Source organism: Heteronotia binoei, chromosome 3 (genome assembly GCF_032191835.1).
Source record: "Heteronotia binoei isolate CCM8104 ecotype False Entrance Well chromosome 3, APGP_CSIRO_Hbin_v1, whole genome shotgun sequence".
NCBI classification, from domain to species: domain Eukaryota; kingdom Metazoa; phylum Chordata; class Lepidosauria; order Squamata; family Gekkonidae; genus Heteronotia; species Heteronotia binoei.
The window spans coordinates 164,485,058-164,765,135 of record NC_083225.1 but is presented as its reverse complement, the minus strand read 5'-3'; the positions used below and the strand labels follow the sequence as shown (position 1 = coordinate 164,765,135).

The 280,078-nt window shown below is 41.0% G+C and overlaps 6 protein-coding genes across 7 annotated transcripts; 2 read left to right on the top strand and 4 right to left on the bottom strand.

Annotated features, from left to right (window-relative positions):
- Positions 1 to 9,132: 9,132 nt before the first annotated feature.
- Positions 9,133 to 56,626, top strand: IFT88 (intraflagellar transport 88). Of its 2 annotated transcripts, XM_060234815.1 has the most exons (26): positions 9,133 to 9,412; positions 10,679 to 10,774; positions 11,058 to 11,120; positions 12,180 to 12,236; positions 13,135 to 13,188; positions 15,696 to 15,759; positions 15,847 to 15,916; positions 17,317 to 17,407; positions 18,941 to 19,045; positions 19,160 to 19,262; positions 20,584 to 20,698; positions 21,284 to 21,515; positions 22,226 to 22,296; positions 22,774 to 22,860; positions 23,272 to 23,371; positions 32,175 to 32,261; positions 32,961 to 33,147; positions 33,853 to 33,961; positions 34,107 to 34,257; positions 37,061 to 37,176; positions 39,848 to 39,900; positions 40,629 to 40,694; positions 41,512 to 41,618; positions 47,204 to 47,264; positions 53,881 to 53,982; positions 56,354 to 56,626. In XM_060234815.1, exons 2-26 carry the CDS (start codon positions 10,685 to 10,687, stop codon positions 56,473 to 56,475), a joined length of 2,463 nt encoding a protein of 820 aa, XP_060090798.1. In that variant the 5' UTR covers positions 9,133 to 9,412; positions 10,679 to 10,684; the 3' UTR covers positions 56,476 to 56,626. The 2 variants fall into 2 exon arrangements, with proteins under 2 accessions (XP_060090798.1, XP_060090799.1); XM_060234816.1 differs by lacking the exons at positions 53,881 to 53,982; positions 56,354 to 56,626 and adding an exon at positions 51,321 to 51,432.
- A 4,525-nt stretch (positions 56,627 to 61,151) lies between these two features.
- IL17D (interleukin 17D) lies at positions 61,152 to 72,857 on the top strand. The gene is made up of 3 exons (XM_060234814.1): positions 61,152 to 61,218; positions 62,662 to 62,957; positions 72,516 to 72,857. Exons 1-3 carry the CDS (start codon positions 61,204 to 61,206, stop codon positions 72,835 to 72,837), a joined length of 633 nt encoding a protein of 210 aa, XP_060090797.1. The 5' UTR covers positions 61,152 to 61,203; the 3' UTR covers positions 72,838 to 72,857.
- An 888-nt stretch (positions 72,858 to 73,745) lies between these two features.
- On the bottom strand, positions 73,746 to 93,412 carry EEF1AKMT1 (EEF1A lysine methyltransferase 1). The gene is made up of 6 exons (XM_060234813.1): positions 93,390 to 93,412; positions 90,218 to 90,376; positions 89,175 to 89,257; positions 85,154 to 85,434; positions 83,186 to 83,340; positions 73,746 to 73,895 (listed from the first exon to the last, which is right to left on the bottom strand). Exons 1-5 carry the CDS (start codon positions 93,399 to 93,401, stop codon positions 83,198 to 83,200), a joined length of 678 nt encoding a protein of 225 aa, XP_060090796.1. The 5' UTR covers positions 93,402 to 93,412; the 3' UTR covers positions 73,746 to 73,895; positions 83,186 to 83,197.
- A 10,960-nt stretch (positions 93,413 to 104,372) lies between these two features.
- On the bottom strand, positions 104,373 to 190,008 carry XPO4 (exportin 4). Its single transcript, XM_060234812.1, has 23 exons — positions 189,887 to 190,008; positions 173,987 to 174,092; positions 172,328 to 172,469; positions 166,113 to 166,251; positions 149,711 to 149,827; positions 145,599 to 145,752; positions 139,246 to 139,358; positions 136,033 to 136,190; positions 135,665 to 135,839; positions 132,314 to 132,490; positions 129,486 to 129,628; positions 129,220 to 129,365; positions 124,349 to 124,526; positions 121,202 to 121,361; positions 119,593 to 119,762; positions 118,285 to 118,459; positions 117,395 to 117,688; positions 116,013 to 116,193; positions 113,077 to 113,195; positions 112,058 to 112,188; positions 110,730 to 110,847; positions 108,729 to 108,821; positions 104,373 to 107,708 (listed from the first exon to the last, which is right to left on the bottom strand). Exons 1-23 carry the CDS (start codon positions 189,962 to 189,964, stop codon positions 107,511 to 107,513), a joined length of 3,465 nt encoding a protein of 1,154 aa, XP_060090795.1. The 5' UTR covers positions 189,965 to 190,008; the 3' UTR covers positions 104,373 to 107,510.
- Positions 190,009 to 209,277: 19,269 nt separating this feature from the next.
- Positions 209,278 to 272,312, bottom strand: LATS2 (large tumor suppressor kinase 2). Its single transcript, XM_060234809.1, has 7 exons — positions 271,626 to 272,312; positions 220,035 to 220,167; positions 217,352 to 218,907; positions 216,047 to 216,629; positions 215,424 to 215,606; positions 214,146 to 214,252; positions 209,278 to 213,109 (listed from the first exon to the last, which is right to left on the bottom strand). The coding sequence occupies exons 1-7, from the start codon at positions 271,965 to 271,967 to the stop codon at positions 212,615 to 212,617; spliced, it is 3,399 nt and encodes a 1,132-aa protein (XP_060090792.1). The 5' UTR covers positions 271,968 to 272,312; the 3' UTR covers positions 209,278 to 212,614.
- Positions 239,968 to 240,504, bottom strand: LOC132568718 (anti-apoptotic protein NR13-like). The gene has a single exon (XM_060234810.1). The coding sequence runs from the start codon at positions 240,502 to 240,504 to the stop codon at positions 239,968 to 239,970; it is 537 nt and encodes a 178-aa protein (XP_060090793.1).
- Positions 272,313 to 280,078: the final 7,766 nt, after the last annotated feature.

The window sequence follows — 280,078 nt, the reverse complement described above, 5'->3', positions numbered from 1 at the left end:
ATATTCCATTACCATATACCAGTAACTTCCAGTTGTGTGTTGCAGAGCAATTACTAGTGTGCTATAAGAAATAAACATTAAGAGGTGTCTGTGAGCACGCTAAAACCACAGGGAATGAACTTCTCTGAGGGGAGATTACTAGTCCAAAAGAGATGGATGCTCGCTGCACTGACTTTGCATGCTTAAATCTCCATCTCCTGGGGGTGGGATATTCTGCCCTACATATAAGAGTGGAGCACTCCAGCATTCCCACTGTAGATAGCTAACATGTTTCTTTTCTCAGAGAAGCTGCCTGTTACATCTCTGTATGATTTACTACTCTGGGCTTTCATCTTTGATTCACTGTTCTGACTTTGCCTACCGTCAACCAAGAATATACCTGGGTAAAACTTTTTTTAAAAAATCAAAGGCACAAGTATAGGATGTGGGAGACATGGTTTGGTAGCAGTACATGTGGAAAGGATCTAGGGATCTTACACTGCAATCCTGAAATCAACCAGTTTAGACTGGAATAATCCTACATAGGATTGTACTCTTAGTTGATCACAAGCTAAACATGAACTAGCAGCGTGATATGGCTACTACAAATGCAGTTTGGGGTTGCATTGACAGAAGCATAGTGTCCAGATCATAGTAATGGTTTTATTACATTCTGCACTGGTCAGATCTCATCTAGAACACTTTTGGGTATAGGGTTACCAGGCATAGTTTGCCAGAGGGCAGGATAAATGAGTGGAAATTATGCAAAGAAGTAGGTTTTGGCTAAATGGTGGGAGAAACCTTCGAATGGTAAGAGCTATTCAGCACCTCGGGGAGTGATGGGCTGTTTTTCACTGGAGGTCTTTAAACAGAGTCACTTTAAACAGAGCCGCCCTGAGCCACTTGTGGGAAGGGCGGGATATAAATCCTAAATAAATAAATAAAGAGTCTGAATGGCTACCTGTTGAAGATACTGTTATGCTGTAGTCAACTTGCATAACTTGCAGTGGGGTTTGGATTAGATTACTGCCTAAGTCATTTCTAACTAACAGTCTATGACTCTAACATAGAGAACCACAGGGGAGGAATTTCTCTGAGGGGAGGTTACTAGTCAATGTCATTTTTTATGTTTTTAAACTGTTTTGTGGCTTTTATGTCATACTATATGTCTATACTCATGCACAGAACAAAACAGAAGCCATGTTGGATCAGGCCAATGGCCCACCCAGTCCAAGACTCTGTATCACACAGTGGCCAAAATATATATCTATACACACACACACTGTGGCTAATAGCAACTAATGGACCTCTGCTCCATATTTTTATCCAATCCCCTCTTGAAGCAGGCTATGCTTGTAGCCGCCACCACCTCCTGTGGCGGTGAATTCCACATGTTAATCACCCTTTGGGTGAAGAAGTACTTCCTTTTATCCATTTTAACCTGACTGCTCAGCAATTTCATTGAATGCCCACGAGTTCTTGTATTGTGAGAAAAGGAGAAAAGGACTTCCCTACTTTCTCCATCCCATGCATAATCTTGTAAACCTCTATCATGTCACCCCGCAGTCAACGTTTCTCCAAGCTAAAGAGCCCCAAGCATTTTAACCTTTCTTCATAGGAAAAGTGTTCCAAACCTTTAATCATTCTAGTTGCCCTTTTCTGAACTTTTTCCAATGCTATAATATCCTTTTTGAGGTGCGGTGACCAGAATTGCACACAGTACTCCAAATGAGACCGCACCATCGATTTATACAGGGGCATTATGATACTGGCTGATTTGTTTTCAATTCCCTTCCTAATAATTCCCAGCATGGTGTTGGCCTTTTTTATTGCAATCTCACACTGTCTTGACATTTTCAGTGAGTTATCTACAACGACCCCAAGATCTCTCTCTTGGTCAGTCTCTGCCAGTTCGCAACCCATCAACTTGTATTTGTAACTGGGATTCTTGGCCCCAATGTGCATTACTTTGCACTTGGCCACACTGAACCTCATCTGCCATGTTGACGCCCACTCACCCAGCCTCAACAGATCCCTTTGGAGTGCCTCATAATCCTCTCTGGTTCTCACCACCCTGAACAATTTAGTGTCATCTGCAAACTTGGCCACTTCACTGCTTACTCCCAACTCCAGATCATTAATGAACAAGTTAAAGAGCATTGGACCCGGTACTGAGCCCTGCGGCACCCCACTGCTTGCCATCCTCCACTGTGAAGACTGCTTCCTATTAATTAGCCAGTTTTTGATCCACAAGAGGACCTGTCCTTTTACTCCATGACTCTCGAGCTTTCTAAGGAGCCTTTGATGAGGAACTTTATCAAAAGCTTTCTGGAAGTCAAGGTAAACAACATCTATTGGGTCTCCTTTGTCCACATGTTTGTTCACCCCCTCAAAGAACTGTAACAGGTTAGTGAGGCAAGATCTTCCCTTACAGAACCCATGCTGAGTCTTCCTCAATAACGTGTTCATTTGCATGACCATGTAAGCCGCCCTGAGCCCGCCTAGGCAGGGAGGGCAGGATAAAAATTGAATTAAATAAATAGTCCAAAATGTTTCCAGGCTTAACAGTGAAGTGTACTTTCAATTTTAATTAAGAAAACAAAGTCCTTCCTCAGCTATTAGAAATGTTGGGAATATTTACACACAAAGTCCCAAATGCTGCTATTGGCAGCTGCTGTTAGCAAGCAAAATTTTAACTGTGAGAGGAAGAGCTAGAACCCAGTAAGAGGACAGACATGAGGTAACAACAAGCTGCCACTATGAAGAAGAAGAAAAAAACAAACCAGGAATGTGACTTTTTTGAGTCATAGAGTAGAGGCCCTGTTTAAAAAGTTTATATTACTAAAACTTTAACAGAAGCAGAAACGAAGCCATAGTTCACCGCTGTTAACCATTAGATTTATTTAATGAGTTACTTTGTGATGACATCTCCAATCTGTCAGTTGGCCACTCATATCCCATTCATTACACAAGTCCTGGGCTGCATGCATGATAGTCTGCATGTAATCAGAACAAGTCAAAGTCACCCCCCCCCCTTGTACTTAATGCATTGCCAGCATGACAGACCAGGAAGTCTTCAATAAACTGCAATTTGTTGTGATGTCTGATGGCAGGTTAACAAACCATAGGTTGACTCTTGCTTGCAACTCAGGATTCTAAAACCATGAAAAGCAGAAGCGGAAGAGAGACATACCTACTCAAGGCTCTGAGAGATTACAGGAGGACATGATGTTTGTCAGTGGTGTCAAACTCATTTGTTATGATGACCAGATCTGACATAAATGAGTCCTTGTTGGGCCCGTCATGTGTGTCATAAAATGTAATGCCAGGTAGTAGAGATACAAACGTTATAAAGGACACAAACGCAATTAAAGATTGTTTCAAAACTTAAAATATGCTTAAAACATTAGCATTCTTGCAATATTTTGTTTATTTAACAGTTTCTGATAACTGACACCTCTTGCTCTGAATTATTGTATCAAAAACTGGAGACAATATCTGTACTGTAGCAATCTTGAGTATGCTTGAGTATTAGGGGCGAGAGAGGGTGGCTCAGGGGAGGGATGGTGGCTCAGTAGTAGAGCATCTGCTTGGTAAGGTCCCAGGGTTCAATCCTCGGCATCTCCAACTAAAAAGGACAAACAGAAGAAGAAGAAGATGAAGATACTGGATTTATATCCTGCCCTCCACTCTGAAGAATCTCAGAGCGGCTCACAATCTCTTTTCCCTTCCTCCCCGACAACAGACACCCTGTGAGGTGAGTGGGGCTGCAGAGGGCTCTCACAGCAGCTCCCCTTTCAAGGACAACCTCTGCCAGAGCTATGGCTGACCCAAGGCCATGCTAGCAAGTGCTAGTGGAGGAGTGGGGTATCAAACCTGGTTCTCCCAGATAAGAGTCTGCACACTTAAACACTACATCAAATTGGCTGAGAAAAACATCAGCTTGAGACCCTGGAGAGCTGCTGCCAGTCTAAGTAGACAATACTGACTTTGATGGACCAAGGGGCTGAAGTGTTTAAGTGTGCAACCCTACTAAAACACCATAACAATGGTATTAAAAATCAGCCAATTCATTAAAAGCTTGGGTAAACAGAAGTGTTTGGGCCTGGTCACAAAAAAAGAGTAGTACAGGCACCAGACAGGCCTCACAGGGGAAGGCATTCTGAAAGCAAGATGCCACTACTGAAAAAGCCCTGTCTCCATTTGCCAACCACCTCACCGCTGAAGGTGAATACATTGAGGAGAATAGGACTTATGAGACAGGTCTTAACTAGCAGGCTGGACAGTATGGAAGGAAGCAGTCCTTTATCTACTCTGGCCCCAGCCTTTTAGAGATTTAAAAGTAAGAAACAAAACTTTAAATTTAGCCAGAAATAAAGGGATAGCCAATGCAGATCTTTCAGGAAATGGGATGAGACAGTCCTTGTATCCTGCCCCTGACAATAGTTTGGTTTCTGCATTTTGGACAAACTGAACAGTTTACGAAGACAGGCACATAAAGAGCACATTATAATAAGCTAACTTGGATGTAATCTGAGCATGGATCACTGTGATCAGATCATGCTTTCTGAGGAATGGCTGCAGCTAGCATAAATAATAAAATGGTACATTTGCAGAATTGTTAACCAAATAATTGAATAAAATCCTTTACCTTCTACAAAGTTTCAGGTAGGCAGCCATGTTAGTCTGCAGCAGAAAAGCAAGATTCAAGTCCAGTAGCACCTGAACAGCATTGCCAGGTCTGTGATGGAAAATAACGAGGGTTTGTGGATGGATCCAGGAGAGGGATCCAGTTGTTTGTTGAACAGGAGCTTGTTCACAAGTCATAGATGAATGTACCACTAGATCCTTGATGCTCCTAGTGCACCTAAAACCTTTTACTAGAATTTGCAGAGGGAGAAAAATCAAAAGCACAACTAATGCCTCCTTGCTGTCCTTCCTGTCCATCCTTTGCAACAACTCCCCATTTCTAGCATCTGGCCTCTCCCACTCTGAATCACATACCTAGAGAACCCATGTTGTTTAAAATCCCTAGCTATACTATCACATTCCTATATGTAATGAATTACAGGAATTCAAATTACAGTTGACCCTTAGAAACAGGCTAAATGGGAGATGTCTTCTCTTTTCAGATGGGAGGGGTGGAACGACTGATGGTGTAAGAAAGAACTTTTGTCAGTGTCTTTCTTAAAGAGCCTGACAGCTAATGTATCCTCCATGATCCTGTACCATCATGTCCAAGAAAGCAATACATTTGTTATACACATGTCCAGAAAACTTAATGGATCCATGCACATTGTTCAGCCAATCAATCATTTCCGGGACACGTGTATCATTTTTAAGCAGGGCTTTTTTTGAGCAGGAATGCACAGGAACACAGTTCCGGTTGGCTTGGCATCAGGGGTGTGGCCTAATATGGAAATGAGTTCCTGTTGGGCTTTTTCTACAAAAAAACCTGTGTGAAACAACGGTGATGTCAGGGGTATGTAGCCTAATATGCAAATAAGTTCGTGCTGGGCTTTTCTACAAAAAAAGCCCTGTTTTTAAGTAGAAAAAACAGGTCATCAATAAAATGTTTGTATGTCAAAATAGTATTACAAAAAGGATTCTCATTGGGGTTGCAAATTTAATCACACACAAATTTGTTCATAAACAAATTTGCCACACTCAGGGCCATACTGCTTCTCATGGCTACCACATGAATTTCCAAGAAGAAATTCCAAGGATACCACAGTCATTAAAATTCTGAGTCTTCAGCTAAATAGAAAATAAAATTACTAGAAATGCTGGCTTTTACTAGAACATTACTGGAAATTACTAGAAAATAAAATTACTGACATGGATTTGAGGTTCCTTCAGGGCCTTCCTGTTCCTCAAAGGATCATGCAAAACTGGTGTTTGACATGGCTTCTAAATTAATTACACCTCAAATATCCATTCTACTACTTGTCTCCAGCCGGAACAAAACCGAAGCATCACAATGAAGTCACACCCATGTTTATTGCATGGAAGGAATTACGGGATCTGAGAAAAGTAAGCAGGTTGCTGTGTAGATTATATCATAAATAAGATTGCTACCTCTCCTGAGAAAAAAGTGTCTTGTCCCTTTGATAGAGGTGTATATGATCTGGGAGGCCCAGGTTCAAGCCCCCATCTTGCCATATATGCTGGGTGACCCTTGGCCAGTCACATACTTTCAGCCTATCTCACAGGGTTGTTGAAAGGATATACTGGAAGAGAAGAGAATGTTGTAAGTTACTTTGGATGAGCCCTAACCTGGCTAGCCCAACCTCACCAGATCTTGGAAGCTAAGAAAGATCAGTCCTGGTCAGTATTTAGATGGGAGACCACCTAGGAATACCAGGTTTGCTACATAGAGGCAGAGAAGGCAAACCACCTCTTAATGTCTTTCACCTTGATAACCCTTTGGGATCACCATTAGTCAGCTGAGACTTAATGGGGGGTGGAGATGGGAAACACTTTGGATGAGGTTAATAAATGGACCTCTATACCATGAAAAACTTCAGCTTCCCCTTTTCACACACAAAATCTGTGTTAAAGGCCAGTTGGCAACCCTGACCACAAAGCATTTACATGCTGGTCATCCTTGCTGTATTTCTAGCACCTGGATCACCTCAGTGCAGCCAACAAAGTTTACAACTGAACAGTGAATGTATTGTTAGAGAGTCATAAGAATCACAATAAAACACAGGGATCTGTCCATCTGCAGTCTACATTAGGCAAACTTGGCTGTGGTTGAGAAACGGATTGAATAGGTATAGTGAAAATTATTTTTAAAAACCCTTCTGGTGGGTATACTGACCTACCTGGCCATTCCATCAGAGACCTCAGAGTAGCCATCCTCGAACTACTGTATTTGGATGGATTTGGATGGTTTTAAGGCCTGAACAGGTAGGCAATGATGAGCCAAGTGAAGCAATAAGACCACTTGGGAGGGGCTTTTTTTAGATGAGGAGGAGCGCTGAAGGAGACACTCAAAGTCAACCTTTGTAGATGAGTAAATTTTGCCCAAACTACCTGATCTTTTTGGATCTCAGCAGGGTCAGTCCTGGTTAGTATTTGGATGGGACACCACCAAGGAAGTCCAGGATTGCTAGATAGAGGCAGGCAATGGCAAACTTGCTTTGAAAACCTCAAGGTGTTGCCATAAGTCACTTACAGCTTCATGGCACAGCAAACAAATAGATTTAATTATCTGATGGGATTGTAGTGGTGATAAAAATGCTGTCGAGTCACAGTTGACATGGTTTTCAAGGCAAGAGACAAACAGAGGTGGGTTGCCATTGCCTGCTTCTATGTAGCAACCCTGGACTTCCTTGGTTATTCTTCCAAATACCAACTAGGACCAGTTCTGCTTACCAACAGGAATCTGATAAGATCAAGCTACCCTCAGTCATGACCGCTACACCTGCAAGAAAGAGAGGTGTGGGGTCAGTATTCAAGCAAAAGGATTCTGGAGCTTGGGTTTGCTAGAGAAACCTGACATCTGCCATGCAAGCCCAGCTTCCTTCATCCAAGGATGTGTGGAGACAGGTGTGGAAAATGCACTCAGGCTATGCTCAGAAACACAGATTCAAATATTCCGACTCCAGAACATAAAAAGGTTCCAAGTTTGCATCCTGGTGCAAAAACAGAAACCCGTCAAGCTCTTTTCTCTATAGCTTGGGAAGTGTTTGTGGGGCTAAATTTTATGTATAGTCCACCTTTCTCACTGAGGCTTAAGGCAGATTACACAATGTAAGTCAGTAATAGGATCAGAAAACATTTAATACTGTAGTATTAGGATTGCCAGGTCTGTGTTGGAAAATACCTGGAGACTTTGTGGGGAGGTCTGGGAGAGAGTCAGATTTAGGGAGGGGAGGAGAGTTACTGCCCTGTGTTATCCTATGGTCATTTATAAGCACAGCCTTGTGCATGCTGGCACTAGGAAGTTATTGCAATCTTCGCAAGTGCTGAGCCAGCAGAACTAGCTTGTTATACATCTTACATTCTACTGCTCTGTAAATGTGTTACTGCAGGCGTGCACGTGGTCCTTGTTACTGTAGGTCCCCTTGAGGAAATGGCAGCTTGGGAAGGAAGCCTCTTTGGTACTACACCCCAGCTGAGCCTTCCTGTACAAAACACTTCTATATGCTCTACTGCAAACCAACATACCCACCATATGAAAGTAAGACAATTAAGCTGTACCTTTAAGGAGAGTGTACACTTATGTAGACTGTTACCTACTTCATCAGAAATCTGTTGTTCGCTGCTGTACACGGAACTCAGTTACTGGAGTGCTTATATGCGAAGAAATCATGATATATATTTTTTACACAAAGCAACTACAGTTGTCTTTTCTTGTGCAAGGAAAAACTATACTTTGCCAGCAGTATGAATTTCCTGCTCTGTGCCGTGGGTTGGACTAAATTACACTGGAGGTCCCTTCCAGTTCTGTGATTTGTAGGCCTCTTTTTGTGTATTTGTTTAATTCTCTCTATTGTTTGCCAACCTGGCAGGAGGCCCTTTTTGGAAGCATATACTTCCAAAAAGGGCCTGCCAGGCTGGCAAACAACAGAGAGGATTAAACCAATTAACAACTTCTAATTAATTGCTTCATGTTAAAAAAAAGAAAAGTATCATGATTTCTCCACATATAAACACTCCAGTAATTGAGTTCCGTCTACAGCAGCAAATAACAATCCCACAGGCTTCTGATGAAGTAGGTAACAGTCTACCTAAGTGTACACTCTCCTTAAAGGTACAGCTTAATTTTTCTCACTTTCATACGGTGGCTATATTGGTTCGCAGTAGAGCAGATCCTTCAAGTTGCCCTCCCGCAACTTTTCTCCCTTTTAGCATGAGAAGCTGAAGAAAGCCTGTGAGCTAGTCAAAAGACAGTCTCTGTTATGTTATGACAGTCCTAAAAACCAATCCTCCCTCTTTCAGCCTTTTTACAGTCTTTTCTTGCACGCGAAACCTCCTTTAACATCCCCCTTCCTTGCCTCCAGTCCATCCTCCCTTGTTGAGCTCAAAGCATGATTTCTACTGTCTTATATCGAGCACAGCAACTACAGGATATGACGACACAAACTAAGGGCAGTGACTTCGGCGCGTGCGGCTATGCATACTCCTCCTTTTCCGGAGTGAAGCGTCCTCGTCTCCAAGCAACCCGAAGAAGTGCATCATGGGCTTCGTTGTGTTGGGCCCTGCCGCTTACAACTCCGTGTTGCTCCGTTGGGCGACCTGCTCGGAGAAAGCTGACCAAGAGAAGCCATGTTAAAGGAAGGGAAGGCTATCCTTGACGCGTTATTTATTAATTTTTAAATAGATGTCCAGAAGGTTTTCATCAGCTTAACTTCCACTCTTCACGCGTGGTAGATGATTCGGGTCACTGGCCGCAGCTTCAGGGAACAACTCGCCCTTCGCTGAAGTAAGCACTGAACCCAAAAGAGCCGAAACATCAGCAATCGTGGGGGTTGCTTGTTTTGCTTTGCTCGACAGGAGAAAAGCGCTTCAAGTGCCTTAATGGGTATACCTTTGTGAGGGGTCGTTTTGTAGAAAAATAGGTGGTGGAGCTCATCCAGGGATTGTTATGCAGCTGCACCTACTATTCAGTGGACAAGGTGGGAAGGAGGAGGTGGAACTGTCCCTTAGTAAATTCAAGTAGGGGTTGGCTGGCTGCTTTGAACAACTGCAGTAGTTTTGGAAAAATAATAATTCCTGAGAGAGTCTGTTATCAAGATTTGTTTAAAGCATGCAAGAAATCGGTAGTCTTAATGATATAGCAGCTGTTATACAGTGGAACTGTTAAGTGCCAAGCAATGCTCCCTCTAAACTGTGGAGCCTTGTGAGCAAAACATTCTACTTTGTGAGCTACTGGTATTAAAGTTGTGAACTTCTGCATAAATTACTTTGCTCTGAGGCCATTTTTCCTGAGATAAGACAAAAATATGTGAGCCAGAGGCTAAAAAACTGTGAGCTAGCTCACACCAACTCAGCCAAGGCACTTGCTTACTGTCTGTGGTGATATGTTCAGGCAGATTTCTCTGGTTCCTGTGCTGGAAATACACAAGTGATTATTGAGGGGAAAAAGACAACAATGCTATTTCCTTACTGTTGGTAATACTTGGCCACTGGCATGGAGATATTTTCTATTTAGGCATTTGTAGCTTGCTTTTCTGGTGGAGACTCAAAGCAGCCTACAAAATACAGATTTAAATAATCAGATGGGGAAAACAAACATACAGGATAGCTGAACACAGCAGAAGTGCCCATGCCTATTACCGATCTCAAGGATTCCCCCTTCCACTTTCCCTTATCTAACAAATTGTTAGCACTTTCTTTGGTAACCTTGGTGGGGAAAAGAAAAGAATGGCTGTTCCTTAGATCCCAAAGATGATCAGTGCTGCTAATATAATTGATCCACCAGGTGAAGGAAGGAAAAAGCACTGTGCAGCTGTGGATCTTTTTAGCATTCTTCTGCACTCAAACATCTGAATTGTGGTATTTTTGTTTATGAATACTCTTCAAAGCCATATATTTTCTGAAAGGACCATTCAGTCAGAGTGAATATTTTCATCCTGATAGCCAGGATAGATGTAATGAGAACAGTCACACAACATATTCACTATTAATTGAGTTAAACTGACACATTTACTAGTTGCTGTAGTTAAAGAGTTCTAATTTTAATTCATAGGTTACAATGATGAAAAATGTCCATCTGGCACCTGAAGTAGATGAAGATGATCTTTATTCTGGCTACAACGACTATAACCCTACCTTTGACACAGAGGTAAACATATGATTCACAGTTTGTATTGGAATATCTTCCACCTTTGTTGGAATAAGAAAGGGAGTCTGACATATAAAATAAAAATAGAACAACTGGAATGTGTGCTGTCTTTTTAAAAAGAAGGTATATAAGTAATGTCACAATGCAAATGGACAAATATGAAAAATAAAAATTCCTTTAAAATATTTTTAAGAGTTAATGAATTGCTTGACCATAGCTGTGTAGGCAAATGGTAAGAACTTCAAAGTTAATTATCTCAATTTTGTTTCCTGTTTACTTTTAGGATTTAGAGAATGATCCAGCTTTTCAACGGGCTGTGAAAACTAGCCATGGTAGAAGGCCTCCAGTAAGTACAATTAAAATAAATAAATGCAATCAAATTTCAGTTGAGGGAGGCATAAGTCTAAGTTCATTGCAACACTTTCAGTTCTATGTTAAATGCTTCACATGAATGCATGAAACTGGCTTATCTTGAATCAGACCTTTGGCATGTCAAGGTCAGTGTTGTCTACTCGGACTGGCAGCAGCTCTTCAAGGTCTCAGGCAGAGGTCTTTCATATCATCTACTGCCTGGTCCTTTTAACTGGCGATGCTGAGGATTGAACCTGAGGCCTTCTGCATGCCAAGCAGCTGCTCTAATGCTGAGTCACAGCCCCCCCCCCCCAAAGTCTATCATTTATTCATATGTAATGTCATTTAGTTTAATGAAACTTATTTTTCAGGCTTTGGACATGAAACCTTTGCTTTTTATTTAATCAACAGGAGAATTAAATGTGATGTAACATCTCTCAAAATATATGCTGTTCCCATGTAGTTCATTGTAGTCCTGCATTAGGATCTTTATATTTTTCTCTTCTACGTTCATATCCTGAGATGATCCAGAATTTTCTCCCCTAAACTGACTGTCATTCTCAGTTATGCCACAATATATGCTGCTCAGAAATTCATTCAAAATTTCTAGAAGATCAGCAAGGACAATGACAGCTATATTTACTAATCAGAAATCAAGAGATGTACCTATGAAAGAAAATCCTGGTAACTACACAGTGTGAGGCACCTGAATGTCCATCTAACTGTAACAAGCATTGCCAACACTGAATAGATGCAGTTTAGGCTGAAGTTGAAGTCTTTCTCAGGCGTGGACATGTGAGAGTACAATACTGGAGATTTTGGAGTTAAAACCTGTGACCTGATACATTGTTTGAACTCTGGGAGGCTGATGGAGGCAGCTCTTGTTGCTCCCAGAAGAGGTTTGGGCAAATAAGAAAGGTGATAACTACATCCATTTTGAATGTGGTAATTAATAAAGTAAAAATGTGATATTATAAGTCAGCATACAGTTCAGTGTAGTTTTATATAGTGATTAATGCTAGTAATTATTGACACAAAATACTTTTCTTACAAGCTTACAGCTAAAGTTCCAGGCACATCAATTTCACGACCATTAGCTACTGGATATGGGGTAGGTTTTTATTACATGCTTAACTTTAAAAGCTTTCCTTAATCCTATACAAATTAATAAATTAGGATATTTCTTTAACTCAATGTTTTTTCTAGTGTTGCTTGATATAGAATTTTGTGGCCCCAACGATGCATTTATGTAGCAAAGTAGATTAGATCTCCTACCAGACAAGTGTTGAGAGCACTACTAGACATGGATACCTAACAAAGACACAAGAAGTTCAGTAGCTGGCAAATCTCAGTGTGGCTTGCAGGTTGAATAATGCATCTGAAAGGCCACAATCTTGTTCTTATTGACATTTGTTCTAATTATAATTTGGTTTTCCTTGCTATTCTTTGATTGAGATAGCTTTTTTACCTGAGATATGAATATGCAGCTCAGGTGGATGGCATAAGGTATAAAGTGAAGAAATTACACTTAATTTTAGGTGGTTGGAAGGAGGAGGAGAAAATGGAGTTCAAGGTGGTGAGGGGAGACAGAATGTTAAAGTCAAATTTATTTGGCTTTAAAAATTCTAAGAAAAGAGCCGCAAGATAAGAGTAGGATTGGGGCCTGCACAGTTACTTCAGGAAGGGCAACAGAAATACTGATGGTGTGAAGACAAACAGAGCAGATGCAGCCCTTCCTATATTGCAAGAGTTGCTGTTCTGTCTCTGGTGCCATTTTAATATTCATAACAGGTGGTGAATCCAAGGTATTCCTTTGTCCACTATATTTAGAAACCTGATCTCTGAAGTCAGAGTTTCCACCTTTATTTCTGTAGATGCCAGAAAAATACAGGAGTCTATAGATGGTTTTAGGTCTGTGATGTTTGCTTAGCTCTCTAGCCCTCTACCTTCCTGAGAAACAGAACTTGCAGTGATCACTGACTTCAGATATTTTTGTTATATTGTAATAGTCAAAGACAGGACTATCTTCATCAATGGGCAGACCACTGACAGCTGCTGTACAGGTAATCTTGCTACATTTCCTTACACTTTATAAAAAGCAATCAGTATGAATAGTAATATATCTAGTATTCAGTACCAATAGTGGGAATGCATTGTTTAAACTTTCTCTCAAACTATCATTTAGTAAATATGTTTATTTAGAAAATTGATCTGGTACATTTCTGAAGACCTGGTCAGGGTAGAACACAACATGGACAATACAATTAAACCAAATATTAGGTAATTCTGGTAGCCTTTGCAATGGAAATATCTGTAAAATTACAATTTTTAAAATAAGCACTTAGGTTCTGCTTATGATGACTGGGGAAAACCTCATTCTGTTTTTTTTTCTTTTCCTTCCTGTCATCTTCCATTTATCTGAGAGCCAGTTTGGTGTAGTGGTTAAGTGCACAAACTCTTATCTGGGAGAACCAGGTTTGATTCCCCTCTCCTCCATTTGCAGCTGCTGGAATGGCCTTGGGTCAGCCATAGCTCTCATAGGAGTTTCCTTGAAAGGGCACCTGCTGTAAGAGCTCTCTTAGCCCCACCTACCTCACAGGGTGTCTGTTGTGGGAGGGGGGAAGTAAAGGAGATTGTGACCGCTCTGAGACTCTAAGATTCAGAGTATAGGGCAGGATATAAATCCAATATCATCTTCATCATCATCATCCAATTTCTATACTCTGAAATGATTTTTTAAAAAGGAAATAAGTAATTAGGCTTGATTTGGAGCAGTTACTATATTAATGTGAAGAAATCTTTAGATAATAGAATATATCAGTGCAATCATTAGTTTCCTGGGAGTAAGTCCCATTTAAGAAACCTGAGTAGACCTATTCTCTGTCTTCCCTTCAAAGATAAAGGGATGTTGTAGATGTAACACTCTTGATCTCTTAACCATAGTTCACTAGCGTCGCAGTTGCAAGCCATCATGTAGAAGCAGCTTACTGAAAATCAATGTTTCCTAGAAAGCTCCTCTTCCAGAGAAACATTGGAACATATATATTGTATGTTACGTGCTTCATTTATACCTTGCCTTAAGAACATAAGAACATAAGAGAAGCCATGTTGGATCAGGCCAACGGCCCATCCAGTCCAACACTCTGTGTCACACAGTGGCAAAAAATTTTATATATACACACACACACTGTGGCTAATAGCCACTGATGGACCTGTGCTCCATATTTTTATTTAAACCCCTCTTGAAGGTGGCTATACTTGTGGCTGCCACCACCTCCTGTGGCAGTGAATTCCACATGTTAATCACCCTTTGGGTGAAGAAGTACTTCCTTTTATCCGTTTTAACCTATCTGCTCAGCAATTTCATCGAATGCCCACGAGTTCTTGTATTGTGAGAAAGGGAGAAAAGTACTTCTTTCTCTACTTTCTCCATCCCATGCATGTCACCATATCATGTCACCCCGCAGTCGACGTTTCTCCAAGCTAAAGAGTCCCAAGCGTTTCAACCTTTCTTCATAGGGAAAGTGCTCCAGCCCTTTAATCATTCTAGTTGCCCTTTTCTGGACTTTCTCCAATGCTATAATATCCTTTTTGAGGTGCGGCAACCAGAACTGCACACAGTACTCCAAATGAGACCGCACCATCGATTTATACAGGGGCATTATGATACTGGCTGATTTGTTTTCAGTTCCCTTCCTAATAATTCCCAGCATGGCATTGGCCTTTTTTATTGCAAACGCACACTGTCTTGACATTTTCAGTGAGTTATCTACCACGACCCCAAGATCTCTCTCTTGGTCAGTCTCTGCCAGTTCACACCCCATCAACTTGTATTTGTAGCTGGGATTCTTGGCCCCAATGTGCATTACTTTGCACTTGGCCACATTGAACTGCATCTGCCACGTTGACGCCCACTCACCCAGCCTCAACAGATCCCTTTGGAGTTCTTCACAATCCTCTCTGGTTCTCACCACCATGAACAATTTAGTGTCATCCGCAAACTTGGCCACTTCACTGCTCACTCCCAACTCTAAATCATTTATGAACAAGTTAAAGAGCATGGGACCCAGTACCGAGCCCTGCGGCACCCCAATGAGGACTCAGCTCAGCTTACATCATTTTCCTTGCCTCCATTTTATCCTTATAAAATCCATTTTATCCTTATAACATTTTATCCTTATAACAAGTCTGTGTGGTAGGTTAGGCTGGGAGAGTGACACAAGTGGGGATTCGAACCTGGATTTCCCAGATACTAGTTTAACTCTGTTAACCACTGTGCCACACTGGGGTGTGTGTGTGTGTATAGTTTCACTCTGTATACTCTTATCACCATCAAAATGTTGGTAACGATCAGATTGCTTATATTAACCGTTTTCCCAAAAGCCTATCCAGTGTATGTGTACATTTCATGCATTTTAGTATGGTTTATTAATAACTTAATTTTCAGTGAATATTTATGCATTACATACATTACAGATGTATGTCTTTGTTAAAGAACTTTGATATCAGCATTATGATTTGTTTAAGTTCTTGGTTTTCCCATGAATGTTGTCTTCCTTTTTTTTTTAAGGATGGTGTTGCTCGACCTATGACAGCAGTGCAGGCAGCAGGCTACACTAAAGCCACTTCAAGAGGTACAGGTGTTTTTTTAAAAAAAAAATCCTTTACTATAACAGGGAATCATTTTGGTACAGTTTGTAATGCAGTTTACTAATTTGCAGGTTCTACCTTTGATCCTCTTGGTCAAGCAAGGGGTCCAGCTCCTGCATTAGAAATGAAAAATGAAGATAGGTACGTGGCTGTTTTGTTGCCATTTCCTTTGTGAGGAAAGTTTTTGAAACCTTTTTTAGGGGGAGGGGAGAGAGCTTTTTCTTATGCAGCAATCCTAAGTAGGTCTACTCAACATTTTACTCAAACCTACCATCATACTAAAATATGCATCAGGTTTTCTGAGTCTCCAGCTTTTATTTTTTGTAAAAAGTTAATCTCTGTTTTGTTTTGGCAATGTGCTTTTCTCCATTCATCCCCGTAAGTAAAAGGGATAGAGACTTGCTTTAAAAAAGGGGGGGGAAAGGTGGGAATTCAGAGAACCTGGTGCATATTTTGGTATAACAATATAAAATGCAGATGTAAAAAAGAAAAACCCTCCGCAATGGGGAGAGGAAATGGTTGCTTTGTGGGCAGGCACAGGAAAATCCAAACTTTTGCACCACTGTGACAGCCACCCAGGCTTTACTGTAATCTTTCACAAAGCTTTAGAGCAAAGCAGGTTTGAGAAAGATCAGACAAAATCCATGGAAATACCTAGAGGTGCCTAGAAATGCATGATACTTAAGAGAAGCGGCCGGGGCGGGCCAACTTCCCAACAAAACTGAACTCTTGGCAAGCAACGTGTGAGAAAATAGCCTCTGTGTTTCTCATGTTGCTACAATGCTTTTAAACAATCCCTTTAAACCAGAGGTCCCCAGTGCAGTGCCCATGGGCACCGTGACATCCACTGACAACTTTTCTGGCACCCACCAAGTGTTTTTTTTAATAAGTGGGTGTGGCCAAATGGAGCTTTTGCTGAGCAAGCTTCTGACTGACTATTGGAGATTTGATTGGCTGTACAGATTTTTTAAAATATTGCTTGGACAGCAACTGCCACCCCAGCATAAGAATTTACACTGTGTTACTGAAGTTAAGGTGTGGCAGTCATTTGCAGCTGGCTCTGCCTCCTATGGCAGTTGTTTTGTTGCTGCAGCCACCATGCTGTGTCAGAATTCCAAATGTGCCCGCAGGCTCAAAAAGGTTGGATCTTTAAAATATCTGTGGTCTTTTTTTTCTCCATAATGTAGAATACCGTACAATCTTCTGCTGGGTTTGCTGAAACCTGTATTCTAGCCTGGCTGGCTTCTTTGTATTGATTTTTAATCTTTGTGAGATCCACCCTTGGCTGTGGCATATAAGAAAGTGATGTAACTATAGATCATGCTTCTCAGTAAACAATTAAGTAGATGCAGTAACAAAATGATAACATCTGGAACTGTTTTCACAAAAATAATTCTCCACTGAGTTACCATTTACAGTTTTCATATTGCTTGTTACCTAAAGTTGGCATGGAAAATACAGTTGCAACAGAGTTGATATTTTTCTTTTGCTTTCCTGTTTGTGAAACTATATGATGATTCCATTATGTTCCCTAACTTTAGTCCAGAAGGCAAGATTAAACAACTAGAAAAAAAGGTGAATGAATTGGTCGAAGAAAGTTGCATTGCTCACAGCTGTGGAGATTTAAAGCTGGTAGGTCATAAGTTTCCATTTATATTTTGTCTTTGCAATTCAGAGCACAGCTCCTGCTGTAGTAGTTTTAACAATTTCATACTCAGTTTGCATACTAAGGGTAAAATCAGACAGGTTGGTGACCACAGTAAAACACTTGGCCTGTGAAAATATTCTGCATGTGCCCTGTCAGTTGTCAATGTTTTAACCATGTGTCTCTGCCCAGTAGCAGCACATCCACTGGTTGGTGTGTGAAAGGGCTGATTTGCATGGTATGCACTTATATACATAACAGAATGTATGTGGAACTTGGAATGCTAAGGAGATCAGGGAAGGCTCTGAGTTCAGTGGCCATTAGAAATACGGCAGGTGAGTGGATCCCATGACAGGTCCTTCTTGGTGGTAATATTCAACTCTGGAAATCTGTCTTCAAAGACACATTTAGTTCAGTCCTTATGACCATCAGAAAATGCTGATTTTTTTTCAGCAGACATGTGAACTGAGCTTGCTGATAACATATGTCAATGCTAAAGTTTTGGTATGATTTCTGGTATATATACTTCTGCAGGTTCTTGCTTGTTATCACTTAAAATTAGGTATTTTAAATTATTGTTTATTATTTTGAATACTGTGATTTTAAATTATGATTTTACAAAAAGCTGCTTTGGGGATTTTTTTTTAAAGATCCAAAAGTGCTGTAACAATGCTTAGATACACAGGTGAGCACTTTTCTTGGTGGCACTATTGTGTTGGTTTTTACTCCAACATATTTCTTTAGAAAACTACAAAACTTTTCTATTCTCAGGATGCAAGTGTAGTAGTGTTAATGCAATCTGGCAACCGCAAATGCCGTGTACTAGAGCTGTGTGGATGTTGTAATTATGTGGGAGTATTTTTTAAGAAGTTAAGAATGTAGTTTTAAGTGATGAACTCAGATTCCTGCAAATCTCATCAAATTGCCAGTTCTTATGCCTGCAAAAGTGTGTTGAAAGTGTACAGACAGCTCCCTTGAAATCTCAGAAATTAGAAAGAAAGTTTCATATGATTTATAGTACCTGGGTACAGGAGTACACTGATATCTGTAGTGCCTTGTTGTTTTCCAACAAAGCCAACAAAATTATGCAAAATGAGAGCAATTATGTAACTGTGCAATTTGGATGGTTTATCACATAATCCAGTTTTGTTGTTGCAAAATATTGGGGTGCAGCATTTTTTACTCCCATATAGGCCTCTCCATAATCTCTATCCCATTACCTTATGACTGATATGGGAACAGTACTCAGTGGGCTGTTTCCAGACTACCATGTGTTAAAAAATAAACTGGTAACTCTCTAATGTTGGTTCATTTGTTGCAGTACTACAAACAGTTGCCTGAGAGCCAGTCCCATTGGATAAAATGGAACTTACTTCTGAGCAGATGCACTAAGGATTGTGCTCTTATTTAGATTTTTATCTTCAAGTTGGTTCTGGCTTTCTGAAATAATTTGTTTTTATGCAGTGTTCTCTAAAGAAGAACAGGAGGCAGCACTGAATTGTAATTTCCTTTCTTTACAGGCTCTTGAAAAGGCAAAAGATGCTGGGAGAAAGGAAAGAGCACTGGTCAGACAACGTGAACAGACTATGTCTCCTGCAAACATCAACCTAGATCTTACATATACTGTAAGTGATTATTTATTTTATGAATTCAATTTTATCACAGTACAGTGAAGACAGCATTCTAGAATGGCTTGTTTTTGTCAGAGGATCAAAATAGTCTCACTTCTGTTCTTGTAGGTACTATTCAATTTGGCCAGCCAGTATTCTGCTAATGAGATGTACGCAGAAGCACTAAATACCTATCAAGTCATAGTGAAAAATAAGATGTTTGTCAATGGAGGTAAGTTGCATTCACAAAGCCAAAGCATTTTAAACAGTTATTGGTAATGTCATGGAAGTGTTTCTTCTGTGTCCTCAGTGTCTATTAAAACAATGAAAGTTGAGAATGATTCCCATCTAATTACTGAAACTTGGACTCTGTTCTTTGAGATTTATAGACTAAAGTCATACACATTTGAAAAGGTGGAAATGCCAGGCAACCACATTTGTTAAAGAAGACTTCATCAAACACAGTTGCTTCTATCTGTTCAATGGTGCCTTTTGCCAATGGTGGAGATTTTATTCTGTTCTAATCATTTAGTTCATCTGCAAAAGTAATACACAACTTTCCCCCTCTTCAAAGTAAGCTGTATTCCAAGTACAGATATATTCATTGATCATATTTTTGAGCCAGTTCAGACACCATTTAATATAACAGCTATATTTGAGTCCAGTTAGCACCTTAGAGACGAAGATTTTTGGGGTATGAGCTTTCAGGAGTCAAAGCTCTCTTCGGCAGATACAAAGGGAGCTTTGACTCTTGGAAGCTCAAACTCTGAAACTCTTGTTAATCTCTAAAGTGCTACTGGACTTGAATCTAGCTTTTTGCTCTACACTAACATGGCTACCCTCTGAAATGATTTAATATAAGGAGTAGACATCAGGATCACCTTCCTTAAGGCAGAAACATTTGTTCCAGTGCAGGTGCCACTGAAGTTAAATTTGCCTTCACCTACTATCAGTTGTGGTAGAAACCTAGGCCATGTTCAGACTAAACCTGGTTCCAGAATTTTGGTAGATCGGCTGTTATTTTCTACTCTGGGAGGGTATGCACAACCCGTAGGCCTGCACTGGTGTTTTCTAACTTTACCTGGTAGAAAGTATGGTCTGAACTGAACCATAATGATGCAGGCATTGATGACACCACAAGCATTTTCTCACTTATGTAATCATTTTGCCCAGAGATATCAATGTATATTAGTTGATCAAGAAAAAATGATTGCTTTTTTATACTGTGATGTGGCTATATAATTACCAGTGAAATCTCTGCATCTGACAAAGTGGGCTTGACAGATTACACTACAAGTCTTTAAGGTGGTCCGAGTCTCCTTTGTTGTTTTGGCTCCAACACACAAGCTCAGCTACCTTTTTGGACCTTAACAGAACACCACCACCCCCGTCTCAAGCCTCTTCCTCACTCGGAGTGTTTCCCTTCTCCAGTTTCCTCTGGACCTGTGGTCTAAATTTCCTACATGGAAGTGTTCAAAATTTGTAATCCAAATAAAATTACATGAGGTGCGCAGGGTCTTGTCGAAATCTCATTCAGATTATTGTCTCCATAGGCATGCTGAAGGTGAACATGGCAAATATTTATTTGAAACAGAGAAACTATTCGAAAGCTATCAAATTTTATCGGATGGCTCTAGATCAGATTCCCAGTGTCCATAAAGAGATGAGGTAAGTTCCAGCAGAAATGACTTGGCTGTTTTGTGACAGAATTCCTTAACTTCAGAAGGTTTACTTGCTTACTGAATCCAGAGGCTGTGAACTTCTTGTGTAGACAAACTTTTGAGTGTTTTTGCTGTTGTTTTGTGACCAAACCAGATATGAGGGAGTCAGCCACAGTTGCTGTCCACATGCCTGTCTGTTCATGTATAAAACAGGAGGAAGGGGCCTAACAACACCAAAAGAGGTGTTAGATGAGAGGAGCCCAGCCTTACTTAAGTTCACCGTCAAAGCTGGGTCAGGAGAAGTGCTTCAAACAACTGAGCATGGGGGAGAAAGACAAGAGAGAGTTTAGCTTCCTTCATATGTGTGTCCCTTAAGGTGGAATGTTAGATCTCTTCCTCTTGCTTATTTTATGTGAGAATGGGGAAGGCACATGAATGGTAGTGCTTAGTGCTGGTTCTGTTGTTAGAAAATAGTTTGGTTTTATTGCATTTAGTATTGTGTTTCAGCTTCATTATAAACATGGCTATTAACAATATAAGTGTTAAGTGTAATGCATCACAATAAGATTCTAATAATGGTTTGCTTAATTAGGATTAAAATAATGCAGAACATTGGAGTTGCGTTTATTAAAACTGGCCAATATACCGATGCCATTAGCTCCTTTGAGCACATCATGAGCACGTTGCCAAACCTTAAAGCGGGCTTCAACTTGATCCTTTGCTATTTTGCTACTGGAGACAGAGAACAAATGAAAAAATCCTTCCATAAATTGATTTCAGTTCCACTGGAGATTGACGATGATGACAAATATATATCGCCAGGTGTAAGTATGAGCAAAGCAAAGTTTGTTGTAGGTGCAAAAGTTTGAAATGTTGAAGACAACAAGGTTTTGATGGTAAGCCATAAGGATAGTTCACAGGTGTGGGTTCATGACAGCAGACATGCTCTCTAAAGAGTGCCATCCTTAAGCTGAGATCTTGAAGTCAGAAGGGTATGGCTCTGCTTAGGATGGTGCCATAAAAGACAGAACTTGCAAATGCATTTTTGAACCAGAGATACTGATAGATGTGAAATATGCAATAGCGAGGCAGCTGTTTCTACTGGCTTTGATTTAGATGTGCACTTCCAATTCATTGTTTTGTGTATGATGAAATGAGCGCAATGTCACCACTGTAATTTTACAGATATCATATGTGCACATGCCTGAGCTGAAGTAGTTGGAAATGCTCAAGTACAAAATGAGGAAGGCCATCTCCTGTGAGCAACGTGAGGGTACAGCAGTTGTCAGTCAGGAATAAGTGTCAAGTGTTATTTTTGTAGGGGAGATGGGACATGATCACAGCCTAGTGTAGCACTAGCTTCTTTTGATGGTTTGGAAGAGATCCTACTCAAATGTATTTGGGCATCTCATAAAAGGACTATATTTTAAGAGGTCTTTTGCAAGTACAATGTATAACGTACTATCTGGGTGTTTGTGCCTGCAAATGGACAGCTTTCTGTAATTTTAGTGAATATCTTTCTGTACTTTTTTAGGATGATCCACATACAAACCTACTGATAGAAGCTATTAAGAACGATAGTTTAAGGCAAATGGAGCGTGAGAGGTAAATCATCCCATCTCAAACTACGTGATGTCAAAAAAGTCTTGTTTTCTTTTTCTTGGTGTTTATTCAATGAACTGAACCATCTGTTTTGAAATGATCAGTTAAGTTAATGTTGAACAAGGCTTCCTCCCTTTATAGTTACGCTACAGATCCTAGTTAGAATCTATCAGCCAAGGCAGGCTTGCTAATTGACATGTTACAACCAGGCTATGTTTGCATGCTATCTTCCCTTTGTTTATGTTTCTGTGGCTCTTCTGGCAGATAAACTCACTGCCGCTTCTTTTTAAAGCCTCTGTATTGATTTAACATTTACTTCACTTCTTTTTCTCTAGATTAAGATCTTTAGAAAAGTGTTCACATGGAAAGGTGGAATTTTTAAAAAGTAGATGCTATTAATATTATTTCTTTAGCCTCACCCATAAATTGGCTACTAGGGTGTAGTTTTCTTTCTGACATAGTCTCTCTCTTTTTATTAAGGAAGTCTACAGCAGAAAGGTATATAATGACAGCTGCTAAACTAATTGCACCAGCAATTGAAACATCATTTGCTGTAGGCTATGACTGGTAGGTGGCATTTTTTTTCCTCTTGAGTTGCTGTTCTCAGATCATTTTCTTCTATGGGATTGTTCTGGAGTAAGTGGTTAGAAAACTGAAGTTTGGGCAAGTCCATATCTACTTACATTACAGCACAAACTGTGCCCTGTTGTTGGACTTCCAGCTGTACTCCTTAGCTGCTGTGAGACAGGATGCTGGACTGGATGGACCACTGTTCTGATCCAGCAGTGATCTTCCTACGTTCTTTTGTTTTTCTAAGGGCATATATGGAAAATGTGCTGTAGACCTGAAAGCCATTCTATAGTATTTAACTGTCACTATAGTATTTAACTGTCATTGATGGAAGTAAATGGTTGCTTTCTTAACATGGAAAGGATAGCTGAAACAGAGAATTTCAGTTTCTTTTTCTGATTCTTGTAGGTGTGTAGAAGTAGTAAAAGCTTCACAGTATGTGGAATTAGCTAATGACCTGGAGATAAATAAGGCAATTACATATCTGAGGCAAAAGGACTTCAACCAGGTATGGTGCTTTTTATCTTTTAAAAAAATCATATTAGTAGAGTTACACATGGAAGTGGTCAAAATGTGGTCTCAAGCACATCCATCCATCCATCATTTTGTATGATAAGCATAGAGAATCTGTTCTGTAATAGCTCAGATTCTCTGTGCTTATAATAAAAAATAACAAATTTCTGCTGACATCTCACTGGGGGATATAGACAGAGATTAAGGAGGATTATGCTTGAGACTGTATTTTGAACAAAAAAGAGAGAGAAGACCGAGTTATTTCTACTTTTCATGTCATTAACAAAAGGACTGTAGAGTACTGCTTTCTGGGATAGGGTGACATTGATTGATATGGTTTTGTCCAGATGACAAAACAATAATGGCCTGAGGGAAGAGTTAGTTGCATAGTCCTGGTAGGTAACATCCAGTGCCATCATAAGTAGAGTTAAACCCTTATGAGTTCATTGACTGCTCAGGATGACACTGGGTGTTAGCTACCCATGACTGGGACTATACCATTAAGTTTGCTTACTTCAGTGGATTTTGAAGGGTGTAGCTATGCTCAGGGTAGCACTGACAGTGTCCTGTTTGCATTGGCTGGCCGCTTTGCTGGAAGGATAGATGGGTGTGTTATAGAGAGAGTTTAAAAGTAGCATATAGCTGGTATGCACTTTACTAATGGAAATAGGAGAGAAAAGTATCCTATAAATGTTGGGTGTTGGGTAGACCTGCTTGCCTAGGGAATATGAGCCCTTCCATTAAACCAAGGAACATTCAGCCTATGCAGAAGCAAAAGCTGAATGATGAACAAAGAATCCTCTTCTTTTTAAAGTTCATGATATGGCACAGGTATGGGGGATGTTACTTCTCAGTTGAGTTTATCATCACACTGCCAATATTTCACGTTTCATTCCAAGCTATGATGCCTGTTATCTGGTGGAAGGACTGCATTTTCCCAGTAACAAAATGTGGTTGGAGTACTGGGTGACATGACTTGTTCCTTTTTCATGCAAAAAAGTGATCATCTAGAAAGGCCTTTGTGCTAATATAAATGCAACGCAAGCAAACAAACACAACATTAAAACTTATTCCATTTCTTTTGTTCTGAAAAATAATGGTTATTAGAGTTGGTTTATGTAATTTGTCTGTCCTAAATGTCACTCTTCCATTCATATATTTGCGTTCTTGCCATTCTGATTGGTTTAACTGCATGTTTAAAAATGTTCCTTTCCCTTTCCTTTTATTATTGCTTCTTTCATACTGTCATTCCCATTTTGTTTGATGCTGTAAGTATGAAGAGGTAGGTACAAATGGCAACATCTATTTCACTGTGCAGCTTTTCTAAGCTAACGCAGGGTATAGTGCATACAGATGTGCCCAAAAATTAAGATTTGCTGCATTTAAGTCCTGCTTTTTCTATTATCACAATACATCTGGCAGACATATTGGCCAGTTTTGCAGTGCACTACTGTGCAGAATTGCTCCAGCCTACAGCCTTAGAAGGGCATTTGTCTGTTTAAGATCACACTGCAAATTTGCTGTTCATATACTGTGTTGTCCTTTCCTCCCATGCTTCAGGCAGATTGTTTTGCCTTGTTCTAGCTTTTGATTTTTAAATGGCTACATGAAAACTCATTCCCATTTTATTTTTTGGAAGTAGAACTACTTTTAAAGTGTTGAAAATCTGCTTTGGGGAGGAGAAGCGTTTTAGTGTCTTCATCTGCTTCTTCTGTACACATGCAGACCTTTTCTGCTGAGCCCAATCCAAGAGAGACAGTTGTCTAAAGAAAACAGAATAAATGTGCTTCAGCAATGGGCTCGCTGATCAGTTTATGCATGTCTGCATATTCCTAAATAGTCCTACTAAATAAAAAGATCCTTGATTATATAAAGTACACTTGGGGTCTGTGCGCATCAATTTTGGTGATTTTATTTGATTTTTATAAATCGTGTGCAGCCTGTATTTTGATTCTGAGATGCATTGCGCTTGTGGAAGATCTAAGGCAGAGATTGAATAGCCCTTTGACTTTCCAATAGGTTTGTTCTTTCTTGTGGCTTGCCATGATAAATTGTCTCTCTCACACACCTTTTTCCTCCCTCACATGACTATTTTACTCAATAAATGTGTGTCTAAAAAGCCAGCGTGAATTATTCCTGAACAACATCTGCCACTCAGCTTTAGGGCAGCTTCTCACAAGATTTTTAAAAAATATGTAGATACCACTTCAGTATAGGACAGCTATAAGAACATAACAAAGTGCAGTAATACCCACATACATTTTTATTTGCCATATATGCACAAAGTTTTCCATAACATCAAAGATTTAGTCTTAATTTAGTCTTAATTGTAGAAATAAGAAGTGTAAAATATGAGCCCCCACTAGGCAGATATCTCATCACCTTCCCATCTTGTGTTTAAAAGTTGCTTAACCTGGGGAAAAAACCCTGTATCCTGGAAAATTTATCAAGATCAGATAAGAGAATACTGAGATTAAGTGCCCAGCAAGGTTTATTATCTTCTCTTTTTTATCTTTTTGTTAAACCAATTTTCGCTCTCCTAGCCTTAGAGAGAGAAGGATCTTTTATATATATGCCTCAAGGTATCTAAGGGGGGGAGGCACAATTGAGATATTTTTCTGAATTCTCATCTTCTCTTGATTTTGGGTTTAAAGATACAAATTCAAACTTTTGAAATTCTGCAAGAATGTCTCCATAAACAAAATGAGTAGTTTTAGATGACCACTCCCAGCTTGGAGGGAAGATGTGCATATGTTGAAAGAAGCAAGCCAGTTTGAAAGCTCCTTGGCTTGCTCAAAACACTACTGTGTTTTGCAAGGGTGCCAGTCTCCAGGTGGAACCTGGAGATCACTCCCAAAAATATAATGTAATGCCCAGAACATTAAGGCCAGTGCCTCTGGGAGAGAAAGTGTCCAAGAAAATAGACTGCATGCCTTGTAATCTTCAAATTTAATTCAAATATTCAGAAATCTCCAGCCTGGAGCTGGCATCCCAAAGTTCCACTTACAGCTAATCCTTTTCTGCTAGAAAAAAGGCCCTGCCTGTAAACTGTCCTGAGGCTGAGTTCTCCTAGATTAGAAGCTTTTCCTCTGATTATTTATTTTTTTTGCTTTATCTTTTGAGTCTGAAAATATTTCTCTAGTGGCTGTTATCAGTTTCCCTCGTACTTAGATTTTGTAGCTTTCATTTTAAGGGGAACACTTTTAAGATATTCAGCTTGTGATCCCCTTTATTTTAAATAAATGGTGCACCTAACAGATCTTTTGTTAAGTTTTTTTTTAATCTGAGGCAATGGGTTAAAAGTTTATATTTGCAATTTTGGGTTCATATGGAACATCTTTTTCTGCTAAAGCAATACAGTATCAAACCTTTTGGAAATTTTATTTCTCTTGTGATTTTTGTTAAGTACATCTCATACCAGGAGCATGTGGTCTTCAAGTGTTACATCTAAAACAGTTTTCTATCTTACTTTGAACTGCTTCCCAATTTTTCATTCATTTAAATCTGAAAATTCCTTTTGTTGTTGGTACTGAATTTTTATTTTCTGAAAAGAACAGTGTTTTAAAATTCTACCTCACAAATTTTGGTTTCTACAAGACCTCTTTTCATTTGAAGTTATAGCATGTGTTATAGAAGCACATCTGTACCCTTCCTTGGGTAAAACTACCCTCTCACTGTGCATCTTCTCTCTTAAGTCTTGAGAAACTAATACTTTGTTTTACCAGTGATCCAGTTATTCTCAGTGTCATGTTTCCCATAGAAATACCCTTTGTTGGTAATTCACTATGCAGAATTCCTGAACTCTTGGTCTTCATTAGAAATCTGGACTTTAATAATGTTCTGCATTTCTCAAATGTATATCTTCATTTGCTCTCTTAATGTCATTTATAGTTATGTTCCATCTATGAACTGTGCATATCAATCTTCCTATTTAGCTATTTGGTGGAAAGAGGCATCTATATGCTTATCTATCTTATTTTATGTCTCCATCTAAAGTATCTTGTTAGAGCTTGACCTTTTCTGAGTGTTTTGTTTAGAAAATCCTTTCTATGTTTCATGTTCTTAGCATGGTAGGACTCCAATTCTGCTTGATTTTGTGTTTCATTCCAGTCTCCAGTCCTGGCCAGGCTTGCTACTGGATAACACATTTCCATTTGCTTGTTTTAAGTTTCTGCCTCTCCGTTATTTCAGCCTTCTTTGTCAAGGTGTATTAACCAGAATTTGCTTTCCAGGATTGTTTGTTATATATGAAGGAAACCTGGACCAGCAATTCAAGTTTAGTGCATGCTCATTATTAGTTTTAAGAATTGCTGGTATGTCTGCTAAGAATTGTTTAAGGATTAACTATTATTTGCTTTTAGGATTTTTGTTGTTAAAAGTTTGTTGAAACCCACTCTCACACCTATGTGAGACCCACAGAACAAATTTTGGATGAGCTGGCACAGAGGAAAATGGGGTTCAGTGGGACTTGAACACCCCACTGATTTCCAGTGGTTTAAATTCTCTGATCCAGTTCTCTAATCATTTTGGGTCTGATCCCTCTCATGCATGTATGTTAAAACTGGCATTGTTCTATTGAGGCCTCAGTTTTGTTTTGTGTGTTTGTTTTTGAAGTTTCTCTTGTTTTTGACAATTTCATATATTCCATACCTATAGCAAAAGTTTTTCTTCCCTTTTTGTGGCCATTTTCATAATCCAGGGGTAACCCCAACTCTGGTAATCTCTTTTTGGAGCTCCAGTTTTGTGCTCAATTTCATGTTTCTTTTTTTTAAGATTCATATCTGTTGCAACAAAGTAAAAAGCCTCTCATGAACCTTTCTATAGCCTGAATCATGAGAAGTGATGCATAGGTTTATATTGTGGATTTGTGTTCTGCATAATGTATGGTGTATGAAATCTGCCCTTTAACATTGGAAGGGTAAAGACCTTGTCAAACTGAAACTCCATGTGAGGAGGAAGACTCCAGTCCAAAGCAAGTGTGGTAGTTTAGCTAATGTGTGCAACCCTATCTCAACAGAGTTGGACTCAAGTTATGGCAATTTGTGGACAGCCAAGGAAAGCTTTAAAGGGGAAAAGCACCTACTATTGTTGTTTTGTTTGTTTGTTTCTCCAAGTATGTTTTCCAGGCTTTTCCATATCTACCCAGAGGTCCTGAAATTTGCCTGGCCATGCCTCATTGATGTTGGAAGGAAGGCTTCCCCCAGAACCCCATCCAAACTGAGTTGTGGAGAAAACTCATTTCCATGGAAATTCCTCTGCCTAGCAAAAGGCTAGTTGCCCCAGCTGTTCACAACAGCAGCCCCACTGCCACTTCCAAGTTGTGCTTCCAGAAAAAAGAATTCCTTTTGGCTGCAATAAAAACAGATTTCCTTGTGAAAAGATAGTCATGCATAGAGCACTCAAACTCTCCATGAACTCAAGAAAGAAGACCTTTTGTTAGACTAAGGGAGAAGGGGAACAAGGAATTAGTCAGGAAATGGTTTTTCTATTGTAAATAATGTGGCCAAATGTGGACTCCCCACAACTGGCAATGTCTCCAAGTATGTCTGAATGTATATATCTTAATCACCCAGGCTACAAAATCTTTGTTATGACTCACCAGGTTCCATTTGCCATAAAGGCACATGAGTTGATCCAGTTTATAGCATGTCACTTGCTTGTGTCCCTTATTGCTTATGCGTTTTACAAATTGAGATGTATTCTTGCATCATAGCTAGTAATGTTTTATTGATAAAGAAATAAGTTCCGTAGGATCATTCCAAGATCTATGTTCACAAATTTAGACTGGACATATGTAATTATTCAATGCATATATCATGAATGGATTTACCTGTTCAAGTGATTGATTATCTCAAAAATGAAATGTATCTCTAGTCTCCTCTTTCCTCTACCACCTCCTCAAGATTGTCCCAAATTTCAGTGACACATAGTCCCCTTTTTCCTGATTGGATTGTTTTTTATACTTTTAACGCATGTATCTCCTATTTTTTTGTAGTTGACGTTCCTAAGCCCTTCCCCTTTAACCCAACTGTGTCTCAACCCTGGTTGTTTGAAGTCTGATCGGCAGTGCACCATGAAATGTGGCACACACCCTTGGGCAATGCCAAAGGGGGGAATTGATACTAGAGTGCCAAATAAAGAGGGTAGCCTTAAAAGACACGGGGGGCCTTCTCAAGCTAGCCTGTGTGCCCAGAAAGGCCCCATAATGGAGACCAGGAAAACTCCATATTGGAAGGCTGGGCTGAATAGCCAAGGCATGCCTCTGAGTGACCTCCCCCCCCCCCACATACATCTTCTCTAGATTGAAAAATACTGGGATGTGCCAGAGTGAATGGGTAATCCCATCACTGTCTCTCTTCTTCCCTTGACCCATCTTTACCCCATCTCTGTCAATATACTTTTTTGTTACCCCATTGTAGTGTCATTTCAGTCTTTTGGGGGAATGTCAAAACCAAATTGTCACCTAGCTGCCCTTCCTAAGTGGTCATACAGAATTAATTTGTTTGATGATGATGATGGTCAGTCTCCTTCAGATTTAAATAAGCTTGCAGAAGACTGAAAGGGGGGGATGAAGGGGGACCCCTGAATAATTAATGAATACCCCTATGATAATGAATAAAAGCATGCTTCTGCCTTCAGAACTAGGATGTCTGATGCAACTCTTCGTTAGAAGCACAGACAGCCCCAAGTGGGTGTGAATTCAAGGTTTTATATTAGATAAGAGACAGTGACCTCATTGAGGCCTCTGGATGTGTATTAGATAACAAAGGGGCCTCAGAGAAGCTTCTTGCTGGAGCTGATAAAGGAATGGAAAAGTACTAGAAAGAGTTACAAGGGGGTGGGGAATATTGAATCAGATAAGCCTGTGTGCCTGCGCCTGTTGGGTTCCTGTGTGAATAAAACGGTCTGTATGTAGAATGATTTTAACTTGGTCATTTTGGGGGCCCATGCCCGACTAAATTCTGCTCTTGGTACCAAAAGTAAACCTCGCTTCATACCAGTAATGTGTGCGGACTTCGTTATTTCTCTGCTTCATCCTTTGTTGTTGAAGTGCAGATTAATTTACCTCAGGTAGCCAGCCAAAGGAATACATAGTGGAAAGGAGAAAGACTGTTACAGCTCAGAGAAAAGGCTGCCCTGAAACAAATGTTTTGATTCATCATTTAGATAGCATTCTTGTGAACTTTATAATTCTTGTTTTATTAGGCAATATATTGTGAGAAAGTTCACTATTATACTTTTTTGCTTGAGATAGTGAAGTGACAGCTATGGTTGAACTGGAATTTGAACCACAGTTTTGCCTGTTGGCATACAACCCAGTCCACTAACTTGATACAATGATTTTAAAATGTTCTCTAAGAAGTCTTCAATACTTATTTATTGTGCTTTATCCTGCCTTGCAACCAAAAAAGATTAGTGCCTACAGCAGCCATGTTTATTCAAAAAGTAAGTCTCATGGTTTGAACAGAACTTATCTGAAGCAACGGTGCATTCCTAAGCACTGCTATAAGTCTGTTCAATGGGTTTAGAAGTGTATAACTCTGCTTAGGTGAGCGATGTGAGTGTGCGTAGAACTGCAACCATAAATTCCTAGTGATAAACAAAAAAAACCCCCTGTAGTCTTGAGCTTCTGAGTCCATAAAACCTAAATACTTTTTTGTATCTTTCTGAAATGATTCTTCATGCCTCCGAATTTTTTTGTAGGCAGTTTAATATAATTAGAAAAATGTTATACCTTAGTGCTGGTGTGGTGCTTCTTAAGCAGTTTGCTGGGGAGCAATAAACATGTGCTTGCTCCATGTGTGTTGCATATGCCTTCTCTTGCACCTCATAAATTAAGACAGTAATGCACTTTGTGCTGGAAACTGTAAAACTAAAACGCACTTCAGAATTCTTGGCTTACTACTTTTAAGGTGCATTCACTTTATAATAAATAACTGAAATTTTGTGACTTCATACTTTCTGCGAAGGAGAAAATGTAGCCTGGTGAGTCATTTTTGTGACACAGAAAAAGCAGGTCAAATTGAAGTTCTTGTTAAAAAAAAAAAAACACCAAGGGCAAAGTTTCACTTGCAATAGGTAAAATGTAATAGCATCTTAAAATATGATGAGTGTTTTTTCACAGCATAAGAGAAACATTGCAATTTATTGTACAGAATAATTAATTGTATTCCTTTAATTCTCTTCATACACCAGCAGTCTTTCTTTGGGAGGTGTCTTCCCTTCATGGTAGGGCTGCTACATACCATCCATAAGAGCTTTGTTGGAGAAAAATGGAAAGTTCCAAGATGTTCTTCTGCACATACAGCGGCTTGTGTGTTTGTGCTGGTGACCCCAGCTGGGGACTTTCAAGCCAAATGAGAAGCAGAGGTGGCTTGCCATTGCCTTTAGGCTAGACCATGCTGCCTTCCCTCCTGGATAATAGCTGTAGTAACTACAAATTGTGCAGTGTGTGAATTCTTGCATTGACAGAAGCAGATGCAGAACATCACTAGCAGCTATTCTACCTTCCATTCCCTGCCTCTAGCCTGCTGGTTATTAATGACTGTAGAGTAGATATTCCCCTAAAAGCATTCTGATTTCCGTGGAAGCTTCTGCCAGAGGAATATTCACAGGACTACAGGATGAAATTCTGTTTCGTACTTTGATTCTGCATCTACTAAGTCGTTATTTGTGATGTTGCACTGTTAGAGTGGTCAGTGCATTCCATTCTGTAATTTTATTTGGTGTTCTTTCACAAGTCCATCAGCCTGTATGTGTTTGAATAGTTTTACAAGGTAACCATTACTTCCTTCTAGGCTGTGGAGACTTTGAAAATGTTTGAAAAAAAGGACAGCAGAGTTAAAAGTGCGGCTGCAACAAATCTTTCATTCCTTTACTTCTTGGTGAGTTACTGTTTTACAGATGTTTTATTTTAAATTTAATATGTTGCAAATGGAGGAGAGGAAGATTATGTAAGCCACTTTGGTACTTACTGGGGAGAAAGGTGGGGTATAGATAAATATGGTACACACCCTGCCTACTATAGATTTATCTAATGGAGAAGTGCAAGAGTAGGAGGACATTTTGGAATGTAGCTGTTAAGCCTTCTTCACTGATCAGTACTTTTCAACAGAACTCAGTGTATTTATTCTTAAAGCAATAAAAATCCCACCCTTGTGCTTGACTCTAGAAGGACCAAGCTTAGATTAAAAAGGGATTTTAGAAGAGATTTCTTTCCTCTTCTAAGCGTTTGATAAATGTAGTGATCTGTTAAATAATTATTTAGGGCAGAATATGTGCTGTGTCGTTGTAGAGGGCCCATGGCTCAGTTGTAGAGCATCAGCTTGGCATTCAGAAATGTCCCAGGTTCAGTCCCCAGCATCTCCATTTAAAAGGATCAGGTAGTAGATGATGTGAAAGATTCTAATTAAGACCCCGGAGAGCTGCTGGCAGTTTGAGTAGACGGTGCTGTCCTTGCTGGACAAGTGGTCTAATTCAGTATAATAAAAATAGTATATTGCAAACATGTAATCATTTGTGGTATTTTTTTATTCAGCTGTCAGTGGTGTTTCCAAAGCTATTTGTGTTCTAAATTTATCCAGGAAAATGAATTTATACAGGCAAACAACTATGCTGATTTAGCAGTAAATGTGGATAGATACAACCCATCTGCTCTTACAAATAAAGGAAATACTGTTTTTGCAAATAGAGATTATGAAAAGGCAGCAGAATTCTATAAGGAGGCTCTTCGAAATGATTCTTCATGCACTGAGGCACTTTATAATATTGGTATGTCAAAGAGACTTAAGTTCTGTTGTGTGGCATTCTGGTTATGGCACTTGCCGTTCTTTAGAATTATAAATTGATTTACAGTTTTCATGATTCAATAATTCCTGTTATTAAAAGTAGCAGTTTTGTGATAATGTGGTACTGTGAGCATAGCTGTCCTTTTCCAGATTCCTATATCCCCTGCCCAGCTAAGACAGAACACCAGTCTAAGGAGACTTCCTCATGCATTTCAGTAGGAAGTGCTCTGCTCTGTGCATGCCTTTTGTTCTTTACAGAGTACCCCTTCAATAATTGCTTCAATAATTATTTGCTTTGATGAAGAAGATGATGATGATATTGGATTCATATCCCACCCTTCACTCTGAATCTCAGAGTGGCTCAGTACCTTGATAATGATCCTTGTAGAAAACTTTTCTGTAATGGAAAGCAAAACATGAAAAGGCAACCTCAAGAAACATGTGGCCAGTTCTGGTGGTGTTAATCAGTGTTGTGCGTCATCTGAAACTGTGCATAGATCATTCCTGTATTTGTCACATTGCTTAATTGTGTTTAATATACATGGAAAATGAACTGTCAGAAAAATACATTCTGATTTTTTGGGGGGAGGGAACCTATTTCTGATTGGCACCAAAAATATGGTCTTAAACTCTTACTTTTTGGAAAACCTACTGAGACTTTCCAAATGTTGTGACCTTCTGTTTTTAGGCTTAACATACAAGAAGCTGAACAGGTTGGATGAGGCATTGGATTCTTTTCTGAAACTTCACGCCATCCTTCGCAATAGTGCTCAAGTTCTCTTCCAAATAGCAAATATGTATCTTTTTGACAAATATAAATTCAAACTATTGAAATACTATGAATGTATTCCCAGTACATGCTCTGTAAAGCTTGGGTTTGAATTTCTATAATATATATTTTCAAAATTAAAATGTGAAATCCCTTAACTGAAGATACTGCAGGTATGAACTAATGGAGGATCCTAATCAAGCTATTGAGTGGCTTATGCAGCTCATAAGTGTTGTTCCAACTGATTCTCATGCATTAGCAAAACTTGGAGAGCTCTATGATAAAGAAGGAGATAAGTCTCAGGCTTTCCAGTACTACTATGAGGTATGACATGCTTACTCAATTACAATGAAAAATGCATTTTCTACTGATATCTGGTAGGTGCACTGTATATATAGTAAAGCATGATTAAATCAACACTAAAAATGCCAACTTCATAACGTTTGACCATTGATCTTTCCTTAAGCATAACACTTGGTAAATCTGCCTTATTGTTGACTATTTCAGAGGAAAAGTGAAGAAATTGGATATGAAGATGTTTTTACAAGGAACTGAGGAGCTAAATCCATTTTGATAGGAACTTAGGAATCTTTTAAAAATGGCAACAAACGGCATTGTTCACACAGTGAAGATGCAAGGTGTCAGTGTTTAGAGGGTCCCAAAAGAGTTCAGTGAAGGCTGTTTACCCTACCTATTCTCAGCTGTATTTGCAAATGGACATATGTTGGGATGTTGAAGATTACTGTGCATGCCTTCTGTATCTCAGTTCAGTCTTATCTCTTTGGGCCTTGCTTTGATTACAAGGGATTTGCATTGGTCAGAGATAGATGCATATATATCCCTCTTGATTATAGGGCTTTACTTCACACTAGGGATCCATTCCTGTTTTAGGCAGATAATGTCAGAATAAGTTGGTTAGCTGTAATTAAATGAACACATGGTATATTCATTGGAACCTCTTGTCAGGGTGTTTCGTGTGATCATAGCATTACATTCAACAAACAGTGAGGGGAACCTTGTATCCACACAGTCCACATCTTCCTAAAGTTTTTACAATTAAGAGGGATTGTACTGTATTGGGGGAGGGTCTGTGGCTCAGTGATAGAACTTCTGGTCTGCATGCAGAAGGCTGCAGGTTCAATCCTTGGCATCTCCTATTCAAGGGATAAGGTGGTAGGTGATGTGAAAGACCTCTGCCTGAGACTCTGCAGCCTCTGCCTGCCAGAGAAGACAGTGTTGACCTTGATAGACCAGTAGTGTGTCTCAGTATAAAACAGCTTCATGTGTTTATTTGTCTAGTTAGATGGGGCCCTATAAGCAGAGCTTCACCTGGTCAGCCATGTCTGTGAATGTAAGTCCAGGAGCAAAAGATCAACAACATTTTCCAGGGCATAAGCTTTAGTGAATTAAAGCTCACTTTGTCAGATACAAATAAGAATTTGTATCTGACAAAGTGAGCTTTGACTCAGGACTCTTACGCCCTGGAAAAAATGGTTGAGATGCTACTGCACTCAAATTTCCTTCTACAGACTAACATAGCTACTCAGTTGAAACTACTCCTGACTTGGGCACTTTTCATTGTTCTTATTATGATCTATTGACCACCTACATGACAGGTTGCGCATATTAATCGGATACAAATCTCTACCAATATTTAAATTACATTATTTAAATTACAAGGTTACTTCACATCCATTCCATGATAAATTACCCCTGCTTCAGCGCCCTGCGGTGCATCTTGTGTGCTCTTCCATTAAAACATACATAGAAGGCCACACTTTCCCAAGTCTGTGGCTCAGTGATAGAACTTCTGGTCTGCATGCAGAAGGCTGCAGGTTCAATCCTTGGCATCTCCTATTCAAGGGATAAGGTGATAGGTGATGTGAAAGACCTCTGCCTGAGACTCTGCAGCCTCTGCCTGCCAGAGAAGACAGTGTTGACCTTGATAGACCAGTAGTGTGTCTCAGTATAAAACAGCTTCATGTGTTTATTTGTCTAGTTAGATGGGGCCCTATAAGCAGAGCTTCACCTGGTCAGCCATGTCTGTGAATGTAAGTCCAGGAGCAAAAGATCAACAACATTTTCCAGGGCATAAGCTTTAGTGAATTAAAGCTCACTTTGTCAGATACAAATAAGAATTTGTATCTGACAAAGTGAGCTTTGACTCAGGACTCTTACGCCCTGGAAAAAATGGTTGAGATGCTACTGCACTCAAATTTTCTTCCACAGACTAACATAGCTACTCAGTTGAAACTACTCCTGACTTGGGCACTTTTCATTGTTCTTATTATGATCTATTGACCACCTACATGACAGGTTGCGCATATTAATCGGATACAAATCTCTACCAATATTTAAATTACATTATTTAAATTACAAGGTTACTTCACATCCATTCCATGATAAATTACCCCTGCTTCAGCGCCCTGCGGTGCATCTTGTGTGCTCTTCCATTAAAACATACATAGAAGGCCACACTTTCCCAAGTCATAAAATGCTCCAGGAAATGACTTTCCTTTCCATGTTTCTTTCTTTTGGTTGCAGTATTCCTAGTCCTAGCAACTTCCCTGGGTTTGTGTGTGTTTTGAACAATGGCCCTTTCAATCTCCATTCTCATTCTATCCTTGTTTCCTTAACTCCAGCATAAGCAGAATGAGTTTGATTTGTTATTTTAGTTTTCCAGAAGTACCTTTTAAAGATTCCAAACAACTAAATGATCTTTAAAATATGTATCCCCCTTTTACTAATATGGTATACACTGCCAATAAACTAGCAGAAAATTGTTGTCCCGAGACGAAGAGGTCTGAGAACTATAACATATTTTAATATATTGATTGCCTACAGAAAGTAAATTATTTTCTGTGTTAAAATGTTTGAAAATAGGACATGTGGAAAATATGGCTATCGTCTCAGCTAAATCTTCTGAAACGTTTTCTGTTAATTGCAAAACCTGCCACATTCTCAGTAGGGAATAGTTAGTGTATTAGCACACTGCTCTCATTCATGTATTAAATATTTTTGGCATCTGGAGAATTAAACACGTAAATGAGTAAGATATTCCAAAAGCAAAATAAAGATGCTGTTTATCACTAACGTTGCATTTCTTTCACCTTCTTTATTTTGTCAGTCCTATCGGTATTTCCCTTCAAACATTGAGGTCATTGAATGGCTCGGAGCCTATTACATTGACACACAATTTTGTGAAAAAGCCATTCACTACTTCGAAAGAGCAGCGCTTATTCAGTAAGTAATGGTTGTTATTGTGTGTTTAGACAAGTATTATTGGTAAGGGAACTTTCAGTGCTGCAGTTACACTGGAGACAGGAGAATTGAATTGGCATATATTTATGCAGTAAACTCCATGACCGCTAAAGGCGGGTACGCTTTCACACCTTTTATTTGGAGCTTTTAAAGCTGTAATGTTTAAATAAAAATACATCACTGAACAACAGCATCTGCTTAGGTGGTCTGAGAAACACCCTTCAGGTAATCAGAACTCTGGAATACATTTTTCCAAGGATTGCATTGGTACGAGATAGATCCTTTGTATAATCTCAGGTAATGGAGTATTTGGTGACTTTTGATTTACATGCTTAATCAGAAGATGCTCTACCAAAAAAGGAGTATTAAAATAGATTGCAAAGGAGATCCTTAGCACATTTATTAGATACTTGATGAAACATTTCCAAATCGTATGTTATGGTAAGATGCTAGGTTGTTATACTACCTGCCTTCGTTCTTTGGACAAAATGAATTCAGTCTCCCTTCTAATGTGGTGGGAGAGGACTATACTGTTCTACAATAATTTACATTCCTTATCCAAATTGGGCAACAAAGAATTGTGTTCTTAATATACTTTTTTACATTGTGATAGTTTTTCCTGTCCTGCAGATATCTCAGTGGTTTATCCCCACAATCTTGAGTGATTGAGTGATTCTGGATACCTGATTGGCCACCTAATTCTGTGAGCCATGTTGCCACAATAGCAAGATGTGAGATTGAATATGAGGCTCCTGCAAAGGGACATAATGAAGCTGCAGTAGGAACCTGGCCCAGCTACGTATGTGGCTGTCCCTGCCAAATATGAAATGCCTTTTAATTTTATGCTGTGAAAAGCAATTGTGTCATTGTAAAACTTAGCCAAGGGGTAAAAAGGGTACAGAATCCCTTAGACAGCAGCATGTAATTTTCTTTACATTTTTCACAGCTGAAAGTTTACGCTTTCTTACCTCCCTAGCTTCCCAGACAGGGTCCAAATCCCTTGACTACAGTTGTACAAGGGAGAAAATGATTGGTTTTGAAATGGCTGCAGAGCAATTAAAATGTTTTGAAAACAGTACTTGTAGATTAGTGTTGCTGACCACTTCCAGGCTCAACTGTCACTTCTCTCTAGGCCCATTGGATTTTTTTAATGCTGTCTGCAGACCATGGCAGTGTGTTTGCAGCCTGGGTTGGAGCTCCTCCTGAAACCCCAGGCCCCTGTTTCTTGGAGGGTGTTATGCTGGGGCCACAACCATTTCAGAAGCCTGAAATACACTCTTAACATCGGATCTTTCAGGCTGGCAGCCTGCGCCCACAAAAAATGCAATCATTTTATTTTTAAAATTATTTTTATTTACATTATTTATAATCCATCTTTCTAACTGGGATGCAAGACAGATTGCACGGTGTGTAATGCACTGAATTTCCTGATGACATTTTTTCATAGATCCTCTGGATATTTGAGAAGCAAGGCTGCAAGAGTACTCACATGCACAGTCCTGTGTGTAGAAAGCTCCCTTGGCCTTTTACACACACAGGGGCTTTTTTGTAGAAAAAAACCCAGCAGGAACTCATTTGCATATTAGGCCACACCCCTGATGCTAAGCCAGCCAGAACTGCGTTCCTGCTATATATAAAAAAAACTCCTGCATACATATTTCCAAAGCAGATGATAAATTATAGATAATAGACCATAATGTAAGTGCTTATTAAATTTTTACCTTTGCATGTGATATTATATTTTATTAATGCTGCATTAATAACAGTAATGACAAATGAAAGAGTGCTATTATTTTCAATAAATAAAATAATAGTCTAGCTTAGTGATTGTCAGCCCTTCTTTCTGGTTCAGGCAAAATGACAGTCATTTTGTTATTCTGAAACAACCAATAACTTACAGTACATCTATACATTGATAGAATCATCTTATTTCAGCCTTTATTAATCAGAGGTGGTGAGATTCACTTTTTGAACTGAAACATTGTGGATGGGATCCAGACAAAGTAACCCCCTTTAAGTCTAGCTCTTTTTAGTGGGAGAGCGAAGGCTATGTGTAATTTTCTCCCTCTGTCCTTTGTATAGTTAAGTGTTGTGCTCTCTGCTGCTCCTGCAGAATCTTCAGTATTATTCCTATCAGATTAAAAACTAACATGGAGATGCAGTTCCACTGCACAATGGATTTCACCCTCATCCCAGGAAAATAATATTTTATCTTTTTATTCAAGAAATGTTTCCTTTTCAGTACAGTGGCAGGTAGAAAAGATAAGCTGACTTGATGGTAGATTTCATAGAATCACAGAATCGGAAGGGACCATACAGGTCATCTAGTCCAACCCCCTGCTCAATGCAGGATCAGCCTAGAGTATCCCTGACAAGTGTTCAGCCAGCCACTGCTTAAAGACTGCCAGTGAGGGGGAGCTCACCACCTCCTTAGGTAGCTGATTCCACTGTTGAACAACTTTTACTGTTAAAAAGTTTTTTCCTAATACCCAGCTGGTACCTTCTCAACCTTAATTTAAAGCCATAATTGCGAGTCCTCTCCTCTGCTGCCAACAGGAACAGCTCCCTGCCCTCCCACGTCATTTCCTTCCACATCATTGCTGTTCAGAAAAGTTCTCTCCATTCCATAACATGCTGGTATGTTTATCTGCAGGCCAACTCAGGTAAAGTGGCAGTTGATGGTTGCTAGTTGCTACCGAAGAAGTGGTAAGTCATCTTGCAGCTCTTACTCTGACTTTGGGTATTTTGCTCTTTTTGTCTTAACCCCTCACCCCCAGAATTAAACAGTCTAATTGAACAGCAAAAAAAAATTGTTAATACTTTGTCCTCAACGTTTAAAGAATTTAGAAGTGCCTTTTTTCAGTCTGATCCTGTGTCTGCTGATTTAGAAGCAAGTCCCTTTGATTTCAGTGGGTGTTTACTGCCAGGTGAGTCAGATTGTAGTCTTAGGGTTGGATCCAACCTGCTTTCCCAATGGTGAAAAGAAGAGGAACCCTTTGATTATCACAAAGGCTATGCTGGGAAGTGTGGAACTGCCATGGGCCAAAGGCATGTGCAGAGGGAGCTGGAGTATGGAGGCATATCAGGATGAGGTTGAGTGGAACAGCTGGAGGGATTTAGATTCTGCAAGTGGCAGTTGCTTTGAACTGCTTATAAAATTGTTCTGTTAATCAGTTGGTCTGACTTGCCAGTCCCTCCACCCCCTTATCTGAATCTCTCTCTTTCAATTCTGCTTTTGGAATACTAACATCTTCTAAAAATCAGCTCTTTCTTCTTTTAGTTAATTTTTATAAAGACAATGAAAAAAGTGACATGCCTGACTGCTAGAATTCCAGTTCCTTTAAAAAAGAAAATAAAACCAGTATAAAAAGCTTGGATAGCTCAATTTCTGATATGGCATATCTCTTTGTGTGTAACATTGTTTATGTTAACAGGTAACTATCCAAAAGCTCTAGATACCTACAAGGCAATTCACAGAAAATTTCCAGAGAATGCTGAATGTGAGTGTTTTCATAAGGCACACTGATAGATTTAAGAGCGCCTGGTATTAAAAATGAAAAATATGAACCCTTTCCCTGGTCATTATTATGATCTGTCTGTGCCACAGAAAAGCAATGCCAGTGATGGCGCTGCTTAAAATAGACAGGTATGATCCAGAGTCTCAGCGTGTCCTGTATACATGCAGCTAGTGCATGAGGCGGCATCCTGATTCAGTTCAGTGGAGGGAGTCTCTCTGTGAGGGCATCTGTATGCATGCACAGAGTTATTCCCTGCTTGGAAATAAATGGGAAAGACCTTGTAGAGAGGCGATCTCCTTACTGGGTAGAAATATATTTCAAATAATAAAGCACAATCTTCAAACAGGTTCCCTAGAGTGGTGATGTAGAATTCCAAATAAACTTCAGTTCTAGGAGATTATTTTTTTAAGTGTTCCAAGATACTAAAATAATCTCATTCCTAGGCCATCGCTATGAGAGACACCTTCATGTGCCTCTTCTCTGACTTTTCATCTTCCATTAAAAAATAACTATGTAATTTTTACTTATGAAGGCACAAATGTTTTCAGATGATATTTTATCTGGACCTACTGGGATGACTGACAAGCATCTGGCAGTTACTTTTTTAAATTACATGAAAGAACTTTAAGTCTCCCTAAATATTTAGGTGTTTACCTTTTCTCATTGAATTACCTGTTCTTCTGTCCACTACATAACCTAGTGCATACATAATGTCTGATTTTAAGCAGCAGTTTACTTTTGCTGAATGTTTTGCCTGCTGTTACGTCAATTCCTGAGATGACGATTGTTCTTCTGCCAGGTCTTCGTTTCTTGGTCCGCCTCTGCACAGACATGGGGCTGAAAGAAGTCCAAGACTATGCAACAAAGCTCAAGAGATTGGAGAAACTGAAAGAAATAAGGGAACAGGTGTGTGGATTCCTTTAAAAAAACATTACAAAGATCCGAAGGTTTTTATTTTCAACTTCAGAAGAGTGGGTTCAGTACTATGATCTCACCCAATGGCCACTGCTATATTGCTCTGCAGCAGTAAAAATTCTAAAACCAGTTTGGTTTATCCATCAGATAAGAGTATCAAAATTTCAATGTTGGATTGGATCCAGACTAAATGTTCCATGAACTGAAGGGGTGGAGTAATTTCTACCAGTTTGCTCTTCTTGCTGTAGAACCCTGATTTGCCTCAGTCTCAATACTCTTCCTGAGTGTCTCCCAGGAGCAGCATTTTAGGGAGGTCATTGGGCTGTGTTGGGGCAGGGAGAAAAAGGTAAAAGTGAGCTGAAAAGTTAGTCTGGTCCAAACCCATACAGTTCAGCAGTAGATTAAAAACACAAGCTGTTTAATTGAAATGAAAAAGCAAAGCCAGACAGAAAAATCCAGCAACATGAACCGAGGCCAGATCCTGCTATTTCAAGGAGCTGGGGAACCAACTAGTGAAAAGAACTCTACACTTCTAGCAGTGGTTCTAGAAGTATAGTGCAAGATGTGAACATGCTCTTCCAGGGCAAGTGCAGCCTCATCCAAAACAGCTGGAACTCCTCATTGTTTGATTAGCACTTTTATCAACCAACAGCCACTCAGTCTTGCATGGACTGAGGTTCAGTTTAGCTCACTGTACAGGAGTTGCTAGATAGGAGCCATCCAGATGCTGTTGTCTGGGTGCTAGACAACCAAGTGAGAAAACATGGATAAGGTTGAAAGGAAAAGCAAACAGCTACTGTGTCAACAAAGCCTCTTTTTTTTACTAGCCGCAAAGTAAACGTATTTTACTAACCACAAAGTAAAAGTATTTTACTAGCCACAAAGTAAACAGAATTATACTATTATACAAATTATTCAGAATTATTTACAAAATAGTCACAAAATATATCAATAATATACATTACATATACCAAAATTGTGGAAACTGGGAAATAAATCACACAAAGAACAGAACAGATAATCCAACAGTCTCCACATAGGCAAGTCTTTCACAGTTGCACCAAATCAACTTTCTTTAAGATGGATATTTATTATATTTATGGAATTTCTATCCTGCTCATCGCACCAAAGCAGGCTCAGGAGGGTTACAAACAGCTACTGTGTCAACAAAGCCTCAATCACAAAGTTTTGTTCCTGGAAATGTAATGTAGAGAAATCCCAAGTAGAAAAAGTCCACCAGACTTGGCTTCAGTTAAGCTTGGTTTCAGCCTCAGCTAACAGGCAAACTGGTATTCCACACCTCATTTAACCAAAGCTTTTTCCAAGCTACATCCAAGTTGAAACTTCAGTGAACAAGAATGATTCCTTAATAGAATGCTCAAGACACTGTATACTTCCCAATGTTTATAAACTTCAGGTTGATTGAAGTTTATAACTGTTGAGAAGTATACAGTGTCAGTTCACACAATTTTGGTATATGTAATCCATATTATTGATATATTTTATGAATAATTCTGAATAATTTGTATAATAGAGTGCTAACCTTGTTTACTTTGTGGTTGCGGCTTTGTTGTCATGGTAGCTGTTTGCTTTTCCTTTCAAGCTGTCTGGGTGCTGTGGTGCTTCTGCTTCAGGTCTTGCTGGGCTGTGAGACTGGGGGTGTGGTGTGCTGGCCTCAGCCCAAGGCTCTCCCTCTTCTGCATCCAACAAAGTCTCCTCTTTGTCCAGTGGATCTTCCAGCAACATCCAAGGGCTGGGGGGGGGCAGCTTCCTCTGTGTCTTCTTTATCTGAGGAGGTGTTGGTAGGCTGGACACCCATCTCCTGTTATGTGCTCATGCCTCTAGGAAGGACTCTATCAGACTTTCAGAACTGTTCCTTTCTGTGGTTGTTGAAAACACAACTTTAAAAATTGTGCACTTGAAGATTTTGTAGACCTGTTCAGACTTCCAGTTAAAAGTACTTCAAACTAGCCACACAACACTTGGCCGTTACATAGGATTTACTTGCCTGTTTTTACAGTACCACCGTCCAGCTGACTTACTAATTTCTTAGCAGTTTCTTACTGTGTTACAAGATATTGCTGAAGAACGTAATTTTTTCTGCTGCACATTTTGTGATTTTAAATTATCACATGCCAAGACTTAAGTGTTTGGGAAAATATAGAGGAAGGTAGTGTGAGGTGTTTTTAAGGTTAAAACCTTTAGACTGATGTGACTGTTGATGAAAAGAAAACAGGTTTTGAGGTCAATTGTATAGGGTGGACAAGATCAACATTGCCCTAGTGAGACTGCAGTCCTTCAGAGATACTTCTTGGAGAGAATTAGTGATCTTAAAAATAACGCAACTGGAAGAAATCATATCACTGTCCTTGTTTTCAGAACGTTTACTTTCCAAACAAACATTTAACAGCCTGTATTATAGTATTTACACTTTACAACCATTAATTAAAGAATTTCAGTACAGTGCCAAGTATATTAGTAACATAAAACTTGTAGGATGGTTATTTCTTTTTATGTGTCCCCTACTAATATTTGAGTGTTTACAATAATAAAACAGTTTTTGGATTTACAGCATTTTAATATGCAGAAGTTACTTTGAAGTCTTGTAGAGGAATACTTCTAATATTTGTTCAGCTGTAAACTTCTAGCTGTAATGTAAGGGGGTAGGGTATTCATCCGTCTTTTAGCAACCTGATCTAAAAGAACATAATTTTACTTAAATCCTTTTGCTGAAATCTATGTGATCATTGTGTTAGATTCTATATTTTTACGATGTGCCATTTTTTACACTATCTTTGAAATTATACCATATGGTGATAAAATGCAAAGTTCACGTTAATGCTGTTTTTAATTGCATTTGGAGGTAAATGACATTTTCAGTTTTCAGCAAACTTGTAACTGGAATGAAAACTTTTATGGATGCATATATTTATTAAAATCTGTGGGTGAAAAGATTTCTATCCTGCCTTTCAGCCAATGTCTTCTAAAGCAGTTTAGGAGTAAGCCTGAATCACACATGTATGTTCATCACCCAGTGAGTGAAACACCCAGGCATGTGGCCACTGGGCATTGAGAGCTAGCATGGCTAAGAGCTTCAGCCTCTAATATGGAGAGCTGGGTTTGATTCCTCACTCTTCCACATGAAGCTTGCTGGGTGACCTGAGGCTAGTCACCGTTCTCTCAGAACTCTCAGTCTCATCTACCTCACAAGATGGCTGTTGTGGGATGAGGAAGGAAAGGCAATTGTAAGCCACTTTGAGAATCCTTAAGCTAGAGAAAAATGGCGTATAAAAAACCTACTGTTCTTCATCATCTTGGATCAACTACCAACTGGTAGAACTTTCACAGGAAAAGTTCATCATTAGCAAGGCATTTTTGGGGGGGGGGGGGATGAGAATTTTGTTTCCACGGAGAGTTTCCAGAACTCCATTCTGCTTTGTTCCCCCAGAAAAAAGCCCTGAAGTGAAAACTCATCAAGCAGAATCATAGATTACATAAATTTCCTTGATTCTTTAAAGGAGGGGTTGTTTGTATATTTTACAAAGGGCAACCAGTGAGACTGCAGTTTTAAGGGGAAGGTCTGCAGGTAGAGAAATGGAAAGCTATATTGAGCCACTTGCTTTGCAAAAACTGCTCTCTACAAGTTTGTTTTTATTTATATTTTTTATAATTCTTCAGCATCTTGGGAGATAGGTACTCTCTACCCCTTTGAAGGAAATGTTATGTGTACCTATAATTTACCCTATTGGGGGTAAAAACACAGGTTGCTGGGGGGGGGGGGAACAAAGCAGCTCAACAAGAAAAAATTAAAAATCCCATTTCTCATTGCATTGGTTTCCCTCCCCAAATTTCAGGCTCACCAGCAGTGTGCTATTAAAATAAAAATCAGTTTTGCCATTCCTCCTGGAGAAATCAGGTGATGTACATAGAGATGCAAATGTCCCATGAGTTCTGTTGGCTTCAACTAAATTTACATTTACTTAGGACAGCCATCTCAAGGTATTTTTACAATGTATAGATGATGATTAAAAGGAAGCCAAAGAAATCCATTTTAAAATGGGGATTCAGGGGTCTGCCCTCCATTGGCTTACCTCTTTTCTCTAAGGTCAAGGACAGAGGGTGGCAGTGGGGGAGAACTCGTCTCAGAAACACCCACTAGTGTGTGGGGTGCCTCAGGGAGCGGTTCTCTCCCCAACACTATTTAACATCTACATGTGTCCCATTGCCCAGAATGTCTGGAGCTATGGGCTGGGATGTCATCAATATGCAGATGACACTCAGCTCTACCTCCTGATGAGCGGCCAGGCTGACTACGTTTCAGAAAATCTGGATCGGACATTACAAGCAACTGTGAAATGGCTCAGACAAAGTCGACAGAAATTGAATCCAGCAAAGTCGGAGGTTTTGTACCGAAGCCAAGGCGGCCTGGGAAGAGAGATCCCTTTACAACCTTCGATGGGGCGCCTTTAGTGCCAGCTTTGAGGGTCAAGAGTTTAGGGGTTCTCCTGGAGCCTTCATTAATTATGGTGGCCCAGGTGGCAACCACTGCCAGATCTGCATTCTATCATCTTAGGCAGATAAGACAGTTGGCTCCATACCTGGAATGCAGCAACTTGGCTCCAGTAATCCATGCAACGGTCACCTCAAGAATAGACTACTGTAACACCCTCTACATGGGGCTGCCTTTGACTCGGACCCGGAAGCTGCAACTAGTGCAGAATGCTGCAGCCAGGTTGGTATTGGAGCTGCCTTTACGGGGGCACTTCCAATCTGTACTGGAGACGTTGCACTGGTTGCCTGTAGTGTTCCAAGCCCGGTTCAAAGTGCCGGTTATGACCTTTAAAGCCCTATATGGCTTGGGACCTGTCTACCTTTGGGACCGCCTTTCCCCACTCGAGCCCCAGAGAGCACTATGATCAAGCTCATTAAATCTGTTAAAGATCTTGGGCTAAAGGATGCCCGTTTGACCACTACAAGGGCAACAGCCTTTTCTGTGGCTGCGCCTGCCCTCTGGAATGCCCTCCCTGAGGAGACTAGGGTCTTGTGGGATTTTTCACAATTTAACAGGGCCTGTAAGACATATCTGTTCAGGCAGGCTTTTAATAACTAAATGGAGATACTTTTAACATCTATGGGGGTGTACTATCTACCCCACAATATCATCGCAAATTAATTCAAAACAGACAGAATGCCATCTGAACTGTATTGAAACTGTTTTAATATTTCAGTGTTTTAATAATGTTTTATTGTTATAATGTGAATCTCTCATCAAATTGTGACTGTTGTTAGCTGCCCTGAGCCCGTTTGGGGAGGGCGGGATACAAGTGCAATAAATAAATAAAATTAAATCTTTATTCTAGTCAAGGTGGATTTTCCAATCACTTACAGGTCAAATCCAGACAGTGGTATTGGGGAGCTATTAAAATTATCCTGTATTAAACTCTGAACCAAATTTAAAATCTCTATTTAACCAGCTCTGAGTGGTCTCATTATTTATTTAGATGCACACTGAAAAACTGTGATAGAAATTGTTGTGACTAGCGCTAAATAGCACTCTGGTCTGTTCCTTCCACTAGCGGGTCAAGTCTGGCCGAGATGGCAGTGCCCGTGCCCGCAGAGAAGGAAGTGCTGGTGGTGGTAAGTACCGGTGAAATGTTGACAGACTCAAATGAAAGCCTGTCCAGCCATCTGTCCGCTCCATAACCTTTGTCTGCAAGTTAAGTATGGGGGATATGCTGAATCCTAGGAATCTAAAACCTTTTCCTTTAATGGGGAAAATGGTTAGGATTAAGAAAACGGTGATCATCTACCTTGGTGACATAAAACAATCAGAATGTTAGCTGTCCAAGAAACAGCTAGAGGGCATTGGGATCTAATTTAAATTTATGGGTTTCAGGAAGAATACAAAATTTTTGTCTCTCCAATATAGTCAAATCAGGAATTGGAGAAAGCACTTCAGATACTTAAGGGTGACTGGATAACGAAAAAAAGAGGAGGTGCATGCTACTTTGCTACCAGGCAACAGGCACAGATATAAGAAGGAAGACAAATTCACTTTGCTGCATTTGAAAGTGGAGGTTTCCTCATTTAAAACGGAAGCAGTAGTGATGTCAGTCTGGCCAGGGCTGAAAAACATGTACCAGGCTCAGCATATTTTCCAGCCTCCTTCTTGGTTGAATGTGCCATTGGCTAGTAAGCCTGAGGGCTGAATTGTTTTATTGTTGTCCTTTATTGATCACGTAGCTGCACCCAGTTGTGCTACTTATTATTATTAGAAACGGAAACCAAAACTTCACAGCTGCTCCTTCGTCAGACAGTAAATGTCTATATCAAACAGATATTTAAAGTATAAGGTAACAGAATTCCTTAGAAATGTTAACCACAGACTAAGATGCTGCTGTTTTTTGCCAACCCACTATATTTCTGCTGGAGACCACATGAAAAACAATCTTATGGGCAGCTGGGTTCCACATAGGCAAGATCAGCTCTCACGAGAATTCTGGGGTCAGCACGGAGGTAGCACTGTGAAAGATTCCTGTTATAAATCTGTTAGTCTTCAGAGGTGCCACAAGACTCCTATTCTGTTTTTACTGCAGCATACCACTGTTGCTGGAATCAAGGATAGCTGTAGTTGTACATGAAATATGGCTTTTAGAACATGTGAAATTCTGTGGGAGCTATAAATCCTGAACTAAGATGCCTCTATTACATTGTGTAAGACAGTGATGATGCTGAACATTATTAGAACATTGTAGAATACCACTATGGAACTTGTTGCAGCAGTAGGGTCTCAAGTATTGTGTTCTGTGGGACTGTGATGCAGTAGAGCAGGCTCACATAATCTGTGACCAACCCAAATGCAATCTGCCAGTCATGTCTGCCAGGCACTTCAGATGTATATTCTTCCCCTTATTTTTGCAGTTCTAGATAGGCTGTCAAAATAGGTTTTTCAAACCTGCTGTGGGCTACCATAGATTTCTGGTGGGCTGAAACTGACTTTTGGGTCATATGGTTCTGGCCTGTTCTAGGACAAGGCATTCTTCTTAGACTGGTAAAACGTGGTCTAATAAAACCTGCGATTTTCTAAAAAAAAAATCTGTGTGTTAATAAAAGTGTAAGCCCTGACTTTTTGTACCAGACAGGGGTTTTTTTTCTTAAGCAGTTTTTTATAACTATTACAAAGCTCAAAAAAGGCTGTGGGGAGATATTTATTTGACGTATGTTTACATCTAAGAATGTATCTAAGTTTTCTTTTCATATTCAGATATTCCTTATCATACCAGGAATTATTCATCCTCTTCTTGTTTTGAACTATTTTAATAGTCTTAATTAGGAGTGGTCTCAAAAATTTAATCAATTTATCATACAAGACCACAGCATCATCAGCATTTTAAACAAGTTTTTAATGCCTAAATTCTAGGAATTATTCACTGGCAATAAGATTCTCTCTGATTCATTATTTAGAATTTTATCAAATTGAGTTTACTGGAGAATAAGTGACTGATGGTCACTTTCTGCGGAAGAACCCCCAGAAAAACATTGAATTATCACCCAAGAGGTTTGGTGTTGTTAAAACATAATCAATAACATTTGCTCTCCTAATAGCAAAATAAATAAATTCACCAAATTTATTACCATCCCCATTAAGTAATGGTAAATCAAAATTTGATATAAATATTATTTGTATTTTGTTTCTGTTTTGCATCTTTTGTTGATTGCTATGACCAAGCTGAAGCAAGGAAGTACAATGTGTGTGTGTATATATGCAATAGTGTAAATAGAGATGGTTTGGAAGTACAATTAATATGACTGGTTCAGTGCAGAATGTCATTTTGCTCCGGCCAAAATATTTGCTTACAGGTTTTGTGCTCTTCTATGCATGTAACAGTAGGCTGACTTCACAGGATGGAACATAATCACAAGTGCTGTATCCAGTTACAGTTAGGTAAACAAGATAAAGGGTTGGATCCAGACTACACTGGCACTGTTTCCCCTGCAGACCTCTCATTCCTCAGGGCTCCCTGTCCTCTGGGAATAGCATTTTGTGGAGATCTGTGGTCTGCGGGGGAGGGGGGGGCCAGGAAAATTCCATTCCATTAATGGAAATTTTAGTCTGGATCCAACCTGGTGTCATCTATTAAGAGTTTCCAAGCTTTAATGTTCTGTCTCCACTCCAAGTTTGGTGCAAAAGGGGATGGGTAAATACAACAAGGCAGGCCAACTGTCAGAGCAGGGGTGTCAAAATCATTTATTACAAGGGCCAGATCTGACACAAATGGGACTTTGTGGGGCCGGGCCATGAGTGTCATAAAATGTCAGGTAGTGGAGATATAAACTTTATAATAGACACAGACAAACCCAATTAAATATTTTTTTAAAACTTAAAATACAAACATGCTTAAAACTCTTACAATGGTTTAAGTTGGAAAGGTAGGGGACTAGTGGAATTTGGCAATGCAATTTTTAAAATAAAACATCAAGAAAAAGCACAAGGCTCTGACTCTGTGGAAATAATGAAATGGCATTGTAAACTTCTCCCCACCAGTCTACTCAGATTGGCAAAGCCTTTCCAGTATAATATCTCCCTTTGGCTGTGGGTTTCCACATTAGAGTACTCACTAGGTTAGGAGAGATAAGCTGGCTGAAAGCATCAACCCTTGTTTGCAAGGTCACAACTCCAGGAAGCATGAGTTTCAGCTAGCTACAGGAAAACTGAAAATATAACCATTTCCACTCCATTTGAAACCATTGCAGAGAACAGACAATGCTGCAAGGAAAATGTGGAATGGATCTTAAAATTCACCCCACGTTTTCCTTGTAGCAGCCAGCAAAGAAAGGCAGGAAGAGCCTGGGACTCAGCCTGCAAGTTTCAAAGGGTGCAGGCTGAAACTGAAAGAGTCTCAGCCTGAAAGCTTCAAAGAGCCTGGGAGCTTCAAAGGGTAAGAACAGGAGGGGGAGGAGGGGGGAGAAAAGAGCCCCATGGGCCTGATCAAAGCCTTGGGCGGGCCAGATCCAGCCCATGGGCCAGGTGTTTGACACCCCTGGTCTAGAGGCTTCCTGAACTTGCCACAGAGCTTTTGCTTTCATGGCCTGCTGAAGGAGCTGTCCAAGATCTCATTCTTTCTCTTTCCTCATTCTTTCATTCTTTCCTAATCTGGCTACATGAAGCCACAAAACCCCTATGCTATACTTAATCTATCAACAGTGTTATTGACAGCTTGCAAGTCATTTCAGTTTGGTGAGAACTATGTCATACTGCCTTTTTGAAGGTCAGTTTCTCTGTGTGTTCACTGAAGGATGGACACCTGAGGCCAGTTTAGTTCAGTGGTGTGAATCCAATTGTGTTCAAAATTTTAGGAGCTTTATTGCCTTTGCATACCAGACTGCAAGTCTAGGGAGACAGCATGACAGAAGAACTGGTTTGCAATATTACTAGTCATCACTTCACATGTGGGAAAATATTTTCTTTTCCAAGTTATAGAAATGCTGGTGTTTCAGATGGCACATTATTTGGCATGTTAAAATCAACAGCGAGTGCTTTTCACAGATTGCCCACTCTTATTCTTTGCTGTTTATCATCTACTCTGTTCTGTTTGTCATGCTGTATGTTTTCTTCTCATCTTGCATTTGACTGTATGCTCTTCTTTATTTCCTTGTATTCTTTCTTTCAATCTTGCTCTCTCCATTTTCTAGCAACCCCCTCTCCTGAACATAAGCATAGTTTGACCTCAGAAGTGGTAACAGGTCAGTGTAACTTCTCAAATGGACCATTAGAAAGATGTAGTAGAATAAATTTAGAATAATATGGCTGTTCTATAAATATTAAATTCTGATCTTCATTTTAAGTTATTAAGTAATCCTCTCCCTCCCTCTCCTTCCCTCTTCTCTCTCTTTTTGTTCCAACAATCAGTATTTGAAAATATGCGTTCTTGATCTAGTAGTACAGATTTGGAAACAAAATATTAAGATCAGCATTCTGAAACCAGATGTATATTGCTCTGTGACAAATTGGAATACAAGTAACTTAGTTCCACATAAGAGAAAACAGACATTTTGAAAGCTTTTTACCAAATGCCTAGCAGGATGGGAGGTCTGCCTACCTGCCTTCCTTTTTCCTTTCTGAGCTGCCCAGAAAAGATGAGATGGGCAGAGAAGAAGTGGGACTCCTTGACAGACTCCTGTAGAACAAAGTCTGAGTTCAATGGCAGCTTTAAGACCAACTAAGTTTTATTCAAGGTATAAGCTTCTGTGTGCATGCACATCCGTCTGAGGAAGTGTGCAAACTTTGATGGTCTTCACGAACCCCACACCAAGATTCAAGGAAGGAGGTACTACTGAACTCAAATTTTGTTCTATTTCTTTAGGCCAACATTGCTGCCCACCTGGATCCTGTGTTCTAGGTCTTTGTTCCATGTATGGTCAAAGATTGGTACAAACAAAAGACAGCTAGGAAGAAGAAGAAGAATTGCAGATTTATACCCCGCCCTTCTCCCTGAATCAGAGACTCAGAGCGGCTTACAATCTCCTGTGTCTTCTCCCCCCACAACAGACACCCTGCGAGGTGGGTGGGGCTAAGAGAGCTCTCACAGCAGCTGCCCTTTTGAGGACAACTCCTGCGATAGCTATGGTTGACCCAAGGCCATTCCAGCAGGTGCAAGTGGAGGAGTGGGGAATCAAACCCGGTTCTCCCAGATAACAGTCCACACACTTAACCCCTACACCAAATTGGCTCTCAGCTGGAGTGTAGGAGTGTAGCAGGAGCCTCAATGATACAAAAGCTGCTCAAGAGAGCCATGATAAATCCCATTCACTCATACGACTTAAACATATAATCTATCTAGTTTATACTCACTGAAGTCACTTTTCTAAAAAGTCTTAATGAAATTAACGTACAATAAAACCATCACAGAACTGGCTTTGCAGTTAGAACACATTCTTCCCTGAGAATCTGTATAAAGGACAGGGTACAAAGTTTTTAAATAGCCACCATCCATTAAACAATAAAATCATTACAACAGCATGAAAACCACAAGACAACAGAAACACCAATACAAAACCCTCAAGGAAATTAATATCAAATTTAATAAGAAAATTAGCAGCTTGAAATGCTATCAAAATTGTTTTAAAATGGTATTCACCTAGCAGTAACATAAAACAAGAAGGGAGGAACTCGTTTCAAAAAACCCTTGCTGTATGCCCTCAACCACAAAGCTCACTAAGGAAAAGGAGGATATGCATCAGATGACTGCAAGGTAGAAAGATGAACGTATGGGAAGAAATGCTCCCCATTAGCTTTTGTATCAGTGAGGCTCCTGCTACACTCCTCCCCTCCATCCCTGATATGGAGACAAATATTGGTTTATGATTTTTTAAAATAATCCCCATAGCATACTAGGAAGTATGGAATGCTGAGGCCAGTTAAACCCTTATTAAAACATGACAGAATAACAGAGTGGGGAAGATCAACTGGGTTGCTTGGGCCCTTAACACTTTATAGTATTCTGAAGGGGGGGGACTAGGAAATGGAGGATTAACATTTTGAGGCCCATCTTCCCCCAGCCCTAATTATTTCCATACTGTTAGTCCAGGACACTGCAGACTTCTCAGAACTCAGGCTACTTTGAAAGAATCAAAGTAAAAGGATTTAATAGGATCATTCTCCAGTCCTAATTAATTCCAAAAGTATGTAAAAACCCTAAGAAGTCAAATTATTCTGAAATGGGATGTGTGAAAATAAAAGTAGGAGAAAGCATAGGGAGAATGAAATTAAACTTGAGCAGTTCAGTAAGGCACAGACCCAAACCTGAGCCAAAGTTCAGACCAAACTTTGGCTGGTTCACGAACCCCACACCAAGGTTCATGGAAGGAGCTTCTGCTTGGTTTGGTTCAGGTGTTCGACCCCCCAACATGTGCGTATCACTTCTGGGTGGGGTTGGGCACCACCTCTGGCACATGTATGTCATCCAAAAGTGATGTGGGCATGTTGCCCAATGGGGAAATTGTCTTGTTATAGATGGGGAAAATGTCCCAGTTCTTCATGCATCCCACAATATCTTGCACATCATCCCTCCTTTATGTGAGATAATACCAATTTGCCTCACAGAGTGACTGTGAATTCTTCAGTGATGCTGTAGGTGAAAATGCTCTGAGCCTTCCGAAGCAATAAATAAACACCTAGTGAAATGCTGTGGGGAAAAAAGACAATAATATGCATTTTCCGGTAGTTTATGGAACATTTTCTCTTCTCTGCCAGATCCTGGTAGCACTACTGTTAAAGGGGAGCGATTGAGTGCAAAACTAAAGTCCTTGCCAGGTACAAATGAGCCTTATGAAAGCAGCATGAATAAAGAAATTGGTAAGTGATACATTAATGTCTAAGTAGCTTGGTTTCACATAGATGGAAAGGATTGGAAAATGGGTGTTTCATATAATTACATACTGTATTTTTCGCACCATAAGGCGCTCCGGAGGATAGGACGCACCTTCCTCCTGGGGGGCGATCCGCTGCCTCTTCCTCCGATCCGGCGCTTCCCCTGCGCCTGCTTGCCTGGCTCCATCTTCTTCAGGCAAGCGCTAGGATCGCTCCACGTGGCCCCAGCGCTTCGCAAGCGCCGGCTGCGGAGGGGGCAGCGTGCTTCCTCCTTGCCTGTGTGCCTGGCTTCAGCTGTGATGTTTAAAGCAAGCGCTGGGATCGGAGGGGGGAGGGAATGATCCCAGCGCTTGCTTTAAACATCACAGCTGAAGGCAGGAACACAGGCAAGTAGGAAGCACCTGCCCCCTTCACAAACGCAGCGCTTCGCTCCCTCCCCCCTCCGATCCCAGCGCTTGCTTTAAACATCACAGCTGAAGGCAGGAACACAGGCAAGTAGGAAGCACCTGCCCCCTTCACAAACGCAGCGCTTCGCTCCCTCCCCCCTCCGATCCCAGCGCTTGCTTTAAACATCACAGCTGAAGCCAGGCACACAGGCAAGGAGGAAGCACGCTGCCCCCTCCGCAGCCGGCGCTTGCGAAGCGTGGGGGCCACGTGGAGTGATCCCAGTGCTTGCCTGAAGAAGATGGAGCCAGGCAGGCAGGCGCGGGGGAAGCGCCAGATCGGAGGAAGAGGCAGCAGATCGCCCCCTTGCCCCCTGAAGGCACGTACCTTCGAACCATAAGACGCACACACTTTTCCCCCCACTTTTTTTTTGGGGGGGGGAAGTGCGTCTTATGGTCCGAAAAATACGGTAATTCCTTTGAATCATAAAAGAAGGAGGAGGACTACTATACCAGTGCAAATTCATTGCAGAGGATCAAACATATCTGGGGAAATGATCTAGAGATACTATACTTTCCCACTACATCTCTTTGATCCAGTATTTTGATTTTGTTGCCGCATTTAAGATTGGCATGGTCAAACAAGTACTTTAAAAGGATGCATATAGCTCAGTTCAGACATAATGCAAAGTCAGTTTAAATAATCCAGCTATGGGTTCTGTAATTAGAACAGAGGCCAAGCCACTAACTATGATGAGTTACGTTCCATCAAACTGGGATTTAAAAAAAACCATGGTTTGAATTTAGTTTATTAACCACTGTTAGATCATATATATGGTTTTTCAGGATGTACAAATGCAACCATCCCAGCTTGTTCCCCGTGGGTACCCTCATTTGCTCCCCACCTACAGAGTGAAGGCAATGAAACCAGCATTCATGATCATTTGCAAGCTGCATTCTGACTTTATGAACCGACCATAAAATAAACCATGTTTTGTCTGAATACTTCCAAGGACATTGTGTGTTCGGCTCTCACTGTGTTTTCAAGGCAGTCTTATGAACCATGCCATTAAAAACATCAGCTCCACTCACGGTCTATATGCCAATCCCACATACATGCAAAATATTAGCAATCTAACAGAATATTATCTGTTCTATTTGTTTATAAAGATGAACTCTTTTAGCAATGTGTATATCAACTGTGCAAGAGCCCCGTGGTGCAGAGTGGTAAAGTTGCAGTATTGCAGTCAGAGGCTCTCTGCTCACAACCTGAGTTCGATCCCGGTGGAAGCTGGGTTCAGGTAGCCTGCTCAGGTTTACTGAGCTTTCCATCCTTCCAAGGTCAGTAAAATGAGTACCCAGCTTGCTGGGGGGAAAGTGTAGATGACTGGGGAAGGCATGGGCAAACCACCCCGTAAAAAGTCTGCCGTGAAAATGTTGTGAAAGCAACGTCACCCCAGAATCGGAAACGACTGGTGCTTGCACAGGGGGCTACCTTTACCTTTTTTATATCAACTGTGTATTTCCATTAAAACATTTAAATAGGTTTTGATTTATTTAATCTGTATAATTCTGAATCCTGTATAAAGATTTCTAACCATGCAGTTTTACAGGTGATTCAAGGCAACATCCTGGTCGCCTTGAAAGCCCTATTGGGTCACCATAAGTTGGCTGTGAAATCTTTATAAATAACAGAAATAAAACAGGATCATCAATAGAGCATCTGAGGGTTATTACTAGAGCTGGAGCCAATAGGCAGGATACAGTTGGGATTCCATAATTCATACACATGAGGAGTTGAGGTATTACTGGCTGAAAGGCTTCTTCAATTTGCCACAGACTTTAAATATTTGATAGAGAATATCAATATAAATCTTTATTGTAATTTTTGATAGCACTTCAGAGTTACAGGAATTCCTGCAGTTGTTTGAAATAAAATAACTTTCTTTTCTTTCTTCCTTTGTAAAACATAGATGCTTCCTATGTAGACCCTCTTGGACCACAAATAGAGAGACCAAAAACTGCCCTAAGGAAAAAAATGGATGAAGATGAATTTGCTGATGAAGAATTAGGAGACGATTTGCTTCCAGAATGATCTAGTAAAGTGGAATAATTTTAAGTTTTGAAAGTGAGGAGGGGAATTTTTTTCTACAGGTTTTGAAAAAATGTTTGTTAAAATTCTTATTTATTTTAGCAATGTGTATATCAATTGTGTATTTTCATTAAAATATTTAAATAGGTTTTCATCCTGTGTAATTCTGGGTCCTGTATGAGGATTTCTAACCATGCAGTTATACAGGATACCAACAGTAGTAATCTGAATTCATACTTTATTTCACACTTTTGCCGTACCTGATCTAGAATGACTCCAGGTATCACTGAATAGCCTAATGCAAAAATGCTGGGCATCATTACAGTTAGGGAAAATAGATTCCCACATGTACTCTGAAGGGCTAAGCTCCATTATTTACTCTGTTTTTTCTGTGGGGATGAGGGTGGAAATACACGCTACTGTATATGCAGAAATCCTGTTTGCAGTCACATGTCAAAAGGAGTGCCCCTGAAATGCCTGTTTTCATTGCTATATTATTAAATAGCCCAGGCTAGCCTAATCTTGGAAGCTAAGCAGTGTCAGCCCTGGTTAATGTTTGGAAGGGACAACCAACAAATACCAGACAATGGCAAACCACCTCTGAACATCTAAGTTGCCTTGAAAGCCCTATGGCAACACTGTAAGTTGGCTGAGTTTAATGGCACTTTACAGACACGTGCACATTATTGGACATGGGCATGTGTTAGGGGAAGAACTTTGTGTATCAGAAACCACAGGATTTGGGATGGAACATTAGTGTGTAAAGTTGTCTTCAAAGCAGGAAAAGAGAAATATCTAAATGAGTGAAACAATTACAGTTTTGTTGATAATCCAGACCAGCCCATGAAGGATGAGTATCTAGGAAAGAGGATTTAGGTGAAGATCTGGCAGAACAGGAACTTGACAGTGACTGACACTCAAGGGGGACTTCCAAAGTTATGTCAACTGGACATCTGAAAGTTGTCTCAACATGCCAAGCTCCGAAGTTCTACTGCATTGTCAGAATATTTAATGTTCTATCATCACTTCCAGGAGAGCTGGCTTGCTGTAGTCGTTAAGCAGGCCTCAGATTCAGTGGGAGCTCACAGGAGCGCAGCTCCTGAACCTTTCTGAGAGTTCCACCTCCTCCTGAGAGTTCCACCTCCTTGTCCATTGAATAGTATGTGCAGCTGCATAACAATCCCTGGATGAGCTCCACCACCTATTTTTCTACAAAATGATCTCTGTCATTAAGTGCCGTTGACTCTAATCTGGAGAACTGGGTTTGATTTCCTTCACACGGATGACCGTAGGCCGGTCACAAGTTTTTTCAAGATCAGTTCTCTCAGAGCTGTCTCAGTCCCACCTACCTCACAGGGTGTCTGTTGTGAGGAGAGGAATGGAAGGAGATTTAAAGCTGCTCTGAGACTCCAAGTGGAGGATAGGGTATAAATCCATTCTTCTTCCTCTTCCTCCTTACTTCTTCTCCATTATCTTTATAGCTAAAATTGTGTCTCTCTTTTTTTTTTAATTAGCATTTCTTGGTATAGTAGGCACAAAGTATCAGAGAGGACCAATTCATGCTGTGTTTGGAATTCTCTGGGCTTTCTCTCCATTCCTCCTGAACAAAGAATAGGAATGCAACAAGTACTCTACGGATCGGCAAACTAGATGTGACACTAGCCAGTGTTTACAACAACAAACCAGCATGATAAACTTTGTAGGTCTGACTTTAAACTGCTCTTAAACTTTTTAATAAAGGTGTAGGGCAACTCACTCCTGTAATGTGGTCTAGGTAGGCCTTAGTGCGCTTATTTGTAACAATCCTGTTTGGCATGCAAGACAAGCACCAAAAAAACTTCATCGTGTCTACACAAGACCACATGCATCAATATTTATTTGTGCCTTGCTGACTTCAACAAAGTGCCTTTCCACCTCTGAGCGCAAAAGGTTTGCTCCGCATGGTTGCTGGCACAGTTTTGCATTTACTTCTCCTGCTTCTGCAAACCTCCTTCAAGTGGTCTTTGTTTCACAGCTCTTTTCACGCCTAGGAGAGAGCTATAGCATTTTGCATACCTCAAGTGTTTAGCTAAAAGTGTGTGTGTGTGAGGGAGAGATTCAGTGGGTGAGGTGAACCTTCACCTGGCAGAAGTTTCACCATTCTTTCTGCAGCACCTGTGCTAACATCATTGGAATGATTCTAGTCAAGCTAATTGTACCAAGTTATGTGTGTGGGTCACATTGTTGACCATGACAAAACTGGGCAGTGGGTGTCTTCAGCTCTTCTCTTTTTGCAATTAGCTAGATCATGTCTTTGACTTTGTATGGGAAGCCCCCTTTATGTTTTCTCTGCTGTGCTTACTAGAGCAGCCCTTTGGCTACAGCAGAAAAATGCACAAGAGTCAGATCCAACTCAACAGACCTTTAGGGAACCATAAATTATGCATTCGTTTCTCCTGTAAGTTAACAAAAACCCTTTCAGTTTGTGGAGGCCCCTTGTTTTCCTTTCTGTGCTTCTATCATCTTTATTTTAAAAGTCAGCATGCTCAAAAGAAGCAACACGGTGGAAAGTCTAAATACTATCCGTTTGTTTAAATAATCCTTGTTTTATTACTAACTGGAGCTTACTTACGCATAATGAGTGAAATTAAGAATGAAATGAAGTTTCTGTTTTTGGAGCCATCTATCCTCCTCAATTCATGAATTAATTAGATGTTTCAAAGGGAGAGGGAAGCCCAACCCACTGGCAATAATTCTCTTCTAGGTTTTGTTTCCAATTAGTGCTTTGGGGGCGGGGGGCAGTTTCGATTAGTCTGCCAGAACTTTACTTAGTATTTTAAAAAAGGATGATTTTTCAGTCAGAAAGAGTAAAGCGGAAATTACTAACGCTTGGTAGTTGTCAGTATTCGCCTTATCCTCCCTAATTAAATTAATTAAGGGGAAGGGCCATAATTCAGTGGTAACATCTGGCCAGTTCTAGTTCAAGGTCTCAGGCAGGAATGCTGGAAAACGTTTGTCTGAGATATTGGAGGGGCCGCTGTCTATGGAGAATTTGCACTCTTGGGCTATATGGACCAATGCTGAACTGGCGTGAAGCAACTTACATTGGCCAGTTCTAAGAAAAGTTACCTCAATATGAAGTATTCATAAAAATTAAGGTACTACAGACTGAATAGTCGAAATGCTTTTTTTTTAAAAAAGTAAAGTGCCCACTAGGAGCTGGTTTCAGAGTTCACATTGAGACTTCAGTGATTTTGAACTGGGGCTGAAATACTGTAACCTCACTCAAATTAAGGGGGGAGGGGGACTTCCCTGATACGCTTTAGGGACCTGCTTTGGATTTGGTCTCTTGAAGATTTCTTCAGGGATCTGATTATTATCTGAAGTGAGGTGCAACATCAAGGAGTCTGAGTAAATGATGATTCTAGCAGAATATAAACAGGTCCCGTTGGATCTTTTGTATGAAGGCCACACAGAAAGGTCACATGACAAAAAATCTGTGTTCTAGCACTTGGTAGTGCTCTTGTGATGCAAAAACATGGTTAGGGGAAGGGATGCTCATTAATGTTACATGGAACTCCCCCCACCCCTGCAACCTCCAGCTAAACATTCGGTCATCATAATGAACATATAGAGTTCCCATCTTTGGCTTGGAAAATTCCTAAAGACTGAAGGGTGCCTGGGGAAGGTGGAGTTTGGAGAGGGAGTTCAGTGAAGATGTGATGTCACTCTAGGATTTCTGCAAAATTTGTCATCTGAAGGTGCCGTTTCATCCAGCAGAGCTGATTTCTGTATTCTGGTCCTCAGCTGGGAGAACTCTAGGTCCCGCCTTGAGGTTGATAGTCCTATAACATATCCTGCATCATAAATTCATGGAGTCAGCACTTCATATCGCTGTTGGCTTCATGGCAGAAAAACCATGGAGCCAAGGCACAGTTCCTCAGTGTGTGTTTACGGAGATTCTTCTCAAAATGCATTCTCAGATCATGACTTGCATGCCTTATGGGCTGCACTGTAAAAATGGTATATCCTGTGATTTCTTTGTGTCACTGTGACATCGGTACACAGATCCAAGTCTCAGCACCTTGCATGGTTTTTACATGGCACTCATATCCAGATCCACCAGTAAAGCAACTAAATGGAGGATCTGTCATTTTATGGCATCTGTATGGCATAAAAACAGATCCAAGGCATGGATGTGCATGGTTTTAGCATGGTCACCCCTGTCAAATTGCAGCTGACATCCTCCATACATTGGGAACAGATGTGATGATGGTTCGGGGGAGGGACCCTCATGATCTCTGTATAGACCTGACGTTTATTTGTTCCATCTGGAACCAGCTAAGGAAGTAACACGTTTTCAAGGCCACAGTGGAATCCTTGGTTGGTTCCTCTGCTAAAGGTCAGGAGGCTTCAGGCCTGCTCCGTTTTCTTTTTCACCACCCAATCTGTCAATCTCTGAGGGAGCGCGCCTGCACACACACACACACACAAAGCAGCCCCCACACCCCAGCTATGGCAAGGCGCTGAAAAGCCGCTCCCCCCCCGCCCCCTTCCCTCCGCTAGGGCTGAAAATGCTTTTGGCACCGGCAGGCAGGGGCGACGCAGCGAAGCGCGGGGCAGGCTTCCAACATTCCCGCCCGCTCCCCCGCCGCGAGAGTCAAGGAGGACAGCGGCCGATTAATGAGCCACCGCGCTTCCCAGCTGCTGCTTGCAGCCGGCCGGCCGCCGGAGTCCGGAAGCCTCCCCACCATGCAGCAGGTCAAGGTAAGGGGGACCAGCGGTGGCGCTTTGGAGAGGGGACGCGGCAGGGGGGGGCGGGGGGGATCCGCGCTCTCTCGCCCTTTCCCCTCCTGGTTGCAGTCGCTGGGCTTGTTCGCTGCTCCCGGCTGCCTTCGGCGAGGATTTCTTGGGATTTGCACATTCTCGGCGGACGGCTGGGGCCAAAGGAGCTTGTTTTGAGGCGCAAAAGAGCCGCAGAAGTGGAGGGGCCGCGCACTTGCTCATCAGCCATCCTCCGCGGTGGAGCGTTTTAAAGAGCTCCATTCTGACGCATCAAAGGGCTGACGAGCCCTCTGTCCAGGAAAGCGCCCGGGGGTGGCGGACTTGGGGGAAAGAGGACTCTGGTCCGCTTGTCAAGCTGACGCGGAGGTTCTCTTGCTCGGGGAAATTCCCCCAGTGATAATAATGCAGAGGCGCGCCAAAAGCAGCACCTTAAGGATGTTCAGAAGTGGAGCCTATAAGGGAAGGGGGAAGCAAGATGCAGAAGTCCTCCAGTTGCCGCCGCCGCCGCCGTTGTGAAAAAATTGCCTCCCAGCTGGACTTATTGAATAGATGCCTAAGCTGCTCACCTTACCTATAAGTTATTGACCTATCAGTTATTGTACCCAGGACTAGAACTGACCCTGAAACAATCCACTTAGTTATTAAAATACACCTGCCAGGTCCTGCAGATTAACAAATTTTAAATTCCACACCATCAGTATGCAGGTAAAAGATCCATACTGGATTAAGTCCTGTGTGCATTTTGGGGGGAATGCTTAAATGAATGCAAAAGATTAGTGCTGTTAATGCTGGATGTGTGCTCCCTTGGTTGAGTTAATATACACAGATCCTCTTGCACAGCAAAAATGACTGCATATAACAGGTGAACATATGAACATATGAAGCCGCCTTATACTGAATCAGACCCTGGTCCATCAAAGTCAGTATTGTCTTCTCAGACTGGCAGCGGCTCTCCAGGGTCTCAAGCTGAGGTTTTTCACACCTATTTGCCTGGACCTTTTTTAGTTGGAGATGCCAGGGATTGAACCTGGGACGGTGGTTTTCTTTCTTTCTTTGAGACTACAGAGTGCTTTTACACACACTAAATAACACACTTTCAATGCACTTTGCAACTGGATTTTGCTGTGTGAAATTGTAAGATCCACTCGCAAACTGCCATTGAAGTGGATTGAAGCTGCATCACTTAGCATGTGTCAAAGCGCCCTAAGATCTAATAGGACTTCTCAGTATCAGAGTGCCCTTTCTACATCATAGAGAACATATATTCTGAGGTCAATCCTAAAACAATAAAAGGCTGCTTTGGCTATGACAGTCCTGTAATATGGGGGCCGGAAGAATGTTCTTCTGAACTATCTTGAAATATTGCAGAACATTGAAGCGCGTACTCCAAAGCATCCTTTCTTGCTTCCTTCTCTGCTCTTACAGGTGTGGGTGCTTGCTGGGATGCTCTTATGCGGACTGCATTTCCTTGAGTTAGAGGCTTTCAAAGTGAGCAAACGTCCAATGCGGACTCGAGCCTGTGCCGACAGGCCAGAGGAGCTTCTCGAGCAGCTGTATGGGAGACTTACAGCGGGCATGCTCAGCGCCTTCCACCACACCTTGCAGCTGGAGCCGCTGGAAAAAGAGCACAACATCACTTGCCCGACGGGAAGCAGGTCTCCTGTGGATAAGAAGTACCGTCTCCCCATCAATCTGAACAGTGTGTCCCCTTGGTCATACAGGTAATCTGAACTCATGATCATTTCCCCCCCCCCCATATGATATAGAGAGATGGGTGAATAGTACACACACACACTGCTCCACAGCTGCCTGCTCTATAGCTAGAAAAAAGAATGAACCCCCCCCACCACCACCACCATGCAGCCATTTGTTGGTGGTGGTGAAAAATGCTGTCAAGGAACAGCTGTCTCATGGCTTCCCCATAGGATTTTAAAAGCAAGAGACAAACATAGGGTCACCTTGAGGTGAACAGTGGTAGTTTGCTATTGCCTGCCTCTGCATAGCAACCCTGGATTTCTTTGGTGGTCTCCCATCCAGTTACTAATCTGGGCTGGTCCTACTTGGTTTCTGAGATCTGATGAGATTGGGCAAGCCTGAGTCATCCAGGTCAGGGCAGCCCTTTGCAAAGGACTAACAATATTGAGGTTATGATAAAGGCTCTCTTCCTTTACCTTTTGGATTGAGATTGACTGGCCTTTCAGCTAAGGGGGCTGTGCATACTGTTTGCACAGTGCTGCCTCTGTTAATTAGGGCAGCACTATGAGAAATGCAATTGGAGCTGACTCACTTTATCCTTTCTGATTTAATAACCTGTAATCCAAAAATGAGCAAATAGATTAACATTGCAATCTTAAACACAGCTGTAACCTTCAAAAACCATTGGATTTAAATAAATTCCTAAGGGTATAACTTGACTTCAGAGAGGAATTTAGAGAAGAGAGTAGGGGGTGGGTGTTCTGGCCCACCTCTAGCCCTTATTTACAAGGCTGTTGTATTTTTAACCCAACCTTAAAATCTGGGGAATTGCTATTTTAGTGGTACATAAATGTGTCACAAAACCAGTGGTTACAAACCCAGAATAATTGCTAGCTTTAAAAATAAGAGTTCACGTTACAATGCATCCATTTTTATGAATGAACAGTAACACTTGTGCTCTGTAGGAAATAAAAACATCAGTTTTTAAAGGACTATCAATAAACATTTGCTTTGTGGCTTGTCTTCTGCCTGGCTCAGTTTAAAAAATAACTGTAAGATAAAAAGAGCTGTGTTCTTAACATGGCCTTTTAACCAAGTTAATCTATTTTGAAATTATGTTTACAAGAAAGAAAAATCAGATGCTAAACCTGCATGCCAAGTTGTGTGTTGGATAGTGGCTTGTACATTTCTCATTATTCAAATGACAGAGAACCTAAGGACCTTTGCTGTCCAAATTCTGCAGTAGGAAAGGAAGGCAAAATACACAAAAATACACATGGGCAATTGTTTCCACATACAAGCAGTCATGCTTTGATTCAGAAGGGGATGAAGGTTGTAAATCCTAAAACATCCAAGAAGAGATTAGCATTGAGCTGAGATTGACTGTGGCTCAGTGGCAGAGCATCTGCCTTACATGCAGAAAGTCCCAGGTTTAGTCTGACATCTCCAGTTAAAAGGATTAAGCAGTACGTAACTCCAGGAATTACATGAAGATTTTAAAAAGTGTTAGGGGATTTAGCTGAAGATGCCTCATCTTACTTAAAGCCTCTCAAGGGAGGGACACAAGTATTTGGCAAGGTTAACCTTCTGGAGACCCTGAAAAGCCTCTGACAGTAAGATACTGATTTGATGGATTGTCTGACTCAGTATGAGGCAGCCATATGAAACACAGAGGACATCACCAGTAAAGGTGTCCCAGGAAGAAAGGAGTTCCAGGCAGAAGGGGGAGCCAGGCATATGGGGTTCCGTCTTAAGAGAGAAGCCACCTTTTGTGTATTTTATACAGTGATGATGCGGACTGGTCCTCAGAGCCCTACTTCAGTGTCTTTTTGCCTGGCACATTTCTTTTTGTGGGCCTCTGCACTACTTTTGGCCTCCTCATTGCTATGTTTGCCAGCTCCCCTGTATGATATCATCTCCAGCTGTCATTAACCTACCTTTTTAAAGGTTTCCAAATTATAAATAATAATGGCAGTAAACAAATCCAGTGCTAAGTGCTTCCACTGCAGTTCCTCCCTGAACAGCTAACCCCAGTCTGATACGCTGTCACTGTTACAGCCTTCCGGTCCATATGGCTGCATTTCTAGCCCAGGTAATTGGAGTAGTTCACAAGAAGGGTTCAAGGCATGCAGTTAAAGTGTTGGACTAAGATTTGAGGCTCTGATCCCCACTTGGATACTCTGTGGATGACCTTGGACCAGTTCCATCTTCTCAACCTAACCTACTTCATAGGGTTGTTTTGAGAATAAAACAGGAGAGAATGATGTTGTAAGCCATGGGGGGGTGGGGGGTGGGAATCCCCACTGGGGAGCAAAGATATAAATTTATATTTGAAGCTCTTGATCTAGTGGAGGTTCCAGGCCTATCCATAGGTTGCCTGACTTCATCTTTGGATCCCAAGTGTGTCATTAAAAAAAAAGAAGGCAGGCATATGGTCCAGGGGTGTCAAGCATGCGACCTGTGGGCCAAACTGGCCTGCCCAGGGCTTCAATCAGGTCCATAGGTCTCTCTTCTCTCCCCTCCTGCCCTCACCCTGCGAAACTCCGAAGGCTGCAAGGAGAGGATGTTCCTAGCTCCTTCTGCCTTCTCTTTGCAGAGGTTAAAGCTGCAAGCAAAGCGGCAAAGACAATGCGGAATGGATTTCCCACTCTGGCTTCTGGACATAGCAAAGGTGAACACAAAATCCACTCCATGTTTTCTTTGCAACTTTGTCTATGTGTTTCAATGGAGAGGAACTTCCCAAAGTTCCTATGGCCAGCTGAAGCTTCCTGGGGTTGTGTCTTTGCAAACCAAGCGTTGCTGCCTTGAGCCAGCTTTGTCTCTTCTCATTGGAGTAAAAACTAGTGCCTAGTGAGTTCTCTAACTTGGGAACCCACAGCCAAAGGGGATATGACACTGGAGAGCCATTGCTAACCTGAGTAGACGGGAGCGGTGTGTGTGTGGAAAAGCTTGCAATGCCTTGCCATTTCGTGTTTGCCCAGGCTGAGAGCATTTTATTTTTTAACGTTTCTGTTGTGATCTTTGTGCTTTTTCTTGATGTTTTATTTTTAAAATTGCATTGCAAAATCCCACTATCCTCCCTTTCCATTTTAAACAAAATATTGCAAGAGTTTTAAGCTTGTTTGTATTTTAAGTTAAAAATTGATATATTTAATTGCGTTGGCTTGTGTCCTCTATATCTCTGCTATCTGGCATTACATTTTAGGACATGCATGGCTCAGCCCCACCAAGAGCTCTTTATGTCAGATCTGGCCCTCCTAACAAATGAGTTTGACACCCAGGTATAGTCTTTTCGCAGGTGTAACATATAGGGGATTGATGAAACCACATCTCTATGGGAAATGCTGCCCAAAGGTGAAAGGTACCTCTGCAAGAAAAAGGCTAAGCTAGAAGCTCTCAATCTTGGTGAATGAACAGGATCACTCAGAGCCATTTTGTTGCTGAAATCACACTCCCTCACAAGACGTAATCTGGGACACCCACCTCCATCTTGCATTCACAAAGATCTGTAGCCATGGGCACCAGCTTGTGCATATGTGCTCCTTCCCTATCTCCTTTACAAGTGGAGCTCAATGGAATATTTCCTGGTTTCAGAAATCTTCAGTTACACCCCAGTTTCTTATGATGTCCAAATGAAGTTGCTTGAATAAATTAAGAGTTTGCTTCTTTCTCACAAACTGAAACTCTGGATCTGGATCAAAATGTAAATGTTGGAGCATACTAGGGTTGCCAGGCAAGTGCCAAGGAATCAGTAGCAGGTATGTAAGCAGGGACATGGGGGGTGCCTATCATGTGGTATGTGCCTCAACATTACTTCCGGTGAAAACCTGGAGATTAGGTAGGTAGCTCTAGGAATTGCTGGAAGCACTATGGTTTTACCATAGTTTTCAGAGATTTCTAGAGTTATCCCATGTTACTTCCATGTTTTCACCAAAAGTGAAGTACTGGTACGCATGCCACTGCTGTTTATATAACATTTTTCTCTTGCTGAGATTCTAAGGAGTGGTGGGCAATAGGAACTAGGGGGCAGGGGATCCTCTGTCCCTACCAGGGGAATGATAACCCTAGAAACAGCATGTGAAAAATAGGATTGCCACCATAACCCTTTAATTCTCTGGGCTGACAAATCCCTCCTTCCCTAACTGAACTGGCAACCTGTGCTTTTGATGTAAGTTGTTTCAATGTGAATTAGAGTGCATAAGATGCAGCCTCTACTATTTTTCCATTCTCTGTAAGTTGAACCTGTACTTGCCTGTATAAAAGATATCAATGGTACAGGCGACTTCATCTGAGAAACAGTTTATAAATCGATCTACATAGCTCAAATAAATTAGCCAAGGCACATTAGCACAAAACACACATAGCTGCCAGAGTATGGAGACTTAGGTTGGTGGGAGAAGACTATTTTGTTGTTCCAACTGAGTTAACTCCATATGGAATTAGAAGCAGCTTTGCAAGATCTAGTGCAGCACTGGACTCCAGGAATTACATGATGATTTTCAAAAGTGTTAGGGGATTTAGCTGAAGATGTCTCATCTTACTTAAAGCCTCTCAAGGGAGGGACACAAGTATTTGGCAACATTAACCTTCTGCATCTTGTTAACACTGTCATAGTTGCAGTCTCCATCGTCTGGTTGTACACAAACCAGAGGCTTTTTTCCATTCTAGAGCACACAGGCTACTGCTGCTTTTGCTTTCTTCTTCTACAATAAGTTTTCTTTTAAAAAACCATTAATTCCAGACATCCTGAACAGATTCCAAGTTGTAGGAAGCCTTTGCAGACTGCAGTCATCTTGAATCACTGTTAATTCACTTCTGACACTCTGAGAAACAAGGCATTTGTGGTATGAATCAGGTATAATTTTGTTAACAGCAATGAGCAATTGTAACTGGATGGCCTCTTGGGCCCCATACACATACTATAAAGACTATTTATAGTTCACTATGCAGTTTATACACGCAGAAATCTGAAAGGCAGTCAGGTCTATTTACTTTCTAGACCTTTGGGTACATACACCGTCACCCCAATCCAAAATTCTGGGTGCACAAAGAAATGTGTGTATTGAACAGCTCTCTCCATTGCAATGAATGAAGAAACCATTGGGCACTGGGAAGGTTTTGATTGCTGTGCAATAGTATATGTTCCAGAGAAGCTCAGGCATTCTAATGTCCCACTGAATGTAATGAGCCATGTAGTGCTATCTTATGAATATATTCTCAGAAGCCCAGTTGTGCCCACTGAGGCTTATTCCAAGATAAACATATGTAGGGCTTAACTGGGCATTTTCCCCCTTCATTTCAATGGCATTTGAATTGCTTGGGTCTAGGCTGAATCCAGCCCAAATACTTGTAGTCCTGTTAGAATACGTGAAAAAGCACATGCAGGAGACTGAAATCCAGACTGAAGGGTAAGGGGGCATTTTACTATTTTCCTGCCAAGCAATTTGTCCATCAGAAGGCCCATTCCCCCCCCCCCACATGTGAATGCATATATGTCCACAACCTTACAGACAGACCACTCTTCTAACTGCAGAGATCCCCTTCATTTTTTTTCCCTTGCAAGGAGCAAAAGCGGTTTACAAAGAGTAGTTTTAAGCATGGAAATTGACAAGGGGAACTGTCCGCACACCCCTATTTAATCTGGTTGCCTCTTTAAGATTTCTGCTTCCACTGCATTCTTTTGCTTGTGATAAAAACTCATGGGAAGGCATAGAATCTTGAGGCTACATTTACCACAACTACCTTGAGCTGGTTTTGGGGGCAGAAGAATTAACTTCCAAATACTGTCTGGGCTCATCAAATCTAGCCAGCTGCTCAGTGCTGACAGTTTTTAGCTACGTCACCTCTGAATAAGCTGTTGAGAGCAAAAAACCCCCCCAAAACTTATTCAAACTGTTATGGTCCAGCTGCAGAGGACAATAACTCTCCTTAAAGGCCTGAAACTTGGCATTTGGTTTGGCTCATTGTCCATATTTTGCTTAAGTGTGTTAGTTTATATGTTGACCAAGCACCTACTTTTTGAATGACAACAGCTGGGTTTGCTAAAGCATCCAAAATGAGTTTGCCTCTAAGCCAAGTTATGCTCCAGTGGTGAAAGCCAAAAAGGCCTTTCACTTTATTAAAAAATACTGTTGTGTTGTGGGTGAATGCTGTATGAGTTACAGCCCAACCAAAATCAACTGGCTGCTCCAGTAGGGTACTTCAGCATGGATTCCACCCAACATCACACCATGGGAATACAGTTAAAGGGATACTGTGCTACAAATACAATCTAAAAGCAAAACAACAAAAGTACCAAAGGATAGAGAGATTTGCTTTTGGACACAACATCACACCAGCAGATGTCCTGCCACTCTCCCTACTGCTAAGAGGCCACTGGGTCTCTGAGGATGGCTATGGTGACATCAGGACAAGAGGCTATGGAAAGGGTTTTAGGAGACCATTTTGTGACATTCTTTTAAGCAGTAGGTATTAAAAGCTCTTGTTGTTTACATACACCTGAGGCAAACCATTAATGTAAACCATCTCTGCTTTGGCTTGATGTGTTGACCTGCATGCACTTGAATGTCTGAGATGTAAATGCACTTCTTAGTTGCATTGGGTGGAAAAATTTAGAAAAATGGGGAACGTTTTGATCTATTCAAGCAATGAATAAATGTATACAGGGGAAGGAAATTTCTGTGAGAACAAAGCCTGTTGGATGGAAGGATGGAGAGATGCCAACTTGTGTCCTTGAATGGTGCTCCTGTGCAGGAGAAATCCAGCAGGTACAGCTTTCCTTTTGACACCTGCATAGTTTAGTTGTCCAGCAAAACTTTAGTCAGGAAAAAAGCTAGTAGGATCTAAAACATAACTTTCCTGGTTTCTAACCACAGAAGCGCTGGAGACTCTAGCAGTGTCTCTTCCTTTTGATACCTGAACAGACACTCCAGTCTTTTTGGAGTTGACCACAGTGCAGCAATAAGTGTGCACTGATGTTCAGGTTAACAATGGTTAGTTTGAAATCTGAATTTACAATCCTGATTAGGCAGGTTTGTAAGTATCAGTGCAGATGGCATCATGCTCAACTCTGAAAGGGACAAAAGCCGAGAATTAATGTGGGGAAAAAACAAATATTACCCATGCACCCTAAAGGTCACCTCACTTCTCTTCAGTCAGAAGCTGGTCATTTTATGCATGTGAAACATCTAATAATTTTGGATGCAGTTCTGGGGGAAAGGAGTTCCTGTGGAATTTCTGCCTGAGTTGAAGATATAGCAGCACTTCTAGCAAAAAAACAACAACCCAACCTTGTTTAAATTAGAAGATAAAGCTCTGCCCCTCCTTTCCTTTTAATCAGTTCATCTTCCTTTCCTTGTAATCTATTTATGACAATTTTTGGCCTCCTTTGAAGCTCTGTTGAGGAGATAATAAAATTATTATTACCAGCTGAGGAGCCCTGAAACATGGAATGGCTGGGAAGCAAGCCCCACCTAGTTTAGGAACCATCTGCATGAAGGTGCTACGATATTTGCTTTCAAAACAACACATTTTGGTGCCTAGGCAGTGAAGTTTGAGTGTACAAAGAATAGCTGTTTTTTTCAGGCAAGCGTCTTCCTACTTCACCATATGGCCATAAGCTGCAGAAAGTTGGATTCAGTTTCCCACTGCAGGGGCAGAGGTCAGTTTCAGCCACTTTTCAGTGCACCCAGCCATGAAGTGTTGGGTCTCCATGCCAAACCAGTCCCAAAGCACAGATCAACAACTTGGCTTTGAGTCACTCCTATTGTTTTACATTCTGCTATTACTCATGAACTTACCAGCATCAACAGTTCTGGAAAAGAAAGTTTTTCACAACCCTTCCCCATATAAACCTGTTTTTCCAACTTCCACAAACACAAAAATATAACTATAATCTACAGTTTGGAAACATCATGTCTTAGTATCGAATTAAACCATCTGTCCGCTGCTATAATATGTACATCCACAGCCTCTCAACCAGCTGGGTGTTATATACATATCTCAGCTGGGCTTTTTTTTAAAGAAAAAGCCCAGCAGGAATTCATTTACATATTAGGCCACACACCCTGATGCCAAGCCAGCCAGAACTGCGTTCCTGTGCGTTCCTGCTCAAAAAAAAAAAAAAAAAAGCCCTGTATCTCAGTGTGGTCAAAAACATGGCAGTCTGGATTTTCAAATGCTGACCTCTCTCTTCCATGCCATGTTCCTTGTTAGTTCAGAATGCTTCTGCAAAACAGCTGCCATAAAACCAACAGAGACCTTTGAAATGGAAAGAATGAATTCACTTTTATCATTGGAAGTGAATTCTTTAAGAGCTATGTAGTGTTAGCTCCCTGGGCTACTGTTTAATAAACGAATTGCTGCTGTGATTAAAAGTGCCTTTTTCTCCAGTGGTCCAGGCAGTGGGGCAGTCAGTTACCTCTGGGAAGGCTCCTCCTCCTCCTCCTAAAACAGGGTTGGCTCCTTGAATTGATCTATGAGGGGAAGTGGCCTTCTTGCCTGGAACCATGTCAGCTTTTATGCTAACTTGACAGAATGGATCTTGCCATGGTGATCTATGCATCAGTCATCTCCACATCTTACTGCAGTATGCAGCATGTGGGGCTTATCCCTGAAGATCAACTCTGAAGATTCAGGAAGGACAGTTCAGACTGGAAGATGCTTGGCCAGAGATGGTTAACAATATGGGTGAACAAGGAAACACAGGAGGCATTCTTCTCCTTAGAGCTCTTAATAGTGTAGTTCTTGGGGTTTTTTTTGCTAGGCCAGTGTTCAGCCGAAGCTGGAACAGGCTTGCAGTAGCTACATTGAATACATCTGGGAATCAGAACTGGAAACAGCAGAAGATGTAGGTCTATAGGTCTAGCTAGACAGGTTTAAAGAAGGGCAGATGATCCCATCATAATATAAAAATGTGCAGAGATGGGATACCATTTTGATGGCTTCTACATGTAGGCCAAGCTGGTCTGTCCTTCTCTATTGCCTTTCCCTTTGCTTTGTTTGGTCACTGCACCTGCTACAAAAGTTAATGTCCAAACACAAATTAAACAATTTTTCAATATAGATTTTTTTCATTGTCCCTTGCAAAATGGGGCATATTATAAGAAACAGAAAGGCCATCTAGTCCAACAGCAGGACTATTTTATCTCCAACCCCACACAGATTGCCCTGGGGGGGTGTCAGAAAGAGGGATTGTCTACAGCAGAGAATATCAGGGAGGGTGCATGCACTTCTGCAACACTCAAGCAAACACTTGAACTGCGTCAAGTGTGAGGACTGAGCTTAAAGTCTTACAATTTGATAAACAAGAGAACTAAACTGGTGTTTATTTGACAGCCTGTCCCATTCCGGGAGCTGTCCAATTATTTTTTCTACCCAGTTTCCAAATAAGTGGCAAGACACTGAGAGAGCTGCAGCTGTATTCCCCCCACCCACTGGCATAATAACAAAAACGTCATATAATGCAAAGCAACTGTCAACATTTGCGTATAATTTTTTCCAGCTGGGGTTAAAATGAGATGTTGGGGAGGGGAAGGATGGGAAGGAGGCACAAACTGAGTCTTTATTCTTCTGCTTTGGCACAGAATTTCCTATGATCCCACAAGGTATCCAAAGTACATTCCTGAAGCGTACTGTCTGTGTAAAGGCTGCCTTACTGGAGTTTATGGGGAAGAGAATTTCCACTTTCGGAGCACCCCAGTGTACATGCCAACGGTAATCTTGCGCCGCACCACATCCTGCACCGGAGGCCGCTATGTTTACACTGAGGATTATGTCACTATCCCTGTGGGCTGCACCTGCATACCAGAACATGAAAAAGAAACAGACGGTGTCAATTCCAGTATAGACAAGCAAGTGGCAAAACTGCTGGTGAATCATCATGACAACAAGCCAGCATCAGAATGACGATGACAAGTGAAACCTGCTGCTGAGGGTTTGTTGTGTGAGCTTTTTTACCTTCAGGGAATCAGAAATGACCTGCATGTGTGAATTCACAGTCACAAAACTGTCAGCACCACTTCAAATGCAAGTGTAGGATCACATACTCAGCCTCGAGTCATGACGCTTGTTGAAAAATTAAGTTGCGTGCAGGCAGGTATGAACGAATAGACAATGTGTTAAAAAAATCTGAAATATAAATGTCAAAGATAAAATGTGCAAGAGTAACAAGACTATTACATTTTGAAGATTAAAGAGACTAGAACATTTACCATGAAGACACATCACACAAAGAGAGAAACGTCTGGATGGTAGTTCTGGAGATATGGGGAAATGAGATTATGCAGTTCAGAAATCAACATTTGGGGTTGCTTCAGTAGCCAATAGTTGTGGTTGCCAATGCAGGCAAAAGACTAGGGGGGAAGTATATGTTTATGTTGCACTTAGACTTGGAGCAGGCAGAAGCAGAGAGGGGAAGGGGTGACAGAGCTGTGTCTTCAAAAACTAAGCACAAGACATCTCCCCGAGTCCCCTCAAATGTTTTGCAAACTGTGGAGAATTTGAGGGAGGGGACTGTCACCTAGGTATTCTGCTATCTTGACCAAAACAGGGGCTGACCAGAGTGTCTGCGGTCTGGTCTTATAGTGCTAAGAATGTTATTTTTTTTAAAATGATAGTGTCACTTTTAAAAAGTTTTTAAAATCTATTTTTATAAAGGAATATAATCAGGGTTATGCTTATTTCATGTACACGCTTGAACATTTGGCTTCCTAAGAATTTCCAACTGTTGTATTAAGCTCAAAAGAAGTGAGGCTTCCCAGTAAAAGTGAGGCTTGACAGTGGCCCATGGGCAATCCTGGAAATGCAGCACAGAGTTAAATGGTTATGTTCATTTCTTTCAGAAATTGAACGCAGCAAGCGTTCACTTTCCAGAGTTCTTCCTCTTTTCCTCACTGTGGATAACAGTGTCTGGTCTCCTCTTGCTTCCTATCTCAGGTACTGCTTGGTTCATCTCAGTCTGTGGACTAATCAGAGAGGAATATGTGAGTTGTTCACTGAAGTGACAGTGCAAAATAATACAGAAGCAATATTTTACTGCTGCAATTAATGTTGGAGGAAATAAGTGAAAATTCAGATGCAAAAGCATCTCTGTTTTAGGCATATACATATTTTGACTTGCTAAAGCAAAATACTTGGATTTTTCTGTGCAGTTCTAAGTAGACAACACGTCTGTTCTACGGGTGTTTAGCTACAATCTCTGAGATCATCTGTTCACATACTATTGTGGAAAGGAGATGTGTTTCTTTAAAATATACTCCGTTTCTGAAAGTGTGGACTTTGCCAATTTGCCTTTGAAAGTCATTCTCTAGCTTTTGGATAACACAAGCAGTGTTATCAGTTTCAGATTTATCTGGCAGCCTTAGTGCCTTTGGGAATAAGATGAACAAAGATCAGATAAAAGAATCCAAACTGCATTGCCAATTCAAACTAGGGGGAGAAATGAATATGCTTTGACTTTCACTGGTGAGAGGACAGCTGCCAAATTAGCAGAAAGTATGAGCCAAAAGTTCTAATACCAAGGGTTCAATTAACTGTATAAGCTGGAGCTGTCCATATCTTTCTACTCCAAGACGTAAAAAATTGCTGGCTCCAATTATAGGTTCACTCATACAGAACTCTCTCTTAATTTCATGCATCATCTTATGTAATTTCATGCATCATCTTATGTAATTTCTTGATGAGGCTAATATCCCAAGTCAACCATCCAGCTTGGTGTCTGGAACCTGGAACTCTTTTCAAACGATTAACATTAATAAACACTAAGTGATTTAAGAACGTGAGACAGATGCTGTGGGTGAAACCAGTGGATCCATCTAGTCCAGCATTCTGTATGACGCAAGGGTCAACTTGTTACCCTGGACAGTCAAAATATGGGCATAGAATCTAAGGCCTTCCCCAATGCTGAGGCCTAGAACGGGTATTCAGAAATATATTTCCTGAGTGTGGAGATTTAAGAGTACTGAACAACTCATATATCTAATAGAGATACAGCTATTCATTTTCTCCATTTCCTTATTATTATTATTATTGTTTATTTATATTCTGCCCATTCCCCCATTGGGGGCTCAGAGCAGACTACAGCAAATAGAAATAAAATCACAATAAAACCAATTACAACGTTCATGAAAGTGCAGCAAGATGATTCAGCAAAATGACATGACAGCAAGGTGGTATAGCACAAAATAGTACCGCAGTACAGCATCACAATACAGTAGTGCAGTAGAGCAGCAGAACAGTATTTATTTATTTATTATTTATTTATTACATTTGATTTATATCCCGCCCTCTCCGCAAGCGGAATCAGGGCAGCTCACAGTATCTAGACAATTAAACAAATAAAATATATAAAACCATAATTTACATTTTCAGTTTAAAAACGTATTACAATTCGAGATTATTAAAACCATTATATAGTGCTGAATACATTATAGCGGCATTAGAATTCCAAGCCGTGAACACCGGCGTGAACAGCCGTGAACAGTAGGGGGGAGGCCAACTGATCGATAAATAGATGCCCACTGCCTTATCCAAAGACCTGGCGGAACAGCTCCATTTTGCAGGCCCTACAAAAGGCCAGCAAGCCAAGTAGGGCCCAGATCTCCATAGGAAGCTGATTCCACCAGATTGGGGCCAGGACCGAGAAAGTCCTGGCCCTGGTAGAGACAAGACGGGCATCTCTTGGGCCAGGGACTATCAGAAGATCTTGGGGGGCCGAACAAAGCGACCTCCAGGGTATATATGGGAGGAGATTCACAGAGGGATGACCAGATGCTAAGAGGCTCCTATACCTACAAAAACTGTATCAAAAGAAGGGGCAAATTTCAGGTGCTTCTGCCTTTGAGACCCCCTGCATGACAAGCTTTTCCTGCCAAACACACAAAGTGCTGGAGCCCGTCTGCTTTGGCATTTATTCTTATGGCTCAGTCCTAATAGTAACACATTTCACATGTCCTTTTTAAAAATATTATCTGATTATGGATTTTGTTTATGCCTGTCCATCACTGTGATGGGAGGCTCTTTCAACCAAACATTCCTTTTAGATGAAATCCCAGCTCCAAACGCAGGGCCCCCACAGCAACCCTGCATGCCATACATTAATACAGAGAAGGAAAAGGTTACAAAGAATTGAGCTGAAGGCTTTCAGATGGTTGTCAAATGAAAACAAGAAATGCTTCACTGAACCCGGTCCAGGCAATTCAGCTGAGAACAATTCAAAGTGAAAACGGTATGTAATTTGAAGGAAGTTCCTTACTGCCGGGGGTGGGAGGGGGAGTTTCCTTTCACTCTGGAATATACTAGGAGGTGCAAAATGTAGAGATTGCTGCCCACAGGATTGTCAGCAATCTGAAACAGGGGATGTTATAATTGTCACACTGTAGTGCGTTACAACAACACAGCTAGTGTTATACCATAATGGCAGCTTCAAGCATTTGGACATCTGTAGTTAATGGCTACAAACAGGGTTCATCAACTGGAGAACATCAGTCTTTCATTTGTCCACTTGGAACATGATTAATACATGCAGCCCTGCATGTAGTTATTTATCTATGTATTTGCGAGACAGGTGTATAAACATGAACATTTCTAATCAGTGGTTTTCAAAAACTTTTGCCCTAAGAAACACTGTGTGCGTATCCATAGTGCACAAAGGATGCTGGGCAGGCCTTTCAGGTCTTCCAGTTGTTCTTGCGAACTTGGGCACATAAAAATAGCTCCAGTGTTTGCACATCTTAGGGAATGATGAGAAATAATGTGACATTTGTATTTTAAGAAAGCTTTTCTACCATCTTCTCATTGTGGACCCTTCTGGGTTAGGTGGCAATTTTAAAATTGTTGCTTTATGGGGAAAGTTTGAATTTTAGGCTATGTCTGTTTGACAGGATGCACACACACGGATGTATCTTACAAGAATCTGCATTTCTGCCACTAGCACCACTGCCCTCCAATATCCATGCCCTGCCCCAGTTCCATTATCTTCCCTTTATGCCTTCCGTCTTCATCTTGGAAAACATGTCATTATGATCTTGCAAATCGCTGCCGACATTTACAGTAACCTAAGCTCATGTTTTTGTCCACCTATGCATATGCCTCAGGGACATCAGGAGGGTACAAAATGAACGAATTACAAAACAGTTAAGATGAAAAATAATTTTAATGCTCAATGCATATTCATCTTGGGGGCAAAGAAAAATTTGAACTGTGAGCTGATTAACTATGAATAGAAACCTGTTCCATTTGAACATAAGAACATAAGAGAAGCCATGTTGGATCAGGCCAACGGCCCATCAAATCCAACACTCTGTGTCACACAGTGGCAAAAAATTTTATATACACACATACACTGTGGCTAATAGCCACTAATGGACCTGTGCTCCATATTTTTATCTAAACCCCTCTTGAAGGTGGCTATACTTGTGGCCGCCACCACCTCCTGTGGCAGTGAATTCCACATGTTAATCACCCTTTGGGTGAAGAAGTACTTCCTTTTATCCGTTTTAACCTTTCTGCTCAGCAATTTCATCGAATGCCCACGAGTTCTTGTATTGTGAGAAAGGGAGAAAAGTACTTCTTTCTCTACTTTCTCCATCCCATGCATTATCTTGTAAACCTCTATCATGTCACCCCGCAGTCGACGTTTCTCCAAGCTAAAGAGTCCCAAGCGTTTCAACCTTTCTTCATAGGGAAAGTGCTCCAGCCCTTTAATCATTCTAGTTGCCCTTCTCTGGACTTTCTCCAATGCTATAATATCCTTTTTGAGGTGCGGCGACCAGAACTGCACACAGTACTCCAAATGAGACCGCACCATCGATTTATACAGGGGCATTATGATACTGGCTGAAGAACAGACTATTTGGCTGCTTAGCTGAGGGCAAGATTTCAAAGACTAGGCATTATATGGTTTTAGTCTGGAGTTCTGAGATAATGAATACAAAACAGACAACTATTTAAGGTTTTGTGCCAAGGCATATGCATTTAATGTCCTCTTGTACTCTCTTCTTTCATAACAGTCCATATTCAAATAAGCTTAAAACCTTTGGTAGATAACATGAATCACAGATGAGTTTCACCTGCAGAATGAATCTACAGTTATGAGGACTGCAGTGGTATGTGGCTGGTCAGAGATCCAGGGCTTTCAGCCGATGGAAGTATCCTTTCTCTTGTTTTCCTTACTCACAAATGATGGAAAAGGTAACAGGTATCTAACTATGCAGTATCCAGCAAGGTCAAAAAACATCTGGGAAATGTTAGGTTGCACTTTGATGAAAAGCAGAAGATTTGCCTGTGAGCTGCAGCAATGGAAGAACAGGAAAGAGGGATAGGAATACAGTGCTTTAAAAATCATCCAGCCAGAGTAGGATGGGACCTAAGTAACCTCTTCCTTTAGTCCCCTGGACAGATGAGAAGAGGGATGGCTCAGCTCCCATCCTGTTCTGTTAAAAAAAACAAAAACTCCCACTTCCTTTTTCATAAGGAAGCACTGCATATTAAAATCATTTCATTCCTGAACCGAAGAAGCACAGGCCTTGGAACAAGAATCTATTTTGCTATTGGACAAGAAAACACCAGTGTCAGCTAGAAATATAGAATGTAAAGGAGGGGGCTGTTTGTCAGGCAGTTATGGGGCAGCTGTCAGTCAAAACCTAAAGCAAAGATGGACTGCATTTTCCCTCCCCTTAGATAAGGGGTATAAGCAAGATGTGTTTAGCTAGCAAGAAGCTGTACTTTATTTTTGTTTCTAAGAGGTTTGCCTCTTAGAAATGTGGATGAACTCTCAGTCACACATGCCTGCTGACATCACTTTGGGGGCAGCCTGGCAGATTCTCCCACATTTCTTAAGGTATCCCCCAGTGGTAACAGCACTACCCTATTGCAGGATTAATTTCCCTCTCCTGGTCCTCCATCCCACCCTTCCCAGGACAAGCATGTTTTCTAAATCACCTCTATTGTGACTCTAGGTGCTTGGTAATATATTCCACACTGCTGCCCAGGAAGCGATTTCATGTGGACTCCATGTGTTTGTGCACATCAGGCTGGGCTGTATAGAATGTTTCTACCTATAGTCATTCACATGAACTTCAAGCTTCCTGGTTTTATCCCACTAAAAGCTCAGAATTTAATATTTTTAACTCTATATGGTGTAAATGACTAGGTACATGAAGAATGTAAGACTCTTCAGGGTTTCATGTAGAAACTGTTTTCCAGCATCTGCCACCTGAAATCCTTCAACTGGAATAGCAAGGGATTGAACCTAGGCCCTCTGGTAAGCAAAGCATAGCAACTTTCAGATGTGATGGCACACAGGTAAAAGTGCATTTCTACTGTGCACAAAATTTCTGCTTTCATATAAGCATGGATGAATGGATATTGTGTTGAATGGACAGTGCCCTGCAAAAGTTATTACTTTGTACGTTAAAATTCTATGAGACAAATGCTGAGGTTTGCATGAGGATCATGCTCTTCCTAACAGGAAAAATAGCATTTTGCCACCCAACTACAGAAGAAAGTCAGGTTTTCAATACATCTGGAAAATTACTATGCTGACTTAATTACTAAAAATATGTTTCTTAAAAACACAGAACTTCTGCCATACCATTTCCACAGTACAGTTTCTAATTTCTGCACAACACTTTAACAAGTTAATAAAATGGTTATTTCTCTCTCTCTAAGCACTACAGTAGTTTATCACAGACCAAGTTACAAGGTGGCAATTAATAATGAAAAATGCATATTTTGTTACAAAAAGGAAACAGAAGCTTGTTTGAAAACCAGAACATTTCTAAATGAGTAAAATTAAAGAAGCCTTGCTGGCATGCAAAGATACATATTTAGTCTGAAAAAATGTTAACAAGAATTTACCATAGAAGTTCCTTCTACATGAAGCTAGGAAGACATCCTTTGACAACTGGTAACTTTTTACCATCATACCTTGTAATTTCTGTCCCACTTCTGGTTGGTGACCTCCTCCTTCAATTCAAGAGACTTCCACAGCTGTCGAGGTACATCTATGGTATCTGACTATTACTCTTATTTTTAAAAAGGCACTAGAGCCTGAGAATGTAAAGAACCACATGCAATATAGAACTAGATAAAAAGAAAACAAAACTGATAGCTTTGAACATGGAGGGAATAGTTTACGATAGAACTTAATGGCTCCAAACAGTTTGGATTTAGTTCGATTTAGCTGACACCTAGTCCAATAATAGTTAGAAAATACCACTTATGTACCCTTAATCTCAGGGTAGGACATTCTCCAAGTTTCCTCCAAGAAGGAAAATTATGAAGGGATGGGGGATGAGACAGACACTCCCATGATGAAATGCTTCACGTGAGGATGTCTTGAAGCTGCACCTGCAACCTGTCTGCATAAGATGCTAGCTAGGGTGTAACTTCTGGGTTCTGGGTGTAACTTCTATAAGAAAAAAGGAGCATTCAAGCTTTTTGTTTGAATTCCATCCATTCTGCTCCATTTGTACAAGTTCATCCAAGTGCAGTCACACTTGGGTGGTGGAAGATCTTCTGGAATTAGGCGAGTGACTTCTTGGAAGATTCCTTCAGACAAGAATGTCTCCCTTTTAATCACCACACATCTAATTGAAACCATTCTGAATACCTATGTAGAATGAGGCCCTACACTGGCATATCTGTTGAGATCAGAATCTTCAAGGTGGTTGCACTGGTAACCCGTATTCCCTCTAAGCTGAGTTACTGTGAGCTAGCTTAGTTTTTTAGCCTCTGGCTCACACATTTTTGTCTTAGCTCAAGAATGATCACCCCAGAGCAAACTAATTTATGCAGCAGCTCACAACTTTAATGCTAGTAGGCTACAAAGCAGACTTTTTGCTCACAAGACTCCATAGCTTAGAGGGAGTGTTGCTGGTAACTCTACCAAACTAAAAAACTAAGGTCTCTGTCCAGTGGAGTATCACCCACATCAGGTCTGCCTCCTTCCATCTGAGTTTACTGTCCATGTGTGGTAGGAAAAAATGGCAAAATGCATAGAGTAAACTTGGTGGCCATGGGACCCTCTGGGCATTTGTCAGTTCTGCTTTCAGACAACTGAAGCCAGCGATTAACCTGGTTAACTGTTCCAGACACAATGAGATCCACCTGAAGATGTCTGAACCAGAGTAAAATCTCCTGGAGGATAAAGCACAGCTTTTGGCGAGTGCATTAGAAGCACGATTCTGCTGCTAGGGCCTTCTGCTTGAATAAGGTGACTCAGCTGCTTGCTAGAAGGGCCTTCTGCTTGAGTGGGGTGAGTCAGCTGTCTGCTGGGAGGGGCTTTTGAGTAGGAATCCAGAGGGAACCTCTCTAGTCCAAGTTTCCTGAGAAGGGATGTACAAGTGCCACATCAGCAAGGAGAGTGGTGTGTTGCTGCACTTCCTGCTGTGGAAATCTGCACATGTTCAGGTAAGCACCCCGTTTCACCTTTAAAGGACTAACCAGTTATGAAGAAGCCAGCAGGGGAGTAGTGTGAAGGGGAGCCAACTTTCTTTTTTGGAGCATTTTTAAATTTGTGTGTGCATGTGTGAGCATGCATATGCACCTGGAAGTCATGGTGACCTCTGGTTACTGACCCCTACTGGGGGCCTGGAGGATATTCAGAGAGGTGGCTGAATAAAGCCTGCCCCCACCTCCCAACTCCTGGTATTCCAAGGCAGTTTCCCATCCAAGTACTTGCCAAAGTCAACCTTGGTTAGCTTTTGAGGATTCGCCTCACCTGGGCTATCCAGATCAGGGCAGGAGCCAGCATTACCAGTTCCACACACAAGGCCAGATAGATAGGCATAGATCTTGATGTGTGGATAGGTCTTGATGTGTGGATGAAAAAAATGGTGCTGGGAGGATTTAGATTTGTTAGGCACTGGGGAACTTTCAGAGACAAGCTGAACCTGTACAAAAGAGATGGGCTTCTTGAACCAAAAGAGAACCAGGCTGCTGGCAATTAATATCAAAAAGGTAGCAGAGCAGAACCTCTGGTTTGGGACAAGTCAGTCCAAAGGGATGATTTCTGGGTGTAAGCTTTATAGGCAGGACAGGGAGGGTCAGGTTGGTGGAGGTATTGGGCTGTACATCAAAGAGGGCATAGAATTCAGTAAGTTGGAAAACATTAGAGGAATTAACTCCCCAATAGAATATGGGCACTAGGAGTTACTTGAAAGTGGGTGTGTATTATCATCCACCTGATCTGTTCTAGTCACCTTCCTGAAGCTAATCTTGAGATGAAGAAGGAACTAAGCGAGGTGACTAATACAGACAATGTTATTATACAGGGCTACTTCAGCTGTCCTCACATTATCTAGCTAAACATGTGCGCGAGTCATGCTGTAGAAATGAGATTCCTAGACATAATGACTGTGAACTGGATCAACTGGTCACAGAGCCAACTAGAGAAGTAGTGATCCTGGACTTCGTTCTGTGCAGGTTTTGAGACCTGGTGAGAGATGCAGAGGATGCTGCACCAATTGGGAATAGTGACCACAATATGATTAAGTTCAGCATTCAGCTTAATGGAAAGTTACCCCTAAAGTCCAAAACTGTTAACATTTGATTTCAAAAGAGGGAACTTTACAAAAATGAGAACAGTTAAATAGTTAGCTTTATATGCTGATAGGCAGCTGCCTAGCTGGGTACCGCATCAACAAATTTGGCTGAGGGGTTGGGGGGGGGGGGTCTGTGGTGGGATGGTCGAGGCAGAGCCTGCTGAGACTGAATCTTTCCAAGATGGAGGTTTCATGGCTTGGGCGTGGAGACTTAGATTTGGGGTACCAACCCCCAAAGTCTTGACAGTGTGCCTTTGAGACCGGCACCAACAGCCAAGAGTTTGGGTGTGATCCCGGATCCCTACTTAATAATGGAGGCCCAGGTCACAAATGGTGCCAGCTTCCAATTCCTGCTTGCAGAACTTCTGGGGGCATCCATCTGGCCATGGTATGCTGAATGCTGAACTACGTGGACCACTGGTCTGATCCAACAGCTGTTCTTACATTTTTATGAACAGTAGGTTGCGATAACTAAGTACTCAGAGTAAAAAAACAACACTTTAGACAAGAATATATATGATACTCTGAGCTATCTTAGCTCAATTCTTTTTAAATGATACAAAAAACAAATATGTTCCAAATATTTGCCAGATTACATGTAAGGAGAATCTGCCATATACAGCTAACACAAAAACTGTTGACTAGCACACTAACAGGAAAAAAGTGACACATGTTCATATCAAAGAAGGAAGCTCAGCACTAAAATTTACTCATTCTGTATGTCAACACACAGAATCAGAATCTAGTCCAGAATCATAATTCACATAACATCGAAATTCATTAGCTAAGTTGCGAGTATGTTTTGGAATAAACTTGCACATCTTCACACCGAGATATTTTGCAGCTTGTTCCTCCATGATTGCACCTGAAGCAGAAATAAAAAAATGTTTTTGCTGAGAATAAAGCACAACACAAGAAGAGTCCTGGCATATGGGACCAAGAATCTACTCACATATCGTATTTCTAGCATGGATCAGCTATATGTTTCAGGGAAACCCACAATAAAGGTATAAAAAGATTAGAGAGATCTCCTGTAACAAACAGCATTTAGGGATAAGCTGCCTCTGAATATGGAGGTTTCATTTAGCCATCATTGCCAAGCTATTAGAATATTTCATGTCTCTTTCTTAACCGCTTCAGGGCTCTTGGGTTTTCCCAGTATCCCTCCCTGATACTTAAAATAAATTAGAAACAGATCTGCAACTTCCATTCCAGGTCAAAAAAAATAAGCACAAAAAGAAAATGTGTAAAGAAAAAAATAATTCTCCAGCCCACATTCTGAGACATGGTGACACTTCGCACAGTATGCCCTCAAATAAAATAAATCTGACACCTGACTCAAGACTTGACAGATTAATGAAAGCTGTCTCTCTTGTGATGTGATCTCATGCACATCTGGCCTTTGGAAATCACATGGTACTCATTTGAAGACTGAACTGATCTTGCCACCTGCCTGCCAAGCCTTTGCAGGCAACTGTAAACATTGCAGGAGTAGTGAAACATAGTAAATGTAGCAAAGGAGTAAAACTCTGTCCTGATTCTTTGGGGAGGGGGGTACTGCCTTCCCCCACTTGTTGCTTTTCTGCTTGTTGTTAAAGCTACCTGAACATAATGCTAGAAAGCTTTTCTGTGATGCTGCAAATGACTGATGTCACTTCTTTTCAAAAATCATCTTTAAATGAACTGGTAAATGTTTTCCACTAACAATGCATCTAGAATCACTATTTCTGTCTGTTACATATGAACATATGAAGCTGCCTTATACTGAATCAGACCTTTGGTCCATCAAAGTCAGTATTGTCTTCTCAGACTGGCAGCGGCTCTCCAGGGTCTCAAGCTGAGGTTTTTCACACCTATTTGCCTGGACCCTTTTTTGGAGATGCCAGGGATTGAACCCGGGACCTTCTGCTTCCCAAGCAGATGCTCTACCACTGAGCCACCGTCCCTCCCCTTTGAACTTTGCATCTTTTCCAATAATTCCTCTATTAGACATTAGACTCTATTTCAGGGGTGGCCAACGGTAGTTCTCCAGATTTTTTTTGCCTACAACTCCCATCAGCCCCAGCCAGAATGGCCAATGGCTGGGGCTGATGGGAGTTGTAGGTAAAAAAAATCTGGAGAGCTACCGTTGGCCACCCCTGCGTCTCTTTCATTATCTTTTTTGTGCTATCATATATTCCTACAAATTTCTATGATAAAGACATTTTTGTGCTGTCCTTCTACCCAACTTAGTGCCCCTAAGGTGGAGAACCACAAAAAATTAAAATGAGTTTTAACACATGCACACACACAAAACAAGTAAATCAACAATGAAACAAAAGCACATTCTGTAAGGGTATGCCAAACCAAGAATCATAGGATGTATTCCCCTCCCACTTTGCTGCTTTTGGAGTCCAAAATCCTTCCATTTATAGGCTAAACTGGGGGGAGGAGAAAGAGATTGTAGAATGTTGTTGTTACCACAAAACCAGACAGTGATGGTCACATTCAGCACAGCAAATAATACAGAATTGATTCCAAGGCTTCATAGTGTGGTCCATTCTATTGAAAACCACAACCTCTGGAAACTTTATTTAAAATGGATATTATAATAAATTATTACTCAGATATAACTTGTGATCACCCGCATTTTAAAGGGAAAAAAAATCAGTGCTTGAGTGTTTAAACAGATGTGATACCTGTACAAAGCAGAATCTTTCCTTTAGTTAAATGTTTGATGGTATCTGCTGTTTTTCTGAGGCATTCTTCAGATAAATAGGGTGGATCTGCTAGAACTATGTCAAAACTGTGTGCTGTGAGATTTTCTGGAAGTTCCAAAGGATTGTTGTAGTCATAAAAAACATATTCATCTCCATACACGGAAAATCTTTGGTCATATTCCAGTATACACGTAGAAAAATCTTTGCTATCTAGCTCTTTCAGTTTTTGATAAATGCTGGGTGCGCTGACACATGCTATCCTATGAAGATAAAAATAATTACAGAAAGAGCTTTAGAAGGGTATTACAATTAATGGATTAAAAACCAGAATTTGCCCTGAACACAGACATTTAGATCTTCTGAGATCCTTAAGCTCACTTTATAGAAGATTATAGAAAAGGATTTTAAAAAGCAGTGGAAATGTTAACTCAGACACTGAATTTCCTTATTTAAGTTACATCTAAATGAATTTCATTAAACGCACAAAACACTCAGACTTTAACACAGGAAAATACACATTACTATATGTCTTTATAGATATTGTTATCTTACAGCTTGGTTTGCACTACAGAAGTCCTACAGGACCCGGACTTCAGTAGGGAGAGTGTTCCACCAGGCTGGCGCCAGAGTGGAGAATTATCTGGTTGAGCCTAAGCAAACATTTTTAGGGCTGGGAATACTGATCTATCAAGAATAATGCTCTATGAGGGACATATTAGGAGAGGCTGTCCTGAAGGTATGTTGGTCCCAAACCGCGTAGGGCTTTAAAGGTTAAAACCAGTAGTTTGAACTTGATCCGATAGTCAAATGGAAGCCAATGCAGCTGGAGGAGTGCAAGTTGTATATGTGCTCTTATTGGTGTTTCTGTAAGAACACGTGCTACTGCATTCTGGACCAGCTGGATCAGTCTCAAGGGTAGCCCTGCATAGAGCAAATTACAGTAGTCCAGTTTGGAGTTTACCACTTGAGAATCCTGTGAATTTGTGAGTTCGCTGCATTGTGCAGGGGGTTGGACTAGATGACCCTAGAGGTCCCTTCCAACTCTATGATTCTAAACCTGCCAGACCTCTGAAGAAGACAATGACGACATTGGATTTATATTCCGCCCTCCACTCAAGAGTCTCAGAGCGGCTCACAATCTCCTTTATCTCCCTCCCCCACAACAGACACCCTGTGAGGTGGGTGGAGCTGAGAGGACTCTCACAGCAGCTGCCCTTTCCAGGAAAACCTCTGCCAGAGCTATGGCTGACCCAAGGCCTTTCTAGCAGGTGCAAGTGGAGGAGTGGGGAATCAAACCCGGTTCTCCCAGATAAGAGTCCGCACACTTAACCACTACACCAAACTGGCTCTCTAAACTGGTAGAAAATTCTAACTTATAACCATGAGCTATAATAGACAGAACTAAATTATCAGTAATTACCCCTTGCCAGTAAGAGTGGAATCACAGAGTTGGAAGGAACCTCGAGAGTCATCTAGTCCAACTCCCTGCACAATGCAGGAATTTCACAAATACCTCCCCCTGATACATACATCCCCAGTGACCCCTGCTCCATGCCCAGAATATGGCAAAAACCTCCAGGATCCCTTGCCAAACTGGCCAGAAGAAAAATTGCTGACTGACCCCGAAGTGTCAATCAGCATTTCCCTGGGTATGTAAGAAAGGGCAACAAGAACTAAGCACTAATGCAACCCTTCCTGGCTTACTTCTCATGATCTGCCTAATTCACAGAATAGATATAGTCTGCCCTTAAAGGTGGGGATGGAGACACCCAACAGTTCTAGTCAGAAAGAAGATTTTGACTGAAGTTTCTGGGAGTCTTTTGCAGAGGAACTGTTGCCCTGTTTTCTGCTTTAGTTCACTGTGTCTCTTGGAGGAATACTGGTGGGAAGAGAAAGATCTTTGACCATGATACTGATATTTTGAGTTAGGGTAGAAATGCTGCTCCCTATGGGGCAGATACCAGTGTCTGAAAGAGGATGAGCACTGTCTTGGGAAGGGTGGGTGACTCCTTAAGATCTCACTGTTCTGTGATTCTTTTTAATCTATGTGAGGGTGCCATCTGTATTTTCTGAAAACAAGGTAGTACCTTCAAAAGGTACTAACTAATTCCTCATCTCTGTTGGCAATGCAGTGAAATGAACCCATGCATGGCAGTAGCTGATTATTGAGGATGCAATCAGTGGTGTGGCAAACAGCATTGATTGCTGCTTACACACACCACTCTTGATGGCTTCAGTTTGAAGGATCTTTGCTAAATTTTTCTTATCACCCAGTAAAGACTAAAAATGGTAACATCTTCTACCATAAAAACAACTTATTGCCTGGTAGTTGAAGATTTTGAAAGTCAGAATAGCAGAAGAATAGGTCTTTGGACCTAACCCATCCATCTTCCTGTCTTTATCTTTGGGCACAGCATGGTAGGATGTGGGAAGGTAGAAAAAAAGCAAAAGCAAATACTCTTGCTTCACTCTACAGAGGCTTTCAATGTGCCTGCAAGTGGCAGGAGCTGAGGCTCATTTCTTCCAGACATTCTGGACAGATCTCTAAAGTCTTCCAAAAACACAAATGCCACACTGTCTGGTGAGTATGAGTATAAATGCCCAAGAATCTTGTCTTTTGGCCTTTGCTTGGTGGTAGTGATACCAATTTTCAAGGGGTCTGCCATTCTCATCATCTGTTCTGAATAAAGATGCAAGTCTTCAATCAGTGACATAGGTGTGGGATCCCTTACATGCTCATCAGGTAATGGATCCAATGGCACTTCTGAACTATGTTTAGAGTCTATGTTTGGAATCTGAGCTATGTTGGGACATACAGTAAAGACAGAGTTGCCAAGGGGAGAGTGGATAACTCTGAGGCCATGAAGGAAGTATCTTAGAACCCATATGTATTGTCTTTAGGTCTGAACGTGGAACCGTCACCTTCCAAAATGGAATGTGCCAGTGACACTTATTTTCTTGAAGGCATCTTTGGCAGGTCAGAAGCAGGTCCCTTTGGTTCAGGCACTGGCTCTGTTGGAACTGACCAGGTGGATACAGACTTTGGACTTAGACTAATCCTCATGTTTGGTTTTAATTTTAGCTTTTATTTTTGCAGGTGGTTCTAAAACACTTCTAGGAACCAAGATGGCAGGAGAATGGCAATGGGCAAGCTACGAACAGGAAACCAATGGAATCAATGCCACTGAGGGTGAGTCTAGAGGCCAGTGGGTCAGAGTTGTCTGAGAGGATTTCCTTGAACATAAAGCTTTCTCTCACAAGGCAGCCTGAAGGCAGAAGGCCCTGTCATGTCTTGCTTTTGGTGTGAATTGTTGGCACTTCTGGCAGGTTGTAACATTGTGTCCCATGCCCAGGCACAATAGGCAGAAACTATATTCATCAGAATTGGACATTTAATACAGAATTTGAATAAGACCTTTCGTGCCATGATTTTGTGAGAAAGACAGGTAAGGCAGGGTGCAACGGCAGTAAAGTTTTCCATGTGCGAATCAACCTTTATGGCCTCCTTTCTCTCCTTTTTTTCATTTTAAGGCAATGGCCAAAAGGGAAGTAAATTTTCTCACCTTCAAATTTCAGCAAAAAGATGGAGAAAAGTTAGGTTCAGAGAGAGCTATGGAAGAACCTATTCCAACAGTGGCAAAGGAGGAATGAGGGAAATGGGTGCCCTCTCCCTTGAACCACATGACCATTTGAATGGGAAAACAGCTCACTGTGGCTTCGAGGAGAGGTGGAAAGTGACTTTTTAGCTTGAAAATGAACCTTTCCACTGCTGGCCTGCCTAGCTGCAGTCTCAGTGTGTGAATGCACAGACCAAAGATAAATTATGTCATTTCTCTTATTTGACAGTCTTGATACTGCCAAATGATAGTGCTTTACCAAAACAGCATGCTATCAAAATGTTAAAACATTAACAAAGTAAAAGGAACAAAAGAAATCATATTCTTAGAACATTTCCGATAAGGAGAATATGCAATGCTTGATTTATAGAATTTAGACTTACCTGCCACCTTTTCCAACTGCCTGTATAGCCTCATTAGCTAAACAGAGTGCAGTTTCAGAATCATACCAAAACTGGCTCAGTTTCTAAGGAAAAATAAAGTGCTGATGTAAACAATTAAATACTTCCTTCATACAACATATGACTTCTGAGATTTCTCAAAGAAAATAGGCTCACAGACACAAATGTTGACTAGTTAACCTTTTCATTTTCTATACTGTGATTCACCAGTAGAGGGCACTCAGAAAGAAAAAAAAGGTGCAGATGCTGCAAAAAGGGAAGCAGCTTCCAAATAATTACTTTAGATAGGACAATTAAGTAATAATAAAGGAAAACATTTACTTATTTAGAGCATTTATATTTTGCTTCTCCAGATACTTGCTCACAGAGTGAAACAGGATGGGAAGCAAAATCAAGTGGTAGGAGAAAAGGGAGGATTTATAAATGTGCAGCAGAAATATAAAACAAATTCCAGATTCTTCTCTCTTTTGTTTCGCATTATGAAGATATCACTCCTGTTCTCAGTCACAAGAAAGTACAAGTACTAATACTGCACCTGTATTTTTTCCAGTAAGACACTATAACAGAGATACACTCAGAAAATTACCTTCTATTGTTTCATCTATGTTTACTTTCTCTATCCAGTTAGGTGTATCTCTGTCCTGTAACATTAAGCTGCATTACGGTCAAAATCAAGTAAAAAAATTATATACTAGCTGCATACTTCATAGAGCAGAATTAGAAAATGCTTAGCAGTCTTCTCTTGAGTATTATCTATCCCAATGACCTGGATCCTATAGAAGAGATCCATACATGCAAAGGAGGGGGGTATTTTATGCAAATTCTGCCCTCTCCTGCAGCTGCCTTCCATCTCTCCCTTCATGCTCCTCCTGGAGTCCCTCACTCTGTAGAAAAAACATTTCAGGGGCATTTTGGACTTAAACTGGAAGGTCAGGAAGTTGTTCTTCAGTGCAAAGAAGTCGCCCGTGGTTTCTTCCTGCCCATTTATACCTTTCTTCCACCTTACATGGCAACTGCCAGCTTACCCAGTTCTCTTCTATTGAGCCCAGAGAATACTCAGTATGCCTTTCTGCTCCCTTAATATCATGTTTCTCTTGCTGTTCGATGTAGAATTCCTGTAGTGCAGCTAAGGCTTGAGATGAAAGCTGAGGTACAACATCATCATCATCAGTGTCACTCATTTTCTATTAACAATAAAACATACAAATATACAAAACCAGGTTTTTTGTCACAGCAATACTAAAATACATGGACTGGTCATAAAACCAGATGATTCCTACAGGAGAAGGGAGGATAACAAATAAGGTGGAATTTTTAGCAGAGTTACATCCTTCTAAGCTTGCCCTTGTCCAGTTAATCTGTTTTGCATCCTGTGTGCATATCGATGTCAGAAAAATATTATGAAGTTGGATGGAATTTCTTTATACCACTTTTTGAATACAGAAACTGACTACAATTGGCTCAGGGTTATAAAGAGCATGGTATACAGAAATAAATAAAAGTTTTAAATGACAACAAAACCAAATCAGACTTCCAGGAAACATTCAGGAATATGACTGAAGTACACAGTTGGCTAAAATATCTGTATGAGAGGAGATAAAGCAGGAATTATAAATCTAAGTTATATAACAAATTATACTAGACTTACATCATTCCTAACCCATACTCTTCTTTGCTCTTTCAGTGTTCAGAAATTAAGTGAAGAGGATGGATTTAAGCCTGCAGAAGCAACTGGAGGGTAGTGGCTCTTACTGGAAAAAGAGAAGCATCACTACAAAACCCTTTAATGTAACTACACAAAAATTATGCTTGATGTGTACACTTTATATGAGCAGAACAAAGTTAGAGCCCAGGGGGCAGCTTTAAGACCAACAGTTTTATTCAAAGTATAAACTTTCACATTCACTGGACTCAAACTATGTTCTGCTGCTTCAGTTCAACACAGCTACCCGCTTGAATCTGTATGACTGGTTATTTTCACATGGAGCTATCCCTTTGGTAGAACAAATTAGGATGACCACCCCCCTCCCCATGCTTTGGGAGGGGTAATAATCTACTACAAAAAACCAGCTGAACATATGAATCTATCTTCAGGTACATGGGCTATAAAGCTCAATACTGCCTCCTGTGACTGGCAGAGAGTCCCCAGGGTCTCAGGGGGAGCTGAAGAAGTAGTATCTGTATTAGTTTACTGTAGAAGTCTAGTGGCACATTAAAGACTAACATTTATTCCAACATCAGCTTCTGTGAGTCAGAGCTCACTTCTGCAGATGCTTAGATAGTTTTTCACATCACCAGTTAAAAAAAGGTAGTCCCCTGTGTAAGCACCAGTCGCTTCCGACTCTGGGGTGATGTCACATCATGATGTTTTCATGGTAGACTTTTTATGGGGTGGTTTGCCATTGCCTTCCCCAGACATCTACATCAGGGGTGGCCAATGGTAGCTCTCCAGATGTTTTTTGCCTACAACTCCCATCAGCCCCAGCCATTTGCCTTGCTGGCTGGGGCTGATGGGAGTTGTAGGCAAAAACATCAGGAGAGCTACTGTTGGCCACCCGATCTACACTTTCCCCCAGCAAGCTGGGTACTCATTTTACTGACCTCGGAAGGATGGAAGGCTGAGTCAACCTTGAGCCAGCTACCTGAACCCAGCGTCTGCCGGGATTGAACTCAGGTTGTGAGCAGAGAGCTCAGACTGCAGTACAGCAGCTTTACCACTCTGCTCCATGGGGTTCTACATCACCAGTTACCTGATGCTTTTAACTGCAGATGCTGGGGATTGAAACTGGGACCTCCTGCAGACAAAACAGATACTATACCACTGAGGCATAGCCTTATTCTGTAGGCATTAGGGTCTGTGTCTGCCACTAAGGCTTGTGTCACTGCATATTAACCAAGCAGCAGTAGGCCCATCCCTGCAGCAGGTGATGTCACTTCCTCATATGGTAGCTGCTGAACATCAAGTCAACTGTCAAGGCAATGAAAGTATCATTTTGCTAGGGGAAGGCAGGAGAAGCTTGCTCCACCTCTCTAGGAATAAGAATATAAGAAGAGCTCTGCTGGATCAGACCAGTGGTCCATCTAGTCCAGCATCCTGTCTCACACAGTGGCCAACCAGTTCTTTGGACAGCAACAGGGCATAGAGGACAAGGCCTTTCCCTGATGTTGCCTCCGGGCTCTGAGATTCAGAGGTTTAGTGCCTTTGAATGTGGGACTTCCTCTCAATCACCATGGCTAGGAGCCACTGACAGACCAAGCTCCATGAATCTATCTAATCCCCGTTTAAAGCTGTTTATTCCTATGACCATCACTATATCATCCAGCAGTGAATTTACATTTTAATCACTCTCTGTGTAAATAAGTACTTCCTTTTGACTGTTCCGAATCCACTGCCCATCAGCTTCATTGGATGCCCTCTTGGGAGAGGTAGAAACATTTCTTTTGTCAACTCTCTCCACCCCATGCATAATTTTATAAACCTCTATCATGTCCCTCCTTAGCTGTCTCTTTTCTAAATGGAAAAGTTCCAGCCTCTTCAGCCTTTCCTTACAGGAAAGATGCTTCAACCCCCAATCATCTTGGTTGCCTTATGTACTTTTTCCAGCTCTGCAATGTCATTTTTAAGATGTGGTGATCAAACTATATAGTCTTCTTTCGATCATGACTGAAAAACAATCTCAGGGAGTGTGGATGAAATCACTCATCAGCAGTTATTGGCCCGATAAAAAATTAAACTTGGGAAACTCCTGCACATTAATTACATTTTTAAGTGCACACCTTAAGTGAACACCCAAAAAAGTAATGGATTAATGAGACAAACATATGAATCAAAACGAACATATGCATCAGCCAGAATCAGCTTCAGCAGCCTATCAAATGCACATGGAATGTTATAATCATTTGCATGCTTAAATAAGGGCTTGGTGCGAAGATACAATATATTTGGGTTATTTATGTCCTACCATTAGCTTACCACACAAATGTGGGTGCGTTTTTACTTTTTAATGCTTCCTTTTATCATTTGTTCACTACTCCCGTTGCGACACAGGTTTTAAAAAGCCCAAACACAGTTAAGACAAAGTGTGAGAAGTATTTGAAATGTGCACGCACTGGAAAGGTTATACCTAATAAAAACTTTGTTGGTCTTTTAAAAATGCCACTGGATTCAAACTGCTCCAGACCAAGACGGCTACCCACCTCAAACACCATTAGGCTAAAGATTGCGTCTGAAACACAAGTATTTCTTAGGGATTCAACGAAGATTGTGATGAAAAATGATGCAAATTGAGCAACTCCTCCCCACTAACTGCACAAATAACTTTTAAAAAGAAAGGGGGGGTGGGGTCGGGAAAACGGAGAGTAGAAAAATCTCAGGGGGTGGGTTGGCTTTAGTAGGGAAGGAAAACGTTTTGTTTTCACATCCGTATTTTTGGAAGCACCACATTTGCTCCCTACCCCCACCCCCGCTTGCAACCGCCCTTTCCACACCTCCTACCCGACAACGACCGAGTCCAAGCCCGACCTAAACTTCCCCCTTCTAACGTCTCCCCCAAGCACGTTGAGCTGCTCCTCTCGGCCGCATTAATTCACTCACGACCGGCCTTTAGCCTTCCTTCCTTCCTTCCTTCCGCGCCGGGCCCGCCACTCCACTCACCCACAGAGCGACCTCTACCCCGCCTCCGCCATTCCGGCTCCGCCTTTCCCAGACCCGTTGGAGACGGTGCTCCCTCTGGCGTCAGCTCCAGGAATCTCCGCGTTGGTTGCTTAATAGCTGCTGGCGAGGGAAGCTGTCTGAGTTTACCTCAGGGGGGGCTGCCTGCTGGTGTTTTTGTCCTCTGCATCTTCCCTCACGTTTATTACTCATCCCCTCAGTTTTAAAAATGAAAATACGTTATTGCTCCCCCCCCACCCACTTGATAATGAAATATATAATGCTTACAAATAAAACCAACCGACAAACAGGAGAAATTATTCAGGGAGAGTAATGGAGAGGGGATAAGAGGAAGAAAACTTAAGTCAAAGGGTGGGTGAGGAAAAGGATTTTAATGCATTTTTATCCAGCTCAGGGTGGTGTGCATGGATTTTTATTCCTCCACCTACCCAAGTTCACCTCAGTTAACTTCATGGCAGGCAGCTATTTCAACCAGGGTTTGCCCTCTCTACTGCTCTAATCACTACACCACAATTTGCATTCAGTGGGACCTTTAAGTCCAACAAAGTGTTATCAAGGTATAAGCTCTTGTGTGCAAGCACAATTCTTCAGATAGTGAAATGGTATTTTCCCAACCATTACAGGTAGGAAGAGGGTGGTGCTGAGGAAATTCTGTTTCATTATTTGAAGAAGTGTGCTTGCGCATGAAAACTTGTACCTTGAATAAAACTTTGTTGATTTAAAAAGTACCATTGAAATCAAACTTTGTTCTACTATTTCAGACCAACAGGGCTACCAACCTGGATCTACACAATTTGTAATTTTTCAGGCTGTTCTCAGCTTCTGCCTTCCAGAAAAGTTCCTACACATTCAGTTAAAGCAAACAGAATGAAGGTTTGTGGCGCTTTCAAGACCAATGTAGTCTGAGTCCAGAATTTCTCTCCTACCACTGGTGGTAAGTGGATAGATCCAGGTAAACTGAGTGAGTGGTGTGTGTTATTGTCAGTTACTGCCATCGTGGACTCTGTGTTATTGGGTATGCCTTTGAGCTTTGCAACTTTGTATAGTATTATGCTATAAAAATTGTATTTCTTACAGGGCTACTTAGGAAATCCTTAGATAAAATATTTAAGCACTAATGCCTGTCCACATTGTCTAGTTATAAAAGGTCTTTTCCTGAAAATGCTTTTTATACATTCGAATATCTCCTGTTTTAAGACTACATAGAACAGCTATAAACTTTGCAGAATTATTTTCAGTATCTATCCCCCCCTTCAGCAGCATTCAGCCACTGAAATTAACAGGCTCACACCAATCCAGCAGCCATAAGACTATAGATGTGTTGCTGGATCAGAGCAAATCTATTAATTATATATTTCCCACCCGTCTGTCTAAATTAAAGCTGGTAAACAACAGCAGAACTGGATTCACTATACCATGTATCACAGAGCTAGCAAACAGCTGGCTGCTTTAAACTGTGGCATGAACAGGCTGAAAGAAAAGCAAGTCAAACTGGGCAATGGGAGAGATTTCTCTCTCTCCCTCTATTCCCAACATGAGTAAGAAGTTAGGCAAATAGTATCAAAGCGTTGATTTAGTTTAACAGCCTCTTTCTTCTCTGCCCCTAGCAAAGTTCTCACATTCCAACCTTAGATTTTTTCTTTTATGAAATGGCTGTTTTGCCTCGGTGTAGCTAAGGCCTGATTTAAGACCCACAGATGGTGGAGTACTAATGGCATTTTCTATAATATATATAAAGTATGATTGATTGTTTTTTATATATTGTTTCCCATCCAGTATGGCCCCAAAGTCGTTTACAGACAAGCAATAAAATACTCCCACAGAAACATCTCCGTAGGCACATTCATAACTAAGCAAAGAGTTGAACTGGAAAACTTCCAGGAAATACAGGCATACCTGTATACACTGCAGTAGGTATACATTATCTGATGTCCTGTTATTACATATTATTTTTATTGTCCCCCTTAGAGCACATTTACACATGCTGTTTCTATAAACTGAAACATTTGAGAATGTTTAATTTTGTAACTAGAAATCAACTTTCAGGTTCAAGATACATGTACATAATTTTACTTTTGCCTACAAAATATCTGTGAGCTATGACCAAACAAGTATCAGGGGCCTCCTCAAATATTTTATGGGCAAAAACCAGCATTTACACATGCTGATGTTATATACAAAGTAGTCAGGTACTTCACCTATGCTCTACTATAAAATAACATACATAGTGAATCAAAGGTTTATCACGCAAGTATATTCACATCTCATCTGTGTAGGGCTGGAAGAAACCCACTTTCCAGCTGATAACCACCATTGTGAATACTTGAAACCAGGTTTTTTTGAACCGGAACGCACTGGAACGCCGTTCCGGCTGCCTTGTCCAGTGCTCCGGCTCAGCAACAGCCCTGCTCCCTCAACAAGCCTCTAACTCGGCCACCAGGGAAGCAGCAGAGCACCTGGGAATCCACCTATCTAAGCTTTGTGCAGCCCCGCTTAAAAAAAAAAACTTGCGTTGCCACTCCTGGGTACCTGAGTGCGGGTGGGTGGTACAGGCGGGCCGCCTGGCCCTAGCTGGTGGCACCAGCCAGAAGACGTCAGGACTTTGATTTGTTTGCCTGCACGGTCCCTGGCCATGTGAGCGCAATAAGCAATAAGCGAGTAAACGTGCAGGCCAGCAGCGCGGGGGTGGGGTCCCAATGCCTGCACTTTGCTTTGCAGTCAGGAAAGAAGCCCTTTGCCACTCAGCAGCTTAGCTGGGGGAACTGATCTGGGTCCACGCTCTGTGTGCGGGGGTAGGGTGTGTGCCAATGCCTGTGCTTCTCATTGGGTCCTCCTGCCGCCAGCCTGCCTGGGAAGCTGTCTCTTAACTCTGCCTGGTAGGGAGGAGAAGGTGAGAGGAGCTGGCCGGGGGCAGCTTGTCCAGGTCTCTCCTTGGCAACAACTCCAGAGAATGGCCCAGGAAGAGGTAGAGCGCGGGTGGGAGAGAGAAAGAACAGCCCCGTCAGCTCAGGACTCCTATCTGTATGCATGCTCTCTCTCATCTTTGTTGCCCTAACTAGCCCAACAAACCAGCGGTTAGGAGAGTCTTCCAATTCCCGCCCCCCCCATGACACTTGCCCTCCTTCATTTCAGCTACTGTGATCACATTTTTAAAAGTATTTATTAAGTGGCACCAGGCAACAAATCTCCTTTGCTTCCAAAGTCACAGCCTTTGATCTAGTCTTTTTTTTCTCTCCTCCCCCAGCGAGGATGGTGGTGCAGTGGGAGAGGGAATGCAGAGTGTTCCTTTTCACGGAATGCAAGCTTTTATTGCTGTAATAAGAAATGTAAATGCTCCATGGGGAAAAAAATCGGTCTGTCTTAAGAGACTGGTCTGGTTTAGTTTTGCGCCATGTAGCCAACTCCAATCAAACGTCAAGAGTGATCATCTCTGTGCTGGCTATTTGGTAGGCTTGGAGCTTTGTGAGTGGTTACAGTTCTTTATTGTGCTTTTGTTTAAATGTAATGGCAAGGAAAAAGGAAAGGTCCTCTGTGCAAGCACCAGTCGTTTCCGACTCTGGGGTGACATTGCTTTCACATCGTTTTCACAGCAGACTTTTTTTTACGGGGTGGTTTGCCATTGCCTTCCTCAGTCATCTACACTAGTTTCCCCCCAGCAAGCTGGGGGAATGGCAAACCACCCCGTAAAAAGTCTGCCGTGAAAACAACGTCAGTCGGAAACGACTGGTGCTTGCACAGGGGACCTTTCCTTTCCTTAAATGGTAATATTCCCCCCCCCTTAAGTTAGTGTAGAACTGAAAAACACATTGGTTTATTTTCAGCCTTTAAAAGAAGGAAGGTACCAAGGAAAGCCCACCCCCCTTCCGTGTTAGTGTAATATTGAAAAAATATAACTAAGATGGATTTGTTTTTACTGTTCTTTGATGCTATGCAGACTACTCAGGAGAAAATCTTGCTCTGTGTGTGTGTGTTTTTTTAATGTCTGGCTGGCTATGTGAGTGGAGAAGGAGACCTAAACTTAATTATCCCCCACCCACCCTAAATATGTTCTTGCTTGCCTTTGTTGCTAGAAAGTAAACATACAAGAGAAATCATGTTAGGGGGTAGGGACAGAACTAGATCAGGGGCCCATTCTGTTTTTTAGAATGCTTTCTTAAACAATAGAACAAAGTTTGAATCCAGCAGCATCTTTAAGGCCAACTAAGTTTAATTCTGGGTATAAGCTTTCATGTGCATGCACATTTCTTCAGATAGTTATCGGTTGCCCTTTACCTCACTGCTGAAACGTTGTGCTTTTTGGTTTGGGGAGGAAGTGAAGAATGAGTGGGTTTATCTTTCCTACTGAAATTAGTTAAAAAGGCTTCACTTTTGGCAGGACTTTTATGCCATGCTTTAGACTGTTCCCGTTACTTGAACATATGAACATATGAAGCTGCCTTATACTGAATCAGACCCTTGGTCCATCAAAGTCAGTATTGTCTTCTCAGACTGGCAGCAGCTCTCCAGGGTCTCAAACTGAGGTTTTTCACACCTCTTTGCCTGGACCTTTTTTTTTTTGGAGATACCAGGGATTGAACCTGGGACCTTCTGCTTACCAAGCAGATGCTCTACCACTGAGCCACCGTCCCTCCCCCACTTTGTCAAGTCATTCGTTTGCATCGTTTTCCAATTTTTGTAATCCTGGTCCTAATGCATTGTTTATTGGAATTTATAATCCTAAACCAATTGTTTATTGGAGACCCTTGCTATTTGATTAAATTGCTTTTAATTGTTGTATTCTGCCCTGTGTCTCAGTGAGGAAGGCAGGCTAGAAATGAATCTGCTAATACTACTAACATTATTTGTTGGATGACCTCTGCTGGTGTGTTGCATCTTCTTGTTAAAGCACAATGTGATGGCAGTATGATTTTCAAATTAACAGTGATTTTTTTGATGGTGTAACATTTAATGGCCTGTTTTGAAGCTATTAATTATGCTTGGTGTGATTGGCCTATGCAGAATCATACAAGGATAGTCAACACAATCCTCTGCTTTCCCTGGTATCTTCATTCTTTTCTCCCAGACTTCTCTGTTGGGTTAGATGCGGCACATGTAAGCGTGTGTGCATAGGAATAGACAAATTAAGTGATAAAAGTGCCCATGTGAAACAGCCCTGGGAGGAAAGATTACTGAGATTGAATAGCCACACAGTTGTCTCCAAGGAGGACCTCCACCAATTAGTCTGGCCAGATTGTTCTTCAGATCCAGAGGCCTATTTTTCATACACACAAACCACACTCCTCATCCCCACCCTTTAAATAGGTGTCCTGCACGTCAGACTCAAGGTAGGCTATATTCTGCCCTGAAGACATTTTGTTTGTAAAGCCCTGAGCCCATGAATGAGAGCATTTATTGTTATATGGTTTATACTTCCAGTGACATCAGGGGGTGTGGCCCAATATGCTAATGAGTTTCTGCTGGGCTTTTTTACAAAAAAGCCCTGATGTCAGAGGTGTGGCCTAGCATGCAAATGGTGATGCTAGAGGAGTGGCCTAGCATGCAAATGATGTCAGAGGCATGGTCTAGCATACTAAAGAGTTCCTGCTGGGCTTTTTCTACAAAAAAGTCCTGCTTGGAATATCTTTAATATAAGCAAGGTTTGAATTTTAAGGGACAGAAAAAAGCTCTATCTTTGAAAACAAGATTTGAAGGGACTTTCAAAAATCTGCATACTAATTGAGCTAATCACAATTTGAAATCCATATATTATCAAACAAAATTATTCCAGTTATCAAGAGCAGTTCAAATGTAGGTACCCTGATCCTAATGCAGTCTTTTGTTTTCTTGGTAAGATCAGCCAGAGTCTAAAAAGTTTGCATTGTCCGGAGAGACTTTTTGCTTCCAAAAGCAAGACTTCAGCCCTTAGCACAAACTGCTTTTGAAAGTTTCCTCAGTTTCAGAAACATCTCAGTATGTGGCATAAGGCTGTTATTTGAGAAACAGCCTTTCAGGCACACAACTAATGTTTTGTTACTTAGGATTTCCGGTGGCTGTTCTCTGTTAGTTTTGCTGTTATTGCTGCTGTAGTTTTAAAATTTGGTTAGTAGTTCTGATGAACTGGATCTTTTGTTATTGATTATAGTGATGTTATTTTTATTATCAGTATCTTCAAGCTCCTTGGTACAGAAGTAGTACACAAATATTTCTAATTTAAAAAGAAACATGTAGTTTGGTTCTTTGGATGTGAGCCTTTCGAACATTTTCCCTTCTCTGGTAAGAGTTCATATGCATCAAATCATGTTAGATGTATAGAAATAACTATTAATCCACTAGCTATTTTCCAACTACAGGAGGCTGATGTTCGAAGAAACCATTAATGGTGGTGATGCTGGATGGTACAAGTTAGAGACAGAAAAGGTCATCAAGCTCTCTACTAAAAAGTACACTTGCGGTAGAAACAAGGGATTCCTACCCTGATCCGTCTCTGCTTCAGAATGCATGAGTTTAGTGTTTTTAATAATCTCTTCTGTATCTAGAGCCTGCAGATTAATACTGGAGACACTCCACTTCCTCATGAATAGCCCGGCTGCCTCCTTTAAAGTGCTCATTGATTGCCCTATTCTAAAGCAGTGACTGTTATTTAATTGTATAGCAAGTCTACATAAGTAAAATATGCACATTTGAATTCAGGATAATAGTGGATATTTTAGGGTTCTTCACCATCAACAGTAGCCTATCCCAGGTGTTAAGAATACCCAAGGTCACCCAGCTGGCTTGATGTGGAGGACTGGGGAATAAAACCTGGTTCTCAAGACTATAGTCCTCCGTTCTTAAACCACCACACTGAACTGACTCTTAGTAAAGCCACAGTAATGTTGCAGGTACATGTTGTTGAGCTGGCAAACTGGTCACCTAATACAGGTCTTTAATTACATCAGAGCACTCATGGGTGGAAGTAGTCCAACATGGTCTTGGTTTGTAACACTAGAGTAATGCACGATTCCCAATGAGCCCATATATACAATATCCTGACTGTACCAAAATTGGTACAAATTACATTTACATCATCCCTTCCATATTCTAGTAGTAGTCTGCTATTACAAGAAACTGGAAGAATAACAATTTGAACAACAGATTTTGCCAAGAAAAATGGATATCTTAAGACTTCTCCAAGACTTGTTCTTATGTTCTAAATTGTGGAGAGAACCAAACATAAATATTAACATTAAAAACAAAAATTAAAGCAGGGCTTTGCTTCTTTTTCAGATTAAACAAGCAATCAAAAAGGTTATAGTCCTGGGGTCCACTTAAATATGATCTGGCAACCATAAAAATTATGGATGAGCATCACGAACTCAAAATAAGAGGCAGGTATTTATTGTAACTTTCTTTCCTGAGACAGAGCTACTTTTAATATGTGTTTATAAAAACATTTGCAAGACAATTCATTTCCAACAGCCACAAAGTTGTAAAAGTGCATTAAAAGCCTGAAGGCAGTCCAAGAGTATTTCAGCAAAACAATCTTTCATCAGGATAGCAGAACGTCAGCATTCGTTGCACTGGTGATCTTGACAGATCTTCCTAAGATGTTTCTCATGAATACAGCAACAGTTCACAGTAGCAAATTGCTGCTTAAAGGTACTGGAACACACCAAGAAAAATGCACAGTAGACAATATTTTAAATTGAACAGATGGGATAGTTGGAGATCTCTTCCCACCCCAGTTGCAAAGTTTCGCAGTAGCACATCTGACTGATTTACAAAATTATGTTGTAGGATTACTGCAAGAATGAGAGAAATTAAGATGTTTGTAGTGTAGTCTTGCAATGCAGTAAGCAGTCCCTAAAATGTTTCACACTAACCAACTGCTTTGCAGCCGAGAATGCAGACCTCTTCTACTAGCCCATTTTTGGTGAATGGTAGTGCAATGCACAGTAGAGTCAGATACAGAAATTCAAATATTATTGTGGAAAGAACTACTAGGAATAAATTAGGAAAGAATCCATATCTGTACTTTATATATCTGCAATAGAAAATGTGACTACTGCATTGAGTTATCTCATCAAATGCCCCAAAAGATAAATATTGAACTGCACATATTGAAGCACCAGGATTGTGATGCTGCAAGATTCAAAGGCAATTCAACACAATTACTCTTGTTTTCTAAAAAGTCACACTGTCAATTAAATCAATACCCTGATATTTTATTATTCAGTTAGGATTAATGTGATGAAAAATTAGAAACTTTTCCCTTTTCCTACTGCTTTCCATTTATGTTTTTGTTTAAATCACTTCACTTGAATATTAGAGGTCTCAGATTTCTCAATAACAAAAAAGCAAATTAAGAACCTTAGGACAAGGTTCATTAGTACATTAGGACAAAAAAGTCAATTTACACAAAAACGTGTGAAGGCTTTGTATACAAAAATAATCACAGTTTATTCCAGATCTCATAAAGCAAAGAGGGTAAATGTCTTCAAAGGTTCTTGGAGAAATTGATACTTTCAACCTTTTACTTTCTTTCAGGTATTGTTCTATAAAGAAATGTTTTCAATTCCTGGACCAATATGAAATCTACAGTGACAATCAAGCCAGTAAGAGAAAAGATATATTTAGTCAAGATATGAAGCAAGTCACCATTGCTAGTGCTGTGTGCGATTATACTTTCAGTGCAGAAGTATTTTGAAAAATAGAATGAGCAAAGGAGAACATATTGACTGCCAAAACTCCAGAGCTTCTAAATGATATTCAAGTCCCCCAGATTATTTGAGAAACACCTGTACCATTTGGAAAGGTACAATCTTTAGAAAAATCAATTGTATCACAATAGTTTGAAAATAAAATTCAGGTGGGCAAGATTAACCTAATTCCTTGTTCCCAAAATTGGCTTTTTAAAAGGAAACCAAAATGGCAAAATACAGTCTTCTTACCTCCTCCAATGCCATTTCAATATTAATTGTTCACTCATTGCCATTTCCCATGAAAAATGCTCTATGATGTTACTATGAGCAGATGGATCAGTACTCTTGTGGTACATGAAGTAGTCTTGGTACCCAAAAAGTGGTTTTGTATCTGTATTATAAAGCTTAGAAAGCCAGTTTATTTAGGCTGCAGGTAAAACAAGAGGAACAATTATACATGACCGAAATTATTATTTTTTTTAAAAAAAAACAGCATTCGGGAGGGGGGGTAGCTTTATTACATAGCCAATGGCTTCCTGAAATCATTGCAATTTGTCCATAGCAGTACTTTAGTTAGTCTAGTGTTCAGTGGGATATCTGAATTCTTGTGCAGATTCAGAGCAAATAACTATTTTGTTCAGGCAATGTTGACTTGAAATAGCTTGTTTAAAGTTATGTTTGGAGATTTGTATCCTACAGACATTCAGGACCTTCAAGCTATTATGTTACACTTAAAAAAGTTTTACTTGTATTTTTGTGTGTGTTCACAGAAAATTTGCAATATATGAGTGCTGATCTCAAAACAAGCACTTGAGGTGAAATGAGTGTCGGTAGAAACCAGCTGCCCACTCAACAAAATGTATACATTTTCTATAGAATTATTCAGAATGCAAGAAGAAACTGCTGAGTTACTATTATTCTTCAGTTACAAATAACCTTGACCACAAAGGGGATTTTCTTTAACTGTTGGTTACTTTTGCTCTAATTATCACTTCCTGGTATGCACAAAATCAATGCTCCAATGCAGGAGTGATGAATGATACTATTATATGAGCATAGTATGATTACTGTATCTAACTTTAGTATGATGGTACAGATATGGACTAGCTGATCCAGCATATCTTCAATTTATTTCAGATTCTACTGTGGTCAATTAACTCTCAAACACTAGATAGCACACTGAACATTCTGAATTCTAAACATATTACAAGGTTTTAAATAACTTATTCTTCACAGTTGAGCGTGCATGAACACTAGTATATGTGTGAAGCAGATTTTTTCTCATCAAAGCTCAATATTTGCATTTAGGCATTGCATGAATGCTGGCAAACTTTTCACCCCAGATTAAGTTTGGTAATATGATTTTTTAAAAAAATTCCTATTTCTAGTACTAAATGGTAAAAATCCTATACAAGAAAAAAAAAATCAGCCTAGCCTACTGTGTATTTCTTTTAGATAGTAAGTGCTCTGCATGATCCAGATAGCATCTTGGATTAAAAGCTCTTGACCTTTTCTGCAATAGCAGATTTTTTTCAGGTTTAAGTTTCTTTAAATATATAATATATAGCTATTAGTAGAATCAAGCCATAGCAATTTGGAAAGTTGCCCCAAACCCTGAATGTAGATTAGCAGAAGTGGGAATGACATGCTGAAACAGGCATCCAGTGGAAGCTGTTTACTGTATGAAATAACCACATTTGAGAAAATGTTGTAATTGTACAATTGTGATTTGCATTCCAGATTAACAAAAAAAAAAATACTCAAAGTGTTTTGACCTTTCAGTAATTATTCAAAATTCAGTTCTGTTACATTAGTATACCAGTATCTCAAAAATATCACAAGGCTTAATTCAAAGCCTGATAAAATGAACTGTGGTTTTTATTGACTTCCATGGGCTTTCTTTGTGCCCTCACTAACAGAAAAACATAATCTTCCATTAAAGATTGCTTTAAAAAAAGGATATAGTCAAGTAATGAAAAGCTCTCCAGTGTGGTGAAGGTACATAAGCACCAATACTGGCTTCCAGAGCTACTGTGGTATCTCTGAAATTGTTAAAAACAATGACATTCAGAAGATGAACATAGATAATGTGACATCTGGAAATGTTGCACGGGAAAGGAAAAGATCAAATGTTATTCATATTTTTTTGAAAAATACAAAGACAGGAAAGAAAGTGAACCTTCTCAGATATTACGAACAGTTACAAAGTTTTCAGATAAAAATGTACTGACAGAGTTCCCTTAATATAATATACATTTCAAATGAGGAAGCAAATTTTAATTTTTTTTGCAAATAATCCTTGACAACTCAATTTTACTATCAACCCAACTGCTGTTGTGTAAAGAGCCCATTCATCTTAAACAGACAAGTTGTACAACAGCAGCTTGTAACAGAATCCTCCCCAATCCTGCTAGGAGGAGTTTTTGGACAAGATTCATTTACTGTATTGCAGATATATTACACATGAAGCAAGATCATGCAAATTTTAATCGTTTTCTTGAAATGACTGTCATGTTGCCTGAATCAGAGATTCATGTGGTACCAATTTTAAGCACTCTTTTTATAAACTGGAACCATTGTACACAATATCTGTGAAAACAACTGATTCAGTTATACCTCAAACTGTTATATGGGTGCTCTGTTATACGAAACAGAGGCTACAGAGTTACCCATTTTTCTAATAATAACAATCTTTAACACAATTGATGGCATTTTAAAGCCATTGTCCACAGAAGCCAAATGAATATCAAATAATTTTACTCTTAGAATTTCCCATAATTAGACTATGAGTGGCTCTGTTGGAGCAACAGGAACCAAACTTTTAAACAGAAATCAAGAATTTACAAGAGACATTTCCTCATTCTATATGTATGTATCACTAACACCATCTTAGAAATTGCAGAAGCAATATTAACAGATGGGAGAGAAGCAATATTAACAGATGAGAGAGATTTAAGGCTCTGTTTAGATGTCATGGCCAAACCAGGATTTTGGCCACTGGGAACTTAAGGCTCCTGCTTCAAACCACAATTTACCATTCTGGTTTGGTGGCAAGCTATAGTTTGAGATAATTACATACATCTGACCAATTAGAATGTCACAGCAAACTGTTACTACCCAGAACTGGAAGGAGTGTGCAAGGGAAGAAAGGCGCATGCGAGCACGGAGCACATTCCTGATAAAAGTCATGACATCTGAATTGAACCTTACTCTTATGAGCTTTTCAGATACTTTATTCCAAGGAGACAACTTGTTCCAGCCAGTCTTTATTTTATGGTAAGGCTGAACGTTTAGAGAAAGTTGTTTTCCCCCCTCAAACAGAATCAGTGACATATCCTGCTCTTCTGGGTTCATGGCTTATCAAGAAGGAATTAAAGAAGTTAGGTTTTGGACCCTTACAGCACTCCATAGTGCTAAAGATTTCATATCATATACAATTCTAGGTAGTGAAATTACATTTTGAGATGAACAGCTGAAGGATGGCACGGAATTGCAAACATGATGCTACTCACAGCACTGAAAAGGTTAATGTTTTATATATTCCCCCCAATATAAAATGTAAAAACCATCACTTGGAAAATATCCAATAACACAAATCTTGCAGGGGTATGAAGCTCAAGGCCTGGGAGACAAATTATCCCCTTCCTTCATCAAAAATGGTTCAGTTTAACCAGCAGCATATACATTTGTGTTGGTTTAGTTTGGCTTGTAATTAATAGAAAATTCCCTGCTTCCATATTCTTGAGTTCCTGCCACTTTGTTCCCACTGCAGCCTCCTATTTGGTGGATGCAGGATGAAACCATACAGGTAATCTTTAAAGTGCTAACACATTTAACAAGTGGGATCAGAGCAGCAGAAGACAGCACCGCAGATCTGACCATGGTGGTAAGACATCAGACCCCAGTTCAGGATTCTGGATCTTAAAATCAAAATGTGCATGGCCTTGGCTAGAAGAGTTTGACACCCACAGTCTAGCCATTGCATCCAATGCCCCAACATTTAAAAAAAAATCGTATAAATCAATAATTTACACCTTTTGAATCATTATTGCTTCAGCAAACAGTTCAGTCTAGAAATACACATCAGTTGTGCATGACCTGGGCATAAATCAAGAGATACTGAAAATAAAACTACACATGAACTTTTCTGTTACACTCATATTGACATAATACTTGCAACATAAAGAAGGGCTGCAAACAGATACACAGCAGCTTAATGCCAAGATTCTAGACCAGTTCTGAAGACCCAAACCTTGCCTTAGATTTCTCACCTAACATGTTTATTTGTTTTTAAATTAAGGCAATGAAATGGCTACAGATCCTAAAGTTCATTTCAGGGGAAACAAAAATATACACCTTTTTTCTTTCTGAACTTTAGGCAGCAGCATATAATGTAGAAACTTGTATTACACAAAAACATGCAACACCAGGTTGATGTAAAAACAAAAACAAAAGCCCAAAAAACTAAATCCAAGTTAAAAAATATCATTTGGTGGTTTTCTTTTTCTTCTTCTTCTGGATCACACACTCCATTTTCAGAGGAAAAAAATAAAGCTTAGAATTGTTTTACAGTTCTGTATGTGCTTACACCACACACTAGAAGGGTATATAGCAACAAAAAAACAATCTTTTCAAAGTCCGAATGGTCACTATTTGAGGGCCATTTGGGGCAAGGCACTGGTTCTTGTTTTTAACTGTGCCCGTCTGTATGCACTTGTGGAATTCTTTGTAAGATTTCAGTTTCTGTTTATTCTGTACAACATAGAAAGGTATGACAAGACTGTGGCTAAAATACATTAGCAGAAGCTGATTTTAAAGCTGTCCTCTCCTATTCCACTCTGCTATACCAAAACTTCCAGGCTCTCTAAAATCTTAGGATGGCTGAGAAAAAAACTCCAGAAACAGGCATTAAGATTAAGTCAGCTTTCAGCATTTCTCAGTGCATTTTGCAGAAAGGGTCTAAGTTAGGCATACAGTTCTGGTGTTTTATTTTACACAGAGGAGTCCACCAACATTTGACATAAAATCTTCTAAACTTTTGACGAAGGCCATCTTCTGCTTACGGTCCAGCGTAGGCGGAGTGCTGCTCGCAGTAAGCTTGTTGAAGGCATCTGCTAACCGCTGGTAAATGATGGGATCTTGTTGGCTTGATAATAATGTTTCAACTAATTCGGAATATTCAGCCTGTGAGGAAAAGGAGTTCTATTTTCAATATGACAAAATGGGTTGCATCCAAACTAAATTTTCCAATAGAAGAAAGGAACTTTACTGCCTCCCCACCCTCCACACACTGGTCTCCAAGGAGCAGCATTTTGCAGAGAAGTCATTTTGCTGGGGAATGACATGAAATTGCAAGTTTTGTCTGGGTCCAAACCAATATACAGCACATGCTGCTAATATATAATGAAGCATTTATATAGTTAGTTTCAAATTTCAAACAACTTCACATATTTTATCTTAGTTATACTTATGGTGGCCGTTTAAGGGAAACTGGTGTTATCTTACTTGTCAGGTGTCAAAGGTCAGCCAGATAATAGCTTGCTACACTAATGATTCAGAGGAATATCTGACACTTCTGTACACATGGGGGGCAGCTCTTAATCCCTGCTAATACAGTCCATTCCTTGAAGATTAGGAGACCCTCATGATCAATATTTCAATAGGCGGGAGAAACTACTGCTGAAAGGGAAACAGGGACAAACACCTGCTACCCATCCTTTCCCTTGTAGAGACATTTAAAATTCAAGCTCCTCTGAGTTCTAGAAGAATGAGCTATTCTGGATGGACGTGTTTATTGAACATTACTGGTAAAAACTAGAATACCAGCTATTACTGCAGTTCACATTACTAACCTGATATATTTTAGTGCTTAAAAAAGGTAAAGCACCAGCCATTTTTTACTCTGGTGACGTTGCTTTCACAACGTTTTCACGGCAGACTTTTTATGGGGTGGTTTGCCATTGCCTTCCCCAGTCATCTACATTTTCCTCCCAGCAAGCTGGGTACTCATTTTACCAACCTCGGAAGGATGGAAGGCTGAGTAAACCTGGAGCCGGCTACCTGAACCAGCTTCCGCTGGGATCGAATTCGGGTCGTGAGCAGAAGGCTCTGACTGCAGCACTGCAGCTTTACCACTCTGCACCATGGGGCTTAGTTACTGATAAATGGTTTTTGCAAGGTGTAATAATATAAAAAGTAGCCTACCTGATGCAAGCATACTAATGTGTAAAATGCTTCACCTGCTGCAGCTGTCATCTCCGTATTGTGCTTTTGCAATACAAGCATATCAAAGACCATCTGAAATTACAAAAAAAAACCCATATCTAAGTGGAAAGTGGTAGTTGAAATCAAATTATCATATTAGTTAAATACTTTCCACTGCATTTTAAGTAACAGTTTGGTTCCTTGTAAAGATAGAATCAACTTTATTTGATTGCAAAAATAAATGATAGGTGCTAGCTGATAATTCGGGCAACTTTATTTGATTGTAAAAATAAATGATAGGTGCTAGCTGATAATTTGGGCAGCAATGTTTAATAGATTAATTGGCTAAGCTATACAGTTAAAGACATGATCCATTAAAAGGTATCCTCAATTAATTGGGCAGCATATACATTTTTAAAAAATCTTACAAAAATATTGTGCAAAAGACACCATCTTAGAAGAGGCATCCCAATCTAAACCCTAGGGAAATGCTTCTTACTATATGCTACCTATTGTGATATATGTACATATCCAAAAAGCATACCAAGTTAGATTTTATCTGATCAAATTTGCAACTAAATTTTATTACAATACAATGGAGGAGAATGGGGCTGAAAGCACTCAAAAAGCCAACAAAACCTTACATTGGCATTTTTGGAGTTATGCCTTTATATTCCAGAGTTATGCTAGCATAGTCCTCTGAAACAGCATAGCATTGGCTGGCCACCAGTAAGCCCCCGCTGTAGCCAGCTTCTGAAAATATGCTGGTGCACTCATCATGCTGATACAACAAAAGACATTCCTGGAACATGGCAGAAATTAGTTGGCTTCTTAAGCCTCCAGCCCAGGAATACCCCTCACAACCAATGTAAAGTTTCACCAGCAAAAAACAGTAGGCCATAGGTGCCCAATTCAATGGGAAAGGCAAAGTGCCCCCCTCACGAGCCATGGTATAGTTCCAGATGTTGACTGCATGCACAGCCACTCACACATACCGCTTACCCACTGCCCCCTGCAACACTACATAATCCCCTGCCAGATCCCCCATAGGTCAGATGATAGGGTGTGGTGGCACATGATTCTGTCCCTAAGGTCCTTGACATATGCACCTAAAGTGCACAGAGTAGCATTTGGGTCATGAGAAATGCAAAATACTCAGCACTGCAAAGACTGGCACTAACACTTCAAGGGGAGAACAAATGACCTTGTGTATGACTAGCTAACCAAAAAGGTTGAAAAAAGGAGGGAAAAACCTTTTAGATGGTAAAATAGAAGTCAATTACAAAAAATTACAAATATTAAAAACTGTGCATCAAAATGCATCAAATTTTTGTTACATATATAGGTACCTTCCTGTAGTATTAAAAAACTCCTTTTTAGTAAAATTGCATTTGTACACATGGGGAGGTCACAAGCATCTTTCCTATGAGACAGGATGCTGGACTAGATGGACTATTGTTCTGATCCAGCAGGGTTCTTCATTCTTATGACAGATACAATTAAAAGTAACACAGAATATATATAAACTAAACCAAAAGCATTTCAGCCATGAGGCCTTCCTCAGTGATTTAGATTTGTAGAAAGCACATCATAAAATGTTTTACTTAAAATTGCAAGATGCCTGACCACAGAACTAACCATCCAGATGTAAAAAGTTTTATATGGACTACGTATCTTTCTTTGTTGTTAATTAGCAATAATAATAGTAATACATTTTTATCCCGCCCTCCCCACCAAAGCAGAACATAAAATACAAACATTACAATAATAAAAGCACACTGGTTACATAACAAATTACATATTACAGTTCACTTATATATATTATTACATTAAAACCATCTAACTAATGGGATGCAATGGAGAATACTCTCAGGAAGCTACAATTTATGAAAGATGATATGATCTTATTCTGAACAGTCATTGTCCAATGAAGCTTAGGTACTGAACTAACCTTGATAATGAAGATAGCATATAAAATAGTAATATACAGAACGTTCTTACCTTAAGAAAGTGCCTTGTTGCTAAAAAGAGGGAAGAGTCTGTCTCCTGTGCTTTTGCACATTGTTCAGCTAATGGCGTCAAAGCTTCTAAACAGAGCTGGCAAACGTCAGAACTCATTCTGATTAACAAATGTTAAAGGAATATTTTTTTTTCCTTTTGGAAACAAAGTCAGATAGTTCAACCATAGTTTTCAAAGTGCCACAGTAAAAATATTAACAAGAAAACTTCTGAGGGGGTTGCATACTAGACAGAAGGCTGTTGAAATTTCTCTTGCTTTTCTTTTGTGATTTTTTCCAAACACATCTCTCATTATTTCACAGTGATAGAAAACTTAAGAGTTTAGAACTAAAAGAAGCAGCAAGGCCTAAATGATGAATCTACTATACTCAGGGCTTTTTGTGTAGAAAAAACCCAGCAGGAACTCATTTGCATATCAGGCCACACACTCCTTGACACCAAGCCAGCCGAAACTGTGTTCCTGTACACTCCTGCTAAAAAAGAAGCCCTGACTATACCACTTCAGACAAGGGGCAAGGAAGGATATTTGAAATCTTCCAACAAAACCAAACAAATCCAAAAAAAGATTCATGTGGGTAGCTGAGTCTGAAGCAGCAGGAAGAAGTTTGGGTCCAGTGGCATCTTTAAGACCAACACAATTTTATTCAAGGTATAAGCTTTTGTGTACAAGCCCACTTCTTCAGATAGAAAGCACATCACATCTGAAGTAGTGTGCTTACACATAAAAGCTTATACCTTGAATAAAATGTTGTTGGCCTTAAAGGTGGCACTGGACTCAAATCCAAAGAAAGTTAGCATGTCAGGAAGTAGCTTAGGCTAAAACAGTCTGTCCCACAATGTGCCACTGTAGTAAGCAAGTTGAATGTTTTATTAAAACAAAACAAACAAAAACGTAGTAATGTGGCACAGCATAGCATCAGATTTATCACATAAACCTGCTGCTCATCTAGATTAGCCACTTACTGACAACTTGACAGAAAAACAACACCAGGTTGAGTCTTCAAAGACTAGTTCAGGATCTGCCAAATGAAGACTATATGAGATTCTCTGAAAAATTAAATGATGAAGCAACCTTGGATACCAACATATTAATGCAAGTTTGAGTAGTTCTAATACATTTTGAGAAAGGCAGAACTAGCTTTTTCAGAAAACGGTAGTTGGATGCAAATACATAATTAAAATAAATTTCAGATTATGCTTCAGGAGATATAAGAGGTATATAGAAATGTTTAACATGGGATAAGGAAGCCCTTAGATTATTCAGCATCTTCACTAGTAAAAACCTACACATACAAGTTAAACAAGGATACGATGTCATCCCTAATTCTAATGAATACATAAGGCTTTTAAACAAGTCTTCTGGAAGCTGTGGAATCTTCTCAGGGAATATTTCACAGATAAATGTAATTAGTTTGTAGTACTGATTACACAGTGATGGAAACTGCAGAGGAAAAATGCAATTTATTAGGCTTTTCAAATGTATTCCTCCAAATGGAAAAATAATATTCAATTCTCCATGAAAATGGGGGCTATGCAAAATTAAATTATTATTTTCTATATATTTCAACATCTTTAATTTATACATAACTCTAAACTCTGCAAGTTAGTACTGACATGCTAAGAAAGCCATTAAGAACATTATTTTCAAAACTATAGTTTAAAAATAAAAACTAAATCACATTATTTGTATACTGCTTTTAAACAACCATTCATACAATGAATACAGAAATTAAACTCTGTTAAAAGGAGTCTCATTTCCAAAAGCCCAGTGGGATAAAGTAGAAAGAGGCAATAGGATCCCCACCCCAGTAATCCATTATATTTGAGCTTCCATTGAAAAAACTAAACTCTTATCTGACAGCAAAAGTACTCTGAGCAGAGTCATTGACATACTTTAAAGCATGGGAAAGGTTTATAGTTAAAACCAATCTGATTTGAAATTCAAAGAAATTGTTGAAAAGTTACAAACTTAACAAGCAACACACAAACACACACACACACACACACGCATACATACATAATGGAAATAAAGGATTGTGGAGCAGTTTCTCTGGCCAAGATGCTCTAATGTCACAGAAGAACAAGGAAGGCTGAAGAGTTTCTGGTTGCTATTGTCTGAATTGCCCTCTTCTTCAGGAAGGAAAGAGATGAAGGCTTGAGAGAGGCTTCATTGGGTTGGCCTTCCCAGCCAGGCATATGGGTGTAGATGGTAGTATAAAATTTAAGGTCATATTTAATGACATAAAGCAGTATCTGGAGACAAGAGCTAAAAGCTTTCCAATGGCTTTGAAAGATTACTATTTGTAAGGCTGTATCAAGCTGTACTTACTTTTAATAGATCTTGGGACATTAAAGGCAGAATAAGGTTCACTCCATATAAGACTACATCTGCTGCTGACACAGATCTGCTTGTGGCTTGTCCAGGATCATGTCCTCTAAATACTTCATCTAAGAAGGGAGAAAAAAAATACAGCAACACATTTTACATGTATCACTTCAATACACAGCCCTCTGTCTCCCAAACAGGACTATAGATCCTAAACCCAGTCTCTTTTTTAAAATATAAATTGTATTAGTTTTAAATTAAGTACCAAAAAGGAGAAAATAGTGTAGTTTAATAACTGAGAAATACAGTCTACAAATGAGACAAAAGCAAATATAGAAAGGAATCTTCTAAATTATCAACATAAAAAAACAAGATGATAAGAAAAATAGAGTACAAAGAAATATTGTTGTATCAAAGTATTGACAGAGGGCTTAATATTCAGCATGTTTGGAAAAGGATCTTACAGGTATAACAGAGAGAGAGAGAGAGAGAGTACTGATGGCCTTAAGGATTGTTATTTTCCTATGAATTGTTCTGTACTAATACTTTATGCACTAATACTCAGTTTTGAGGATGAGCTTGGACAGATGTTGAGTGCCTCTTTGATTTGCAAATAAGGTAAAATCATGCCAAATTTTGAAAAAGTCTGACAACATTTTGGCTTTACCTTTGATTGCTCTAAGCTGACGTCAATTTTTCTGATATGGCTATTTGCCATAGCTCAAGATACAAAAAATGTATTGTTAAAATTCTGCAGATTTCCAACTTTATGCTATTATCCTATGGGCTGACATCAACATAAACTTATTAATCCTTTAGGTGTCACTTTTTCATTTTGTTCCCTCCAGACTGTTAACACAGCTAATGCTGGTGTGCTATAAATAATTTGATGAGCAATATTTCCCATTTTTAAAAATATTTTCTCCCAAAACACTCTAGGGCATGACCACCACATGTGAAAATAATTGCCTTGCTGATTACACTTTCTCCAACATTTTTAATTACTTGTGTTACTTATTCTTGCAAAGTGTACTGAGGTGATATAGCATCAATGTAACAGTTTCAGAGAGTTCACCCTAAGGACTATTGATATAAAGTTTCCTTGTTTGAGCCATCCATAACTTATTCCATACATTTTGTTCCATTTTCATCCCAATATCATTCCCCGATATTGTTTTCTGACCATTTTGGAACTATTTCGACTAAATAGTTATATATTTTAGAGATTACTTCCTTTGCACTATTTATATATTGTATTATGATTTGTTCAAATTTCATCATCCTGCTGGTGATAGTTACCCTTACTGTAGGATTTACAATTAAACAGTGTAATTGATGAAGAAGAATCTAATTTGTTAAAGCTCCTTGAAGCTTTTTTTTTAAAGTTATATTACAGTAAGGGGGGGTTCCATTTACATAAAAGTCTCTCATTCTGAAAATCCCCTCCTTTTTCATTCACCATATTTTTATATTTATCTAAAAAAGAAAAATTGGGGTGTAACATAACAGGAAGCAATTGAGATATATCTAGAATCAGTTTATTCTTCCCATTAATCCAAACTTTGAATGTAGTATATAGAAAGGAATTTTATATCTCTTACTTTCCCCCCTCCAAAAATGATTTTCTCAATTAATTCCAGATGTTTCCCATTTGCTTCCATATTCATCCATGGCTTATCAGAAGTTCTGTCCAGATATGACACCAATGCTCTCAGCTGATCTGCCTCATAACATTTAAACTAATTTAAGTAAACAGTTTGAGGCTAAACTCCAGTTTCAGAATAGCTTAAAGAACTTAATGAACATGCCCCCTTGCAAAAAAACATTACACTAATGCAACAGGAGTTTAATATGTGCATTAGACTTGGGCACAAACTGTAAAATGAACTGAATTTTTACTCAAACTGAGCCAGTTTGCAGTTCGCACTGTTCCCAAATCAATAACAAACCACCATTTTTTCTGTGGAGGTTCAGGTGCTTCATTAGAGTGGCTTGTTGGCCAGACAGCCTGGCCTCATTCAATCAATTCCTAGGAAATGCTGGTGGTGGACTTGTGGAGAGCCCTAGAGATGCCCACAGTAGTTGCCCATAGCTTAATTGGCAGAGCTCTCAATCTGCTCCATGGGAACAGATTGTATATATCCACCACACCCTGACTCAGCTGTTTTCACTTTTCAGCAGGAAGAGAAAGGAGTTAGCTGTCAGTGAGAGAGAATTAGAAGAATTGCTTGCTGCTGGCTGGGACTCCCTCCCACACTCAGTGGAACAACGTTTTAAACACCTCTTTCAGCTGGGACAGCAGCTGGAGGAGAGCCTGCTGAAGATTCCCTGTGAGTTTCCTGTCTCTTTTCCTGTAGCCATTCTACCACCTCTCAAACTCACTAACTGCACAAACCAGTTCAGCAGAGGGAAAAGTTTGTGGTTCGTGGAACCCAATGAACTACCATGAACTGCCATTTTCCCAGTTTGTGCCTGTCCCTAATGTGCATTTCAAGAAGACTGAAATGAACTTGGCCCTGAATACTGCAGCTGACCTGACAGAGGTACTAAGCAGTGAACACACTCTAGTTCTACATATTCTGTGTTCACTGTTGGTACAAAGCTATTTTAAAAATCTCATTAGTACTGCAATGCTGTATAGAATTTTTTAAAAATTATAGTGCTGTAATGATAGCTCTTTTGATTCCAAGACAGACACATAAAAAGAACTTGAAATTCAATTAGAAAAGTATGTAGAACAATTGTAATAGAAAAACAACTACAATTTCATTTTGAAGATATGTGATAAACTCTATCAAACACAAAAATACATAGAGCTATAACAGTTTAATCAAGTTTATAGTTACTCCAATTTCAAAGGTTTATTATCTCTAGAAAACAGACCTTTTAGATATGCTTTGGAACAACCGCCCATTTATTGCAAAATTTATTCCTCTTACCTGTGTCACTGAAGTCTATAAATTCTTTCGAAAGCAGGTTAGTAAGAAGCTCCATGATGAGAAGAAGATCCTGGTATTGGTCCTCTTCTGCTGTAACATCTATTCGTTGCCTGCCTAAATTATTCTTGGAATACACTTGAAGTAGGGTCAGACAGGCTTCATATAAATTCATGGCTTTAGACTACAAAGGAAAGAAAGAGAGATTTAATAAAGTACATTGGTGATGGAAAATTTCATTAAATCACAGTTTATTTATGGTGATTCCATAGGATTTTCAAGGCATGATATGGTTTGCCATTGCCTACCTCTTGTAGCTACCCTGAGCTTCCTTGGTGGTCTTCCATCCAAATATTAACCAGAGCTTCCAAGTTCAGACAGAATCAGGCTAGCCCAGGCCACCCAGGTCAGGGTGAAGAAATACATTAGCATTGGTAATTGTGTAGTGGTTAGAATATTACATTGGGATCTGGGAGACTGAAGTTCAAGTTCCTGCCTGCCAAAAAACTTACTGGATGACCCTGGGCAGTCGGTCCTTTCTCAGCCTAACCTACTGCAGTGGGCTGTTGTGAGGATACAATGGAACAGGTACAAATCATGTACACCCCTCCCCCGAGGTCCTTGGGTGGAATGTTGAGATAAAAATGCACTAAGATAAATTAATACATTTGTGTTACAGTCATGTTGCTTTAACATTCTGTAGTAGAGCACACAATGTCAGGAAAAATATATATCATACAGTAATATTCATCAGGCTAAATAGATAACCGATGCTACTGAAGTACTGTTGATTTCTCAGTCTTCAAGAGTCCCATTCCACTACTTAAGTATGTCTCTTGACAGCATTCCACAAAACCACATGCCCATACTGACTGTGTTTTTCAGTCCAGATAGTTGGAAGCAACTGGAGCCTAGCATTAGGATACCAGTTCCCACCCCTTTTTCTTATAGTCCAAAAGAGAAACAAGGTCCTATTACAGTTCCTTGAGACAGAAAAGAGAGAAGGAATGCCTCCTTGTATTCTTACAACTACTTCATCCATCAGCTGACTATATTTGATTCCTGTTCAAGTATGATTCACCAGACTTTCAAAGCAACTTCAACTTCATATAGAGAGCTATTTTAGAACATCTCCCTATGTTAGCTTCCTACATTTGTGATCTGGTACCAAAGCACACAACCTGGAATCCAGCAGGTGCCAATGGAAAACAGAAATGTTTATCAAAGCAGTTCTTAAAGTCACAACTGAATAGGCAGGGCCTGGAACAGGTTAAAACATCCAGCATGCGTACACTGTAGAAACTGATCCAGTTACTAAGTGTAGATCTGCAGTCTTTACAAACAGTACCTTACTTACACTCAGAGTGTATTTGCAATATTATTACCTCTCCAAGATAGCATATTTGTTTATGTGCAACTTCAACAAAAACTTCTATGATGAGGTTAACAGTCTCTGGTGTATTCTTGTACACTTCCATTAGTCCAATACAATTGTTAAGGAAGTCCATTAGAAAATTAAAGAGAATTGCTACATTGTCTATCTGGGTAGCCTCAGCAATGCCACAGAGTGCTTCTAAGGTTGCAGTGATTTCCTGTTTCACTTCTTCCTCTTGGCAGATTTGTTGGAAGTTCTCTTGGTTTATCACATTCAAGAATCTTTGTTGAAGCGGTTGAAGAACCTACATAGCAAAAACCAAAAAACCAAAATGTATTCCTGTTTCTACTTTCCTGAATATTGACAATCTCAGTTAACTGAATACACTCCCTTTATCTGGCATTTGAAATTCATTTTAAACAAATTTAGCTCACTTGTGGGGAGGGCAAATAAAAATCCAAAAAATAATAAATACATTTAAAAATCAGGATGTAAGTAGCTATAAAACTTAACAGAATTATAACGGTAACTCAGAAAGTTATTTATCTTATTGGTTCTCAGACAATAAGGAAATGTTTGTGTATACTGTTCTTCCTCAGATAGATTATAATAACATGTTAGATGACAAGAGATGATACTTCTAGATAGACTGCACAAACCTAGCAGATATTATTAAAAGGGGGAAACTAAAAAAACTCCAATAATAATTTCCATAACACTAACAAAAAGTTCTAGAATTAATATGTATGACAAAACAATGAGAATTTTAAAAAGCTGCTTCACCATAATAAAGCTCAAGATAAACAATCAGTTAAATTATATCCACAAAATTCACACATACACAAGGATCCTAGGACCAAAAATTCTAACCTTGCTTATGAAACTAAAGATCAGTCTTACCTCTGTCCAGTATTGCTGTTTAGTATCTGTGTCCATATGAGCAAAACCTCCTAGAACCAAGGCCTTCATTAATGTACGCTGTACAGAACTGGACAAAAAGTGAAGAGGTGGATTCCGCCTTGCAAACTGCTTAGCCAAGTTCCACCAGTTTTCACACTGAATTACTAAATTTGCCCTAAAAATAGAAAGATATATGAACACCCAGAGTAATTGTTTCATGCAACACTTACAGCATTGCTAGATCTTCTAGACCTATTTTAGAATTCAAGAAACCTAACTTCTATTTATATTAATCTTTTTAATGCCTCAAGAGTTCTCTCTCTCTAATGCACTCCTAAATGTGCATGACCCAGCCTATTCCCAGCTATACTTTATTCCTTGTATAGGTTTATGGAAATAATTCTGGTTTAAAACTTAGTTATTCAGAAAGTACACATGCAGGCTGTCACAGTTTAACCAGAGTTGTCTTCCTCCACAAACTAGAATTCCAAAACAAGAGTTCAATCCATGTTTAAAACCCTTGTTTGTGAAGAGAAAACTGACTCTGGCTAAAAGCCACGGATAAGTATTTGAATGTCACAACTAACAAGATGAGGATTCGTTCACAGTACTTTCCATAAGGCAGGGGGGAGGAACAAGATGGCAATACGGAACTCAAGTTAAGCCTTAGTTTGTAACACAAAAGAACTTAATGTCAGCTTCACATGATGTCTGAATACAACCTCAGTTACTAATCATACAACCAATGCAACATTTGCTACTCTGGCCAGATAACTAGTGGGCTGTGCCAACTGGTCTACTATTTTCTTAGTTTTACTTGGTTTACAAACGCATGCTCATCAATATGACTTTATAACTTATGGTATGTTATGACTTGCAAATGAATATGTGAACCAATTCTTCCATGAAGCACTGTGTTACAACTTTCCTGTCATCTGATGTCATTTCTGTCTGTAGCATTAAATCTAGGAAGGCTCATCATATGTGCAATACGACGCTGCATTCATCAAATAGTTAACAAGTATGTACCAGCCCAATGTCACCTTGAAAGCCCAGCAGTACAGGTGCTCATATAGGGAAAAGTGTTCTCATAAAATCACGGATCATTTTGCCACTTGGTGGAAAGGCCACATTCTTCAATTTAACATTGCTGTACAGTTAGATTATTCAAAACATTAAATTGTCCCATTTACTAATTATTTTGGTACATTCCACTGATGTACTCAGCTTTAAGAGTGTCTCTCTCAAAGGAATTGGATAAGCAGTTCCTCCCCCGCCCTGCCTTTAACGTTAACATTTTAGGCTTACCTCTCTCTCCTTTCTACCAATGTTACTAGCAATTGCACAGTGTCATTTGCAAGGTCCTGCTCAGAACTCCACACTGCAAGGTTGCTGATTACTTTTTCTAAAAGGTAACCCACGATCCACTGAGAACCCTCTGTGTCAGCACCAAATGCTGTACTGAATGGCAGACTTATCTACAAGAGAAGCAATTAAATTTTACTAGAACTAAAGAAAAGGCAACTCATCTTGATTCTAAGCCTTTGCCTGCTTTAGAACAACGCACATATCTACTAAGAACACAGGAGATTGTAAATAAGATTGGTATTGCAAGGGAAAAATGTCTCTCCTAGCAAATCACAGAGGACTTCCCTCCAAAGAGCATGACCTTCTCACCTCCCCCCAATGCAGACTGAAATGGCCCTCAAAATGTTGGTAGTTAGAGACAGGCAAACTGCTAGGAACAGCATTGGCTGCTGGATGTCTGAAGCAGCAGGAGGAAATCAGTAAAAACACCCCCCACCCCATACACACACACATTTGGAAATATGCTGTGAGATTCAAGCCAGCCATAGGATTCCACTCTTCGATAAATAGGGAACTTTAGACAACTAAACAGAAATAATACTCCCACATTATAACAGCACAAATGAGGGCCCACGGGGGTGGGGGGGGGATCTCGTTCTCTCCCCCTCCACTATTGCCTTTTTCTCTTCCATGAGATTTCAGTCTCTGCCCTTTTCCTGTTTCATTCTTTCCTTCCTGCCAACATACCTTTAGTTGTCCCAGTCTTCAGCTTTCCTTCCTTCCCTCTTCCCAATAAAAGCTTGTGTGGTGCCAGCTGCTAGAGCAGACCCAGCTGTGCAGTAGGGTACATGGAAGGAATTGCAAAGAACACCTCACTTTCCCCTCTATCTCTCTGTCCATACTGTTTCCTCTTCCTTCCTTCCTAGCAGCCCCCATATCCTCACTTTTTCTTGATTGCTTCTTTCCTTCCACCCACCAAGCAGACTACTTTTTATTTACCCCTCTCTGTCTTCAGCTATATATCTGTACTTCGTTTATATGGTGCCTTTCTCCACAATAGGACCCAAAGAAGCTTAAAAAATTCTCTCCTCCACTATATCCTCATAACAACACTGTAAAGTAGGTTAGGCTGAGTGTGCGTGACTGGCCCAAGGTCACTCGCTAAGCATCCATGGCAGAGTAGGGATTTGAACCTGGGTCTTCCAAGATCCTAATCTGAAATTCTAACTACTACTCCATACTGGCTTTGGGTGGTAGCTGCTGTTGAACAATAATGAATAACCAAGCCTGGGGGATTCACAAAAATGACCAGTAGCAAGTTTCTCAATGATTGCTTCCATGTCTCACTCCAATGAATTCACTCAAGAAGGCCCTGTCCCTTCCCCATGCCATTTAGAGCATTCATTCTTATAGTTACAGGTGCTGCTTATATTATTTTGTGGGGGTTTAATCCCCCTCTCTATATTTTTTTCTAATTTCAGGATTTTCCTGCAAACCTGGGGTCTTTCACAGGTTTGTAGAAAGATTTATCTTCTTTATTCTTGGCTCCAGTCTCTGGATTTAAGTATCCACTGATGGGGCCATGTTGAAAATTAGATATATTGATTACCTGATCATACAGTTTTTCATCCACTAGGAGATAGGTTTTCGCCCACCGTTTAAGGAACCATACAATATCTTTTCCCATCTGAGGGCTCAAAAGGTGCGTTAGATTTGCTCTTATTGCTCGAGACTCCACTTCTGAAACTCTTAGAATAGCAGACAATAACCTGAGAAAATTAAGATTATTGTTACTTCTAATGCTCTACCCTTGCTCTCTCACTCTCTTTCACACACACAGACACACACAGAGGCTGGAAATCTTCAAAGGATGGGAAATGACTGAGTGACATGACCCCTTCCAATATTCCTTTTTGGGGAAAAATATGTTCTCCAAGAATTCCCTCTGCTTATTCAGGCAGAGAACATGGGAATATAACATGTCCTTTGCCTTGAAGACTAGTAGTACATGATGAAAAGATAGCCCTTTAACTTTTGAACCTGGACTCTCAGATTACTGCAGCAGGAAGAGTTATTTCTAAGACCCTGACAACAGGGTAGGCGGGAATGTTTCAACTGGAACCTTGCCTAGAGTATGTGAAGCCTCTGTTGATACCTTATACTGATGGCTGTTGATCGCCATCACTTATACCAGTCTAAAGCTGGTCAGATCTCTCAGTACTGCTCAAGTGCTCTGGCGACAGACAGATGCACAGAACTATAATTTTTATTTATTGCTACAATAATGTAGGGACAGTGGCTCAGTTGGTAGAGCATCTGCTTGGGAAGCAGAAGGTCCCAGGTTCAATCCCTGGCATCTCCAAAAAAGGGTCCAGGCAAAGAGGTGTGAAAAACCTCAGCTTGAGACCCTGGAGAGCCGCTGCCAGTCTGAGAAGACAATACTGACTTCGATGGACCAAGGGTCTGATTCAGTATAAGGCAGCTTCATATGTTCATATGTAATGTGTACAACCTGGAAACAAACTGTTTCATGCGGTAAGAACTAAAAGGCCATAATTCAATGGTAGAACACAAGGTTCAATGCAAAAGGTCTCAGGGTGAATCTCCCACACCTCCAGTTAAAAGCTTTAGGGTAAAAGTCTGATCCATCCCCACTACCTAAGACCTTGGAAAGCATCTGCTAGTTGAAAGGCAGTGAGTGAAACAGGTTAATGGTATTTATACTTACTTATACTTGAATTTGCAATGTATCTATGAGATGTTTCTGCAATTAGCAACATCAGATTTGAAGGGGAAACTATTACCAGGGATATGCAATAAGCATAAAATGCAATTTCTTAGAACAGGGGTCCCCGGTGTGGTCCCATGGGCACCATGGTGCCTGCCAACACCTTTTCCGGTGCTCGCTAAATATTTTTAGGAAATGGGTTAGGCCAGATAGGACTTTTGTACAGCAAGGCTTCTGATTGGCTAATGGAGATCTGATTGACTGAAGTTAAGCCTGCTGGAATCATTTTGTGGCTGTTTGGCTGGCTGTGCCTCCGGTGGCAGCCATTTTATGTCTGCACCCATCACACCATGTCAGGTTTCCAAAGGTGCCCACAGGTTCAAAAAAGGTTGGGGACCTATGGCTTAGAATGTGTTTATTATGTATTGTGTCAAGTGGTTCTTAAAGGTAAAGGGAGTCCCTTGTGCAAGCACCAGTCGTTTTTTACTCTGGTGTGACAACGTTTTCACGGCAGACATTTTACAGGGTGGTTTGCCATTTCCTTCCCCAGTCATCTGCACTTTCCCCCCAACAAGCTGGGTACTCATTTTACCGACCTCGGAAGGATGGAAGGCTGAGTCAACCTAGAGCTGGCTACCTTAACCAGATTCCGCTGGGATCGAACTCAGGTCATGAGCAGAGGGCTCTGACTGCAGTACTGCAGCTTTACCACTCTGCGCCATGGGGCTCTTGATCAAGTGGTTCTTAGGTATGCTTAAATCCTATTAAAATCAGTGGCACTCAAATGCTGATGTGAATCTTAAATCCAAATGAAATCAGTAGATTCATATTTATTCAGAACTTTTTCTTCTGCACCATATTTTTATGTTGATCTAGAAAGCTATCTTCTGATGAAGCGTGCATGTGCACAAAAATTTATTCCCTGAATTAAACTGTTAGTCTTAAAGGTGCCACTGGACTCAAACTGTTCTTTACTGATAGTGTCTAAACTTTCTTATTGTTAGCTTTGAAACTTTGTTATTTTCCCAATGTTAGCAGGCAAATACTTTCTACTGCTGTTTTTTGCAGAGTACCAGGACTTCTACATGACCCCTTGTATTTAGCAATTAACAGTTTGATCCCATAACTTGCAGTACTTCCATGAGGATGCCTGGCATTGAGTGAACCTCTTACTGCAGCAGCATATCACCACAAACAAAGTTTAGCCTGAGGGCATAAATAATACTTCAGTATGTCTAATCCAGACATCGCAGGAATCAAATGCGTAGTAATAAAAATATTTATCTCGTAACTTTCAGAACATTAATCCTGAAAAAGAACACAACATCTTCTGGGGCTGAAACTAGTAGCACAACTACCACTTCTTCAAAATAGGATTTTAGGTACACATTATTTTATTAATCTTATAAAGGGATAGAATTCTTCTAAGTATTACCTGATGGTCAACTGAAAATCAGCATATAATCTTAACTCTTTTAGGAGATAGGCTGTCTGATTCAGAGCCCTAACAGTTGATTTCCTACAGCTGAAAAAGTCTGTCAATTTTAATAACTTCAAGCAATTAAAAAATGTCATATTAGCTTGAAGAACCAAGGTGTACATATTTCGTTCTCTGCTCACAACAGCTTTCTGGGTAATCATTTCTACCATGATATCAGCCATTTATCTCAGCAAATCACCCAAATCACCTCTTGATGGAAATTCTTTGTGTGTACATAACAACTTTTCAACTTCATTTTATATCCTGACATACAGCCCTCCAAACATGGCATTCTCAAAGCTGCCCCTACAATGAAGACTGGTTTTAACTTGTTACTCAGCTCTAACCATTTCTTAGTAGTTTAAGCTACTTTGGTGAGCTATCAACTCCAGGTCACTATGGTCAGCTTGATATCTGCTACTTTTTACCATCTGCAACATTCACAATGCTATCATTTTAATGTGAACTAATAATCTCTAGTGTTATTTGCTGTCTACCTCTAAGGGTTTTTTCCCCAATATTTGGTATTAAGATACTAAATAAATTACCTAATAACAGAATCGGTTCTGTTGTACCCTGGAATGGAAGAGGCCTTTTCTCCTGGAGATCCAAGAATTTGAAGCGTTGTATTGATGTCAACCTCAGTTGAATGCTTAATGGAATACTCCATTATTTCTGGAGGTATTAGCGGAGTCTCTCCCTGAGTATCATTAGCTAAGAGGTAGCCTTAAAATTAAAAGCAAACAAAAAAAGAAAGTAGTGACCTCAGGTTACCTGACCTAGGTTAAATACTGCTTTAAGGGCCATCACAAGAGATGCTGGGAGATCTGGCATCAACATTTGACTAAATTCTATCATAGGCTTATGGACCTTAAGGTGTATCTTGTATTTAGTGTATTTCAGTTTTCTGCATATGAGAAGACAGATTAAAATATACAATGGAATAGGATCACTGGAAAAACACACCACAGGGGAAGAAAATACTTGATTCATCATAAGACACCACAGCAAATGTAAGCTAACTTTTAAAAAGTGCATTTATTTGCCACAACAGAAAACACTAATACTATCTAATGTTTCACTGCAACTATACCACAGGTTAAACTTAAAATTTTCTCAGAAGTTTCCAGAATCCTGGCAATAAAAAAAAAAATCTAACTTTTCATAAAAAGTACATAATGGCAAGAAGAGATTACTACATTTAGAGTTATAGTAAATGAAAGTCCAGGAGAAACAAGGCTATAACCCTATGCAGAGAAAGCCTATACAAGGTTGGGGAACCTGGATCATACTATTCCACCTCATTCCCAGACATGCCTATATGTTAGACGTCACATTCAAACAAGGAGAGAACATGTGTTGGTCTTGAGGTTCCTATTCAGATGTAAGTTCCAAAAGGCAGGAGCCATGAAGATTTGTGAAGTACACACCACAAGGGCATGGTTGGTCTGTGCAATCCCAATGTTTCATCAAATGCAAGACTTCATTATTTGCATTTGGCACAAGTCCTTGAGAAACAGAATTTTTTTCCCATATGAAGCAAACTTTTGAGAAGTATTAGATAGGCACATAACATGATGTTATCAATTAAATACGGCAATCAGTTCTATAAAACATTAATGGTCAAGCTGCACGGTGTCTACCAAGACCATACTCTTAAAACAGGCTTATTATTACTGTTTATATAGTCAATTTAGAGCAACACAGCTTTGAGAGAGATACTTGTACCTGTTTAAAAGAAAAACTGGACTTGTAAAGTTTTGTTCCTGTTGGTAAGAGGAGAACTGCTTATATCGGGATGAAGCTTCTCCTATTTTCGTAAGCAGGGCCAGAATCCTCGTTAACTAGAAAGCAGTAAACAGTTTCCCCTTTGACTAAAAAACTCAACTGGTAAAAAGAACACCGTCCATTAACATGAAATACAGTATGATCTACCCCTAAAGAGAAGAATAGGTTTGAAAAGAGATGAAAGAAGACTGTCCCATAGCCCCTTATCCAGAGGACAGTCATTCTAGAGACCCCATCCTCAGAACTCAGGAAGAATAAACTGCTCTCCCTATGCAATTAAGTATGAAATGGAGGCAAATCCAACTTTCCTTTCTCAGATAGGGCGGCAGAGCAGGTTCTGCAGAAACAAAACCTTCGGTTCTATTGTATCAAGCAAATGTATGGCTAGACAACAGCAAGATCCAAAGAGGAATTTACTGAAAGGTCATTGATAGAGAAGTTAGCTGCTGCTTGTCTAACAGACTGTGCTATAATACTTACAGTACAACAATGATACAACCTCTCAACTATCAGAAGTGGATCTTGAAGCCTTCCTCCCTAGCTGAATGCTTCAGCTGGATCCTTGCTTGAAAGAAAAAAAAAGAAAAAAGCACTCCCCTGCACTTTATTATCTTATATGTAGACTATGTAACAATGCAGTGATCCTCCAACTATTAAGAATATTGTAACAGTCTCTTGCTGTGTTGGAAAAAGGAGGATGATTCCTTGAGATCTATACAGATGTGATCCTTCTTGGGGATAAGCTTATCTTCATGCAGTTATTTTTGTTAACTGATAGGGAGGCTATTTTTAAAAAAACTATTTGAGCTGAAGATGCTGTCACCTGGAAAACCATCTTGAGAACTCTCTTATAATAGCCTTGCTATGAAGTCCTTCAAGTGAGCCTGTAAAGGTCTGTCAAACAACTATATTCAATCCTCATATTGGAGATCTATGATGAATGGGAAGGCCTCTGTGAGAAAGTAACTAGAATGTCAGGGTGAGACAAGACATGCTTAGCATGATTACTGTCAAGGACACTTGCCAGGGCACGCTACTGTCTCTTAAGAGTACTGGAACCAAATTGTTCATGTACTTTTCACTGGAAGAACCTGAGAATGTTTTGGACTCTAGCTTTTGAAGATGAAATATGATCAAAGATCCCGAAGAAGGTATTCTGCATAGTCCCAATTCTCTGGACAGACCACTTGCAAGATAATATCTGGGTAACAAAGAATAGCCTTCTTGAGTAAGAGTGGTTGATTCAACATCTATACCAATGGTGCCATTTTAGAGTGCAGTGGGATATCAAACCTTGCTGAAAAACACTGTAGTACTCCGATGAGAACACTTATTGGCTTAAAGTATCAGAGACTGTATAGGCAATATCAATATAGAAGAATTTTCACTCTCTCCTTCTTGAGCTTTCCAATTCTTTGGAAATCCAGAAACCACTCTGCTGCATCCATCTGCTAGTTCATCTCCATGTTCACAGTGTCTTAAAGATGTCCAGCTTTCAGAGAGGGAAGCCAGAAATCTGTCCATTAGAACAACAGCACTGCTTTCTTGGTGACGAATCAATGTCCTCTTCCTGCCCTGATGACTGTCACATACTTTGCTGTAGTGTCCCTACTCCTATATTATGGCCCGCAGGAGAAACTTGTGGAGCATGAAATGGTTGGCTCTAAGATCTATCCCGTTTATGCTCAGCTGAACCTCATCATCCAGAAATGATGAATTTTTCTTAATCACCTATGCCACTCTTCTCTATATTCAGTATTTGACAATTCTTGTATAAATTAAATAGATCCATTCATCAAGAGAGAGGATGTACACAGGACAAACTTCATGCAAGATACCACTGAACTTACAGTTTCTGCAGGGACATAAGGCTACTGTTTTTATTAATCTAAGCTCTTGGTAGAGATGCAAGAGAAACAACTTCTACCATGAGAGATTATAATTTAATCTTTACTAGATACACACCTGTTCTCTGTATAAAAAATATTGGCCACTACATAGGATCTTGGTAAAGATCCTGTGTGCTAATAAGAAACCAAAACAGAAGTCATATGCTGATATATTTGAAGACTATGTGCAATCTAAAAAACTATATTGTCTGTACATGTAAGCAAGAGTCAGCAAGCTATACTGCCACCAGAATGTTCCAGACCAGTTGAATTACATCCAGGATAGATCTCATCATCCTGGGTGTACCTCAACTGGTCTGGAACACTCTGGCGGCAGTATAGCTTGCTGAATCTTGCTTACATGTACTAGTTTAATCAGATGTGTCTGGGTGACATATTTCAGATATAGGATGACTCTCCAACCTACTGTCATTTGGAGCATGGCAAAGAAAATGGGAAAAGTACTTGTCAGTCTCTGAGTGTGTGAGGGAGGACTTCTCTCATATCCTGATAGCTAACAGATGTTGAATGGTTGTCTCCAATGTCATAATTTTGTTGAGAGATTTCTGGATCAGTGAAAGTAAAGACTGGTCCTATGGGAGCACACTTGGCATCAAAGCACAGCCAGGTGTCAAGTAGCAGAGACTTTTCTTCAGCTCATGAATAAGCTAATGAGAGCCATAACAGACAATACTAAGCTATGCCAACCACTGGTTTGACTTAGTATAAAACAGCATAACGTAACTGTTTTGGAGGAAACTGCTTCATCTCAGCATGTGCCAGAGGAAGACTTAAAAGGGTTTTTTGCCATGAAGAATACTTCTGTTGCTTCTAAGGGTTTTGTGAAGTTGTGAATTTCTGCTCTTGTTCTTGACTAAGCTGGATAGTTTTGATCACTTGCATGTGGTAGTCACTACTGCTGCTGGATAAGTTCTGGCTCCTTCAATTACATTTGTGGCTTCTGTCCTTCCTTTTTCTTTCGAAGCTGGCTCTGGCTACTAGGATACATTGTGTTAAATGACTGGGTAGGCTATATCAGGGTAAAGTACATCTCCATCCATATTAGTAAGCTTCTCTGACACTGGTGGGAACCAACTCCCAGTAGGTTTTAAAGAATGATTGCCTAAGTTGCCACCCCCACTCAGTGCATGGGAGATGACAGTTCTACTGTCATACTTCCAAGTGCTTAGATCTACTGCTTCAGAGGCCTTAACGCTGAGCAATCCAGTTTCGTGTGCTATGCTTTGACCACCATTTTGGGTGGCTGATTTCATATTACCTCTCATAGCAGGGGATAAACAGACTCCCTTTGATTTCCTGAAGATCTAGAGTTGTTGCATGAGAGAAATTGGAGGCTGGAGATTTAGAGTTTACTCAGTTTTGCTGTTATGCTACAGTCCATGAAATACTTCACTCAGCTGTTTGATAGGACCTAAGAAATTGAGTGGTGGATTCTTCTTCACTTCCTGTTTCAATGAAAATCCAGGTTTACCTACTACAGTAGGAAGTTTTCATCCTAAAGTAAACTGCTCTCCTCTTCCAAATACAGCGTTAGGTATTGCACTTGAGTATTATGGAGAACCAAGTCTGTGTGCGTGTAAGGAGTACATTCAGTTTTCTGAAGACTCACTATGGAGGTTCTGCCAACACATACCATCAGTTAAGCTAACAAGTTTGGCAAAGGAATGTCCATTTGCAATGGAACAATATCAACATGTGTGTTTATGAATGTTTTCACTCACCTGTGACTAGAATAAGCCAATGAATATCCTCATACAGATCATCAAGCACTTTATTATCCACAGAGCCTGATCCTGGTGAGGCAATTAACTGCTGCTGATGTCTTTGTAACTGGCCATGAAGCCTTGTCACTCTATCTTCTAATAAACTGAGGAGAAAGAGCAAGCTTGATAGTAATTAAATTCACATGGGGGGAAAATCCCCAACAAAACCCTGTAGAGATGATTCTAAGTTATAATATCCCTTTGTAAAAAAGCAGCATATATACCTTGTAAGAAGAGGTATACAGTGTTCGGCAGCAATTCTTCCTAACATGCCTACGCTGGCCAGCTGGTCAGAGAACTGATCTCTGTCATCCTCCTGTAGTTCACTTATTTCTTCTTCTTCTCTAGAGGCTACACCATTGGCAGTCTGACATTTAAAAGAAGATAAATTACATTATGTTGTAAAAAATAATTCTACAGAATTCCTGCTTTTTAAAAAGTCAGATAAGCTGACAATCACATGTGTTTCCAGAAATAACCCCAGCCTCAGTTCTTTTTCCAAGCCTCAGTTTCTTTTCTGGAAAATGGAAAAAAGGCTTCCATATATTATGAAAGAAGATGAATTCTCCACAATACACTAAAAGTGCAACACTCGCCAATCCAAAAAAGTCAACAAAATACAGAAAGCTTCATGGCTGTCAAGGAGCAGAATATACAATTTGCAACACATAAAGCCAGGTGCAGCCCAACTAGTCATATGGTGACTGGTGAGCCATCATATGTTTGATAATGTTGTGGGTTTTGGTGGGACTCAAAACAGGAAGTTTTCTGGACGCTGCCATACATGGCCAGTGAGTTAAGTGAAACTGTGCAAACCTGCTTTAAAGAGATTAAATACTAAGGCCTTTTAAATATTCTTTGCCATGCTCTGGCAGAGCTCTGACTAAATTATGTTAATCTAATCTGTTTGCAGAATAATTTATGCAGCCCTGCCCCCAGCTTGCAAGCGTAAAAGCCTAAATACTCAGGAGGCCAAATGTTGCTCTACAGGCCTAGTGACATCTCCACAGTTACAGAATACTGTCAGAACGCTCAAGGTTGATTCAGATAGTCTTCCAAACCATTCAAACACCTAACTGTGTTTAGCATGTGTGTCCAATCTACAAAAACTCTCTTCATCTCACAGCTTCTGGTTCTTTTTGTAGGCAGGCATTAAGTATATCTTGCTGACTCAGATATTACAGTCAATTATGGTTAGCGCTAACCAAGAAATTTAGAGATAATCTATGATGCAAGATGGGGAAATTTCCAATTATGTCCAATTTCTCAAATCATTGTTTTTGGCTCAGTTCAGATATTCCTTCAGTTATAGTAGAATAATCATCAATGATGGGCTAGGGCTGTGAACTAAGTGTTTACTGCTATGCACTATGGTTGTTCAAAGATAAAACTCCAAGATTATGAAAAATTGTTAGCTTGAAGTAGGTGAGAAAACCAGAAAACTACATTAAAATGAAGTCTCAGTGTTTTAATCACAGAATCCCCATTTGTTAAGATGTACACAGTTTACATCAGTTCAGATATTGCTCATTTAAATTAATTTTCTTCTCACTACAATACTGCAGGCAGCCCCAGGTGCCAACTGCACATAATGTTACAGAGACTAAAAGCAAGGACTTTTTTTTTTTTTGCACAGGGAAAATCATATTCAACTAGAAGGGGCCTATTTCAAAACTAACCAGATTAGTCCAAAAATCACATATTTAAATGTTTTAGATTGTTCTCCCCCCCCCCCCAAATTTACTGCGGTTTTCAACCTTTTCAGCTTTCTCCCTCCACAGCAAGAAATAAAAAATTCACTCTAAAATTAAAGCAGACACACATAATAAAAACTCAAACGACACTATCTTTTTGCCACCAAAGAGGATGCAGAAACTGGATCCTTGCCTTGTGTTCTTCCCAAGGGGCTCTTTAAACCCTCTTTCCTTTATGCAAACCGGCAAATAATACTCTTAAAACTTCAAAGCCTCAGCTGTTTACTGAAGAGTGTCTCTCTATTCGAAAATCCCAGCCACTGCTTTGATATTGAACAAGCCAGGCTCTGCAATGCCAGCTGTGACTTTTAAATGGTTACTTGTGGGATGAATGACTTATCTTACAGAAGACCATGAATTAACCTATATAAACAAGTTATGCCAAGATTGCTAGGCAATAAATTTAAAGGCCTATGAAATAGTCTGTTATACCAACACTTGCAAGTATTTGTTAGGGCTATCAAGAGCATCAAATTCAGGCTCTCTTTATGCTGTCACAAAGCAACAATAAGAGATATTCCTTATAAAAGCAACAAGGAGATACCATATCTGCCATGTATAAAACTGATCTCTAAGCAGCAGGCTATACTAATGCTTCTCCAAATTTTACACATGCCATCATAGCAGGTAATGAAAACTGGAAGAGCCTCAAGGAGGAAAAGGAGCCACTGGCATGTGGCCAAGTGATGGGCTTATTCTGACATTCTGTTTCTACTGTCTTGCTATTGCTGTTGGGTAGCCTTTACGCCTACTGGTTTGGGGATTTTCTTTAAACCTTGAATTGTTTCAACCTGTTTTTATTGTAAATGGTCTTGAGGACCGTTATGACTGAAAAGCAGTAGCTGAACAGAGTCAATGATTCTTCTTTGGCTGCTTATTCAGTGAAGGAGACACCTGCTGATGAAATGCAGAAGGAAAAGCCTTCCATCAGCTGCTCCTCCTTACCTGTCAACATGTCTTCCACCTCCTCTTAACTTGTGAAGAAACCTTCAGAAGTTCAGAAGGTTTTTCACATAAGCATGTGGTTCAGCTCTAATCTGAATACAGTTACAGAATTCCTAGTACAAAAACGTAACACGAAAGTTCTGAGCCCTGCACTGGCAAGAGAGTATGGATATGAGACAAGCTGCTTTCCGTTCAACCATATACTTAGAAACTGGACTTATCGCTATTTACACCAATACAGATAATGTATTTAAGACAATGTTTACCATTTTTTTTGTTAAATTGAATATTAAAAACATAGAACCTTAATCACTCTGTATACTACAAATTTTGTTATCACATCAAGAACTTACCAAATTCCTTGTACCATCAGGAGCAGCTAAGTGGCACTGGATGTAAGAATTAAAAACCTGAACAGCATGCTGAGTAAAGAAGCCTTTATGGAAATGTTTGTCATCTTGTACTAAAGTAAGCCAAGATTCCAAGAGCTTGTCATATGCCTCCATATATACCATGTCATCTTTGTCAAGCTAGGATAGAGAGGGGGGAAAAAATTACCAAAGAGTGGTCCAAGTTTCACCAAATTAGTTTCTTGCTCATTAATAATTCAAAAGAGAAAACTATTGCCATTCATATATCATATCATTTTTAAAAATTTGTTCTAAAGTGATCAGAGTTGGCATTTCATGATGTTAAATGACTGGCATCTTTGAAAACTGGCACATAAACAAAAACTGCAACATATGAAGCAGATATATTTTATTACTTCAATACATGTGTCAGAGTCATTGTGAATTTAAATACGATTTATCTGAAAAAGGTTCTAAATGAACTACAGATAGTCCGTGAAGTCAGTTTAATTTGTGAACTAAAATAAGGCAAATGGAATTCTGAAAACAAAAAGTGGTAAACAATCCCACATCATGCTACAGGTTTGCTTAAGACAAAACCCTAATCCTGGCTTCTAGACTTTTCCAGTAACAACTGGCAAATTCATGTAGCAATCCACTTCACTGCACATGCATGGAATTGCAGCCTTATTCATACAAACTCAACAAAGTCAAAATGCAATGAGACAGCCAGATAGTACCTCTCAGCCCTGCTGTGTAAACTCACTTGTCTGGGTCTTTTTCACTTGCTTTATGTGCTGATACATATATGTCCCACAGTACACAATTCATATTCAGTAAACAGGAAAGTAGATAAAGGATTATTAGACCTATACATGTTCATTCCCCCAAGTTTTCCACTATTAAAGGGGGAAACGTAGTGTTCTAAGTGCTGCAGGCACCCTGCCCGGCTAGAAGACCATTTGCCCTGGGCATACAGCTTTTTGAAAGCTTGTAAGTGACAGTGGAAAGAAAGGAAACCTGATCAAACTCTTGTATTCTTCCCCTACTCTTCTTTTGCTGAAATCTGAACAGATTTATTATTCCATCTGATTGGTACTAGCTTGTAAATATTAAGGGAAAATCAACTCTGAAAAGAAAACATGTTTTGAGAAGCCCACAAAATGATATGTTTGATATACTGTCCTGGTAACACAAAGTTCTGGATTGTTTTAGTAATGCTATGAGGTATTACAATTTTAAATACGGTTAAATTGTGGAAACTGAGCTAGCAGCATGTAATGCTGAGGCAAACTGTGAAACAATCTTCCTGAAAAGACAAGAGCCTGTTTCCAGTCTGTTAAGTGCCATTAGAACAGTTCTGCAAGCACCTGGTCAATAACCACATTGTGTCTCTCCCTGGTCATTTAAATTAGCACACATGCTTAAAGACTCTTCAGGCACAAGGACATGCTGTACCAATATGAACCTACAAGGCATGAAGAACTGCCAGTGCACAGTCCTTTGCAGGAAATTAGATACTCATATGGAGCCATCTGTACCAGCAACATAAAATAAAATCCACAACCAGGAAAGTTAAATGCCACTATGGCACTGCACTCACAATGATACTGTAGCTAGCACTTTATTCTTCTTAGTTGCCATTCAGTCTCTACTGACGAAAGACTTTAGAAAGAGTTCATGCAAGTGGTAGAAGAAACATCAGTGAACAGAAGACCATCAAGCTTCTCGACCAAAGGTACAAGTCTAGAGTACTTTGTATCCCAAGCAAAGTGCACTGATGTAAGAGACAAACCCAAATGTATATTTGCTTATCACTTTGCTTGTTATACTTGTATACTACCCTTCCTGCATGTTATCATGTATTCACGTACTACAAGTGCTCCAGCTGCTCCTCTCTTCAGCCACACGTTCAGCTTCAGACACACACTTCCAGGTCATGCTCTAAACCAGGAGATACCTTTTGCCATTTAGTCCCTTGTTACCAGCTAAGGGCATACAGCTGCTGATACCACCTTTCACTCCTGCCACAATTATTTCCACTCTGCAAGGTGACTCCAAATTTTCTTGTACAGCCATTTTCTTGCTTCCACCTGGTTAAATGTTGCAACCACTGAAGCCAATTCTGAGCACTTTATGATTAAAATCACACAGGCTACACAGAATAGTCTTGAGTACACACTATTAAGAAATCATCACTAGATGTGGTAAATCTCGTTCAGATGCTGCCAATCACAAAAATGGGAAATAAAAATAATCAAGGAGTGTGAGAATAAAAGGCAAAAAGATTGTAGCAGGAAATGAACAGGAATAATAGACATGGAGCAGGAAGAGGGTAATCTGAATAGAAATGCTCTCTCCATCATCTATTGCTGTCTACAGCACAGATTTCTTTTCCTCCTGAACCTTTAAGTAAAAATTAGGCTTAGTAGACCTCTGCTGCAGAGGCAAAAGTCAATGCCTATAATACGAACAGGGCTTTCAGACAAGAAAATTGCTATGTATGGAAGAAAATTTGGAGTCAGATCCAAACTATCAAAAATGAAGCATGCTCAGGTAACAGGTCTGCCTTGCATCTCTCTGTTTTCTGTACCATCTGAAAAATTGCTCCTGATGACTGTGGCTGTAGCTAAAGTGAGAAATCTGCAGAAAGACACAGATCCTCCCCCCCCCCCCCCGCCTCCGGTGAGTGGAAGTCTCTTCCACTCATGCAAGAATACCTTTGGAGCAAATTCCTGAAATGCATTCGCCCAGAATTTACTATTTCTTTTAGCTAATCTTATTGTTTTTTTAGGAAGCATAATAATAATCAAGCTGTATGATACAAGCCTGTTCATACTGAAGTCCATAAAAGTACTATCCTTTCAAGAAGGCTTATTAAAGGAATACTTTAAACACAAACTAAAATTGTTTAGGGACTATGGCATTCCTAAGGCTGAATAAATTTTCTGCAATAATTTAATATGACCAAAAAAGGTACATTTCAGTTTTGCTGCCAAGTTATTCCAGTTTTCCCACATTAAAATCTAAAAAAATCCAAAGGCTGCTAGATATACTGAATAATGTATATGGAATACACACACACACTACATGCCCCACTGCCCTGAATAATGGCAGTGATTACAACAGAGTTTAAACATGTGCCAACTGGTACTAAATTCTAACCCAATACATATTATCAGCTATCCTTAAATGAAGCTTCCCGCCTCTTACATATAATATGCAGATATAACTAATTTAAACTAATTAGTATTTAGAAGACCAAGTTAAACACCGCACAAACAAGAATTAAAATACAGCAATTAATATCAGTATTTTGAAATAAGACATTTGAAGTTCAAAGTCAGTACTTACCACTTCTTCCAAAGCAGCACTTCTTCCAAAAGAGCAAGTGAGGTGTGTGAGGCAGTTAACGAAGGAAGAAAATAATTCATTTGGAATGGCTGTTAATATATTGCGAGGAAATACAGTGATCAAATTGCTGATTATACTGGATATTCCAACTGCTTCAGAGTCCTCTATTTCAATTCTGCAGGAGACATTTTTGTGTGTTTGTGTTAAGTCAATCATTCTGTTCAACATCAAGCCTACTAGGCTATCTTTGGAAAGATATCTTTAAGTAGTTCTATGTCACAGTTCAAACTACAAACAACAACCACGAGAATGCAAATCCCTCCCTCCCACTACAAACCTGAATTCTAGTAAGCAAAGTTATTACATACCCGTTGATCGTGTTGAGCAATCCCTCAATGAAGTGAGCTAAGTAATCGACTTGTGAGCTCTCATCAGGAAACACTGGCCCATGAAGAGAGGCTAGCTGGGCTAGGCACTGCAGCGAGTCTTGTGCCATATCTGTGTCTTCTCTAATTTTTCGATGCACCTTTTAGGAAGCGAGAGGGTTAACACCACATCGAGGGGGAAAAATAAGATGTTCTTTTACCAGTCACATGGCTTGTAATCCTAAGGAGCACACACACAAAAAGCTTTATCTAGTTTCTCTTGATATCAAGTTGAATTAGACTAAATAATTACCAGTTATTTACATCTTTCAAACCGTGCTCTTAATATACAATCTTCACAAGTCATATTTAATTAGTTAAAGCTAACTGGGACCTACCTACATGTTGAACTGTCTATGCATGTTGAGTCTTAAAGAGAGAAACAGATGCCAGCCAGTCAGACACGCTGCTAATTCTAAAAACAGCAATAATGACAGCCATCTGTATTATGCTAACTATGCCTGGGCTACAGCGTCTTGCTAAAGTTAGTCGACAAGTTCAATCAAGATTATATAGATGCTTCTTTAGCAGAGGTAAACACGGAACCCTCAAGAAAGCAAATACAACGTGTAGCAAAATCCTTCAGTTGCTTTTGAGATAACTTAATGAACAGGACTGTGCTGCTCTCAGGTACTAGCTTGCCTTTTTCAAAAATAAATCATCTCGGTAAACCAGTATTCATAGAATCACAGAATTACAGAGTTGGAAGGGTCCTCCATAGAATCAGAGTCGGACATCTAGTCCAACGCTCTGCACAATGCAGGAAATTCACAAATACCTCCCCCCCCCCACTCCCGTGACTCCTGTTCTGTGCCCAGAAGATGGCAAAGGATTCCTGGCCAAATTGGCCTGGAGAAAAATTGTTTCGTGATATATCTGACTGTTAGCGGCAACATATGGACATAAGGGGTCTTGATTGAAAGAAAACTTATTCTTACATACATGTAAAGCAGAATATATTGAATGTGATGTCAAGTTATTGGGTTTTATCCAGGATTCAGGTGGATGTGGATTTTTGATACATCTGTCCCCCAGCAGTTCCTGGCAGCCCTTGGAAAGTTAGTTCTTAGGGTTATGAGACCCACATGGACAAACCACCGAATGCTGGAGTAGGTTGCAGTAAGGAAGGGGGGAAATGGAAAAACTGACCCCCTTCTCTTCTACAAGCACACCTCCACTGACAAAAGAGGAAGGGTATATCCATCCCCTTCCTCATGGCAGCCCCCTCCATCAAGATGGCTATTTGCTTTTGGGGGACCAGTGACACAAGGGGTTGACTTTCTGGGGTGAAAAGGGATTACTGAAGGGACAGGAAAGTTGCAAAGATTCTTGCTCCATCTGCTGGCAAATAGTGGCACATACATCTGCTGACGCATATGAATCTTGCCATTTGTTATAATATAGTTATTTCAGCCATTATTAAACCAATCTGTGTTTTAAATATTCAAGTAAATGGCAAACAGCCAAACAGTAGCAGCATTTAAACCAAAAGATGGACATATTTTTTTAGTCTTTAATTTTTAATGGGCGTGTTTACATTAAACACAGCAGTCATCTTGGAAAGATTAAATGACATCAAGATTCTGGAAAGTTAAAAGGGGAATAAAAGAGAATATTAGATTTTCTGAAAGGCAAGCAGATAAATAAGATTTGTAATGGCCAGCTGTGTTCTTGATAATGATGAATCGAAGCATGAACTCCTCAAAACGAGTCACAAATGTTGCAAGTAAACTGCAAATAAGGAATCCATAAACACAGTGAAGAGTTTATTGTTTTGGCAATCCTTGAGTAACAAATAAACTTACAGATATCAGTCATGATTACTATAGATTTAATATCCAATGCTGATCTAAATCCAGTTTGCTTTTGATATCCAGTGCTGAAAGTTTAAAAGCGAAGTACAAAATTCTAAAAAAAGTTTTAACCCAGAGGCTTAATAAAAACAAAATTAATGTTAGAAAGGGTTAACCTGTAAACTCAATAGCTATTTGCTTGAGGAGGTTTCCAGCTGACAGTAGCAACTGTCTGGGTTGTCTAGACAGCTGTTCATATTGTGTGCAGCTGTTAAGTGGTCTGCCGTCAAGTTTTTCACCTTTTTGAAAATGCTTGAGCTAGATTAAAAAAAATTGCAAGTAACTATGTACACAACAACAGATAAAGTTGTTGAGAGAATTAATATGGTGTACCAAAGGTTTACTATAATATGCTATTCATCATCTAGACACAGTTTTAAATATACTTCTTGCCTTTGAAAGCAACACCCTCAAATTCCAACAATACAGAATTCTATTTTGGGAGATAAACCTAAACTGGTTTCTTCAGAGATTTTCCAAGTCAGTGATTTAATATTAAAAGCACAGAACTTTCCCTCTAACTTGCATAAGCTCTACAACTAATGCTGCAGTCCTGTGACTACTTACTTGGAGGCTAAGCTGCATTTTATTTAATAAACAGAACCCTGGGCAACAAGGAGCTCAATTCAAAGCACTGAGGGCTGCTTCCTATATAATCTCATGAATTCTCACTTCCAGAAAAGCTACATGCACACTTAGAACATGTGAGGCACAAAGATGTAAAGCACACAGATACATGCATACAGCTGTCAGACACAACAGCAATATCAATATTGCAAGCAGTATCTATGGAAACAATTGCCCTGTGAGGAGTAAAATTTAGTGTGCTGTTTTAAGTATCAGGCCTCTCTGCACAGCAAACAGAGATTAATTAGTCTCCTTTTCACAATCAGCTGGGAGATACTTCATAGAACATCAATACAGATAAAGCTAAGTAGCTTGCCCAGCTCCTGCTGCAATGCCTAAAAGCAGTTAAAATTGTTCCTGATTTCATTTGCTGCTAGAGCTACCAATATAATCCAACAAGCAAAAAACTTACCATTTCATTAATACTTGTTCTACAAGACAAGCATTTATTAATTTAGCACACACACAGATACATCATTAGCATCTAATTTGAAAAAAACCTAATACATAACTGCTTGGCAAAGCACAGAACTACATCTATTCAACTATCTTACTTGAATTCATCCTACCTGATCACAAAGGAGGGAAACAATCCAACAATGGTCTTAGAAAGGAGAAGAAGCAGCAGCAGCACTTCTTGGCTACTGAATTAGCAAAACAGAAGAATGAAACTTACTGTAAAGAAAAGCTCCATAACTCTGCTGTCCAGGAGGGTCTCGCGCCAGGACTCTGTTGGCTTTAGCATCACATTTTGTGAGGATTCAAACATAGCTATATAATGTCTGCCTAGTTATCTGGTGTCAAGGTCAACAACAACATTCCAACTTGGCTTAAAAAAAAAGAAGAAGAGATCCCAGATACAACAGGTCCCATTCAGAAAGAATGCAATGGAAACAAACTTTAAGCCTCTTCGCATACACAGCATAATTCATGCATGAGGACAAGGAATAAAAGGTATTATGTACTGAAAAAAGAGAATGCTGAAGGAATGTCAGATAATAGCGATCACAATGACAAGACATTTCACAGCGGCACGATCACTTTAATAATCATCTGGATGTGACAGAAGGTGAAAAGGAAACAAAAATGACAGGTATTCAAATGTGTATAAAACATGTTTTTAAATATAAAAACCCTCTATTCATAAGTAGCAGGCTGGTTTTATGAAGAGGCACAAATACTTTGAAAAATATTTTCAAAGGGTAGCCATTTGGGTCTACAGTAGTACAGCTAGATTTTAGGCCAGTAGTACCTTAGAGACCAACAACATTTTGGGGGTATGAGTTTTTAAGATTCAAAGCTCCTTTCATCAGATGTTGTCGCTAGAGTGCTACTGGACTCAAATCTGACTGTAGTACTTTGGAAGTCTCTTTACTGATACACAGTACAAGAATGTTTGCCAAACTAAACTGATTTTATTTCTCTGCTATGCCAAAAGCAAACAAAAATGCTACGTGCTTTGCTTGCAGAGCAGGATTGATAAACAAGCAGCATCTTTTTATTTATTAAAATATTTACAGACCACCTTTCCTTGTGGTTCACAAATCACATTTTAAAAAAAATATAAAAAAGCAAGCTGAACAAGTGCTGAAGCTTTGATGTCTGAAACAAGGATCAAGTTCAGCACACTAAAATTTTAAAAGAATGGACAGTCCTCTAAAATAGACATGGACCAATACTGCTTAGAGTTATTATCAAAAACTATATCTGACATCAACTATCACACACAAAAGACAGCCCAAAATATGTTAGCATGATTCCCGTACGTTTGTTTCTGTAATAAAATGACAAACATGCAAATCTATTTGCATTCAATGCTGTGCACAAGTTACAAGTTATGAACATTTACTGTATACATCAACTATCCAAAAAGCCGCATGCCATTCAGCCTATTATTTGCATCTTCTTTTTGTCACCCATAAAAGAGATATTGAGTTCCTTTCAGTTCTTCCATTAAACTGAAACAGGAGACATGCCTTAAGGGCAAAACCTCTTACGCAAACACATTTTGTCCAAGCCACATGGTACCAGCTTTAAGGCCCCCAAAGAATAAAGAATATTTCATTTATTTCAGACCTAGAAAGGAAATTAAAATATACACTAATACTGCCCTATAATTTGAGGGGGGGGGGGTCTGAAGAAAACAAAAATCTGAAAACTGCAAGCAATTTAATATGCAAAAGTTTAATGTTATTGTAATGCAACTATTTTTAAACAGTATACATGATTTTTAATGAAAATAGACTTTTTTTTTACATATCATAACAAAACAAACACAAAAATCAAAACACCTAAAAGCAAATGCAAAACAAATTGAGAAAAAGCTTACGTCTGCTTAATCTATCAAATTGGTATTGAGCGGAGGATGAAGAGTTGTTGAGTGTAGATTACCAAAAGGTATAAATGGACTGCATAGAAAGCATCCCCACTAATTTGATTTTTTGCTGCTCTATTTTCCACAGGAGTTTGTACAACATACTAATAGTAATTTTGCAGTGGATTTCCAGTGTTGAGATATGATGGATCACTGCTGTTTAAAATTTTTTAAATGGTTTATGTACCAATTTTTTATTTTCTTCTGTAAATAAATGTATAACAAAGCCACCTTTGGATCAAGTATCAAATTAAATGAAGTTAATTCACTTTGAGGACTTTATAAATAGGGTGTGCATATGTGTTAAGTGTTGTCAAGTCACTTCCGACTTAAGGTGACCCTGTGAATTAACATTCTCCAAAACATTCTATAGTTAGCCATTCTCAGGTCCTGCAAACTGATGACTCTGGCTTCTTTTATCAAGTAAATTTATCTAGTGTATTCCTGTTTTCCTCCTGCCTTCAACCTTTCCTAGCATTATTGTCTTTTCCAGTGACTCTTGCCTTCGCACAATGTAATCAAAGTATGATAGCCTCAGTTAAGTCATTTTAGCTTCTATAGAGAGTTCAGGCTTGATTTGGTCTAGGACACCTTTATTTCTCTTTATGGCAGTCCATGGTATCTGTAAAACTCCCCTCCAATACAACATTTCAAAGGAATCTACTTTTCTCCTATCAGCTTTCTTCACTGTTCAACTTTCACATCCATACACAGTAATGGGGAATACTATGGCATGAATGAATTTGATCTTGGTTGCCAGCAACACATCCTTTTTCTTGGTTGCCAGCAACACGTCTTTTCTAGCTCCTTCATGGCTGCCCTCCCTGCCCTATAAATAGGGTATAATTTGTTAAAAGATTTATTGTCAGAAAGCTGCCCTGGAGGGTTCCTGAACTACACTTCTAAATTATCTTAGCAGGCTAATTTACCTCCCAAAATAAAATTTATATGATCAAAGTAATAATTATTCTTAAGAATAAGAATTAAACACAGTCATTTCTAGACTGTTTTTAAAAGCTTTCTAACATAATATTAAAACATAAGATTTCTGGCCTAGGAAATCTATTCTGAGTTAAATTTCAGAACACTGCCATTTTAATTTTGGGTGAGGGAAGGCAGCTTTCTAGACTTATAATTCTTACTTTAATTTTAACATAAAACTTCAGTGAGGACTACACTGCGGAGCAGACAACAGCTCTTAGATGTAGAACTCAGAATGAGTGCCAAAGTTACAGCTATTTACTTTCATTGAAAATAAATTTTGTATTTCAGATTATGGTGAGACACATTCTTCTAATTTGTAGAACGGTAAGGCTTGTTTACCCCTTTAAATTTAATACCTATATAGAGAAATAGAACAAGCTACCTAATTATTTAGGCAGTTCTAAATATTCAGTTCAGTTCATTTATTGTAATTAGCCATTGGCTGTTAAAAGTCTACAGAAATCTCAAGGAAAAGCAAAGTAAACTAGAAGTTTCTAAATGGAATAATCAACTAGACTGGATCACTATTATGGCTCCAGGCAGAGTATCACTGCTGATCTCTTACAGTTCAATCCTAAACAAAGTTGCACCTTTCTAAATTCACTGATGTCAGAGTTCTTAAAAGGGTCAAAACTGCTTCATACTGCATTGTTAAACACGGTTAAAAACTGAGTGGGTTACAAACGTAAGTCTTCCATTCCCTGTTCAAATTCCTCCTCTTCCCATGTTGGCTTGTTATACCTTAAACTAAACTAACCCTGGCATTTCCTCTCACCCAGGGTTTGCAAATTTATTTCAAACCTGTGAACGTTCAGTGTAGGTGTAACATTAATAACCAAACAATAAAAAAGGGGATGGAGTGTGAAAATCCAGGGTCCACCCATCTCTACTCTATGAACCATGATTAGGAGAATCCGCAGCATGACGCATAAAATCATCCCTACGCGTTTTTAATGAACACAACTAGATACCAACTAAAAGCATACCTCTGTGCATGCTTTGATTCACTGCCACTACCTCTGCAGTCTTTCAGTGCACAAGGGCAACACACAGGAACCATAGTGGGAGGTGACAGTGCATATATAATGTGCCAGGATAAAGGAACTGCATTTCTGTGCTCCTATCCTTCCCAGTTGCAGGTAAGTCACGCCCCTTGTATTTCTACAACATTTTCTTACTTAATTATAATTAGTATTTACATATAAGTTCCCTGGGGTTCAACACCAACTTGCATAGCTCACACAGCTCCATTTAAAAATCCACAGGTATATATCATAAATTACAAGAAGGAACCCACAAGGACTTGCAGCAGGTATTTCCCCTTCCCCCACTATTTCCTCTTTCCATTACATATATGAACATATGAAGCTGCCTTATACTGAATCAGACCCTTGGTCCATCAAAGTCAGTATTGTCTACTCAGACTGGCAGCAGCTGAGGTTTTTCACGCCTATTTGCCTGGACCCTTTTTAGTTGGAGATGCTGGGGATTGAATCTGGGACCTTCTGCTTACCAAGCAGATGCTCTACCACTGAGCCACCGTCCCTCCCCTAATGACCCTGAAAGAGCCCATAGCCTCTTCCCTTTCCCTGCCTCCTCCTTTCCTTCCCATCCACAAACAACCTAACTTATCTGCCTCCTGTCTTCAACTACATTTATTATTACATTACTTCATTTATACCCCAACTTTCTCATCAATGGTGACCCAAAGCACCTTATATCATTCTCCTCTCCATTCTATCTTCATAACAACCCTTTGAGAAGGTGTGGACTGTAAGTGATAAGCCCTGGAAAAGGGCCCCTCCCCCAGGGTGGGTGAGAAGAAGAAGCCACCTGTCTGACCCTGCTTTACTCTGCCAGGGAGGAAGAGGCAACCTGCCTAGCCAACTGGCTAAGCGCTGTTTTCTTTGCTTCATACAGGCTCCAGTGAGCTTTCCAGGTTTCATGCAGACCCTGGGCAGGCGGCCACCTCCCTCACTTTGTGCGGGACTTGTGCAGGCCTGGCACCACCACCTCCTTTGTCTTGAAAGGGCTGAGTGCCGCTTCCATGGTTCTGTGTGCAGTTCAGATGGGCCAGGAGCCACATTCTTTGCCTCATGTGACGCTCAGATAGCAGAGCCAGGCACTGCCACATCCCTCGTCTTGAGTGAGGCTCACACAGGGCGAGCTGTGCAGCGTGCTGTGGCCTCCTCCCACTTGTGTGGGGTTAGGGCATGTGGGTACTGCCACCTTCCTAACCTCAAGTGTGGCTCATGAACAGCAAGCATGCATTCCTCAGCTCAGGTGGGCATCACTGCCTACCTCATCTCATGCAGGCTGGGTGCTATGCAGCCATAGAATGCTATGCAGGGCTTGGCTAGGCACACATGCCTGCTGCCGCCTTCTTCATCTCATGTGAACATCAGGCAGGCCAGGCACCACTTCCTCTCTCATCCTACATGAGGCTCAGGTGGGCCAAGATGTACCACCTGCCTTGTTTCAGGCAGCAGTGAGTAAAATGAGCTTCTCACTTTGTGTGAAGCTCAGATAAGCTGGACATCACTGCATTTCTTGCTTCACGCTGGGCTTGGCAGCTCTATAGCCTCTGCCTTGTGCGGGTCTTGGGCTGGCTAGGTGACCCTGCCTCTCCACCTCTCTCACGAGCTTGGGTGCACTGTGGACACCCACCTCATGCAGGGCTGAGGTGGGCTAGGCACTGCTTCGCTTCAAGCCCTAGCCTTCAATCACAATGCTTGGTCAGCCTAGGTACGGGGAGGTCACCGGCCCAATGGGAGGCATCCTGGCTCTCTTAATGGCCGATCCACCCCTGTCTGTGACGTAAATTAAGCTGAAAATGTATAACTAGTCCAAAGTCATTCAGTGAGCTGCCACAACAGAATGGGGATTTGAAGCCTAGTCTGAAACTCCAACCATTATACCATACTGGCTTTCGTAGAGTGACTGCTGTTGAACAGTAGGAAGCAGCTGGACCTGAGTGAGTCATGAAAGTCACTGTAGTGAATCCCCTGCCAGGCCTGACCCAAATGAGCCATCCCTGCTGCTGTGGTTGCTTAGCAACAGTCACTAAGGGCATCTGTTTCTTAAAGTTACAAATGTTCCTTTTATCATTTTGGGTTTTTAGCCCCTCCCCCCCTTTTTTTTAAGATTTCAGATTTTTTCCTGCAAACCTGGGGTTTTCTTAAAGTTTGTAGAAAGGCCCATCTTGTCTGTTCAGAGGTCCAATCTCTGGATTTAAGTATTCTCAGATTTGGCCAGTTTGACCATTAGAATATAGATGATGATATCGTTGGGTCTAATTTTTTAGAGACAGGAACAACTCTGAATGGGGCTTCCTCCAGCATTTCTCTGGTGAGCAAGGGAAAGACATACAGAGTAGCAGCTTCACCACAGGAACTTGTATGTTATTGTACAACCTCAGATAATTAATAATTAAGAAGAATCTTAAGTCTGCATCCTCCAGTCTTAGCAATCCCATTAGTAGGAGAGCTTCAGCCCAATAACGCTAGATATAATTATGACTGATAGGTAAAACACACACACACTGCGACTCACAAGTAGTATACATTTGTCAATGAAGTAAGAACAAATATTCTGAATCTTATGGTTCTCTCACAAGATGGCTGTTCATAATCTTTCCCACTAAAAAGTAAGGGTCCATTAAAAAAGGATATAATTTGGAGGAAGAAAATTCCAGCTTAAGACCTGATTGGCTAGTGCAAGGTAACGCTGAAAGACTGAAGACATCTGAGCATTAAGGTTTTCACACCGGCTGAATTCCTGTAGTACCTCTACTGTGAGCATGAAGATCTGACGGAGATCATCCTCCTGTACAATCAAGATAAGTTCAAACATTTTAATAGTCTTGCACTTGGACACTCTAAAGTTAATCAGGCTGAAGAAAGAACCAACAGGGCATTTTTCTTTCTGTATTTAAACAGTCAAATACACTTATGTTATTCAGTGTTCAATACAGTTAGACAAAATTTGTTCAGCTACTTGTACAATAGGCAACTATGCCTAAGCTATTAGAAAACTGAAGAATGCCTTAAAATAGTCAAGCACCAAATTTCAGACATACAATCTGCAACAGTATATTTATAAATAATATTCCACCTCAGGATACCATCAAAACTACAGTAAAATATTAGAGCCAGTTTGGTGTAGTGGTTAAGTGTGCGGACTCTTATCTGGGAGAATCGGGTTTGATTCCCTACTCCTCCACTTGCACCTGATGGAATGGCCTTGGATCAGCCATAGCTCTGGTAGAGGTTGTCCTTGAAAGGGCAGCTGCTATGAGAGCCCTCCCAGCCCCACCCACCTCACAGTGTGTCTGTTGTGGGGGAGGGAGATAAAGGAAATTGTGAGCCGCTCTGAGACTCTTCGGAGTGGAGGGCGGGATATAAATCCAATATCATCTTATTATTATTATTATGGAATGGATTGATTGTCCCACAGATGGCCCCATTTAGATACAATAATATGTATTATCTACATAGCAAATATACTTGACTGCTCCCATATATGGCAAGTTATTTAATTTACTTTGGGGGTTTTCCTCTTGTTCTCTCCGTTATGTTCATTCATCATGCCTCTCCAAACAGCAAAGCAAGAACTGGTTTTTAGTATATGTAGTCGTTGATGCCACATTAGTTTCACCGGGTTGAAAATAAAACTCTCCCCCCATTATGTGAACAGAGAGGCACTTCTGCTCAGAGAAGAGAGAAGCCATTTTTGACAGATAGCAGTTCCATGTGCCATATCCCATGTGGTCTCCGGGTTAGCGGAGTGGTGGACCAAGCTTGCAGAGAGAACCCAGCTGTGTGCAGACACTGGTGATTTAAGAGGGTTCTACGAAGCCCTGAAGGCAGTATATGGTCCATCATATCAGGCTCAGAGTCCCTTGCATAGTGCAGACGGCCAAGTGCTCCTCACAGACAAGGCATCCATACTGAACCGGTGGTCGGAGTATTTTCAGGTTCTCTTCAGTGCCAACCGCGTAGTTCAAGATTCAGCAATCCACCTCACCCCACTTCAACCGGTGAAAACAGAATTGGATGAGATCCCCACCCTAGAAGAGACTGTTAAAGCCATCAAGCAACTGAAAAGTGGCAAGGCAGCGGGAGTTGATGGAATTCCACCAGAGATCTGGAAGCATGGGGGCACAGTACTACACAGCTCACTTCACAAAGTACTTGTCACCTGCTGGGAACAAGGCAAATTACCACAGGACTTTCGCGATGCAATCATCATCACCCTATACAAGAACAAAGGGGAAAAGTCAGACTGCTCCAACTACCGGGGGATAACCCTGCTCTCCATCGCAGGCAAAATCCTTGCCAGAATACTCCTGAACAGACTGGTGCCCACCATTGCAGAAGAACTCCTCCCAGAGAGCCAGTGCGGCTTCAGAGCTAACAGGAGCACCACCGACATGGTATTTGTTCTCAGGCAGCTCCAAGAGAAATGCAGGGAACAGAACAAGGCTCTGTATGTGACTTTTGTCGACCTTACCAAAGCTTTCGATACCGTTAGCAGGAAAGGCCTGTGGCAAATCTTGGAACGTTTAGGATGTCCCCCAAGGTTCCTCAGCATGATCATCCAGCTACACGAAGACCAGCGAGGCCAAGTCAGACACTGCAACGACCTCTCGGAGCCCTTCCCAATAGGCACAGGTGTAAAGCAAGGCTGCGTTCTCGCGCCAACTCTCTTTACGATCTTCTTTAGCATGATGCTTCAAAGAGCCGCAGTAGATCTAGATGATGACGATGGTGTATACATCCGCTATCGCACCGATGGCAGCCTGTTCAACCTGAGGCGACTAAAGGCACACTCCAAGACAATGGAAAAACTCATCCGAGAGCTACTGTTTGCTGATGATGCTGCACTCGTCTCCCACTCGGCATCAGCTCTGCAGCATATGACGTCCTGCTTTGCAGAGGCTGCCAAGCTATTTGGCCTAGAAGTTAGTCTGAAGAAGACAGAAGTTCTCCACCAGCCTGCACCCCAGGAAGATTATCACCCTCCCTGCATCACTGTGGGTGAATCAGTTCTGAAGACCGTCCAGCAGTTCAGCTACCTGGGGTGCATCATCTCCTCAGATGCCAAGATCGACAAGGAGATTGACAACAGGCTGGCAAAGGCAAACCGTGCCTTTGGCCGACTGCACAAAAGAGTGTGGAGCAACAAGCATCTGAAAAAAGGCACAAAGATCAATGTTTACAAAGCGGTTGTGATGACAACCCTCATCTACGGCTCCGAATCGTGGGTTTTATACCGTCATCACCTGCGACTCCTTGAGCGCTTTCATCAGCGCTGCCTTCGCACCATCCTCAACATCCACTGGAGTGACTTTGTGACCAACACTGAAGTCCTCAAGAGGGCGGAGGTTACCAGCATCGAGGCACTGCTGTTGAAGACGCAGCTGCGCTGGGCAGGGCATATTTCTAGGATGGAAAACCACCGCCTTCCCAAGATTGCCCTGTATGGCGAACTCTCCACCGGCCATCGAAATAGAGGGGCACCAAAGAAGAGGTACAAGGACTCCTTGAAGAAATCACTTAGCACCTGTCACATCAACCATCACCAGTGGTCTGATCTAGCCTCAGATCGCAAAGCATGGAGGCACACCATCCACCAGGCTGTCTCTTCCTTTGAGAACGCACGCATAGCTGGTCTTGAGGACAAAAGGAGATTGAGGAAGAATCGCACTGCTACAGCACCAACCCCAAATCAGACTTTTCCCTGCAGCCGCTGTGGCCGGACCTGCCTGTCCCACATTGGTCTTGTCAGCCACCAGCGAGCCTGCAGCAAACGTGGGCTATTGCACCCTTCTTAAATCTTCGTTCGCGAAGCCAAGCCGAGAGATCCCATGTGGTTCTCCCAAATCTCCTCCAAAAGAGGGAGATGGTAAAAGCTCTATTCCACAAATACCACTTTGTTTCAAAACTACAATTGAATTGCATTATTGGTTAAATTAGGGGTGTCAAACTCATTTGCTTTGAGGGCCAGATCTGACATAAATGAGACCCTGTCAGGCTGGGCCATGTGTGTCATAAAATGTAATGCCAGGTAGCAGAGATATAAATTTTATAGAGGACACAGACAAATGCAAAAAAAACCAACCTTAAAATAAAACATGCTTAAAACAGTAACACTCTTTGGTCTTTAAGGTGCTTTCTTTGTATCTCCCATGCAGTCCAGGCAACTGGCAAAGGAAGCTATGGCTTTCTCCTTCCTTCCCCAGGGGACCAGGAGGGGGAGGAGCCTCAGCCAAGAGAAGAAAGACTTTGGCTTAGTAGCTCTGCTGTGCAATTGAGAGAGCCTGGCAAAGCAAGTTCTCCCTCTCCCCCCTTCCTCACCAAGGGAGGAGCCTCAGTCAATGGAGAAAACAGAGGCTTTGCTCTGTAGCTCCTGTGTGATTGAGCAAGCCTGGCAAAGCAAGCTGTGATACATAAGGAAACAAGAGAAAGGGGAAAGGAAGCTGATGACAGCCAGTTGCTTGGGAGCCTGATAAGAGCCTTCCAGGGGCCTGATTTGGCCCCTGGGCTGCACATTTGATACTCCTAGTTTGAAGTATATATAATTTAATATATTCAATCTAACAATTGCTTATATTTATGCATGCTTGTTTCACATATTTATTAGTAAATAAAACAGTTCTTCTCTTATTAATTCAGGTGGGTAGCTATGTTAGTTTGAAGCAATAGCCCACTGGGCTCAAACTTTGTTCTTTCCTTATTAAGAATACTTATTAGGAATATACACGCTAATGCCATTAACTTACTTGAAATATTCGTTTGCAGTTACCATGGAATTCCATACTAAGACCAATATTGCTGGTTTTGCTTGAACTTGAGAACTCACTCAACAGTGCTGTTAAAATAGAACAGGCCAGGGTTTGCTGTGAAAATTGAAGGAGAAGATATTTAGAAATCTGAATTACAGTGAAATAATATTTTCAAGTGTCTCAGGTTGTGATCAGACAAATTAAACACAACTGTGGATCAAGAATTCTCCATTAATTCACTGTGACACTTATTCTTCTAGAGAAATCAAAATGTTCAAATACTCTGTGTACCAGTGTTAAAGTTTCAAAGTTTAGGTTTCTAATTGTGAGCTTAGAATTCTACATCTAAACTCACAACTACGAATTTTATGTTTTGAGAACCAGTTAATTAATTGGCCCAAAATAAACATAACACTCCTAAGAGTATTATTAAGAGATCAAAAGCAGCTACAGGGTTATGTGCTCCCCTGAGCACTTGAATACAAATGCCTCCACACTCACACACAAACACTATGCTTAAAGGTAAGAGCAGGACCAATGGGAGGAGACCAGGAAGACTGGCCTAGGTCTCTAGCTCAAAGGGGTAGAGGTCTCAAATTTAGGCACCTGTTAATTTTCTGGGTTAATCTGATAAATTCACAACTTGTTCTTATGAACATCATGCATCATCATTTTTTTTAATTTATATTATGGCTAGCATCCTCAAAAGCTGGAAGTGGCCCAAGCCTCTCTGGGTATATCTATACTGACCTTTAATCATGGTAAATGTTAACCAGGTTCCCACTTGGCATATAGTGCAAGTGTAATAGTACTCCCTCTGTTAAATATGGTTAAGAAATAGGGAGAGTTCAATGCACTTATGTACTCCTTTTCCTTACTCCCCTTCCATGCATGAATTCCTCTTCCCTTTCATTTTTGCCAGTGAACACTGCAGTATAGCATTTCCAATGATGTCTTCAGTTCAAGCTAATTTGCAAACTCATCACTAACTAGAATCAGAGAGTGACATTTGGTTGCACTGCCCAAGCAGAAGGCACTTTCCTCATACATGCAGCAAACATACAGTTCCACAGTGTGAAGTTTCTACATCCCCCTCTAAAGCCACCTGAGAATCCTGACCCTCTGGAACTATGTGGAGTTTTTTTGCAGGATGGATACAGAACATCCCAGACACACATGTTAACGCATATCTCCAAATATTTGCACTTCTGTAGCTGGATGTTTGGCTCTAAGTCTCTGGTAGCAAGTTAACTATGATTAATGAAAATGCTGTGATGGATACAACACTGCACCATGGTTTGCTCTGAAAAAGTGGGGGAAATTTCCATAAGAGAAAGGAAAGAAACACACAAGCCCATTTGGCACTCTATATCTTCCAATCATGGTTAGATCAAGCTCTGTTTGGTAAGGAGGAAACAACCTTTTGGGTTCATATAGATCATAGAATAATAGAGTTGGGGTCATACAAGCCAGCTAGCCCAACCCCTGCAGGATTCCTGAGGCAAGTTTGTGGGCTGGGCAAGGAGCACAAGTTCATGGCCTGCTCCTGATGACTTAACCTTGGTGTTCCTGCAGAATAAAGTCTGTACCAGACCATTCGGAATCTATGCTGGTTAATCTTTCTCCTGTATTTAGGACTGGATTTAATGCTAGTAATTAAGACATGGTATCTGCCTTCTTGTGGAATTTCCCATCATCTGCTCCCTTTTTGTTTTCCATTTAGCCAGTGATCTTCGACCTGTCTGCTTGGTCACTATACAGCAGCCATTTCCCCGTATTTCAAAAGGACCCACTATTAATAGAGAGAAAGGGAGGACACCTGTATCTCTCTGCACACACCCTGAAAAGAGCAACATAAAATCAAGGCAAGGTCCCTCAGTGGTAGAGAGCACAGGCATGTTTATGATTCAGCGTTGACTTTTCTCCTCAAGGAGGACCCACAGTGACTTACAACATTCTCCTCCATTTTATCCTCACAACAAACCTGTGGGGTAGGTTAGGCTGAGTGACCCAACAACCTTCCGTGGCAAAGTGGGGATTCAAACCTGACTCTCCCAGATCATAGTCTGACACTCTAGTTTAACCACTGCATCACCCAGGTTCACAGACCTCCTTTCCCACAAAAACTCTCCCTTATGATTCTCCTCCTCACCGCCAGCCTGGCTCAGTCACCTTTGAACACTTTAATTGCTGCCGGGACTAATTGGTTGCTCAGTCACCATCACCAGTCAGTCCTTTACCACTCCATACATACTTCCAAGCACAGAAGTCCCACCCCCACCCCATAACATCGTAACTGTCTCCTCATCTTCTTGAGAGCGAACATGGCATAATGGTTACAATGTCGGACTAGGCTCGGGAAGCCTCAAGTTTGAATCCCCATTCTGCCTTAGATGCTGGGTGACCTTATCACACGCTTTCAACCTATCCTACCTCACAGGTTGGTGATTTTCAAGTTAAAATGGAGGAAGAGAGAATAACATTAACTGCCTCAGGTCCCCACTGGAAAGAAAGCCGGGGTATAAATGAAGCAAATAAATACACTAAATTTTCTTTAAATGCTGTGCTGCAACATGATTTCCAGTCATGTGCCTGCAGCTCAGGGTGTTCCATGATGAGGTTAAAGGTGAGTCCTAAGTCAGAAAAGACGGAAAAAAAAAAAAAGAAAAGACAGAAGATCATTGGGCTACATGACATAAGATATTTTAGAAGAAATGAATCAATTCTAAAATGTTTTCACAAACTTTTTCCTCCATCTCCAAAAGATTCCAGTATTGGAACAGAATTTACTTTATATAAGAACATAAGAGAAGCTATGTTGGATCAGGCCAATGGCCCATCCAGTCCATAACTCTGTCACATAACAGCCAAAAAACCAGATGCCATCAGGAGGTCCACCAATGGGGCCAGGACACTAGAAGTCCTTCCACTGCTGCACCCCCAAGCACCAAGCATATACAGCATCACTTGCTCCAGACAGAGAGTTCCATCTATATACCTTGCAGCTAATAGCCACTGATGGACCTCTGCTCTATACATTTATCCAATCCCCTTTTGAAGCCATCTATTCTTGTAGCTGCCTGTAGCTGTAATTCCATGTGTTAATCACTCTTTGGGTAAAGAAGTACTTCCTTTTATCAGTTCTAACCTGACCGCTCAGCAATTTCATTGACCGCCCATGATTCCTTGTATTGTGAGAAAGGGAGAAAAGTACTTCTTTCTCTACCTTCTCTATCTCATGCATGGTCTTGTAAACCTCTATCATGTCATCCCTCAGTTGATGTTTCTCCAGACTAAAAAGCCCAAAGCCTTTTAATCTTTCTTCATAGGGAAAGTGTTCCAACCCTTTAATCATTCTTGTTGCCCTTTGCTGCACTTCTTTCCAACGCTATATATTTTTTGAGGTGTGGTGACCAGAATTATACACAGTATTCCAAATGAGGCCGCACCATCCATTTATACGGGGCACTATGATACTGGCGGATTCGTTTTCAATTTCCTTCCTAATAATCATCAGCATAGTGTTGGCCTTTTTTATTGCAGTTGCACACTGTCTTGACATTTTCAATGAGTTACCTACAACAAATCCAAGATCTCTCTCCATCAATTCAGACCCTATCAATGTGTATCTATAGTTAGGATTTTTGACCCCAATGTGCATTACTTTGCACTTGGCCACATTGAACCTCAGTGGCCACGTTGATGCCCACTCGCCCAGCCTTGACAGATCCCTTTGGAGGGCCTCAACATCCTCCCTGGTTCTCATCACCCCAAACAATTTAGTGTCATCCACAAACTTAACCAATTTGCAGCTTACTCCAAACCATTAACAAACAAGTTAAAAACCATCAGACCCAGTACTGAGACCTGCGGTACCCCACTGCTTACCACCCTCCACTATGAAAATTGCCCATTTATGCTCACTCTGTTTCCTATTAATTTTTTATCCACAGGAGGACTTGTCCTTTTACCCCATGACTACTGAGCTTCCTTAGGAGCCTTTAATGAGGAACTTTATCAAAAGCTTTCTGGAAGTCAAGGTAAACAACATCTATTTGGTCCCCCTTGTCCACATGTTTGTTCACCCCCTCAGAGAACATTTAGAGGTTAGTGAGACAAGATCTTCCCTTACAGAACCCATGCTGAGTCTTCCTCAATAGCTTTTGTTCATCAATATGCCTACTAATTCTCTCTTTAATAACTGTTTCCACCAACTTTCCCGGTATTGAAGTCAGACTGAATGGCCTGTAATTTACTGGATCTCCTCTGGAACTCTTTTTAAAGATGGGAGTGACATTAGCTACCTTCCAGATCCACAAGTTCACATTTGCATTCTTTCAGAACTCTTGGATGTATGCCATCTGGGCTTGGTGATTGATCAATTTTTAAACTGCCTACTAGCCATATGACCTCCTCTCTTGTCACTTCAATCTGAGTCAGATCTTTCAACACCCCCAACGAAATCAGTGGTTCTGGACTGGGCAAGCACTTCTCATCTTCCACAGTGAAGACAGGCAAAAAAAAAATTCTCAGCTATTTCCCTATCGTCCTTCAGTGATCCTTTTACCCCTTGGTCATCCAACGGCCCCACTTCCTCCCTGGCTGTGTATGTGTGTGTATATACACACACACACTATACATACACACATCAGTACAGAAACCAGCTTTACTAGAAATAGGCAGGAGTCTTAGGGCACCTAAAAGACTAACAATATTTTTAACTCCAGCATAAACCTTCATGGACTAGGTAGTTGTGTAACAAAGAGGACCCCAAGTCCACAAAAGCTTATGCTAAAATGAAAACTTGCTAACAAAGGCACCCTACTATTTTTGCAAATTAAAATAGTCACCCCTTGAATTTTACCAGAACACTGGGGGTGCTGGGAATGCTTTGGATCCACACAGACATTCCGTATACAAGGGAACAAGCCTGGCAAATGAAATACTTGAACTGAGTGGATTCTAAAAGCAATGGATTAGACACAGATCCTGGCTTTGTGGGACATTTCAGCCATCTCTATAAAGCCTTATTTGTCTGAAAGGGCAGCATGCCATTATGAGTCAGTCAACTCTTACTGGTTCACTGTCACCCTTATATAAGATTCCAGTTTTCAAGCTCTGAAGCTTTAAAGTTTTGCATTGTTCAGACAGGATTATTTATTAGGGAATGGTCTAGCATCATCCAGTGTTTATTAATCTCTCTGGTAAACAAGGCTATAACTAGGTGGGGACTGTACCCCCTCCCAGATCTGCCAGACTTCTCCTGGTCGCTAAAACCCCCTCTCCTCTTGTTTATGCTTCATTAATTAAATTAGTGTTCCCAACCCTCTCCAGGAAAAAAAACCCAGTTATATGGGCCTGCTGGTAAGACAGATCCTAGCCAACACCACAAAACAGATTCTAGCTAATACCTTAATAGGAGGATTTTTTTTCTATTGTATTTTATTCCACTCTTGCTCCAGGAGCACAGAGTTCTTCTCCATTTTATCTTAATAACTCTTTCAGGAAGGGAGTACAGGCTCAGTCAGGATGACTAGCCCACAGTAACCAAAGGCTGTGGGTGGGGATTTTTGAGCTCAGGTCTCCCCAATGCTAGGCCAATGTTTATGTAGCCTGAAAACACTGAAACAGCATCCATGTCATGGAGTCTTCTGAGAAACTGTGAGATGCAGGCATGGAATAATGCACTCATAATCCATACAAAAGAATTTGATCTAAAACTGCCAGTTGCATGAAGTTTGTACTTTTGAAATATATGCATTATTGTACCCTTTCCTCCACATTTGTTCAATTTAGTTTTTAACTCACCAAGTTATTCATGAAAATATCACTACATCTTTACTAAGGAAAGCTCTAATATGCCCAAGTCCTTCGTATGTTATATTAGTATTAAAAGTACCATATTTTGGTTCTTTGCACAATGGAGATATACACAATAGATGTATACAAATACTGGATTTACTCCTAGACTATTTGGAGCCAAGGTGCCATGGATGGACAGAGGAACAGGAATTGTAAAAGGGTCATGCATGCCGGCAAGTGTCCAAGGGTTAAACGGAAATATGCACACTACCTCTGAACACCCGAAAGATTAAAGTCGTGATGATACTATTTATGCGAGGTCACCCAACAGCTGACACTAGTGCCATCCACCCACCAACTGCAACATCTTTGTTCAGAAATGCCTCTGATGTCAGTACCTTGACCCCACAGACAGCTAGTTATCTCAGCTAGTATACACAAAATTAACATTCTTCCTTACTGTATGAATCCCAGACAGACTGGGGAGGGGAAGTCTTTTATGTGCAATATGCCTTTAAGCTTTAATTTAGTAGCCTATTGCAATACTAAGTTTGGTGCACAAGTACACTCTAAGAAAAACTTTCTTTTCTAAAAGTACACTCATTGCCTGCTCCAGGAATCAATGCTTGTTATAGTTCTAGTCTTAAAGTGTGGTCTCAGACAGTGTTCTAAATCCTGGTTCTCCTTGTCTTTAGCCCATCACAAAACAACACCCTACAATCTTGCTAGAGTAGCAGACCTGCATCTATGTTTTGTACTATCAAAGAAAATTCCATTTGTGGGAGGAAGTTTTTGTTTTTGCTAATTCCTCCTTCCTACATCCCACACTATTCCTGGAAGTCCTGAACTCAGGAAAAGGATTTTGTGGAGCACCGTGGGTTGCAGCTGAAAGAAGGAGTCAGGAAAGATCAATTCCACAGAGCTCTACTTGTGGTCCTTTGGATCTTCCCAATTGGTTTCTACTGCAGTACTATATCATTATAGTAACCCAGTGCCAACATGTTCCTGATTTTCTGGTTAAGATATCAGAGCATTCCCTACATGAATTCTCCCTGCCTTGCACGGCTTGCTTTACACATCTGCACTGATGTTAACCATGATTAACCAGAATTGCCTCATGATTTGCATAATCCCTTTTAGCACAGAGCACTCCATAATACACTATGATTTGAGTGGAGAGAGAGAGAAGAAGGGCAGGGAAGTAAACAACCCTACAGTGTATCTTTCATCTTCTAACCATGGCTATACTGACCTTATATTTATACCATGTGAGTCTGCAGAGATCCTGATAATGTGCCATTAAATTTGATTCTTCAAAATCAGACACTAAAACTGCTTAAAAGGTCAGCTTTTGATAATAAGGTTAAAAAGTAAACTTTTACAGAATGTACTGGAGACAGAACATTAGTTTCATACCAGTGAAGAGCACATCTCATGAAATGAGTCTATCTCACTCACCAGAAATTTCATAAGTTCCACCACATGAATAAACTACATGCCCAAACAATAACTCCATCTGACAAAATAAAATAGTTCTCTTGTTTGGAGAATGGATTGTCTCTTAGAATAGCCTGGCACTTACCCCAGTGGGGCTTTACTACCAGGAATATACTTTATAAAAGTTTGCCATACTTAAAAGAGACTTTCAGCTGCTCTAACAGAAGATCAATGAGAATGTGCAAAGGGAGATTAACTTGGCAATCAGACACCCGGTTGAAGCAGTGCAGTCCAGACAATAATTCTTTTTTTTAATTGAAGATTTAATGCACCCCCCCTCAAAAAAAAAACCCGCTTTAGAAACATAGGAAATGTATTGTACTGGAAAGTGTACTTCTGTGTGTAACTGTGCAATGACATGGTGCAACTCATGCCTGCAAAAAGAACATCATTTAAAATGAAAGTTAAAAGTCATAATGAATGTTTGAAGGGATTTCACACTTGTGTCTAGGGGCTGCTGGTGGCATACGTGCACTACTTTATTTGAGTGGTTAGGTTACAGAGGATGAAAGGGATAAGAGTTCAAAGACTGCTTAGGAAAATACAGGGGCTAGTGTACACCTGTCCAAAATGCAGAATATAATCAGAGAATTAATTTCAGCAGCTAAAATTGTTGCGCTTCCATCAGACAGTTGTGCTCCAGTCCCAAGCGTGAAAAGCAGCACTTGGCTGTGTCCAGTAAACTCTATAAAGCACTTAAACAGAAAAGGACAGGAAACAAAACCATCTGGAAAATGCCACTTCTTTGTATCTACACCTAGAGGAGTGAAAAGTTTTGATGCACTTTAGGGCAAAAGGTTTATGTGCTTCATAGTTGTATTACTACTGCATCTGAAACTAATCCTACTGCCTTGAATCATATTCAGATACTGTTGAGATGATTTAAAGGGCTGCCATTCTTCACAAATGCTTCAATGAAATCCATATTGTCACTGTTAACTGATGCGCAAGAACACAGGAAGTATTTGATAACATCACTCAAGAGTTAACTTGCAACTAATACAACTGGAGGAAACAGAGACAGTAACAAAAATTCTGAAACCAAAACATTTCCCAAACAGCTACCTTACAAATGAGTCTGATTAATTCCTTCATTTTATATGAGGCTATATTTACCAAGCATCTATTTTAGCACAGAGGTTAACAAAAGGAAATATTGACACCGGATGTAGTGATGGCCAAGAATATAGATGATTTTAAGTGGGTACTAGACAGATTAATGGACAATAGGTCCATCAATAGGTCCATGGTTAATGGACAGATTAATGGACAATAGGTCTATGGTTACTACTAGGGCACCTCCATAGTCAAAAGCAGAACACCTCTAAAAACCACTGCTAGGAGGCAACATTAGTGGAAAGCCTTGGCCTCTGTGCTCAGTCCTCCAGGGCAACTGAATGGCTGCTGTGTGAAATAGGATGCTGGACCCGATGGATCACTGGTTCTAATCCATCAAGAGCTCTTATGTTTGGTCCTGAATAATACTTAATAGTGAAATTCTCAACAGTTCATTCTGGTTGCAGGAAAAGAGACTGCCTCTGCCTGATGAGGGAGTGATTAACACAGATTACTGTGACATTGCAAGGTAGCCACGATACAGACATAAAAGAGCTAGTGCAAATTTATTTTTAATTTAATTAAGATGCCAACTTAACCAGTTTTTGAACTTTTCACACTCCCTGTCTTGTGGGAGATCTCCCAGAAGTCAGGAAGACACGGTTCACATAACACATTAAACAGAATTCAATTTCTTGAATGGACTATTTTTATGAATTAATGCGAGTAATGTAGCTTGTGTGCTACGTCTCGGGAAAAAAATAGCTAAAGCAGAAAACATATTGAGTGCCAAGATCCAGTGCCAAGGAACTACAGGCATTTGTGGTTAAAGGAGTCTATCCCACATTCATTTTCTCAACATCTTGGAATCAATGGTGGAAAAGATTAACTGAGCTGGCTAAAATTAGTCATGGGCCTTCTACCAATAGCTGCGTCCATCATGTAGGAAACAGCACAAAAAGGTACAAGAGATAAGGCCATTTTCATTAGGACACACCCACTGTAGCTGCTTTTAATTGTATATGCCTCCTATCAACACCCCTTCTTGTAAATGTTAATGGCTTTTTAAAAGTTCCCTGTGTTTAAAATACACTTTGCAGTTCACACAAACAAGTGTCTAGTTGCCTATTTAAAGCTCTAGATCAGGAGTGGACAATTACCTCAGACCTGCCTTCCAAGGTAGTTTTATTTGGACCTTGGCAGCCATATCAAATTTTAATCAAGGTGTGGCATGGGAAAAACATCTATTAATAGTTCCACTTTTAAGGAAGAGGAAAAATGGACTTCAAATTGCAAGCAAGATATTTTACACTCTTTCACAACCCACAACATGTACGTAACACAGAAGAGTACGTATCTGTAAGTAAAGCTATTCCAGAATCAATGAGTTTCCCCCAACTCAAAGCCTTTCTGGTGGAGAGCACTCTTTCACAACCCACAACATGTACGTAACACAGAAGAGTACGTATCTGTAAGTAAAGCTATTCCAGAATCAATGAGTTTCCCCCAACTCAAAGCCTTTCTGGTGGAGAGCATCAGCTTTACTGGGGAGACTGAGCAGTCAGCCTGAAATATATCAAAAACAACAATGACCCAAAAGGGAGAGGAAGAACGGAGAAGTTCCCATAGACGTTAACTATTACCACTCCAATCCAGATCATGACCACTGGCAGTTTGGGTCTTTGCTTAAGAATGGAACAATCCCAAAATAGACTGCTCTTTTGTCTGGCAGTTCTTACAGGACACAAATCTGGAACCTGATCAGCTGTTATTCTCTATTGCTGATCCAACAGTTTCTCTTATTGTGCTTTCCCCCACCCCATGAAAAAGATTCCTTAAGTGGTTTTCGGTCGACTAAAAGATGGAAAACATGTACCAGGCAGGATAGGTCTCATCCTAAGTTCCTCTCACAATACTTTTTATAAGAATATGAACAGATTTTCACTGATTGTGACCAGTTTGGGTGAGAGGGTAATGAACATAAGAACATAAGAGAAGCCATGTTAGATCAGGCCAATGGCCCATCCAGTCCAACATTCTGTGTCACACAGCGGCCAAATATATATATATATACACACACACACACACACACACACACTGTGGCTAATAGCCACTGATGGACCTCTGCTCCATATTTTTATCTAACCCCTTCTTGAAGGTGGCTATGCTTGTGGACGCCACCACCTCCTGTGGCAGTGAATTCCACATGTTAATCACCCTTTGGGTGAAGAAGTACTTCCTTTTATCCGTTTTAACCTGTCTGCTCAGCAATTTCATCGAATGCCCACGAGTTCTTGTATTGTGAGAAAGGGAGAAAAGTACTTCTTTCTCTACTTTCTCCATCCCATGCATTATCTTGTAAACTTCTATCATGTCACCCCTCAGTCGACGTTTCTCCAAGCTAAAGAGCCCTAGGCGTTTCAACCTTTCTTCATAGGGAAGGTGTTCCAGCCCTTTAATCATTTTAGTTGCCCTTTTCTGAACTTTCTCCAATGCTATAATATCCTTTTTGAGGTGCGGCGACCAGAACTGCACACAGTACTCCAAATGAGACCGCACCATCGATTTATACAGAGGCATTATGATACTGGCTGATTTGTTTTCAATTCCCTTCCTAATAATTCCCAGCATGGCGTTGGCCTTTTTTATTGCAAACGCACACTGTCTTGACATTTTCAGTGAATTATCTACCATGACCCCAAGATCTCACTCTTGGTCTGTCTCTGCCAGTTCACACCCCATCAACTTGTATTTGTAGCTGGGATTCTTGGCCCCAATGTGCATTACTTTGCACTTGGCCACATTGAACCGCATCTGCCACGTTGACGCCCACTCACCCAGCCTCAACAGATCCCTTTGGAGTTCCTCACAATCCTCTCTGGTTCTCACCACCCTGAACAATTTAGTGTCATCCGCAAATTTGGCCACTTCACTGCTCACTCCCAACTCTAAATCATTTATGAACAAGTTAAAGAGGATGGGACCCAGTACCGAGCCCTGCGGCACCCCACTGCTTACCGTCCTCCACTGCGAAGACTGCCCATTTATACTCACTCTCTGCTTCCTATTACTCAGCCAGTTTTTGATCCACAAGAGGACCTGTCCTTTTACTCCATGACTCTCAAGCTTTCTAAGGAGCCTTTGATGAGGAGCTTTATCAAAAGCTTTCTGGAAGTCAAGGTAAACAACATCTATCGGGTCTCCTTTGTCCACATGTTTGTTCACCCCCTCAAAGAAATGTAACAGGTTAGTGAGGCAAGATCTTCCCTTGCAGAACCCATGCTGAGTCTTCCTCAATAACCCGTGTTCATCAATGTGCCTACTCATTCTGTCCTTGATAATGGTTTCTACCAACTTTCCCGGTATTGAAGTCAGACTGACTGGCCTGTAATTTCCCGGATCTCCTCTGGAACCCTTTTTAAAGATGGGGGTGACATTTGCTACCTTCCAGTCCTCAGGAACGGAGGCAGATTTCAATGAAAGATTACAGATTTTTGTTAGAAGATCCACAAGTTCAACTTTGAGTTCTTTCAGAACTCTCGGATGTATGCCATCCGGACCCGGTGACTTATTAGTTTTTAATTTGTCTATTAGTTGTAGGACCTCCTCTTTTGTCACCTCAATCTGACTCAGGTCTTTCAACACCCCTTCCAATATTAGTGGTTCTGGGGCGGGCAAACACTTCTCATCTTCCACGGTGAAGACGGAGGCAAAAAATGCATTCAGCTTCTCAGCCATTTCCCCATCCTCCTTCAGTAATCCTTTTATTTATGCATTTTCATTACTTTATGTGGCTGTGAAGGACTCATTTTCTCCAGTCACAGTCACGCCTCAGGATGTGAACTGTAATAAAAATGTGGGTTTTGGGGAGGGAATAGTTTATGCTGCATCCTAATTGTATTATATCCATCTTCAACATGAAGACCACAAGCACAGTTATTCATAGCATTGTATCAAATGATTTTAAACAACATATTGCATTATCTGAGGAAATTAGGAGAGGATACACATACTTTCTTGTCCTTTAACTCAAAGAATGGAAAATATTGTATAAATTAGCCCAGGTACCCATTCCAATGCAATGCAAATAATAGAAACTGCTTTTGATTGTGTGGCAGAAAACTGGGTATATAAATATTCCAGTATTCCATAAAGAACTATTTTGTTCTTCTTCTGCCTTGTATTTGGCAGGAGGCACCTACCCTTCCCCTCTTATCTGCTCCTCAATTAGAAGCAATTAGAAATAACTTGGATTGGTGGGTACCATTACTTGCTATGTTATTCATTTATGTTAACAACTCAGGACACAACTCCACATCATGGCAAGAGGGCATCATTGTCCCAATTTATAAAACTGGCTCTAGGGTTGAGTCAGCAAATTATCACCTTTTCTGGACCAATTGTAAGACTGGGTGCAGCAGTCTAATATTCTTGGTCCAGAGCAAATTGGTTTCCAGCTAGGCCACAGTACTTTAGATCACTGTGCAGCTCTCACTCATTTAGCCTATAAATATTTGTTCCCTAGAGAAGTTCCTTTTTGCTGCTTTTATGTATTTAAAGGCAGCATTTGACCCTGTACCTAGAAGGTATCTCTGGGGGAAATTAAAGGGAAATCTATAGATGGTCACATTCTATGGCTTATTAGTCTTCTTTATACAAACACATCCACCCAGATATGTTGCACTTGATGGACAGCTCTCTGAGAGGAGGAGGAGGAGGAGGAGGAGGGGAAGGAGGAGGGGAAGGAGGAGGGGAAGGAGGAGGGGGAGAAGGAGGGGGAGGAGGAGGGGGAGGAGGAGGGGGAGGAGGAGGGGGAGGAGGAGGGGGGAGGAGGGGGGAGGAGGGGGGAGGAGGGGGAGGGGGAGGGGGAGGAGGAGGAGGAGGAGGGGAGAAGGAGGGGGGAGGAGGGGGGGGAGGGGGAGGAGGAGGAGAAGGAGGAGGAGGAGGAGGAGGAGGAGGGGGAGAAGGAGGGGGGGAGGGGGAGGAGGAGAAGGAGAAGGAGAAGGAGAAGGAGAAGGAGAAGGAGGAGGAGGAGGAGGAGAAGGAGGAGAAGGAGGAGAAGGAGGAGAAGGAGGAGAAGGAGGAGGAGGAGGAGGAGGAGGAGAAGGAGAAGGAGAAGGAGGAGAAGGAGGAGAAGGAGGAGAAGGAGGAGAAGGAGGAGAAGGAGGAGGAGGAGGAGGAGGAGGAGGAGGAGGAGGAGAAGGAGAAGGAGAAGGAGAAGGAGAAGGAGAAGGAGAAGGAGAAGGAGAAGGAGAAGGAGAAGGAGAAGGAGAAGGAGAAGGAGAAGGAGAAGGAGAAGGAGAAGGAGAAGAAGAAGAAGAAGAAGAAGAAGAAGAAGAAGAAGAAGAAGAAGAAATTGGATTTATATCCCGCCCTCCACTCCGAAGAGTCTCAGAGCGGCTCACAATCTCCTCTACCTTCCTTCCCCACAACAGACACCCTGTGAGGTGGGTGGGGCTGGAGAGGGCTCTCACAGCAGCTGCCCCTTCAAGGACAACCTCTGCCAGGGCTATGGCTGACCCAAGGCCATTCCAGCAGGTGCAAGTGGAGGAGTGGGGAATCAAACCGGGTTCTCCCAGATAAGAGTCCGCACACTTAACCACTACACCAACTGGCTCTCCACCAAACTGGAGGATCAAGTGAAGCTGTCTATTGGCTCCTTTGCATTTTAATTAATATTTAAAAGATCTACTGAGCACCTAAGAACCAGTTTCGTGTAGTTAGGAGTGGTTAGGAGCGGTTAGGAGCAAGGACTTTAAACTTGGAGAACTGGGTTTGATTCTCTACTCCTCCACATGCACCTGTTGGTGTAACTTTGGGTCAGTCACAAGCAATGTTCCCTCTAAACTGCAGAGTCTTGTGAGCTAAAGTTCTACTTTGTGAGCTACTGGCATTAAAGTTGTGAGCTACAACTAAATTAGTGTACTCTGGGATCATCCTTCCTGAGCGAAGACAAAAATGTGTGAGCTGGAAGCTAAAAACCTGTGAGCTAGCTCACGCTAACTCAGCTTAGAGGAAACACTGGTCACAAGTTCTCTCAGAGCTGTTCCCTCAAGAGCAGCTCTCTCAGAGCTTTCTCAGCACCACCTACCTCAGGGTGTCTGTTGTGGGGAGAGGAAAGGAAAGCAAATGGTAAGCTGAGGAGTGTAGGGCAGGTTATAAATACCACTACCACCCTTCCTCCTCCTTCTCCAGAGACACCAATGTTGCCTTTTCATCTTAGCTAAGCAACCCATTTCAATTTTGTTATATGAGGATGGTGCTCTTTTGCTTTCTAGAACTAGAGTTGGTTTTAGGAACTTGTGATCACCAGTTATTCTAAATCCAAGGTCTTGGTCTTTAGAAAGACTCCATCTAATACCAACATTCCCTGGGTCCTAATGATCATGAAATTGATCAGGTAAAAACTACAAGTATTTGAGTGTTTGGTTCCCCTTTAATCTAAATTGGGATCATCATAGGCAAAAAGCTTAATCAAGTTTTAGGAGTGATAAAAGCAACATTCACTTCTATTATACGGAGGGTGCTCAGTACTTTCCAGTAGCACTACAGGTTTTTAAAACTTGAGCCCTTGCCCAGTTTCTCTATGGTGTTCCAATTTGAATCATGGTGGTTAATTAGTCAGTGGATGATAATTCCTTCCTTTATGGATAGAGAGGGCCTCCCTTCATATATTGCCACCCTGGCAGTCAGGCTACAGAAAGGCATTAAACCAGCTGAACCACTAACATGGCTCCATTCTTTAAATTTTAGAGTTAACATCTTGTATGCTGTTCCAACAGATGGTCTCTGGTATCTCTTGAGCTGAGATTCAGCTTATAGCTCTTGGTTCAGGACACTAGATGATAAGTTTTCACAGCTAGGTGTCACACCTGAAGATATTGGCTCCTTAAATCCTCTGGACCTCAGGAAAAGACAAGCACATCTAATAACTGAGCTCAATTTTATTGAAAGCTCTACGGTTTTAGCTAGAAAATATATTTAACTTAGGAAAATGCACACACCAACAAAATATAATCATATGAAATCTTTCAGTATGAAACAATTCATCATTTAGACAGAACAGATTTCTGCTAAAAAGGGAATTTGGATTCAAGTACACTTAATGTTGCTCCCTCCAGGCAAGGAAGTTTTAAAAATATTTCTACTCTTTGTACTTTCATGCCATGGGATGCATTACTCTTACTATACCCCTTCAAATTTTCTCAAGCACAAAGCACCTGTGCTTCCCATGGACTTCATCAGGAAACAAAGTCTTATTTCCAGACAAGCTTTAAATTAAGAAAAGCATTTGCTTTCAATTTGAAATATATGGAACTCATCTCCACAATGGAACCCTTTTTAACTTCATCTTCTGGCTCAGTATATGGAATTGAACTAAATACAGAAGTGGAAATAAGGTGCTGTAAATCTATTTAGAGCTTCATGAGAGGGTGGAGGATATTTCCTCATCTGATTCAAAGAATGTAACATGAGTAAATTTTGTATTGCCATTTTCAGTTCTGTGGCTGCTCACACCCCTTCTGCCCAACCACACCACTTCCCTGGGGAATGGAAAAGGTCTTTCCTCAGATAATTCCAACAGCTGAATCATAGACAGGGCACAGAGAGGGACAGATGTAAACTGAACCGACTGTGAGGGAATCATTGCTAGCTAACGAAAATCCACTTTGATATCAAACTGTTGTGTTGCTTCAAACAAGTTTGGTACTCCAATCCTAGCATTTAGAAAAGTTATCACATTTAATGTGACTGGGAAATACATAATGAAGCACAAAGAAGATTAAAAAAATTATTACCTCTGCTTTTAAATGCCAAATCTGAGTCCAAGATTTTACACAATATAATGATTTAACTTGATGCTATGAAGATTCACCCTGTCACTGTGCTGGGATTTCTAAATGTAATATAAACAACTGCTTATTCATCTTCCATTTAAGAATGCAAATGTTTTCTACAAGCAGCATTTTCCTGTTATCATAACTGAAGCTTCAGGAATCTAAGGTTGTAGAGTTAAAGTATATTTAAAATCATAAGCACTTACCACAGTGGGGTTACCGCTGCTTATCAACTGGCTGACTTCATGAAAAATGCTCTTGCAGTCAATTGATTTGTCTAATGATCCTCGTTTCACTATTACTGCTACTGCTAATAATATCTGTTCCCGTACATACTTCTGGAGGCTGTAAATAACAATTCAAAATATTAAATCTTTAGTCTCAGCAGTGAGCCAGACACCCTCTTCATTTATGCTTTATAAAAGTACCTACAGTACTAAACAGAGAAGCACATGAAGCTGCCTTATGATGAAGCAGACCTTTGATCCATCAAAGTCAGTACTGTTTACTCAGACCAGCAGCAACTCACAGGGTGTCTGTTGCGGGGGAAGAAGATAAAGGAGATTGTAAGCCGCTCTGAGTCTCTGATTCAGAGAGAAGGGCAGGGTATAAATCTGCAATTCTTCTTCTTCTCTCCAGGGTCTCAGGCTCAGGTCTTTGCCATTACCTCCTACCTGATCTTTTAAACTGGAGATGCCAGGGACTGAACCTGGGACCTTCTGCTAGTCTGTATTCTAGAAAACACCAGATATCTCCCTTGTACAATGAAAACAATGTACTTAATATCTCCAACACATAAATAATACACAAAACACTAGTATTACTTATGAGAAGAATTCAAAATGTTATCTCACACACACACAGTTGCCAATAAATACAATATCCAGAATAACATAAACCAAACCACTAAATTCCATTACAGTTCCAGGCTTCCAAGGAATATGTAAAGACTTATACAACACTCAAAGGTGATATATTCTCCAACTGTGCATAAAGTATGTTCTCAATGGAATTTCGATCGTTATATTTCCTGTTTCAATTAGTATCTTTGCCAAGAGATGAACATATGAAGAATTTAAGCCTTTACTCTGAGGCTAAACCATATGTCAGCTTCAAAAATATTTATTTTAATATTTCTTATCTCTGGAGCCTTACAGCCTCTGTAATATTTACGACTCAGTGGTACATACTTCCTGCTGGGCCAGTAGCTCTCAATTCTGTATTCCAGGCACATACATAGCATACTGAAATATTACCACTGTTGGATTCATAGAAGCACACAAGACCAACTCCATTTGCAAGAATTCAGCATCTTGGTTGAATTGTTTGTGATGGCCACTACTTTGAACTTGATCCTCTAGTGCAGCAACTGTAACACGCTACTGATTTAACACTTCGAAGGGCAGCCAACAAACTGAATTTAATAAACAAACAGTGGCTTACATTGGTACAAATATATAATTATAAATTAAATGCAATACCTTAAACTTATTCAGGAAAAGATTCTCTAGCTATGATGGGGAGGGATGCCTGGCTACTGTGTCCTCTGATCTCACAGCTGGAGTTGATCCAAATACAAGGATATTTGAAAGATGTTTCTTTTACACCATTATGTGATAGCCAGCTTCTTCAATTGGAAGGCCTGGACCCCTTCTGTTTAAGCGGTTTGGGGCCTGAACCCTGGTTGCCCCAAGCATCACTGCTATTTGGAAGTTTCAGGCTGAAAAACCTGGCAGACCCAGAGAATGAAATCAAGATGCCACAGAGTTGCTCAGGGAGGAAAACTGCCTAGACCAAACTAGTGCGTGAGACTTCTGTGCCATTTCCAGCCTGGGATGGGATGGGACAGAGTTTGAAGAAACAGACTACAGAGAGGTCATGAGACATCAGTTGGCTTTGTTAGACCATTATAACAACAGACTGCAATATCTTGAAAGAGTACTGTTGTGTGAGCACATTTTAGAAGTGGCTACATGGTGAAGTCCTTCAGTTCCCAGAAATCCTGCAGTGTTCCTACATCTACAAATTGGTGACTTCTCCAAGTAGCACAGACAGCCTGCAGAAGCTGAACAATATCTCTTTGCATTTGTACCCTATATTAGATTTCAGTATTGTATAAATATGTAGACTATCTTCCACATGCATGATTAATGAAATTAAGATGCTAGTAAACATTAAAAGGCTACATATTTTATACATAGGAGTAACCACAAGGGAACAAAGGGTCTACTGGGGAAAAATAAGATAGCTGTCAATTGAATAGATGATTCTTTTGCCTAATACTTTATCATAAAACATTTGTTAATCTTTCCTGCCATTACCAAGTGGCATTGGTGTTCTACTGTAATGGAATATGGCTACATACAAAAAAGTGACTTATCCTGAATAAAATTAGGTTGTGTAAACTATGACAGACCCTGTCCACTTCCCTCCCTCAAAGGTTAAGTTTTCCCTCCATTTTTCTGTACCTTCACTGACTGAGTGTGTTTTCTTCTTCCCTGAAGCAGCTTTGGCTGTCTTACCCTGTGTCAGTAATATATACTGACTATTTGCTTAAGTCTGAAATTTGAGGGAAGGGATAGGTTCGCCCTTAACCCCTGAAAATGGCACTTAAGACACTTTTAAAATTCAAAATAACAAATGGTTTTACTTAACACTGAGGAGGAAGATCAGGTGAAATCAAGGATTGAAAATATTGAGGTAACAGTAGTACAAGCACAAACTTTAGTTCTTGTATTTCAGGCTAATAAGAGGTTCTTAAATTACCGGTATATTAGATCTTTCTAATGAGAGGCTTTTGTTCCAGTGCTTTCCACAACACTTTAATATAGAGGAGTTGAACTCATTTGTTACAAGGGTGGATCTGACATAAATGTCACTTTGTTGGAATGGGCCATGTGTGCCATAAAACATAACACCGGGTACCAGAGATATAAACTGTATAAAGGACAGCAGTTTGTAAGCTCCACGTTGGTGTGTCCTCACTGCAAAACTTCATGGGCTGGGAGGGGGTATAGAGGAAAACCCACATGGATAGACAGAATTGCCAGTGGATGCGGCACTGGGCAGATGCCCCCATGCTGCTTGACAGCTGCAGATGAAGTTGTTCCACTGTGCCGAAGCCACACTCCTCTCCCTGAGCAGTCTTCTATTCCCTCCCTTGCACCTGTTGCTCGCAGGCCACATAAGAGCCCTGGACGGGCTGGTTCTGGCCCTCAGGCCTTATGTTTGACACCCTTGCTCTAATACACTTTATTGGTATAAATGTTGACTCTTTTGGTTCCCTGAAAAGTGGTACCCTCTTCCCAGTACTTGGAACACAATACTCTTCTTGAGTTGTTAACAGACTTTTAGGACTCTAAAGGCAGTTTCTAATCACACCAGACCAGAGATCTCTGTTGTCCTCAAAGATAAGTCTCCCAGTTTGACTGGGTAGGGATTCTTCTTCTTTCTCTAGAAAATCTATCCCCTTTCCTTTGGCCTGAATGGGAGTCTTCTCTACTACCCAAATCCTTGCCAACTTTCTCTCAGTTCTCAGTCTGCATTCAAACTGCTCTCAGCTAATGCTGAATTCAGACTGTATTCAGTTCATAGCTGAAATCTGACTTTGTCAGCACTAAATCCTTTTCTGTCAGGGCTATTTCCAGATGGTCTTAGTACATGTCTCTTAGTTAAGGCAGGAATCTCATTCACTCTCCTCAGCATATAGCTTCCACCAGACCTTTTTTTCTACTCAGCTGAAGCTGACCAATCAGATTGCCTGGAGCAACCTATTACTCAAGGCTCTCTAGCTTTGTGAAGAATTGACCTTTCACAGTCCTGTAGCTGTCTATGCAGCTCTTTTAAGCCTCTTAAAAAGTACAGTCAGTCACAGTAGCTAAAGTCATACTCCAGCAGATGCATGGAATCCCCATTTGGGAGAAATGAAGTGTATAAATGCAGTAAAAAAAAATCACATGAATAGCCATACAAAGAATAAAATTTAATCCAGAGTTTTATCTCTGAGATATTATGCAATGTATGCTTACTGCAGAACAAGACCCACTGAATACAGTGGGATTTACTTATAAGTAAACATGCAAAGGACTGGGCTGCATCACTTACTACATTGTGTATAAAATATTTCTTCAGTTCTCCTTCTGTACTCCCCATTTTTATATATTTGGAATTGCTAACTGGTTATGGTATTGCATTATTTATGACAACTTACATTTTTTGTTATTTCCTCCTTTGCAGACTTCCAAGTGTTATGATTCAACAGATCACTGTAATTTGGGGGAATTCATAACCATGACTGACAGTAGCTCTATGATGCTCTCCAGTTCAAAATATGGATGTAAAATTAAACACAAAGCAAGTTTGCTTTCTTGAATAATCTGAGATGCTTAGGCTGTTTAAATTGTACTTTTTTGAAAGTGAGTTCAATTCAGATCAGTAGGACTCCTTCTAATGTTTTCCAGCATCTCTTCAATTTATAAAATAAAGCTGCATGATTCTACTAAACTCTTTTAGCTGTAATGATATGGGCACAGGTCATAAACTATGTAATTTTTCCCCTGTGGAGCTAGACTGCCTGGTCTCAAATTACCAAAAGATGAACCTGTTTACTTTAGAAGGGAAATAAATTTCAGTGCCAAATTTAGGACACTAACATTTGAACTTAATATCTTCAAAAGCATAGAAGCACTGCAACTGGAATTTAAAAATAAAATGAGAAAACTTGCAGAAACTTCACAGACATGAGCAGAGATTAGGGATGGGCACAAACTGCATGTTTGTGGTTTGGTTCAGCTCATGGTTTGTAGCTGAACCATGAAGTGAACCATGAATCCATATGAATCAGAAGGTTGATTTCTGAATTTATCTAGTTTGTATTGGTTCATGAGCTATTTACAGCTTTAATCCCTGCTTTCTGCTCTCCATGGTTTTCACAGGAAGCAGAAAGCAGGGGTTACCAAACAGCTGAATGATGGCTCAGAGCCATTTAAACCCTATTCTCTGCTCCCCGTAGCTTTTCGTGGGGAGCAGAAGCAGGGGTTTTCACTCCCCACAAAAAGCTGTAGGAAACAGAAACCAGGGATTTCCAAACAGCTGAGCAGGGGCAAATGGCTCTGAGCCATTTAAACTCTACTTCTTGCAGCTTTTCATAGAAAGTAGGGTTTAAATGGCTCGAGCCATTTAAACCAAACAGTTGAGAATCGCTGCTCAGCTGTTTAGAAACCCCTGCTTCCTGCGAAATGCAGCAAGGAGCAGAAAACAGCAGTTATAAATGGCTCAGAGCCATTTAGATCAAACAGCTGAGCAGTGGAGAGCTGTTTTTGTGAAAGTTTGTAGCAGTTCTTCAGTCGGCAAACATCACTTAGCCAACAATGGACCAGCCCAAATTCATCAGCTGGTTCATGTCCATCCCTAGCAGAGAGATTACGTAAATGAAATTTTGATGACTGAATGTTTAAAATGTTGAATAACTAACTGTGAATAACTAATTAGAGCAGAGATGACTGGGTTTCTCAAAGCTCTTTTCTCTGTTCTTTACTATATTCTACCAGTTCTCTCCTTTGCTCACAACTTTCCAGAGGCTGGCCATTCTTCAGGAGAGGTTTATGTCACATCCTCTGTCTAAGTTTTGACCCATTTGCTGGTCACTGAATATTTTTCCATTGGAAAAAAGAAATGAGGTTAAAAATGCAAAAAGATTTAGAAAATCTGATTTATAGGTCTTATGAGGAAGTTCACATTAAAAATTCACCATTTATTAGCATCTATGAAACAGAAGCATATCACTGGAATAGTTTCCATATGAATAAATAAATGAAAGAACAAAACAGTAGATAAGTCCCACCTTTAAGACCAAGTTTTATTCAGAATGTAAGATTTCATATGCTCTAAGGCAGGGGTCCTCAAACTTTTTAAATAGGGGGCCAGTTCACTGTCCCTCAGACTGTTGGAGGGCCGGACTGCCATTACTGTACAAGGCCGCGGGCCGTCAGTTCTCCGTCTTCTGCATCTCTCTCCCTTCCCCACACCACACACCCCGGCCTGGGAACTCACCTCACCTCGGTATCACCTCACACTCTGTCTCCGTCGCCTCAGCCCAGTGCCGGAAGTGTGCATTGCTAACGCAATTTTAGGTCGAACGTCACTTCCGGTCTGATTTTGCCATAACCCGGCGGGCCGCATAAACGTCCTCAGCGGGCCGCATCTGGCCCACGGGCCGTAGTTTGAGGACCCCTGCTCTAAGGCTTCTAAGCAGACTTCAGAGCACACAAAAGCTTACATTCTGAATAAAACTTAGTTGGTTTTAAAGGTGCAACTTGTCTATTGCTTCAGACTAACACGGCTGCCCACTTGGATCTATCTAAATAAGTGAAAAACATTGCTGGAGCTGCATACAAACATTTTGACAATACCACGTACTTACTTAGGCCTTTGTAAGACATACGTTAAAAGGAATGTTCGCAGTGATTCAATACTACTTTTCTCCAACAGAATCCATTCTCGTACAACAGCTTCCATAATTGCTGTGGCGGCTTGAAAAAGGACATAGTCCACTTTACTCGTTTCTGTCAGAGAAACCCAAGAGTGTAAGTCCACAATTTATAACAAGTAACCTTAAAGGCATTTTTCACACAAATATATACCAAGATAAGTAGTCAAGCCACACAATAAACATGTCAAAGAATTATTCCCAAAATGTGGAGGTATATGGCTACCATATTGTCAAAATATTTTGGATACTCCTTGCCTACTAAGTCAGAAAGTCATTCTCAGGAATCAAAAATGTTCTTCCATTCCAATCACATAGCGTCTCTCCCACAGAAGTTGGGGAAGTGTGGTGGGCGTTGCTGACTTCTGTTCTCTTCCTTAGAGGGCTACAGTCACTTCTGGCTAGCAAATGTAGGAAAAATAGTTCTTCAAGGCACGAGACACCATTTATACATACCATACACATTATATGTCTCTCTCCAGGGGTTATTCTACCAATCTTCCCCTTAACACATACTAGATATTTATGAATAGTGAACCTTTTAGTCAGCCTCTATGCTCAATAAAACTATAAATTAAAAGTATAAATCTAACAGCACCCAGTTATTAATAAAATGGAACAGCACAGTGTGGCACTATCACGGAGGTCATGTAGAACTGTGTGCAGTGATCTGGACTCATGCTTATCGCTTGGTGGGGTAAGGTATAACAGTAAACATTTCACCAGTCAAAAAAGATCTGGTAAATTTACCAGTTAAATAACAATCAAGTATTTTAAACTTTATTTTAGGAAATGAAATTAATAGAGCAAATCAACTAACAGCAGGCACTGCTCTGACTTGGATGGCCCAAGCTAGCCCTATCTGGGTAGATCTCAGAAGCTAGGCAGCATCAGCCCTGGTTAGTACTTGCAGGGGAGACCACCAAGGAAGTCTGGGGTTACTATGCAGAGCGGGGCAACGGCAAACCACCACTAAATGTCTCTTGCTTTGAAAACTCTATGGGGTCACCATAAATTGGCTGCAATTTGATGGCAAAACAAAACAAACAGTGAATATTAAAAACTAAAGTCAGTTTTCAAAGGCAAGCAAGCAAGCAGCAGGCCAATTCTTTCCATTAGGAGATGCTCACTGTTGGAGCACATAGATGTTCTTTACTATATTCTGCTTGGTTTATCCCTGTGTTGGGCAGTGCTGGGGGGAGGGGAAAGCTGCCTCTCTCCTATTCTGGCAGACACCATAACATAACACAAAAACAAAGGTGCAGTTTGCATAGTAGCATTCCCGGCTTTAGGAAATATTTGGCAATACTTAACTATGGTCAAAGAATAGGCAGGCAACTGACAGGGCTGGCCAGTTGATGCTCATGCCAATGCTAGGAAGTTGAGCCCTTAAACCCCCAAGTTTTTAATTTTGGAGAATCATTCGCTTTTTGATCTCTGACTCGAAAGCTGGAAAAGCCAGCCAACTGATCTGCCAGTGAAGCAGGACTTAATGTGTCCAGCCCTTGGGGTAAGCAAGTCACATGCCTTAATAGGATGCGGCACCTGCCTTAGCAATTGGCCAAGTATTTAAAAATACACATTGGGACTTACCTAAAATATGCTTGCAGACAGCAAATGGCGATTTTGATTTTCTAAACGATAAGAATATGTGTTCAGCATGCTGACGTTGTTCATTATTGACCATGGACGGTGGTGCCTAAGAGAAGAAATGAATATGTCTTTTAATCACGGAATCCAGAAAAGTGACGTTTCTATTGGAAATCATATGTAAAGTTCCATGAAGTGCTTATTCTCACGTATAGGAAGCTGACTATACTTAACAGCAAAGTCACCCCTCCCCTTTATATTCCAGTATTTTGGAATAGTCGAAAATGGCAGTCAATTCTTTAAATCAGTATGAGTTGGAAGGAGCTATAAGGGACCACTTGCTGCCACAAGGTTGACCCATCCACCTGATCAGCCTATTGAAGCTACCCAAAGGGAAGAAGAGAAGAGAGCAGGAGTGCTGCCAGAAGAAGCTTATGATGCATACATCTTGAGACCACAATATCTTTGCAAATCTGAGCACAGGGGAAAAATTTTTCCCACCCCCAAAATACATTAGAGCAAGGTAACAGCTACAAACTACTAACAAGCCACCTAGGGTTTTTGAGGCAAGAGACGTTCAGAGGTGGTTTGCCATTGCCTCCCTCTGTGTAGCAAACCTGGACTGCCTTGGTGGTTTCCCATCCAAGTACTAATTAGGACTGACTCTGCTTAGCTTCTGATAACTGGCTAGCCTGGCCTATCCGTGTCAGGGTGCTAAAGTAGTACTTGGTGTTTACATATCAAAGCGCTTCTCTGTATTCCACACTGTGGTCCTCTGAAGCAGGCCGGTAAGGTTATTCCTAATTAGAAGATTGGATGATGAAGCTAAGAATGGTGGCTTGCCATATTTCACAGCAAGTCTGTGGTCAAAGAAGGACGTGGATCAGGGCCCTCCCTGTTAACATCTTGGTGTTGGCTACACCATACTGGGACTCAGTCAGATAACATGCATGCATCTACTCCCAAGCTAATTTTTCTCTCTTGGGAAGCTGATGAGGCAGTCTGAGATTTCTGTGATGGCATCTTCTGAGGAACAGAAACTCAAACTCCAGTGTACAGTCTTGCTCTTTTGCAGTTATTGTTATGTGAATGCTTGGACAAGCCAGCAGCAGAGATCTCAAGTATACATACCAAAGAAGGCAACCTTTCTTTTTTGAGGCCCTTTATACTGAACAGTCTGGGGCTCACATACAACCCAACCCTGTTTGGATCAGGTTTTGTAATAAAGCCAAAAGTAGAAAAGCTTCCAAAGGAAATGTTAAAGCACAATAGCATCTAGGCCACATGGCTCTGTGCAGAGATGCGACATGGTGGCTGGAGTGTCAGACAAAAATTTGGGAGAACTGGGTAGGGATTATTATTATTATTATTATTATTATTATTATTATTATTATTATTATTATTATTATTATTATTATTATATCCACTTTGCCACAGAAGTTTGCTGGGTGCCCTTGGGCCTATTCCTCTCTCTCAGTCTAACCTACTCCAACAAAGTTGTTGTGAAGATAAAGCGGAGCAGGAGACAATGATGTTATAAGACACTATGGATCCCCACTAAGCAGAAAAGCAATGCATGTTTTATAAAAAAATGCTTCAAGGAGGCATCTCCAGTTTCATTTCAAAACTGCATAAAGCCTAATGCTAGCAGCAGCCAGAGCCTATTACATCCCTACAAAGTCTTTTAAAAGTAAAACAAAACATGGCAGTCATCCAGTTGTTTTTAAAGCCACAAAGAATGCAAACATACTACCTTCACCCACAACAAAGCTAAACCCACATGTTGCCAATCAGAAGGGTGGGTTCATGAAAAAAGCTGGCAACTATTTTAAAAATATCCACACTTGAGGAAGAGAATGCTGCAAGGTACATACTCTGGGGGGATTCACAGGACATAAGAACCTGGCTATGGCCAGGGCACAGGTTATAAAACACAAAGTTAGACATAACATTAAAGTGCAGTTCCTCCTCTTCCTGGGCAAAGTTATTTTCCTCAGAACAGTATAACAGTCTTATGCTGAGAGAAAACGACTAGATTCAGGCCCTGAAATGCCACTTGGCCACCCCTGCCCTAAGCTGGCTCACCTGTAGCAAACCGCCACAGCTAAATTTTACAACACTCAAGAAATATTGTGCAAGGTGTTAAAGTGTGAGAAACCAAAATCTAGTGATAGCATACTTAGGATGTCAGTGTATCTAAAAATGTATTAATATGGCAATTCTGAGATGCTGAAGATTACAGATATTCATTTGCAAACATTTGAAGGCAGGAATTCAGCAGTGACATACTGCCCTCTAGTGTGATCTATATGTAGCGCTCTACAAATGAAATCTTGCCAATTTGTTCAAGCGTCTTACTGGGGCTTTTTTTTTTAAAAAAAGCAGGAACGCAGTTCCAACTGGCTTGGTGTCAGGGGTGTGGCCTAATATGCAAATGAGTTTCTGCTGGGCTCCTTCTACAAAAGCACTATGCAAAACAATGGTGTTGTCAGGGGTGTGTGGCCTAATATGCAAATGAGTTCCTGCTGGGCTTTTTCTACAAACAAAGCCCTAGTCTTACTTATTGTCTAAATCAGGGGTGGCCAACGGTAGCACTCCAGAAGTTTTTTGCCTACAACTCCCATCAGCCCCAGCCAGCATGGCAAAAAACATCTGGAGAGCTACCATTGGCCACCCCTGGTCTAAATGTTTTGCTACTTTACACATAGTTCTGAAAAATAATATACTGTATTTCAGCCTTGCAAACTAGTTCAGCAGGTGGTCTCTCAGCTTCTGCTTTGCTCATCCGAACTGCTTGTCTTCCCCTCCCCTCTGTGGAATTACTCTATGTACTTGCAGTGAGGATAAAGGCAGCAAATGCCTAGCCTTCTGGTGCAGCGCTCAGTGTTGGAGACTCAAGTTCAAATCCTCACTCTGCCATGAAAGCTTGGGCCACTCATACTCTCCACATAATCTATTAGAAAGGGCTGTTGTGAGGATAAAATGGAGGAGAGGAGAACGATATAAGCTGCTTGGGGTCCCCACTGGAGAGAAAAAGAGGCATATAAATGAAGTAAACAAAACACAGAAGGAATACTGAGCATGGTGTTCTATGTGGCTTCCTTCCAGCCTCAGCCCATAGTTCAAAAGCTTCTTAAGGCTAGAAAAGAGAATGATCCATGTGCAGGTTATAGACCAATGTTATATCAGAAGTCTTAAGCCATTTGGCAGTTGACATATATGTGGAGGAAATCTATGCTTTCCCAGAAAACCTGCCAAGCAGCTATATTGTACTCATGCCATATTTTTATGCCATGCCTATGTGCACTATCTACCACTACAATACATCTTCAGAGTATTATTGCACCAGCAGGAGATGTAGGGTGGTCTACAATTTTTTTTAAAAAAATCCAGAAACATCACAAGCATGCGTGGGTATTTCTTACATATTATGGATTCTAGTGATCAAAACCATAAGCTTATCAGAAGAATCTTCAGGATTAACCCCCCCCCTTTGTTTCTAGTCTTAAACATTCAGAATAAAGTTTTAATGAGTTCATCTATTACAGTTTTTATTTGCATTCTGGCATCTGAATGTTTCAGTTCCACTGCCCTCAAGATTTTCAGACCACACCTTAGGTACACCCGCTATTTTAAGAAACACTAACATTCTAAGGAATCAAAGGAGTCTACAATCATGCTATCAGATCCAGATCAAGTATTGTTTGCCTTTGGATTGTGGCACTATTATGCATTAACCAATCTCTGATAAAAATAATTCTTGTCTCTTTGTTTCCCCTTGTGATTAAAGTCGCTATCTATGTTAATAGAGCAAACTTAAAGAAGCAGTAATGTCTAGACAAGCAAAAATAGGCTAGCATGCTTTCATTAATGCAAAAGACAGTGCCAAGATTTAAAAGGCAAGTCAATAAACAAGACAAGGAGAGCTACAACATTTGCAATGCAATCCCATACAGAGTTACTCCAGTCTAAACCCAGGTATTTCAATGGATTTAGACAGGGATAACTCTATACAGGATTGAACAGATTAACGTCTGGAAAACATCAGCCTAGAGCAGGGGTGTAATATGCCCATCCTGCAGGCCAAAGCAGCCCACCCAGGGCTTTAATCAGGCCCACAGGGCTCTTTTCTTTCCTTCCCCCCTTCTCTCCTCACCCTTTGAAGCCCTGAGGCTGTTGAAGTTCCCAGCTCCTTCTTCCTTGTCTTTGCAAACGCTAAAGCAGAAAACAAAGCTGCAAAGAAAAGCAGAGTGGATTTTCTATTCAGGTCACTGGGCACATAGACCTGAATGGAAAGTCCACTCCACGTTTTCCTTGCAACTTTGTCTGTGCTGCAATGTGCTTCAATGGAGTGGAGCTTAGTGTAACTTCCCAGCATTCCTACAGCCAGCTGAAGCTTCCTGGAGTTGTGTCCTCGCATATAAAGGGTTGATGCTTTGAGCCAGCTTTGTCTCTGCTCAATGGATGTGAGAACTGGAGCCCAGTGAGTTCTTTAACTTGGGAACCCACAGCCAAAGGCAGATATTACACTGGAGAGCCATTGCCAATCTGAGTAGATGGGGGAGGGGGGAGAGAATAAGTTTGAAGCCCTGCCATTTGATGTTTTCCCAGGCTAAGAGCATTTTATATTTTTAGTTTCTTATGTGATCATTGTGTTTTTTTCTTAATGTTTTATTTTTAAAATTGCATTGCAAAATCCCAATATTCCCCCACCTTTCCATTTTAAACAAAATATTGCAAGAATTTTAAGCATGTTTCTATTTTAAGTTAAAAAATAATATCTTTAATTGTATTTGTGTCCTTTATAAAGTTTATATCTCTGCTATCTGGCATTACATTTTATGGCTTGCATGGTTCGGCTCCACAAAGTCCTATTTATATCAGATCCAGCCCTCCTAACAAATGAGTTCGACACCCCTGGCCTAAAGCTACTCTCAGCCCAACCACTGTCAACAGGAACACTGTAAAAATGATGTGCTGCAAGGATTCATAAGAAACATACATTCTTAGGTACATTCAAAATGCAATTCAGATTACTTAATCCCTAATAATTTTAAAATGCCTAAGAACAAACAATGCATCCATGGGGACCAAAGTCACAAGCCACCAAAAAGGAAATGAAAAACCAGAGATTTACCACTGACAGTTTCCAAAGGACAAGGTCAAAAGAAAATGTTGACAATTACAAGCCAAGAACCACGAAGTAAGCAGCAAGAAAAACTGAGAACAATGGAAGCCAGAAAAAAAAACAATGAGCATGGTAAGTTATATATATATTTTTAAAACCATATTTGATCTTTCACATAGAAAGGAAAGTTTTAAATCAAGGTGCTTAGGAGTCAGTGATTAACTTTTATGAGGTTTAGAATATTTGTATTTAATTTATATTTCACTTTAAATCTTTTAAAGGCATACATTTTAAAAGGTTTTTAAATCAAGCATCATAAATGTTACATGAAAACACAACGTTGTCTTATACGGAGTCAGATCATTGGTCTGTCAAGGTCAGCACTACATCCTGGCTTCTGTGCAGTCCCACACTGGCAAAAAAGAGAGAACTTTTAAGGCCTGTCTGTCAAGGTCAGTGCAGTCTGACTCAGCAGTCAGCTCACGTGGAAGTTTTTCACATTACCTTCTGCCTGATCGTTTTACTGGAGATGCTTCAGATGGGAACCTTCAGCATGCCAAGCAGACTCTAGACCTCTGAGCAACAGCCTTACAATAGGTCTTGTAGTTAGTAGCAAGATTACGAGTATTTCTGATCATAAATGATGCCTAAAGGAAAACTTCATGTTCAAAGGCACTAAATTCAGAATCCCAGAGCCCGGAGGCAACATCAGGGGAAGGCCTCCGTTTCTATACCTGGTTAATGGACCAACAGAGGAACTGGCTGGCTACTGTGTGAGACAGGATGCTGGACTAGACGGACAACCGGTCTGATCCAGCAGGGCTCTTCTTAATATTCTTAATAACACATACTCTTAATAACACATACCAAACAAACATTCGTTACTTTTCAAATCATGGAAGAAAAAACTGCTCTGCCCAGTAACTATTAGTCCTGCTTCTAGTACCCTTGGGGGGTTACAGATCAGTTGAATCCTAAATTTTTATTTTAACTCTTACTATTTTGCATTGAACTATCATACAACATCTAAAATTCAAAAGCAGTTGGCCACATGGCATGGAACCCACTGCTCAAGAACAAGACTAAATATCTTTGGAACTCAAAAAATGTGACTCATAGTCCTTTGGATTCTAGTTAATGATCTTGCTTCGTATTCTTACATGCATAAAAATTCAGTTTCACAGCTGTCTTTGGGTTGGATCTACAACTTCACAGCATTCATTGCTGATTCCACCCGACAGGGAACGCCCCCCCAATCCTCCTGATACATTCAAAATATTTCACATACATGCCCAAAATAAAATCCAGTGAACAGAAATCCATGGGTTCCCCAGTACTGTCTTTGACTGGACTCCTGTCAAGAGTTGCTGATCCCTCAAAGTTTGCAGATGATAACTAAGGCCACCCACTTCAAGATGCGAAGGTGGGGATGGGGGAAACAGAAAAACTGAGGAGCCCATTTTTTTCCTGAGGATTTTTTTAAAGTTTTCCAATGGAAAACTGGGAAATTTGGGAGACCACTGGACAAAAGCAACTTATGAAATATTCTCTTTTGATTCCTCTATATGCTAGACATATACAACATACTTTCAATATGTTTACTGCTTAAATGTGAATAATTTAGGTGAAAATCAGTATGCTACAATATGTTTGATAATAAATGTTGGATTCTTCCTATCTAAATAACTCTTCTCTTTACTATAATTTTCAATTCAACTCCCCCCTACTGCTCAGATGGCAAAGACTACAATATATGTGATAAGGTTACTGTAGGATGCAGCAATTTGCATTGCTCTCTCACTAGTATTGAGTACTATGAAAGTCTTGCCACAGTTCACATACTCAATACTTCCTCTTGGAGGCTTCAACAGGCCTCAGACTAGAGGGGAAAGGGTTAATAATACCCAAGGTCTTCCTCCTCTCTTCCTATTGCCTTCCCCTGTGTTCAGTTACCTAGCAAGAGGACTAACCTGTCCTCCGAGGCTTAAGTCCCTGGCCTTTATGAGGGAGTCTCTCTGAGATATGGCTGCCCCTTCCTCTTCCTGCCTCCCTGAAGGTTGCCCCACTCTTCTGGGCTGATTAGCAGGAGCTATGACCAATCTGGTATGATTGGGCCAGGCTGCCCTCCACCTCCTTTAATCGGCTGTCTTTTCTCCCCCAGCCAGTGAGTGCTGGTACAGTAAGGATCAGAGCCACTGGTGAGGCAACTGCTTCTCTTTTGCCCTGCTGGGTTAGACATGCCTCAGACCCTTTGCGCAGGTCAGCAGGCCTATCAGTGGGAGGATCAACTGCCTTGCCATGCTGACCGGGTGGAGCTGAATTCTGCTGTGTGCAGGCCATTGCCAGGCAGACTGGTCCAGCTGGTCGTCTGGTAAGTATAGGGGTGCTGAAGCTGTCCCTGGACAAGTATATTTACAATTTTGTTTGCAGTAGAAAACTGAGACATTTATATTACTAAGTTTTATAAATATGCTGAAAATACAATTTTATATATCAACAGTCATAAAGTATGCACATTCTATTGTTAAAGCAGTAAGATAATTGTTTGCTAGAAGAGTACTGCTTATGCTTGTATTCTTTTAAAAAGCCCGTTTCATCTGTACATCCACTGCAATTCATTCCAACTGGATAAGTATTAGTAACCATGAGCAAACTACCCCCCCCCCCCCACAATTTAACAAAAAAATGTGGGAGAAGGTTAAGGTCTGCCATGGCAGCCATTCTGTGGCGACACTCACTATCCTGTCTCAAAACTCTAGAGGTAAACAATTATCAGCTTGGAGTTCTTTGTATCCAACCACTTTATCTCTAAGGAGATATAAATATTGTAGTGCAAATGACTGTGTGCCCAAAGGGCTTAAGGCATTCTCCTAAAGGCTCTACTCAGTTGAAAATCAACATTTTAATTATTAAAGTAACTTAATAATACATGAACTACCAAATGGAAAACTTGATTTAAATCAAGGAAGCCCATCCCCTTTGCCATCTCTTCGACACTTGGTGATAAAATCAGTTGGTCTCCCATCCTTGGTAATTTGAATCAAGTCAATCAACTTTTGCTAATATTGCATACTATATAGACTGAATAAAAAGAGCAATAAATGTGATTAATTTTTATGAAAGATACCGCAGATGTATTCTGAATGTCTTCATTATTTGTATGATAAACAAAGGCCCCTAGTTTAAGTGTGTGAGTGCCTGACAGGGCCAGGTAACATTTCCTCCAAAAGCTAGTAAAGAGTGTTCATCATTCAAGCAAAGACAAATGGGACAGGCTACAGGAAGTTCCATTTGCTTTTTGCAAATGCCAAGAAAGATGGTTGTATTGGAGGAAAGCATAATTAGGCAGCTGGGGTGTGTGTGGAATCGTCTTGTTTAAATTTCACATTTGGTTGGTGAACAAAATCAATATTTACTACCCCATCCTCATATCAGGTGCTCCCAATCCTTTAAAAATATATACTTTTAAAAGCCCAAATCATTATTTGGTAATAGAAATACTTCTACTTACTAAAATGTTAGGAAATTGTGGCAAATAGGTTATCATATGATTGATTGATTTTGCAGAGGCCCATATTTTAAAATGCTTATTATTCATGAAAGTCCAATTAGATGAATTCCCTAAGCAATCATAGGCAATATTTGCACATTAGCTTGCCCATGAAACCACAAGTAGTGATACCTGTGGTGTCACAGATAAAGGTCTTATGATATACCTTAGAAAATATATGAACAGAGGTGTGGGATAGAAAACCTTCCAGTACTTTCTTTTTTGGCAGATTCCCCCCCCTTTCTAAAGATTTATTGTTTCATAAAATTAACAGCAATGAATTGATGTCATTGTCAGTACAACATCAGGCAAGTCTGGCACTTTCATAGATGTAATCAATGTTTTCCTGGTGATTATCCCTTGCAACCGTGTGAAAGATATATGTACCGTTGTTTAATTTGTAAAATGGAGGTGGGGCAGGGAGGGGATAAAACAATACATATAATTGCCAAATAAAAAATCAAGTTATGAATTCAGCTCATTGTGTAGGTCAAGCCAAAGCTAACATTCTTATTTATAATCACATAGGAAGAGTCCTGCTGAATCAGACCAGTGGTGTATCTAGTTCAGCATTCTGTTGCACAGTGGACAACCAGTCCCTCTGGAGGTCCAACAACAGGGCACAGAAGCCAAGGCCTTCCCCCAGATGTTACCTCCTGACACTGGGATGCAGAGGTGCTTCCTAAACTGGGAGGGAGCATATATGCAGACATTTCTTCTGCACATTTATATCAGTGTTCCCTCTAAGCTGAGTTTTTAAAATCCTATTTTGCTGCTTTTCTCAGAACCTACTAAGAACTGTAGTAATGCAATGTATAATTTTCCTTCATTATTTTCTCAAAGAACTTTCAACTAACATTGCAAGCGTCTGCCTATTTCTGCCATAGTTTTAACAATGTCTTTTTTTCACAAATCAGACAATTTTAGCTATAGAAAATTTGATTTCTGTTTTATAATTCTTTCCTTCATTGCCAGTTTATGTGTGGTCAAGTTTGTTTGAAGATCTAATTTTGAAGCTGAAGCCTGAACAGCCTTAAACTTTATGGCTGCTAGAAACCTGAAAACTAGCATAAGGAATTTCCTTTCCTGCCCTGAGATATACAGTTGTAAACTATAAAGTCTAGTTTCAAGTTGATTTGCTAATTGCTGAAAGCATCCTGCTTTCCTGACCTTTCCTACTTTTTCTGTTTGGTCTGAGTTACCCTTGAGGATCTGCTCCCTGTATTTAGCAATTTCATTGATTATGGGCCTTTTCTGTCATGTTTAGCAGTAAACCAAAATGCAAATTTTCATTTGAATGGGACTCTCTGGTTATTTAGGGGAAGAAAATATAATGAACAGGATTGCGAGTAAGCTGGTTGCTAGGAACATTTGAAGCTCTCTAGCAAAGCAGCCAGCATGGCCAAACCCTTACTTCTATTCCAAGATGGAGAACACATGGCTTTAAAAATGTGTTCTGCTGCATGTTTTATCTTGTTAAAAGTGCAAGTGATGCATACAATGCAGCAGCCAAGAAAATTCAATCCATACATGCAACCAAAGATTTCCTGTTTCACCTAGAGAAAACTTCATGAACTCATCCTTAGTGCCATATACCCCTCTGTACCATGGTTGTCTCTAATACAAGTGTTGCAGCAACCACTAAGCAAGAGCTTTAACTTTGTGAAGGGTTCACAGCTCACATGTAACAGAAAATGCCATCTTTTTGTCATCTTCAGGGCATGGAACAGGGGTCACTGGGAGTGTTTGTGGGGATGTATCTGTGAATTTCCTGCATTGTGCAGAGGGCTGGACTAGTTTACCCTGGAGGTCCCTTCCAACTCTATGATTCAACAATTCATGGAGGTTTGCTCTTTCAGAGCTGCCAATAGGAACTTCATGGGCTCAAACTCTGGTCTGCAACTAAGGGCTGTTTTATTTTATTTAGTGGTGTGGTAATAACTTAGAAAAGTGGCAAAGGTGTTTCAACAGGATGAAATGGCAATTTCTCTGATGCGATCTGATGTGATTCAATAACAATTTAAGCCTTCTCTGTCTGGGATGGCTATTATCCTAGAACAACTGTTATGGAAACTAACTCCCACATACGCACTCCACATTAAAGAGGAGTCTTTGCTTCAATCACAGCACTTCCCCATGAGCAAGGTTTCTATCTGGCCTACTGACTTAACAGCTCTATATTTATAAGTTGTTGGGACAGTGTAGAAAACCATATCAGGACTAGGATGTTCTTATTAGTACACTGGTTTATCCAAATACACACAAAGAAACTGTCTGCTAATAACATTAACAGATGTTGTGTAGAAATTGGCTTGTAGTGTCTCAATTTCCATTCTTAATAATATTGGCAGATGGGGGGGGGGCGGAATCACGTTATATTTATTCATCCTCAGCGAGGGCCACATATTTCCCCTCAAAATCTCCCATTCTCAAACAAACACCATTCCTCCGCTTCTTCAAAAAAGGACAGCAGGAGAGACTTATGAAACTTTTGCCATCTAAAGCAAGGGTGTCAAACTCATTTGTTAAGAGGGCTGGATCCAACACAAATGGGACTTTGTGGGGCTGGGCCATGTGTGACATAAAATGTAGTGTGAGGTAGAGGAGATATAAACTTTATAAAGGACACAAACACAGCTAAAGATATTATGTTTAATATCTTGCAATATTTTGTTTAAAATGGAAAGGTGGGGGAATAGTGGGATTTGGCAATGCAATGTTTAAAATAAAACATCAAGAAAAAGCACAAGGATCACAGCAGAAACTAAAAATATAAAATGCTCTGAGCCCAGGAAAACAATGGCATGGCATTGCAAGCTTCTCCCCTCCCCGGGGTCTACTCAGGTTGTCAATGGCTCTCCAGTGTAACATCCCCCTTTGGCTGTGGGTTCCCAAGTTAGAGTACTCACTAGGCTCCAGTTCCCAAGTCAACTGAGCACAGACAAGCTGGCTCAAAGCATCAACCCTTTATTTGCAAGGACACAACTCCAGAAAGCATGAGCTTCAGCCAGGCTATAGGAATGCTGAAACAACACAGACAAAGTTGCAAAGAAAATATGGAATGGTCTTTCCATTAAGGTGTCTGGGCCCTATCTATCTGGGCATAGATACCTTAATGGAAAATCCACTCCACATTTTCTTTTCAGCTTTGTTTCCTCCTGCTGCCAAACAAGGCAGAAAGAGCAGAGAACTTTGGAATCCTCAGAACTTCAAAGGGTGAGGACAGGAGGGGGAGAGGAGAAAAGAGCCTGATGGGCATTAAAGCCCTTGGACTAAAGCAATATGGTCCATTGGGTATTTCAAACAAAATATCTACCAAACAACCTTAGTGCCCTATAGCAAATCCTGTACTCCTCTATCCCATGGTTGTCTCTAATACAAGTGCTATAGCAACCACTAAGCAAGAGCTTTAACTTTGTGAAGAGTTCACAGCTCACATGTAACAAACACAGAAAAATCCCAGGTTCAATCGGCTTCATCTCTGGTTAAACTACCCTAGGTGGTAGGGCTGGGAAAAATATTAATCAAGACCTTGGCTAGCTACTTCCAATTGAAGTAGCCAGTATACAGCAAAATAAACCAACAGACTGCTCTGGTCTATGACAATGTTTATACATTCATATATATCTGAGGTTCTACATATCCATGAAAAGCATGTCACTCAGAGTGATCTGTAGTCTGGTCTATTTATTACAATTAGCTCCAGAGACATATGAATCTGCCTGTAGACAAGCTCAGAGTACCATCAGTTTGCATGCAACACTTTAAAGATATAATATCCTTTAAAGAGCAATGCCTGAATCAGACTCTAGTAAGTCTTTTCAGACTACACAAGGGTTATACTGCAGCCTCATATTTACATGATAGTATCAAACAATCACAAAACACACTTAAAATTGAATACTCCTTGTACAATCTCCAAATGTACACCAATACTATAACCCTACTTAGGATGACATAATTCTTTAAACATTTAACTTTGTTTTTGCACTATTTTTGAAATAATTAATTCTGGATAACAATTCTCATGATCTCAAATGTCTCTTAGTATCTGTAGACATGACAGGTCTTTATCAACAGATGCTGGTTAGAGTCAACACTAGAAGGTGCTTTCCTCCCCCTAGCATTCCCCATTTCAGTCTTAAATATTTGACACCTAACATATTTTGATTGTAGCATAATGCAATGCTTGTAATTCAGGAGTCCTTTATTGGCAAAGACATTCAAGTTGGATGCTATGCTTTCATTTCAGAGTTTGGGAAGACTTTACAGTAATGTCTGTGCTTTTAAGGTTTCTAGAAAAGCAAAATTCTACGGATATTTTACAGTTCTCATGCAAGGCTTGCACAGATAATTAAAATGAGTGTGCTTGTCCATTAAATAAAAAAATATCTTCATATATGCAGAGTGCTAACTCACACTCATTCCAATCCCTTTGCTCAACAGTTTTTCCCTGCCACACTGTAGTTACTTAAAATGCAAGATTTATTAATCCAGGTATTCTGCTATTCTTTACTCCTCAACTATACAACATACTAGGAAGCTAACCATACCACTAAAAATTTGCAGGTTAGAAACAGCCTAGCCATACATTTTTATTTCGTTAGTTTAGATTGTTATATCCTGCTTTTCTCCCCAACAGGAACCCCAAACGGCCTATGGTATTGTTCTTCCCTCCTTTATTTTGCTCTTACAACAACCTCCCTATTAGGTTAGACTGAAAGAGAGTGATTGGCCCAAGGTTTCCATGAATAGCAGTGGGGATCTGAATCCAAGTTGAACAGATCTTAGTGCAACACTCTAAACCACTACATAATGCTTATGCTCAACACCATATTGGCTCCTTACAAAAATACACAAAGAGTTATCTACTTTTAAGTGAAAACTATGCAGTAACAGCATTGTATTTATATGCTTGAACTGGAAGTAAAGATTAGTCTCTTGCACTAAATCACCTTTTCCACAGAACACAGAATCATAGAGTTAGAAGGGGCAAACAGGCCATCCAGTCCAAACCCCTGCTCAATGCAAGATCAGCCTGCCCCAGAGCATCCATGACAAGTGTTTGGCCAGCCACTGCTTAAAGACTGCCAGTGAGGGGGAGCTCACCACCTCCCTAGGTAGCTGATTCCACTATTGAACAATTCTTACTGTAAAAAAGTTTTCCTGAATATCCAGCTGGTATGAGAACCCACCCTCACAAAAATGCCTCCTCATAGTATAAATATTTCCAGCACTCTAATAGGGAACCACAGGTCTACAGCTGAAGAAATGAGAGGCAATGTGGTAGTACAAATGAGTTACTTTCAGCAACAATCATTGAAACAGAAATATTAAGTACAGTAAAGAGTCCTTGCATACAGCTTCTACATATCACTCAGTCGCCAATGCGGTACAGTACAGAAGTGGACATGGGGATGTTTGCGTTCAAATTCCCAGTTCAGCCATGAAGTCTGCAGACTGTCCTTTGGACAAGTCTCACCTCATAAGGCTCTTGTGAGAAAATAGAATAACCCCATGCAAGTCACCCTTAGGAAAGTAAATACACCAGGCAGACTGCTAAAAATTATAGTTTTATATTTCTGTTTGCATAGTATTAACATATCATCCAATGTACTTTTCCCCGTCAAGTCATAGCTGACTTATGATGATGCTATGAGGTTTTCTAGGCAAGGGATGTTCAGAGGTGGTTTGCCATTGCCTGCCTCTGCATAGCAACCCTGGCCTTCCTTGGAGGTCTCCCATCCAAATACTAGGCCAGAGCCAACCCTCCTTGGCTTCTGAGATCTGAAAAGACCAGGCTAGCCCAGGCCATCCAGGTCAGGGCACTGTCTGCTACTTACAGTGAAACAGCAGACTGTGAGCATCACTTGCAAAGTCATTTGGATTTTCTGTAGGAAAAAAAACTATTGCTATGGCATAAAAGCTGTAAGCAGTGCTTGCACATTCAGAGCTATAGTCAACTCCACAGCTTTACAATGAGATCTTAAGCAGAGTTACACCTTTCTAAGGCCACTTACTTCAGTGGATTTAATAATATTTTATTTATTTATAATAATAATAATAATAATTTAGAGGAGTGTTTATAGAGTGCTTAAATTTGTTCTGAAGAGTACGATTTTAGCATTCTATTACAGCATAGTAAGTTATTTTGAGTACATATAGAAAGAACACAACAGATAACCTTTATATATAAAGTTAAATAAAATACTTCCTACTAAAAAGGATTGTATAAATTCATGGTCATTTCCACATGTATGGAAAATGCTGCTATGTGAAAAAGCTTTGCTATTCTTAGGTTTTCCTCATATCCATCAATTGGTAAGAGGGGAGGAAAGCTGGCCAAACAGGCAGTTCAGGGTCTCTAACACACACAGAAACATAAATGGCAAGACAAACAAAGTGGTCTGGAGGCAACAAACACCAGTCAGAAAAATACTTTCTACCAGTGTCAATAAAGTAATTAATCAGACAGCAAAAGAGATGCTAAATGGGCTTCAGTTGCAATGAAGGACTAGAACACGTGGGTGCGGGAATGAAGCCAAGCATTCGGGGAGAGGTTATAACGGAGGTGAATGGGGTATGATACTCCTAGATCTGTAGGGAAGGCAGCAAGGAGCTTGCTGAACGGAGTGCTACTGCTGCCAACTCCACCTTGGGAATCTGGGGCAGTGTCTGGGAAAAGTGGAGTTTGGGGAAAGATGTTATTCCACAGAGCCCATCCTCCAAAGCTGCAATTTCCTCCAGGGAAACTGATCTGTGTAGTGTGGAGATCAGTTTTAATTCCAGGAGAAATCCAGGCCCCGCCTGGAGGTTGGTAATCCTAGCGACGAAGAGAGGCAGAGGCGGCCAGCCGAGCCTAGCACTTATTTACTGGGAAGCAAGCCCCTCCGAGCTCAATGGGACTCTTATCCAAGCCAAGAGTGTCTGGGAGAGCAGCCTCAGCCGGAGCAGAGAGGACGGATGCGGGAGGCAGCTGCAAGTTTCTAGGGCATCGCATGGGAAAGAAAAGCTAGGGAGCCCTTGCGAGGTTACCCGAGGATACTTCCCGAGAGCGTGCAATGGAATGAGGGGCATCTGAAGGGAGCGTTCCCCGGAGCCAGGGGGCTGCTGCTGCACGGGGATCCCTCGCTCTCTCCCGGGGTTGAGCAGGAGCTCCACTCCAGTCTCGCCCCCTCGGCCGCCCCTCTCGCCCACCGTCCTTCCCTGGGCGAGGCGCTCTCACCATCAGCACTTTGGCCGCGTTCTCCAGCTGGGCGATCACCTCGGGGGCTCCCCCCGCCGCCGCGGCCGCCGCCATCATGGTCTCTCTTCAATGACGCGCCATGCGGTGCATTCTGGGACGAGGCAGCAGCTCAGCCAATCGCAGGCCGCGGCGGGCCGAGGAAGGAGCGAGCGGGGGGAGCCGCTGGGGCAGCTCGGCTGGCAGCGCCTCTGCGGGGGAGACGCGCCCCGCCGGCGAGGAGAGCAGCGAAGGGGAGCTGCTGGCCGCGGTCCTTCTGCAGCTGGCGGGCCGGAGGAGGCTACCAAGGGCAGCGCTTCTTCCTATGCATGAGGAGTGCCTCTGTGCAATGCTGGGAAAAGGCGCCTAATCTTAAAGAGAGTTACTCCAAGCTGAGCCCATTCATTTCAGTGGGTTTAGACTGGAGTAACTCCGCATAAGATTGCACTGTAAAACAGCGTTCCAGGCGCTGACTTCGGTGTCCCTTCAATACTGATCACTGTTTTACCCCTCGATCGAAATCTGTGAAGGGATTCTAAAGACAGTCTTAGACAGTTTGAATCTTAGGAAGAAAAGGGCTTCGTGTAGTGCGTTGTCTCCCATTTCGCACACGCTGACTGTAAAAGTGGCATTTATGAGAGTCTTTTAAAACTTCTAGATTAATTTCACCCCAGATTGCAACATTTCATTGGGTTCATAGCTCTTGGAATGTGTCTGACTTAACCGTACAGATTTCCATTAATATAATAACCAGGAACCGAAAGAGCTACACGTCGTTTGAACAGCAGAGCTTCTCATGCAACATCACCAGCTGCTTATCAAAAAAATATTGATGGCTGGAGGGACTGCAGTTGAAGAAACTCAAGTTGAAACCTGGCTGAGTGTGGTCCTTTGGATCCCAGTCTATGGCTTTTAAAACTCCTGTGCAAAGTGAGTTTTTAATAAACTGCCAGCCTTAAAATTTTAATACATTTTACTGTATAAAAAATTTTGGATAATAGAATTCACTTGTTAGTAAGAATGCAGGCAAAAAACAAAGAACCTAAATATTTGCTATTGCCATCATAGGTAAATTGCTAAGTAAGCAGTGTAAGCAGACTCTACTAGTCTACAGTCCTGGAGATAAGTTTGAAGGTCAACATATTTTATAGTTTAACTGCGCTTCCCCATTGTCCATAGGATGTTATGGTTTCTGAGACAAGAGAGCCATAAAAGGTTAAGCATATGTATCACAAATGTAATTTATCACTGTACAGGGAAACTTAAACATACAGAGTGAATTAAAATTAGTTCTCTAACTATACTGTGTTCCTAATAGTAATTAGAGGGAAATATGAAAGCAAAAGAAGTCTCTCTCTCTCGGCTTGGCTTCGCGAACGAAGATTTAAGAAGGGTGCAATAGTCCACGTCTGCTGCAGGCTCGCTGGTAGCTGACAAGACCAATGCGGGACAGGCAGGTCTAGGCTACGAATTATAACTAACTTTAATCTGTGTGATACTGTCCTGTAGTATTTAAAGGTGATGCCCAAAATACATAATTGGAAGTTTGTCACTTTCTATTTAGTACATATGCTTCAAATGGCAGCCTTAACTGCTCAGTGTTCTTATCAATGTAATTTCTCATAATTAGCATCCATCATCATCCCACTGAATCAGAGAATGGTGACAGGGTAATAGGCAGGCCCGTAGCTACAGGGGGGGCTGGGAGCGGCCAGGACCATCCTTTCAACCCCCACCTTCCAACTGTATGGCCCCTCCATCGGAGGAGTCCCAATCTGTCCGCTTTGCTCACCATCACTCTGAACAAGTAGTAGTGTTGCTGCTGGTCTTTTCACTTTTTTTCTCTCCCATCCCCTTACACAGGGTGCAGAGCAAAGGTGGGGGTTGGGGGAGAATCAAGAGGTCTCTGTCTCTCTGAGAAAGGGGCATATAAGAAAGGGGTGGGGGGAGCAGAGCTGCTGTGACTGCCCAGGTGAAGGAGGATTAGCTTGTGGAACTCAAGGCAGCTTACAGTGTTAAAAGCCCAGGGTCATCAAACCGGGTGGCCCTTTGGCCCTCCCCCAACAGGCCTGTAGCCACAAGGGGCCTGCGGGAGCGCTGCCCCCTGACTTCCAAGCTGGGCCTCCTGACTTCCAGGGGGGCTTCCTAAGTACAGTCTGCTTTTTTTCACTTTCTTTTTACCATGGCTGACCTGGCAAAGCATTATCAGTGGCAGCCAGAGACAGTTGAACAGGGCTCAGGAAGGCAGAGGAAGCCATGTGGAATGAGCTGGGAAGGAGGGACAGATGGAGCTCTTGGCTGCAAAGTGCCAGGGTGGGAGAGAGGGAGGTGGAAAGAAACCTCGCCCCCTGCCCCCGCTAGCACGCAAGGTACAGGCCTTTCTTCACTCCTCACTTTTTAAAAGCCCCCAGACTTGTAAAATCCTGGCTACGGCCCTGCCCCCCAATGAACAAATCCTGCTGTGGGCCCCACCAAATATGAAATCCTGGCTTATAACCCTGGTTATAGGAGTTCATAGTTTTACTCAAATTGCTGCCCTGTGCCTCTTCTTAGTCTGACCTGGATGGCTCAGGCTGTTAGCCCAATCTCCTCAGATCTCAGAAGCTAAGCAGGGGTGGGACTCAAGTTTCCAGATACTTCCTGGCAGGAGCAATGTCCCTCTGGGATTTCCCAGCAGGGGAAAACCCCTCCCCCTCTATCATGAAGCTGCTCAGGCTGTCAGGTTCTCCGGTTCAGTCAGTCCAGTTTGTGAGCAACTTAACAAGTTCTTAGGAGGCACAAGAGAGCTGGTTTAATTTGTTTGCTTTTGTAAAGATAAGAAGGGGAGGAAATAATGTCTGTGAAGAAACAAGAGGGAAAGAGAGAGAGCATGGAAGTGGGAATGGAAAGATCAATCCACCTAACGATCAGGAGGCCTCAGTGGTTGAACTGAAAAATGTATTTTCTGACGTCTGACCCCACTGATGGACCTCCTGATGGCACCTGGGGTTTTTGGTCACTGTGTGACACAGAGTGTTGGACTGGATGGGTCATTGGCCTGATCCAACCTGGCTTCTCTTATGTTCTTATGCCTACAACACAAACTCTGATGTAAGTACAGCTAGAGTCCATTAGTTGCCAGCCTCCAGGTGGGGCTTGGAGATCTCTCTCTTTTACAACTGAGCTCCAGCTAGCAGAGATCAACTCCCCTGAAGAAAATGGCTGCTTTGAAGGGTGGACTTTGTGGCATTGTACCATGCTGAGGTCTCTCCTCTCTGCCCCCAAAGTCTCCAGGTATTTTCCAACATAGGCCTGGCAACCCTATTTGGTATACATTTTTGCGAGTCAAAACTCCCTTCCCAGGTACCTGATTTTGGGTATCCCCAAAATTTTGTTAATCTCTAAGATTTTACTGGACTGGTATCTAGCTGTTCTACTGCAGGCTAAACTATGTGATGTAAGTAATGGATCGAGAGAATTACTCTTTGTCTTCACAGATGGGATACTAATGCTTGCATTATAACTGTCCTGGCGGCCCAGCTTAGAGAAAGAAATGGCCCCATCTAGGGCTTTTTTAAAAGAAAAGGCCCAGCAGGAACTTATTTGCATATTAGGCCACACCCCAATGTCACCATTGCTTCACACATTGTTTCTGCAATAAAACCCAGCATGAACTCATTTGCATATCATGCCACATACATGTGCTCACATACAAACCCATGCCAAGCTAGCCAGAACTCTGTTCCTGCTAAAAAAACCCCTCTGGTCTGGTCCCATCTCCATTTTATATTTAGCTGTGGGTGTTGGGGAGTGTTACCAAGGACAGCCTTCCTCTGTGGATATGTGCTGTCTGTCCTGATTCCATCCTGGCTAAATTTGCCTTAGGAGCCATGCTAGGAGCTTAGCAAAGCCTTGCTCTGGAGAAATAGAAAAGAGCAAGAGCCCAGTAGCATCTTAAAAATGTGGCCTGGTATGAGTTTTCATGAGTCACTGCTCACTTCTTCTCTTGGGGGAAGGTGAGATCAAGGCTTTCCTCAGGCTATGCTAATGAGTAGCCAAAACCTTCAGGGGGAAACCAATTCCCAGATGGAACATCTGCATTTCCACAGAGGCTTGCAAAGCCAGGCAGCCACCTTGGCCAATCAAGGTAATTTCATCAGCAAGTCTTCCTGAGTGCAAAATGTAATTTCTATCAGGAGAGCTGATTACCTTTTGCTGACCTGGCCTGAATGTCTCCTCACCTGCCTGCTCCAGGCATGGGGAGAGACTCCACCCTGACAGTCTGTGGGCCATTCTACCTTGATACAGTCTATCATCTTTCTAGGAAGCTCCCCCTCCCTTAACTCAGGAAATCCATAGATTCTCATCCTGGACTCATTCTGAATTCCTGGGCCTTGTTTTCTTTAAAATTGTTTTGTGCTCTGCCTGCCAAAATTGTGCGGTCTCATCCTCTCCGTTTGCACAGAGGCTGCCAACTCTGCTTTTGTTTCTCTGGGACTTCTAACGTCGCACAGAAGTACCCTTCCACTGCCTTTTTTTATTTTTTTTGGATCTTTGGAAGTTTTGCTTTAAGCCCTTACTTTCAACCTCTGAAGCATCAAAACAGACAATATACTGGAAGTTAAAGTGATTTGGTATCCTGAGAGTTGCAGCTTTAGAGGAAAAGAATTGGGAGAGATGTGACTATTTCTCTCTTTAACCATTCCCCCCCTCCCCGTGTATCTGTATGTGGCATGCAGGGGATAAAGCTATGGAATGTGAGATAATTCTGCTGTCCTAGACCTTACTTCCACTAAAAAATTGTCCCATATTTTCACACCAGGATATCTTAGAAGCCAGTATTTATTGTGGATTCTGAGATACTGACTGGATACTGACTGGATAATGAGGAGTGTAGTTTCTTGGTCTAAGACTGGGGAGGCCAGAATTCAAATCCACACTTAGCCATGAAGCTCACGATTTGTCTGTGGGCCACTCAGACCCTCAGCTTAACCTCCCTCATAGGTAGTGTCAGGGGATTTCTACTGTACTCCCAACAATATAAAACACCAAAATCAAAACCCTGCAGGAACTAAAACAACCTGCAGTTATCAGAAGGCTAATACATACTCACTAATAAGTTTTAAGACCTCGTAGATAAACTTTCTTAGACTCCATGTGTAAAAAAAAACAGTTATCAGTTTATTAGACTCCAAGTTTCTCCTTTGCACGGAAGGCTTCAAATACAGTTAGAAAGGCAAAACAAGAGATTACATTAGTACAGTTGCTCCTTTAGACATAAGAAGACTCCTTTAGAAGGCTTAAAATATATGGATAGAAAGGCAGAACACAAAACAGTTTACACAGTTAGAGCATAAAGCATAAAATACTAATAAATCATTTGGATATGTCAAGTAATATCGAATGTCACCCATGCATACTGTATCCTTTATTCCTGTATGAGAAGTGTCCTTTATGCATTACATTTGGTTGAATGCCATTTACAGGCTCCCTGAAAAAAACGGTTTAATATGTACAAAGAACATCCTTGTTTTGTGCCATCAGACAAATCCTTGATTAATTAATGGTCTGTGTCTGTATGAATTTCTTGTCTTGATCTTCCTTCAGTTTTTGTTCAGGCTACATTATGATCTTATTTTAGCAACAGACTGTCAGAGCAAAACACATTTTTAAAAAATTCTGTTACTAAATGCTTGTGATACCTGGTAATTATCAAGATTTTTGGAAGCCCGTGAAAATTTCTGACATTTACTCTAAATCTCAAACCTTGTTTCATGACATGATGAAATTTTATCTTCATTTGTATTATTTACTAATCAATGAGAGTTTTAATACTGACATTGATGGAACTGGATCAAGGCTTTTTTTTTAGCAGAAACACACAGGAACTGGCTTGGCATCACGGGGTGTGGTCTAACATGCAAATGAGTTCCTGCTGGCCTTTTTCTACAAAAGAGCGCTGTGTGAAACAATGGTGATGTCAGGGGTGTGTGGCCTAATGTGCAAATGAGTTCCTGCTGGGCTTTTTCTACAAAAAAGCCCTCAACTGGATTATATTATAAAATTTCAAATCAGCACTAGACTTGGGCTTTGATCTTTGACAAACAGATGGACAAAAGCTTAGTCATGTGTTCATATTTTACATAATAAAACTTAGTCATGTGTTCAGCAGTGGTGCTGGATGCAAATATGCCTGTACAGGTTATAGGCTTTTAAATAGAACAAAATTATATACAAAAATTAATTTTAATTACAAATCACTTTGTGCCACTTGGATGACTGATTCCAAACACCAGTATGTTGTAATTGGCAGAATCTTGAACTGTAAAAGGGTGGGCTAAAGCTCCACTCAGCCATGTTGTTAGCTGCATACCATTGAAGTCTGATTCAAGCACAGTTGTAAGGATAAAAGCCTAATTCTTCAAGCACGGTTGTAATGGGACCCTATGTACTTTGCCCTGAGCTCTTTGAGGGGAGCTTAAGCATAAGATATGAGAGATAAATAAAAGAGTTAACCTCTAAATCCAAAATGGAAATGCCTAATAGCACAAGAAGAGCCCTGCTGGATCAGACAAATGGTCCACCTAATCCAGAGTTGTGTTTCACACAGTGGCCAACCAGTTGCCCAGAAGGGCTGATAAACAGGCATAGAGGTCAAGGCCCTCTCATGATGTTGCCTCTTACGAGTGGATTCTGTGTTTGAATATGGAGGCTCCCCTCATTCACCATGGAGAGTAGCCGCTGATGGACCTATCCTCATGAAATTCTTTAATGCTATTATCCTTCTATTTTGTGAATATAAATATATCTTATATCTTTTTCATGATAAAGGGAAACATAAGGATGTGCTCTGATTTAACAAGTTATCTCATGGGCTTCCTGTATAAAGACCTAGTTACAGCAGGCCTGAGATCTTTGAACAACATTGGACAGTGTTTTCCTTTCAGTATGCATTGTATATCTAGTCTTCCTCTCAGACCGTGCTTAACTTTTTGGAGATATCCACACTGGTAAAAATTAATGATCACCCCACAACCATTTTATTTATTTTTAGGCTGGATTTAATTTTTTTGTCCCAGTCACTAGATTAAAATTATAATTTAACAACTAGAGAATATTGCGAGAATGTACATACCTGCTGTGTTCCAATCTTTTCAGATCTCAGAAGCTAAACAGGGTCAGCCCTCGTTAGTATTTGGATGGGAGACTGCCAAGGAATACCAGGGTTGCTATGCACAGGCAGGCAATGGCAAACCAACTCTGACCTTCTCTTGCCTTGAAAACCCTGCAAGGTCACCTTATGTCAGCAAAACAAACAACAAAACCATTAAACCATTGACAGCAAAACAAACAAAACCATTAAAGGTCTGTTGACTGTATCAATGAGGAGAAAGGCTGTCTATAAGCATTCTGATAAACAAGGAAGATGGCCAAAAGAGAGATGAATTGCTAAGTTATTGTAGCAAACACAAACAAGGAAGATGGCCAAAAGAGATATGAATTGCTAAGTTATTGTCATCTGAAATACATGTTTTGTATAGGAAGGGAAAGATGGAACAGAACAATGCATGGTCTGTATGCAAAGTGTTTCTCAATTGTTATGTTATAAAAGCAGGGTGTACATAGTTACAAAACAGACTTGTAATTCTGTGAACCTGTTTTGAACCCTCTAATGTACATGTGACTTTAGTATCAGCAAATCCAGTGCAAGCATATACTACAACCACTGTCTGGCCAATGTAACTACTGCCTCTCCTTTCCTCTCTTCATGTTAAGGGATGGGACACCCTTCCTGCATCTGTTTGCCTGAAACAGATGGTAGTTGTGCTATTTCCATCTCAGGCACTCTGCTGCAAGACATCTTCATTTCTAACAGGAAAAGGGGGCAGTGGCCAAGTGAGTAGCAAGCAGTGAAAGAAGAAAGTGCCAAGTGTAATTTCTTTTGCTGGTCACTCCCCTGCCCCCCTCAAGCTGAAAAGGGGTGGGGGCAGCCAGGAAACCATGTTATATCAAATTATTCAGGATGATGAACAACACTTGGGCAAATTGTGAAGAGGTTCAAAAGACTTTCTCCAAACTCAGTGAATAGCACCCCCTAAAAAAAAGGCAAGTGAAGTTCATGCAAGTGTATGCAAGTATGAACTGATGCACATTGGGCAAAAATGCTAACCCCACATATCTGTTGATGGAGCTGGTAGATAGTCATGGTAGATAGTGCAGTAGAACTTATAAAGTCATGACAGATAAAAAAAAAAAGGAAGAACTTAGGTTATCGCATAACTAACTGTCCAGAGTTTGCTGTCAGAAGATGTGATGATAGCTATGGCTTTTAAGAGTGGATTAGACAAACTCAGAACACAAGTCTATCAACATCTCTTAGCTATAAGAACTCAGTGGAGTCTCTCTATTAAAAAACATGTTTGGGAATACCATTTGCTGGGAGTGCAAGGGGTATTCCTATTGAAGCATCTAGCTGGCCAATTCTTGGAATTAAGATGGTAGAAATTGATGGTCCTTGATAGGCACCAGCTGGACTCTTCCTATGTCCTTTTGGCACAAAGGGCCCTTTTTGGTTTAGAGCCTCTGATTAGGCACAAACGAGAGAGCCAATCCCAAGCAGACCACCTCAGTATTGTATTCCATTCGGTTCAGTAAATCCTACTCCCAGAAAAATTCTTAGGATTGCACTGTTGGAAGGCTGTTTGTACAGTTATATGTGAATTGATGCAACATGGAGAAGGAATCAAGGTAACAGGATGAGAACAAAAGGAAACGGGAATGCAAAACCTTAAGAGTATCTTGTGCTAAGTATGAATTGTGCAATTGCTAACCACCAAGGGCAGGTCATTTTATGACAGTAACCATAACATTGTAAGGATTTATGCACTGCTGTGTCATGAGCCACACACACATTTGCTGACCTATTTTGGGATCCTTGGCATGTATGATGGCTGACATTGCATCAAAGCATTTCAAGAGAGATTGGCAGGTTCCCTGCTGATAGCAGAAATCAAACTGTCACAATCAAGGATGATGAATTAAATGTTTACAGGAAACAGGCTGCATCATTGTTAAATTTTACAATCGTGGATGAATAGCTTGTCATTCTTCCCCATATTTATTGTCAATTAAAAGAAAGGGGCGGGGTGTATGTGTGTGTGTGTGACCTATGAATTAATGACCCCCAAATGTCCTTTCATTAAGAGCCTTGCTCAGGTCTTGCAAACTGAGGGCCATGGCTTCCTTTGCTGAGTCACTCCATCTCATGTTGAGTCTTCCTTTTTTCATGCTGCCATCATTTTTTTCTAGCATGATTGACTTTTCTAGTTACTGCTGTCTTCTCATAATGTGACCAAAGTATGACTGCCTCAGTTTAATCATTCTAGCTTGTAAGAAACATTCAAGCTTGATTTGATCTATTTGTCTTATTGGTAGTCCACAGTATCAGTGAAACTCTCTTTAAAAAACCCCTTTTTATTGACATTTTTCAAATATAGGCATAAAAATTAAGAAAGATGATACAAGGGGAAGAAGCAAGAAAGGAAAAGGGAAAAAAGGGAAGGAGTCAGAGGAATATTTCCTTAAAGCACTTAAGGTAACTGTGAGATCATCTTATTTGCGCCACAGGGCTTTCTTTGCCACTAGATGGCTCTTTTCAACCATAATCAAGTTTCTGTTGAACTGCTTCCTTGTTCATAATCACACACACACTCAAACATGAATAGTCATCTTCCTTGTACTGTTGAATTTCATGCAAAACATCTGAACTTCACAGAACACAGTCCCCTGTCCCCCCCACATTTCATTCTATGGGATCTGACTTATACAATAGCCAAACTATGCAGTAGAACACCATTCTTCATTCTTCAGTGACCTTGCCTCAAGGGCAGTCAGGAAAAGTCAAGCCTCCTAAAACATTTAACTCCACGAGATTAAGTGCAGCTCACCAACTGTGGCTTCTGTTTTTGAACTCTGCAGATTGCAGAAGCAGAACTCTCAAGTCTGGCAACCCAGCTGGAGCAGTTTAATTCATTTATTCAGGTTACTAGCTATACAAACCTGGATTAAGAAATGCCCATGATGCAAGAGTGATTTTAGGGCACTCAATTCACAGGAATGATAATTTTATCTAGGAAGATTTTATCTAGGAGGCAGAGAGTAGGAAGAAAAGGTCAGTGCCTGCAATGGAGAAAAGTGAGCAGTGTGGTCCCACGAGCACAAGTATCAGGACTGGTGCTATTTAATTTAATTTAATTTGTTCATTAATAATTTGGAACTGGGGGGTGAGCAGTGGAGTAGCCTAGTTTGTGGATGATACCAAATTATTTAGGATGGTGAAAACCAAGATGGATTATGAAGAGCTCCAGAAGGGTCCTTCTAAACTGAATGAGTGGGTATCAATGTGACAATTGAAATTCATTGTTTGTAAATGTCATAATGTGATGCAGACTGGAATCAAAAAATCCTGACTTTAAATATATGCTGATGAGGTCTGAGCTGGCTAAGAGGGGAAATGATCAGCATTGAAGAGGGTAGCTTGATGAAAAGACAGGGGTGGTTAAAAACAAAAAAGGCAAACTCCATGTTTGAGATTATTAGGAAAGGGAAGGAAAACAAATGGTTTATATTGTAATGTCATGGTATAGGTATATGGTATGGCCTCACTTGACATACTGTTGCCATAAAAATATACTGCAGAGCTGGAAAAAGTGCAGAAGAGAGCAATCAAAATTAAACATATAAACATATACCTGGAAGTGTCTTCCTGGATCATCTAGTCCAACCCCCTGCACAATGCAAGAAATTCACAAATACCGCTCCCACACACATACATCCCCAGTGACCCCTGCTCCATGCCCGGACTGAAGGGTCAGAGCACCTTTCCTATGACAAAAGGCTTTGAAAAAGGTGATTAAGTGAAAGGGGGCCATGACAGAGCTTTATAAATTTTTTGCATGGATGGAGAAAGTGTCTAGAGAGCTTTCTCTCACCCCCCCCCCCCAATCCCATACTAGAACTCAGGGGCACCCAGGACAACTGATGGACAATAGACTCAGGATATACAAATGGCAATACCTCTTTACTCAATGAGTGATGAAATTGTGGAATTCCCTACCTGTGGATGGCCACAAAAACAGATGGCCTTGAGAGGGAATTAGATTAATAGAGGAGAGATCCATCAACAGCTACTGCTGCTGGTCAGTAAATGGAGCTTCCCTGTACTGAGGCAGCAGACCTCTGAATACCAGTGCTTAGGAGGAAGGCTTCGGCCTCTATGTCCACTTTCTTGGCATCCCAGAGTAACTGGTTGGACACTGTGTGAGATGCTGCTAGACAGATGAATCACTGGTCTGACCCAGCAGGTGTCTTTTTCTTATGACCTGAATAGCCCAGGCTAGACCAGTCTCATCAGATCTTGGAAGCTAAACAGAGTCGGCCTTGGCTAGCATTTAGCATTTGAGAGCCAGTTTGGTGTAGTGGTTAAGTGCGCGGACTCTTATCTAGGAGAACCGGAATTGATTCCCCTCTCCTCCATTTGCAACTGCTGGAATGGCTTTGGGTCAGCCATAGCTCTCACAGAACTGTCCTTGAAAGGGCACCTGCTGTAAGAGCTCTCTCAGCCCCACCTGCCTCACAGGGTGCCTGTTGTGGGGAAAGGGGGTGGAGGAAAAGGAGATTGTGACCGCTCTGAGACGCTGAGATTCAGAGTATAGACTGGGATATAAATCCAATATCATAATTTTCTCCTTCTCCTCCTCCTTCCTCCTCTACCAAGGAAGTCCAGGTTGTGACATGGCGGCAGACAAGGGTCAGTTATTTTGGAACATACACCAGAGTGAGAAGAGAGACTTGGAGGGTTTAGGCCTACTAACCCAAACACTCTGTTTTTTCCACATGTAAAGAGTATGTTATATTTCTCTCTCTCTTTCTCCAGGGGCAAGAGGTGAGACGTGGGACCAATTTATACCAGAGAAATTGCCTGGCTGCTTTTACAAAAAAAAAAAAGACAGATCTTGGGAATTGTATTTGCACTGACCTTTTTTAGAGAGTTGTCATCTCGTTCATTGCATATTTAGTGTTCTCTACTCTCATGACGGCATCAGAGGGTGCAGTCCAATGCTTGCAGGGCACCCAAGACTAGCAATCCTTTGCACATTTCTGTGGGTGACTGGCAGCATTAGCAACTATGACCAGGGTTTCTTTCTTGTTTTTCCAGCCTTTTGTCATGGCACCAATCTAGCCCCTTGGGAGACCTATGGGGGTCCACTTTGGAAGACTCTCACAGACTGTTTCTGCCTGTTGCTCTGGAGTTCAGCATGTATCGTCCCCACCACATACCATCAGATTGATGGTATGGAGAGAACTTTCTGAGCCTAATCCTAGCTTGTGGCCTATTCTGGCCTCTGCTTCCCCTGTAAGGCTGCCAGCCTCCAGTTAGGGTTGCCAATCCCCAGGTGGGGGCAGGGGATCCCCCGGTCTGGAGGCCCTCCCCCCGCTTCCGGGTCGTCAGAAAGCGGGGGGAGGGGAGGGAAATGTCTGCTGGGAGATTTATTCCCATAGAAAATCACGGAGAATTGATCCGCGGGTATCTGGGGCTCTGAGGGGGGGCCTGTTTTTTGGGGTAGATGCACCAAATTTTCAGTATAGCATCTAGTGCCTCTCCCCAAAATACCCCCCAAGTTTCAAAAGGATTGGACCAGGGGGTCCAATTCTATGAGCCCTAAAAGAAGGTGCCCCTATCCTTCATTATTTCCGACGGAAGGAAGGCATTGAAAAGATGTGCCGTCCCTTTAAATGTGATGGCCAGAACTCCCTTTGGAGTTCAATTATGCTTGTCACAGCCTTGATCTTGGCTCCACCCCTAATGTCTCCTGGCTCCACCCCTGAAGTCTCCTGGCTCCACCCCCAAAGTCCCCAGATATTTCTTGAATTGGACTTGGCAACCCTACCTCCAGTCCAGGTGGGGGCTGGTGCTCTCCAGACTAGAGATTAGTGCCCTGAGAGAAAATGGCAGCTTTGGAAGGTGGCCTCTAGGGTATCACATTGCTGTTGAACATTGCCCAAACTCTGCTCTCTCCCATGCTTCACCCCGCAATCTTTGGGAATTTCCTAACCAGGATTTGGTAACCATGTCCCCCTGCTAGTTATTTTGGGAAATGTTATAGTAACTGAGGCCTGTATCAGACTATCACTCAATTATGTCTTTTGTTGGAACGGGGAAACATTTTTTCTCCCTCCATAATCTGCTGTGCAGCAATCTGCTTGTCTGCCTACCTTTCAGACTGTACTAGAACAATATTTATCTCATTATCCAATGGAGGATTATTCAAAGGAGGATGGAATGTAACCTCTATCTACCCCTCATCGCCAGCTAGTCCAAAGCACCTGCATTCAGAGCATGCCACCAAGCAAAGCATTTGCTAAGACCCAGAGCAAAGAAAATAATAGGTAGAAGTCTCCTCTATCAGATTATTGGTGAAATCACTCTTTCTTCCCACCTCTTCCTGCTCCCTCTTCTTTTACCTCATGGGAAGCAGGCAGTGAGGTACCAAAACAAGTCAGTTCAGATTACAGAATATCATTATTTTAGCAATCAGATTAGTAGTATTATAATAAATGTGGAGGATTAGGTCTAGATTTTGCTAAATTAATTTCAAAATACACCCTCATAATTGCTGCTTCCCTTGTATGGTTGCTAAAGAAACTTGTTGGGGCATGACTTCCTAATAAAGGGGAGTTATGCAATTAATATTGACTGGACATTGCTTGTGCCAACAAAAAGGGGAGGAGTTGGATTATACCCTGCTATTCACTTGAAGTCTCAGAGTGGTTTATAATCTCCTCTCCCCACAACAGATGCCCTGTGAGGTAGGTGGGGCTGAGAGAGCTCTTTATAAACTCTTCTTGAGAGAACAGGTCTGAGAGAACTGTGATTGAGCCAAGGTCACCCAGCATGTGAAGGAGTGGGGAATCAAATCCAGTTCTCCAGATTACAGGCCACTGCTCTTAACCACTATACCAAACTGGCTCTCACGGTTCTATGACAACCGTCATAACAAAATCAAACTACATATTGATGATGGAAAAGGGAAATATACAGTAAAGAGTAAACACAGAATATAGTCATGAAGGACTAACATTGATGGTGGGCAAGAGGTTTGAGAGAATTTTAACACTTCACATAAGAAATAGATCAGAGATCATTGTCGGTTTACTTTTTGGCATCCATTCAATGCCCTGTCCTCCCAACTCCATTTCTCTGTCAGCTTTCCTGTAAATTGATAGACAATTTTATCTATGTGAATTCTGCTGCTGTTCTAAATATAAAATCTTCTCAGCTTTTAATTAAAGACTCTGGTTCATGCCAACCAGCAGATGATAAATTACCAGCAGCATTCAATCTGTCCAAGGGTGGGGGGGACCACCAATAGCATAGACTGAAATTGTTGTGCTATTTCAAGTCTCAATTAATGGGACTTAGAAGCAGATGCATCCCAATTCCCAACTAACTTGATAAGCATCAATTCAATTGTAGTGGTGATAACAAAGTGAATTACTGCCTTTCCTCAGTGTTCCAAAAGGTATTCTATTGGCCAGAGTTCATTGTACAATTAAAAGCACATCTTTTCCCTTCCATTACTTAATACTTTAATTAATTAATTGTTGTGCATTCAAATAAGTGATATCCATTGGATTGGTATGTAAATATTGGAGTGTGTCTACAGAACCTATTTCTTTGGTTGCTCAAATGTTAGTTTCTGTGTTTCTCAGGTATTTATTCTAAATGTCTAGATTTGTAAAATCATAGGCTACAATTCTGCTTTTCAAGTCACATTGATTCCAGCAAGGTTTACAGGAAAATGTGCTTCAGATTTCAATCAGGCACCTGATCCAACATTTTATTCTGGTTGTGCAATCCTTTGATGGAGGCCCACTCAGCCTTCTCCCCTCCTCCGCAACCATGATGGTGTTCCTATTCACTTCAATGGTGGAACCTGATCTGCTCATGCATATTTAAATGCAAATTAACAGTCTTCAGTGAAAGGAATGAGGATGATTATTCCTGTATGCAGACAAGATGAGAACATAAAAATTGCCTTGTTGAATCACACTGAAATTTGCTGTGGCCCAGCATTCTGTTTCTAAGGGCAGCTCAGCTAGCTGGGTTCCTCAAGACACTCCCAATCATGACCTGGCTGAATGTTGGCTCTGCACACAGAAACTCTGTTGAGCTAATGGCTATTGATAGATTTATCTTCACAATGTGTCTAATCCTGTTCTCAAAGAGAAGCGTTTTCATGCCTCCATTGAGAGGCTAATCTGGCTCCAATTGTCCTTGACGATGTCCGGGTTGGATGACTACTAGCACATCTTGTACATGGAGCTGCCTTTGCAAACTGTTCAGGAGCTTTGACTGGTTCAAAATGCAGCAGCAAGGCAAAGAGGGGTAGTGGTGTAGATGAGCAAAAGAGAGAGAGCACCTTTAGTTATTCTTATAGTAATACTAAAGGTAAAGGTAGTCCTCTGTGCAAGCACCAGTTGTTTCTGACTCTGGGGTGATGTCACTTTCACAATGTTTTCACAGCAGACTTTTTTGGGGGGTGGATTGCCATTGCCTTCCCCAGTCACCTCCACTTTCCCCCCAGCAAGCTGGGTACTCATTTTACCGACCTCGGAAGGATGGAAGGCTGGGTCGACCTTGCGACAACTACCTGAACCCAGCTTCTGCCAGAATAGAACTCAGGTTGTGAACAGAGCTTGGACTGCAGTATTGCAGCTTACCACTCTGCGCCATGGGGCTCCTAGTAACACTAGTAACTAGTAACACTAGCTTAGCCCTATTTTAGGTCAGTTATGTATTTTGTAACTCACACACTGTAAGGAAAAGGTTATTTATTTAAAGAACTGTATTTTAAACAGCAGGATGCAATGGAGCATATCAAAAGGTGGTTCCTGGAATTTGAGAGATTCCTTTAATATCTGTAAAAAAGAAAAAGCTTTTCAGTCCTGGTGATAAAAGGTGCCATCAAATCACAGCTGACTTAGGAAGACCCAGGGCCAGCCTTGCCAGTAGGCAAACTAGGTGATTGCCTAGGGTGCTGGTCATTTGGGGGCACAGAATTGGGTGCCCCCATTTGACTCAATGACATTAGCAGTGCAGAAGTTAGCCTAGGGTGCCAGACAGTACAGGGCTGGCCCTGGGAAGATCCCATAGGATTTTCAAGGCAAGAGATGTTCAGAGGTGGTTTGGCATTACAACCCTGGACTTCCTTGGCTTAGCTTCTGATACGTTATACGTGACTTAGCTTCTGATATGTGAAGAGACTGGGCTAACATGAGCCATCTAGGTCAAGGCTTTGCAACTGTATTGTGATTTCATCTGAGACTCCCTGCTTGCTTTTCAACTCCATTATTTGGTGTTAACTTCTTTTTCCTTGTTTTATTTCATTTAATGGTTATTTCTGTTGCTGCTTTGAATGATGATATTGCTGCTTTTTGTTTTAAAGACAGCATGATTTTTTCCCTGTAATGCATGGACTTTTGATTTTATAATTTGTTATACCACTTTTATAATTTTACACCTGCGTTGAAAGCTTTATCTGGTGATTTTTGTGTTATTTTTATGGGGTTTTATGTATTTATTAAAGAGCCCCATGGCGCAGAGTGGTAAAGCTGCAGTACTGCAGTCAGAGCCCTCTGCTCATGATCTGAGTTCGATCCCAGTGAAAGCTGGTTCAAGGTTGACTCAGCCTTCCATCCTTCCAAGGTCGGTAAAATAAGTACCCAGCTTGCTGGGGGGGGGGGGGAGAAGTGTAGATAACCGGGGAAGGCAACAGCAAACCACCCTGTATAAAAGCCTGCCATAAAAATGTTGTGAAAGCAACACCCCAGAGTTGAAAACGACTGGTGCTTGCACTTTTACCTTTTAATGTATTTATTAACTGGTGTTATACGCTACTCCCAAAAGCATTTTCTTGTGGAAAGAGACGTTAATGTTTTAAATACAAATAAATTAAGCTAAACCTGTATTCATTATGACATTTTGTGGGAGTGAAGCTTTATATTAAAAAAAAAAAATCAAAGGAAAAAACACCACAATATACTATTGCCCTCTACTGGGTATTGACACTTAAAAAGTTCAAGCAGTAGGCATTGTAGGAGCTGTGCAACGTAGGAGGCTGCTGGTCAGAGTAGACAGTACTGACTTTGATAAATTAATGGTCTGACTCCATATAAAGCAGTGTCATGTGTTTTTATTGTTTTAGTGGATATGTTATGTCACCATCCTACATATGAGTCAGCTTTGAAAAACATGAATCCAGTGTGAAAGGCGTGAATAAGCTTAAGTTGTTTAAGTTTTGTTCTCTTCCTGTTAAGTGCTGTAACAGTGCACAGCAAAAAATGTTTTAAATAAATATTCATGTTATGCTCTACTTAAGATTGTCCAAACGTAAATTTCCAGTGCTTGGTCATGCTTCGTTAGGCAAGCAGGATAGAAGCCCATATAAGCATTGGTCTTTCAGATCATTTTTAGAGAGCAACATCTCATTTTCCACCACATACCATCCATTCTTTTCATGCATTTCTCTAACAGTAAAAACATTCTCAGATTTTAGCATTTGCTATATATGCAAGATAAATTTTTTATTGCCCACGAGGAGACACTTACTTTAGCACAACTGTTTTTTAAAAAAAGACTAAGGGAAAATCCCTAAAAAAGGGATTTTCTGCCAACATCACTGCATTTTGCTAAATACATTTTATTGAAGTTTTTGATTGTAGATTATTGATTAAAAGTTGGAAGTGAGGAGCAGACAATGAGGGTTATAAAACAGCCAGGAACTGGGATGGATAGAGAAATATCTGCCAGAAAAAGCTTGAGAATATATAATTGCCATCTGAAAATGCATCTCTCCCCGCCCCCCAAGGAAGTTCTGGGAATTCAGCAAATACCAGTGCCAAATTTTGAATAGCTCTATACATACCACACAGATTACAGAGTGGGTTTGTTGTATTCCTCAGTCATCTGGTAAAAGCAAGGAACATTTGATTAATTGAAAATAAATGTTCTATATTTATTTTTAATTATATGTATTTCTATATATATATTTATATAGAAAATAAATATTTTATATAAAGTAACTAAGAAAACTATTGAGATCCACAGAGATCCAGAGTAGCAAGGAGTCATTTCCCCTTCCTTTCAATGTATTATAACGGTTGAAAAATTGACAAATGTGTCAGAATAAGGGTCTGTTAAGCCCCATCTGTAGCAGCAGAGGAGTGTGTTGTGACTTCTGCAAATTACAGACTTGGGGTGGTGGTGACAGTGATTCTGGCAAAGTGTCAGAATGTCAAATATTCAAAGAGTGAAAGAAATCTTGTGTGAAAAACAGAAACACTACTTGAGTAGAGAGTTATTCTCAGTATGGAAGCTTATTAAACAGTTTATAGAGACTGTCCTGGAAGATAAGGATTTGACAAAATGTTTGAGGAGACACAGAGGCCTCTCAAGCAAGTCAAAAGAAGTTATTGCTCTTAAAGAGAAGAGAATAATAATCTTGCCAGAGGAAGAAAGGGGCAGATAGGAAAGCAACAGGTCTATAAACATAAGGTTAAAGCATAATAAGATCTCAAGTCTGTGTGACCAGCCAGTAATGAGCAAGAGGAGATATAAGGCACTCTAGTAATATCTGTATCGCAGTATAAGCAGCAAAACATCTATAACAGCAGCAAGCCAAAGTAAACATAGAAAACATACTCTCTCAATATCTCTAGTAATGTTTAAAAACATTTTCAGCTATATCTTTAAACCTCTCTCTACCAATCCTAACCAAAGCTTACTTGTAAATAAAAAATTTCCAACCCATGCCTTTGTTCTATTAAATTTCATTTGTTTCAGCTTTCAGTGTGCCTAGGTGCCTATTTCTGAGGGAGAATTGATAGAGACACAGACCCTCCTCAAACACAGTTCCTTATTTGGGGTGTACATCTAGCAGGTATCTAGTAGGTAATAAGATGGGACAATGGCATTATAATAAAAGTTCATTTACCACATCAGAAGAGTGATATGCTACGTAAAGGTTACCCAGCTAGCAGATGGGGAACTGAAAATTCATAGGGGAGGGCCTGTCTGGTACATTAGCAACTAGTAGGGACTTACTGGCGCACTTTGTATGGTTCCATTTTAAGAACATAAGAACATAAGAGAAGCCATGTTGGATCAGGCCAACGGCCCATCCAGTCCAACACTCTGTGTCACACAGTGGCAAAATTTTTTATATATATATACACACACACTGTGGCTAATAGCCACTGATGGACCTCTGCTCCATATTTTTATCTAAACCCCTCATTTTACCTTCTAACATTTCATAGATTACAAAAACACAGACATCTGGGATTTTTCATTCTTTCTTTTAATAATAAATTGTGCCAGCAGAAGCTTTTGAAAGGCAAATGATAAATAAATAACAGTTAAACTGAGTTCCTGAGGAAGAACCTACCACATGAAAGAATGTCAGATAGATGTAAATATCAAAAACATGGCATTATTATATAAAAAAGAAGTAATACTGAATCTTTCATAGATCGCCACAACACAAGCACTGCATACCTCAGAACACTCCTTTCATACAAATGTAAACAAATACACAATCATTTTGTTTAGTTTAGCCTGATGGATTTACAGGTGGTGTTGGCTTTAGGTATCTAGACAAAGGGTAGGATATGATAGGCTAAAATGTTAAGGGATAATATGTGAAATAACATAAGAAAGAAAATGAAGCTTTAGATTTAGAAAACTTTAAAAGCAAAAACAAAAAAACCCCCACAGTGGAATATTTCCCTCAAATGTTATTGCAATCAATCATTTAAAATAGGACTGTTAAACTAATCTGAATTAAGGATTTGAAAATAAACACTAGTTAAATATAGAATATAAATGAAGATACGTATGGCTTAATTATCTTTAGTATTCCATTATCACTTTGAATAATCCTCACATTAACATAGCTAATAAAAAGGCGTATTTAAAAGTTTGTTTCTTAATATTTTAGAGTATGCTTGCATTTTGATAGAGAAGAAGGATTAGTATGGTCTATCATAAACAGATGAACACAACATAACAGACCAGGCGTAGTCAGGGCCAGCATTTTAAAATGAGGGTGCTTCACATGAACAACTAAGGCTGTAAATCCAAAAGATATTCTCTTGCTGTTGGCACAGTTAGGACAGGGCTGTCAAATAGAATAATTCACATTTCCAAGCAGCCTCTGAACAGTGACCCAAAATGATGTTCACCAAGGATTATCAACGTATCTCAGGAAAAGATCTGTGTTATAAGGCCTGTTATATTGTCGTAACAGATGATAATGTCCATTTTACTCTATGCTGTGACCATGTGTGCAGTATCTACACCTCTGTAGTGATGAAGAAGAGTAGGTTTTCATACCCTGGTTTTTGCTACCTTAAGGACTATCAAAGCATCTTACAATTGCCTTCTTTTCCTCTCCCCACAACAAGTACCTTGTGAGGTAGGTGGGGCTGAGAAACTTCTGAGAGAACTGTGACTGGCCCAAAGTCACCCAGCAGGCTTCATGTGGAGGAGTGAGGAATCAAACCCAGTTCTCCAGATCAGAGTCTGCCATTCTTAACCACTACACTAATGCTGACCACAAAGAAACTACTAGATATGCCAAAATAATGGTGTTATATTCTGTCCCTTCTTGATGGTTTAGCTACAGAGAGAAAAGGATACTGTCACTGAATAACCATTAATGTTACTGCTCTGAAGAGTCCTATCAATTTTAAAGGATAAAACAAAAGTAATTGGTTGGATACTAAGACCTTTTCTGCTGCCATGAGAACAAGGGTGATCTCACAATACTTCCCTCTCCACAGCACAGCCCTGTCCTAGATGACATTTGTCGATATGGACCCCATGACCCAGCATAGCTTTCCCAGGGCTCCAATGAAGAAGAAGACTGTAGATTTATACCCTGCCCTTCTCTCTGAATCAGAGTCTCAGAGTGGCTTACAATCTCCTTTATCTTCTTTCCCTACAACAGACACCCTGTGAGGTAGGTGGAGCTGAGAGAGTTCTTACACAGCTGCTGCCCTTTCAAGTACAACCTCTGCCAGAGCTATGGCTGACCCAAGGCCATTCCAGCAGGTGCAAGTGGAGGAGTGGGGAATCAAACCCGGTTCTCCCAGATAAGAGTCTGCACACTTAACCACTACACCAATATGGCTCCTCTGCTGTCTTGTGCCACCAGAAAAAAACTGTTAGTATCTAACTGAACGCTTTTGAATCAAGTTTAAGGCACAGAGAATATTCTCACCTATATGTTTTCCCTTACAGAGAATATTAATGAATATTACATGGTGAGTTTAAAAATTGCTGAATGTTGTGCATCACATTAAGTGATTTTTTTCAGAAGGTTGCCATGCTGAATTGCAGTAGAACAGTTAGATTTGAGTCCAATAGCGCCTTAGAGACCAACAAGGTTTTTTTGGTGTGAGTTTTTGAGAGCCAAAGCCCCCCAGTTTGTGTTCTAAGAGCCAGCTTTGACTCTTGAAAGCTCATACCCTGAAAATCTCATTAAGTCTCTAAGGTGCTACTGAATTCAAATCTACCTATTAAGTGAGTGGGTCATCTTACACAGCCGGTAGACAATGTTCTGCTATTTTACCCATTCTTCGGGAGGATAAATCTTTTATGAAGCAAGATGATTATATCAACCACTTCCCCTCCCTCTCCATACTGCCAATCACTAACTAGAATCAATGCTTTGTAATTTGTTTTATAAAACACAGAAAGGTGGTATACAATCATAATTTTTTTGGCGGGGGGGGGGGGAACCATCCACGCATTACATTATCAGCACACAAATTCTGAAGGCCTAAGTTGTAGATCCTCAGTGAAACTGGTACACAGGACCTGCCTGTGAATGGCAAGAAAAAGGTCATTCCAAACAGGAAAACAAACTAACCAGCCCATGCAACATTCTCCACACACCAGTCACTGAAATCACACCCTGTCACTTGCTCACACTTTGATTACATTAAATTTCAAAAAAAGGGAAGGGAATAAGCAGCTTCAAAAAAAATTTTTTTTTAAATGTGGAAAAATACACATAAAGATTATGGTGTGAATAAAAATGGCACCAGTAAATTTAGGACGTTAGACAGTGGACTTTTTTGTCTTCTCTTACTAAACATTATTGCACAGAGACCTTGAATCACACGTTCTTCAATCTTACACATTTCCTCCAAAAAATGTGACATAAGTGCGATGGATAATTTTAAAAAAATGTAGAAAAGAAGAACAGCAGCATGATTTGTCAAACTTAAAATCCCTATAATTTAGTAGGAAAAAATAACCCTGCTATAAACAAAATATAAGTGCTCTTAGCTCACTTGAAAAAAAAATAGCATGACGCTGTGGAAGTCTGTAAATACTCAAGAGTGGGCAACACAGATCCAGAAGGGAAAGAAAATTTGCTAAGAAATCCAGCCTTGGAAATCATGATGAAGATCCAGATTTCAAGTGTACTCATCTATACAGCTATTTACAGTGCTAAACGGCCTAAATCAGAACCAGCTTCCATTTAGGACCTTGTCTGTGAGTCCTTAAATCTCCAGACTCATATTGGCTTGAAACAGAATTCATTGCAATTAAAGGCTATATAAAGGAAGACTCTAAAATTGTATTTTCTTTTTTTTGCTGTGAGAACTCTGTACAATAATTTACACATATACAGGTTGACAAGCTCCAGTCTGATCCAGCCCATCTTTGCTTTCTACACCAGAATTCTCAGACTGGTTTGCTTCCTGCCCAGAAGGCTTTGGATATCTAAATGGGTATCCATTGTCATCAAAGAACCTTCGGAAAGTGAATTCATAGAAGGCGTGTTCTGTGTGTTTGCTGCTAGAAGAGGCTTGCAGGTCCCATGCTCTGGTGCTGTCCTCACTAGCATCATTCCAAGGACCATCTTCTTCCACTGGATCAAAATTGGATGTATCCGTTGGGTGGCTAATCTTTGGGATGTAGGGAGCTGGCTGCCTGCGACAGTCAGTGGAGAAGTCTATGGAGTCAAAGAAAAGGTGAGCCTTAATGTCATCAGCTCCATTTCTTCCAAGCCTCTCTTCAGCTGAGCAACACAGTTTTGCGATAAGGTCACTTGCCTCAGGACTTAGCTTGACCTGGGAGGGAATGTGCAGGGTGTTCTCCCAGTTGATCACCTGAAAAACACAAACAGCTACTTAGTTTCCAGTAGTATTTCTGCTAAGCACAACTAGACAGTTGGGCCCATGGACAGTTGCACTTTTTCCTCTACGCCCTGCCCATCACCTTTCTTGCCACAATGCAATCAGGCTGAGAAAACAGCTGAGAAACATGGCCAAAAATAAATAAATCCAACCAAAAAGTATCAAAATGGTGACTAATTTTCCCCCTAACAAGAGTAGTGGGACATTCCCAATGACACTGGTTGTCATTGTTCCCAAGAGCCAATTACTGTCAATAGGTACACCCCAGGTTTGATCAATAAATATGCATGCTAGACAAAATAGTGCAGGTTTCCCCCCCCTATAGCTGTCCCACACCTGTGGAACAGCCTCCCAGAAAGGTCAGAAGGACTTCAACTCTCCTGAGTTTCCAAGCAAGGATGTAACACATAATCATTCCACAAAGCTTTTGGGGCAGTCTGAGCCTGGGCCAATGAGAATATTTTGCTAGCAGCGCACAAAGTGCTTTAGAATGGTGATTTAAATGCAGTTTTTAATTTTTAAAATATATTTTATTGTAATGTTTAAATTGTGGGATTGTGTGTTGTTTTTTTTTGCCTGACCTGGATGGCCCAGGCTAGTCAATTCTCATCAGACCTCAGAAACTAAGCAGGGTCAGCCCAGGATAGTCCTTGGATGGGTGACCACCAGGGAAGTTTAGAGTTGCTATGCAGAAGCAGCCAATGACAAACCACCTCTGAACATATCTTGCCCTAAGTTGGCTGAACATATCTTGCCTAAGTTGGATGCCCTAATGCAACCTGATGGCGCTTCACACACACACACACACACACACACACACACAATTCTACTGTATTTTGTATTGTTACCCACCTTGGGTTCTGAAGGTGGGGAAATAAATAAATATGCACACCCTGCAGCGTCAGCCCATTCCCGGGACACTGTTCGAAATCAAACACCAGCAAACACATCTTTCAAACTATAGCATACAGTCCAGCATTATCATCATAGTTAACTAGACTGAATTTACCTTCAGCTGGGTTTCTGTGGGTGAGGGAGCCAGAAAGGGAGGCTGTCCTACCAGCATCTCAAAGAGAATCACACCAACACTCCACCAGTCACAAAGCTGAGTGTATCCTGAAAGGAAAGCAAAAGAATGCATTCTTCAACTGGCAAGAGCAGGACTGCACATCATACTTTCTGTTGTGTTCCAAATAGAAACAATTTACTTTAAAATTATCACATATGAGTGTATAGTTCATCTCAGAATAATAATAAACTGTGGTCTAAAATGATAATTGAGAAATCTGCTTCAACGCCTTCTGATGGTCAGACTTAATCCGGCTACTGAAAGCAATGTGGGTATTCAAGGAAGTACCTGGCATATTTATTATTCACTATTCTAGTAGAGAACAGAAGCCCTTCAAAGATCCCAGTGCTACAAAGCATCACCCCTCAACTCTGCAACTAAACCACCCTGCCATTGGCAGCTGGGTAAAGAAAGGCCCCTTAGGAAAGACAAACGGCTAGTCCTCCAAGCCTCTTTCTGCACCATTATTCCAGGTAAGTGGAGAGAAGCAAAGGGGAGATGGTGTTATAAGATCTGAGCCTTTGTAGCATAAAGGCAGTCTACAAATGTAGCAAATAAATGAAGCTCATGTGGCTTTACTAATTTTTCTCAGTGGGGTGAGAGTGAAAGAAGAGTATGCTGGGAAATGCTTCTGAAACATGATCTCTAATCCTGGCCTCCGAAAATTTAATGAATATATCCCTGGGATGTTAGTTCTATGAAAACCATTTTATTAATACAAAAGTAATATTAATTTTACCTCAAAATCTGACCCTAACCAGCCTGTGAATGAATCGAAAAATAATTCTGTAAATTATCCTTATCTGTTCCTTCTTTCAAACCACTTACCTTTCAATTTACTCTCATTATCTTATTGTCTAATTCTTCAAAACCTTCTGATAAACTTTTACCTGCATGTAACAATCTAAACGCTGTCTCTAGTTTATCAATTCTGCTTAAACTTTAGTTGTACCTTTTGGTCAAGAAAAATCCAAGAACGTAACAGAGGTAAACTCTGATTTCCTGCAACTCTTTCCACCTTTTGCTCATGCTGTCTCTGCTAAGGTATCTTGTAATGGCTGAGCCATAAGTGTACTGACAGTGACTCAACAGTGTGCTTATCCTTCAACAAGGTAAAGACCTGCAAAGCATCCATCTACAGGTGATAACCTCAAGCTTACATAATAGGAAACAAATCAAAATAGTTGTCTTCAAGTGAGACAAAGAGGCAGGTTTTACCTTTACGAAGCAGGACTTCTGGCGCAATGTAATTGGGAGTGCCAACTAAAGAATGGGCTAAACATCTCTGATGTTGCTTCTTAGCTCTTTGCTCCAAGGTCTTCAGCCTGTCTCCACATCTACAGTTAGACACATCATCCCAGAGATCGCTTGGCTCCATGCTGTCCTGCCTGATATGACTCCCTTTCAAAGACACAGAATACAAACATCATTACATGGAAGGATGTATAAACATATTCTTCAGAAACAAAAATGTATTCCACTTACTATGTTTTGTTTCAAATTACACATATTCTGAAATTTAGTGTTTGTAAGCTTTGCAATTTACTTTTGTCATGACAAGTGTGTGTGTGTGTATATAAAAACTCACGTGCAACATCTAATCCATTTAATAAAAAGCATAATTTTAAAAGCTAAGCAACCAATCAAAATGTTCTCCTGTAACTCATCTTCTTACCAGAAAACAACAGGAGCAGTTTAGGGACCTTAGAAACAGCCATAAACAATAATGTCATGATGTGAGTGATCTCTAGGAATTGTTCACTCGCGCATTTGCCAAGGTAATTTTTCTTCTTGAAATAAATACTATAGCACCTTACCCTATTCCCCCCCAAAAACAATACCTTTCTGATAGTATTTTGAGTTGTGTGTCCATCTAAATCCAGTGCAGAGGCCAAAATCTGTCAGTTTGATGTGCCCATCCAGATCAATCAGGATATTATCAGGTTTGATGTCTCTATGGATAAACCCCATTTTGTGCACACTCTCTATGGCCAAAGTGAGTTCAGCAATGTAAAATCGAGCTAAATTTTCTGGAAAGACTTCCATCCGTATCAGCAAGCTCATCATGTCTCCACCAGGGATGTAGTCCATCACAAAGTAAAGGTTATCTTTGTCTTGGAAGGAGTAGTAGAGCTTAACCACCCATTCGTTGTCTGCCTCTGCAAGGATATCTCTCTCGGCCTTGACATGGGCCACTTGATTACGACTCAGCACATCCTTCTTCCTGAGGGTTTTCATGGCATACAGCGCATTAGTGTCCACTTTGCAGGCAAGGCAGACTTCTCCAAAAGCCCCAATCCCCAGAGTCTTGATTTTTACGAACATTGATTTGTCCATCTTGGCTCTCTTCAGCCTGTTGTAGTTGGACTCCTTTTGGTAGAGGATTTTCCTCATTTGTTCTTGCTCTGCTTCAGAAAGACCAGCCTTCATAAGAAAAGAGAGCGGGAAGAAGTGAGAAATCAAGTTTTAAAATTATATGCATTGTTAGAAACCATCATTTGAAAGTAGTTTGAGGCTTATTTCTAACAAACCTAACAGCTTAAAGTTCTTCCTTAAAAAGCCAAGATTCTGTATCAACCTCTAAATATTTACCACAACACATGCAGCTTGTATTCTACTCTACTAGTATCATCTAGTATATAACCAGGGCCATTTTGTGATTTTGCAATTGCATTACACAAGCGTAAAAATCTAATACAAGCATAAAAATCTAGTACAAAAATCAAAAAGCATCATTGTTGAGGAAAGGAGTGGGATAGAAGCTGAATAAATAAATACCCATTTCTAGGCCACATAGCCAAGAACAGGAGGATGAAAACGGGGGGAGGGGGGGGAGAAATGTCTGAGGTAAAAAAATCTCAGAAGCCAGAAAGAATTAAGCAGGTTTCCAGTGGATAGTGATTTAAAGTGTTTCAACCCTTTCCTCCATGACTGTGAGAATCTGAAGAAAAGGGCAGGCATTGTGGATCAAGGACATGTTTTCGCTATATTTTATTTTTGGATGGGGGTTTTTTTGTCCTCTGGGAATCAAAAGTTTTTTTAAAAAAATCAATGGTATGTTAAATATAGATGGGGGGCACCTTACTTTTATCCCACTCTGATTTTTTCCCCCTAATTACAAAAGAAAGTACAAAAAATTAATTTACTTTTGCCATTTCTTGCTCCAGTTGTAACCGGCGATTGATTTTTTGCTGGTAGGTCTTGATGACATTCTCCACATGCTGCTCCATATAGAATTTAAAGGCAAACGGTGAGTAACTCTTAATGCGTGACTCTCTTTTCTCTTCATCTTTGCCACCTTTTCGCACTGGCACTGGTGAGGTCTGAATTTGTTTTTTATCCTTGCTGGATTTTTCCACTTTGATGCTCTTGGTTTTATCATTCCTTTCTCCATTTTCCTCCACTTTGTTGCCTGGTGAGTTAGAGACCCCTCTCACTGTCTGCTCAATTCCTGTACGTAAGCAATTGATATCAAACTGCTCAGAATTACTAGGCAGTAGAAAATGTTTAGGATATGGCGGTGGTGGACACCTGAGCTCCTGATTGCTATAATCAACATCCAATGGATAAGAGTTAGCTCCTCCAACAGGAAGGGGGTGCTGTTCAATCATTCCTAAGCCATCCACGGCAGAAGACTGTGCAGGTAACCAACCAGGATGAGCAGGTCCCACAGCAGTCTGTGGCTCAGGCCTCATCACTCTTGTGCTTTTCACTGGCTGGAGGATATGAGCAGAGGTGACTGCTGTGATGGTGTTTGGAGAACTAATGGAAGGGTCATTTTTGCCCGGAGGAGTCTGCCTCATGGATACCGGTATCTGTTGTTGCTGTTGGTGGTTGTTGAAGGAATTGGTTCGGCTCGGCACGCAAGCATCTGTTCTGAAGGGCACATGCTGCCGTGGTGATGCATCCAGTGCCTGGTTCTGTAATGAATCACGGCGGGATGAGGAGGAAGAGGAGGAGGAAGAGGTTGCTTGCCATTGTTGAACTTGGGGGGTGTTGTTCATGTCATACAGGTCCATGTTCAGGCTGTTTCTAGATGGGGTCAGCAGACCCTGTGGTGGGCTGTCTGAAAATTCATTTGTAAATGCTGAACCTCGAGTGATCACATGCATTGGGTGAGAAGCTTGGATGGGTTGCTTGTGGTGAGAATGTGGCATATACAGACCAGCTGTTGCTTGCTGGAACCCATGGCCAGAATTATTCTGAACCACTGTCCCTTTATTTGGAAGGCTTGGATACCCTCCTTCCTGCTGCAGCTTGTTCTGAAAAGACTGACTTCGCTGAATGCCATACCCAAGAGCATCCCCCTGCACTATTATGGGCTGCCTGCTGTAATGCGGGCTATTTGAGCCATGGTTACTTTGGAGCTGCAAAGCTTGGCCGCTGTGACTAACCACTGGGTAACTGATTACTGGAGAATCTATGTTTGCAGAGTATGTTTTCTGTTGGTGACTCCCAGGTGTGTTGTGGGAGCCAACACCAGGTGGTCTTTGTACAGGAGCGTTCATGTTTGCAGACTGTGAAGCAGAAAGCAAGTAGTCCATGTATGGCCTGGGAACCTCACTGAGCATGTTGGCAGCCTCTGCCCCGAAGCCTGTCCCATCATAGCCTGGGTTACTGATCTGGTGATAGGACGGAAAAGATTCGCTGGATCCTTCGAAACTTGGCCTACGGCTGACATTGTTTGGCACCATGCCTTTTCCTTTTTGGGAAATAAAAGACAACGAATGAGAATGTGTTAGGAAATCATACACACAAGTAATTGTTATTGTTTCATTCCTTCATATGTACCCATGGAACCCTGTAAATGGCTGTGTACAGGGATATGAAGGGCTGTGATGCTGGCTGCAGCATCATACCACTTCCATTAAAAAAAACCAACAGAAGTGACATAGGTAGCTCTAGGAATTGCTGGAAACTCTAATTTTACCACAGAGTTTCCGGAGGTTCCTAAAGCTACTCTATAGCACTTCTGATTTTTACCTGACGTGACATGCTGCTTCAGTTGGCAACTGCAGCTTCCCTCTTGTTTTTCTACTGCCACTGCTCAGAGCTATGGTGGGAAATAGGAGCAGGGGACAGGAAATGTCCTGTCTTGACCAAGGGTCTAGCTGCCCTAATCCAGTATCACAAAGCTAGGTGGTCAAATTACTGTTTGTGGCAGGTTCAGATGTGGTTCATGGATAAAGTCACATTCCATGGTGCAAGTGGGAAACAGATAAAGGTAAAGGTAGTCCCCTATGCAAGCACCAGTCGTTTCCAACTCCGGGGAGATGTTTTTTTGACAACGTTTTCACAGCAGACTTTTTATGGGGTGGTTTGCCATTGCCTTCCCCAGTCATCTACACTTCCCCCCCAGCAAGCTGGGTACTCATTTTACCGATTTCGGAAGGAGGGATATCATGAGAGCAACTTACTTCATGCTGCTTTATGTATATTCCCCCAAAAAAACAAAAGGAAGAAAAGAGCTAGTGAAGGAAACAGAAACAAACGGGGTAAATGACTTCCCCCTTTTTTGTCGTTCTCATTTTGAACTGTGCAAAATTCTCACATTTTCCTTGTGAGCTCCATTTCCAAACTCTTGAATAATAAATGAAATCAAAGTTGCTGCAAGTCCGCCAGTTCATTGCATCAGTCTTTATACCACATCAAATGACCCAGGAATGGAATGTCAAGCAGAGACTGCCACACAGATCGCAATTCTAAGGTATTTTCTTCCTTTTAGGAGCTTCAGTTAACAGGATCGAGGCAGCTGCAAAGCTGCTTTCATGTTTAGATAGGATCAAATCCAGTTTAAGCAATGCTGAAACAAAGCACACTCAAACTTACCAGGAGAAGTCTGCTTGATTACACGGACTATTTGTTCATTTCTAGGGTCTAAGTATCCCATCTTGCTAATGTATTCCAAAGCTGCTTCTATGCTTCTGCTGCCAGTCTGTTTGAGGGCTCTAATCGCCATCTCCTAGGCAAAGTGAAGAGACAGACACAAATGAAGGCCCCACGGGTGGTCTGAAGGCATCCAATAGTATAGCACTGTTCAAGCTAAGACAATGGGGGTCGGATTCAACCAGCTTTTCCACTCAATCTCACCTAGATTCCCTCCCCTGTCCCATATGGCTTTTGTTCATGAGAGTCTTGTGAACAACAGCATAGCCCTTTTGCAAGTCAAAGGGGACCCCACCCTTCTTTTTTCACCAGCTGAACATCTGGTTGGATCCAACTCAAGGCCTGGATAAACTGCACTTTCAGAAAGAACAGAATATAAGCAGATATTAACACATCTGGATTGTCACTGCATTAAAGAATTTTAAACTGTATGAGGTTTCACAGTGCAATCCTATACAGAGTTAGGCCGGTCTAATCCCACTGGAATCAATGAGCATTCACTGAAGTAACTCTGTATATGATTGCATTGTCAGTAGAGGAACTAATTGATTGAATCTGCATATGGATAAAAATGTTTTGAAGGGGGAAAAAGGACTCTCCTTCCAAATGATTCTTGTATGTGTCATAGGGGGTACCATTTTAGAGGAGGCATGCCTTCCAACACAAGAGTGAGGAAGAACAACTTAAGCTGGAAGAAACCCCAGTTTTAGTACTACTTCCATTACAAACAATGGACATTTTTTTTTTAAAATGTGCTGGTTTAAATTAAAAAAAAAAGGTTTTAAATTGATCAACCAAATACTACAATCATTAAAAATAAATGAGTTTTGCTGTTCTGCCAGATTAGGCACCTCTAAATATGACTGTATTAATTATTTCTGAGAAATCTTCTTAAGATATTCAGCTCTAGAAAGAGCATCTTTATATTTTATTATTAACAGAAAGGCAAAGCCAACTAGGACCAGTCAGTTTTGAATGTTCTCAAAACAACTGCAGGACATAGCAACCCAAGACACAAACACAAGGGAGACAATTTCTGGCAATGGCTACAGGACCCAGTTCTAAAATGAGCCCTGTTCTCTTCTCCTCCTAGCCGCAGCTACCAACGACATCAGCCTTGCCTACTCATAGATTGCCTTATTTGATTAAAAACAGCTTCTGAAACATTTGAATTCATTCAAAATAGTTCATGTGGGAGTCAATATAAAAATAAGAAGAAAAACAAACCAAAATGGATTGTGCTTACTTCATGCACATATTTAAAGCATTTATTATCCAACAGGTATCAGGCAAACTCGTAACCAAGGTCAGGTTGTTTATTTAGAGAACAGACTGCAAAACCATCTCATTTGTTCCACTGAGAGGGAGGAAGCATGAATGAGACAGGAATATAGTTCCAGATATGGGCAAAAGGGTAGGTGTAGGAGAAGAAGGGAGGGAAGGTATACATATCTTGGAAGCTAAGCAGAGTTGTTACTTGGATGGGAGATCACCAAGGAAGGCTCTGCAGAGGAAGGCAGTGGCAAACCACCTCTGCTTCTCACTTGCCTTGAAAGCCCCTTGCTGGGATTGCCCTAAGTCAGCTGTGTGACTTGATGGCAGTTGTATGGATATGTAGGAGAAAAAAGCCTATGAACATATCAACCTGCTTCACAGGAAGTAGACATTGGTCCATCCAGTGTTATCAACTCCAGCAAGGCTCTTTAAGGTCTTCAGGCAGAGAGCGATCCTACTCATCACTTATTAACGGAGATTCTTTACCTGGAAATGTCAAGGACTCCACCTTTTGCATACAAAACATGTGCTCTTACATTGGCCAGCATCATCATCCCAAAGCATATAACAATTGGGTATGAATGAAACACAGAGTGAGAATAAAGAAAGATAGGAGGCAAAAAATGTATCTAGGTGGAAAATTAGAAACCCCTTCGATGCAGGGAATATGGTCCTTTTGGAATGTATGAGGATCCAGAATTAACAGCATCAAGAGAAATTGGAATGCATTTTTCCTCTCTATTCTGCTGCCCTTTCATTTGTGCATTTACTCCTTCATGTTCAGCTGTTAATTGATTACTGCTAACTTTCGTTAAAATGAGCCTAGATTTTCTGTTAAAAATTTCTTTGACAATATGGGTTATTACAGGCATAATAGAATATGTTCCATGTGTATGAGTAAGAATGACAAAGAAAGAAACAAAGTGGGGGAGATTTACCCAAAAATATTGGAATCAAGAACCAAAAAGGTTAGTACAAACCAAATTTAGGGCCTTTTGTTAAAAACAGTATGTCATCAAAAGTGCAGGTATTTAATTTTAAATGGTTAAAAGCAATTAAGGGTCCAACATCAGCCTCATTACAAATTAAAATACATAAAACACAAGTGGAAACCAATGTGTATTTTGGCCATAAAAGGCCTTTGTCAGTAGTCAAGCATAATGTATACATACAGGCTCAAGATACAAATTGAAACATTTACCAAATCTACCGTATATAGGGCCAAAAGAAGGGGAGTGGGATATAATATATGTAAATTGGTATGAGGCCTAAAGATGTTAATGAGGTCTCTCATATGTCATAGTCAAAGACATATGTGTTGAATAATGTTTCTATTATATGCCTCCCAAATTTGGTCCAAAAAGTACAGATGCAGGTCCCTGATTGGAGCTATTGTAACATATAATATAGTAGCCAAGAGATTATCTGTAATCCAGGAGACTTCAAATCTAATTTCAGTCACAAACTCAGTAGGTGACCTTAAACATGAAGCTACCTCATAGTGAATCAGATCACTGGTCCATAAAGGTCAGTACTATCTACTCTGACTGGCAGCTGCTCTCTAGGGCAGAGATGTCAAACTAATTTGTTACAAGGGCCAGATCTGACATAAACGTCACTTTGTCAGGCCAGGTCAGGTGTATCATAAAATGTAACATAAGGTACTGAAGATATAAACATTATAAAGATGATTTCAGATGCCTAATGGCAATAGCATGGTTGATTGGATTAGGTGAGATATGCAGAGGGATAGTAGGCATGGAGATATCAGCATTGGTAATGAGACAGGAAACCTAGGACTCTATTTGGTCCAGGAGGATGCAAAGAATAAATGGAAATAAATCTAAAGAAATGAGTAGTGACTCATGAAAGCTCATGCCCTACGACAAATTTTTGTTAGTCTTTAAGGTACTACTGGACTCTTGCTCTTTTTATTATTAGAAACCACAACATTCAAAAACCATGGGGGAACATTTTAATCTCCCAGGACATTCAGTTGCTGACCTTACAAAGGAATTTCAAAGGGAGGTTAGAAAGAAAGACTTCTGAATTGCAACTGATAATGAAGTTCAAGGCAATGCATCCTCCTGGATTAAACTGAGACCTTGGTTTCTTCTCTCATTGTCAATGTCTGCTATTGTCATTTAGCATCTGAAACCACTTCACTCTTCAAGAGATAAGGACAGATGGACTCACATTCTAGGTGTATCTGAAGATGATGTATCTCATGAAAGCTCATGCTCTGACACAAATTTTGTTAGTTGTTAAGGTGCTACTGGACTCTTGCTCCCTTCCACTAATAAAGATTGCTAGCTGTGTTAAGTCCCCCCCCCCCCACCGCATTTGTTAGAACTGGAAAGGGGGGATCTCTCGCTTTCTCTCTGGTTCTTTCACTCCCTCCCTCCCTCTCTCTTTCTGAAGAAATCTGTGTGCACACAAAAGCTTATACCTGGAATAAAACTTTGTTGTTGGCCACTGTGTGACACAGAGTGTTGGACTGGATGGGTCATTGGCCTGATCTAACATGGCTTCTCTTATGTTCTTATGTCTGTTGGTCTTAAAGGCGCCATGGGACTGTTTCTCTCCCTCTCTCCTTCTTGCTTCCTTCCAGTAATAAAAATTGCAAGAACATGAAAAGGGGATCTCTCTCTCTCTCATGCTCTCCCTCTGAAGAAGTGTGCTTGCACACAAAATTTTATACCTGGAATAAAACTTCGTTGGTCTTAAAAGTGCTACAGGCCTCTCTCAGGCTCTTTCCCTCCCCATCCCGTCCTCCTCAAAGGAGGAGGAGGAAGAGGAGGAGCACTTAGCCAATCAAGGGAAGGGAGGCTTGGCTTTCTTTCTCTCCTCTCCTCTGCAAAGCAGGAAGCAGGAGACGAAAGAGTTGGGCAAAAGGGAGCTGTGATGAAGGTAGCAGAAAGCAGACAAGAGCCAGTTGCTCGAGGGATGGATAGGAGTCCTGCTGGGGCTGGTTCCAACCTGCAGGCGATTTTTGACAATCCTGATCTAAAGTAGAGTTCTTTCACATTACCTTCCACCTGATCCTTTTAGCTGGAGATGGCTGAGCCTGAGCCTGGATCTTCAGCATACCAAGCATATGCTCTATTGCTAAGTCACAGCCCCTCCTCACTCCATGAACTTTAAACTCCTATCTGCAATATGTGGAGAAAGATACTGGTGCTTTGAACACTGACAGCAGTACAGTGATGCTAAATATCACCATTACCAGGGAGGAGTAAGGCATTATCCAAGCTCACATGCCCAGAGACAAAAGAAGACTTCTCACAGAGACAGAACAGCTGCTGAATGGAGATAATGACTAGGTTATTCAATAACCATCACCTAACACAGAAGCAAAGATAAGAGCCTTTAAGTTATTCAGACACCCATCCTACATTGGCTGCTAACTCTACCTCCAGTTGACACCCTGGTTGAGATTAATGGATTGTTTTGTCAGCTAACCAATTACTTGAATACACTCCTACTTCATTTACTCTTGCGCATATTTCCCCTGTCATTGACAAGTGATTTATTAAAAGGAAAAGAATTTGCTATGGGGATGCACTCCATTTTTTTAAAATGCAAACTGATTTTGCATATTAGCATAGCTACACTCTCTAGAGTATCATAATTTTTGTACTTTTGTACAGTTTAGGGGACAAAATGCAATTATTTCTGTCTGGGCAGCAGGAATATCTCCCAATCAAATCCAAGTATAAGGAGTTGCCCAAATTGTAGATCTATGTTTCTGCATAAATTCTATACAAGCATACAGTCCTTGTGCAGGAGAAGAGGTTCATGGAGGATTGGGTACTGGCATCCGTTGCTTTCCAGATACAAAAAACTGATTTGACTTAGTTTTACTGGGTTGTTCGGAAGTAACTCATTGGACAACTCTAGCTCAAAATGGCAGAAATAAGAATACTGGCCAATCTATCTTATAAGAACATAAGAGAAGCCATGTTGGATCAGGCCAATGGCCCACCCAGTCCAACACTCCATTACCCAGTGGCTCAAGCCCAGCCACCATCAGGAGGTCCAACAACAGAGCTGAAACTCCAGAAGCCCTCCTACTGTTGCCCCTCAAAGCATCAAGAACACAGAGTATCACTGCCCCAGACATAGTGTTCCATCTATACCTTGCGGCTAATAGCCACTGATGGATCTCTGCTCCATATATTTATCCAATCCCCTCTTGAAGTCTTCTCTGTTTGTATCTGCCACCACTTCTTACAGCAGTGCATTCACTCTTTGGGTGAATAAGTATTTCCTTTTATCTGTTCTAAGCTTACTGTTCATTAATTCCATTGTGAGAAAGAGAGAAAAGTACTTCTTTCTCTACCTTCTCTATCCCATGCATAATTTTGTAAACTTCTATCACGACACCTTCAGTCATAGTTTCTCCAAGCTAAAGAGCCCTAACCTCTTTAACTTTTCTTCATAGGAAAGGTATTTCATCCCCTTAATCATTTTACTTGCCTTTTTCTGTACCTTTTCCAGTGCTAAAATACCATTTTTGAGGTGCAATGACCAGAATGAGGCCGCACCATAGATTTGTACAGGAGCATTATGATACTGGTTAATTTGTTTTCAATTTCTTTCCTAATTATATAGGAGACTATCACTTTGAGTAAACACCTGAGCACACTAAAATCTGGGCTATTGCATTGACTACTTGGAAGTCATGGAATCATTGCAGGAGGAGTCTCCCAGGGTTCACAGGTCTTACTTCAGAACTAGCTTTTAATCATAAAGAAATTTTTAAAATGCATGTGAGAAGTAAAACTTCCTCTTTATTACTGGACTTTTACTGCAAGTCCAACCATCTGTTTTCTTTTGCTTGGCCAGCTTATTTAAGTTAAACTTCCTTATACTCAGACTAAGGGCAAATTTTTAGCACTCTCATGCCTTGAACACTATTATCTCATCTAGGAACTAGCAAACTTTATTTGGAGAATAGGTCTGATCAAGCCAGAAGTCAACATTTTCAGTGAGTTATCTATCCCAAATTTCTCCTGGTCAGTTACCGCCACTTTGGAATCCGTCACCATATAGTTATAGACAGGAGTTTTTTGCTCCAGTGCATTCCTTTGCACTTGCTCACATTGAACCTCATTTGCCACACTGACACCCACTTGCCCAGCCTTGACAGATCCCTCTGGAGCACCTGACAGTCCTCCCTGGTTCTCATCACACTGAACAACTTAATGTCAACAGGGCTTTTTTGGTAGAAAAAGTCCAGCAGGAACTCATTTGCACATTAGGCCACACCTCCTGGTGTTGCCATTGTTTTACACAGGTTTTTTTTTACAAAAAGCCTAGAATGAACTCATTTACATATTAGGCCACACCCACTGACATCAACTGTGTTCCTGCTAAAAAAAGCCCTGCATGCCATCCACAAACAGCTACTTCACTGCTTACGCTCAACTTCAAATTATTAAGGAACAAGTTAAAAAGCACTGGACCTAGTACTGAGCCCTCCAGTGCCTTACAGCTTACCACTTTCCACTGTGAAAACTGCCCATATACTCACACTCTGTTTCCCATTAATTAACCTGTTCTTAATCCACAAAATGACTTATACTTTTAACCCATGACGGCTGAGTTTACTTAGGAGCTTTTGATGATGAATTTGATCAAAAGCTTTCTGGAAGTCTAGGTAAACAATATCTACAGAGTCACCCTTGTCCACATACTTGTTCACCCCCTCAAAGAACTCTAAAAGGTTAGTGAGACAGTATCTTCCCTTACAGAATCCATGATGATTCTTCCTCAACAGCTTTTGTTCATCAGTGCCTAATTCCATCTTTAATAATGGATTCTACCAATTTACCAGGTATCAACATCAGACTGACTGGCCTGTAATTTCCTGGATCTCCTCCGGAACCATTCTGGAAAACGGGGGTTACATTAACTACCTTCCAGTCTTCAGGAATGGAGGCAGTTTTTAGAGACGGATTGCATATTTTTGCCAGGAGATCCACAAATTCACATTTGAATTCTTTCACCTAGTACGGTGACCATGAGGGAGCTTGGAAATCACTGATTCCAGATGATACTTCAACCATTAGTTCACTAGGTAAAAACAAACCACAGAACTCTAACATGTTTCATATACCCCGCCTCTGCTGGGACATGTGCTTGATGAGATTTTAGTAGTGTGAATGTTAAGGAGAGAGAGAGAGAGAAAGAGAGTAAGAGAGAGAGAAAGAGAGAGAGAAAGAGAGAGAGAAAGAAAGAGAGAAAGAAAGAGAGAAAGAAAGAAAGAGAGAAAGAAAGAAAGAAAGAAAGAAAGAAAGAAAGAAAGAAAGAAAGAAAGAAAGAAAGAAAGAAAGAAAGAAAGAAAGAAAGAAAGAAAGAAAGAAAGAAAGAAAGAAAGGGAATTATACTTTCTTTACAGGTTTGTTGCAAGCAGTGATTGCTGACCTTCCCATTTAGAATGGGCTTGTCTAAAACGTACTAATTTGGATTAAATCCAAATCAGTCCCACGTGCCTTATTTTAAACTCTGCCTCATTCAAACTCTGGCTCTCATCAACCTCTCAACACTACTGAAAGTTCAACAAGGCCTGGGAGGCCTTCCATTCCCAATCCACTTTTGATTCTCCTTTCCCATCACTCTTGTCCCTTTCTGGTCAGCAGCATTAAGAGGTGACGCCATGGCCCTCTTGGCAAAGTCCTTGACTTGCGCAGCAATAAAGCTGTAGGAGCCCGGACCTCTAAGGAACTGTGATTTTAAAATATTGGGGTGGGGTGGGGGGGTCTTCAGCTTCTTCTAAGAATGATTTTACATGGCTTCTCTGTTCTAAGAGATCCTAGCACCTGGGACACTGTTACTGCTTAAGGTAGTCAGTAGCAGTTGCCTCCTTCAGAACCACCTGGTAAGTTACAAAGGAAAAGGGAAGAATGTGGCTTCTAAAGGTCTGAGCACAGTACACAATGAGCCTGGAAAATCCCAGTTGAAGAAATCTGTACTCGGAACTCTCTGATTTCATGCTTTGGTTCTACCATTAGTTATATAAGGATCACCAAGTTAATGTATACAAAGCACTTTGACTATCTAGAAAATGCTATAAAAATGCCAAGTATTATTACGCTTAATGACCTGGACCAAGATAAAGTTCTGCACAAGAGACATCAAAAGAAAACAAGTTAGTTCCAGAACTCGAAGAAGAAAAGGTTATTGTGTAATAGCAGGGAGATGTTTCTATGCATTCCTCACCTGAACACTGCACACACTGAAGGCAAATAGTTGTGGACAGATTTCCCTGTTTTAGCCTCTATGCTGGCTTTCTTCCCTTGCTCACATTGGCAGAGGCCAGAATTCTAGTTGTTTTATAAGACTATCCAGCAACATTTTTCATTAAAAAAAAAAGACGGTGGATGCCAGAACGTATTTGTATTGATTGCCATGAGTAAAGATTGCTCAAGAAGTTACGGGAAGGTTCCTCCCCCTGCCCCAGCCCCCTTAGTACATCTGAAGGAGATTAGGCCCTCCAAGATCTGGAAAAAGGAAATTATTTGTAAATAGGCACAAAAAAATTAATAACTTGCTTTTCCATTCACAAAGAAGGATGGGTGACAAATGCAGCAAACAGATAAGGGGAGACATGCCAAGGGAGAAGACATGCCAGAATGGTATCTCTAAGAGAAAAAGTTTCAGCCTTTTTAAAAATGCAAGCTCGATGTTGGAGGAGTTTATTTGTGGATGAAATATCCGTCAACCCTGAACTTCATGGAATACAGTTTCACAATATATGTTTCACACACACTTCTGGGTTGTTATTTACTTTATAAGCTGCTTTGCAACAATTTCAAAGCAGAGTAAAAAATAATATCAAAATTTAAAGCAATTAAAACTATGTTATAAGAGAGGGCCAACTTGAATTAAGTTTTCCAAAATGGCTGAAAAGATGCAGTAAGGTGCATCTCATGAGGAAGGGCATTTCACAGCTGTGGGATCTCTCTCTCTCTCACACACACACACAGACACACACACACAAAACCCACCCTGTTCCACATAGAGACCAATGTTACCTCTGTGCTATGGAACTGAATGTACAGACTTACTAACTGATTAAAGTACTCAGGTCAGATACTTTGTATCCTGCCTCTGCTGCAACGTGCATGATGAGATTTTAGTAGTGTGAATGTCAAGTAGATTAAGGATAAAGGCTAAAAATGTTTTTGAAGAATTCAGTTAAAGTCAAGGAAAACAGGTCTATGTAATTGGTTACAGCTACCACTGAGACAAATCTGCATCTTCTAAAACATGGAAAGTCAACTTTGCTCCCTTAAGAGACATCTCTCACTTACCATTTTATATCTCAGGTATGTCCAAGAGGTAGATCGCAATCTATCAGTAGATCGCGGAGGGGTCAGAGGTAGATTACCAGCCCCACTTGGACTCATGGTTTGCTGGACAGGTGTTTGAGGTTTTTTGATGATTGTTTGGTGTGGTGGTATTTGATTATTGGTGCCAGTATGATGAATTCTTATTTTTACTTTTAGAACTGCATGTGTGGTTTTGGCATCATCCAGAGGTCTTCAGTTCCTGTTGATCTTTAATACTTTGGGACAGTGACAGTTTTGGACCAGATTCAGCCAGTATTAACAGAACCCCAGCTACCCCAGTATAACAAAGATGAGTGTTCCAAAGACGACCAAAACCTACCACTTTCATGATGAATGGGGAATGGATTACTTCTTCATCATGGTGAAAGACAAGTGTTACTCATTGAACAAGGCATCTCTTGAAAACGAAATAGTAACAATTAAAAATGACATTTTCCTCAAGACCCGTGGTCAGCAAGAATTGTTTTGGAAGCTAGTGCCTAGAGACAAATTTCCCAACTTGAGATGATGCAGTGAAGCTGTACACTCCTGTTTCGATTCAACTTATTTGTGTGAATCTGCGTTTTCCCATCTGAAAATGACAAAGACTACACAGTGTTCCAACATGACAGATGAACATCTCCAGGATTCCCTGAGACTGGCTCTCATGCAATATTCACCCAACTTCAAAAAGCTGGTGGATGAAATGCAGGCTCAGACGTCTCACTAATTAGCAAGAGCAAAGTTTTAAAGATTGCACAAGATTAGCCTGGATCAATACCTGGCCTACATTTAATACAAATTACTCAATAAAAGTTAAAGAACGTTATTAAGACAGTTAAAGAAAGTTATAACAATAAAAATTTAAGAAAAACTGTTTGCAGTTCTTTCTGGATCTTCGTCTCTCTGTTTTGTTTTTGCTTATTTTGTTTACCAGTAAATGACAGAAGGTACATTGTAAATGGGGGGGGGGGAGGCGTGGTGGAACCCAACTTTGGTGGGTTAAAATCTAATTCAAAACTAATTTGAAACTTAATTTTCATGGTGGTAGATCACCAGCACTTTTGCATGGAAAAAATAGATCATGACCTGTTCGAAGTAGGACATGCCTGTTATATCTGGTTTCCAACATTCCTCCCTGCATCAAGTAGGAGACACAAGGTACCACTTGGTACCTGGCAGGCTTTTCCCTCAGAAACCTTTGCAACGAACATTTTTCAAAAGGAGGAAAACTCGCTAGGTCCTCAAACCTCTGGGAGGTAGGTTTTTTGGGGCCAAATTGCTCAGGTAATGATTCATGGACAGGGAGAATCGAGACTCCACCATACTGAAGGAATTGAGCACTACTATTCTTAAAGATTTCAGGTGCTGGTATGTTATTAATAGCAGAGAAAGATTCACAAATGTGAACGTAGCTCTGCATACTTGCCTTTGCTGTTCAAACACTATTAATGTTCTAAACTCAGCTGATGTTAGCACAACTGACACAAGGCATACAAGACTGGGGGGGGGGGGGGATTTGGTACTGCGTCCAACTCAGTAAGTCTAAGCAATTTTGCACACTCACCAAAATTCTGCCTAGTGACCTTTGGCCAGACAACTACAGGTGGAATTTTGCTGATCTCATTCAACACAGAGATTAAAACAAACTCTTTCTGTTTACTACTGAGAGCATGATAGTACTAAAGTCTAGACAAAAGTCTAGATAGTACTAAAGTCTAGAGCATGAAAGTACTAAAGTCTAGACAAACAAAAACAGTGCACAGTCATGTTGTTCAGAAAACTAATGTCAAGCTCAAGAAAAATGAAGGAAATCAAAAAATCAAGCTGATGAAAATGTTCAAAAATGTTACCAAGATAAATGCCGCCATGACATCTTTGTTTCGATGCAACAAGTTGCGGTGGGCAAGCCAGGAAAATATGTGCAGATTTGCTCACTTTAAATGATGATGATGAGTTGGTTTTATACCCTGCTCAGTGGAGTCTTGGAAAAGCTTACAATCATGTTCCCTTCCTCTCCCCACAGCAGGCACCTTGTGAGGTAGGTGAGGCTGAGAGAGCTCTGAGAGAACTGTGACTTATCCTAGATCACCCAGCTGGCTTCATGTGGAAGAGCAGGGAATCCCAGTTCTCTAGATCAGAGTCCACCACTCAACCACTACACAAAATTGGCTCTCGTCCATATGAATGGTCTTTATCCAGAATATTGCTGTTGTTATTCCTGGATAAACCCTGCAAGTAGGTATCTTTAGGAGTCTGAATCCTGGCCATGAAATGGCTATATAATTTAGATGCACAAAATCGATTGTATGATGCAGAAAACACTAAATTTTGGGTAACCCTACCAAAAAGATTGGGAACCTAGAGAGTCAGATTACAGGTTTCCAGATTCTGAAACACAATTATTTTCTTAACATATACCAGGACTTTAGCGTTTAAATTTAACACACAAAGATCGATAGATAGATTATAGATAGAAGATTGATAGTAGATAGAAGACAGTAGACAGATGATAGATAATAGATGGATAGATGATAGATTTTGGATCAGTTTTGAAATAAATGGAAATTTCTGATACTTAACACCTCGATGGTGCAGATACAACAATCTATTCATAAAGCAGTGTGAGTTTTGGGCCTCACTGATGTCATGCTCGTTCCTATCTAAAACATTCTCCATGTGCTCAGCTGTCCAAGTGTAATTGTACCACATCACATATAGTAGCCGTTCATTCAAACACACACAAACACAGACACACTTTTGATAGTGACTCCTTGACCCCAACTTTCAGGCCAAGTAATCAGTCTGGGATGGCACTTTCAATGAACTGCTGTGATGATGTCATTTCTCTTCATTAGCATCAGCATGATGCATTTGCTAATTTTACCGCACACGCATTAGCCAAACATTCACTTGGCTGACATTACATTTATTAAAAGTATCACTCAATATGCCAACCATTTCAGGACCGCAGCCACTAATTTAGAAGTGACTGTTTCTATTCATGCCTTCCTGTAGCTACAAGGAGAGAAGAATACAGTACGTACAACGCATCATCAAACAGAAATCAAAAAGTGACAGCTGCCCCTCCCCCACAATTTCCTCATTAAACAGCTGCCCCTCCCCCCACACCAGCCCCCACCTCCTGATCAGTAAATGAATGCCTGACGTAGTGGGATTGTACTTTTTTGCTGCCCCTTCTAATACATTAATTGTAACCATCCCAGCATTTTCTTACACATTAAATCCTAACATTTACCTAGCCACCTAACAGCATTTTAGATGCCTATTCTAATACATTAATTGTAAACATATAGCATTTTCTTACACATTAAATCCTAACATTTTTCTATCATCTTCAGTGCCTGTTCTCAGAGTGAGACAAAAGTATTTGACCTTAAAAGGTCAAGTGCTGAAATGTATATCTCGCAGACGTGGGAGGATATTCACCCTGTGAGAGAGAGCAAGAATCTTAGCAAATTATTTAATGCTGACACAGTTTAGACCTGGACAAAATAAACAGATGAAATTAGGTTCTCACGCAATAAATTTCCTGTTCTTATGGTCTGTGATTTAAAATAGCTTTTCCATCAAATTTATGTATGGGCTAATTGTGAGAATAGTGTTTGACCCCCAAAAATGGTCCTAAGAGGTCAAGGGGTTTTATGGCTGTGAAGTGCAGAAAAATGTAGACTTAAGAAAAATGCAAAAGCAGGACAGAGATATACAATTTAGGTTATTTTAAATATAAACAAAGATAGGATTTTCTGACATGTATAGAAACACACAGGTTACAGAATGCCCCATTGGTTTTTTTGTGGATATACTCTGACTGTGTCCAATATGTAGATAAAATAAAATTTTAAATAAAAACAAGCAACAGTAAGCAGTGTTTTAAATGATTTTAGTTCTACATGCCCTGTTAAATGTGCATTCACCCCATGTTCCCCAAGTATTGTTGACAACACAAATATTTACTGCCAACTTTGGTGATTTTTGATATGGTTCCACCAAGATCAGGATCTGAGCCTTTAATTGTATTCAAGTAGGCATTCATTTGCTTTTGATGGAACTCTTAACATCAGAAGATCTGGGGCTTAGTTCTGAGCCATGCAGCTCACTTAATATCTTGGCACACAATACAACTTTTTTCCATCGTCAGCATCCTCCACCTGTTAGCACTCCAAGGAGCTGTCTGGGGGGTTACTTGAGCAATGAACAGGGCCCCGGCAGTAGGAGGTTGCCTAGGATTCTATAAGAAAAAGAAGAGCTTATCGTTGCTGCTTTAGGGAGAAGAGGGGGTTGTGGGTCACGGGCAGCCTAGGAACTGATCTCCTTGATGAACCAAGGGTGCAGAGAGAGGAGCGAATTCCACATTTTAATCACTCTCTGTGTAAAATAGTATTTCCTTTTGTCCACCCTGAATATGCTATCAGCCTCGTTGTATTGAGTTCTAGTATTTTGAAAGGGGGAAAAAGTTCTGTTTGTCAACTCTCTCCACCCCTTGCATAATTTTATAAACCTCTATCTTGACCCCACACCCTCCCCCTCCCCTAACATAGCCATCGCTTTTCTAAACTGAAAAGTCACTCATCAGCCTTTCCTCATAGAGAAGGTGCTCCCCCCCCCAACCCCCCCCAATCAACTTTGCTGCCCTTCTCTGTACTTTTTCTAGCTCTGCAATGTCCTTTTGGAGATACGGTGACCAGAATTGTACACACTATTCCAAACAAGGCTGCGATATAGATCTATATGGGGGCATTACAATATAGGCTGTTTTATTCTCAATCCCGTTCCCAAGAATACCTACCACAGACTTTGCCTTTTTCACCGCTGCAGCACACAGGGTTGACACTTTCACCAAACTATCCTCAACACACTTGGGATTTTCCCCCCTCTCAGTCACAGCAAGTTCTATCCCTATTAGCTTATACGTGAAGTGGGGATTTTTTTTGACCCACTATGCCATCACCTTACACTTACCAGCACCTCACCCCTAGTTCCTAATCATTTATGAATAAATGAAATAGTCTTGCCCCCGTACCAATCCTTATCGGACCCCGTAGCATACTTCCCTACATTGTGAGAATTGTCCACAGATCCCCACTCTTTACTAACAGTCATTGAACCAGTTTTTTAATCAGAAAGAGAACCCATCCTCTTATCCCATGACTGCTAAGTTTACTCAGGAATCTCTGGCGAGTCTTTCTCAATGAACTCTAAAAGGTTGGTGAGGCAGGACTTCCCTTTGCAGAAGCCATGTAGGTGAAGAGTAGGTGGAATTCACAGCCACAGGAGGTGGTGGCGGCCACAAGTATGGCCACCTTCAAGAGGGGTTTAGATAGAAATATGGAGCACGGGTCCATCGGTGGCTATTAGCCACAGTGTATGTGTGTATATAAATTTTTTTGCCACTGTGTGACACAGAGTGTTGGACTTGATGGGCCGTTGGCCTGATCCAACATGGCTTCTCTTATGTTCTTATGTTCTTAAGATTAAAAAAACCAAAACAAAAAAACCTGGCACGATTGTGATCTGAGGGTGGAAAAATGTTTTTGTTTCAAACAGTCTTATTAGTAACATATGGCAATAAATTTCAATTTCTTACATCATTAATAATTACTTTTTATCTATCCCATATATTACTTTCTACCCACTCCTCCCCCGTTACTTGACACCCGCCGGTGTTATATACTTAAAATCTTAATATTAAAGGTACCCTTAATTAATAAGAACCAAAATTAATATCCTCCTCCCTCTTGTACTTAGTCATTATCAAAAATTGTCCAATGTCCTTTTATTTTCCACTCTTTTTCTACGTATCTTCTGAACTTTTTCCACTTCATCTTAATTACTTCTAAATCATAGTCTCTTAAGGTTCATGTTAACTTGCCCATTTCACCCCAGTGTCATAACTTTTAAAATCCAATCCCATTTTTCTGGTATTTTTTCTTGCTTCCACAACCGCGCATACAACGTCCTAACTTTTTCCACTCCATCTTAATTACTTCTAAATCATAGTCTCTTAAGGTTCATGTTAACTTGCCCATTTCACCATGTGTCATAACTTTTACAATCCTACCCCATTTCTCTGGTATTTTTTCTTGCTTCCACAACTACGCATATTATGTCCTAGCGGCTGAAAGCAAGTATCAAATTATAGTTCTATCTTCTTTTGGATTTTTTTTTTCCATTTGTAATCCCAACAGGAAAGTCTCTGCAACTTTCTTAAATTCATATCCCGAGATCCTAGAAATTTCTTGTTGAATCATCCGCCAATACTTTTTTTGCCCTTTCACAAACCCACCACATACGGTAGAAAGAACCTTCATGTTTTTTTTTTACATTTCCAACACCGGTCTGGCATCTTATTATTCATCTTTGCCAATATCACCCAGTGAGTTGCATTTGAACACGAGTCTCCTAGGTTCTTGTTTAGCACTTAACCCGCTAGAGCCAGCGGAGTATTTTACTTACTTTACTGTAGCCCCCCCTTTTTTGTTTTTGTTTTTTTGCTGAGACTGAAATGTAAGAACAATGTTCTCAACTAGGATAGGCATTAGAGGACCACACTAGGATCCGGAACCATCAAGTTCAAATCCTGACTCTGCCACGCAAGATTGCTGGTGACTTTGAGCCTATCACGCTCTCTTGCCTTAGCCTACCTCACAAGGTTGCTGTTGCGAAGATAAAATGGAAAAGGAGAAAAACAATTGATAAGCTGCTTGGTATCATGATTAGGGAGGGAAACAGGATGTAAAAACTAAGCACTACACCACAATGGTTTCAATGAAATGTGGAGGCTGGACAGTTGTAAGAGACCGCAGAGGCTACTGTTACACGGCTAACCCTACTGACGTCCAAGCTCTGACAAAATTGGGCTAGTCGGTTATATTCAGGCTTCCCATGAAACATTTACACGCGGATAATTAGAGAAATAAGAGCCCCAGTGGTGCAGAGTGGTAAAGCCGCAGCACAGCGGTTCTAACCTCTGCTAACGACCTGAGTTTCACGGTTAAAACAATTTTATTTGGTAACAAATTATATGTCCTGCATCATTAATAACTTCTTTTAACTATCCCACATATTACTTTCTAGCCATCCCTCCCCCATTACTTGACCCCCGCCGGTGTTATTTACTTAAAATACTAATGTTTAAAGGTACCCTTAACTAATAAAAAATGAAAATTAACATTCTTCTTTTTTTTCTAAGACTTCATCATTATCAAAAATTGTTCAATGTCCTTTTATTTTCCACTCCATCTTAAAAACTTCTAAATCATAACCTCTTAAAATTCTTGTTAACTCGTTCATTTCACACAATGTCATAACTTTTACAATCCAACCCCATTTCTCTGGTATTTTTTCATGCTTCCACAACTACGCATATAATGTCCTAGCGGCTGAAAGCATGCACCAAATTATAGTTCTATTTTCTTTTGGAAATTTTTCCATTTGTAATCCCGACAGAAAAGTCTCTGCGACTTTCTTAAATTCATATCCCAAGATCCTAGAAATTTCTTGTTGAATCATCCGCCAATACTTTTTTGCCCTTTCACAAGTCCACCGCATACGGTAGAAAGAAACTCCATGTTTTTTACATTTCCAACATCTGTCCGGCATCTTATTATTCATCTTTTGCCAATTTCTTAGGAGTCATATACCACCTGTACATCATCTTAAAACAATTTTCTTTAATACTATGATACGTTGAGAGTTTCATAAAGTTCTTCCACAAATATCCCCAAGTTTCCATATATATTTCTTTATTTACATTAATTGCCCACTTAATCATTTGAGATGTCACTACTTCATTTTAAAAGTAACATATAGATTTTTGAAATTAATTTTTCATTGTCTCCAAGCAGAACTTTTCCCATTTCTGTTTGTTCTCATCTTATTCCTTCAGTTTTAACATCGCTTTCCACCAAACTTTTTATTTGTTGCGTTTGAAACAATCATATTTATTATTCAACTCTTCGGCAGTTTTCAATTCTATTTTACAGCTTTGTATTTTTAGTTTATACGACACCCTTTTTCCCTCTCCCATCTCCGCCGTTATCCTTATTACTTCCGCAGGCACTGAGGATAGAGAAATGTTACGACCGTTCCTTTGTCATAGATTGCTATTTGATCATGTTTTGCGCGCTTCGGTTTTAATACAAAGGCACACAAATCGGGGCCCTCGGCGGTAGTTTCTAAAGCATCCGCGCAATTCGATGTTTTGATTACGCGTGTCTTAGACGGTCGTTGTATATAATCGAATAAAATATAATACGCGATCGCGATGTATAACGTTAGACAACCTTGTTACTCTGACTTTTGAAAACCCCGAGATAGGCCCCCTTCTGCGAATTCGGCTCAGCGGCCCGCCACCAATAGGGGAGTCGCCGTTGTTCAAACGCGCCAGCGGGTGCGGGGGGGGGGGGTCGGCGCAGGATTCTCTTTAAATACGGGAAACCCGAGCGCCGTTCTGACGGCTCTGTACCACCATGGAGAAATTTTCTAACATGGAGGGACCCCTAGGCATCAAGCCTCACAAACATTCAAGAAAAGGCAACGGTGATGAGATAGAAGCGGAGAACACCGCCCCGGAGAAGACCCCTCTAGAATCTGTACCCGAAAACATGGAAGAGGAGAGTTTGGAGAACCAGGAAGCAGAAACAGATGCACAGGTAAGTTGTGAGAAAAGAGGAAAGCTGGGAGGATTGCGATGGCGGGTCATGTAGCGTTATGCCCTTTCTTTTTTTTTAAATTAGGCGGCGGAGGGATCAGAGACCAAAGTCGCTGATTTAGAGGATTTGATCATGTGTGGGATGCTAACCCTGGTGTTGCTCAAATCTTTAAGAAAGCGTGGTTCTAATCTCAAGAACTCAACACAGGTGGAGAATAATGAATCCCCTTTGAGGGAGAGTTCCACAAAGAAGGCTTGGGAAAAGTCAGAGCTCTCTGAGAATGGCGTCTCTATCAAGGAGTCAGAACGTGGAGGGAAGGCACAAGAAAATATGGAGATTGTGGAGGAAACGGTGTATTTGAAAGCGCTCTTTCCGAATGTAAGGCCTAAAAAACCCCCAAGGTGTGTGGAATTGGGGGGTGGGGGGCACGCTCATGAGACCGGATACTAATTTTTTTTTTTTTTGTTCTTCAAACTTTTAGGTAGAGAATGTGGCAGCGGTCAACTCAGGGAGGCCGGACACCTGTCACTGCCCATACTGTGGCGGTCTAGCACACTTTCAAGATTCAGATGAGGAAGATTCCCTAGCAGATGCCGAGCACGATACAGCCGGTGATTCCGGAGCGGACATGGAGGATACCTCTGGAGATTCTGAAGCAGACACGAAGGATGAAGCTGTGGAAAAGGCGAGGGAACCCCCGGTTGATGAAGCGCAAACACCGGAGTCTCCAAAGGAGGTTGATTCCCTCATGGAGGAAGAAGAAGAGGTTGCAAAGAAGGAAAAACATACAGATTAGAATCGAGAATGTCCCAACCGCATGTAGATGAGAAAACACACACGTCTGTTTGTATATAAGACCCGTATCCTGAAGCGGATAGTAAGAACTGTATTTTTTCAGTAGGGTGGGGGAAATAGCACGCTTGTTTTTGTTTTCTCACGTTGATAAAGCGGATGTATCGTTGCTACACTTTCTGTACATACACACGTGTCTAATCCTTGTGAATCGCAACACGACAAAGATGTACGCCGTGTATTTCTTACCCTGCCCCCCCCCCCCCTTGCAGGATTTCCCGGCAATCCCCCCTTCCCTCCTATTCGACACCAAAGTGGAAGATGCCTCATTCGCGGGGAACTGTAGACACGTGGGTCGGGATGCAGATTGTTGTTAATTAAAAAAAGCTACGCTTTGTATATTCTCGCTTTAATAAAATACTTTTCTATTAGATATGACGGTATGAAACACGTGGTGTGCTCGACTGAAATAAGCTTAGAATTCCCACCGTAAAAATCCAAACACACATCGTTACGCCGGTTGCACCGCAAGGTCATCTAACGTATTTTAGCATAACGCCTCAGTTCTCTAGAATGGAACTAACAAAACATACAAACTTAGGACCTGAACAATCTTTGTTTCCATTTGTTTGGTTTTTTAACGTTGCCAAGGTGGGTTGTGCTTCATTTAAACATTCAGGCCTAGACACCGATTTAAGCAACGTTATTAAAATGGTAAAAATATAGAGCGGACTCATCACGGGTACTTGTTCATAGTTTCATCGCGCTTGTTCATAGTTTCGAGTTCACGATGTACTTTTATCGCACAGCCATGAGGAAAGCTAATCCTGCTAGGACAAATCCGGCGGTCGCTATGATAGTGTTGCTTTTGGTATCGCACCGGCTGATTGAATCAGAACCGTGTTTGTTGAAGTAGCGGTAGAACCCTTCCCAGCCACCATGCGCCTCCAGCCACTCACGCTTCTCCACAGACAGATAGATGACCAATGCCTCTGTCAGGCCGCCGATCTCCTCGTGAGCCCCCCGCCCAGCCAGCGCTGTTGCCAAGGTGCCGGTGAACACAAACAGCGCCACTACTCGACCCCAGTTAAGCCCGCCATCAGATGCCATCTGCGCCGCCACACGTCTCAAATGGACGTCTGCCCTACCAGGCTCCGGCAAGATTGCTGTGGAGCAAATGGAGTGAAAGAATGTCTTCTCACGGCTCTCCAGCTCGTCAGCCACTCTCCGCAGGGTCTTGGCCGTGTAGCTGTGAGACAGCACCGAACCACTCAGGTTGTGTCGCAAGTAGCCATCCACCAGTCGCCTTGTCTCGGCTGTCAGATCGCTCAGCATAGCGACTCTTCGATGACTGCCTATGAATACGTCGGCCTGCTCCAACCGTGCCCCAATACCGCCGGTTCTATACAGATATGGTTTTACAACCTACTTTCCCCCAATCGGTAGGTTTCTTACAAACCGAGAAGCCGACAAATTAAGCATCTGTAATAGATACGGTCATAGAAATGTAGAGGAAGTACCGTCCGAAAGAACACGGGTAAAAGAATGATGGGATTACCTACGTGTATAGACAAGGAACATACCCCCCCCCCTTTCCCTAACATGATCCAGCGGCGGCCTATAACGCTGTTGCTCGTGTGTTACTTTGTAATATGTTTATTGCACCCCAACCTGATTCCGGCCTCCCCCCATTCTCACCTTTTCCCATTATGCTCACCCTCGGCACTTTTGATTCGTAGCCATCTTTATACAATATTACACCCGCTTTCCTATATAAAATCAGATAGACTCCCTCCGTTTCTTACCCCACCTGCCCCAGCTAATTTTAATCCGCCCAAGCAAACGCCGAAGAAACCTATCCTCCCACGATTGCGATCCACAGCCTTTACACCGTCACTCCTACCCTGTTCAATAGGTCATATTTACAGGGGAGTGTTTCACCGTAAAGTGAAAATAAAGGAAAAAAGCTTATATGTAATAACAGGGTGTGTCCGATTATTCAGTGTATTTTTATACTTTGTTTCTTTGTTGCCCAAAGTGTTTTACAAAAAGCCATTAGCCAAAAATTGGCATGATTATACATTATTAAAACAAACCAGGAGAAGGACTTTCTGTGTTGGTGGTATCGGATGAGAGAAGAGACGCCCCCCTCCTTCAGCCGGGGCATAAGAATGGAACCGCTACAGAAAAAGACTTGCTCCGGCTTTTAAAGAACTTTTAAAGAGCTGTTCAGGATTATGTGGGGAAGAGCGTGCACGGTGTTGTTTTTTAAAGTAAGGAACCCGTGAAAACACGCTGTCGGTATTAGGACTTGTGTTTAAATAGCTCTCGGTCTATTTTAAGTTTTCTCGGTGCAGAGCCGTTATTTTCATCGTTATTGGTAAAACCATACGTCTATCGGCGTATCGGCGTCAATCTCCCTCTTACTGATCAAAAGCGACCTCCCTAAATGCAGCGTGATCTTTTTTAATATCGAATATTTTTTAGTATCAAAATTTGCACAAACTCAACGGCTTCTAAATACATTTTTATTTTTATACATGTGAATGTATAAAATGTACATTTATTACAGAAAGTTTTTAAAATTTATTTACAAAAGGGGGAAAAGAAAGGTATTCACAGATGTGCCATTCTGAAATGTATTATGCAGAAATTTCTCAACAAGTGTCACATAGGGTCGGTGGCATTTCTGAAACAACGTTCTCAATTGTTCACAGGGGGTCGGGGATGTTTGTACGCCTTCCACCAGGTTGGCCAACGTTATGACATGATTCTTGTTAATACCACAACAATCAAGAAAACACGCAATAACCGTGATCACATACAACACGGGGCCCATATTCAGATTGCGACAAACATATCTTAAGTTCTCATCGTAAAAAGCAGAGGACCACGTCAAACATACATGAGAATTCTGTCCGGGTCTATCTAAAATGCATCCGTCACACATAGAATAAGAGAGATCGTTGGAGCAATAATTGAGAACAGAATAAGCGGTGGCAGTTATCAGTTTGTACATCGCAGAACGTGACTTTTGCTTGTCCACAGGTGGAACGTCTTCATCGGACACTCCCACGTATTTTTGCAGGACGGTATGAATCGACGTCTGAACACCGGACAAGTCCACGAGACAAATTTTCTAAAAATCACAAACACACAAAATGAGAAAAGGAGCCTAAACAGAAACAACACAACCTTTTACACATCTTTCCCATGTTGTTCTACCCACCTTAAATGTATCTTGTTGTGACGGATTCACGGAGTCACAACTCTCACCATCCTGGAAACATCTACTCCGCTTCGGTGTACAGATTTCTGCCCCATCTTTCATTTTCTCGGGGGAAGCAAAAAGGCGTTTAGCAAGAACCGGCTGTACATTCTCCTTGTCAGAATCGGTGCTAGGTTTTTGAATCCTCGCTGTAGTTTTCCTCCTCACGGGTGCTCCAGGGACCACAGGATTAAAAACAGACAGGGGTGTATTCGCCATGGTGGTACGGAGCCGTCAGAACGGCGCTCGGGTTTCCCGTATTTAAAGAGAATCCTGCGCCGACCCCCCCCCGCACCCGCTGGCGCGTTTGAACAACGGCGACTCCCCTATTGGTGGCGGGCCGCTGAGCCGAATTCGCAGAAGGGGGCCTATCTCGGGGTTTTCAAAAGTCAGAGTAACAAGGTTGTCTAACGTTATACATCGCGATCGCGTATTATATTTTATTCGATTATATACAACGACCGTCTAAGACACGCGTAATCAAAACATCGAATTGCGCGGATGCTTTAGAAACTACCGCCGAGGGCCCCGATTTGCGTGCCTTTGTATTAAAACCGAAGCGCGCAAAACATGATCAAATAGCAATCTATGACAAAGGAACGGTCGTAACATTTCTCTATCCTCAGTGCCTGCGGAAGTAATAAGGATAACGGCGGAGATGGGAGAGGGAAAAAGGGTGTCGTATAAACTAAAAATACAAAGCTGTAAAATAGAATTGAAAACTGCCGAAGAGTTGAATAATAAATATGATTGTTTCAAACGCAACAAATAAAAAGTTTGGTGGAAAGCGATGTTAAAACTGAAGGAATAAGATGAGAACAAACAGAAATGGGAAAAGTTCTGCTTGGAGACAATGAAAAATTAATTTCAAAAATCTATATGTTACTTTTAAAATGAAGTAGTGACATCTCAAATGATTAAGTGGGCAATTAATGTAAATAAAGAAATATATATGGAAACTTGGGGATATTTGTGGAAGAACTTTATGAAACTCTCAACGTATCATAGTATTAAAGAAAATTGTTTTAAGATGATGTACAGGTGGTATATGACTCCTAAGAAATTGGCAAAAGATGAATAATAAGATGCCGGACAGATGTTGGAAATGTAAAAAACATGGAGTTTCTTTCTACCGTATGCGGTGGACTTGTGAAAGGGCAAAAAAGTATTGGCGGATGATTCAACAAGAAATTTCTAGGATCTTGGGATATGAATTTAAGAAAGTCGCAGAGACTTTTCTGTCGGGATTACAAATGGAAAAATTTCCAAAAGAAAATAGAACTATAATTTGGTGCATGCTTTCAGCCGCTAGGACATTATATGCGTAGTTGTGGAAGCATGAAAAAATACCAGAAAAATGGGGTTGGATTGTAAAAGTTATGACATTGTGTGAAATGAACGAGTTAACAAGAATTTTAAGAGGTTATGATTTAGAAGTTTTTAAGATGGAGTGGAAAATAAAAGGACATTGAACAATTTTTGATAATGATGAAGTCTTAGAAAAAAAAGAAGAATGTTAATTTTCATTTTTTATTAGTTCAGGGTACCTTTAAACATTAGTATTTTAAGTAAATAACACCGGCGGGGGTCAAGTAATGGGGGAGGGATGGCTAGAAAGTAATATGTGGGATAGTTAAAAGAAGTTATTAATGATGCAGGACATATAATTTGTTACCAAATAAAATTGTTTTAACCGTGAAACTCAGGTCGTTAGCAGAGGTTAGAACCGCTGTGCTGCGGCTTTACCACTCTGCACCACTGGGGCTCTTATTTCTCTAATTATCCGCGTGTAAATGTTTCATGGGAAGCCTGAATATAACCGACTAGCCCAATTTTGTCAGAGCTTGGACGTCAGTAGGGTTAGCCGTGTAACAGTAGCCTCTGCGGTCTCTTACAACTGTCCAGCCTCCACATTTCATTGAAACCATTGTGGTGTAGTGCTTAGTTTTTACATCCTGTTTCCCTCCCTAATCATGATACCAAGCAGCTTATCAATTGTTTTTCTCCTTTTCCATTTTATCTTCGCAACAGCAACCTTGTGAGGTAGGCTAAGGCAAGAGAGCGTGATAGGCTCAAAGTCACCAGCAATCTTGCGTGGCAGAGTCAGGATTTGAACTTGATGGTTCCGGATCCTAGTGTGGTCCTCTAATGCCTATCCTAGTTGAGAACATTGTTCTTACATTTCAGTCTCAGCAAAAAAACAAAAACAAAAAAGGGGGGGCTACAGTAAAGTAAGTAAAATACTCCGCTGGCTCTAGCGGGTTAAGTGCTAAACAAGAACCTAGGAGACTCGTGTTCAAATGCAACTCACTGGGTGATATTGGCAAAGATGAATAATAAGATGCCAGACCGGTGTTGGAAATGTAAAAAAAAAAACATGAAGGTTCTTTCTACCGTATGTGGTGGGTTTGTGAAAGGGCAAAAAAAGTATTGGCGGAAGATTCAACAAGAAATTTCTAGGATCTCGGGATATGAATTTAAGAAAGTTGCAGAGACTTTCCTGTTGGGATTACAAATGGAAAAAAAAATCCAAAAGAAGATAGAACTATAATTTGATACATGCTTTCAGCCGCTAGGACATAATATGCGTAGTTGTGGAAGCAAGAAAAAATACCAGAGAAATGGGGTAGGATTGTAAAAGTTATGACACATGGTGAAATGGGCAAGTTAACATGAACCTTAAGAGACTATGATTTAGAAGTAATTAAGATGGAGTGGAAAAAGTTAGGACGTTGTATGCGCGGTTGTGGAAGCAAGAAAAAATACCAGAAAAATGGGATTGGATTTTAAAAGTTATGACACTGGGGTGAAATGGGCAAGTTAACATGAACCTTAAGAGACTATGATTTAGAAGTAATTAAGATGAAGTGGAAAAAGTTCAGAAGATACGTAGAAAAAGAGTGGAAAATAAAAGGACATTGGACAATTTTTGATAATGACTAAGTACAAGAGGGAGGAGGATATTAATTTTGGTTCTTATTAATTAAGGGTACCTTTAATATTAAGATTTTAAGTATATAACACCGGCGGGTGTCAAGTAACGGGGGAGGAGTGGGTAGAAAGTAATATATGGGATAGATAAAAAGTAATTATTAATGATGTAAGAAATTGAAATTTATTGCCATATGTTACTAATAAGACTGTTTGAAACAAAAACATTTTTCCACCCTCAGATCACAATCGTGCCAGGTTTTTTTGTTTTGGTTTTTTTAATCTTAAGAACATAAGAACATAAGAGAAGCCATGTTGGATCAGGCCAACGGCCCATCAAGTCCAACACTCTGTGTCACACAGTGGCAAAAAAAATTTATATACACACATACACTGTGGCTAATAGCCACCGATGGACCCGTGCTCCATATTTCTATCTAAACCCCTCTTGAAGGTGGCCATACTTGTGGCCGCCACCACCTCCTGTGGCAGTGAATTCCACCTACTCTTCACCTACATGGCTTCTGCAAAGGGAAGTCCTGCCTCACCAACCTTTTAGAGTTCATTGAGAAAGACTCGCCAGAGATTCCTGAGTAAACTTAGCAGTCATGGGATAAGAGGATGGGTTCTCTTTCTGATTAAAAAACTGGTTCAATGACTGTTAGTAAAGAGTGGGGATCTGTGGACAATTCTCACAATGTAGGGAAGTATGCTACGGGGTCCGATAAGGATTGGTACGGGGGCAAGACTATTTCATTTATTCATAAATGATTAGGAACTAGGGGTGAGGTGCTGGTAAGTGTAAGGTGATGGCATAGTGGGTCAAAAAAAATCCCCACTTCACGTATAAGCTAATAGGGATAGAACTTGCTGTGACTGAGAGGGGGGAAAATCCCAAGTGTGTTGAGGATAGTTTGGTGAAAGTGTCAACCCTGTGTGCTGCAGCGGTGAAAAAGGCAAAGTCTGTGGTAGGTATTCTTGGGAACGGGATTGAGAATAAAACAGCCTATATTGTAATGCCCCCATATAGATCTATATCGCAGCCTTGTTTGGAATAGTGTGTACAATTCTGGTCACCGTATCTCCAAAAGGACATTGCAGAGCTAGAAAAAGTACAGAGAAGGGCAGCAAAGTTGATTGGGGGGGGTTGGGGGGGGGGAGCACCTTCTCTATGAGGAAAGGCTGATGAGTGACTTTTCAGTTTAGAAAAGCGATGGCTATGTTAGGGGAGGGGGAGGGTGTGGGGTCAAGATAGAGGTTTATAAAATTATGCAAGGGGTGGAGAGAGTTGACAAACAGAACTTTTTCCCCCTTTCAAAATACTAGAACTCAATACAACGAGGCTGATAGCATATTCAGGGTGGACAAAAGGAAATACTATTTTACACAGAGAGTGATTAAAATGTGGAATTCGCTCCTCTCTCTGCACCCTTGGTTCATCAAGGAGATCAGTTCCTAGGCTGCCCGTGACCCACAACCCCCTCTTCTCCCTAAAGCAGCAACGATAAGCTCTTCTTTTTCTTATAGAATCCTAGGCAACCTCCTACTGCCGGGGCCCTGTTCATTGCTCAAGTAACCCCCCAGACAGCTCCTTGGAGTGCTAACAGGTGGAGGATGCTGACGATGGAAAAAAGTTGTATTGTGTGCCAAGATATTAAGTGAGCTGCATGGCTCAGAACTAAGCCCCAGATCTTCTGATGTTAAGAGTTCCATCAAAAGCAAATGAATGCCTACTTGAATACAATTAAAGGCTCAGATCCTGATCTTGGTGGAACCATATCAAAAATCACCAAAGTTGGCAGTAAATATTTGTGTTGTCAACAATACTTGGGGAACATGGGGTGAATGCACATTTAACAGGGCATGTAGAACTAAAATCATTTAAAACACTGCTTACTGTTGCTTGTTTTTATTTAAAATTTTATTTTATCTACATATTGGACACAGTCAGAGTATATCCACAAAAAAACCAATGGGGCATTCTGTAACCTGTGTGTTTCTATACATGTCAGAAAATCCTATCTTTGTTTATATTTAAAATAACCTAAATTGTATATCTCTGTCCTGCTTTTGCATTTTTCTTAAGTCTACATTTTTCTGCACTTCACAGCCATAAAACCCCTTGACCTCTTAGGACCATTTTTGGGGGTCAAACACTATTCTCACAATTAGCCCATACATAAATTTGATGGAAAAGCTATTTTAAATCACAGACCATAAGAACAGGAAATTTATTGCGTGAGAACCTAATTTCATCTGTTTATTTTGTCCAGGTCTAAACTGTGTCAGCATTAAATAATTTGCTAAGATTCTTGCTCTCTCTCACAGGGTGAATATCCTCCCACGTCTGCGAGATATACATTTCAGCACTTGACCTTTTAAGGTCAAATACTTTTGTCTCACTCTGAGAACAGGCACTGAAGATGATAGAAAAATGTTAGGATTTAATGTGTAAGAAAATGCTATATGTTTACAATTAATGTATTAGAATAGGCATCTAAAATGCTGTTAGGTGGCTAGGTAAATGTTAGGATTTAATGTGTAAGAAAATGCTGGGATGGTTACAATTAATGTATTAGAAGGGGCAGCAAAAAAGTACAATCCCACTACGTCAGGCATTCATTTACTGATCAGGAGGTGGGGGCTGGTGTGGGGGGAGGGGCAGCTGTTTAATGAGGAAATTGTGGGGGAGGGGCAGCTGTCACTTTTTGATTTCTGTTTGATGATGCGTTGTACGTACTGTATTCTTCTAAGGAGAAATCCAGAGTATGTACAAAATCCATGCTGTTTACAAATCTTCAGAGGATAGAAGGGGAATAATCTGACAAACTGTGTGTAAAGAGATCCCTCAGCTGTGTACACAGATCAAAAGTTGCAAGTTCCTGGAGAAGCTGCCCACAGAAAAACAAGCTCAAGATGGGAAGGTTTTTCTTCTGGCGTCAGTTACAGATCTTATATATTTATAGCCATATGCACTGACTCTTTTGAGAAAGTGATAATAATACAATTAAATTCTACAGCCACGCAGTGGAACAAATCCTACTTTCCTCTACATCTGTACCCAGCCATTTCTAAGATCAGAAAACTCACATGGGGTCTAAGACCATATCAGCTTAATTTCAGAAATGGAACAGAAATATATTAGCTGCAGACAATTTATTCTGTACTAAAAACACTAATACTGTTCTGTACAAGCCCTCCATTGCAGGGAGCTGTCTTGCTGAATGAACATCTTGCATCAAAAATGGACAGGATCCCCAGATTCTCTCAGTTGTCACTTTGCAAAATGGATTGTCCTTCTCTCAGGCCAGGAGATTGCAAAATGTACAGCAAAAGACTGCCTTTAGGAATGCAAACACCTTTCCTGCAATGCTAGGGTTACCAAGTCCAGCTCAAGAAATATCTGGGGACTTTGGGGGTGGAGCCAGGAGAATGTGGGGATGGAGCCAAAAGCAAGGGTGTGACAAGTACAACTGAACTCTGAAGGAAGTTCTGGCAGTCACATTTGAAGGGACTGCATGCATTTTAAATGCCTTCCCTCCATTTGGAAATAATGAAGGATAGGGACACCTTTTGGGGCTCATAGAATTGGACCCCCTGGTCCAATCTTTTTGAAACTTGGGGTGTGTTTTGAGGAGAGGCACCAAATGCTATGCTGAAAATGTGATGCCTCTATCTTAAAAAAACAGAGCCCCCAAGCCTCAGATACCCACAGATCAATGCTCCATTATACTCTAAGGGTATAATGGAGTGCCCAGCAGACATTCCCCTTCCCTCCACTTTTTGATAACCCTGACGTGGGGGGAGGGCCTCCAGCCTGGGGGATCCCCTGCCCCAAACTGCAGATTGGCAACCCTACTGCAATCTCCCAGGTGACTTCTGTCTCAGCAGAAAGGCAGGAGGGCTGGCGGCCTCAAGGTCTACTGCCAAACTTGTAGCTAGGGACAAGATGCTTCGTCTATATTGCTTCACCAACCATTTGGAAAGTAGGCTTCTTTCTGCTAAGTAGCATTCACTGGTCTACTGATCTGCCTATCAGGCCTTAGCCTCATGCTCTCCCCAAGACATCGTCATATCATACAATTGGGCTGTGGATGTTACTGAAAGCAGAATTGGGCTGTGGATGTTACTGAAAGCAGAATTGGGCTGTGGATGTTAATGAAAGCAGAGGGGGTTGTTCAACAGATATTGGCCCCAGCCACAGTCAGCAACAAAGCCTTTGCCCATGTTATGGGTTATATTGCCTCTGAACAGTGCATGGGGACTACAAACAGGCCAGAATTACATAACTATCATCCTCAAGTTTAACAATGAGAAAGAAAGAGAGAAAGAGAGAAAGAGAGAAAGAGAGAAAGAGAGAAAGAGAGAAAGAAAGAAAGAAAGAAAGAAAGAAAGAAAGAAAGAAAGAAAGAAAGAAAGAAAGAAAGAAAGAAAGAGGGAAAGAGGGAAAGAAAGAAAGAGGGAAAGAAAGAAAGAGGGAAAGAGGGAAAGAAAGAGGGAAAGAAAGAAAGAGGGAAAGAAAGAAAGAGGGAAAGAAAGAGGGAAAGAAAGAAAGAAAGAAAGAAAGAAAGAAAGAAAGAAAGAAAGAAAGAAAGAAAGAAAGAAAGAAAGAAAGAAAGAAAGAAAGACGGGGCACAACGCTTCTCAAGTGTAGTAACACATATCACTTGAGGGTATGAATATGGGGGTTCTGTGGTAAAGGGCAGAGTGACTATCAGTGTCTCAATATGGAACACAAGACAGGGATGAATTGTAACTGGCACATTTTTCTTTCAATTTCCCCTGTAGTCAGCCAAGGTTAAATGAGGTTTACCACATCCATGGTTTTAGGAGTGTTATTTCTACAATTAATAAATTCCCTAGGAATAATACAACTGGGGCAGTGAAGCTCTTTAGGATAACTCATCTGAAGGTACTATAATTGAACTGTGCTCTTCTGCAGAGATTCAGCCCACTTTGGGAAGCTTGCCTACATCATGCAGTAATTGGTGTTAACTCTTTAAAGGAAGAAGTTGTTGGAAACAACAAAGGATACTTTTCTAAAATTCAGAACCCCAAAGTATTGTACATCATGCTATGTCAACTGAAATATCTTTGAACTGTTTTTTAAAAAGCCAACTGTCTCTTTCTGCAGTCACAGATATATTGACATATGTGTTATTTAAAATTAGCTTCATTAGGTAATTAAGAACCTCCATTTCTCCAAAAAGGGTCCAAGGCAGCTTACAGTAAAAGATATTTTTATATAAAATATAAATAATAACCATTGATTATATTTCTGTTTTATGAGAATAATTTTATGCTGTTAGTGTGCTCTAGCTCAGTTTTAATGGTTTGTTAATTTTTAAAATGATTTCTGTGCGGTTTCATTATTTCGCCTCTTTTATTTTGTAAGCCATCTTGCATATAAATATCATATTAGGGGATTCAAGGGAATTAGCCTTTAAGGTGAGTTCCACCAATGTACACCTGACTGCTAGTCCAGCCACATATCTGTGACTCAATTCATATTGGGCATATAGTCCTTAAGTCTTGTCTGAATCAACAGCAAAGGCAACATTTATTATGCAAATGAATAGCCTGTAGGCTAAAGTTTAGGCAAAAAATAAATCCAGTATAAAGACAAGCGAAGAAAACAGATGGTGGATGAAACAACGATGTGGGGGAAGTGCTGTCAGAGGTAGCAGGGCAATGGAAAAAGAGATAAGGGCTAGCAGATACAGAGAAGAAATACAGAGAGGACTAAGCAGATTGGAGGGATAGGGGCAGGAAGAGGAAGCCAAGGGGTGGCAGACATGGGGAGTCTGGGGAGGAACCTCCATGGGAATTTGTCGTCTGTACTGGGAATTCTTGTGATGCGTTTTTAATCATATGGAGGAAGTACTACAGAACAGGGCTTTATTACTTACCACATCCCAGCCCACCGTTTGTTCAGCTATGCAAGGAAGGCAGTCAATTACCTGTGCCCAAGAGTGTCCCTTCCCAGCAAATTTCTAGGCATGAACCATGTAAGACCTGCCATTTGCCTTAATTTTTCCCTAATACTGAACTTGCCTTTACATTTAATCTAGAGGGGGAAAAATAACAACATTAAGATGCCACACTTTTCACAACATATTACACTAGGCATAATGCCAAGTAGCTCACCTTAAGTTTACTTTAGCTCTTTCAAGTACACTTGCATAATGCATTACTCTAACCTTGACCCACAACTGAGAATGAAGCACGCATGCACAGGGAATACAAAATAGGCCAGTGTGATGTATATAATGCATGGGATTTGGACCCTGGAGAACATGTGAAGCTGCTTTCTTCATACAGCTGATCCAAGCCTTTGGGCACCAGAGTGGCAAATGAACACATATGAAGCTGCCTTCTATTGAATCAGACCTTTGGCCCATCAAGGTTAGTATTGTCTACTCAGACTGGCAGTGGCTTTCCAGGATCTCAGCCAGAGCTCTTTCACACCACCTAGTACCTGATCCTTTTAAATGGAGATGTCAGGGAATCTTCCAGCATGTAAAGCAGATGCTCTGCTGCTAAACCACTGCTCCACCCCTCCCCCAACCCTATCCCCAGTTCAAATCCTAGCTCAGCTGTGAATCTCACTCGGACATGCTCTTTCAGTCTAATCTACTGCATTCAGATAAAAAAACAATTATAAACACCAACTTGTATTCCTTACAGCAAGGGCAGGTGCAAATGTGATTTTAAAAAAAAAATCAATCCCAGAACAAGGGCCAAAGTGAAATGAAAACAAAAGTAACACAGATGTCTGATGCAGACAAATCCTTATTATTGAAGTACATAAAGGAGTCTTGACAGAAGCCAAGTGGCCCCATTGTAGTCCCTGCCCTATGGAAGATCACAAGTCTGCCCAGATTTCACTCCACAGAAATCAATGAGGGACTTAACATCAGTTTCAAGGAGGACTCCACTATATTTATTAGAAATAAGGGAACATTCAAGCAAGAGAGGAATGAGGAACAGAACTAATCTTTGACTGAATTTATCCTTATCCTACAGTTAGAGCAGCTGCAAGCTTTACTTGGAATTCAGACTTGACAGGCATATAAGTCCACCACAAAGAAGGCCTTATTAATTAATATACTGCAACACTGCTCTGCTTTTCAAAACTGAACAGTGAATTTTTTCCAAGTTGTCCTGTTAAAGGCAGAAGCAACAGCTGTATAAAACATCCAAAAAGGCCAGGGGTTTGATTTCATGCAAAAGCAGCTGCAGTTAAATTCTTCCTTTTCTCCTGTCTGACCAAGAATAAGCTTTCACAAGTAGACCAAGAGCAGGTTCTTCATTCTGGAAAACTGAGGAAAATAACATCCATATCGTATGACTATCTATCAGTCTTCCTCAATGACTGTTCCAGGGTTAACTAGATGTTACAAAAACAGCAGGCTTTCTTTTAAAAGATCATTGGTTATTTTTACTTTAATTTTTTACTTTGCACAGACATTTTAAATGTAGTTTTTAGAAATCATTCGAGAACAGCCACATGCAGGTGAAGGACCAGCTTGGTCTGAAATCATCTATGAACATATGAAGCTGCCTTATACTGAATCAGACCTTTGGTCCATCAAAGTCAGTATTGTCTTCTCAGACTGGCAGCGGCTCTCCAGGGTCTCAAGCTGAGTTTTTTCACACCTATTTGCCTGGACCCTTTTTGGAGATGCCAGGGATTGAACCTGGGACCTTCTGCTTCCCAAGCAGATGCTCTACCACTGAGCCACCATCCCTCCCCTGCCTACAACCAATTGACTACAGAAACTGAATACTTGTTATGACCTTTTACAAAAAAAAATGTTGGTTTTGATAATATTTATTATACAAATGGAAACAAGGGGGGGGAAAGTGATGGTGACTTAATGGTGACCCCAAAAGGTTTTCAAGGCAGTTTTCTATTGCCTGCCTCTTTAACAGCAGTTCTGGACTTTCTTGGTGGTCTCTCATCCAGCGCTATTACTGCTTACCTTTGGGGATCTGACAAGATCAGGCTACCTTGGGCCATCTGTGATAAATACAAATGAAAGATCAACAGAATCACAACCTTTCAGTCTTCAAAGATAATCCCTCTAATCTCTGTTAGAGGATGTGGGATGCAGAGGATGTGGGGTGACTGTTTTAGGTATCAGCAAGCATCCTCAGTAACATACTGTGAAGGACTACACTTTTAGAAGCTCAGAAATGATTTGTTAACAAGTAATGAACTGGGAAAGATTAATTCTTCACAGAGCCAGAGAGCCTTGAGTGACAGGCTGCTCCAAGAGATCTGATTGGTTAGGATCAGTTGATCAGAGAAAGACTTGAGACCTGAATGCTAAGGATAGGGCAGTCTGATCGAGAAGAGTCTAGTACTGACAAGTCTGAGTCTAGACCTGACAGAGAACAGTTTAGTACTGACAGGGTTTGTGTTTATAGCCCTGACTGAGAAGAGTTTAACACAGATGGAATACTGGGAAGGTTGGCAGGAGGAGTAGGTTGTTAGGAGAAGACTCCCATTGGGCCAGAAAAGGAGCTAGATCTTCTAGTGAGAGAAGAATTTCTCTACTCTGTTAAAATAAGAAGTTCTCTACTCAGTTAAAATAGGAAGATAGCTCTGAAAAGTGGAGACACAGCAGGTCTAATGTGTTTAGAAACTGCTTTTTATATCCTAAAGAGTCAGTTAAAAGAAGAGTACTAGTATGTTTAGTGAAGGAGTTCAGGTACTGGACAGAGTATCTCTGCCTTCTGAAAACCAAAAGAGTCAAATATACTCAAGAAAGTATTCTGGTGTGTTTAGGAAACACTGAAAAAAAGCCTCTCATCTTAAAGATTTCGAGTGACTAAAAAGTTTAAGAAACTCTCAATTGCTTGAAACATATGAACTGTAGCCTGTGTCTATATTGATTAACCTCAGAAATGTTACCTCTGATTTCACCTGACCTCCCTCTATGTTGAATAAAGTATTTTATTATTTTTTAACTTTAAAAAACCTCTCAAGTACCATTTCAGTAGTTTAAGTTAAAAGGGTGAATTCATCCCTTCCTCAGGTTCCAGAGCTGAGCCAGCAGCAAAATATCATACATGTGACAGGGTGGGATAGCCATCCTGTTCTTCAGAAAAGAAGAAAATACACAAAACGGACTGCTCAGTATGAAGGAGAGAAAAATAGAGGGAAAATCTTGCCTCTGAGGGAAGGAAGAGAGAGCAAGGTCATCATACATACAGCTCTGGCCAGGATGTAAAAGATATTAGTTTCTGCTTGAAAAATACAACATTTGTTCAAACTAGGTGTGTATCATCCAAACCAGGGATCCACAATTTCGTTGAGCTTCTGGGCACTTTCTGAACTTTGAGAAAATTGAGGGACTGCAACTACAAAATGGCTACCTTTGAGGGTACAGCCAACAACAAACTGACTGTCATGGGTCTGGGGGCCAATCACAAATCATAGAGAGGTTAAAAGCCAAGCATCAGCATAGCTATTTCTGAATAGATGCTTCCTCTAGACATGAAAATGATGCCTCCTGGGCTCTTACGAAACACCTCCTGCTTCAATTAGGTGGAGGAAAGGCAGGATTGCCACTTTGCTTTGGGGAAGAAGCAAGTGGGAACCAGGAAACACACTGGTGAGCCACATGGTACCTATGGACATCATATTGGTCATCACTACTCTATAAACTCTGGGGTTGTTTTTATTCTATGTTGGTGGAAAGTTGCACCCAATAGGGTTTTCAACTTTCAGAAGTGGTTTGTCAATGCCTGCCTCTGCGTCACAACCCTGGATTTCCTTGGTGGTCTCCCCTCCAAATACTAACCAGGGCTGCTTTTTCTTAGCTTCTGAGGCCTAACTAGCCTGAGGTATGTAGGTTAGGTTATTTTTATTCTATACTTAATGCATTTTCTTCACAGCATTATTTTTTTTAAAAAAACTTATTAAATCCTTTTCCTCAGAGGTTCTGAATCCAGGTTGAAATTAAGAATAGTCATGTTAACCCCTGGCAATTTTACCACTTTTGTATTATAAGGGTGAATGTATACTGTGATTGTTTCTTCACATTAGAAAATTATGGTGGTCTCTGAATGACAAGCAAACTAGAACAGTCTGTTTTACACTGGCCAGAGGAGAGGCAGAAGGAAGAAGCATAGTTCATCCTCCCTGCCAGAAAGAACTCTGCTCTGATTACCCTTTGCCCAAGGCCTGCTAAAGTGAAGGGGAAAGGCCACTTTGGCTCTATGTCACCAAGTGGGAAAAGGATCACAGCTGCATCATTCAGAAGTAAAAGTACCAGCAAGGGAAATCTGTTTTGCCCAACAGGATATATATGCTAATTACTGAATTCACCTCTCTTCCATTTTCCCCTCTCCAGACCCTTCCTCTTTGTCTCTTTTCAATTGGTGAGCTTCTTTATTCATGCAAGCCACTTTGCAACACAGTGGTTAGGAAAGTAGGATCTACGGATAATAGAACAAGCAAGTTACAAGAAAATTCAAGAACTGCTGAGCTGGGTGAAGTCATATGCAAGATGCAGCATGTGTATTGATTAATTTGCCCTAAACTGGATAGTACAGGCTAGCCCAATCTTGTTAGATCTCAGAAGCTAAAGCAGGGTAGGTGTTGGCCAGTATTTGGAAGGCAGGAATACCAGGCTGTAAGGAATACCAGGGTCACTGATGTGGAGCCAGGCAATGACAAACCACCTCTGAAAGTCTCTTGCCTTGAAAATCCTACTGGGCCATCATAAGTCAGCTGTGACTTGACAGCATTTTCCACCACCATTTGATTATTTCTTTAGGGTAAGTTCTAAGCTGTGCTCTCTGCTAAAACATTCACGGCAGCTTCATTACAGCAAAAAGAAACCTTCCTATCCAGTGGTAATCAGGCTACAGAAACACCCTTCTAACAGCAAGGACTGAACACACAAAGGCTTGGTTGGCCTTTATTTTACAATTATGTATACACTCCAGACATGCTGTTCTTCTTCTGCAAGCTTTCCTTTTTTCCTGTTCAGATTTTGGAAAATGATACTGTCACATCCATCCTGGTTTACATTTGGTCTTGAAAATGATTTAATTATCATTCTTCGGCTGTGATCACACACACTAACTGTATGAAGTGGCAAAATCCAGATGGAAAGTGTATTGAAAGTGCATTATTCAGTGTGTGTGATCACAGCCTTCTATTCCTTTACTCGAACAGAGCCACTGAAAGTTGAAAGGACAGAAGGGGTCAGAAGTTAAAGAAAAAACAACACATTCCCTGCCTGAGAACATATGGGACACATGGAAATGGAGGCTTACATAATACGTACCAATATAAACTAACAAATTAAAAAAATATGGAAAACCTGAACCACACAGAGCGTTATCATTATTTGCATGCTACAGATATAGGAACCACGTTATAATCTAGAATAAACATCAAACACATGAGAACAGAATATTCTGTAATAATTCTGTTCAAAGAATATATGTCTCTCTCTCTGTGCATGAAGATTTCTGTTTGATAGACTATCCTTACCCCCCACCCCTCACAAATGGACTAAAGAATTCACTGGCATAAACTGGAAGACAAGGAGGGGGGGAGACTGCATCTGTGTTCCACAGCACCTAAGAAAATGCACATGTTCCTTTGCCATCTGTGCTCTCCAGTTTCTGAATGTCATTCTCTGTCCTTTAACAGAGATCTTACAGCAGTTAACTTTGTTCTTGCAACCACCACGATTTCAGGACAAGATGTTACAGACATTAAGGGCTTCGGTTAAAAGATGACTTTTATTTATACACAGCATATCCAGCGCTTTACCATTTCAATACTTGCTAGTTTCATTGTACAGATGGAGAGCCGAAACTAAGGTGATCTCCACAGGGGGATGGGCTTGAATTTACGTTATGTTATTTATAGTCCGCCTTTGTTGCTGAAACTCCAAGCAGGCTACATAATGTAAACCACGGCTTTTCTGTAGAAAAAGCCAAGCAGGAACTCATTTGCATATTAGGCCACACGCCTTCATGTTAAACCAGCTAGAACTGCATTCCTGCTTTTAAAAAGCCCTAGTGTGAATCAAGTATAATCAACGGGATGGGACACCCAATGAACAGTGCAATAAGGTTTGGACTACAGAAATCTGAAGACATGCAGAAATCTAAGAGATGAAGCAAACCTGAAACAAGAAAAAGCCAAGCAGGAACTCATTTGCATATTAGGCCACACCCCATCATGTCAAGCCACCGACACCTCCTGTGGCAGTGAATTCCATGTGTTAATCACCCTTTGGTTGAAGTACTTCCTTTTATCAGTTCTAACCCAACTGCTCAGCAATTTCATTGAATGTCCATGAGTTCTTGTACTGTGAGAAAGGGAGAAAAGTACTTCTTTTTCTACCTTCTCTATCCCATGCATAATCTTGTAAACTTCTATCATGTCACCCCTCGGTGGATCTGGCAAGCTTAACCAGTTATCAAGTGCAGAGGGGCTCAATTTAGATTACAACTGTTGCATAAGGGTGAAATTGTTAATCCTTTCCCTTAGTTTTCCTGGCCTAAAATGGCCCTGGGGATTTGTCTTGTTGGGGAAATTTATTATGTAATGATGAGGGCTCACAGAATCCTAGAGTTGGAAGGGACCTCCAGCGTCATCTAGTCCAACCCATAAGCCGCCCTGAGCCTGCCTTGGCAGGGTATAAATAAAAACTTATTATTATTATTATTAACCCCCTGCACAATGCAGGAAACTCACAAGTACTTCCCCCTAAATTCACAGGATCTTCATTGCTGTCAGATGGCCATCTACCCTCTGTTTAAAAACCTCCAAGGAAAAAGAGCCCACCACCTCCTAAGGAAGCCTGTTCCACTGAGGAATCGCTCTAACGGTCAGAAAGTTCTTCCTAATATTGAGCTGGAAACTCTTTTGATTTAAGAGTTGTGATTTCACATACCTTTTCCAGGAAATACCAGATCCTCAAAAGGAAGGAGTCTTAAGTTAACCACCATTCACCTTGTGGTTCCAATCAGAGCTTTTTTTGTAGCAGGAACTCCTTTGCATATCAGGCTACATCCCCCCCTGATGTAGCTGACCCTCCAAGTAGGCCCTGTAAGAAGAGCCTTGTAAACTCTTGGAGGATTAGCTACATCAGGAAAATGTAGCTTAATATGCAAAGGAGTTGCTGCTACCAAAAAAAAAAAAAAATCTTGGGCTCCAAGGGAACAGCTTATCTGATTTGGCCCTCAAAACTACTAAATTTGCTCAGAAAATCAAACAAAAACTATCACCCATAGACTGAAGCTAACCTTTGATTCCTGTTATCTCAAACGTATAAAAGGGTACAAGAATGGTCAAATTGCAACTACAGAACCAAATAACTGCTCTCTATTGAGGGACGCCTTAGTGCTGCAAGAGAGCAGAAAATGCAGCATGAGCCCAAATGAGAATGTACTCCACCTTACACAGGACACTTTCAGAGTAATCCTATACTGAGTTGCTCCAGTCTATACTTATTGATTTCAATGGGTTTAGACTGGAAAAACTGCATGGGAGAACTCTGTCAACCTTTGCCCAAATTTCCCCTTGCTTCTCTGCCAAGTCCTTACTATACGCCTACTAGATAATGAACTGCAGAAGTCTGGGAAAATGCATGCTTCCTGCAATAAATACCCTATTACGAAGTGGCACGTAGCTTGTGCATTCCAGAGCACTGTCTCATGCTTTCCTGACCTATAACATGCTGAAAATTACCAGCATCCACGGTGCTTTTGTGTATAATGTCTTTTGCAACTCTGAAAGAGAGCAGTTTTAAAATCTGTTAAAATGGGCTTATCTCTACAGGAACTGAATTCACTTCCCTTGTCACGCAACTATGTTGTGTATATACAACCATGTAGCCATTTGCCATGAGGTCAGGCACGATGAACCATATGCAAAGCCTCAAACTACATCAGAATTAAATGGGCCAATGAAAAGTAATCCTGTACTGCAGTAGCCACAAAGAAAACACAGCTCCCATAGTCATTCTGAATATGAGTTTGTATTTTGTCTGGCATTGCTGAATAACTCAGACCTTCCAAAGGGAAATTCTGGTCAGAATTACCATGACTTTAAATGACTCCCACTCCACCACAATTACACACATAATCCTAGGCTTCTTCCCTAAACACCTGGTCATGGGGGCAGTTTCTTATAGCTGCATTGACTGCTAAGCACACAGCTCTCCAAGCCTGGAAGGTGACTACTGCCCCAGTGGGCCCCAAACAACCACTGAAAACTGCACCAGGGAGAATTCTTCCTTCTCTTGTGCAGTAGACCTTATCTGAATTGGATCCTACCATGCTTTTGATCAAGTGTTGCCGAATAGGAACTAGCAAGGATACCAATAGGTCAAGTAGGTGCAAGTCCTTCTGGCAAACTCAAGCAGCTGGTAATGTCTAGTTGGGCTCAGTCACTACTCTTCTGCATTTTTTGATTCTACACATAATCATCAGTATGCTCTTTCTGTTACTAATGATCACCTGCACTCTTTAGCAACATATGCAAATGAGAACAGACGTCTGACAGGAAACAAACCTAAGTATTAGCATCAGGTGCTCCACATGAATTTGCTCTGTACTGAGTCAAATCACAAGCCTATCAAATTTTTAGCTGCCTACTTCAATTGGCCCAGGTGGGCAGCCATGTTGGTCTGAAGCAACAGAACAAAGTAGAAGTCCGGTAGCACCTTTAAGACCAACTAGTTTTATTCAGAATGTAAGCTTTTGTATGCATGCATACTTCATCTCTGATTGGCAACAGTCAGGGGTTTTTTTGAGAAGGAACACACAGGAATGCAGTTCCAGCTGGCCTGGCATCAGGGGTGTGTGGCCTAACATGCAAATGAGTTCCTGCTGGGCCTTTTCCACAAATAAGCTCTGTGTGAAACAATGGTGATGTCAGGGAATGTGGCCTAATATTCAAATTCCTCCTGGGCTTTTTCTACAAAAAAAAGCCTGTCAACAGTTACTCCAGGGAGTCTAGCTGAGGGTCTTCATGTCACCAACTGCCTTATCTTTTAACTTTTATCTTTTAACTGAAGTTGTCAGGGGTTGAACATGGGATCATTGGCATCTTCCACTGAGCCATGGTCCTTCCCCAGCACCCCTAAATAACAAATAAGCCAAATAACAGAAGCTGTTATCTCTGCTATAAGTGATAAGAGATTCAGGTTTCTAAAGATCAATGAAATGGGAGGGAAAACATTGGAAAAAGTTATCTTCATCTGCTGCTACAAATCTCAGCCCCTGTGCAAATATGGGGCTTTCTGATGCAATTCGAACCATTTGATGTCCTATCAAATCTAAGCTATTCAGAAAAGTGGAGGATTTAGCCAGCGGTTAAAAACCTTCCCAAAGGAACTGCTACACCCTGATACTATTGTGATACTACTTCCTGTTGCGTTAGTAGCACTCTTAACCTTTTGGTTAGAAATGACTTTTTGAATTTAGGAATGCACAATTCTCGCTCCCCCCCCCCACACACACACTTGCTAAAACCATTTCCTCTTTATATAAAGAAACTAAGTGCTTACAATTTTACCTATTCCTCTGTGTCTTTTTAACTGTTCTGTTTCTCTTGCAGAAAGCAAAACTGTTCTATTTCTCTTGCACAAAACCAAGAATGGGAAATCCCCCCCAAGCATGGATTTTTTAAAAAGGGATTTCAACATAAATCAAAATACTATCCCACAACTGCTGAGTTTGGAACTGAGATGTTTACTTAATTCTTAAAGTAAAGACATATAATTAATGCATATTATTTTCATTGCCGTTTAAAAAAAAAAAGATTTTAACAGAAACTGGTAGAGCTGTAGCTAAATGGTAGAAGGTCCTGGCTTCAACTGCCTGGCATCTCCAGTTAGAAGAATCAGGTAGTAAGTGACATAAACTTGACCTGAGAAGCCTGGAAAGCCATTATTAGTCAGAGTAGTCAATATTGACCCCAAAAGACCTTTTGTCTGACTCATTATAAACAGCTTCAATTTAAACTGTTTTAGCTGCTTCTATTATGTATTACATTCTGATGTGGAATGTTTATTTGTTTATATTTTATTCGATTTATAGCCTGCCCTTCCCGCAGAACAGGTTCAGGGAGGGTTACATCACAAAAGACAATCAACAGTTAAAACAATTAAAATATATAAAATCTAAAATTACAGAGTAACAGTAGAGACTAAAATGGCAAATTCTGCCTCTCAAACATGGCCTACTGTCCAGGTCCTACAGCACTGGGGTAGAATAAAACGGGGGCAGGCCAATAACAAGTGACGTCCACTGCCTCAGCTGAAAGCCAGGCAAAGGAGCTGTGTAGTATCTGTTAGGAGAAAACAAGTACTTCACAGTGCAGTCCTAAACAGAGTTACACCCTTCTTGCCATAGAAGTTATGGACTTAGAAGGGAGTTTCTCTGTTTAGGATTAACTGTTAATGTTTTCGTTGGTCTGGGGTTTGCTCTGGAGACATGTTGCACAGAAATTAAAAATGCATAGCCTGTGTCATGAAAAAGTAATGACGGAACTAATCCTTAACTGGGGCAAATAAATAAACAAGCTGGGGACCCATGAGATCTTGTGATGGTTGAGTTGGGAAATTTCGGGGCCGAGCTTGAGAAGGGTAGGGTTTGGGGGCAGAGAGATTTCAGCAGGGCATGATGCCTTAGTATACCCTCCAGTGAAGCCATGTTCTCCAGGGGAACTGATCTCTATTATCTGGAGTTCAGTTGTAATTCTGGGCACCTCCTAGAGGCCAGCAAACATGTCTGACAGTGAATAGCAATCTCATCCCCTTGGCTGTTCCTCCTCCTTACACTATATATCAGCTGTCCCCCCCCCCCCATGTTGGCCCTACAGTTTTTTCACTTTCCCTGCATCCTTCCTTCACCTCTACGTTTCTCAGGTCCCCCATCTCTTCTGCCACTTCTTCCTCTCCTCCCTCTCTCAGATTTACAGAAATGTCCCTCTCTTTTGAACCTGGTCTCACCACACAGTTTTTTAAATTAGTGTTCTAGAGCTAGGCTGGGCATGCCAGTCCACTGGTCCCAATAGGGAATACCCCAGTTTTGCAGGCTCCTCCCCACCACCAGCCAGCTAACCAGTGGGGGAAAGTCCCACCCCAACAGACACCATGTGACTTTAAACCTCAGCAAGCTTAAAAGACGCTTACAACTGTTTGTGTTTTGGAATGTGTGCACCTTTAAATATCAGCAGCAGGAAAGCAGGGGGTGGGGTGACCAGGCAGAGCCATGAGTGTGTGAAGCTGTGAGAAAGGTAGAGAGCAGAGTCCCTCTTTTTGCATTCACGTCATAAGTTGTTTCTATAGTAAAATAGATAGGAAGGAGTTATTGTGGGATGGAGGGAAACTCCACCCCCAGGCTGCTCTCCTTTTTAGTTCCTGTCTAAAGATGCTGGTTGAAATACAGCAGATCGTTACATTTAGCAACTCCTATGAGTAAATTGCCCCAGTGAGATCACAAAAGTGTGAGCTTGCAAACTCTGTTTATTATTGCTGCTTTGTGAGTGTTTGTGCATGCCCTTTAAAAGAGCCATGCTTGGAAATGCTTCCAAAAGCCTTCCAGAGCCTGTAAAGGGGCCTTGTGGGGGTATGACACAGCACACTTTCATTTAGTGGAAGTGCAGCTGCTAGGGTAGGCAAAAAAAAGAGGATGAGGAAATGAAGACTGTGTTCAGGGGAACTGCACTGTTGTGTTTTTATGTATTTATTTAGGGAATGGGAAAGTCTCCTGGCTCTACCCCCAAAGTCCCCAGATATTTCTTGAGTTGGACCTGGCAATTCTAGGCCAGGCTGAGAATTAAATATATAGATGTCAGGAGTATGAATAATGGCAGCAATCTGTAGTGACTCTACTGATTAAACAAAAACATGATAAAAGAACAAACATACTACTATATTTCACTGCTTATGAGAGCATGTATGGATTAGGATTACCAGCCTGAAGGTTGGGCCTGATGATTTCTTACTTTTACAACTATCTCCAGCTGGCAGAGATCAGATCCCCTGGAGCTGCTTTGAAGAGTGGATTCTATGGCACACTACCATGCTGAAGTAGGCCTGCCAATCCCCAGGTCCCAGCGGGGGTTCTCCCGCTTTCCCAGGCTCCTTCCCGCCCCCAGTCAGCTGGCTGATGGGGGAAGCCCCGCCCCCACAGCCACCATGTGACGTTCCACCTCCAGAGGCTTCAGTCTCCGATTGAAAGGCTTCCTCTTGGGATGGTGTGTCTGTTACTTTGAAGAAGATGGCAGCAACTCATGACTAGAGATGCCAATCCCTTCATTATTCCCTATGTGGAGATCGATTCTCATAGGGTATAATGGGAAATTGATCTGGAGGTATCGGGGGCTCTGGGGGGGTTGTTTTTTGAGGTAGAGGCACCAAATTTTCAGTATAGCATCTAGTGCCTCTCCCCAAAATATCCCCCAGGTTTCAAACCGATTGAACCAGGGGGTCCAATTATATGAGCCTGAAAAGAAGATGCCCCTATCCTTCATTATTTCCTATGGAAGGAAGGCATTTAAAAAGAAGAAGAAGAAGAAGATATTGGATTTCTATCCCGCCCTCCACTCCGAAGAGTCTCAGAGCGGCTCACAATCTCCTTTACCTTCCTCCTCCACAACAGACACCCTGTGAGGTGGGTGGGGCTGGAGAGGGCTCTCACAGCAGCTGCCCTTTCAAGGACAACCTCTGCCAGAGCTATGGCTGACCCAAGGCCATGCTAGCAGGTGCAAGTGGAGGAGTGGGGAATCAAACCCGGTTCTCCCAGATAAGAGTCCGCACACTTAACCACTACACCAAACTGGCTCTCCCTTGTGCTGTCCCTTGGAGTTCGATTATGCTTGTCACACCCTTGCTCCTGGCTCCACCCCCAATGTCTCCTGGCTGCGCCCTAAAGTCTTCTGGCTCCACCCCCAAAGTCCCCAGATATTTCTTGAATTGGACTTGGCAACCCTATGCTGAGGCCACTTCCCTCTCCAAACCCCACACTCTCCCAGATCCATCCCCAAAGCCTCCAGGTATATTCCAGCACTGACCTGGCAACCTTAGTATGGATGTGTCTACTCAAGAGAAGCGAGACGTCTTACAGACTAGATCCATCTGAATTCCACCACCCTTCAGAAACACAGACTACTATAAGAGAAACTGTACATAGCACAGAGCCTTCTTATTATCACCAGCCTTGACCAAGATAGCTGTTGATTTCTGAATTCTTGTATTACACCAACTGCATGTCACAGTTTTCACTCTGCCACCATATACGTTGCATCTCTTTGCAATGGAAATGAAGACCTGCAGCCCACAAACCAGAGAACACAGACCCAACTTAAGAGTCCCTAAATAACAACTTGGCCCTTAACACTGACTTGATTTATGTTACGTTCTCCTATGAACTTTTTCCCACAATAATAATATGCAATAGCTATCACTGGAAAGTTTATGGGGTTTTTTTATTGAAAAAGAAAGCAAATTAAATTGTTTAATAGATCATGACATTGCTGACTACAGGATATATTGCCAGGAGAATAAACTGGCTTAACAGTCCTCATTTTTCATCCACTGCTCATTACTTTTACCCGCTGCTGCTTGGGGTGGGGGTGGGGAAAAAAGAGAAAAGCAGTTCCATCCTGCTAATTTGCTGTTTTTGAGATCCCCAAATTATTGAATGCTCACAGCAACAGAAATATTTTTAAGCATACTTAAACTTCTACAAGCACATCTGCTAAATATGTACAGGCACAGCCTTCGACTCTTTTGGCATCAAATATATATTTTGGGGCGACAGAATCCACGATGGCTAGTTCAAGGTAGCCAACTCGTAGCCAAAATTACTCAACCAGTGAGTTGTGTTATAAAGTTATTAAGAAAGCAAGAGGACAGCACCAGTCGCTAAGAGGATAGAAGGCAGGGCCAAATGCCAGTAGTGCAGTAAGGAAGTGGAAGCCAGGGGGGGCCGGGTTAGTAACAAATTTTCCCTTTCGGGTTTAGTAATAAATCTTCCCTTTTGGGTTTAGTAATAAATTTTCCCTTTCCCACTGCACGACTGGCATTTGGCCTCACCTTCTTTCACCTCTCCAAAGGTGTTAGTAAAGGTGAGTGCATTGTTGAGGTGGTGGGGGGGACTCTTTTGCACCAGTGGAGAAATGGGTGGGAAAATCTTTGATGAGATACAGATATATGTACATATGTATATATACATATAGGGCTTGCGGTGTATTCTTCAGCTACCTTACCTTTTATTACTAGCTGTCAGACAAACATATTAACAAATCCTTTCATTTTAGCAAAGAGGGTTTTTTTTCAATTCAACAGGTCATGTTAACAAATCAGGTGTTGCTTCAAGGCCAGCAATTTAGTTACTATCTTTAAACCACTAAACCCTGTGGGGCCAGAATGCTGATAGACCACCTTCTCTATCATATGTCCATAGCCCTTCAGAACAGCCCCTTTTCTGTACGACCCCACATTCTGAAGGATATTTTTCTCTGTGCTGGGACCCCATTTACAACTCATGTGAAAGCTAACCTGGTGTCTAAGCTGTATGTGGTTGATTTCCCCTCAGCTCCCTCTATTTGCTAGGTTTTGTTTGCTTGCTTGCTTTAAAAATTCAATTTTCCTGTTCTCAAGTTGTCTTTTTTGTTTTTTTAATGGCCAGTTTGATTTCAGGTTAAGCTTTATTTGATTTAATGACTGTTCGTTGAAATGGTGTCTGAGTTAACTGATGATTTTGTCCTGCATTAAATTTATTGAGTTTGTGATAGTGGAAGCCTCTTCCCGAATCCTATGAGCTAAAAACAATGTGTTCATATTAAACCCACTTCCAGCCAACAGGGAACAACAGGGAAATTGCCTCCCAATTCAGGCTCCCCACAGCAAAATGGACAGAAGTGGGTGAACAATGGAGCGATCTAGAACAGGATAGCATGGCTGCCAAGACAGAATCCCATGTTTGTATGATGGATTGGTTGGGACTGGAAAGGGGAGCTCATAGCTCTGTGAACACACAGACCAATTCTGCATTTAGCACTTGCCTCCCTTCTGTGTGGGGCTCCTCATGGCAGTTCTTTTTTTCCAGATTCTGCATTGGCATCTCTGGAGTGGGGCTGCTTGTTCCCTGGTTGCTCCCTGCCCCACGCAAACTCGAGAACCAAGAATGAGACCGGGACAAAGGCTAATGCAGAATCAGTCTCTGAGTGTGCTTTTTGCAATCTGTAAGAGTGGCAGTATAATTCCTCTTGTGGCCTCTTAAAGCCCAATTCATTTATTGCGGCATACACTGCCATGGGCCAGTACCTACTTCATAGCGTCATATGGGCAGCCACGTTGGTCTGCTGTAGAAGAGCAACAACTAAACCCAGCAGCACCTTCGACACTAACAAGATTTCCAGGGTCAAATCTCCCTTCAGCAGATTGCTCCATAGCAGATGTAACTAGTCAACAAAACCTCATGGGGAAACATTGGTTTTAAGTGTACTACACGACACTTTCATTGTTTTGTTATTTTTGTAAGGTTTCAGCTTTCCATGTGTTTCATGTGACAGCAAATCAAAGAATTTCAGAATGCAATCAAAAACTTGAGCAAGAAAACAAAGCCTAAGCCCCTTACTGTAAGTTAAGGGAGGTGTTCTCAGATATGTTACAATTATTTAAATAGTGCTTAACCTTCCATTCCTTCCAAAGGCACTCCCAATTTGCCCAAAGACCTCTCCACCCTCACAGGAGATTCTAGTTATTAGCAAAGCTCTGCTTTCAACAATTCTAACCAATGGCAGAATTTGCTACTGCATGCAGAATTCAGTATTCTGAGGACTTGAGTAGTTGTATGCTCTGATGACGGGGGTGGGGATTGAAAATGAAAGGTTAGTGGTCTTTTTCAAGAAGCAAGGGCTTCTCTTGGAAGTCTTTTAGAGTTTAAGCTTCACAGACAATAGATGTATGAGCAAACAGGTAGTGTACAAAGAGCTTTATGGTCCCAAAGGACAAAGGTTTATTAACAGCTGAAAGAGAAACTATGGAATACAATTCCAATCTGGAAATGTTTATATCCTATCAGTGGGTTTATGCAGCCTCACAGGCATTTATTTGACTGTTCTCCAGGAAGCCTATATTACTGTGGCTGCATCCAGCTGTTACAAACAAGCCAAGGTTTGTTCATGACAAGAATGAGTTTCCCAACTCTCCTGTGGTTTAGAATCCTGTTGACAAGAAATAAACCACCTGTTAAAAGGGCCAGATTCAAGTATGACAAGAAATTGCAGTCTATTACCAACCAGGATCTCTCCAATGTGAAGTATACGTGTGACATGATCCAGAAGACCTTCTTGTTTGTTGGTATCATGAAAAGTGTATGGTTTGGTTGTGACATCTGAATGCAGCCCAAGTTGTATATGAAACTGATGTCTAACTGGGCATTTGTATATTTTCCAGGATCCAGCATTATCTGGAAAATTTCACACCTGAAAACCAATTCAGAAATTATTTTCTATAACTGTGAATTGTGTGGAACTGTTAGAAGCCTATAGACCCTTCCCTTACATTGCCTTTGGTACCATCACTTATATGACAACATTACAGAGATACATGCTACAGCGATTCCCAAGATTTTTCAGTGTCAGAAAAATACAGTATCAGAGCCACACTCAATTTCTCATCCAGTCCCACCATCAACAAACATTAGACTGATTCAAATAGAAAATATGTAAATAGCCTTGATTTGCATATTCTCTAAGGGGAAACAGGTTTCAAATTTTCCTGTCTTCTGAAGAACTGTATAACCCCAGAGTACGCTTACTTCCAGGTGCTGATATTGCACATGCTCTTCATTTCAGAGAAATCCCCATGCTGAAAGAGCAGAGCTCAGCCAAATACATTTAGACACACCCATATCTATATTGCTAACATGCACCAAGGAAATACTTAGAAGCTAGCATCTAAAGCCAACTGTTCTAGCTCTTTATTGTTTCACATCAGTACCTTTTGTAGCAGAAGCAACCACGCTGTCAACTTTTTCATTGTGGGGGAGTAGAGTAAGCTAGAATCCACCCCCTTCAGGTTAATGACCATAACCGATTATATGCTCAATTGCATCTCTTCAATGCAATCAAAATATTTTAAAAGCTACTATCTACAACTGCGTGCAACATTCCACATGTAATTGTCTGGGGTGTTTCCAAGTGGATTACTGAGCTGCGAGAACCATCTCTGCAGTCCTGTGCCAGTATTTCTCAAAGACTGAAAGCAGCACTTTCAGGCCCAGCAAGTTTTGTTTACCAGTCAATGGGCGACTAGCACCATTTCCGACTTCATACTTGCAAACCAAGTAAAGTCATCCCTTCGGCTGTCAAACTCCACAATTTATTGAACAGAAAAATATTCAGTAGACTGCACCACTTAATTTTTTTTTTGACAAGCATCACATACTATTTGTTTCAGCCATCTCTGAAAGAGTAGTATGTGTATCAATGTGAGTTACAACCAGCAGTTGGTGGAAGAACTATTCTGGAATAATTTTTGTTAAGACCTCCTCTATGCAGACGTTATTGATCATGGGCTGGCTCCAAGGAACCATGGGTGGAAGAGGGGGAAAGTCTTCCACAGAGTTTTGCACAAGATGCAACAATTCACATAGCACCATTTTATTTCCTTGTATAATTTTGATCCCACCCTTCTGAGGAACTTGGGGCACTTGGATCTCACAACCCCAATATCAGGCAAATTCGACTGAGAGAGATCCCCAAGTAGGGTTGCCAAGTCCAATTCAAGAAATATCTGGGGACTTTGGGGGTGGAGCCAGGAGACATTAGGGGTGGAGCCAAGATCAAGGCTATGACAAGCATAATTGAACCCCAAAGGGAGTTCTGGCTATCACATTTAAAGGGATGGCAAAACTTTTCAATTCCTTCCTTCCATAGGAAATAATGAAGGATAGGGGCATCTTCTTTTGGGGCTCATAGAATTGGACCCCCTGGTCCAATCTTTTTGAAACTTGGGGGGTATTTTGGGGAGAGGCACTAGATGCTATACTGAAAATTTGGTGCCTCTACCCCAAAATAGAGCCCCCCCCAGATACCCGTGGATCAATTCTCCATGATTTTCTATGGGGAAAAGATCTCCATAGGGAATAACAGAGTTCCCAGCAGACATTTCCCTCCCCTCCCCCCGCTTTCTGACGACCCTGAAGCGGAGGGAGAGTCACCAAACCAGGGGATCCCCTGCCCCCACATGGGGATTGGCAACCCTATCCCCAAGGTAAGCTGAGAGCCCCAGATCACCCTTTGTGACAGAGCAAGAATTTGAACCCAGGCTCCAAAAGTAGTTCTAGTTGCTTCTGTACGGGTTCTTCCATCTCTGCTTGAGCATGATGCTGGGCAATAAGTGTATTTTTGGCTTCAGTTTCACTTTTGGGGTTTGGTGGCAGATCATGAGATGTTAAAATAGCCTCTCCATAAGTGAGAGATGATTTCCACATGAGGATGGGTAGTTTATGAAAAGGGTCACTAGTGCAACCTGGCAGAACCGCCCTCCATCCATAGAAAGACTGCACCTAACCACCTGCAAGATGTGTCTAAGTACCATCCTAAACAGAGTTACACACTTCTACATCCACTGAAGTCAACAGGGCTTAACTCTGCTTTTAATTGCACCGTGCACCTCAGTCACTGAGAGCTGGTCTTGCTTTCTCCTGGTCTGTATAGCCCTGTGCTGGGTTTGGTTACTTGCAGCACTGTCCTAAGCAGAATTACATTCTTTTCAGTCCACTGAAGTCAATGGGCTTAGAGGAGTAGAACACTACCTAGGATGTCACTGTTTGTTACTCAAGAGACTAACAAAACAGAGGGAAACAGTCTGCATATTTGTATATATTATTTAGAGTGCAATAGTAATTAAAAAGAGGGTAAATGCATATAGTAGTTTTGGAGTGTTGCAATCCTTTCCTGTTAAGTATGTGATTATTTCTCTTCATGAATATATATACTTTTAAATACATTTTTATAGTAAAAGCAGGCAATTGTCCAGCTCAACTGTTTTGCAAGCGAAGGGTGGAATGAGAGCCTCAGAGCTGCTCTCACACATGATGAAACTCCTCCATGAAGCCATCCCATGTAGACATGAACATGAATCTAAGATTTAGCTCAAGCTGTGTGAATGAAGGAGATCGGCCACACATGTAGGACCAGAACAGATTCCAACACATGACACTTCCAGTTCAAGATTTCCTCATGTGTGAGACACTGCCCTGTTCTGGCGGCAGTGGAAACAGTTGCTCTTATCTGCAGACTAAGCTAGCCTCTTATCTTGTGTGACCAGGGCAATATTTTGTACCTGCAAAAGGGGGTCACTACAGAGCTTCTCCTATCACTGAAGAAAATAAGCACACTGCGCTTTGAATGAATTGCAGTGAGTATGGGCAAGCTTGTGGAACCATGCAAAGCAAATCACAACACTACGTTACCCACCTATCTACCTAGCACTTTCCCCCTTCCAACCTTCCCTCCAAGGAGCTCAGAGCAGCTGTTTGATTCTCTCAATTTTGTCTTCACAACAGCCTTCTGAGGTAGGATAGACAGAGAAAGACAGAATGAATGGTTCAAGGTGAGCCAGTGATCTTCCTGGCAGAACAGGGATTTGAACCCAGGTCTTTTAAAATTTAGTCCAGCAGTCTATCTGCTACACTGTAATAGCTCTCCTTAATCCTCATTTTGTCTGGTTTAGTGTTTCAAAGTACAAGTAGAGGGACACAACAGCACAAGCTCTAAGACTATCTCAGTGGTCCAGCACACATACTCAGCGCCAACACAGCAGTCTTTCCAACACAACCAAGTGCTAATACCACACGTATAGATTTCCAAAGCCAGACCAGGCCCGTATCTACAGGGGGCTCGGGGGGGCTTGGCCACTCCACCCAGCCCCCCCCTTCAACATGTATGGTCCCTCCTTTCCTTGTTGCTCTGGCAGCCCCTGATCTCCCCGCCGCTCTTGAGGCCCCTGCTCTCTCCACTGCTCTGGAGGCCCCTGATCTCCCTGCTGCTCTGGTGGCCCCCGCTCTCTCTGCCGCCACTGCTCTGGTGGCCCGATCTCCCCGCTACCCCGCTTTTTAACGTGCAACGTCATTTTAAAGTGTGTGACTCATTTTGGGTCCCTGGGCCCCTCCACCTGAAATTTTATTCCCTGCCCCCTCCTAAAATTTTCTGGCTATGGGCCTGAGCCAGACTCTTTAGATTTATGCTTACCTGATCACATCCTGCGTGGACCAGTTCCTGCAGCATCTGTCTATTCACTTCCACAGCAGAAGAGGTGGTGTCCAGCTCATTAGCAAAGGGCAGCAAAGAATACCTGATCTCTCGCAGAGCTTTCTGGTAAGGTCCGAACTTGGCCCCTGGTCTCATCTGCTGCTGCCTGGCACCATCCTTCCCTAGTAGGACTTTAGGATCCAGAGAACTTTCGCTGCCCGATCCAATGGGTAATCCTTGACTGGAAGATTTGGTGGGCTGTTTCAAACCTTCCCGAATCTCCTGCAATCTCTGACGGCTGTTCCCAGAGTAAGTGGTGGCAGGAAAAGTCTTTGGCCTCATGTTTAATCCAGCTTTGTTTCAGCATAAAATACCAACTTCTTTCGCGTACGATCTAGGGGGCAGGGGGACATTCAATGCCTTTTTTCTCTTGAAGGTATCCGTTTGCTGCAAAACATAATCCCTTGATGATCCAGTCTAGACTGCAAGCCCCCCTGGGGCAAGAAGTGTGCTGCACACTTATATGTTCTGTTGAGTGCCCAGCACACTGAAGATACTACACAAACTTAAACAGCAGTTACTGTTGTCACCCTTCTTCAGCTTATGGGTTTTGCGGTTCTTAAACACAGGGAAAACCCCTGAAACTTCATCTTGCTGTTTTGCCAATGTCTGAAAGGGGGGAAAAAACACATGGATTGTCACGCAATTCTCCTTGCTTACTTTAAAAACGCTTGCTTCTTAAAACATGTCAATGCAAGAGCCAGGTGTGGTAGATTGTTACTACAACTTTGTTACATTTACTTATTGGGCTTTTCTTATGAAATCAAAAGAAAACAAAATGCATCAGGGTTACAACATCCAACAAGTTTAATACAAAATCAGTTAGATAATAAACTAAACATTTTAAAAGATTTCCCTGAACATGAAGATAGTCTTAACATTCTTCCTTAAATCAATTATCATCAGGCTTTACTTGGTGACAGTTCCATAAAATGGGGGCAAGAAAAGTATTTAGTGGGCAGAGTTATGGGACCTAGACTAGGTAAACCAGGGTCTGAATGCCCCCTTTGCCATCAAACTTATACTAGATATTCCCATGGAAATCACTCTCCATCAACCTAACTTCATCTCACAGAGTGAAAGAGAAGGTGAACATGGGATCCCACAGCTGCCTCTCTGGAAGAATGGTGAGATTGTTCAATACACAGCAGGAACGAAAGAGCATCCCTTAGACAGCAGCAGCAGAGCTACTAGAACAGAACCACGGAGTTTAAAGGTCACCAAAACATGTTCCATCATCTAGAAGGGGTTTCTAGACTGGCTGAACAAGTGAGGGGGAAGAGGGAGGGAATGCACCACTGCAAACCTGTAGTCTTTTTCTACTGTGAAAAGCAACAGAATTGAGTGAAAAGGGCAGGCCATAACACAATTCCAACACTGCATATAATTATTGTAGATAATATGGCCAGGAGGCTGTACTGATGTCATGAGGTAAAGCGAAGCAACTGGGCTAATGGAGATACACTAGCCAAATCTTCACTCGAGTCAAAAGGCAAGCAGAGAACTCCTATCTGCAGCAAGTGTTGTTCCCCCACTCCACTTAACTTCCAACATGATTAGGCTACTTGAAGGCTATATATATATTTCTATGGGAACTGCTTGAGACTTTGGTCTTTATGAAAAATTTTATACCAAAAATGGGAGGAGACATCACTTTGTCTCACACAGACAACACTGTGTCTCATGTTCCTGACAGAGACAGCAAACCACAAAGAGAAGATGCCAGAGAAAGGACAACCCTTAAGTAAGACCTACATTGGATAAAAGGAGACAACAGAGCAAATACCAGACTGCCACAAACCACAAAATGCTAACTTGGGTAGGAGAGCAAGGTTGAAGGTGCAGCTGCAGCTGTCTGCAGACGTTCAGAGGACTGAGCTGTCAGGCGGAGAGATCTGGACCCAAGACCACCCAGTGGGTCCATGAACGGGTGTCAATGCTAAGGACCCCAATTCCAAGGCCTTGCCATTATCCCACCTGGGCATCTTAGTCATGTTCCTTGGTGGGAGGAGAGGGAAACCAAATGAAGCTACAGACTAAGTGACATGCTTTTAGTGTTTCTGTTTCTCATGTTCAATTCCCATTCATTTCAATGTTCATTTTACACAAGAGAATTACTCAGAAAGCAGTACCCATTGTTAAGATTCTTACTTCCAGATCCTAAGTAAATTGACATAGACATCTTGCCAATTCTGGCAGAATTAACTTCCATGTAACTGTGCTTGGGAGCCAGACCCTGACTTCATTATTTCCAAATTAATTTCCCTTTAAAAAAGAAATTAAAACCTCAGCTCTTAGAAGAAAAAAGAGGGGTGTGTATGTGTATATTACATAAATGAAAACTCATGTTGAGGGCAAGGTTTCCATCGGCTCAAAGACTACAGTACACACAGCTGGTGCAAACGGTCGACATTCCTCTGGCGAAGAGCCCAAACCTGCAGGATCAGCAGGATGGAGCTATTCACTTTCTGGAACCACAGGAAAATGCACAGGCTTCAAGCCAGTGCCGAGGAGGTGCCACTGAACAAAAGGTGACTGCACACCAATCAGAACACCCTAATGCTCAAGATCTATGCCAGACTCTGAAAATAAAACCCAGCACCGATAGCCAAAATGGCCCTTTTCCATTTTTAAATTTGCAAGTTGCATTTGGCCTTCTTGCTCTTTTTTTTTTTATAAAGCATCATTGCCCACAGTAAAGCATAGCATGTATCCAGACGTGTGGTTTTCAATCCTTTCTACTTTCCATTTGCTTGATTGCTAATTTTTCTGTAAATTAACAGTTTATTGGTTTTCAGGAAAAAAGATGACATATTACAGTGATTGCTAAATTTTCAGATAATTTCTTCTTTTTGTGTTTCCTTAGTTCTTTTACCTCAGATAATAGAATTTCTGGGTTCTAAGTGCAAAACCAGGACCCCTATGGTAGCTAACATATAGCTTGCTAGATACTTCCCTCCTCTCTGTCTATTGCCCAGAAGTCCCAAGAGTTGCAGGCTGCACAAAGGAAGTCATGATGTAACAGTCGCAATAATGTCATGTGTCTCTCTCTCTGTGTGTAAAATGCAGTCAAGCAGCAGATGACATATGGTGACCCCTTAGGTTTTTCAAGGCAAGAGATGAACAGTGATGATTTGCCATTGCCTGCTTCTGTGTAGCAACCCTGGACTTTCTTGGTGCTCTCCATCCAATAACCAGGGTCAACACAGTTTAGCCTCCAAGAGGTGACAATATCATCCAGCTCAGGGCAATAATGTTATTATCATACTGCAATTCCATGTTGTCAGCCATGAAAGAGATGCCTCCTACACATGTATACTAAGACCAGGATCCAGTGAACGAGTTGCACATGTATGAGAACACTGCATACAGTCTACAAAGAGGCATATGTGCTTGTAGGGGAATCTCACACACACACACGGACCACAAACACACAGCTGGAGCTTTGCTTTTGCACATCACCACAGCAGCATTTCCTGCTGAGAAACATCAATTTAAAGAGCAGGCGGGAGAACAACAGCAGTAAAAAAAAGTACCGCGATGGCACAGATACTTCTTTCCCTATTATCAACGCAAATAAGACAAGAAACTAATGATACTGTATTTGTAAGCTGTCCTGGCTTCTGGAGCAATTCACAATTATTAAAAATCCCACACAAAAGGCAATTAAAAATATAACACAAATGTTCCTCAGGGAGAGGGGGCTCTGAAGTCCTATCTACAACAGGAGTGGCCAAAGTTGTTTAATATAGAAGCCACACAGAATAAATGTCAGATGTTTGAGAGCCACAAGATGGATGGATGGAAGGAATCTCATTGTAGCCCCACAACAGGAGACAAGAAGGAGAGGAAGCGAGCGGGGGACGCCACTGAAATCCTTACTGGGCCTCTGGATCCCAAATCTAGTAGAAGAACTGATAGAACCATTCTTCTCTGCACTGATACAAAAGATCTGATTTGAAGGAAACACAATAAGGTTCACAAATACTACAATAAACTAAGAATCCAATCAGCCCACTGATCCCTTCACAGTATAACAACTGTGTTGTCTTGAGATGTTAGAACTAGCATATAATAGGTTTCACAGTGGTTTGAGAGCCAGATCTTGAAATTCCTTCCAGTACTGGCAGGACCTCTATTAGTTGTACAACAATAATCAATCAACAGGAGGATTTCTAGACTTGCAAGAAAAAGTGGTAATGAAGTTCCAAGATGATGGCAGAATAGACCACACCACTTCAGAGTGCAGGTGACAGGTTTTACTGCTGAAGAAATCCATATAAAAAGAAAACTAGTAAAGCATGGGGAAAGGGATGTTTAGCCTCTTCTATCTGTCATGTTGGATTGCAGGGAATGTCTTATGACAAGAGATAGTTCCAAAAGGTAATCTGCCACCTGCAGTGGAATCCAGTCCATTCTACTATCTCACTTTCCTGCATGAACCAGGCCATAGATTCTAACTAGATGTTAACCCTGGATTTGAGTACATACAACATTCATCTGACTCATATTACCTGGATTAAAAACATCCAGGAAAACTATTTTAAGGCACATGGCTTTGCTCTACTGGAAACTAAGAGAGGCCAAACATCCGTCCTGCAATTTGCCATGGCAAAGATGTGTGTGTGGGCTGAAATCCCACAATTCAAACATTGCACTGTTTTCTATAGAAAGAGGCTGCTCCTATTTTGTCTCTGTTCTCCTTCCATGCTATAAAAGTTAAGGAATCTCCATCTAGTTTTCATTTTTCCCCTCCAGATCACATCTTTAATTCCACACCTAGCAAATTTGATAGATGAGCTGCTTGCGACACCAGTTGCTCCTGCATATAGTCACCAATGTGCTAGGCATATGGAGAGAACAGATTACACAATTCTCATGAGAGACTGGAAGAAAAGAAGAGAAAAGCAAGAGCCCAGTTGTCCCAGCGTGACCTCAACATGTACAAACACATGTAGAAACATAGGATGCAAACCATTCCCACATGTCGCCAAAGACTTCCCCATCTGACCTGGTATAACCTGGGTGCAGAGACAGCATCTGCTTCTAAGATGGAAACAATGTAAGTAGCAAAGGATCAAACACAAAGCAGAGCAAGTCAATGCTGCAAACAGATGTAGGCTGCTATAGAGACAAATCCATACATACCATGGGCAATGTTCCCTCTAAATTGCAGTGTCTTGTGAGTAAAAATTCTACTTTGTGAGCTACTGACATTAAAGTTGTGAGCTACTGCATAAATCAGTGTGCTCTGGGGTCATCCTTCCTGAGTGAAGACAAAAATATTTGAGCTGGAGGCTAAAAATCTGTGAGCTAGCTCACACTATCTCAGCTTAGAGGGAACACTGATCATGGGTGCGTTCCCCAAGATTTCTGCTGATGTCAATTCTCTCATGATGCAATTCCTAAGGGTACCCTGTCCTCACTGGTGCAGTACTGGGGGGGGGGGGGAGTTGTGCATTTCAAATTGCCACTAGAGGGGAAAGGGAAAGAAATCACACTCTGCTGATGGAAATTCTTCCTTATTTTTCGCAGAATCCAAGCCTTTGGATGTCAAAAGTCCCTTTTTCTAGAAACTCAGGGCATCATGGAACATAATACAATGATCATTTTTTTTAATAATACAGAGACAGCAATATGTTTTTATGGGACCAACTTCTGTTCATCCAACTTTGTTCTACATGTTTTCAAGAAAATAAAGGCAAATTAGATTAGGGTTTGTAGAATCTTTCGGGATCAAGTGCCGTGTTCTACTGGAGATTAGATTCCTGCAAATTAGATTCCTGTGTGCACTCTGCCCAAAGAAGAGTTCCATATGAAAGCATCTGATACATCTACCAACATAAGTTCTTATAGGAAAAAAACCCTATACATTTTGCAGATTTTTAAAAATCATGTGGAACAAATAGGGCAATTATCAAGTTTCAGTTCTAGAAGAGTCACCCTAGGGTACTACAGCACAAAATGTTTAGTCCTCTGGCACCTTAAAGACATTTATTGTGGCACCGACTTTTCATGGGTATGAGCCTGTTTATGATGAAGTAAAACATTCCCAAGGATGTTTCTTTCTCTTACTATAAGACCCTGGCCAAAGTAAACTTCTCATGAAAAGTCCCTAACCAGATTAAATCTAAAAACCTACTCTTCTTCTACTTTTCTTTTTCATCCATGAATCTAAAGACCTACAGTATAATAGTGGCTGAACTTCTGAAGGAAGCTTCAAACTTCATCAGATACTGGTTCATGCCATAATAAATGCAACTTTAATTAATGGCCAAAAGGCTCAACCTAGCTAGGGCCCTTTGATAAGAGGCAAAAACACTGTCAGCCAAATAATAATAATGAAGGCAAGAATTATCTGCACCCAGAAGATTCCTGGTGGAACAAATATCCAGGCCAGTAAAAACCTCTGAATACCAGTGGCAAGAGGCAACATCAGGGGAAGGCCTCTATGCCGTTGTTGGCCCTCCAGGGCAACTAACTGACCACTGTGTGAAACAGGATGCTGGACTAGATGACCCAATGGTCTGATCCAGCCAGTCTCTTATGTAGGATAAGCTTCTTACCAAGTAAATGTGGGCAACTTAGGCTGCTTTTCAGACCTTCTCTTGCTGCTGGCTTTCATGTGCAAAAAACAAATGTGGTTTCTGAACCTATTTAGGGCCAAAAAAAAGGAAGGTTCATTTTCAGTTGCATTTTAACCTTCCACTGCCTTGCAGCAAACTTCAGTTTTGACCATGTGCTTGTAAGGAAATTACTATTTGGAATGTACGTTCTTAACCACTGCCTGCCAGCTACTGTACCCCATTCCATTGTCTGAAGAAGTATGCATGCATACAAAAGCTTACGTTCTGAATAAAACTTTGTTGATCTTAAAGGTGCTACTGGACTCCTACCTTATTCTATTTGGAATCCTGTTAGAAATCCCTTCTGGCATGTGCCCCCACACCAGCATTCCCTCCAAGCTGTGTGTGAGAGCTGCCACTCATTAACACAGGAAGCCCTGCTCAGCAGCAATCTGGACTGTTCCTTGGCTATTTTAAGATTACAGCAGTTCTATTCTGTTCAAGATGTGAAGTGCTCTGCTTGGTGCTGGGGTGTGTGTGGAATTAGGTTAGCGACAACACAGGTCTTCAACTGCTTTTAGGTTTGGAGGCCAAAGTGTTACAGAATAAGTCGTCCCCAAGGAGACCATTCCTGTAAAGCCAAATTTCTAGCCACTATAGAGTTTTACAGGAGAATTACAAGAGTAGAAAAAAGTAAAAGCAGACTTCAGAGTCACACAAGCTCAGTTGCGAAGACCAGCACTAGACAGTACCAGAGAGCGAGAAAGAGGCTTTTCTTTATTGCCCTCTAAATCCCGCTCTTCCCTCCACGTTAGTTTCAAATGGCCGTCATCATAATTGCACCCGGCCAGGGGCCTGAAGTCTACCTGGGGCAAATAAGCCGGTCTCCAAAGCCCGCCAGTCACGCTCTGGGGAGAAGGCAAAAGAGGGGAGAGAAGAGGAGGGCTGGGTGGTGGCCTGGGACGCGGCGAGACGCCCCTGAGGCGCCCTCAGGCCGCCACAAAGGGACCCGGGCGAGCGGCGGGGACGCCACTCCCCTCGGCGCACCGCCGCTTGACTTCCCAGGGCCGCAAAGTTGCTCTTCTCTCCAACCTCTCCAGTGGGCCGGGAGCGCTACGCTCCTTCCCGGGGCGGGTTCCTCGGCAACCGGGCAGGCGCGCCCGCCCGCTCTCCCTTCCCCAGGCTTGAGCGAAGGTTTCCAGCGGCAGGCGGAGGCTCTGCCCCTTTTTCTTGAACAGCCCACGAGAGGTGGGTTGGTTGTCCGAAGGATGAGAGTCGAGAGGCTCTGGCGGCAGCAACTCCAAAAGAAAGCCTTTTACTTCCCCGGCTACAGGCCCGGGATCGGGGTGTCAGACTCCCCCTTTCCCCGACTCCACACCTCCATGCCACATCCACACGATCACGCCCTGCCCGGAACAACCCCCCGCATGTATGCATTACAACCATGTGCGGATGGAGTTAAGGGGTAACAAATCCAGCCAGAGTTCGGCGGCGCCTCGGAATCTGGGCCGCCCTCCAGAATAACCTCCGTCTTCCGCTGCCGTCTACCGCGCAGCCATGCTTCCCGTAGAAAGCCCTGGTCAGCAACTAGGAGGCCACTGTGGAAAGGGAGCGCCCGCAGCAGCGGGCCAGCGCCTCAGTCGCTGCTCTTCGCCAGAGGACCGGCCGGGGAGACCCGCTGCTGCCCGCAGATTCTCCCCCTTCCCACCACGTCTAGCTTAGCCGCCGGGCTTGGGCGACTGGCAGGCAGCGCCACTCCGGGGCCCAGCTCTGGCCCGGGCGCCTCCAACTGGCAATCCCTCCTGGAAAGCGGCGGGGGAAGGTCCT

Bases quoted from the DNA above. Each gene is read 5' to 3' on its own strand.
- IFT88 (XM_060234815.1), top strand. From the start codon at position 10,685: ATGATGAAAAATGTCCATCTGGCACCTGAAGTAGATGAAGATGATCTT. The intron at 10,775-11,057 runs GTAAACATATGA...GTTTACTTTTAG, and splicing joins ACCCTACCTTTGACACAGAG to GATTTAGAGAATGATCCAGC. The intron at 11,121-12,179 runs GTAAGTACAATT...TTTTCTTACAAG, and splicing joins GCCATGGTAGAAGGCCTCCA to CTTACAGCTAAAGTTCCAGG.
- LATS2 (XM_060234809.1), bottom strand. From the start codon at position 271,967: ATGAGGCCAAAGACTTTTCCTGCCACCACTTACTCTGGGAACAGCCGT. The intron at 220,168-271,625 runs GTAAGCATAAAT...CACTTTGCCTAG, and splicing joins TCCACGCAGGATGTGATCAG to GAGATGGCGATTAGAGCCCT. The intron at 218,908-220,034 runs GTAAGTTTGAGT...TTTCCCAAAAAG, and splicing joins AATCAAGCAGACTTCTCCTG to GAAAAGGCATGGTGCCAAAC.
- XPO4 (XM_060234812.1), bottom strand. From the start codon at position 189,964: ATGATGGCGGCGGCCGCGGCGGCGGGGGGAGCCCCCGAGGTGATCGCC. The intron at 135,840-136,032 runs GTATGTAATAAC...TGTCTCCTGCAG, and splicing joins TTGCTCAACACGATCAACGG to AATTGAAATAGAGGACTCTG. The intron at 132,491-135,664 runs GTAAGTACTGAC...TCTCTATCCTAG, and splicing joins GTGCTGCTTTGGAAGAAGTG to CTTGACAAAGATGACATGGT.
- LOC132568718 (XM_060234810.1), bottom strand. From the start codon at position 240,504: ATGCTGAGCGATCTGACAGCCGAGACAAGGCGACTGGTGGATGGCTAC.
- IL17D (XM_060234814.1), top strand. The intron at 62,958-72,515 runs GTAATCTGAACT...GCTTTGGCACAG, and splicing joins GTGTCCCCTTGGTCATACAG to AATTTCCTATGATCCCACAA.
- EEF1AKMT1 (XM_060234813.1), bottom strand. The intron at 89,258-90,217 runs GTAAGCTGGCAG...ATTTTTCCTTAG, and splicing joins GCTCAATAGAAGAGAACTGG to AAACTGAGCCAGTTTTGGTA. The intron at 83,341-85,153 runs GTATCACATCTG...TTTCTGCTTCAG, and splicing joins AAAGATTCTGCTTTGTACAG to GTGCAATCATGGAGGAACAA.